The 252,037-nt window shown below is 36.6% G+C and overlaps 2 protein-coding genes across 2 annotated transcripts; one reads left to right on the forward strand and one right to left on the reverse strand.

Annotated features, from left to right (window-relative positions):
- Window positions 1-288: 288 nt before the first annotated feature.
- On the reverse strand, window positions 289-21,682 carry LOC140155389 (ras-related GTP-binding protein A). The gene is made up of 8 exons (XM_072178218.1): window positions 21,493-21,682; window positions 13,571-13,670; window positions 7,090-7,156; window positions 6,221-6,443; window positions 5,366-5,584; window positions 3,398-3,489; window positions 2,137-2,252; window positions 289-816 (listed from the first exon to the last, which is right to left on the reverse strand). Exons 1-8 carry the CDS (start codon window positions 21,505-21,507, stop codon window positions 728-730), a joined length of 921 nt encoding a protein of 306 aa, XP_072034319.1. The 5' UTR covers window positions 21,508-21,682; the 3' UTR covers window positions 289-727.
- Window positions 21,683-56,384: 34,702 nt separating this feature from the next.
- Window positions 56,385-219,553, forward strand: LOC140154513 (dedicator of cytokinesis protein 9-like). The gene is given in 57 exon segments (XM_072177083.1): window positions 56,385-56,877; window positions 68,299-68,415; window positions 75,513-75,602; window positions 76,741-76,829; window positions 91,198-91,360; window positions 93,183-93,314; window positions 95,519-95,648; window positions 95,651-95,707; window positions 96,481-96,653; window positions 97,910-98,071; window positions 99,286-99,510; window positions 103,860-103,982; window positions 104,807-104,889; window positions 105,327-105,526; window positions 106,809-106,996; window positions 107,846-107,908; window positions 107,910-108,005; window positions 108,623-108,743; window positions 111,645-111,659; window positions 113,582-113,618; window positions 114,755-114,839; window positions 115,177-115,263; window positions 116,485-116,571; window positions 118,182-118,297; window positions 120,055-120,124; window positions 121,207-121,329; window positions 122,034-122,252; window positions 123,233-123,316; window positions 123,567-123,681; window positions 124,758-124,793; window positions 127,636-127,650; window positions 131,224-131,402; window positions 139,050-139,317; window positions 141,820-141,867; window positions 144,272-144,352; window positions 146,400-146,483; window positions 147,302-147,382; window positions 150,204-150,399; window positions 151,161-151,492; window positions 155,665-155,925; window positions 157,180-157,246; window positions 158,001-158,054; window positions 164,544-164,763; window positions 165,380-165,517; window positions 166,928-166,984; window positions 167,713-167,838; window positions 169,311-169,415; window positions 170,357-170,572; window positions 170,825-170,995; window positions 173,398-173,520; window positions 174,552-174,665; window positions 175,269-175,412; window positions 176,052-176,265; window positions 184,113-184,303; window positions 186,836-186,933; window positions 187,592-187,730; window positions 217,984-219,553. Coding segments are annotated over 57 exon segments (7,509 nt in total). The 5' UTR covers window positions 56,385-56,454; the 3' UTR covers window positions 218,062-219,553.
- The last annotated feature ends 32,484 nt before the right edge of the window (window positions 219,554-252,037 follow it).

Below are 252,037 nucleotides of genomic sequence, written 5' to 3' on the forward strand. Positions count from 1 at the left end.
TCTCGCAGCATGGCCAGTGGTCATGTTTCTAAGCCAGTAGCCTAGCCCTACCAAGTGGATCCATTTTGATTTATCTTTTTAAGTGATGTACAAATATGAAATTGAATGCACTGGTATCATAGGACTAATTGGGCTTAAGCATGGGAAGCCTGACCACTAGCCATGCTTTGAGAAACCGGCCCTAAAGGGCATATCATACTAATAGTCGCAGCATGCGATTCCAAAAACCGCTAGTGATCAAACGCTGGTAGCGTTACAATCGCTAGCGCATACACTTCTGCTAGCGTCAGATTGTCAAAGATTCCTTGAAGTCAACCGACTTGTGACTTGACGCTCGGGCTTGCTAGCGACTTATCGATTTGATATTGGCAGTTGCTACAGCGACAGAAGTGATGGCAATGTTACGCTCCTAGCAAATACGTATGATATGCTCTTAAGATAGCATCATCAAAAGATCCGACTCTGCTAACCCAAAGGGCAATTTTATTACTATCACCACAATACCTTTTCCTTATTTCTTGCAGCATGTTTTTCTATACACTCACATGCACCATTCTAGCAATATGAAATTCATATGCTCATAGAATGACCTATATATGCACTTGGTACACAAACTCATACCTCATATCACTGGGTCAATATTTGACCTGCCACTGCTGAACAGAGATTACTGAACTATGTCATATATATGATGTTATTTTGTCTCATACTATTAAATTGATACCTTTCATCGAACCATTGGATGGTCGCTGACTCTTTCCAGTTTCTCAAAATGTTTGCGAGCATTCTTGATGTTGATTAATGTAGTGGCGGAGGCTGCAAGAGGAAAAGAAATGAAAAAGAAATTAATCAAATTACAAAATCTGGATTTGACTTGCACACTTTTACACTTAATTTTTACTAAATAAAACAAGGTTTAATTATTAAAATAATATTTGACTGACTTAGAATGAGAATAAACGATAGGACTTTTTGTTTTTACTATTCTATACAGCATTATAGACAACAGGCAGGTCCAATGCTCAAAATAAAACTTCTGTCGTTTATTCTTTAAATTTACGTCAATCATTAACATATTGGACAATAATATTAGTTTAAGGGGCATTTTAACAGCAAAAATGGCAGTTCTGTTGCGTGAAAAAGATGTTACACTTTCCATCCACCATCTTTGATTTGGTGTCTGATCTAAGGCAGTATTTTTTCATATATTTTGAGCAGTGGAAGGTAGATCGCAGCAAATCCTTAATTTGTGCAAATCAAGGATTCTCACAAAATTCTCCTGTGATAATCCAAATGGCTTCGCACACCGTCATGGATTTCTTTCTAGGCCTGTCACTTTATTATAGATGAAAAGGGTTGAATCTGGAATTATCTAAACTGTTTGGTTTAAATTCCAAAATTTTCCAGTGAGGTGTGGATCTCAAATGGAACAGCCACGCTTGGTTCCATTTAATTCACCAGGTCAAATATAGACAGAGACAATCACCATGAATATTTTCAATCCAATGCCTATATCAAAACTGACAATTTTATATTTATGTTTCCTCTTTTGCAATTAAATCCTTACTTAAGCAATTTTACCAGTTTAGTAACACATGAAATTGAATTTTTGCAAGCAACGTCCTGATTCTAGTCAAAACATCAGTTCATCTCAACTACATCAAACAAACATTACCAACGATATAGATTTCATTGTTTGCTGTGTATTTATCTTCCATAAAATAAGTAATATGAGGTGGTATGGATGGTTAACTTCCTGATCACAGTTACATATTTACAACTGCGATTGCAAGTGTGTATTTTGCACTGGGCAATATACATACACATGTCTTAACAAACATGTTCCTCAATGATGTGACCACTTTCGGCCATTGCCTCACAGATGACATCCACAAACCAATGAAATTCAGCACTTAGAAGCTTAACACGCCCACTGACTATAATTGAAGACCGAATTAAAAAGACTAGTTTGCATATGATGTCCTGTCAACTAGACCAAAATGCCGTACTGCGCAGGTCAGCAACCAATCATGCCGCACGTTTGCACTGAAATCAGACGCAAACTAGTCTTTTCAATTCGGTCTTCAATTATAAGAATAATCATGTTGAGTTACACTATTACCATGTATCACTTACGTATTGTTGAATCTGACATGATGACCATTACATATGTATTGGAAGTAAACCCATCGATAAAAGCAGCAAAACTAGAATTCCTAACCTCCATGCTCTGGAATGAAGCTGCTAATTTACTGAAATGAAAAGAAAATATACAAAAAATTACATTAACCAAATACCATACTTCATAAATTTACCTGGGAGCAAAGATGTTTTGGCTGAAGTCTGCTGCTTAATTATCCAAGCCATCTAGCCCTCAGATGGACAGTGAATTCTGCTTCAGCCCCATTTTTCTTTGACCTTTGTTTATTTGTAATAATTACCAGGCCAGTTTTTCCATATGTGACCATCCAGCACAACTGAGCCCTGAAGTCGCCAATCATCATTTTTGAGATATTCAACCAAAATATTCTGCTTGAAATTAGCTTTAAAATGATGTATATCATGTCTATAGTACTTGACATTTAAGTAGTGAAAAATCAATAAAACAGTCAATAAATCCTTTGTTTCCTATTGTTTATTGTTAAGTTCAATGGAGCATATCTCAATAGTGGCACTGGCGACATCCGTTGTGGTGGATGGTCACATATGTGAGGTTACCAAATTCATGCTAAAATTTAAGTCTGCTACTGAAGTAAATAACATATTTTTTCACTCAAATTAAAATTGGAAAGTGAAATTGCAATATTAAATCATTGTTTCTACTTTTTCCTGATTTACTATTTCAATTGACTAACTTTTTTCATGGCAAATGTACAATCATTTTTCTGTAACTTTGTAAAATGTTATCTTCAACAAAAACACCTGCACCCCTATTTTGCCTTTTGTTTCAAACCATACTATTTATTTATTAAAAATAAAGTGCAGTAATTTATAGCACGCTACACACAGGCACAATGCCTATACTTTGATCCACAAACCTCAGTACACTTTACAAGTTGTCGCCGACTACTACGGCCCATATCATTCCATAAACCACTTAACAACAACTCAGGGGCTTTGCAGCTTCAAGTGCGCACACCCTAGACATTCCACAATTGACCATCACAACCAGGATCAGCTCCCTGATTTTCGTACGAGTTAGAACGAGACAATTAGCAGTAAGTTCCTTGTCCAGGGGAATTTCAAGCCAACTGAATTTTTCCACTACAGCGTACTAAACCACCGCCAGAGTTCGAACCAGCAACCTCTCGCACCACAGTCGAATGCCTTATGGATTGAGCTAACTTGACTAATGATTAACCCTTTTTTGTTTTTATTTGATGGTGACATTCCTTACCTGCAACTAAGCTTAAATTGCTTGATGATATTGCTAATCTTCTCAAATCTATGAACATCTTTATGTTGCTTTCTCTGACAGTGGGAAATTACCTGCAGGCAAGAAACAGAAGAGATATATCCTTATTTCATGCATAATTACCATACAGAATCAACTTTAATTATTTCATTGAAAACTGGTTTGAAATTTTTAAAAACAAATTGTTTTTGTACCCTTCAACACAAACATTGGGACTTTTTCAGTTGAAATCCATATACCCTATGGAAGACATGGGGTTAACTGAATGGGTGACTTCATTTGAAATTTGCACTCCATGTATGGAAGATTAAAGCCATGTCTTCCACACAGGGTGTATGGATTTCTACTGGAATTGTCCATTTACAGCAGCAATAAATCTGTCAAGTCCACATCTATTTAATTATATGCAATTCTTACTTGATAATGATATGTGGAACATGGACAATGAATAACAAATCATTATTTTCATAATTTTTCATACATCTTCAAAAAAGAACAAGTAAAATATCAGAATTGGAGAATAATATCTTTCTACAAGGTCTTCATACTTTCGAGTCACCACAATCGAGATTTGATTCTGGTGCTATTGAAGTCTAAACTCATTATAATCTAGGCACCGGAGTTTCGCGCGATTTAAAACGGCAAAATGTGTGGCTGTTTTTTTATAAAGCGCGAAAATGCACGAAAATTCAAGTCAAAAAGCGCGAAAATGCGTTTTCCAGTATTTACCCTGCTGCAAGTCAACCACTCAACCAGGAACACGGAAAACCATTGCAAAAACAATGCTAGTATAAGCTTCCAAATTAGACTTCTATTTCTTACCTTTTTTGCTCTGCTGAAAAACATCACAAAGCAGATAATCATCACTTGTTATTTCCCTCTTCGTGTTCCAAATAAAATATTTGAGCCTTTGCTACATAACACTGGAAATTATAACCCCCCTCTGTGTATATAATTTTATTCTGAAAACTTTTTAATACCCGCGCACGTGGGAAATCTCTAGCATGCCCCGTACCGCAAGAGTGGGAAACCCGTCCTCATATGACGTGACGGGTTTCCCACTCTTATCCCTGAGCCAAGAAAGAGTAAAACTGACGGAAATATCACATCTCAGGAAGTGGATGCAGGAAGTAGGCCGATAGTTTATTAATTACATCATTAATTCACCAAATCCCCAGAGTTCTATTCAACATGTTCAAGTATTACTTACCATGTTTATAAACTATTCGGATTATATTTTACAACTTCTGGAAGCTGGGTGAGTCATTATTTTTTCGTTGATGTTTGCATGAAAACTATTTATTATCAGTTTGTGTTTGTTTATTGGTGAATTTACATTGAAAAGTAGTGTGTTTGGCAAAATTCTCAAAATTCACGATGGACCACCAAAATCGCGATGGACCCCCAAAATCATGATTTTTTGCGCTTTTTGCGCGAAACTCCGGTGCCTATTATAATCATTACATGAGTTGAGTCAAGTCAATGAGCTATCGAGTCTCGGATCTGATTATCAGGAGGTTGAAACTCAAGTTAGGCCAAGTAAAATAAAAACCATGTTTCGAAAAAAAGGAGGAAGAAGACGCATTTTCTTCTTCTATTTTTTATTGCAAAATCAGTGTAAATGCCCATACATAGAGCTGTTTTAGCGTATACAATAATGCCTGGAAAAAGGAGGCGGCCTGTTTATTTTGTTGTTCTGAAAGGTAGGTTTCCTGACACAAAACCTTCCGAAGTGCTTCAGATATATTAGCAAGGCTATAGAAAGCATCTCAACTTCCTACACATATTTTTTGAAAAGTTATAACTGAATTTCTAAAAATTGAAGAAACCTCAAAAAAGGGGACATGAAACATGTTTATTTTTTCATTTGGCCTTAAGTCTTAAAATATTGAGTCTAATCATGCCATTACAAGTCTGTTGACTAGCCAAACCATGTTAAGATTATCTTACCAGGAATGTTGCTCTCTCAAATAACAGCACCTCATCAGCATCAATTATTTCAGCAAATTGTCTAAGATTGGTCTCCAGTTGTTGTACATTAGGTATGAGCAGGTAGACAATAGATGACCACGCCTTGTACAATGTCTCATCCCAGATAGATGTTCTGAAGCAGGTGCAATCCAGTGGCTTGGATAACCTCTTCAGGTCATCTTCTCTCTCGTGGAAAATCTGATGGAAGAAAATATCAAGCAGCCATTTAGGACAATGGGCAGCGTTGGCAAATAATTTGGAAGCTGTACAAAATGTTTTCTTTTTTTCCATTCATTTATAAATGGTTTATTAAGAATTGTCTTCACTGCATAGAAAAATTAATTGCAACAATTTTACTTTAGCTTTAATAATTTCTCAAAGTTGGTCAAAATTCCAAAAAATAATTAAAAGGGTCCTAAATATTTATATCTAGTCTTTAAAAATTAATTTCAAAAATCTTTTTACGCAAGTATTTTTTTCATGTTTCCAAAAACAATTTGGGTAAAAAAAACACGTTTTTTGGGGGGATTTTCCCCCAAACTAAGCATTTTTTCCCAAATCTTACCTCACAGATGGATTTATCAAGTCTGCCATTCTAAATATGTGTGCTTTTATATACTTTAGACTGCAATGTAGCAGTTATGAGGACCAAAGGTTTCCATATTTTCAGGGTTACGACCAATCTTAACTACATGTTCATGTAGTCATCAATACAGGCTTTCAAATGTAAAGCTATATTGTATATTGTTCAATGTGCGCCAATGGCATTCTCACTTCTATAACCTTAGAATGTCTTCAATGATACAGAAAGAAATATCAATGACTCAATCTTACCAATTCCCTTTGATCTTCCTGAACTAAATCCATCTTGTGTATTAGACAGAATATCTTGGCTTCTGGTGAATTCTGTAAGATGGCTTCTAGGCAAGATTGATAGTAGTGCATATCTTTGTCTAATTCCCTGCTCTCTACATCAAACACATAGATCAGAACCTCTACATTGCGGAAGATGTTATCTCGCTGAGTGGCAAAGTAATTCTCCATGAAGGCCTCTTGACTGTGGTACAAATAAAAACAAACAAAGTTAACAAACAAACACATTTTGGTGTGATTCTTAACCAAACAAACATTTTGACTGACTTTCTGTTTCTGTAGGGATACTTTAAAACACTCCCAGGCTGGAGCTAGAAGTATAGGGCCCATTCAGGGTGTTGCTTAGTCTTGATGAAGTTGATGTAGACGTTGTTGAACTGCTGCTTTGAAGCTAGCTGGATCTTTGATTTGGATGATTGAGACTTAACTAATTAGTAATTAATAATAAAAGACATCATCAACTATGGTCCATTTTTCTTCCTTGCGACAGTACCATCCATGTGTGATACATGAGCGATCAAAGGTGGCGTAGATCACAGTCACTACAATGTATGCGCCATATCATGCACTACAGATGCACTGCCTTTGATCCCTTGTGTATCACACACGGACGCTACTGTCTTTAGAAAGCCAAATGGACTATAGAGAGATAACTGGATTTTAACGATACAGTGAAATTAATATTGAAAATAAAGATAATTTTAACTACATATACACACTACATTTTGCTTCAGTGGTTTATTCCAACAAATTTTTGGAATTTTTTTTTTCTTCTAGAGTGAAACTTAAGTTTTAAGTCATACATTCAAACTATTTTTCACAAAACTTACCCTCCACAGTCCCACAAATTTAAAACCAGGTTGCCCAAAAATCGGACATGTGAGTGCTCCACATCAACTGGAAAATGAAAAATATGTTCAACAATGCTGATTAATAACATGGAATGGGAAAAATAAATAAGACGCAACACACCATTCAGGTAGGGACGGGTGAGCATCAATATGAGGCAGGTCTGCTCCCACAAAACCTGCACAAAGTCACCACATATTAAAAATACAGTTCAATAAACATGCCCAACTCAATAGAAAACAGAAAAACATATTTTGAAGCTAAAGATGAATCATAATGTGATATATCATTTTAAAGCTGACTATCTGTACATTTTAAATTTGGACATGTCTCCAAATCATAATTTCCCAACTTTATCAGGGTTTCATTGGAGCAGGTCTCATATGTATGTTAGCTTTCAAGCAATTTTTTTGAACATAATTATGTTTTTTCATGCTCGTGACATTATGGGGCAAATGAGAGGCTTAACTGACTGGTACAACCTAGAGGTGATTTTTTTTAAAATACATTTTAATGCTAGACATTAAGGGCTGGGGTATGAACGTTTGGACAGTATTTATTTTGGGACATCAGAGCACATCAGACATATCGAATTGCATTCTGAATACGAAGAATGTCATTCTGATATCAAATAATTTTGATTTTTGAAATTCCCAATTTAATACACATTTTATGGCAAATCATTAAAATTGATATTTTTGATATTTAACAGTACTTGAAGTAAACTTTATAAATCTGATGATTTATACTTAAAGTGTATGTAGGTGGGATGAAAAGCCGACGATCAATTGAAAATTTTGACCTTTCAGTATTGAAGATATGGATTTTTTTTCCAAAACACCAAAAAAAAATTAGGTCTTTTGGGAAAAAATCCATATCTTCAATACGAAAAGGTCAAAATTTTCAATTGACGTCGGTCGGGCTTTTTCCTCCCTGCTACATACACTTTAAGAATATATCATTAGATTTATATAATTTACTTCGAGGACTGTTATATATCAAAAATTTGAAAAATATCAAATTTTATAATTTGTCATAAAATTTGTATTATATTGTGATTTTCAAAAATGAAATTTTTTTGATATCAGAAAGACATGCTTCAGTATTCAGAATGCAATTCGATAGGTCGAGGTGCTCTCATGTCCCACAAAAATACTGTCGAAATAATAAACGCTCATTTTAGATCCCTTAAGCAAGTTTTTACAACTTTAATATCTTTGCTTATTATTATAAATTCAAACTCCACTAATATTCTACAAAGAGAGTATAATCTAAAGCAGAAAAAATCTAAATAAAGTAAAACCCATGTCACTATGTATTTTGTGTGACTTAGTCATGTTGGTTTGATTCATCCTATGCCGCAGAAGAACAAATTATGGATGATTTGGGCTACCATAGCTTTTTAAGTTGCATGCATGAATGCTAAAGCCTAATGGCCCATTTCACGGTTAGGCGCCACTTTTGGTGAAAAAAACTTGAAATTTTCAAAATGGATTAAATTTCATTTAATTGGGGTTTTCTTTTCCACATAAGACCAGATTTTCATAAAAATATCATTTCCCAGCTTAAATCTCTCTACTTCTTGAAGAAAATTATAATTTATTATCTCATGTTATGTAATTTTTTAACAAATTTGATAAATATTGAGTAGTGAATATTTATACTTTTACTGTCCAATACATATATAATAGATATTTAAAATAAACAAGTATGTCATAGGCTCTCTTCTGACCAAATTTGGGCAAATTTTGTTGTGTAATGACAAATTTATGGCCACTTACATGTAATTTTTGTGGTAAAAAGGAAATTGACATGAAAAGGTTTACTCAACAATTTTAATAATCAATGAATGACTCTGATATTTCACAGCTTTGATGGTCATAATATGGGTAATGTTCACAAATAATATCAGCCAGTTTGAAAGCACAGGTCAAATTCAAGATTCTGATGTTTGTGCAATTTTGGATGTGACTGATGTCAATGTGAACGGAAACCACACACTGTAAAGCAGAGTATGTTTTAGAAAATAATGATTCAAAGAGTTTTCACACACTCAGTAAATTAAATGGGATATATTGAAACATATTAACCTGTGTTAGTGTTCATTTTAAAACATTGTTTACAATTTATAGAGGTGGATGTGACATTTTAATTGTGAACAGAATATTTCATTATTATAAACAGTTTGCTTGTCAAAATATAAGCTTTAAAGCACTTCTAACACATATATTTTGATAGATTCTATTGAATTGAGCAATGCTAAAATGTTTTTCCTGACCCTTTATATTTTTGCCAAGCAAAATGTTTATAATACTGATATATTCCGTTCACAATTGAAAATGTCACATCCGCTTCTGTAAATTGTATACAAAACTGTCCCCTAAAAGACAACAACAAAGCCATGAAATAATCATATATGTGACATGTATGAAATAATTAAACCTATTTTAGAAAGTCAAATATCATGTTGTTTAAGTATTTTGGCCTAAAAACTACTAATTTTGAGGATGTGACATGTGAACGGAAATTGAAGCTTTTTGAATCTCCTGTCACAATTATCTCATCGGTATTAAATGAATCTTACACCACTTTTGAACATGCCTGTGTGACTGACATTTCAAAATCACTTCATCTTATCGCTATATATCGCCCTCCTCCGTCAAAGGAAAATGGCTTCACTACCGTCAATTTTCTACGAGAATTCGACAGTTTTCTGTGTGACATCGCAGACATACATGGTAAGCCTCTCCTAGTGGGGGACCTAAATCTTCATGTGGATGAGCCTTCCAAAAGTGAAGTTTCTTGCTATCTTGCTTTGCTTTCCCAGCATGATCTCTGTCAATTTGTGACTAGGCCTACCCATAAGAAGGGTCATATACTTGATCACGTGGTTTGTCGCCTAGATGATGACCTGTTGATTAATTGTACGGTGTCGCCAAATAGATATGGATCTGACCACCACATGGTTGAATGCACGGTTTAAAACAAACTGAAGCCGGCGCAAGAAAGGAAGACCATCACCAGAAGAAACTTTAAAGACCTTGATTTGGAAGCATTCAAAATTGATCTGTCCAATGAACTTTGCGATGTGTCTCTTCAAAAAGACGTTGAAAAACAAACTGAAGAATACAATATCAAAGTGCGCAATATCCTCGACAAACATTGTCCAGAACAAACCCGCGCGCGGAAAGTCATTTGTAATCCACCATGGTTTGACGACGAGGTTAGAGACGCCAGAAGAGAACGCCGTAAGAGGAAAGGAAGTGGCGCAAGACTCTCCTTGAGACTGATCGCGATAGCTATGTTGAGCAAAACAAACTAGTTAATAGTATGATTGTTAGGTCGAAAACAGAGTATTATAAAGTAACACTTGCAAATGCAGATTCAAAGATCATGTATCGTACACTAAATACATTGCTCAATAGTTCAAATAGAGTTTTACCTTCATGTTCTTCATATGAAGTTCTTAGTAATAACTTTGCTGATTATTTCAGCGAGAAGGTATCCAAGATAAGATCTGAACTTGACGATGAACACCGTGATTTGAATGTCACTACCAATATATCTCATGACAAGTGTATGTCTAATTCTAACAACTCATATGTACAGTGTGTCAAATGTAGTAACAATAGTGAGTGCAATATGTTGAATATATTTTCATCCGTGGATGAAACTGAGGTAAGAAAAATCATCTCAAAAATCCCCAACAAAACTAGCTGTCTCGACCCCATGCCTACTTGGCTTTTTAAGGAATGTGTTGACGTCCTAGTTCCCTTCATAATGTCTCTTATTAATAACTCATTCCGTGTAGGATGCTTTCCACCTCTCCTGCGTGAGGCAGTTATCACACCCCTGATCAAAAAGCCCACTCTTAATCAAGACGAGTTGAAAAACTACAGGCCAGTTTCCAATCTTCCCACCCTCGGTAAGATCCTCGAGTACCCTGCTGTTTCCAGACTTAACGATCACTTACAGGCTAATAACCTCACTGATGATTTCCAATCAGCCTATAAGGCTGCCCACAGTACTGAAACTGCCCTTCTTCGGGTTAAAAGTGATATTGTAAATGAGCTTGGTCGTGGTAAATGTATTATGCTTGTACTTTTAGATATGTCAGCAGCCTTCGATACCATCGACCATGATATTCTTGTAAATAGGCTTAACATTGAGTATGGTATCGGAGGTTGCGTTTTAAAGTGGTTTAATTCTTATTTTAGAGACCGTAAAAGTAGAGTTTGTGTTTTAAATAATTATTCAAGTGTCCACCCCTAAACTATGGTGTTCCTCAGGGATCAGTCGCTGGTCCACCGATCTTCACATTGTATTCCAAGCCTATCACGGATATTTTGAAACGCTTTAATGTTGCGTATCACATCTATGCCGATGACACCCAGCTGTACGTTAGTTATGATCCAAAAGTACCGGATGATTTTGAGGCAGCGCAGCTTAATCTAGCAAATTGCATTGCTGAAGTCAAACGCTGGATGTTGAAAAACAAATTGAAGCTCAATGATACGAAAACAGAGCTTTTTATCATCTCTTCGCCAAGACAAATCAATTCGGCACTCAGTGTAAATCTGAAGATCGGTGAATCGGTGATTGATCCCTCTCAGTCTATTAGGAATTTAGGTATAACCTTTGACCACCATCTCAATATGGATTTGCAGGTTAATGCTTTATGTCGCACTGTCAATTACCATCTGCGCAATATTTCCCGCATCCGACGTTTTATTGACCAGGACACATGTGCACATGCAGTGAGATCTTTAGTCCTTTCTCGGCTGGATTACGGCAACTCTCTGTTGGGTGGTATTTCTCGTTTCAATGTTGAGCGTCTTCAAAGGCTTCAAAACCGTGCTGCGCGCCTCATTTTCTGTGTTGGTAGACGCACTAGCTCTTCGCCACTCTTACGTGAGCTGCATTGGTTGCCGGTCCAGCAGAGAATCGAGTTTAAGATCTTGCTGCATGTGTACAACGGCGTAAATACTTTGGGGCCTACATACCTTTCCGATATTTTATTACATTATAATTGTAATCGTACGGGTCTAAGATCTTCCCAAGACAAGACTCGCCTCAGCGTTCCATTCAATCGTCGTGTCATTGGTGATAGTTCGTTTTCTTGCTTAGGTCCCAAACTTTGGAACGCTCTCCCCATTTTTATTCGTAATGCCCCGAATGTCCAGTCTTTCAAGAAAATGCTTAAAACGCATTTGTTTCCAAAGGAGTAGTATTCTTTCTTGAAACTAATTTGGTCTGTTGTTTTATAATGGTATGTTTATAATGCCTTTTCAGAAATATTGATGTTTATTTATATTTCTAAAGCTCTGTTGTTATGATTATGATATATTTTATGCATTCTATTTTCTCGCTTTTAACATGGATTGTTTAATGTATACTTGTTTATCAAGTTTTCAATTGTATAATGATGTTTTTTAATATTGTAAGGCGCTTTGGCCTTTTTTGAAAAGGCGCCTAATAAATGTCTTTTAATAATAATAAATAATAATAATTAAAGAAGGCATGCTGAATTAAAAACTTATTGTGCCTTTTGATCCCCCACAAACCTGTAATGAAATAACTTCAAACTGGCATCCTAGTCCCATTCCTGTCTTAGTTATTTGAAGAAACTATTTTGGATGTGACAGGTACCATGGATGTGACACATGTGAACGGAAACTTTGAAATGACATCTGCAAGCTAAGTTGATGAAGGAGTTTCCATTAAATGGTGTCATTAGATAGCTCATAGCAGGAGATTTTTAAAAATTAAGGAGAACAAATTCTGCCACTTATTTGTTAATAAATTATACTATTTGGAAAATTAATCGGATGTGACAAAATTGTGAAGCGGAATTTGTTGGCAAAAATTCAAAATATCGCTGTATCTACGTATTAAGAGCAACAAGTGTAATTTGTTCAACAAATAGTAACAAGACTCTGAACTTTACTAAAACACACTAGTTTGCCATTCATGTAAAGTATTAGTCGATCTATTCCACATTGAATAAGGTACATAGATGTGAACGGAAAATGTCACATCCAAATTCAGAAATTTAAATGGTTCTCATGCTAGTTTAACTGACAACTACTACTTTGTTCATGTATGGCTTTATAGTGCAACTTGTTCATTACATAAAAACAACAAAAGCAGCTGGTAGGCTCAACATAGTTAAAAGTGGCAGCATTGGAAAATAAATGTCTGTTTTCAGGTTGCTAGTAAAATGTGGTTTTTGACCACTTCTGACCCCTGTGCGCCCTGAAAGATAAAAGCAGAAAGGCCGATTAAGCTAGTGGAGGTAGGCTATACAGAGACAATGAAAAATCACCAACAGTTAATTCTGTAACCCCATTATTTTTTACACAACAGGCCAGATACTTTGAAAATCAAAAAGTGGCGCCTAACCGTGAAATGGGCCTAATGTCAAAAGGCATCAAGTGTGGAAGCTGTAGCTTTGAGCCTTACCTGTAGCTCCTAGCCTTCTGGTATCTCTAGCTATGTAGTTAGCAAATATTATGGATCTCATACTCGTCTTCCCTGATCCGCTCTTCCCCATCAACAAAACCTGCAACAAATAACGTGTGATAAAGCGTCAATAAGCAAATAATCTATCAAAAATGAACGGGGGGGGTGAATAATGCAGAATACAGACAATGTATCGGTGTGCTTTTCTCACAGAATATCCTAGTTAGCTATAAATTGTCCCTTTTCATCAAAATGACTGCATTTTATAAGACAATGTTATAACTAGGTGTTGTTTTGTTTTGGTTTTGTTTGTTTATATTGCAGAGCAGTTTTTGCCATGTTTGCCTATCATGCTTGGTGAATCATGTGGTTCACTTGGTTTTACTTAATCTCCTATTCATCAGTATGTGAAAATATGGAAACTTATCGGGTTCCGGTATTTCATATTTTTCTACAATTTGTCACTTCTTCAGGGGAAACACACAACACAAGTTTTTAGAATATAAACACCAAAAAACATGGAAGCAAAAAACAAACAAAAAATCCTTGAACAAACAAACAAAACAAAGCAAATTGGTACTTTCAATTTAGAGTATTACAAATCTGTTTACACCACATCTTCACTTGAACCATGAAGCCAAAATGTGAATGTAATATTAATAGCAATGCAAATAAATCATCTCTTCAGCCATGTTGATTCAACAGAATAACCCACATAGTTAAGAGGGCAATGTTGTTTATAAATAACGTTTTGGTCATTACTCTTGGAGCTTCTTTGTTTATATTCTTCAAGTTATCGTGACATATTGAACTTTGAAGTTGTTGTACAAATCACCATAGAGGTTCTATAGATAGATAGAGTTGACTTAAGAAAATTGAAGAATATTGAAGACTGGTCCTGGTGAAGACTGAGCCATGTGAAAGTAATTGTGTCCATTCCTATGAATGTGATTTAAAATTTGTAAATTCAATGGCTGCAAGTGCATTTGTTGGAGATAAATTAATAGTGGTAATAGAAGACCTGGATCGTGACATTCAAGTGCCGGTAAGATAATAAAGTTTTCTTGTTTGTCTTACTCAGTTACTCTTAATGCATTTTGTAGGGAACCTAGGGTGCAGGTTCTTGCTGAACATACATTGTATGGCTGCCTATAAATTACAATAGAATAAGAATTTGAATGGAATCAGTCCAAGGATCAATACTCTTATGGAACAGGAAAACATCCTGCACATAAACAAGGGAAGAGGGTTACGCATCATACACTGGAATATGGAAACATTCCAACATTACAAACTAGTGCACGAGATCAAATTAATGATGCTTAATCGTTATTCTTAAAATATGCAGGGGAAAGAAGAATTATGAATCGCACAATTAAACATGAATTTACAAATGGAAACATTACATGCATACATGTAGGCAGATTATATACCAGAGTGAAAACTCCGGGCATACCTGCCTGTGCGGGGACTTGAACCCCAGACCTTTCGTTTGTCTGGCGAGTGGTAGAGCGCTGCACACACTTCTATGTAAAAATTTCCCAGGGTGGGTAGGTTTGACAGGTTGGTTGGTTGAATAGTACCACTCTTCCTTTCTTAATTTGGATAACTTTGTGTATAGATTGTAAGGCTCTCATTTTCGGGAAATTCGGCCCCGGTACCCGAACTTTTTTCGAGCGGGTACCGGGTACCAAATTGCAACAAAAAAAAAAATTGCAAAAAAAAAAAAAAAAAAAAAAAAAAATTTTTTTAAATTTTTGTTTTTCAAAGTTTTTTTTTTGGTTTTGTAGTGTCTCAGGGTCCTATTTCATAAAACTTTGTAGTGTCTCTGGACCTAGACCTAAATGCTAGGATCATGATTGACCTACAAAAAAAAAAAAAAAATTGAATTTTGCACATTGTTTTGTGTTTTTAATCTGAAAATTGATACATAGTTTTCATGTCATACTCTATTAATGATAGAGTATGACATGAAAACTATGTATCAATTTTCAGATTAAAAAACACAAAACAATGTGCAAAATTCAATTTTTTTTTTTTTAGGTCAACCATGATCCTAGCATTTAGGTCTAGGTCCAGAGACACTACAAAATAAACCAATTTTAAAAAATTTAAATTTTTTTTTTTTTTAAATTTCGGGTACCGGGCAGGGAATTTCCTGCCGGGTAATAGATTATCGAGGCGGGACTCAATTCCCGGGACTCACTCAGAGCCTTAATAGATTGCATTTAATTCCACATTTTAACTTGATGGAATTTGGAATTCCTTCAGAATAATACCAATTTTAATTCAATGTTGGTCTTTATAGATATACAATGTAGGCCTACAGTACTCATAAATAGCACACCTCAAAGTTGTGAGGAGTGCCATTTTGTGAATGATGAGAATGATTGTCAAAATGTGCGCAAAGCGTGCATCACGAGCGCCTTGACGGGAAGCCCAAAACGGGTGGGGCTCAGGGGGCAGCTCCTGGATTTTGGCCTTTTCTTGGCCTTTTGGAAGGCTCCCCAGTCAGGTTTTCCTGAGATAAAAACTTACATTTTAGGGCACAGTGCTCCGGAGACGAAGTATCATAGACAAGTGAAACTAACTTTGTACCGTTCAGTTTCGGCTGTGTTGTTATTTATATTCCTATTAATTTCCGCGCATTGCAAATGGAAATCCCCATCAAAATTGCAAACTCAGTTTATGTCACGGGGCAGAGGTCACAGGGAATACCTGGATGAAATGGCAGCCCCCCCCCTGCATTGTTATTTTTATGATATAAAACCAACCATAGATTAAGGGGGTACTACACCCCTGCCAAAATTTATGCCTATTTTTGCATTTTTCTTAAAAATTATAGCGCATTGGGGACAAGTAAGATATGGATTATAGGGGCAAGGACTACAACTACTGCACTATGAATTTTATTTCAGCACAGACAACAGTTGTGGGGTTACAGTCAAAAATGAGGGAAAACCAATATTTGATCAATAAATCAATAACTACTTGCTTTGAGTTACTGAATTTTCAGTACAGTAGTTGTAGTCCTTGCCCCTATAATATACATATCTTACTTGTCACCAGTGTTCGAAATAAGCACTTATCCTCTTGTCCTCTTGTCCAAAAATCACTGGGGACAACCATATTTTGATCTGTACTTATCCCCTGGACAACCACTATATTTTACTCCAAATATTTTCCTTATTTCGGACACTGCTTGTCACCAATGTGCTATAATTTTTGAGAAAAATGCAAAAATAGGCATAAAATTGGCCAGGGGTGTAGTACTCCCTTAAACACATTGGAATGTTCCACTTCCATACCTTTGCCTGGGTTAAGTGTACTTGAATTCAGGTGACATCGCTTATCTTACACGCAAAATTTCTTTTGTATGTTCACCCTACTTGTGAGTTCACTCACGCAAACATTGACTTAGCATCAATCTCCATCGGCAACATGCCAACATTACTCGTTTATGAACCCAACATTCAAAGCCTAATTTAACACATATCTTAAAATATATTTGAAAAAATGTTTGGAAAATCTTGTTTACACTTATTAGGCCAAATAAAAAAATAAACATGTTTCACGTCCCCTCCCGCTTCCTTTTTTGAGGTTTCCTCAAATATATTTTTATTTTTTGAAATTCAAATTTTCAAAAAATATGTCTAGGAAGTTGGGATGCATTCTATAGCCTTGTTAAGATACAAGAAACACTTTAGGAAGGTTTTTTGATCATTAGAGGGGGTGTAACTCTCAGAACAACAAATAAAAAAGGGCCTCCTCCTTTTTCCACGCATTATTGTATACGCTAAAACAGCTCTAAGTATGGGTATTTACACCAATTTTGCGATAAAAATAGAAAATAAAAAGCCCCTCTTCCTCCTTTTTTTGAAAACCGGACGTGAAACATGTTTTATTTTTTACTTGGCCTTACGCCTATATTAAATCCTGAAAGTTTGGTTTTTAAGTCATGAGTCTTCTACATGTAATTTTTGCACTCCTTATAATCATTTAAGGCGATATAATACCCCGATTTTCATCAGTACCCCTCTTCTTTTTTTTCTTGCAAATTTATTGGCTGGGATTCCGAAAGGTGGTTTAAACCTAGGTTTAGCTAAACCCAGGTTTAAACCTAGGTTTAAACCTAAGTTGCGTTTCCGTAGCTGGTTTAAGTTAAACCTGGGTCTAAAGCTGAGTGCTAAAGTCGCAAAAGCCGGGTTTAACTTAAACTTGGCAGGGGGTAGGTTTAAGTCCAGGTTTAAGTGCATTTATCTGCATGCCAACCACGAAAGCCTGCTTGTTACGGAAGCGGACCACTGCACTTCGTGGCATTTGCAACTGGAAAATTGCACCGGTAGGCCTACTATATGTGCAAAATCAAGAAATGAAATTTAGAAAATACCATTACAGCTTAATCACTGTTAGGCCTAGAGGCCTAAATACAATGATACAACGTGAGTGTTGTTAAAAAACCTGCAGAAATTCGCTAGTAAATTAAGACTGAGCTTTCGTGGATTCTAGATCTCCGTATTTGGTTTGAAAAATATCATTTTCATCAATAAACTCAGAAACATGAAAAGATAACAACTCTAGTCCCTACTACCCGCTGCACACCGACACACGCCTGGCTAATAATTATTTGGTGCAGCAGAGACACTAAAATGAATACACGGGATCGATACACGTGAATTGCTATGCACGATTTTGATATCAGACGAAAATCTTCAGATACCGGGTTAGAAAATGATGAATATCTCCGTAAATAATTTTTTCTCAAGAAACCAGATGTGGTCTCATACACTTGAAAATACGTGTTGAACAGATATGATAGTCGTCGGCGTGCGCTTTGGAAATTGGCCGTGCGCTTTGAACTCAAAATTTGACCAAAACTCTCATAATTTTATATTGCGTTGGTCCTGTAGCGTGTAGCGTGGTACTACATGTACAGCGTGTAGTACAGCTGCACTCACTACTAGGCAGTATAAAAGTCGATGACCATTGACCTCAATGGGGTATACAAGCTTATTCACGCACAACCAAGATCAATTACCCGGCTATTGTGAGTAGCCTTGAGTCATGTCCCTCGACTAATTCTTCGTCTCAAAGAGCTTCAAAGGTCTGAACCAAATGGCCAATTGTGGCTGTGGATTCAACCTACCATGGCGATTTATGCCATGAAGATATAGGGTCGATGACACTGTGCGTTGTTTATTCACAATTTCCTACGCAATATGCCTATTATAGCCTTCCAAATAAATTGGAACATCATACCCATGCACAAAGTTCCGTGTATATGCATAATAGAATACACCACAGTTAGTACTATTCGGCTCACGAAACCAGGTCTAAGTTTAAACCTAGGTTTAAACCCAGGTCTAACTAGTCCGAGCTGAATCAGTAAAATAACTTAAACCTAGGTTTAGACTTAAGCCGGGACTAGTTAGACCCAGGTTTAAGTTAGCACCGGTTTAAGTTAAACCACCTTTCGGAATTCCAACCATTAAGTACATATATATATGTTTATCACCTCATGTCCTGAACTTATAAAATATATCTACATATAAAGTGAATTTCAACAATTTTAGTAAGTCATTTTAGCCCTATATATTTTTTGTTTACTGTAACCTAGTAACTCAGATCTGTGTTTCATAACAAACCATAATTTATTCTTTTGAAAATGTTCAAGTAGGGTACATGAATAGAATGTATATTAAATCCTTTGTTATACTCTCTATAGAAAATCTATAGTGGTGCATGCAAAATACCTACCATGATATAACACTGAATAAATTAAATAAACACTTATACAATGGATGCATAGTCATTAGTTGTTAGGAGAAGAAAAGGCTATTAGGTCACCGTATGTCAGGTTATAGGTCAATTGGTTCAGGTCAAATTTAAGCATCAATTTTGAATACACATGTGAGAGTCTGTGATATCATATGAGGCATAATTTTGATATTCTGTCTTTAACTGGATATATATCGAGAAGTGCATGGTGGATATACTAATATACCTTGGGATGTAAATGGTGAGTACAATTTAGAATGCCTAGTTGAGACGGATTTCACAAATAAATATAAAATAGTTACCAAAATCACAAAACTTAAGCTTACGGAAAACTACCCAATATGGTTGTATAGGTGACAAGAAATACAATTTTTTTCATCATTGCTGTAGTATGGTTGTTGTAACCTGTTACCTATGGCTTAATTAAGTTTCAGTGCAATAATGTCGCAAGTTAAAAATGCAAAATATAGCTCAACATTGAAAATAGAAGCATTTTAACCAGTTCCTTTTTGATAGTTGTGGAGCACCAAGTTCATGAAGTCATAAAAGAAATCAGGAACCACTTATTCCCATTTTACATATCAACTTTATTTCCCTAATGTGTTAGCAACACATATCCAAAATTTTAACGAAATCCGTTGATAGTAAGCTTTCCAAAATGAAGTGAATTTAAATCATCAGTGATGTACCTCCTTTTGGCTTCTATCTGTAAAAGCATGTAAGCTACATTGATACCGATACCACCAATAAAACGAGAAGATTTGCCCTTCATTTTGCATACCACTTTGTCCAATTTTTTTTGTAATTTCTTCACAAAATGCAAAAAATGCACAAAAAATCAATGGGTGTAGTACCCCTTAAGGAGTGTGATCGTACTTGCACTCCTCGAAATTCAAAGCCTGTGAATTCTATCTGCTATATTTAATCTGCTGAAAGGTTCCTTTCATGATTAATTCATCATGTGTCAACCATCACATACAATGTACATTCGCACGCGACTTCAAGCGTGACTGTCCAAAGAAAAAACACACAGGACACTTAATTTGTATAAAGAAATCTGCAAAATATTTATACAAACAAACACACACATTTTGACAGCATCCAATGCTCGTATTCATATTTAAACATACCATACACTTTCGTCAGAGAATTAAAAATAACAGCAGTACTTCAGTAGATAGAGTACCGGTAGTTCTTCCTCTCTTCCTTCCTTCCATACGTGCTTACCTCAAATGGTTGAGTATCAACGCACGGGCTTTACATGCACAGTTTGCCTATAATGCACGATCCTGGAACCTGGGATTGATTGCAGATATCAGAACCGGGGATGGTCCCCCTTCTCTTTTCGAATAGCTCTAACACTTTTAACGTGCACAGGGTTTGACTCTTCCTGTACACGGGACCAACGGCTTAAACGTGACTTCCGAATCACGGACGTCGCACATACACCACCTATATCTGCACGTGCTAAAAACTAAGTAGTGTATGGGGGCGAGAAGAAATTCTACAATTAAATTCTGTGATGAAACTGGACTTAATTGAAGGATTCCCGACCATATAGGAACTTTTTGGGAGGGAAGAGAATTTTCACCGAAGTAGGCAAGCCCAAGGCTCGAACTCCTCGCCAATCGTATCTCCCGGCCGACAGGCTGCGCAACGCCTTTTAAACCGCTCGGGCCTCGGCCATCTCTTACCACATTTCGCCATGCCGGTGAAAATAACTTGCGCGGATCAATCAAATTAGGTGACTGGACAGTATGCGCATGCTGGACCGTGTGCCCACTGCGCTTCGCGACTCAAGCGTTTGGCGCGCCAAGTTGCAAGCAAGCCCAGGCCAAGGCCAGGTCAGGGAAATTTGCTACAAATATTAACCCAAGTCCGCTCTCTCCTTCCCCGAAATCGGCTCAACCATAAATCGGCTCTCAAAATGTAAGTTTACAAGTGCTGTTCTTCTCTGCCAGCGCCAAGTACATTGTACACAGACAGGCACAAATTTACTGTACATCATCTACATGATGTATGCATACAGCATAGGCCTACATACATGACATACATACGCACATTCATGTATCATTGTATTGCGAAACTACATGTTTACGTCGTCTGTTGCTGATCACCCTCTCACTTCCTGATCATATACCCACCTTTTTCTTGATCATTTTGAACCACTTTGATCTGGGAGATCGACTCTACCAATACGTTGTAGTTATTTTCTTCAGTTCAAGATAAAAAACAGTACGGATCTTGCTTTGTTACAAGATTCTTTCATGAGTAAAATATCACCAGTTTCATCAGCTGTCACACGGTCAGATCGGTCACGTTCATATTACAGTGCGTAATGGATAGGGCACTACCATAAGTAATTACGGGTAAGATTGTCTAAGTTTGTAATTTTGATGTAAATATTTTAAGAAAAGAAATTAACTTTTAGCATATAATTATTGTAAAAAGGTATTACAATAATCTCGATCATTCATTCAATTCATCAAAGACTAATATTTCATTTCAATTATTGAACTATTCTAAATGATAACTCGAAACTCCCCCACAATCAAATCGACTAACCTAAACAAGTATTTTGCTATGCTTCAGAGCAGCTATTTTGATTTTCCACCATTGGCCACGGACACCAAGACTCTTTTCCCAGATTTAGGGACCGTTCACGAACACTTGTAAAGGGGGGGGAGACTGATGCACAATGAATTTTTTTCAGAAATTAAGGCGATTTTCTTGGGGATTTTCGGCCTTCCCTTCTAGAGGGATGAACATTTTCAGGTTCCCCTTTTTGTATCAGCCCCCCCCCCGTTACAAGTGTTTGTAAACGGTCCCTTACTACTTTTTTTAAACAAGAAAATACCAAAAGAACAGAATTGCAGAACATGACAAAATTTTATACCCCCCTTCCCCGGAGCTAACCCCTGGTATAGTAGTCTTAAGTATTAAAAATCTTGAGTAGGCCTATGTGCCCAAATTTTGCTCTCAATTTCCATTTTTTTGTATTACTTTTATTTTAATTATTGGTTAGAAGAATGAAAATCTTCGAATGCAGAAATTGAAATTAAACTTTATACAAGTCACAGCATGGGAAAAACACCTAAAACTTTCATGTATTGTTTATATTGTAAGAAATAGGCCGATAGGGGTATATAATTATTATAAATAAATAATTGTATTTTAAAATAAACATAGGCCTATTTGTAATTGAGTTCGTTACTGCACAAAAATGTAGGAAGTTGTTTTTAACCTCTTGGAAGGGGGATGGGGGGGGGGGGGGGTGGGAGGTCAAAAAAAGCGGTTCCTAACAATTTCCAAAACATTGTTACTTGACTTAAGGGCATGCAGGACGTTGTGTCCCTTTGCCCTCTGCCGAGTAAGACTCCTCCATTCAGTTCTGTCTGTTGCTTGTGTCTTTGCTTCATGTGGGGTCATTCCCAAGTCCCTCTGAATTTGGTCCTTCCATCTGGTTGGTGGACGGTGGTCTTTTCTTGCTGAAGTCATTAATTTAGGCTTGGTGAACTTAAGCCGATGTGGAGGCATCCTGAAGATATGACCAGCCCATTTCAAACGTCTCCGGCAGATAACATCGTTGATGGAGCCTGATGTTGAGATTCTGTCTGCGCACGGTTGCGGATTTTGTCAAACATATTTAGCTATGCAATAAGGGGCTGGCATTTTCTTCGGAAGGGGGGTCCCAATAATACGGGGGGGGTCATAGAATTTTCAGACTAGGGGTTACACCCAAAATAGGGGGGTTATGGGGGGGGGGGGTTATAGAATTATTAAGGGCTGTTGACGCGCGCATTCTTTAACTTCACAATCAAAATGTGCGTACAATCTATGCAAAATTTTTGTACAGTCTTACAATACCGGTAATAATTTAACACGCTCCATGCACTTTCTTCACTCTTAAGTTTTGGTCTGCTCCGCGTCTTAGTTCCGGCAATAAATAATTTGTCTTGAGTCTGTGTAGGTGGAAGGGGGGGGGGCATAAAAATTTTCGACCCAAGATAAGGGGGGTCGTAAAAAATTTGCCTGCGATAGGGGGGTCATAAAAATTTCTCTGGTCACCGACATATTTGGGACCCCCCCTTCCAAAGAAAATGCCAGAGGGGGTTAAATTTCCTAACGGTGTGACAAAAAATGCTTGCTCACCCCCCCGCCAATTTTTTTTTTGCACACCAAGCAGGAAAATTTTGTATGATTTCTGTATTGTTTTCATATACCAGGTAGCCTTCTTAGAGTAGGCTATTTTTAGAAAGATACCGTAAAATGGGGTAACTTTGGGCACTTTTCACAGTTTTTAAACCACTGCTTCAAAACAAAACCAATTATATTTCTAATTAACTCTTTTTTGTGACATTAGGGTTCCCTTCTACACCTTGAAGTTGAAAAACATTTTTTAATAATTTTGTAAGGGTGCCCTAGGGGTTAAAAATGACCTGACCAAAGTTACCCCGCCTTTGGGGCAACTTTGGTCACAGTATTACATTCCATGAAGGAATAAAGAATATGGGCAAGTTTTTTTTTTTTTTTTTGTGACATTTGACACCTTGAAAAATTAATCAAACACACATCCTTGCTCACAAATATCGATTTTATTTTTCCGAAAAAATGTAAAAAATGCTGATTTTTGTCAAAATCCCGCTTTTTTCGTAAATTTCAAGGAAATTACACATGAGTGACTATTATTTCTTCCAAACATATTTCTTAACAAATTGACACCAAATATGACTAAAAACAATATTGCTGTACGAAAATATGACCATTTAAAAAATATATTTGACCGACCAAAGTTACCCCGCTGACCGAAGTTACCCCATTTTACGGTACCCCATATGAATGTGTGCCAGAAATTGCCCTCCCCCCAGCTTGCCCAAAATTGCTTGCCCCCACCTATAGGGTAATAGGCCTACTATGATCGGTGCCAAAGCATCTTTGCCAATCGCTCCCCCCTCCCCCCTCCCCCTCCTCGACTTGCCAAAACAGTACCCTGGTACTTGTGGTAATAGGCCTATACCCCTTTTGGGCCTGTGTCTACAAAAAGGGGGATCATTTTCATTTTTTAGTGTTGTAAAAAAAACCCAAAATCACTGATAGGCCCGCGCCCGCATATTGGCCTACCTGCGCTGCACCGTATGCCTATATATAGAGTCCCTACCTATATGCACTAGGCCTATTGGGGGGGGGTTTGGCGGGCAGGCCCCTGATGATTAGGGTAAATTGGGGTAAATGGAACGCTTAAGCAATAAATCACTTTCTGTGGTCAGGAGGGTATCCATATATGATTTTTGTTTGTTTCAATAAGTAGATAATATGTTTTTACAACTTGTTTTAACAGATAAACTCCCATTTTATGGCTTTGTTTCTTGTATCGGTCCAAATACATGCATGGTCATGGTGTTCCAGTTACCCCAACAAATTGGGGTAGGCCTAAATGGAACAGTGGGATGGGTAATTGGAACAAGGGGCATTAATTGCAAGGAGCCTACATTCATAGCTATATTTACATTGAAAAGACATCAGAATATTTTATTTAATATATATTTTGTGACTAAACAAAAGATTAACAAAAATAATTTTGTTTTCATGTTTTTTTATAAACATGGTAAAATACCACGTAAAAATACACTTTCTCTCGGTACATAACAGAAAAAATGTTTTTCAAATTTTAAAAAAATCAATAGGAGGCCTAATCTACCATGAATTAGTTATTTGTAGTATATAATTTCATAATAATTAAACCAATTAGTAAAAATAATATTAACATGTTATATATATTTGAAGTCAGTCAACCGTGTTCCATTTACCCCAAGTGGATCTGTTGTGGGGTAAATGGAACACCAAACTAATTAATTAGCTAATTAGCATATTAATTTGCATAATTTCATCATTAAAATCTGCTATTTTATTGTTTAAAACATTTATGTTATTGTAGATAACAAACATATTGCCAATATTGTAAGACAACTCTCAGCACAACATTCAAATATTTAGGAATCAATAGGCCTACCCTTAAATTAGTAATGTTCACTGAACCGTAGCACCACTTCATGGTCAGTGACAACATTTGAGATTTTCTTCCACTCAAATACCGAGTAAACCCACGCTTGGGGTATGAAACGAAAGCAGAACGTATGGCGTTGGGGTAAATGGAACACTCGGTATGATGTTGCCCAATTTGTTTCTTGATTGAGGGAATTGTATTCTCAGCGTTCCATTTACCCCACCGTTCCATTTACCCCAATTTACCCTAAAGGATGGTCCCGAAGGATGGTGAGAAATATTTCAGGGGAGGGTTTGTCTGTTTGTTTGTTTGGTTTTTTTTTCAGTTGGGATGGTTCTCAGGGGGGTGGGTGTGCAACGTAGGCCAGGGTAAAAATTCAAGGGGGTGCCTATTCTGCCTAACTCAACTGGGGATGCATGGGGCCCGGGCCCCATGGGCATAGGGCCATGGGCGAGTCCCGGGGCGAGTGAATTTTTGGCAAGCAGAAAAAGGGGGGAAGCTATTTTTGGTAGTTTTGATTCGAAAGGGGTAGGCCTATTACTCCGTATTTAGCACATTTTGGCACATATTCTAATATTAAAAGTATTAGGCACCGCACACCACATCATTTTAAAATATAAACGCTCTTCTTTGGTAAAAAATTTCTACATTTCATCATGAAATTAAGCAGTTCGTTTCGCTTCAGTGGTTTAGTTCCGGTCCCACACGAATAGCTGCCATTTGTAACGAGCAGTCAGCGCACTGGCCAATGTATTTCAAGATGGCGGTGTACTACACAGAAGTTGATTAGTGGGTTGAGTCAACTTCCGAGCCTATAACGACATCGAATTAACTTGTTTTCCGGTGTTAAACTACATCCAGACATCATAATGGCAGGGGAAAAACGTGCTTTTGCCACCTATTTAAAAACGACAGAAGTTCCCGCTCATTTAATGCGAGAAACTGTGTCGAAAGCAGTACGAGAAAGTCGAGTTTTTAAGGTAAGCTCACTCAGCTGTGTTGTTTTGGTGTGAGGACAGTGGGAGGCGTTGTTGTTGATAGAGCCGTGTGTAATGATTGATCATTCTACACTGGACTCAAGACTTAATTGATTAAATTAACTAATTATTCTATATTGGCCTAATAGCCAGTCATATTTTGTAATATATCTTCATTAATCCGATTTAGTCATCAAATTGAATGTCATTTTATAAATTCAACCGTCAACAAGCATGACAAGTGACAAGTCCATTCATACATTGACCGTCATTGTGACTGTCAATTAGGGCCCAACATTTTGCGTGCTGTTATTTTGCTCCACAACTATTTTTACTACCGTAAAACGGGGTGACTTTGGACGGTGGGGTGACTTTGGACACACATCGGAAAAACTATTATTTCATGTAGCTGTAGGCAGTTTTACCTTTTAACATTTCTAAGAATATTTGTATATGTTCTTATGTGGTAATATATGGACATTACAAATGACTAAAGTTTCCCAGTATAATGTGTTATCATAATTCATATATGTTTTTCATAAGTTTTTAGCGGGGCCCATAATACCGGATTTTTGTGGTGGTCAAACTTTCGGTACTCCACCAGAACATAAGAGTGGAAACTCAAGCCTGTTGGTTGGATAGTGAACACAGACGAACCAAGAACATACCTGGATAGTCATGATATAGATCTACCCACTCTTAAGAATTTACAAGCAGGCTGTGTCCAATGTTATGCCTGGTCGAGCACCCTCACAGACCCGAACGTCGTGAGGGTGCTTGGTATATCCGCCATGTTTCAAATCCATGGATGGCCAGCATAATGTCCCGCAATAGGCTATCAGTCGCTTGTGCAGATATATGTTAACATTGGATTCCATTTCTTGTTTATTGTTCACTGTATGGAAAAGCCTGTTCTGTCTTATCTTGTATTGGTTGTATTTCCGACGCATAGTCCAATGTCACCCCAGGGTTTGGCTTCCTTTCCGGGGTGACTTTGGACATAATAAACGAATACCCGGTACCAAAAAATTTGACACTTTGTTTAAAATACACCACAGTGACCATGCCCTACCCCAATAGCATTCTCTGTGCTCCTACCCACCTCACATCTACTTCCACCCTCTCCATTGCTCTACTCTTCAGGTCGGGGTGACTTTGGGCATGCACTTGAATACATGGTGTCCAAAGTCACCCCAAATCCAGGGGTGACTTTGGACAAACTTTGCGCCCCCAAAATTATCGGAAAATAAAATAAACTTGAGTTGACTCTATGGGCATGAACTGTCCTCTATTGGTACTTGCCAAAGCCAGTTTGACATGAAACTCAGAATTCTACTGATCATTATAAAAATAGTTATGACAATACATCAAAATCGTCCAAAGCCACCCCGTTTTACGGTAGTAAAAACTACCTTCCTTGTCCTTTTTAGAAGTTTTTCCATCTCTATAAATTGTGAGAAAATGTTTACTTGCTCAGTCCATCGTGTTTGGACATGTGCGAACATCGCGTACATCACCCGCGCTTGCCTTTGCGTAAATAGCTCGCGAGCTTATGTGCGTAATCTGCATATACTACTCGCGAGCGCCCATCGGTTCTAGCGCAATCACGCATGCTGTTATATAGCGAGCGCGTATGTATGAACATTCAATCATAACAATCAGCATGGCCAGTTGCAGAATTCTCGGTTCCATCCACACATCACTCAAGGATTGAAATGATGAGACTGAGATTCCTCCTGGTCCCATAGACATCTTCAGTGGTTTTTACTTCAAAGAAATCTTTCAGGTTTAGAAGTCAAATTACAAGAGAAACAATTGGCCAACAATCAAATTTTTTACTGAATCGTTTGATTTTCACAAGACACAATTAATTTGCATATTATTTAAATACTGGTACTGTCTAGTGTCTATAGTATTTGGCAAAGTCCTTCAGTGGTGTCCCTTGTCCGACTACTCTTCCTGATTACCGGTATCGCGTAAAAAGAACTAGGTCGTGCGTTGCTCAGCTTGATCTGCGACTGAGGTGCCGATGTGATGATAACGCGATCCAATTAGTCAATCAGAACCCTACATCATGTGTACCGTATGTCGTAAACGGAGCCAAATCAGCAGACCGCTGAAAAACCTTGCCGAGAACTATAGCCTGGGAGTGGGACATAGCCTCACATAGGCAATTTAAGTGAAGCATGCTGGGAACTAAAAGAGTTTAAAAGCTATTACAAATTTGTCACCCGCTAGCCGCGATAGGTGATTTGAGCCCTCTTTCTTTTTTTTTTTCCCATACATTCCTTTTGCCTATAGATTGCTGTCAGCAATAAGCATGATAAGCCCTTGCACAATTTCAGTACAGAGTGCATTGCAGTGCTGTACGGTGCAAAACCTGATTGAGGAGCCAATGGCTCCTAACTTTATAAATTTAGGCGCCCATATTTTGCTCCCAGGTAAAAAATATGTGGTGCCAACTGAACAGCCATGTGCGTTGAATGTTCATAGCTGCTGTACTCAATCTACATATTCCCATTGAACTCTACATACTTCTTACTATACACAGCATGTACAGTGTAGGCCTATGTTTTCCAGGAAGTCCCCATTGAGACATGATAAATGCATGTATATATTCATAGCATACATTCATACTCTTGAATGCTACATTACATACATGTTTTGCATTTGCTGGCGATTAAAAGCTTCAATAGTTGGTCGCCATTGGCGCCAGGGATTGAATATTTAGTCGTCATCAGAAAAAATCTAGTCGCCAATGCGCCTAAAATGGTCGCACCGTACAGCACTGCTGCATTGTGGGTAATTTAATATCCATGAAAAGAATTGGAGATAAAGCGACTCTTGCAGTATATTTCAACCAGAGTGAACTTTGAAGTATTGATTGTGATTGTTTCAAATGGCTGATCTTGTAAAAGACACAAACAATCAACTGAGGATTCCCTTTGAGTCACAGTTCATTTAGACGGCTGTCAATGGAGGAGATTGATTCTATTTATCTCTCGTCAAAGAACTGTGTGACGATGTCTGAGCATGCGCAGTTGCAATTTTCCGATATTCCAAAAGGGCTTTTCCATTCATGAAGGGAAAGAGACTCCTCTTGTGCCCACTTGATGATGACCAGCGCATACCTGGATTACGGAACAATTCAGAAATTTATGAAATGTAAAACCCAGCCACTGATGTAGAACAAGGGCCTCAAATTTGGTGGTATCATTTAGTGATAGTCTAAAAACAACATGAGGTATAAATTTACTCATAGACCCAGTCTGCCCACACCAGGGTTTTCTTTAAGCTTTTTCCTGAAAGGGTAAAAACCCCATATCTAACATTTTGTACCCTTTCATGATGTTTAACACGTAAAAGGCATTTGAGAGGGAAAGATGTGGTTAGCTGATGGGATAAAAAAAACCCAGCTGATGGGGTAAAAACCCTGGCCCATGCTAGTATTTTTTCGTCATTGTGTTTAATTTTCAGATTATGATAAATGAATGATGAGAGCGTTCACATGGTCAGTACCTTGTCATAATGTCGTAATTCTGATTTAATCTGATCATACATGCACCACAGCAGGGACTGCCTTTTGAGGAGAGCGAGAGCAATCACTCTCTACTGCTCTCCTTAAATCTGATATAGGAGTGTGCTTTTTAGCTTTTCTTAGTTGCCATTCTCTCCTTATATTGTAAAAGCTCTAAACAGCTCTCCTTGAAGGCTCCTGCAAATTCCAAAAGACAGTCCCTGCCACAGCAATTTAGGTTACCCGGTACTTCATGAAATGTCTGAATGCACATTGCCGCTTGATGAAGAATTCAGATTTGACCAATAGGATGTATCGTTTCTTTATAAATCTTGATAACCAATGCCTCAGGTAATTTGTTTCATTAATATTGCATGACCAGCCAGTCCGGTCTAGTTGAAACATAGACCCGGGTTGAGAGCTTTATTCCCAGACACATCGCCAACTGGTTGCATGGTTTTGCAATTAATTTTGCAAATGTAAACTTGGTAAACAGCTTGGAAGAAGATCAAGAACAGGCTGCAAAATAACTGAAGGCACCGAAGGCAATTGCTTTCGGTGCCCCTACCAGTTGCCTTGATGCCCTATTAATTGCTGCTGTTCTTTTAAACATGTTATTGTCTTGTGCTCTTTCAAAATTGCCTTGAAATAGGTGCCCTTCAGAATCCTTATTTTGCAGCCATTTTCCAAAGGAATTATATTGTCATTAGTGTAGAAGCGACTCCAGCCAGTCGATGTCTTGTTTTTACTTTGCGGGTTTAACCCCTGCAAAAATCAAGAAATTTATATTCCTTTCTTCCTATTAGGTTAACAATAACAGATACAAATCTGGTAAAAATTGTATAAATCGATACAATGGTCCCCAAACTATGCAAATTGAGTGAAACAAGGTCGGTCGGGAAGGCCGTGCGACCCTATGTTTTGGGTCGTCGGTCTGAAACAGGGTCAGTCAGGAATGCCAGAATCGAAAAAAAGAGAGTAAAATAAGAAGGGTTGAGTTGAAACTAAGAATTAACTAATTAAGAATTGTGTTTTGTACCTCACAAATTGAGTCATGAACCAAAATAGTCTGATTCCCAAATTGTTCTAAAGTTTAAGTGCCCTAGCAGTTTAATAGTAGAATCTAGGGCTCAAAATAGATGAGGGCTAAGGGCAATTGCCCCCGAAAATCCCAAAATAGCCCAAGGAAATTAAGTTACAGAGGTGATTATTACCGTACTAAAATAGCCCCTGGAAGAAATCAATTTAGAGGCTTATAGCTTAAAATGGGGAATGCAATGTATGTGTAGGCCTATTTAGCCCTTGAAATCCAGAAAGTAGCCCATGTTAAATTATGGGGGTGATTTTTGTTCATAATTAGCCCCCAAATTAAAGTTAGTATTTTTAGGCCTGTTAGAAGTGAAAAATTAACAATCATCCATAGTTTACAGTATTGGTGATATTCACTATGGGAAGGGGTGATCAGTTTTATGTCCATAATTATGATATAAATTTCACTGGGATTATGAAAAAAATATGAGCTTTCTTCTGGTGCAAAAATCTCCATAGTAGGATAAGTGAGATGAGGCTGTTGATCTGGTCATAATGCCCCTTTGAGAGCAATCTTTCTATTGCTTGGTGAGTTGAGAAATGATCATGAAACATGTAAATATAACATATTGAAGCCTAATGGTCAAACATTGTTTAAATTGGAATACAATTCGCACAAAGCAGGCCCTAGTTTGATTTTTTTTTAAAGCTGAAATTGTCAAATATGAGATCAATCTCATCAAAATCACATGCACACAGGGGTTTCTCCTCTCTTTTACTCCAATTTCTCTGCTCTTTTTTGGATAGGGGGGGGGGTGCCTGTTTAAAAAGGGCTGTAATATGCTACTGATATTCAGCCTCATTAGTGCCACGGTTAGCGAAAGTTTTTTTTAACATTATCGACTGTACATCAAAAAGATGGGTGGATGTGACGTTGGCTGATGACTTTATTGATATTTATATGCCTGTACATGTATGTGATTTGTAAAAGAATTATGGTTGTATTGCACTTTATTCTAAGTGTCATACCTGCACAACTCAATTGCAGGAATATGCAGAGCTTGATAGATGAGTTGAAATCAAAAGAAAGGCGTCATATTGTGAAATGGTATGTGAAGAAGGTGCTAATGGAAGGATCCTTGACGGTGTAATATTGCAGAGCAAATACACTCATGTTACTGTTAGATGCACGTAGGGGGTTTACTAATGATGAGGAAGAGGATGGCTTCATAATACAATATATAGGCAAGCAGGCAGGCTGACCGGTAGGACTATTTATTTCTTCTTGGGGTTACAATAGCAAAGCCATGCTTCAACAGGAGTTAAGTCAAATTGGCTTCAATTTATTTCGAAAGCAACATCTTCATCAGAATGCAAACACGTAATTGTAAGGCACACAGCAGCCAAATTTGTTCAGTTCAATCTTAGGATCAACTGTGGATTCTGTGACCATAATTTTATATAATTTATAATTTAGGGTTTGAGTTCACTGTTAAAAAGTAAAAGTATGTGTAATCCAATTTGGGGAGCATTTTGCTCTGCTATACCAGGTAAATCCAATGCTGAAGGGAAGGATAAAATAAAGAAGATGATGAAGATTTAATTTCTGTACTGATGAAGAGAAAAGTTGTTTGCTTCAGTTCAGTCAGTGCTACAGACCATGTACCTATATTATCCATGCAGAGAGAAACTATTGGAACCACACACTCTTGGAAACCATAGTGGCTATTCGCTACGCTCGCTCGCTCGTTATTCGAGGGGCTAGTTCAAACTACTCGCTGCTTTGCGGCTCGATGTCACGGTTTCGCCCCTCGTCCCCCCTCAACGCGAGTAGTCTTTGAGAAAGACTACTTGAGTCCGGTCTCAAATGTCAATGGAACCCTCAGGTGCTGGGGACAAGAGCGGGGATAGCAAGCAATGAGTGTTTTGTTGGCCTGGCCAACATGCTTGTGTGGATGTGTGCTTGGATGATTGCGCAATCGCATCATACTTGCACTTGCAACCACTCTGTGCTGCAAGATTTTGTTCGATTTTGTTTTTGGGGTTAGTAATTACAGTGTGTTCTACCATTATCATTATATATCCACATTTGGGGGAAAACAATGGAATTGGATACATTATGTGACCATCCATGTTCCACGACAAACCCAGTGTAAAGTCGCAATTTTGAGTATCTTGAGTATTATTGAACACTAACAGTTGAAATCTCCAGAAAACTAGCTTTAAAATGATATTTGTCAATACTGCATGGGAAATCAGGTGCTCATCAAGTTTGCTCTTGAAATTCTTTTGTTTTCTATTGATTTCTATAATGCTCATTGGTCCATAGCTCTGAATAAACACTGGCGTTCAAATGTTGTTCTTGTCATGAAACTTGATGTGCGCTGTGTTCAGCGACTATATCCTACTTCTTCCATGCTGCTTCGCTCAATCAATTATGCAAGATTAATGACGTCACTCATATATGATCAATGTAAAGAAAAATAACGTGTCATGGAAAATTGGACATTTGCATATGACGTATGTGTTTTGGCAGGGCTTCCGGGGAGGATATTGTGTACATTGCGCTGGACACTCGTAAACAAGCGCTAGCCTGCATCAAATGGAATTTTATCTTGCGACATTGTGTGCAGGTTTTGGCGATTTTTCTTGGAACTATGATTATTTTATCATTCAATTTAAAATATACTGTAAGTTGGAAGAAGCCCCACACTTTTTATGTTAATCCCACGCTTTATATCATTCCACGCTTTTTACCCAAAAAGTTTAAACCCCCACGCTTTCACCAATTTTCAGAATTTCGAACCGGCACACATTAAAAAGCGTGGACTGCCGAGTGTGCTTGATCCACATCAAAAGTTGCTTTAGATATTGCCTGGAACATATGATGTATGTAGTAACCTTGACATCACTTCCAATTTGACCAGAATCACACCAACAAAAGCAGGAAGTTGTTTAGATTTGTAGGCTAACAGTGACTATAAATAATGAGGGCACAATGCCCATGCCCAGTCATTGCATGAATGCCGGTAGTAAGTTTCAGGCTAGCAGTAAATGTCCTAGGGTAAATGGATCTATCCTATTTTCCAAGTTTTGTAACTCATTCAAAGTTCCAGTCAATTTCAGTGGCATGCGCAAAGGGGGGGGGGGGAAGGGGGCACGTGCCCCCCACTTTTGGTGGTCATTCGGGGGAAATCAGTCATTCCGCTCGTTTACACTCCTAATCAGACCCCATTAAGGGGAACTGAACAACCTGGCCCCCCACTTTCAATGTGCTGCGCACGCCACTGGTCAATTTGTGTTTTGAAATTACAACATTTGGGATGTGTTTAGCATGTTTAGTGCAGGTCCTAACATTTTTTCCCAACTTTTTCCCAAAACTGTCCCCATTCTTTTTTTTTTTTATTGCAGTATAAGCTATAAGGGATCAAGTACTAGTAAGTGTTAAAGCTGTGGAAAACATCTTAATCTATGTAGATACATGTAGTATTTGCGACAGGTTGATGTCAACACAGGTATCTGTGGTGGTGCCAATATCATGGTGGTTCAATTGTCGCTGCTATCTTTCATCCAAGTTCTAGTCCTGTAAACCTGTTTATCATGTGCTATCTGTAATACTATCAAACATACCATATTAATTTACAACGTTGTCATCTATTATTATCTTTATATGAGTAGTGAGTAGTCAACCAGGAAGTGGTAACATTTCGGTCTCTGCCTGCACTGTATAACACTATGGACCACAATGGCCTCATCCCAATGCCATAGTTCAATAATCTCAATTAAACACTCATATTAAATGCAAAATTTGACCTCAAGTTGCAGAGTATGAGTTTTTGTACCCAAAGTGTCTAAGGTCATTCAATGAATGTGCAAATGCATTGGGGTTAAACAACTGTGCCCTGATAGATGAGCATGTTGTGGATCCTAGTGTAAAACCTATCTGTGAGGACACAGTTCATTATTGAAGTTGTACACTCGTTAAATGGACTGGACCGTAAAAAAAAAGTTGTAATGAACCATTGTTGAATGAATGGTATTTATTTGGCATTGGTAATGACTTTGATTGATACTTTATGTAGGCAAATAATTGTGTTGGCTTATGGGTAAGGAGTGTGTCCGTTATTATTGTGTGTATTTTAACCGGTCACATGTATGTGAAGTACAATGTACATCATGTATCTATTGCTTCAGATCGGGTTCTGGTTAATGTTTAGGATTAGGATTAGTAATAGCATTTTGGTGGTAGGGTTAGGTTTAGGGCTATTGATTAAGATTGGGGTTCTTGTTTTGGGTTAGGGTGAAGTGGTTGGGGTTAGGTTTAGAGTTATTGTTTGGATTTACTACTCTCACCAATTCAGCTTTCATTTTGGAGTTGTTGAGTCTATAGTTTATCGTGGGTTCATCGATGAAGCAGTGAGATTTACATCGCAATGCGATAATTAATATTTTTTACGATATTTTCGCCTAGCACAATATTGCACACCCTTACTAGTAATGATGTGTTACAAAATTAATACAATTTGGAAAATACAGAATGTGAGTTCAGTAGATAATTTGTAAATTTATACAAATTAAATTAATTATTTAATTTATTCTTTGAAATATTTCCCAGAAACATTGAAAGACATGAATTCCTTGACAAAAGTAAAATGTCTAATTTGAACATAAAATGATAAAGCAAAATTCTGTAATTTTTACATTTCATCGGGCAGAATTAAGATAAACAATTCAGGGTTGTTTTGAAAGTAAAATAAATTGTATTGATTTGAGTTGCAGGATGTTAAAATGAATGGAATGCTGTAATTGCAGTTCCATTCATGTATCAGAAAGGCAACGATAATTTGACAATATGATGTATGTTTGGGTTAGTTGAGTATCTCAGATTAATGATTGATGTTCATGTAAATAAAATATGGAATTAAATTTGATATTACAAATATTTAGATATACTGGTACTTGTCCTCAGAGGGTCTTAGGCTACATGCACAGAGAGACAAATAACTCATCACACAGCCAATTTATGATACCACCCAATTAACATTTATTTTTTGCGGAATTAGCTGAAACGGTCAGAGCACCACACTGATGCACGAACAAGTAGGACTATCTACAGAGATTACCCATTGATAGGGAACAAAAAGGTGGGAACGGATTCTGGACATATTATTTGATGATTTTGATGGTGGATCCCACTTGGGGCAACACACCTCCAAATATTTTCCGGACACGACCATTGAAAATAAAAAAAAAGACACGGTCCAGACCCTGATCCCCTGAAAAACATGCCATACCCGGCTGAGCACACGGCTGCAAGATATCTTGCCAGCCCACCCCACATCCGGAACGGGACTGCGCACAGACCTGGCCAGCTATCCCCAAACACCACAGGTCTGGGGCACGACCCACCAAACCCCCCCCCAGCTACAAACCTGGGTGGGTTGGGGGGGATTTTCAAACGAACCTGACCGCTCCAGCCGAAAAAAAAAAGTGAATGAGATGGAAAAAAACCGCGAAGTACCAGACGCTCACTAACAAGAGATCTGATTGGACCGAGCCTGGCAAGGTCGTAAGGCAGCCAATCAAGAAGGGGAATAGCCCGCCGCAGTTACTACCTCACAAGCTCACAAGGGTGACGTTACTGATATGGCTGAGCTGGGGCAATTAATACAACCTGCCTTACTCCCCGAACATCGAGAAAAACCCAGCTAAAACAAAACCACCAGGGAGACCCCATGGTGACAAAAACGCTTTTGAATAGACAAGCTATTAAAAACCGCACATATAATTCCTGGGATGTATTCATTCATAACACATACATATTTATGTACTTCATATATTCTGTGACAAAAATTGTTAAAATTATTATTTTCAGTTTTTACCAAAACTCATTCCTGTTAAGAATTTATATAGCATAGAATCATCACAATGTTGAGGACTTAAAGTACTGTACAGCAGGTAAATAAAAATACATTTTATTTTAAACATTTTGTATTTTGGATGAGTAGGACGAAATATTGTAGTGAGTATTCAACTTGGTTTTGTCAAGCAAAAATCCAAAATATTTCATTTACTGAACAAACCTGCTGAATCTGTTCAACAAAACATTTGATTTTAATGTGTCAAATATAAAACATATCTTATTTTAAGATATGTTTTATATATTTGACACAAATTTAGAATAAAAACTATGATATATGTAGTAACAAGATTTTTGTAGATATTTGTACAGATTCCAAAAGCAATCAAAAGAAGTATTCAAATTTGTCTCTGTTACATGTACATGTATAACTATTTTCTGACATTTTGACAAAATTGTGCATTTCTCTAGAGGTAGGTGGTGAGCAGGTTAACCCAATCAGAATATATTATTGGAGCGCTATATCTTTTAATACCTGTCCATCTTTCATCATGGGATATTGCCAGATTGCCTCGAGGTATTTGGCACAAGATTTACATGTATGATTCTTGCTCATCCTTCCCTGCTTATCTTCCCTCTAACCTTATTGCCTATCTATACACAGTCTTGTTTATTGATTCTCGACTATCAGGAACTATTTGTTGCAAGAAAAAGGTTACACCATAGCTGCTTGCCTAGGATTTTTGTGAAAGCATCTTACATAACTTCTCAGTACATTTTGATCAGCTACAGTGTTTAAAATATGACCATAAGGCGAGGAAAAAGGAAAACCCTGTTCTACGGGCCCGCCCGACCCAGATTTTGAACAAATTGGGGGAAATTTTTTCCTGTACAAATGAATGCCGACCCAAATTTTGAAAATTTCAGGAACAAAATATTTTTTTGTTATTTTCCCAAATTGCAAAATATTTACAGATTTTGGTGATTTTTTGGGTCATTTCCCCCAAAAAAAAAGCCTGACCAACCAACACTACTTGAAAGTTCTGTCCATAGAACAGGGTGGTGGGTTTTTTACGTCGCCTAAAGTAAATTATTTTTAGCAAATAAACTCCATTTGCCATGATATGCCCAGTACTGTCTGCTAGGCAACATTGAAGCATTGCTTTGATTTGGCAGGGTTGATCAGAGAGACTTAATGAAGAATCTGGATCCAGATCAGGAAACACTGCTTTGATATGGCAGGGTTGATCAGAATGACTCAATGAGGAATCTGGATCCAGATCAGGAAGCACTGCTTTGATTTGGCAGGGTTGGTCAGAGTGACTCAATGAGGAATCTGGATCCAGATCAGGAAGCACTGCTTTGATTTGGCAGGGTTGGTCAGAGTGACTCAATGAGGAATCTGGATCCAGATCAGGAAGCACTGCTTTGATATGGCAGGGTTGGTCAGAGTGACTCAATGAGGAATCTGGATCCAGATCAGGAAACACTGATTTGATTTGGCACGGTTGATCAGAATGACTCAATGAGGAATCTGGATCCAGATCAGGAAGCACTGCTTTGATATGGCAGGGTTGGTCAGAGTGACTCAATGAGGAATCTGGATCCAGATCAGGAAACACTGATTTGATTTGGCACGGTTGATCAGAATGACTCAATGAGGAATCTGGATCCAGATCAGGAAGCACTGCTTTGATTTGTCAGGGTGGATCAAAGTGACTCAATGAGGAATCTGGATCCAGATCAAGAAGAACTGCTTTGATTGGGCACGGTTGATCAGAATGACTCAATGAGGAATCTGGATCCAGATCAAGAAGAACTGCTTTGATTGGGCACGGTTGATCAGAATGACTCAATGAGGTATCTGGGTCCAGATCGAGAAGCACTGGTTTGATTTGGCAGAGTTGATCAAAGAGAAAGACCTCTGGCTACCGGTTGGCGATCTTGTGCTTGGCACCTGAGTCGTCTAATGGCCAAATCCTGGGGGTCATATTCTCTCCTTTTGCCATCCTTCTCTCCTTTCCGATAGCAAAAATCACTTTTACTGTTAGGGTTAAGCTGTTATTTCAAAATTAAAATACTGGTCACATTTGTAATCTAGTATCCCCCCCCCCCCCATAAACCCAATGGGGGAGGAAGGATGGTGTCTTTATATGCATACATCAATGTCAGTTGGATTTATTCTCCGATATCAGACTTGCAGTTTTTTGTCTTTTTACCTATTACATGTATATTGACAACTTTCATGATACTGGTGAAACCGTTATGTAAAAGCTAATATCCTGTTTTATAGACAGCTGAAGACAAATGTACAATATTGTCTCCAACAAGTGCTGCAAAAATCAACCAATGTGTGCTGTATGATCATGTAAATTATTTTCCCCTCCGGAAACATCAATTTCACATTTATTTTCATTGACATTATTGCCTATTGTGCAGATCACGTAATGAAAAACAACATAAGTACATGTAGGCGAAAACCACAATCAGAATTATTATTTACAACAGTGGCGTAGTGTGGGTCTTCATATGGGGGGGGGTGGTACGGACCATGATTGGGGGCACCGGGTCTGATTGGGGACAGAAGCCCTTTTTTGACAATTTTCCGATGGGATTTTCACAATTTTCAGGTCAATTGGGGGCACATACCCCCCAGCAGAGATACAATGTAGTTCATTATGACAGATTGATTGATTGATTTTCACCGATTTTTTTTTGTGTGTAATTTTTTCAATTTGAATTTTTTTATTCTTTATTTTTTTGAAAATTTAGTTATACCAGATAAAATTCTAAACCAAACTGCAGGATATGAAAGTGACTTTTTATTCACACTGTTAGAACGCATTTGTCAGCATAATCTACAGAAACACTTAGTTCTGTTTTGATATTATAATTGAGACCTAAATAGGTGATGGTCATCATAAGACTTTTGCTACAATAATAAGACTCATATGAATTGCTCTCTGTAACTTCCTTCCCTGACTTTAAAACAAAACACCCACCCTGCCTGGTGTTGACAATCACAACACAGTACCACTGCAAGCCATAAAGTACAATTGCCAATGACAAAGTTCAATAACCCCATTCAATAATCATAGCTCAAAAGTTAACCTGAAGATGTGGATATGATATTTGGTACCCAATGCCTTCCAAGGTCATACTATAAGTGTACAAGCATATAAGGGGTAAAGAACTGTGTCCGGAGAGATTAGGATGTTATTTGAGGTGTTGGTGCCGGGGCACGGGGTACTCAGTACAATTGACCATACAGGGATGTGCCGCAAACATAGGTAGCATTTCTAGTTTTTCGCCAGCCCATCGGGCTGGTACCTGTTTCTGGGATGGGGTCAGTTTGCTCAAGAGATTAATTTTATTGGTATTGGAATGACTTTTTGTTAAAACTTTTTGTGGTTGAATTTTTTTTTAAATATTTTAATTCGATGTGTAAGGAAAAGTAAGTATGTTTTGCCGTTTCAACGAATGAAAACGAGTGAGTATTACCAAAGTTATGTTTGAATTAATATGACTTTAAAAGTTTTAGGTATAGGCCTAAAATGTAACAATAATAGTTAATATACAGCATCATATGGTCAGCAGAAGAAAAGTATGTCATTTCAGTGTCTTTGACCCGGGGTCCTTGACCACTGAACAGCGTGATATCATGTTGATAACAGATCTAAGAATCAAAATCTTCATCATATGGACCATATTGATGTCAAAGTAATTATCTATCCTATCCTGTGTCGTCTTATGGATAAAAATGACTCAAAATGCTATTGATGAAATAGTTGCTATCATGAACATCAGTTTTGCCTTTTCAACGGGAAAAATCCGATGCAAAATAAAGTTTTTAGGGCCTAGCTATAATATGGGCATAATTTATGCATGTAGGCCTATAGTATTGAACAATGTACCCATTTGACATGCACTTATAGATAAATAAATTGTCTTACTTTATTAATTTAATAACTTCTATGTTATAAATAAAATGACACATAACGTAAGTGAAGCTACTTTTCTATTTTTTATTTGATTCATAAACTTACAGTCAAAACACACAAGAGTGAAGATTGCAGTGAGTAATCAGTCCTTTATAAATGTTCTTGCCACCATCTATCATATAGTAAACTATACATTGTAATTAATATCAAATTATTTTAAAATAAAAAATGTACATGTAAGGTGAGTTTATATTATGTTATATGGCGAATTTAAGGTGGTTCGAAACGATGTTTCTGGAAAACAGAAACTGAATTTAGAACCATTTGAATAGATTGAATAAGTTAAGCTAAGTACACTGAGCAAAATAGTTTTTGTTTGAAGGCAATCGGACATACGGTTGTCAAGATATACATGTTTTTAGTTTCTTTGTATTCTATTGTTTTTGCCAATATATTGATGAAGTTAATGAGGAAAATTGGCAAAATGTGCTCATGAATATTCATGTGTGCCAATATTATACCAATATCTTATGAATAAACCTTCATACTAATTTTATTTCATATGATTTTGACATGAAACTTTGCCAATGTGTTTCTATGGCCTAAAAGATTAAAATGTGATTTTTCCGCCCATTTAATTTGCATATTTGCATAATTAAGTAGCATTATACAAAAGGCTAATTAATTATGCAAATATGCAAATTAGATGAGCGGGAAAATCACATGTTAAAGGTTTAGGTCATAGAGACACATTGGCAAAGTTTCAGGTCAAAATTCTTAAAGGTAAAAGTAGTATGAAGGTTTATTCATAAAATATTGGGAAAATATTGGCAAAAATTAATATTAATGAGCACATTATGCCAATTTTCCTCATTAACTTCATCAATATATTGGCAAAAACAATAGAATACAAAGAATCTTTCAACAGCAATATCTCAAAAACCGTTTGTCCGATTTGGCTCAAATTTTATAATTAAGATTATTTTGCATATCTCTCTGCAACAAGTCTATTTTAATCTCAATCAGAGCAACTTGATTTTGCCTTTCGTACCCCCTTAAGGAGTATTTCGTGATCCTAGCATCCTCTTTTTATGACATTTTTCAGTAGATATCCACAAAAAAAGCTTATTCTAAAAAATTTCAGATTTTGCCTTTACGAGTTATGCATGGTTATGTGTACACAATGTGTTGCAATTTTGTTCTGGTATACCAGAACGAAATTCAAATTTCACGATTACTTTGCTAACTAATTAATCTGCAAGAAATATTTTGTACATAAACATTATGTAGCCAGAGGTTTCAGTGATATAAAAATCTCAACTTTTTTTTGAGAAAAGTTAGGGGATGATGCTGTGGATCACGAAATGCCCTTTTAACTAAAACCTGCAGTCAGTGCAGTGTAGTATTTGTGACGTGGTATATCGAAAGCAGACACTTTTGGGCAGGATCGTAAATGGAGAAATAGCCAAAAATCTACCCGGGTGATTTTTTCACGATTTGGGTTTATGATGTTATTAATGTTTAAAATATTGTCTGATCGTTTCAGACCGTAATATAACTGGCATGTTGTATTTTTGAGACATTTTTCAAGGTAATTCCTACTCTCAACATTGTCAATAATATTTTTAAAGGCAGCTTATCTATTATTAATATTAAAGGCCCATTCAGTGATTTGCTCATCCGGACGATCGTAAAAATCATCAAAATTTTGGTACCGTACCTTTGTTATTACATAGATGTGCTAAGTCTGCGAATGGTTCAGCCAAAAGCCGTGTAGGCCTAAGACAAAATAAGACATTTTACACGAATCTGTATTTTTAGATACTGACAGTATCTAAAATTAGCTACAAGTATTTGAATGGCGGGGCTTGAACTTCGTCAGTACTGCTGTTTTCTTCATTTTTGCCAAATTTGGCATTTCAAAATACCAAATGACAATTTGAATGACTTAGGCCTATCCTTAAAGCAATTTATAAACAATTTTAATTTTTTTACTCTTGCACTGGGATCACTGAATGGGTCTTTAAGAAATGTGGCGTATCATGTCAAAAACAGACATCTTTTGGACAGCTTATAAATTTGGAGGCTTTCACATAAAGAGCTATTTTGCTCCACAACGCCGCTTTTCCCCAATAAAATCGGACATTCCTAAGCGAAGAAATTGAGTTCGTAAGTTATGGTATTAAAAAATTGGAAATTGAAATATCGTGGGTAAAAAGCTGAAAAGACAAATAAAACCAGAACAGAACAATTTAGAGAACAGTAATGAATTAATAATAATGAACAATAATGAATTAAAGAGTTGACAGGAGATTAGGAGTTAATGTTTTCTGCAGTTTCAGTGTACATCTTCTCACCGTTGATGGTTTGGTGGACTGTCATGTAACATGGATGTAGTAAGCCGTTCTCCTAAAAATGCCTTTCACATTGACCAACACTAATTACAAGACCTCTTCTACATTGAGGCTGGCTTTCCCTTTTAAGGGAATTTTTATTAGTATCAATGACCCCCTTTTCTAGGCTAATTTTAGTATATGGATGGGTCCTTTTAAAAAAATTTCTTTTTCGGAAATAACCCAATTTTGCCTTACTGTAGTCAAAATATTTGAAATTTTCCCACAATTTTTGGGAAAAGATAATTTGTGATGATTTTGGCTGAAAAATTTGACTTTAGGTATTATATCAATGGGTCCAAATTTCTTTAAAATTGGTATATTGATGGGTCCCTTTTTCAAATTTTTAGTGGCACACCCCTACTCGAAGCAAACTTGAGTACCCCCCTGGGTGCTGGGGAAAATAGCCACCTTATTACACTTTACAGAGATGTTAAGCAAGTAAACAATAATCACCATGGTAACATGTAAGCTGTTATCTTCATCTCAGAAAATTAACATCTGGGAAAAGATCAAGAACTGGGAGGTGATGGCTTCAGTTTCGATAAACAAGGGATGGTTTTTACATAATCTGATATGAAAATTGCAGATACCTTTCCCATTTATCTTCAGTTTTCTAAAATAATATTGTTTTCAAACAAATCACATGCTATTATTGTTGAGTTGTGACCTATTTCCATTTATACACAACCTGATAACAACAGGCAAAAAGTTATGATAATATTAAAGGGAAGGCAGTAGGCCAACTGGCACTTTGTGACTCACTTGCTGTGAACTTAAAACAAAGGTCTTCAGAAGAACCTAAATCACGATGAGTAGACACTTATGTGCATAGACACATGTCACATAGGCTGTTTTCACACCCATATTTAATAAGGCTGCACGTTTAAAGTGATTAGACAGAACAAGATTGGAATCTGAGACGGACATGTGTTCACCATTTCATTAATGTATCGAGCGTCTATGCGGTCATTCATTAGTGCAGCGAGTGTCTTGATCTAACAACATGCCAACCTTTAAGTGGAATAATTTAAAGGAGATATTTACATCCAGAGATGGGGAGGCAAAGGAAGAAATAGGACAAGAGGAAGGTGGTAAGGGAGCAACGGGAGGTAAAGGATCACAGGAGGGTGAAGGAGTGGGAGGTGCAGGAGCACAATTGAATAAGAATGCAAATAGAAAGGTTGTGCCAGTTGTTGTTCTTTATCCAATTGATTTTGATGATTTGGTAAGTCACTTCAGAGAAAACTTTTAAATATTCAATAATAAATGCGAAGAAATTAGGAGAGGTTGGACTAATGGTTAGGGTACTTGCCTTTAATTAGTGCATGAGGGCCTGGGTTCAATTCGCAGCGGTGGAGATTTGCTCAATTGGGATATGACTTGAGGAAAAAATGTCTGAAGTTAATTGGCAACTTCTGTAGATTAAAATCAGCCTTCCGCTTGTCCCCATAGTTCATTTAGCATTGGGTAAATGAACCATGAAAGTACTTGTTCTCCGGAGGGGAAGTTAAGTCATACAGAGAGCCATACATGTATCTTGCAGCACAGATATTGCTTGCAGCCAGCTTGAAAAAAAGTAGGCTGTTAACCCCTGACTGTTCCCAACCCGTCCTGGTGTTCAAATGGACCCTAATGGAAGGGCTTTCTTGGGTTATCCAGGGTTGTCAAAACCAACAAATCAAATAAAAAAAAATAAATAAAAAAAAATTAAAAAAAAATTCTATGGTTGAGTGTTCTTGATGCAAATCAAGCAAGGAGATTAATTTCCCTGTTGTACAAAGTGATAAACATTGATAAACTGGGCTTCTTTTCCAACTAGGTTATAATTATGAAAGTTTGCCAATTTTTTCATTGATAAAGCGGAAGTATTCTTAGATGATAAAACAAGTTAGATTTACTTTTGTTGAGTACTTAATTCATAGTTGAAGAACAGCCAAAAACTGAAAATTTACAAGAACTGAAAAGTAGGTCTTCAAGGACTCTTCACTCATATATTGATATCATAAAGTTGGCAAGTGGTAACATGTTTATTTGTGAAGGTATTAGGCCATCTTAATTAAATCGTGTGTCTCATGCGTTAGTAAAATTGTGCACGTAGTCCTCTTTGAAAATCAAGAAATTCATGTTTTTTTATTTCTTTTTATTTTTTGTTAACAAAAAGACGAAAATAAAACTCAAAATTTGTATTTGATTTCAAGTTTTCGATTTTTTGCAAACTTTGGACACGAAAATAATAAAAGAAATGCTTGTCCGAAATCCTGTACTGACACAATAAAAGATGTCTTGTTGTGAAATGTACTTAGGTTTTCAATTTCTCACAAGCTTTGAGACACAGGATTTAATTAAGGTTATACTAAACTTTGTAATGATCGATCCAGAATGAGACTGCATGTAGCCCCCTTTAAAATTATCTATTTCTGGAAATAAATATCGAGAGAGAAAACATAAACTACGCCTAAAAGCTGAAAGTGTAAGGGTTATTATTATGCTTGAATTTTCCACTTGGCTCAAAAAAAAATGTACTTTTCAAACATTTCAATTTTTTTTCAATATCCGGGGCATCAAGATTTTTGGGAACAAGGCCATAATTTCTCAGTGGAAGTGGCGATTTTGTTGGGAACTACGACGACATTACAAACAAGTCAATAAAAGAATGTGCATATTCATTCTTGATATTGCTTGTCTCGATTTGTTTTAGTAAGCTTACATGTTGGCGAATTTGAAGTAAAATGGCCTCCACTTGTAAGTCGTTTTGTAACCAGTAATAATAATTCCGTGCACGATTTCATAGACAAAATTTGACCTACATTATTTCTATAAACCTCTTCTATATGCAGGTGCTATTTAAATTTTTATTTCGATAGCAGAAAATTGAGATATTTGCTATTTTTCCGACTCGCTGCTGTCAAATTGTCTAGTTTCGCGATAAAAAGATACAGCTTAAATCAATATTTTTTAGAACCATTTCACCTGCTTTCGCTTGTGCTTTGAAGTACAAACTTCAAAATTGATATAGTGATTCTATATTTCAAGCTGCCATACTGTGTTTTTCTTACCTCTGATTGTCGCTGCTCAAGGCCAAAATTCAAATTTTTGGACAAAAGTGGCACTCTCATTTTTTTTTTTACACACGCTGTTTACGCATTCACGACATGTACGACGGGCTCTATTTGTGGTGTTGCCGCCTGGTGTTGCCGAGTTTGGATTTTAAAATATTTAGGTATTTTCTAGCTTAAAATCTAGCGCCAATGAACCTGGTGCATGGGGGAAATGTGGGGGGGTAGTTAGGGCGAAAAAATGTGCACATTTTCATGCTTGCTGCGCTTGCAACAGGTAGATATTTAGAAATCCATTTAAGGTATGGGTATGGAAATTGGGGATCCCAAAAAATTGGCATATAGGCCTAGGCATATGCAAAGGGGGTGGGGGCATTTTTGGCAGGCCAAGGGGGAGGGGGCCACAAAAATTGGCAGTCCAGGGGGGTGCGGACAAGCGATTTTCGGCTGGCCGAGACGGGAGGCAAGCGATTTTTAGCGGGTCGCTTGGAAATTTTGGCTTATAGGCCTAATTAGTAGGCTAATACCGGTACTGATTGCACGGCCTTTCGAGAAAGCAATTTGGGCAAGCGGGGGGCGGGGGAGGGAATAAATTTTGGCAAGTCGAAAGGGAGGAAGAATGACTTTACCTAGCACACATTAAAGGGGCATTTCGTGATCCACAGCCTCATACAACCCCATAGGCCTACGCCCTTTCTCACAAGTTAAGATTTTTATACCACTCATCCCGCTCTGGCCACATGTTTAGGCATTTTCACGCAGATCAATTCGTTAAGCAATGGAAAATATTGCCAAATTTGAATTTTGTTTTAAAAGCCTAGTCCTTCTCCAAAAAAAAAAAAAACACTAATTTTGGGGGGATTAAAAAAAAGTTCTGTAAAATGAAACAAAAGGCTGCCTCAATCCTAATTATTCATTTAATAGGCCAGGCCTTCATTTCTGAAAATAGCGGGAGCTCAGTTAGTCACTCTCCTATGTGTACTGAGGAGCTTGACAAGGAGCTCAATTGTATAATATCAATATTAAACCATATAATTTTCAAGAAGTGAGCAGCTCAATAAATGCCAGTGGTAAAATTATTAGGCCTACGATATTTTATTTGACTGTGATCCGTTTTAATAGGCTATATACACTGTATATACCTTTAAAATTTCTAAAATTGGTGGAATTGAACAAGCTCTAAATTTCTCACACGTCCAGCATAACCAAGGGCAACTGGGGGGGGGTGGGAAAGCCCCCTAGCTATGGCCATACCCGTAGTGGCGGAACCAGAATTTTTTTCGGGGCATGGGGGGAAGTGAATTTGAGACGGGGGCACTTGGAAATCATTGCACTAAATTGCCGCAAAAAGTGGAAAATTACATAATTGTGGGGATTTTGCCTAAAAACTGAGTGGGAAAGAAAAATATTGGGGAAATACTGCCCCCCGCCTCTAGCGGCGCCACTGCATATCCATCCATGATGCTAGAATGACGGAAGTTCTGGCGCTGAAATTCAATTTCAATATCACAAGTTTTTATCAGGGATTTTACCAAGGGAAGGCGATAGGTGTAGGATTTTGCTGATATATACCAGGCAACCCGAGAAAGGAACAGAGGTGTGGCTAAATAAGGGAGTGTTCATTATAAATATTTTCCATTTTCATACTTTCGACGCCGAGAGCATAATTATTTGAAGCGTAGGCCTACATGCATCGTGTCAGTCACATGGTCACATATTTTCTGTTGAAAGAGAAACGCACATGTCTCTGATTAGCTAGGCGATTTGGCAACTGCGCGCTGCGTGCTGGCCTGTTGTTGTCGAGTGGAAATGGGAAATTTATGAATGAACTTCCGCAACTTTGCAACATCATCACGCAGCGGCGTAGCTGGGATTTTTTCCAGGAGGGGCAAGACTGTAGGCCCTATGGGGCGGGGCCCAAATCCACCAAATTTTCCCACTGGGGCGGGGCCCAAATAGACAATTTTGCCAGGCTTATTGATAAATAATATATGGTAGGCCTATTGAGCTGTATTGCATATCGTTTGGATTCCCCATCTCTCTGCCCCTCCTCTCACCCCTCTTTTTTTCCTCTTCCCCCTCTTTCCCCTTTTTTTTCCTTGCACTAGGGGCGGGGCCCAAATAGGCAATTTTGCAATTGCCCCCGGCAGCTACGCTTACTGTCATCACGGTAGACATACGCTGTAGCCTACAACTACAAGAAAGGTTTACAGACAAATATAGGCCTAGTAGGCCTATCAAAATGTTATATTTTTATATTTTCTGGTGGACTCATGGAGAATATCATGTCATGGAGGTCCCGGCGCTGGGTTGGGGGGGGTCTCAAGGCATTTTGGTATGCCTACCCATGCTTGATTCCGGGAGGTTTTTAGCAGGCCCGACCATTTTTTTTATAAAACACCTCGGTGGTCTCTTCAAAACATTTGTACCATGGGGATCAAAGTCACCCACATTTGGCCTAATTTGACGCTTTTTTAAGGGCACTTTTGCCAAAATGCGCCCAAAAGTTGGTCTTCGCTGTAAACCCACCCATCATAGTCGTTAAAAGGTCACGGCCTACCCCAAAACTGTGGCACATCCACGAACCCGAGGGAGAGACCTCCGCGGGTAAAAACACACCTCTAGCGGGACCAGATTTATAATTTAAAATAGGCCTACATTTTGGAAGCCAGTCATCACGACAAAACGGGCCATGGTAGTGTTAATGGTATTAACACTTTGATTTTAGGCTTACTAATGATGAGTGTAGGCCTATAAATTGCAAATTTGCACACACCCGGGGAACCTTCTCAAGTTGGGTAAGGATGCGATTTTAAACCAAATTTGAATAAAACAGAGCCAAAAATGTATCAACTTTTGGACTGAAAAAAGTCGCAAATTTTTACTTTTTCGAGAAAATTATTGAAAAATACCCTTCTTAAACCTAATTTTCATGACACTGAGGGTCAATAAAATCATGGCTAAAAATACAACAGAGTCTAAACTAAATGGCTGAAAATGCACCCCAAATCTGCCGCACATCCCCGACACATTTCACCTTATAGATTTTGAAAATTGTCTTAATAAAATAGGCCCGAACTTATCCCAAATTATCCGCCCCGAAAAAATATTTTTTGCAGGTGAGGTTGGAGTCTTATTATTTTTATTCTCAGAGAGGATAGGGGTTGATATTTTTAGCAGGGTACAGTTTGTCTTGTTTTTGTTTTGTTTTTGACGTTGAAGTTCCAGATTCTTTTTTTTCATATATTATTATTCATTTATTATTTATACCCTGTACGTGGGGAAAAAGACACACGACAGCTACAGAGAAGCCACGAAAAAACTCCTGTGAAGTGCATGAAAATGCCCCGAAAATGTGCCAACCGAAACACCCTTAACAGGAAGATAAAATAAAAAACAAAACCAAAAACCCAGGACATTTCAAATAAGTTCCAAATTCTTTGTCCCCACTAAAATATATTATGAACACTCTATGAAGTCTGCCCTCTTCCGCTATTCTGGTAGTAGGCGTTAACAATTACCTATATTTTTGAAGCATGTTTGAACCCGATTTGTTCTCTATTCACATTTTTAACGTTGCAAGTAACATTTCAAGACCTCTATTTGTGACAGGTATTTAATTATCTTGCTAGAGATGTGCCTAAAGTTGAAATTCAATATTTCGGATCGCAAAGATCGAGAGATATAAAGTTGCTGAATATCAGTTTAACACCATGGATCATATGGGCGTCTTATATGAACGATTATGATAGCTAAGCAAAAATGGCTGGGATACAGGTTGTATAAATACTACATGAATATTCATGAACTATACAGATTCCATTCTTCTCTAATAATAAAGATGTCAATCACTCTCCTTGACGACAGTTGCTTGGCGCTTGTAAACAAATCGAATAATAGTGCTTGACAAGAGCTAAAAAATAGGCTAAAACACATTTTCACACATTTTTTTTTTTTTTTTTTTATTTCACATGATAAGTAGACATATTTTCTTACGTATAAGGTAATAATATATTTTTTCTGGAGGTAAAGCCCTTCAACACTTTGTTTAACCTTAAGATGGCCTTTTAAGTACATTTTTGCACATTCGCAACAAGACATCTTTTATTTGACACAACTTACATGCAGGGTTATAGCTAGCCCAAGTTGAGTGCCGGCTAATTTTACTATCCAATTAGAGGGCTGGCTCAGGGCACAATCTTTTTAGTGAACACAAGGGATCGGGGAATAGGCTAGGGGGTATATCCCCAAAATATTTTTAGGTTTTTTACTCTTTTTATGATGAATATTGTAAATAATTTGTAACTTTTTATTTGAAATGTGATACTGATTTTGACATCATCATGTTTTGGCCACCGTGGAATCTTAGTAACTGACCCATTTGTGTACCTTGCTATGGCTATGTTATCTGGATCACTGGCTTTTCACATAGGGTTACAATATATGTTCTCATCGTAGCATTGTGGGCCAGCGTATATTGTAGGAACGTAGCATAAGGCTTTAGAGTTGATGATTGGTTGTTTTTAATCACCATATATTATGTACTGATCCATGTTTGATGGAAAAGTAAATATCTCATTCATCCGTATATTACAAAATTAAAATACATTTGAAAATTTCCAAAGTTTCTGAAAATCCCCCAAATCCCTAAAAATTTAGGAAATCTTCAATGAAAATTTAATGCACTCAAAATTCTCAGAAATGTTTTCAAGATTTTCTTGATTTGTTGAAACCTATCAAATAGATTTAATACCTGCACTGACTGAACAGCAGTCACTTTCACTGTGTTGTCTAGTCATTTGTTTGTAATGCTGCCCTCAGTCAGAACTAATTGAGTGCTGCTCTTTATTGAAATGCATGATAATGAAGCTGGAAACTGATCTTCATCACCGGGCTTCATCAGCATTCAGATGGTGGCCCCTGCAGTATTAATTGTAAGGAAAGGTCACACATTTTAATATAACACATTTTCATTTGGTTGGAAAGTGCCGTGAGGTGGTAACCAGGAAATTTGTTTTATTTTGGTTGTCAGCACATGGCTGATCAAAATAAATTATTGAAACATGATTGAAAACGACCAATCTTTCGTTTTCGTTTTGATTTTTATTAAATCAAAACATGTTCTGAAAGAGGAAATACTTTTGAGTTATGTTATCTTTCAGTGCATGGCAACACTCACATGTGCTTTGTTTAATAAAATATAGAAAATTATAATTATATGAAATTACACACTACATGATAGATCCCAAGTATCATCCCATGATGTCAGTCATTTATGAAGAATTCCATCAGGTATGTACTGGGTAGTTGGTCTACGATGTATGTTCTAAAAGAGTACCGTAACCACTCAGGTATAAGCCCCCTCCCCCCCCCCCCCCAGATGGCAGATTTCACTTGAAAAATTGGTGGGGGGGTGGGCTTATAATTAGGTAAAGGGTTAGTACTTTAATTTAAAAATAAGAACAATCATCCCCATTTGTATTATGCCTGATATAGGCCTACCAGTAATTTTTATCATCTTTGTTAATTTTTTAAATGATAAGTATGGAATGTTAATTATCAACTGATATTTTTTGATATTTGTTCTTAAATGTGAGAGAAAAGCATTGATAACTTAGCCAAAATTACAACTGGGCTTATACCTGAGTGCACCCTTGTTCCCAGAATGTTTTGAAAAACAAGGGGTGGGCTTATAGCCGAAGGTAGGCTTATATCCATGTGGTTACGGTAGTACTATACATGTATTTGTATGTAGTATGTACATGTATGTAGTAAGGGTAACAGCCTCAAAGTTGTTAACCTGAAATCAGTTTCCAAATCTAGAATACAATTTGATACAGTGGTTTACATGGTTAATAGGCATACCTGTTAAAAGTTCTGCTTTAATGTGAAAAGTGCACTCATCCTGTATACCACAACAATAGCTGAGGGACCCACTTTGGAGTCATAAATGTGACACAAATCTATTAGTTTGCTATCAAATATTTATAAATGTTTGTATTTATGAGTTATTCTTGAGATGTTGTGGTGTGCACAGGGGGTAGTAATTGTGACAACTCTGTAATCTGGTACTATGAGTACATGTTTAAATGTATTTAGGCCTATGACCAGGCAAAATACCAAAATATTTGCTTGAAAAATAACTTGTTTCCCAATATACCTGTCACCCATAGAATTGCGAGTTTGCTCATACTCCGCCAAAGGTCTTTGACCTGATCGCCTCATCTCCATTTTCTTCATCAAAACTGAGATTTTGGTATTAGGAGAAAGCTCATAATATTTTTTCTCATTACCCCAGTAAAATATTAATACCCCAGAGGTATTTTTTGTTAAAAATGGTGTGAACAAAAACGTAGTGATCTGTGGTTACCACAACGGAAGTGTGTACTATTGTATTTGCACGGTTTTTGCTTCATACATGTATATCATAATAGTTGCAGCAACTCAACTCAAAATTTGGAAACATATGATATTATTTCAATGGGAAGCCACAATGTAAGATAAAAACAGAACATGAAAAATCGGCCACGCCTCTTTAAATAATGAATACCAATGCAGCTAGAATTTCATGGAAAGTCATGTATTATTATTAAAATTATAATCCAGGATCTTTTGTTTCATAAAAAGTGACAATGAAACCAAACACAATTTCCTGTTTTTAACTTAAAGCCATAATGTACGATTTCCGTGAAATTTAAATTTTGTTATACTTTACCCAAAATGCTGAAATAATATTAGTAATAACTGCCAGGAAGGCTTTCTGTCCATTTTTAGCTGAAATAACAAGGTAAAGTGAAAGAAACACCACTGGCTATTTTTGTCATTTAACATGGAGTTCTATAGCAGACATAAAGTTATAATTATGACTTTATAAAATTTCTCTGTTGACCTACAAACACAGCATTAAGGTAAGTTAAGACAGCATTACAAATATGCCAAAAAATCAGGTTTGAAAAATATTAACTGGTTTCATATTTAGATTGTACATGGCTTAAATGTGCAGAAAGATGCATGTGCATATATACACCATACATGATCTGCTTGTGTTATCCTCCCAACATACATATATCTTGGCATGAAAAACCTTGGCTGGCTAACATACACCCCATTCCATGCTATCCCTGGTCACGTGTCTAGCACCTGAGGGGTCCCTGGTTCAAATCTGCACCAGTTGCAACTTTTCTCTTCATCTTCTTTCTTTCTTCCATCCTTCTTTCCTTCCCTTTGCCAAAAAGCACCTGGGGCATTACGGTTAATGATGAATACCATCAAGCAATCCAGGCCTTAACATTTTAGAGGCACCCACTTTCAAGGGCAGAGACAAGATCTGGGGCACCAAGGCCAAAACTGAAAAAGGGGCAGGAAATAATGGCCTTGGTGGCCTCCTTGAAATTTGAGCACTGAAGTAAACTGCATATGTCATAGGATATCAATTCCATTTTTTCACCTGAACGGGTGGTAGAATATACTGAAACTACATTTTGGTCCCATGGTTGCTGAAGTATTTCCACCATGCAGTCAGAAATAGACAAGAAACCACACCACTTCTCCGTAATATATATCTCAAACTATATTTAGCGACTTCAGAAATGTAATTTTGCCTTATTGCAATGCATCAGACTTATTCAGACATCACATCTACATGAAATGTTCTTTGTCAAGTTGCCAACCACCTCTGTAGCACGTGATTCCCTGATAGATGATATGTACCGCCAGCTGCCAGGTTATTTTTAGAGGTACTGAATACACACAGGATAGGGATGCACATCTATGCATGTTTCATCGCCACATTTGTGACAATCTCATACCACACTGCAAAGTTATCAACAAAACATGCATACCATAAGCTATGCATCTTGAACCACACCCATAAGAATGATCCAGAATTAAAGATACTCTAAGGAACAAGTACTGCCTTCAAAATAAGTAGATAATAGCATCTGTGATTTCTCAGGAATCAAGGTAGTAGGTCTAATTCTATAGGCCTATTTAATAAAAAAAAAAGAGTAGAGATTGCAATACAAAAAATGTTTAAATTGTGCATTTTATAAGCCTACTTTTCTAGGAATAGACCTTTCTCAGGTATCCCATCATGCATCATTTGATGGGGATGGGTCAATTTGCCCGCTGGCATTCTCAGGTAGTAGGCCTACGTGTCTGCCTTACATTGTGCCACCAGCACTTTATAAAGCTGTACATGACGACACACTGCAATGTATCTCTGTGTAATAGAGGATGATAGCATACAGAAAAAGGTATATTGATGTGATTTGCAAGTTTTATTATGAATGGACTGGTTTTTTGTTTGTTTATTTGTTTGCTTTAAATGGCTGCACTGTGCAGAGACACACTTGAGTCCTGATGGGACCATGCTCAAGCAAAATGCTCAAGCCAGGCTAGAAAACCTAAGCAAGCATCAATGATCGATCCTATGATCGAACTACATGTATTTGGTTCTGTTGCCGAAGTAATATGCGCTATTGCCATTCGATTCGCAATGTTTGTTTTTTATTCAGGTATAGGATTAAGGATCAGGATTAGGGTTTAGATTAGGGATAGGGTTAAGACGAGAACCAAGCTTAGGTAGCATTAGATTTAAGGGTTGTGCTAGAGGAGGAAAAAGCTCAGCATAATAATAATAATACACGCTTTTATAAAGCGCCATTTCAGGTGATCACCGGGCATTTTAAAACAAAATGTGCATTAGTATAGACAAAATGCAACAGGCAAATCTTTAGAAGCTAGGTGATTTGATGTTTTATTGGTGATTTAGAAGTAAGAGTTTGGTGGTACAATGTATGAATGGAAAAGTGAATGTCACAATAATTGTGTACTTTTGCTTGCTGTTGCCTAGCAACATACTGAGGAAAAAGTAAATAATTATGGAGTGACTGCTGGATAACCAGAGGGTAAGTCTAGAACCCTGTCCCTATTCAAGACTTGGAATTTTTTTTGAATTCAAAGTCATACATATTCGGAAGCAAGTCAATAGGGAAAGCCTATGTAGGATATCTTACCCTGATGAAAAAAATATGTGCACTCGAATGTATTTTCTTTTGTATTTTCAGAATTTTAGAATTTTTTTTGAAATTTCCAAAATTATGTGAAAGGTTTCTCCTTAATATAAATAGCCATAAAAATAGCAATTTTGGTGAGTTGAGGCTAAATAAAGTAATTGAAACGTTATTGACCTATATTCATGCATAAATAACACTAAACATGCGTCCAAATGTTTTTTTTTGTTCTTACAATACCGATTACGATTATGCCTATAATTTGTGTGCACTTTTTAAAAATAATTTGAATTGTTTAAAAGGGTATGTTATCAACTATTGTTAACTTGTTTTGGACCTCCAATAATTTTTTGGCCAAAAATTTATTTCTTCATTGTTTTTTACATTCAAACGTGTAAACGGCTGACTTTATTACTGCTAAATGTTTAGCCCATTAAATGGAAATTGGCAGCCTTAGTGTGTGTCAAAAACCAAATCAGTGTTTACAATTCAGTTTTTTATGTGATGAGTAACCATTTTATAGACCCAAACCCCAGTGCCAATTCATAGTATATTGGTCAACCACAACAATGTTGAGTGTCAAGTTCATTGCAAGACTTGGTGCAAGTCTATCATGACTGTATTTCCTGGTTTTCCTATGTCTGCCACACTGAGCATGCCTGCTAGCCTGGCTACATAGACACAGGGGACATTACGCTCTGATGATGCACTACCCATAGTCAACTAGAAAGGGGAAAAAATAACACGGCATGCATGCTGCGATATAGGCACTGCCCTGTCAACCAGTATACAAAACTGTTAGGCTGGTATAGAAGTGGACCTTCACAACGATAATCTATTTGATAAAATCCTGGATATATATATATGGATCTCGATTTGGAAATTTGAAGAGCAAAAGACGCCGATGAGATAATGGATGAAATTTTGTGTGTGTGTGCCTTTACGGAATCATGGTAACCCAGTGTGTGTTGGAAGATACTAAGGAATACACATGTGATTCATACATGCTGGAGAATGATGAATTATTTATAGTGCAAAGTGTCTATGCATCTAATCTAATGCATTTTTAGTGCCAGTGTCTAGGTGACACTTCACCTCAGCTATCAGCTGATTGTACAGTAAATATTACCATATTTTTGCCGATTGTTTGCTTATATTTGTGTTTTGAAATGAAGGAGTGACCATTGCGAGAAAAGTTTACTGTGATTAAGTAAACAAGTTGCGAAAGTATTATTGATGCATCAAAATCAATAATATTTTTCAGGAATATATACTTTATCACCTAGAGTTTGACAGCTTTTGATTCATAAAAATGACGTCGACCACCAATGTGCCGCAACGTCGCACCCTAGCAGTAAGTCAGATAACACGGCGAGCAGCTTCCGAGAAGCGTGAACGAGAAGTCACATCACGTATCACAAAAACTTCGCACTCGTTGAAAGTTTCATCCAAAACGACTAAAGCAGAAACAACAATGAGGAATTTACTAGCTAATTCAACGTCGCCGAGATCAAGCATGAGGCTGAGCGATCCCAATGTTGGATCGCGGGTGCGCAGGACGTTGTCCAAAGATGCCAGGACCGATTCTGGCATTGGTACGGGTAGCTATTCAATGCGGAATTCGATGACGAGTAAACGGAGAGTTGCATCCTCCTTGTCATCACAAAGTATAGAGTCACTGGATGAAGACGATGAAAGTCCACCGGGTAGCTGCACAAGAATTGATTTGTTTGCGGTTAGTATAGTAAAAAGTTACTAACTACACTTTGATTAGCAAATTTCAACCAAAAACAGCCACCAAGAGCTAACATTTTAAATGTTTAGCATTTATATATCAGCTTAAACTGGGAAACCGGTAATGTGGAGATTGTCAGCCATGGACAGTCTGTCAGCTCCTCACATCAATTCCTATCGTATTTTGGGATTCATTCATAATATTGATAGAATTATTCATTGAATTTATAAGTGATTTTAGTAATTCATATAAGGCAAGCCGATGTTTCAAGTGGGGTCAGCCGGTCGGGTGATTTTGTTTGTTACTTTTGCAAATGGCTGAAATGACAGAAAATACCCCCAAAATTTGTAAAAAAATTGCTATTTTGTTCACCTGCTTCGCTCATGTTTCTTCAGTCAAAAACAAACAACAACAGCAACTAAAAAATGACTGATTTAACATGCATACATCAAAAAAATAAAAATTCCCAAAATACTTAGAATAGGTTTTTTTCCATTGTTTAAAAGAACTATATTTAACCATAAAATATGAAAGTATCTGTCATTGTTTGATTATTTATTTATACTTTCATCCAGTGGCTTTTAGCTTCTCTCGGATGTAGAAATTGACAATTTATCGCCATCCTAAGTATTCCAATATATTTGCGGCATGATATTTTGGCTTTTCGGAAATAAGTCACATGTACGAAAATTCCTTGCCAATCCGGGAATTAACAAAATATTAGATGCATGTAAATGTTTAGGTTTTACAGTAAATGAAATCAATCTGAACCACAATGACTTAGAGATATTCTATATGCATTAAACCAATCAATGGTTTACCTACTAATTACCCTGCATCAGACAATTAGACGAAACCTATCCACTAAATTATGTATGCACAGTAGTTAGCTATCTGGCTATGCACTCATGGTCAAAACAGGCATAGATTTCACTAGTTACCAGGTCTATGGTTTCACGTCCCTGTGATTCGGGAATAATTAAAGAGACATTTAATGATTTTGAGTTGGAATTGTTTGCACAAATTTTATAGCGATTCACTGTAAACATATTTTAAAAGGTTTGAGTGAAGACAAATAATTAGGGGAGGGGTAATTGTGCAAATTTGGTTGAATTTGGTACATACAATATGCGCAAACAAAAAAGTACAGACAATTATTATAATATAGAAATATGTGAAAAAATATGCACATACTAAAAATAACAATATTTTATTCTTGTTTTAAAACATAGTCAGGTCGAGGAAAATTTTTTGTTGTTGAGAATGTAATAAAAGTTTTGGGACTGTTTTGTTTAGGTTTGGTCTAGTTACGCCAATCAAAAATCAGCGCTTCTCCTCACTATCAATCAATTGATCAGTTGGTGATCCATTGCAAAGTATAAGTCATGATGTTTCATGGTAAAAGAAACAATTTCAGAACTGGTTATACCTTCAGTAACCAGGACAAGATATGTGCTCAGGTTAATTCATTAACAAGGGAGTTGAATTAGGAAACCATGCTTATAGGGATCATCAGATATTTTGTCTAACTGCACCGCCAGACGATCAAATATTATGATGATCAGCAATTATATATAGTCGATCCAATGATTTAAATGCTAATTAATCAATTTGAATGGCACAAAAAATCAGATTTCACAGAAAATATCACTTTAATAGATATGTTTTCAAAACTGAACTAATTTTTTGTAACCTTGTATTCACCCATTGCTATCAGGTAAGATAATGCCTTATATGCCAACTATGTAATCTGTGTCAAAAGCTCAGGTGATTTCACTTATTTGACAGTGTCACTGACAGTATAACACATTGATAAATTGAAGCAGAGACTTCTCTGATTGAACTTCACACTATTGTCTTGCATTTGTCTCTTGCTTGATGTTCTCTTCATACATAGGAGCTCATAGGTTCAGATATGGGTCAGTGATCCACAAACACTTAATTGGTAATGATGGTGGTTGTGGTGGGCTAAGTGAGGTGCCTATTACATTACAATTAAACAAGCTTCAGGAGCCAAAACAGTCTCATTTCTCAGGCTCCGAAATTCGGCAAGAATCCGAGATTCCATTCTTGCAGAGATTTTACTGTTGGTGTGAATTAAAAAGAGACTCTCACAGATTTTTACGCCTACACAATAAGTAAATGGGGAGAATTGTTAAAATGCTGATATGTTGCCACCTGAACTTGGCCAATTACACATTCAATTGGTAGTGGACAAGTGCTAGTGGTGGGGTTACAATGTAGGTGATAGGTGTTTCTAATATAGCAACAAGAAGAGCTTCTTGAAATGGGACAGAATTGGAATTGAAGTTCAATTCTGACCAAATATCAACCAAATTTGTATGCTACATTTCATCAGCTTGATCTTATTTTGAAAATGCTTTTTCATTTTGATTATTAAAGATGGTATATTTGTAAACTGAAGTACAATCTTTTTCCCCCAGATCTGTAGTGCATGTATGGCAGAGTATGTATCCATGTAATGTAGGCCTACTATTACACTAAAAATATTGTGATGATTTGTATGCTACATTTTTTGTAGGCTGCCTCCTTAATTATCAAAAATATTGTGCACGTAAGTCTATATAAAAACAAGAACAAGCCGAGATTAGAGCTTCTCAGGATCTTTGCCATGTACACAAAATATCCTATCTTATCCTGTGCACTGTCAGTGTGGTAAACTGTGCAAGTATTGCTGCCATGTTATCAGAATATTTAAGGAAAATACATTTCCTTTCTTACCGACTATGATCAGAAATGACGCAAATGCTGCTTGTGCTTAAGCGAAAAAACAGAATGATGAATTGGTGCATTTGGAGAACATCATTGATCCAGAACTTAGCTAGTAATCATGATGAGGCAATCGGAAGTGGTGGTTTTGTAAATCATTAATTTTTCCCCCAGTATAATATTTTCATCAAGCATTCAAATTTTGCTTGAAAACGCACTTGATTGTTTTAATTTCAGCGGTTTCTATTGTGCTTTCTTGTTTTCTACAAGATAGGCTTTACTGGCTTTGCTGTACATAATGTTTATATTGACACTAAAAGGAATACAAATACAAATCCATGTATTATGAGATGCTTTTGCATACACATTGAAGAAATTCATTCTACACTCTAAAATGAGAAAAAAATATGCCCTTCATTTGGAAGATTTGATATTTAACCATGCTAAAAGTGTTTTTGGCTATTGGAAAGGAAAGAAGGAAAGAAAAGAGGAGAGAAGATGAACAAAGAAGTTGAGAAGTAATTCATTGGTAGAGCACCAGCGCAGTCACCTTCGGAGCCTTATTCCACCCTTATACAGATGAGCACTCCATTATAATGCCTCTTTGAAGGTGTCTTGGGAAGTATTTCTTGAACTGCATATCTCCTTGTCTTGGGTAGGCATCAATCAATTCTCTGATGTCTCTGGACTCTCTGGACCTGGTGGGTTAAACTGGTTTTAAGGGCCCAACGTCCCGCTTCCCTCAAAACACATTCCAGTGCTGACATGAACTCCATCAGCCGAAATGATCCCGAGCACCTGCGTACACACAAGCTCAAGTGCAGCGAGCTGAAAAGGACATCCTCAGACGTTGTGTCCACAAAGCAGGAATCTCTGAGGTCTCTGGACTTAGGACCAGACTCTGGTGGGTTAAACTGGTGGGCTTCCCTCAGAGATCGATTTAATTAAACCATCATCATTTATTTATTTAAATATTTATTTCTTATTTAACCTGGGGTGACCAATCAATGCATTGGCACTGTTCTCCCTTGGTTCCCAGGTTGGAGTTATCCTCAGGTTTTGGAGTTATCCTCTGGTTTTGACCCCCTCACCCCTCACGTGCCAAGCGCTCCATTGGCGAAGTGTAGCTAGCCACGGTGTTTAGCTGGCCCGGCCAACGAATCCGTGCATATGTGACTTATGGTAATTGCGTCACAGCAACATCAGATGGGATGCAGGCTTGCACCAAAAGAATTCTGGCAGTGGTTTTGCTTTGTAAGGTTTTGTAAGATTTTATAGAGTTAGGGTTAAGGGAAGAAAACATTGAAAGTAAATTGAAAGTAATTGTACCGTGGCATAGCAGGTGAGGTGGTATTCCGCATTTAGTGACATGACACACCTTTGCATATGTAAGGGCACTCGTTAGCAACTCCTAATACACCTGTAATGTAATAATGTGGTAAGTCTTAGAGTCAACCTTCTTGTAGTAATCACATCCACCTTGCTATTAATAGGTTTTGTTTTGAGAATTAGCTCTAGGATAAAGAAATATTGTAGGTTCAAGGGATAGTGTTGACTAGATAGACCTACATTTTGTGTTGTTTAGATTCGGACATTGAACCTGCAGTCAGTATAAAAATATATTGGTGGTGTATGTATGCTTCGATTAGCAATTTTTTTTGTCAGAGAATGGGAACATGCCTTTGAAGTATTTGTCAATGTTGTATTCTGCCTGGTTGGTTTAAGAAGCAAATCCCTATTCAGGGAGAAAAAATGTCTCTGAGTTAATGATTCTAAAAACTTTTGATTAGAAAGGGCTCATTTATCATAAATTCTTCCTTGCTGTTTTGAGTGGAAATATTCTGTAGGAGCATGTTGCACACTTCCCCTTCCTCCTCCCTCCGTCCTAGGCCTCCTGCAGCTACACCTTTGAGTGTATATTATTTGGATTTTAGTTCTAGAAACCAGCAAGTTCAACTATCTAGGCCTTTAAATCTTGAGGTACCAATGTGTGATGGCTTACTGGTATGTAGGTTTACTATATTTATTTATTACCTAGTCAAGTTTGTAGATCTGGATGCAATGTGTATAACACCAATATACCATAAAATGATATTAATCATTAACCAACCGACATAGAGCTGTATATAAGTTACTATATACAGCTTTATGTCTAGCGATGATCTAACAACATCTCGCAAGTAAAGAATAACTTTGTGTAGAGTCGTTACACTGAAAGCCAGGCACTGTAATGTCATATGGACATACGTAAATTGATTTGAGCACATTAAACTTATCTGCAGTTATCAGATTTTGGGAGTTTAAAATGAGGAAGTTGAAAAGGAGGAAACTATTGATACCTAATGATTATGTAAGTATTTGAATTGGATGCTACTCAATTGGAAACAGGAATTAGCAGAGAAACAGTACAAGTTTCAGGGAAGCTGTGATATATTGCAATATTTTTTAATGTGTACAGGAGATGTTCTGTTTTAGTACTCTAACATTTGATCGGAAAATGGGAGTCAACATTGTTTTATAGAGAATGACATGTTGTGGTTCTCATATTATTTGTGAGTGCTTTGTGCAAATTGTATAAACACAGGGTCACTTCTTCATCTAAATTTACATGAAATTAGGGTTAAGGTTAGGATTAGGATTGGTTTAGTGTTAGGATTAGGGTTAGGGTAGACTTAGGATTAAGGTTAGGATTAGCTAACACAAAATAATTACATGAAGGAACACCAAACACATGTTATTTTCACTGTTCCTCATCTGCCAAACCAAAAGCTTTTACCATGTCTACTGCTCTCTGAGCCTGGGTCTGAACACATTGCTTCATCTTTTCTGTTGAGAAAGGTTATACATGCCTGTATATTTATGTAGATCACAAGAATACTGTACTTTAAACTCTAAATTCCACTGCAAGACATTTAGACATTCCAGTTTGAATCCATGAATCACATATTTACATAGCATTTGATTTAGCTATGTCTCTTTCCAAACATGACAGTTCAAATTGGTCCACATTGAAACCATTCTGTTGACATACTGCTCACATGGCTAGAAATTTCACAGTTATTTATATTTTAATATGGGGACATTTATAGAATGTTGTGTGTTGCATGGTTTATGGTTGCATATAGGCATTTGCGCAGGATTTTTTTTAGTGAGGGGTACAAGAATTCTAAAATGTGGACTTTTTCCCCCAAATTGCGTACATCTAAAAATGGACTTTTGGTGGTCTCTTTGTTAATTTTCTGTCTAATTGGACCTTGGAAATTATATTTACCCAGAAAAGTGAACTTTTTGTTGAGGTACTTTTTGGTGCCCACACCCCCTGCATATGGGGTGGAGGTACTCTTTGGTGTCCCCACCTGGTTTCCATAGAGTTCTATAGATGTTTCAACTTCATGGAAACAGTGTTTCCAGTTTACTTGTTGTCAATCCACCTTCTTCGACATTTCCTAGAATCCTGTGCAAAGTAAGTCTTCGAACTGCATAATATTGTTGTGCGCATTGAGAATGTTATAATAATTATGTATTATGGGTTCAATTTGCAAAGGATTTTGGGATTGCTGAAATGGTCTATTCAATGATTAAGCCAGAAACACAATCTGTTTTCATCTTGAAGTCTGACTTCATAGAGCTAAAAAATTGTATGACTTGAATTAATTTTTTTAATCTCACTAAAAAAAGATGGAAAGCAGATGTCAGTGGCATAGAATAGTGGAGTGTAACATGGGCTTTTTGACTTTTTTATAAAGTTGCAAAATAATTGAGTGTATAATATTATGATTATGGAGAAAATGAAGACTTTTTTTTCTGCCAATCCAAACATAGTACACATCATGTCTGGTAATGATTTGACTATGGGGTTGACATAGTATGTCCTGACACAGTTTTCCTAGAATGAGTCATGGCCCTTCTGCGTCATCAGTGGAGATAGCCAAAATGATTGATTTGTCTCTCGGAAATTTTGATGAATTTGTTTATCTTATTATGACAGGCAGTGATTTTTGGAATAAAACCTGGCATCATACAATTTAGGCCCTATATTATTGTTCTAGTGGTCAGTATAAACATCAACATTCCATCCATATGATTATAATTTAATTTGGCGACATTCAATTTAAAGAATGGATGGTGTCAACTTTTATTTAGCTTCTACTCATGAACAAATTAGAGTAAAAATTTTATTTGATTTAATATACAAAAAAAAGTAGACTCCATTTTACACAGAGCCTGAAGTCAACCTTAGTCAAATTTGAACTTGACTTCATTTTGAACTCGACTTCAGATGATGATTGGGAGCAACTTTTGTAAAATTCAAACTTGACTTCGAAACTTTACTCTTGCAGTGTAAAGGAACACGCAATTAAAAGTCAGTTAACTCGACTTCATAATGGTTATTTGAAGCATAAGCAAGTGGTGGCATAAATTTCTAATTCACAATTTGTTTTGAAGTCGACTACTATGTAAACACCCCGTCATTCAATAGGCCTATATAATTTATGCTCATCTTTAGTCCCAATCTGAATTGGATGCCGCAATTGAACTTGACTTCTCTCTGTGTAAACAGGGTCATAGTTACTACCTTTTTTTAGTACAGCCAAAGCATAATAATATCATACATGTAAATCATAGGATGATTGCGATCTCTACTTGGCATTACACTAGCATTACACTGAATAACATACAAACTAACCTGATGCATGTGTATGCTGTTATTCTGTGAAAGCTTGTGTAATCACAGATATTGGTGTAAAATAACCTCAAGTTCATAGGGTATTTTGTGTAGGTGGCTGTTCCAAAAATGCCACAATTTGGTTTGTGGTGTATGTGTCATTGTGTGAGTGAAGCTTTAATAATATCAGCTGCTCGGTGCTGGAAGTGGGTAAGTGCAATAGTTGCCCTGTGAACATTTGGCAATTTGTACTCATTATACACATGGGAGATACACATGGCAGCTATTGCACTTACCCACTTCTGGCACTGAGCAGCCCCTTATTGCCTTTAATAGTATGATATGTGTAGACATTAATTTGGTTCGCAAACAACCTCATTGGTCAGGACACAGTTCTTAAATCCATATAAGTGCATACACATTTGCTTGACCTGTGAATCTTCTTCTTCTTAGCGTGGCCAAGCACAGGGTCAAATGCGCCAGAGCCAATAGCTGACGCAGTGACGAGCAGAATGGTTGAATTCAGCTAGGTCCTGTGAATGAATTGGGTACAAAAACCCACACTCGCCATCAACTGTGAAACTATGATTGTGCATCAATGTCATTGAACTTTACCATTGGAATTGCAACTACATTTAGAGGAAATTGTGATGCCCATTCATATGGGACATCTGTGTGTGTGTGGTAAGGTCCCAATCTTGTAACTGTGTTCCACCTTTTGACTTAGACCTAGTTTTCTAGCTGATGACTATTTGTTGATGTAACCCTAGTTGATCCACTGTTGACCTGGTAGGATTACTAGTAGACAGCTGAGCATTGTAAAGGTGATGGGATATGATGGCCTGATCTGAGGAAAGTATTCTAGCTAGAATACTTTGATCTGACCTAGGATGAGAAGGGATTTATGTTGAGAGGAACAGGATACTCTTCAATTTTATTCAAATATATGGCATTTTAAATTGATAACATTTTAGAAACTCTAGGCCCCTATATCTAGAAAGAACAATCTTTTTGGATGGTAGCAGTTACCTTAGAGCCAATGGCATACTACAAACCAAACATAATTATGTGTGAGAGCAGAACATTGACATACATTGTAATCTTCCATTAGAGGGGTGAGAGGATTCACTGGCCTAGCTATCTAGGGAAGAAAAGATAAAACATGCATCAATGTAACTGATCATAGCAGCTTGAAAGCTTGAGCCTTGAATATCATCTCTCTAAATGGCTGGCCTATGGGCAAATCACTGTTTGTAGTCAAGATAGTGAAACTGAAAGCACAGTGATAGTCATGATAGTGTAGATCATGTAAAATGAACTATGTATGGCAAAGTATGTTGTTTGTTTACCATTGATAATGTCAGTGGGTGGAGGAGCATGTGGCTAAGGTATTTCATTGGAAGTCTTTCCCAGTGGTATACCCAGGAGAGATGACCTTACCTGAGGACAACAAGTGTCTGCTCTATACATGCCTAGTCTATGCCTAGAGGCTACTTTGACCTTGAATCACTTGTGGGTGGAAACATGCTGTACCATGTGATCACAAGGATCTCAAACATGTTGGTCATGTCATTGCTAAGTAAAACCATTGCCTGCTAATATTTGCAGCAACAATTTTGTGTAAATACAATAAATTTATTTCTATATTAAAAAAAAAATTTTGGCATCAATGACATATAGGTGTTCTCAATATATATTCATAAATTCCTGCTACACCATCAAGCAGTGTTTTGCTATACAGTAAAGAATTGTGCCCCTTCATCAGCAATGTTATAATTGCATATTTGGGATTGTAATGTGAATTGTTTGAATTCTTGCCAGGGTTCATTTGTTAAAATATGAGCACATCTAGCTGCATGTCCTCCTGGGTCAGGGAATTGCAGTTCATATTAACAAAACAAGATTTTGATTTATATGTCTTGCTTTTATGACTTCCTGGATATTTGTTTGGATGGTTGTGTCAGAGAGGGGGGGCAGAAAGTCTTATGTTTCAAGTTCAAGTTGCTTTCATCTCAATTCACATCAATGTTATAAAATGGAAAATATAAAAGAATACATTAATGATATAAGATAAACCATAAGAACATGAAGAAAGAAAAATGTGGATGGCACAAAGATGCAAAGCGTGAAGCTTGCCACCCAATCTGAATAAGATGGAAATTTATCTTATATACAATAATAATGTGCACAATGATGATATCATGTAGCCAAAATAAAATGAAAAGAAATATATGTGCAATCATTAAACGAAATAATAATGCTCAAAATACAAAGCTGGACTAAAATAAGTAGAGTATGATTCCATCAAAAACAAATAATTTGACAAGACCGGTTTCAAATTATATTGTGTCAAATAAATTGTTGGGTATGGACAGACAGGACAGTACAAGATGAGACAGGACAGACCCAAGTAAAAACAGACAGTTTGAAGATACCCTAAAATGGTAGTTTATTCATTTGTGGTATAAGAGTGCTTGTTTTTATACGTGCTACATTTTAAGTTTTCAGCAAGTTCCAAGTTAAAAACATGAACCAGGGGTTGAGTTTTGAAAATTACAGACATGCGACAAATTGCACTTCTGGAAATGGCTGTCAGGTGTGCTATTATAAATTGCACTCCGAAAGAAGTTTAGGAATTGGGGTGTGCTATTAATCCCACTCGGACAGGTGATTTAAGGTGTGCGATGGTGTGCAATCGCATTCACTTGCCTTAAAATTCGATCCCTGATGAACACATTTGCCATTTCTCTTGGTGTATAATGTCATGATGTATTTATAGTACTTTCAATATAATGGATACTGAAATAATTAAATGGCAAGTTGAATATTTTGACTCACAGCTGATGATTGCTGATCAGAAAATGTAATTGGTGGAAATAATCAGGACCCCCTATAAATGAAACCTTGTGATTATTTAATAAGATGAATATGAATATGAGGCAAAATTTCTGTTGCCATGTAGCTATGCATGTATAGTCATTAGATTACTGTGTTGTCAGGGTTGTATCCTAAATTGATGTGCACGTGAATGAAATGTTAATTACATTTGATCTGACACAAACATGATGTTATCATGGTATTCATAGACACAATTAACTCCCGAATGGAAGGCTAATATTCTAAATTTCCATCTGCAGGAACTTAATACAAAGAACTTAATACAAAAACACTTAAGAAACTCCATTCATGCAGGGCTAAATTTAAACACCCACCATGCGTTCACATCAGTAGCGATTACCTATGCTGTTTCAGGTATGTTGTCAGAAGATATCCACATCTGACAGCTAACAATTATAGACCAGCTTGAGTGACCGCACAGGACAGGTAAATTTTGTTGTACTGACAACTTTGTTAAATTCCATAATAGGGCAGGTTGTAAGTAAAGGTACATACAGCATATACTAATAATTAGTATCTATGTATGTTTTAAAACTTAAATGAGTAAAAATTGGCTTATTTTGGGTGTGTTTTCACAGGTTCATTCAGTAAGCGGCGTGCCTATGTGCTACACCCAATTTTTTTTCCTGGTGGTCATCACATAATACAATTACATGATGTACAAGTTATGAGGCTAGATTGCACTGTGTTCAGTTTTATAAGACGGATTTATTGCCATTATTATTTCCTCGTATCAGAAGAAAAATAAATTTATTAGAATTCAAATTCTACCAAGGTTCGAACCCACAAATTTTTGGATCTTTAGTCTAGAGGCTATTTATATAATACTACTATGCTACGAGTCGTTCTGCCAGAAGGTCGTTTGTTTATCATACTTATTGATAATTACGGAATCAAGCGCATACACACGATATACTATTACTTGTCTATTACTAATAAATGCGTATATAATCTCTGATCAATGATGAACCTTGCCTCCGACTATGCGGTTCCTATGCAAATGTTTATCGTTAAAAAATATCGCATGCTGCACATATTTGTTGTAGTGTCCCACATCCACCTTTCTTACATGATCTCTAAACCACAACCAATAACCAAATCTTGATTGTGTTCTTATCATTTTACAGGATAAATTAAAGCCGATAGAACCAGTCGACTATGAGACGTATATATTACAGAAGAGAGCCGCCATCAACAATGACCCGCTTAGGTCAATGGTTATGTTTCCATACGATGATGTATCGGTGAGTCCACTTTACTTCTTGATACATAGTGAAATTAAGTGCAAGTTTTGAAATCATCAGAATCTCTTCTGTGTCATTTTCGTTATTTCGAATAGTCACATACAGTTTGTTTGAAACAAAATGAGCAAAGAGCAAAGAATAACAGACGTGGCCTATTTATCTTGCCCCTATCTGGAAATTTATAAATTTCCTCAATGTCCGACATTTTATTTGATATTCTGTTTTTCTTGCGGACTCCAAGAAATGCTCCCAATTGCACACATTGCAATGTAAGGTGTGTCCAATTTATAGAACTTCCTGAAGACTGTCAATGACCAAGGCATTGTCTCAATGCAAGTCTCCAACAATACAAAGATACATACCTACAGACTTACAATTAAACAATTATTTTTTAAGCATTATATATGCAATGGGTTGCACTGTGGCCGAGTGGAAGGGGCTCTGACTCATAATAGGGAAGGTTGCGGGTTTGATCCCCGGTGACGTCACCGTGGTGTGCCCTTGAGTAAGGCACTTTATCTCGATTACTCCTCTCCTCCCAGGTGTATAAATGGGTACCGGTGTTCTTAAATGCTGGGAAGGTTACAGACTCACTGTGGAGGAGGTGCAGCGATCCCCTATAGCAACATTACATGGAGGAGTCTGGCCCAATCGCCAATGAAAGAAGAAGAGATGGGCACTCCGATCACTGTATACAGGATTGTCTCCTTTACCTTTACCCTTTTTTAATGGGTTGCAAAGTTGTCATGAAATTATGTTCCAACTTCAAATCATTCACATGCCATGTTTGCGTATTTTCTTTCAAATTTGTGGGCATTAAGACCTGACATGGTGTGGTTACCGTTGTGGTATCATGTATATGTTGCACACAGTATTATCTTGTCCCTGCTTCCTAACAGGCAATTAGTGATGACAAGCACACCTTATACAGGAACAAATAAATTTGGGCTGGAAATTGAGTGGACTTAATTAATCAACCTGTTACCTACCTAAGAGCACTTAACGATGATTAACCTGCTGGACAATTATGTCTGAAAGTAATGCTGACCTTTATGTAGGCTTCTTCAAATGTTCAACTTGCCTTGAGATTGAAGTGTTTGAAACTGATGTTATTCCGTAAAGATTCGCCTAATGGCACACATGGTTTCCTTTGCCTTTGGGTAAATTTCACGTACAAATAGAGAGCTGCCTCCTTCGAAAAGTCCAACAAGAATTAAGGGTCCATGCCCTTATTTACAGGAGAGCACTTTTGTTAGTGTCTAAAATCCATACCCTTATTTGCTGCTAGTCAGGGGTAGCACTAGGTTTTAAAACCAGGGGTTCTCAGAACCCCTGAACCCCCTGAAAGTGTTAAAAATATGCGCTCAAATCCTAAAATGAGGGGTTCTCTAATCTGTCAAGTATTGAATGTACCGTTTTAATATATCAGTATCAGATTTTGTGATTTTGGTTACAATAAAAATGATGTGTTACCTGTACCATAGTTAAGCAAGGCCCGCAAAAACACAATCTCACGCTTTTCATGCCGCGATTCTCGCTATTAACCACCTATCGCACTTTTTACGAAAGGTCCCAAGCAGTGTACTTTAATAAAAGTGTTCCTTTATGCCATAAAAGTTGGCGAATTCCATAAAACGCAGTTCAACTTCGCCATGTCGGCAAAGTGCAGAATTCAACACCATTGCAAGCACATGGAAGCTATGCAAAAAACAAAAAAAAATGACATTTCATTGCAAATGAGTTCAAGTTTAGGTCAAATATCATGATATTTACTGAATTCCTGGAGTATTTTGACTATAAAACATAATTCAAGGGCAAATTTTTGTCATTTTTTTTTTCTACTGCCGATATCATTGCGTCGTATTTCACCGATGACATATCTCTACACACCACCTGCCAAGCATTTCTTTCCGATCCCTAGAATTAGAAATTACCAACTCACGTACGTGTCATCATTCAGTACTGCAATAACAGTGATTCTAGACAATATCGCAATCTGTGTAAATATGCCGACGGTGTGTATTTTATTCCTATTTTTAATTTATGTTACAATGTTACGGCGACTTCACTTGAACATTTATGTTACATTGCATTTTATGTTACATAATTTCTGGACGGGCCGTAAATATTGGAGATCGAAGCTTTTATTTTCTTTCACATGTTTTCATTTTTCTGCGCGCATGAAAACCCCTGAACTGGTATGCAAAAATGAATATATGCGCTCAAACTTCAAAATATGCGCTGTACGCGCAGAAACGCAGGTTAGCGCGACCCCTGCTGCTAGTATTTTTTATAGGAGGGCACCAAATGGCATGAATACGAAAAAATGATCAGGTGTACTGCATGTCAAAATAGTGAAATATGCATTGCTCAAAACTGGAACTTGGTTATTTCCCTGGGATCACAAGGCCTAAAAAGTGAGCAGAGGTGCGGTGCAGTATACTTCGTCAGCATAGACAAACACATCAGATTGCTTGTGGATAGTGGCAGAAGCTCTTTACTGGAGCTACTCAAAACAGGTGTGGCTGAAGGGTTTTTTGCCCATCCCCTACCATATCCCTATGGCACCACCACTGTCAAATCAGTGTGCTTCACTAAAGAGGTTCATTATTCATGCTTGACAAATCCTGACATTCAGCATTTTGATTCATCCTGAGAGAAAAAGATGGTGACTAATTGGGGTTCCATTGAAGTAACATTTCTCTGCAAAAATAGGCATAGAATTATAAAATTGAATTTTGACAATTTGATTGTATATTTTGATGAGTAGTATATTTTGCATTATACAAAAATTTGTGATGTTATTTTATTTTCAAGATATCAGCTTTATTGTCAATATATCAACTATAATATTTTCAAATATTACATACAATTATATATGAGTGAAATTGGTGTTAATCACAAACAAGATGGGTAAAATATAGTGCATTTGGTTGCCAGCACGTTTACAGCTAATTAACCTTGTTGGTTGCTATGATGCGCACGTCCACTGTATTATGCTCGTCCACTGTATTATGCTCTTCCGTTTGAAAGACACATACCCAGGGGTTTATCTTTCAATTTTCCATAGAAGGAGAGAACAGTATTTAGAAGACAGATGGTAGGCAATGTCTGGGACATGGTCTGATGAGGATCCCTTTTTAACTTACATTCTGACAAAGCCCAAACTGCATGTTTGTAATATGTTTAATCAGTTTTAAGGGACAAATCCAACAAGATGGTTTTAGCCAGATTAAATGGGCCACGACTCCTCCAGTACTCCTTCTACAAAAGTTTTAAAATCATGTTGGCTTTTATGCTTTTCGTTGACCTGACGATATAAACAATTTTTTAGAAATTGAAATTCTTAAAATCTTCTAGGGGGGTTGGGTTTATATGGAATAGCGCATTCTTTGTCCATGTTTGACGTCAATGATAACATTAGACACTTTTAAAATTAATACTTTAAGATTGTCATAACCCACCTGGAAATGCACTCTGACATTTGCTAATACCATCACAATTTGTTGTTCAGTGGTGGGGAAACTAAGAAAAACAGCTGGGTGTAAAATAAATACACTATAAATAATGCATACACACCACACTAATGGGTACACGCATTCACAACCAATATAATATATGCAAAACCTACACAAACACAAAAATATTCAAATACCTACATACATAAAGACAATAATACATGTACATATGGCACACATGCATTGTACAAATAGACACCCCTACTTGTAAATACCTCCAAAGAAGGACCTCATTCTGCATGATTTAACCGAGGACACGGTCGCACACACACCCCTGTTTGTAAATACCTCCAAACGAGGACCTCGACTTAACGAGGATCTAACCGAGGACTCACACACCCGTTTTTAATTGACACACCGTGGACCTCACACAGACACACCAGGGGGGACCTATCTTATATGCTATCCTATATGCATATTTGCATCATTTACGTCATCCTGGTCATAGTAACAAAACGAGGACGTCCTCGTTTGGAGGTGTGTCCTCGTTTTATGGTGTGTATCCATATGTAGGTCCTTGTTTGGAGGCATGTACAAACGCACCCCATTTCAATCTACACACTGTGGACCCACCCCACACACACCGGATAACTTTCTATTCAACCGTGGCCCATCCTGAACCCCCAACATGTGGACTGTTTTAAATGCATTTTTACATTATTTGCGATGTCCTGGTTATACCCAGCAACCGAGGACATCCACAGTTGCAGGTGTGCCCACGTTTGTGATGTGGGTATCCATATGTACTATGTAGGTCCATGTTTGCAGGTAATTACATACACACACCTACATACATATATGCCTAAATAAATCAATACAAACATGAACATACACATTATAGTCACCCCTACCTGCCACCCCGACCACATACATACAAAATTTTATAACCTTTACTAAAGATCAGTGTGCCATTGATGGGAGAGATAATTGAATGAATGAACAAACAAACAAACAAACAAACAAACAAACAAACAAACAAACAAACAATTAACAAATAATTAAAATCTGCAGACCTGTTAAAGTAAGATTATTTTGCACATGTATATTTGTGGAGTCAGGATATAGATGACATTTAAAAGTACACAAAAATGTCGGGAGTTTGATTGCCTGAAATATTTAATTGTCATAAACACATTATCAAAGAAATGACCTGAAAACTATTCAATTTACTAAATAAAATTATGTTTTCATCCATGGAAAATAATACAGTCATGCAAACATGCAAATGGCTGGTCTGCTGATATGCACTGCTTGTCTTGAGTAGATGGCCTCCTTTACTTCTCTTTTAAGCTACCCAGTAGTCTGTGTCCAAGATCTTGACTTGGACGAAGTCCATCAAATCTAGATGATTCAGTTGAATTTAAAACCAAAAATGACATTCAGTGTAAATTAATTTTGTTCCAAACATGTTCTTTCATGACAATTGCTGGCATTGTAATTGCAATATTAAGATTACTGTGTATCATGTGCAGATGGACATCGTAGTTGTAAAAACTACATGTAAAATGCTTGTTTGTTCACAAACAAACAAAGTTTCAGTCTGTTACAGTGTCTCGGTGACACATTTAGGTAGTGGGGTTTGTGACCTGTAGTACAAAAATGTGCAAAATAACAAGTGGTACACATTGATTCATCAGACTACATGTAGCTCCTGCCAAATGGCTACTTTCCAAGTTCAAGTCCTGTATGACTACAGTACAACACATAAAACATGGTTAAAACACTAGTCACTGTAAAGTAAGTAAATTCACCATTGTTTAGATAATGCACAAATAGTCTAAAGGGTCACTCATTAGTCCAAAAACCCATTAAGGGACGTAATAAACTATAATCCTTACCCTAACCTATGCCCTAATGTTTGTTCTCGAACGGATTATGATTATGAAGATTATATAAGGCCCTTCACATTAAATTCTTAGTTAACTGTTAACCGCCTGCGTCCAAAATTGAAAATTGCAAAATATTTTTTATTTTATTTTTATTTTGGATTTTCTCGTTTAAAATAACTTTTAATGACTTTTACTTGCTACTTTCTAACATGAATCATATCAACAATAATGATGAATAAACAAACAGCATAACTGCACCTGATACTATATGTAAAAGTAAGCATATTAATAAAATAATTAAATGCCAACTCCCGTCAAAACGGTTTGATAATTGGTTGTGATAACTAATACTAAATAAAGAAAATAATAGATAATTAATAATTAATAATTCAAAATCACCTCGTCCTATTTTTAAAATCTTGAACAGTAAACTCGGAATCAATTGTGAAGGGCCTAAGGGAAAAAATAAGACTCATAACACAGTGAATTTACGCGAGCGTGAGTTGGGACTTTATTTATGCGCACAGTAACAAAAGCCGAACTTTTCACCTTATATAAGCTGAACAAACTGTAATCTTAACCCTAACAAAACCTAACCCTAACTATAATCCAAAATGTGACTTTAAATCAAATCCTGATCCTAACACTGACCCTAATCCCAACCCTAATCTTAACCCCAATCCTAACCTAAAATGCTGTAAACCCTAACTTGATCCCTTTTCAAACCCTTTTCGAACTATTGACCCTTCAGATAAATTAGCTGTACCCTTTACAACATGATATATTGGTCTTGGGTAGATGCACATTGAAATTTTAAGGAGAAAAACCTCATTTTGGCTGGATGCCATTTATCGTAGGAGGCTGACAGTGTAATTTGATTTCAATGCAACCCATTCTAGACTTGTATGAGGAAACTATTCAATTCACATTCATAATATTTAAAGGATTTCGGAGATCTGTTGGCATATACTGACACTTCTAGCACACCCCAGTAGCACACTTTCAAGATATTTTTTCCCAAAGAGTTTGTTCAAAAGCACTGTCCACAGATAGATTGACATATCATCTAAATGTTAAACCTGGTCATGATATTACTTGTAGCTCTAGTTTCATCCTTGTGGTCACTACAATCATATATGGCCTCACAAGTTCTAGTGTAATGGCTAGCACTGATTCAATGTTAATGAGAACCACCTCCCATATTATTAGTTACAAATATATTGCTGTTAATCTTGCTAGATTAATTCCAAAGAAATGGCGGATTGATATCCACTTTCCTTAGAAACTGCTTTCTGGTTGTAACCAGACTATTTAGATGATCCACTTTTGAATTTGAAGACTGGAAAGAAGTCTAATCTCAACTGGAACCAGTTTCAGGAGAAAATGGATGGGCATTTCTGAAGTGGTCTGCTTTTATGTAAATGAACAAGTCAAAAACACAAAATACTCATCAAATCAATGAAATCATTCACTTGGTACAAGCGAAACACAGTTTACACAGAACTTGCAAATTTGTGCAAAAATACTACCACTGATGACTCACATCACTTGACCTAACACAAGCAAATCTTGAAAAACAATCAAAGAATACAGCATGAATTTTTAAAGAAAATTAGCAACCTATGTACAGTGTTAAAAGTATTCATAATTTATATATTTATATATATGCATGAAAATTAGTCAACTGATTTGTCAAATGTCTCTTGCACTTATCATATTTAATTTGACTTCTTATTGTTTTCTCTCATAGTCATCCACCCTAGAGCGTGAGCATCGAACCACCAGATCCACAGTCCCAGAGAATGCTGTCAAAGAAGCCACTACATTATTTGTCAAGGAAGTAAGTATACAGCCAGGTGACTGGTTCAAATCTCAAATCCCAATCAAGTGCAGAATGGCGAATACCATCAACTAGACTGTATTTGATTCCACACAATCATTCAGGGGAATTATATGGTGCAATTCACCAATCCTTTTTAAAGGCAATGTTTTGTTTCCTTGATGTAACAGTTCAATCCCATGAATCTTTTTGCAGAAATAGACCAAATTTATGTCCTGTAATTCAAGAGCAAAAACAACAATTAGTGACTTGTTTTCATAGAAAATACATAAAGGAAACTGCGCCTGAAAGTGCATGAAACCTGAACAAGGAAGTAAGTCAATGTTAATGATCAATTGTCATTAATTGGAAAGAAATTAATGGTACTTTTTGACAAGTTTGAGATTCATGAGTTCTGACTGCACAAGATGAATTATAATATTGAAAGTGACCTGGACAAACTATGACTTATTTGTATTAACCAAGTGCAGGGCAAATTCATATCCATGAATGTCAGAAAAGATTGCACTTAGTTGGCATTATAAATTAAATAAACAAGTTCAAGTTCTAATTACAGAGTTACCATGACCTTTGTTATGTCAACTTCAACATTATATATTCAATGATCATGCCACAAGTAAACATATGTCTGCAATTAATTATTACAATTTGACCTGCCGTTATGAGATAAAAGAAAATCTCTGTCCCACAAAGGGAAATCCTCATGGATTCCCAATCAGTTTATCTAAAACTGATAGTTTGTCTGATAATATTTATCACATTTATCACAGATTTATTGTATTGCCACTCCAGTATACATGGAAGTTGTCTCTGTTATGATTCTCACAAGAAAAACTAGAGCTCTTGTGCTTCAGGAAGCAGTGACAATGCATGGTGATGAGGCTTTGACCATGTGAGCAATGTAACTTTGACCCCTGTATGATCTTTTGTGACCTAGGGATCAAATCCCAATTTTGACAAATGGCCTTAGATGACCTCTTGATGATTTGTGATATTAACCCATTTTACAATATATGCCACTCATAAGCCAGTCTAATGATCAATTCTGGCAGCCATAGGAGTTTCATTTGGCATAGTTACCACATGTGATTGACCTTTGATGAATTAATTTGATTGAATTTAATGTTTCCTTTTGCAGTGTATCAACTCCTACACCACAGAATGGAAGGTGATCAACAATAAATATGAAAAGTATGCTGGTACCTTCACAAATCTACCACAATCAAGGTAAATACTCATTATGGCAAATCATTATTGCCAAAGAAATGATCAGGAGAATTTGCATCCACATAGCTCTCTTTGTATGCTGCAGGCTGTATCAAAATGATTGGTACATAGATGCTTTCGCCAAACGTTTGACAAATATTTAGCGATCACAAACATTTAACAAACGTTTACGGACATTTACGAAAATGTTTGACAAACGTTTGTGATCGGCAATTGTTTACCAAATATTTTTTCGAAAAACCGCTGTGTATCCATCTGTTTTGATTATTGAAACCCCTGCTTCGTTCAAATGAAACATTGGATCCAATTGAAATAAGCAGAATGTATACTTAGTAGTTTGATGACCTCTTATAACATTAATCAGCAAATTAGATGGATCTTATGTTACATTTTGGCATAAGGCAGTCTAGTCCATAATCACTGGAAACTGATGGGTACCAATCATTTTGGAACAGCTTTTATTAGGAATCTGCTATTTTGAAAAAACATGGGTACATGCATTCACTTTTCAAAGGGCGAACTAAGACGACTGGTGAGAAAGTCTACTAGATTACCTCAAAAATGAGGACAAAATAGTCGTCAAACTAAATTGTGTCCCGGCCCATTAAAAATTTGAAGAGAAATCTCTGTACCATAGAAGAAGATATCTTGTCATGCCAAACATTCCCCTCTCCTCCTCCATGTCAATATAGTTTACTAGAGCTATTTCACAGGAAACCCCATATGTCATAATAAACTGGAAGGTTACAAATAGATAGATATGGTTGAGAGCTGTAATTTCTTGGTGTAAGTGATTTAGCACATGGTATAACATCCCTGATTGTCATGTATAATGGCTCTGTACAGGAGAGGAAGAGATATCGAGATGTAGAACTATCACTGCAAGGCAGCTGCCAATATAAATATGCTTGTTGTGAATACCATTCTGTGAAACTTTATCCTTAAACTCGAAAGATATAGTACATCTCTTCTAATGAAAACAATCACTTAAGCAAAGAAAAACAGTTTAACAAAAATGCTCTTGCTTCACGTTAGAGAGAAGTTAATAATAATAATGAAACAGCTTTTCTATAGCGCATTGAGAATCTCAGATTCCTAAATGCACTTTACACATTTAAAACTACCAAACTTAATTGTTGTAATGTATGTTGTCAGGTTTTACGAAAGAGTAAAATTAGATTGCTGTTATGTCCACCTAGTAATACTAGGCCTGTAAGTAATTGATCTGAGGCTCCATCCTCAGTGAGTACCCAAATCCACTCCTATATTAGTAAATTAATCCTAACCAAACCAAACATCAAAACACCTCAGTGCTCAAAGCAACTGTAAGCGCATGTATCCCAACACGATGCAATCACAACATCATGCAAAGGTGCATGGCACGCAATGCTGGGAGGGCCAAGGTACACCCCCTTGCAATTGGCTTTTTCAAAGTATGGCATACACAAAAGGAGGGCAGTCTTCAATCTGGGTAAAACCTGGCAAATCCTATTGTGTCCGCCATATCTCGAAAATGCTATGGCTTATCTGGCACCTGAGCGGTCCATATTTCAAAACCGCACCCAAGAAAAAAAGATTTTTTATTTCTCCTCTTTTTCTTCCTTCCTTCCCTATGCCAAAAAGCACCTAAAGTGTTAGGTTAAAAATAGTGCCAAGGTAACCCTAAAATCACAATGATATGCAGTACATAAAACAACAATGATGCAAAAAAATTCTTCTTAGTCTGAATATGTGTGTGTACATGTTCTCATGCACGGCTTAACATTCCCATTTAGTGAAAGGGGAGAAAAAAACCATCCCCTACAGCTGACACTAATGTGACATCCCAGGTGCATAAATGGATTGAGAAAATAGTTTGAAACATGACAACATATTGCAGTTAGTATTAGACATTCAGGAGTTGAACTACGCTGCACAACAAGGATAGTTTCAATTAAAGGGGCATTTTGTGATACACAGCCTCATCCCACACTTTTCACATAAAAATTGAGATTTTTATACCACAGAAAAGCTCTGGCTACATAATGTTTAAATAAAAAAAAATTCTTGCAGATTAATTTGTTTAGCAAAAATATCGCCAAATTTACAAAAATTACAACACAGTGGCCTATGGAGCAGTGTAATGCATAACTCGCAAATGCAAAATCAGAATCAACTGAAAATGAAATTTTGGGAATAAGCTTTGTTGTGGATATCTACTGAAAAATATTATCAAAAGAGGATGCTAGCTAGGATCACAAAATACTCCTTTAAACCAGAGCCAAACATATATGAATAAATAAATAAATTGAAGACTTAAAACATACATTTAGTGAAACCTTTGAAGACATGTTGCCAAGATGCGTTGATAACAATCAGACATCATTTCTGAATTGCATGATAAAATTGCCATGAAGGAAGACATGTTTTTGTGACTGATTTCATCTCTCTGGTTGAGACATATTAAGTTTAGCCAGACCATTAAAGCAACTAAACACTATTTTAGGGTGTACTTTCATTGAGACACCCTGTAGAATTAAGACCCACATCAGCAGGAGCCGATTTTCTATACATAATGTTGATATGATTTGCTAGTTTTCCTGTGGTCTGATGCAAGAATTAATTCTCTAAAAGCCAACACCATAGGCAATCATGATGTGGCGTAGTCTTGGCCCAGATAGGAAATTAAATGGGTGACGTCTGCTCTCTCTAAAGTGCAGATTGGTTTGAAACAAATTGGGATGATTCCATTTGAATTCCACACTCCCTGTGTGGGAGATTAAAGTCATGTCTTCCATAGGGGTGTATGGATTTCAACTGGAATAGCCCACTGCTAGGGTTTGACTTGAATGTATCTAATACATGTGTTTTTGTGTCAAAAACAGGGTCTAAATGTACTCCACATACTATGAGCAGTACTATCGATCTTGTTCATATCGCATAGGATTTATTCATTTTCCTTGTGGTTGATGCTTGCTTTTGCTTGTTTTTCCATCATTTTTTCTTGTGTATGAAATAGGTTAAAAACTGTGTATTACTTGTTGCTCGAGAAGTTGTACAAAATTATGCACTTAAAGTGAGATGTTGATGGCTTCTAATGCACCTCCCTGTGGGGCTCATGCATTAGACGCATCAACATTTCAGTATATGTATATTATTTGTAGTAATTTTTCGAACCAAATACACCTAAAATGCCCTTTATAATCACATACACAATGAAAATAGAATTGGTTCATAATAACATTGAACAGAATATTGGTGTTTGGCATTCACCCCATCACCCACACATTATGTCTGCTGTATCTAAATATATCCCCACAAATAATGAGTCCCACTTCCTACAATGCATAGAGGAAATTGAAGTATGATGCCAATGCAAGAGATTGTAAAAATATCAAGAAATAATGGTTTGAGTCAAAGGGGCACTGTATGATTCAGTCATTCCCCCACTTCCCTGAGAATGTTTATTGTTTAATTCGAAAGAAACTGGCGCCTACCATCTTGGAAAAAAGTTGTTGGAATACTGGGTACACTTTGTTGAAATTCCATGCAGAGTTTTTTCATGATCATGGAAATTATGTATGTTTAGGAATAAACCGGACATGTAGGTAATTTTTTCCCTCTCTCCATCAATAGATGTTGGAACACTTCTGAAAACTGCTGAAGATTCACTAAATCAGACAATTTTAAAAATCTTAATGCCAATTTTTCATTTCATTACTGGTATCGTCATTTTGCAAGGGACAAAAAGTCACAAAATGAAAATGCCTCCAAATTTGACATTTTGTACTGTTCCCTATTTTGCCAAATGAAATGAGTAACATTGAAAAGTTACATAGGAGGTTTTTCCTGCCCTGAATTATATCACTGGGAATAGCTCAATAGTACCTTTAAAAAATCTGAATTATATTGCTGGGAATAGTACCTTTAAAAAATCATTAGTCACATACTATTAAGTTTCATTATTCCAGTCTTAGTTCATAATTATTCTCTCTTAACTGACACGGTAGTCCAACAAAATGGGAGTTGCAGGTTCTGAAATCTAAACGTTTTAAGCCTGGTGGATAGTCACAGCGTTTTTCTCGCGTTTCTCGCCAACGTGTGCGACTTTTTGGCGAAAGTGTGCGACTTATCACGCTTTCAATTGCGAGAAAAAAATTATAGGCTTGCGTTGCCAGTCTATTATGGTGACATATGTTGCCTAAATAATAGCGTCTTGTCCGTTTTTATGCATTTTATAACAGTGTCATTTTCGTATGAAGTATAATAGGATACCAGTTATTTTTGAAGGACAATTTAAGATTTTCTTTCTCTCTCTCCAGTCTCTTGTGTTTTGAATATTTCAATATAGATCACATGTAGGAATAGAATATTTCGAAATAGATCACATGTAGGAAAATAATAGTCTAGAGTCATGCACATTGGCCAATACTCCGGCGGAGTCAAACGGTCAGGCTAAAAAACCTAATAGAGGTTATCCGTGTTCCGTGATGCGTCGGGCCTTCGAGGGTATTTTAAACTGCATTCTATCACCCGTGTTAGACAAAAGAATAATGACAGTTTACAACACAAAAGAATCTAACATCGAATTTTAAGCGGCTTTAATCCACCCAATTGGGCAATCACAACACCAGTTTGGTACTGCGGGGACCCAGTAATGGCCGACCAAATCCTGTCCATGATTTGGCTTGTTGGATTCGTCTATACCACTCACTGAGGATCATGAAAGTAGCCTAGATTACCGCACATACTGACTATTAAATTGCGCTGAAAAGATCTATCTCTTCCCTGCATCCACACCCGGGGGGGGGGGGGTCTTCCTAGTTGAAGGTATACGGGGATGTGCCACGGTTTTGGGGTACCTTTTCAGCGATTTTGGTATATCGATGGGTGGGTTTTCAGTGGAGACCAATGCGCCCAATTGGGCTCATTTTGGAAAAAGTGCCTTTAAAGCGCCCAATTATGGCCAATTTGGGCGCTTTTTGGGTACTTTTTCTTGAAAATTGGTATACTGATGGGTAGCAAAAACAGCAAAAAGTAGGTATAGAGAAAGTCAGCATCCGAAAGTCTGTGTGGCACACCCCGTACAAACTTTTTCAAGAACCCCCGGATCCACACCTTCGATATTTAATAACGAGTAGCAATGGATTGCCAGGAATTCATTTTCTTTTAAGTTTTAGACATCACGATAATCACCCCGACGTATGAGGATATTGTTCGTCGGTCAAGTTCGCCATGATGTCTGTGATTTCTTCATGCTTATTTGGGGCAGAAAATCGCCAGCTAAAATCGTTTCCAGTAGAAAAAATTTCAACTGGAAATTTTTCTATCGCAACTCCGTCGGTGGCAAAAAATGGACTGTTCGTCGGCGGGAAAAAAATCGCGGCGATTTGCCGCTGCGAGAAAAACGCTGTGACTATCCACCAGGCTTTAATGTCGCAGAACATAATAAAATACAAGAAATTCAATGCTTTTTCGACCATACAAATGTACCTCAAATTGAATCCCATATTAACAAGTGTCAAGTGATAGTTGTAGTAGTAAGCATGTGTTGATATTATCCCTCAAGAAGAGACTACCCGAATAATTACACCTGCTGCTTGTAAGGAGGTTCAGGAAATGCTATCCATGTTAACTTGTCATTGTGGTGACAGGGATACAACAAATTGACATGGAGATGAACTGGTGTTTATAAGACATTGCTATTATAAATTGAAATCTAGAGTTGCATTCTATTTTAGAATGAATTTCAAATAGAAATTAGGCAGCTTTTTGCATACACCTGAGAGAGATTCAACCTGAATCTTCCACAGAGGGAGGGTGAGTTTCAAATGAGAGTTGGTTAATTTGCTAATTCCATTTGAAATTCATACTCCCCCTGTGGAAGAAATTTCCAAAATTTTCCACAGGGGGACTGTGGATTTTAAATGGAATAACCGGTAGTTAATCAAAATCAAAATTGGAGTCGCAGGTTCTGAGATCTGTACGGTTCAATGTCGCATCAAGTAATGAAATACAAGAAGTTTTTTTCGACCATACCTCAAAATTACATGAGATTGCATCCTATATTAACAAGTGTCAAGTGATATTTATAGTAAGCATGTGTTGATATTATCCCTCAAGAAGAGACTACCCGAATAATTACACCTGCTGCTTATAAGGAGGTTCAGGAAATACTATCCATGTTAACTTGTCATTGTGGTGACAGGGATATAACAAATTGACATGGAGATGAACTGGTGTTTAAGACATTGCTATTATCAATTGAAATCTATTTGGATTCTATTTTTAAAATGTGTAATGCTAACTTCCTTCGCTGAGTCAATACTAAAATGGAATTAAATTATGACACAGAAAAACCAAAAAATCATCCAAATAGATTGTTCCAAAATCATGAAAATAACCGGTTGATACAATAACAACGATCTTGATAAAGTTACCTTCTATTCCTGGTTGCGCACGCACAGTGGTACAAAATGCTTTTACAAAAAGTATTTGACCATTTTCAAAGTTCAGAACTTCAGACCCATTAAAATTCTCATTGAACCCCTTCAATTTGGGTTTTGCAGGGTTTAAAGGGTCTGGAAAAAATCAAATGGACCCTTTAAATTTCGAGCTTGCACTATCCCTGCAAGTACATGTATATCATCACTGCATCTCCCAAATAGGCTTAATGATGTAAATGCATGTCACATGGAGTTGCACATGATATAGCATCCTGGTGATGGCTTTGATATAAAGTGTCTAGGCTTGCAAAGGACAGCTTATGTTCATTTATTAAATTGTTAAAGAGATACAAGCAATGTATGATCAAATGCCTGCCTAATAGTGATATTATAGTGCACCTCAAAAGGGAATATGTTCATAGATTCATTCACTGTCCATAGGATTGTGCAGGTTAACCCTAACGACCCCAGATGCTTTTTGGTGAGGGGGAAGGAAAGAAGGACAGAAGAAGAGAAAACCTTTTTCTCGGGTGGGGTTTTGCTAGTGTATCAAGTGAAAAAAAGAAGATTTTTTATGCCTTTTTGGTCAAAAAAGTTCACATTTGGGGGAAAAAGTCTAGTTTTTCAAAATCCGCCCCCAGATACGTGGGATACACCTGCGCTTGCAGATGCATTGTGAATCGGAGTTTTTTGATGCTTGGTTCAGTTCGGGTTAACAATTAAGTGCATTATGTTGTTGGGTCCGGTATTGAATTTACCAAGAATTATACCAGTTCCCACACTTTTTGGATTTGTCATGAATTTGTTTACTTCAGAGGTGGACAGAGGCTTCTGTTGTCTTTACTTTAGCAAGTCATCAATAACACTTTTAAACCATACAGTTTATTAATTAAAATTTAAAATAAAGATTTTCTTATGCAGTCAAATATGACTATTTTTTCCTTTTCCTTTTCCAACCAAAGGGAAAGAACGATTCGTGATATGTTATATTTGTCCAAATATTGTTTTGTTTTTTCAGTGTAAACCCATTATCTGTAATAATATTTGACCACACAATTTAGCTTCTAGGCTGTCATATCATATAGAACTGCCCATCAGTAAGATAATAAACCTATAGGCCTAATTAATATTGCATTGCTCTACCTTATATAACGTGGTGTGCACAAATGTCAGAGCTTTTTAGATTAGTGCTTTGTAATAATAAATTTTGTCATGTACAGCAGCCCAGCCCTTGGATTGATGAAATTATGCTTTTTTTGTTGACGATGAGAAGAGAGGAAACAAAAAAAATCAAACAGTTAATACAATAGGACTTTTTTGCATTTGAATTTAAATTCATTATTTGACTGGTTAACAAAGTTCCTTGTATCTGATCCAGAAAGTTCACTTACTTGTGTACGTTTCAACAACACCTGTTGTCTTTATCAACACTTGATTGGTAGTGACTGCTACTGACAACCGACGCTAGAAGTAGTTCCAGCGTTGATCTTAGAGTTGCCAGTTGATTTTCCTCCAAGGGATTTTTTAGGTCCCTGTTTCAGAAAGTCATCATATATGTGAGATAGTTGGTACTGTCCTTCATCTCTGTTCATGGTGGTGCCCCTCCTCTTTCTTATTTCTATAGCCTCCTTTATCCAGCGAGTGTATCTATTTTGCTCGTGTCGATGACCTCAGCTTCCCCATCCAATGATGTGATTCTTGTCGGCGACATGGTCAGTGATGGCCGACTTGTGTATAGTTGACAGCGATTCCTTTCTACCTGCTCTGGTGGTAACCGTTTTGCTCATTTTCTCTGCCTCACTTCTGTGCTCTTCAAGTCTTGTGCCAAACTTCCTACCTGTTTCGCCTATGTAGGACAATTCGCAGTTCTTGCAGGGTATCTTGTATACCGCATCCGTGGTGTTGTTAGGATCGCGTTTGTCTTTAGGATGTACCAGCTGTTTTCTGAGAGTGTTGTGCGGTTTCATCGCAGTAGAAATGTTGTAACTCTTCATGACTCTAGAAATTCTTTCAGTAACACCTTTAACATAGGGAAGCACAACCATGCCTTTACTTCTGGTCTTGTCATCAGTCTTTTTGTTAACTTTCTTGGGTTTGACACACTGTAATTGGTCTTTGACCTTCTTAAAGGTCCAATCAGGATACCCGCATGTTCTAAGGGCTTCGTTGACTTTCTCTTCTTCTTCCACTTTGTCTTCCTCTTCAGTCACAACGCTGTCTTTCCTGTTGTACAATGTGCGTATCACACCAAGTTTTTGATGTAACGGGTGATGAGACTGATAGTTCAGGTATTGGTCTGTATGTGTTGGCTTACGATAGACCAGTAGCTTTACAGTGCCGTCGTCTTTTTCACTATCAACGTGTCTAGGAACGGAGGCTACCTTGGGATTCTTGTTCAAAAGTAAACTTTATTGACCCCGATTTGTCAACTTGGTTGATGTGGTCGGTAAGCTGTTGGACGCAATCTTTGTTGATAACTTCTAACACATCATCCACATAACGCAACCATAGCTTTGGTCTACAATCTAAGGGTGCCGTAGCGATCGCCTGCTGTTCAAGAGCGTCCGTGAATATGTTAGCCGCACTCGGAGATACCGGGCTGCCCATCGCAGTACCAAACAGCTGGCGGTAAAATATGTGGTAGTTAGTATGAACTCAAGAAGTTCTACCACATCCTCACTTGTTAACTTAAACCCTGTCTCTTTGTTGTAAACTCGCAACACGCTTTTCTTTCTCCAGTCTACTTTGCACAATGTCTAACACTTGGTCGATGGGTGTGTTGGTGAATAAGCTCACCACATCGTGGGAGTTGAGAATGTCTTCCTCATCAATAACCACTTTTGCAAGATCTTCCGACAATTGCTTAGAATTCTTAACATGGTGTTGAGTATTGCCGACCAAAGCACCTAAAATATCAGCGAGCCATCTCGAAGTACTGTAACCGATGGTTGCCGTATAGTCAACAATTGGGCGCAAGGGGGTGTTAAGCTTATGAATTTTCGGCGTACAATATAATCTTGGCACATTTTCGGCCGTGGGATAAAGCTGTTTGTACTTCGATTCGGTGATCTTACCTTCCTTCTTGAGTGCTGTCAACTTGGTAACTAATTTCCGTTTGTACCTCTGTGTCGGGTCTGCCGGTAGTTCCTCGTACGTCTTCTTGTCTCCAAGCATGGTAGTAACTTTCTCCTCATAATCAGCTTTGTCCAAAACAACGGTCGATTTGCCTTTATCAGCAGGTAGTATTATAATATCATCCACTTTCTTCAAGTCTTTAATAGCTTTCCTTTCCTCTTTTGTGATGTTTTGTTCCGTACTTTCGATGATTTCAACGTGCTTGCTATTTTACCTCGAAGTTGGATTCTATCGCCCCTGCGGTAGGTGGGTGCACGCCAATTCGGTTGCTATCACAAATTCCTCCAAGATATTTCTGGTGGTGAAATAGCAAAATTGAGACCTTTGACAACACGCTGGTTTGTGCAGGATTTAATTTGTATTTCGAGAGATTGATGACCCATCTTTTTGAGTTGAGAACCCGACAAATCGATGTTAGAAGCCAGGGACTTTTTGTTTCTCGCGGCGGCTTTCTCACTCAGAATTTCTAACTTCTGTAGGTGACGTCGTTTAGTATCCTGATAAGTAGTCTCAGCGACGGTCGTTAGGTGACGCTCAATCTTTTGTCCCAACTCCGATTTCGCGGGAATTATGTTGTTTACATCTTCTTTCAACTGATCTTTCTTGTCTTTTAAGTTCTTGATTTTGTAATTTACCACACGGATTCTCTCTCTGATAAGACCCTTTTCCGCGCGTTTGATGATCTCCTTAGCTTTGTTGGTATTTAGCGGACACCGTAGTTTCAAACTGGGCGGGGTAAGCTTTTGATCACGGCAGCGGAGGCTATAGACTAGATGGTTTCTGTGTCTCTGTACCTTTTTCTCACAATTTTCCAAGTCACGTAGCTGTTTTACCGTGCTTTGTCCATACGATTGTCGAACATGATTGAACAGATTCATCAGGATCGGTATAGTAAACTGGTTAACAAAGTTCCTTGTATCTGATCCAGAAAGTTCACTTACTTGTGCCAAATTGGTCAAGCTGGGAGATTCCACGTTTGTTGATAGAAAGACAGCTTAGGCTAATAGAAATTGGCACTCCATTCGTGGTGGATAATAATAAAGTTTAAAACATGTAGGCCTAGCCTATGTCCGCACTTAGGCAGGGTGATTCTTTGTTGGATTATTTTATTTGATCCTATTTGTGACCTCTTTCCTTTTCTCACAAGTCTGAAACATCGAGTCGTAGTACCGTCCATGCGAACTTGGATACAACTTAAGCGAGTTTAGGCCTACACGTTGACGCAAATTCAAGAAAGTAGAAAACTTGGAAGTATGACTACATGTATATCCCGGGATTATATCTGCCTCTGTATTTTGCAAACTATAGTACGTTTAAGGGACCCTTGGACTATGTTTGCCAGAGGAGAGGTAGAAGGTTTGATTTGACTAGGTGCATGTGCTTGGTTAGAATGTTAAATGAAAGTTCATACTAGGCCTAGCACCTACGGGCATGTGCAGATGTGTGACGATGTTAACCTTGCGTGCATGCTTCATACCTAATTCGTTTATTTACACGCCACACAAGGAGCATATTCGAAAGGCTATCTTCGGGCGACATCGCAGTAGGTGCAGGTAGGTGCAAGTATGAATACAACATCATCCAGGTGTATAATCCCTAATAATCTTTAGGTCCGAGAACTAGTAGTACTTTAGTTTGTTAATACTGTTCTATACATCAGTGGAGAATTATGGTATGCCACCGCATACACAGAAGGCATAATATGATACATTGTTATTAGATACTCGGACAAGAATCCAGAATCAAAGTTCTTTTGACAGCAACGGTTGAGTACACGTTCTCTAAACGCTGGATAAATAAACAGATTTGCACTACAGACCTTTGGTTCAGGCCACGCACACAGAATATTAAGTTTAGGCCTACTCCCCAACAATTGTGCATTAAACATGTTCAAATCCGATTGAAAAAAAAGTACTAACCAATACTTTGCAATAAATATTGAGAATCATATACATTAAATTAACTTGTTCCCACAAGTATTCTTCATAATTATTCATGCCATCAGTTAATTGTCCCCGTAGTTTATATCAGAGCCTTCAACCATCACACAGGTATTTCGTTATTTCTATACGCATTTTGCAAACTGGAAGGCGTATGTGGAAAATGGTAACTGTACAATAATAGGCTTATGATGTAAAGGTGTTAAAAGAAAAGAAATAGTAATAATACTAATCAAATCGAGAAGAATATCAATTCGCACATTACACTGGAGGCAGGCCTGTATTATGATTATAGGCCTACAGTAAGAAATGTTTAAAGATAATATGCCATTGCGCTAAACAAGAAAGTTTTCGTGCTTGGCTGATCCTCACTTGATGGAGGTCATATTGATTTATCGTCTACAGAGATGCCTCCTCTCCTGGCCAATGGTACGTTCAAATCGATCGGTTGGACGTCCAAAGGTCCCATAAACGTATTATAAAACAAGAATAGGGCCTACTACTACTCTATTAAATAAATAAATACGAGAATGAGAGTAGGCCTATGACTGAATTAAGTTAGATGCCGCCCAAGTCAAGACACTGAAACTGATACCGTAAAAGTCACACCGGCGCTTGCACAAAGTTATGAATGAATGCCGTACAATGGTTAGGCCTATACTCATCACATGTATATCGCCATGGTCGGGGCACGAGGCCTATGTAGGGCTATTTGCATGCTTGTCATGGGTCGACCTGGCTAAAAATCCTGGCGCTTATGGGCCGAATGTGGCAACCCAAAATTTACGGTCTAACCTGGGAGAAACCGATTTACAATAACTTAGGTGGTCTATCGTGTGCGATACGCTATTTTTGGTCGACCTGGGATTTTTTTCTCCCAGCTTGACCCAAAACGCCTTACTTGTGTACGTTTCAACAACACCTGTTGTCTTTATCAACATTGTGTTGATAAAGACAACAGGTGTTGTTGAAACGTACACAAGTAAGTGAAATTTCTGGATCAGATACAAGGAACTTTGTTAACCAGTTTACTATACCGATCCTGATGAATCTGTTCAATCATTCATTATTTGAGTTTTTGGTAAAAATTTGATGTTTGTAAAGTGATTTTTATAATTAGTCAGTTATATTTATTTATATATTTATTTGTTTGTTTGTTTGTTTGTTACATTTTGAGGTGTATCATGTTTGAATCATGATCAAAAAATAATTTCAAATTGTCAAACATGTCAAATTGTGGTCGGTAGAAGAGGAAGGGTCATGTGTGTATGCTTTTGTGTCTTTTTGAATGAAATCAGGTGTTTTGTAATACATACTGTATTTCAAACATACAACATTTGTACATATGAAATTTCTTTCCACCCAACTAAAAAACATCTTGCTAAAATTAAGAGTTACCATGCCAACAGCTAATTTGACATTTTGTAGGTAGCGTGAGTGAGGTAAATGAGCATAAATGGGCAATAGTTTGCACCTAATTATGCTGGCTTCTGTCTGGTAAATCATGGATGAGTCAAGCTATCCAATCATTCTACATGTTTGTGTGCTTCATTTTCAATTCCACTTGGCCATTCCATGTAAAATCCTCACTCCCCTGTGGAAGATTTTGGAAGCCTCTTCCACAGGGGGAGTATGAATTTCAAATGGAATTAGCCCATTAACCAACTCTATTTGACACTCCTCCCTCTGTGAAAGATTCAGGTTGAATCTTTCTCATAGGGTGTATGCAATTCAAATGGAGCTGCCTAATGTGTTCATTCCATTTGAAATTCATACTCCCCCTGTGGAAGATATTTCCAAAATCATCCACAGGGGTAGTGTGGATTTTAAATGGAATAGCGCATTTGCCCTGATTGTGACAGAATATAGGTTAATTAGGTCATAGCCTAGGGATATGATCAGGTAGACCAAATCCTAACCATATATGCAAAATGTAGTTTTAATATTGAATGCTTCTTGCAATGCGTGATGTTATCAAGCAGTACGAGTCGTATGGCAACCATATTCAATTGTGGCTTGCCTTTCTCACATTATTAACTACACAATTGTAAGCCCTGCATTTAGTTAAAATATGCACCAGCATTGAAATATGAGCACTTTAAACAATACACCTAGACTTGAATGTTTGTTGTAGCTTTGCTTGGAAATCTATATTATATTCATGACGTCTGCCTTATTTTACTTGTTCACTTCATGACCAACACATGTAGGGACACACAAGCATGAAGTATTAAAGCTGTGAGAAATTACTAAGCCACTATGACCAGGGGCAAGGAATATATTTTTCATTTGGGATGGGGTAGTTTTAAAAAAAAAACTTACTTTCCTTTAAAAATTGGTTCTTTTCGAACAGCAGCATCTCCAACTTTTGATGCCAAATTCCGTACTGGCAAGCCAAGCTAAAACAAAACAACACAACAACAAAACAAAACAACACAAAAATAACTACTGGACAGGCTTTAATTTGCAATCATGATTTTGATGTGGCAGACATTCCCTGCTTTTTGTGGATTCTCTGCCAATATATCACCAAGAATTCTGACATTAATTCATACCTTTATAGAGTTCTCTTATATTGCAAGTTTGCAACAGATGTATGGATGTTTGTATAATACTGGCATCCTTTAGCTCATGCTCCTCCCCACCTTTGACTTTGGCTCACACCTCTGATAAAGATTTGAAAATGCCCATCGATGCCCCAACATCTTACAGCATTACTGTACTGTACTTTACTAAGTTCCCCCATTTTTCCAGGCATGCCAGGCTATGGTGAAGGACAAGTTTTAACATCTTGAAAGATGTCTTGTAAACTGCCAAGTGGTCACTATGAAAGCTAGATGACATCTTGTGTTTATTTCTTCTCAACAGATTAACAAGACCTGATATCCTCCCTGAGCAGAAGTATGAGGTGGACGAGAGTGATGAATCCAAAGCAGATGATTCTCTTCTCTCACCATCAGGACAGACCATCAAGTCTGGGTTTCTGTACAAGACACCATTTGGCAGCAGGAATGAGACCATGTTTATGAAGGTAGGTAAAATATGTAATTGATTTTACCCCAAGCATGTTGAGGAAGATGGGCAGGTGCTGTGGGCCAGGGCAGTTATAGCATGGGTGGGTATCCACCGGGCCCATGTTGCCTCTCCATCAGGCCTGGAAATAAGTCGGTCTGAACCAGGAGCCAAACATTTGGAAAAGCGGCTCCTGGTCCTGTAATTTTCTAGTGAACCAGGAGCCATTTTTAAAGAGCCAGGAGTCATTTTTCTTTTAGTATCAAAATGCTTATTTTTGTGATTTCTATAGCTTTCGATGCTCACCTGAGACTTTTAGATCCATGTTATTTGTTATTTAACTTATTATATTATTAATTATTGTCACAAGTTCACAAATAACAAGTTATACAATGAATGTTATTATATCTGAACAGACCAGTTGAGTCTTATTTTATTTTTTTTTTTTTTTTTTTTTTTTTTAATTTATTTATTTTTTTTTTTAATTTATTTATTTTTTTAAATTTTTTTTTATTTAATTTAATTTAATTTAATTTAATTTTATTTTATTTTATTTTATTTTATTTTATTTTATTTTATTTTATTTTATTTTATTTTATTTTATTTTATTTTATTTTTTATTTTTTTAAAAATTTATTTTTAGTATTTTTTTTTTTTTAATTCATTTATTTTATTCAATTTGGCCTTTTATTTCGTGATTTTAGGAAAATTTTAAATATCTAGAAACAATGTCGCCAAAATTCAAGATGGCCGCCTTCATGTTTAGCGATCGTGGTGATCACCTAACCTGAAAACAAGGCAAAATACTGCAAAAATTATGAGCCCTGAAGGCAAATATCAAGGAAAATTGGTGAAATATTAGGTAAAAGATAAGATTTGGCACTGCATTTTGTTGAAAATACATTGAAATGGCCAATATTTTGAGCGGAAATGAACTTGCCTGACGAAGTTTTACTGGGCCATTTCTGAGCACTGATACCGGGCGCAAAATACAGATTTTCTCTGGCGCCTGGGCGTGTAATTTTGGTTGGATCCAGGCGTTAAAACTCAGTAACCGTAGGGTAAAAATCGCTCGGCGCCTGCTTCTTTCCAGGCTTGCTCTCCATGTGAATATACCTCCGGGATGCTTAGGGTAATAATGACTTTTGTCATTTTCTAGCATTAATACAGAAAATGTTGCACTGACATCTTGTGATATTTATGTACTTCAGCACTGCTTGCGATTCTGGGCCAAAAATAAGAACAAGTTTAGTGTAAGCCCTATTTTTAGGGTAGGTTGTTTTAAGCCAATACAAAAGTATATTATTGTTAGGTGTAATTGAGAGCAGAGGTGGGGTCTGAGGAATATTCATAATAATTGAGAGCGAAGTTGTTTTGATATAGCATTAAAGCAGGGGTTTAAGAACAGGATTGACAAACTTTGTTAGTTTTCCACATTACCAACAGTAAACCATGACATATTTGATTTGATTTGATTTATGAAATCTTATTAGTTTTACAATAATACTACCAAATACCACAAAATCCCACAGCACAGAGACAGCAGTCGCAAGGATCTCATGTGATCTGATTGGCTGGGCAGCGTAAACGCACATGGCTTGCTATCCCAGGTCTTTTCCTCCGCACCGGAGGGGTCGGTAGCTCAAAACCGGACCGGAGGAAGCAACTTCTCTCTTCGTCTTCTTTCTTCTTACCTTCCCCTTTGCCAAAAAGTATCTGAATAGGGCTAAACTATTTCAGTGCTTTGCAAGCAGGACCTCGTACAATAATATGAAATTATTGAGTTTAAAATTTTAAGCTTTTGACACTATTTTGTGATTGTGTTTTGTTGTTAATTTCAGTCATACAAGAGGAGATTCTTCTATCTGAAGCAATTAGCAGACAAGTCATTCTTATTAGAATATCACAAGGATGAAAGGAGTGATGCAGCAAAAGGACATGTCTACTTAGACTCACTCACAGCTGTCACCAAGGTAATATTTATATTGTAAATTATGTTTCCCAAGGTAATTTATTTCTTACAGTCCATGACCAGACCCTTTCTTACAGTTCTAAAAATAGATTCTTCTGGAAAGTTGTTCTTAATCTTATTAGAACATTCTTCTTAGGCTCAATGATGGATGTCATCAAGGTAAATGTGAAGATTAAGCATCAATTTGTTTGAAATTGGCAATGAATTGAATCAGAGAATTATGGATTGTTGTAATCTTGGACCCATATCAGCGTGATATAGTTGGACCCTTGTCACAGAATTCACTCTGAATGGCCTAGCCTAACATTTTTCATTGCAGCACCAAATGAACCTTACCTACCTTGATACTCCTTTATGTGTGGTACAGGCACATTGGGCTATTCCATTTAAAATCCACACTACCCCTGTGGAAGATTTAGCTAAAGTCTTCCACGGAGGGAGTATGAGTTAAAAATAGAATAGACAATTTTGAGGAGAGCGAGAGCATTCACCCTCTATTGCTCTCCGTAAATCTGATACAGGAGAGTTATTTTAGCTCTCCTTATTTGACCATTCTCTCCGTACACTCTATTGTAAATGCTCTAAACAGCTCTCCTTGAAGGAGGCTCCAGAAGAGCTATTTAATGCTCTCCTGCAAATTCCAAAAGACAGTCCCTGCAATTGGGTAGCTTCCATTTGAAATACTCACTCCAGTTGTGGAAGATAAAGGTAAAGCCATAATACAGGGGGAGTATGAGTTTCAAAATGATTAACCCTGACCAATTACATTTGAAAAACATACTCCCCTATGGAACATATTTCCCAAATCTTCCACAGGGGTAATATGGATATTAACTGGAATAGCCCATTGCTTCCAATATAATCTAGGTATATTGTTATGTTTGCAGAGTTCTCTCCCTACTTAATCATTGTGTCCCAACTGCTTTCATGCTTAATTTAATCAAGTTTCCTACCAAGCTATGGTAGCTGTCTGAAAATCTTCATAAATCTTCAGCATATGAATGCATAAAGGTCAACTACCCCTCTGGAGCTATGACTACTAGCCAATACTAGGAATTGCCCAGGCACCTTGCTTTATAAACACATATGTGTGTGATCAAGCAAAATCAGTCTGAAGTCGGACATATTAAATTTCAGTTTCTTATAGAATTGTAAACAGCATTTGCAAAGCTACATTTTGCAGAAAACCCCATTGAATTTGGACAACCAATTCAAAAGATGTGAGCAGACTAAGTTTTTTTCAAAACAATAGGCAACAAAAGAAGTTGTTGTCTTTGTTTGGCTATATCTGAAAATCAATATTTCCGACTTCCGACTGAATTTGCTTGATCACATCACATATGTGATGCAATCAAGCAAAATGACCTATATAGATGAGGACAATATTCAGTGTGGATTTTTCTACTTGGTTGATTTACCCTTGATGTAATAATAATATTTACTGAAACTGCATCAATTGCTACCCTCTATAAAGATGACATAAAGGAAATTGAAAAAATAAAAACAAGAGCTTATGCTGATCTTCATTTGACTGATAATGGGCTATTCCATTTGAAATCCACACAACCCCTGTGGAAGATTTTGGAAATATCACCCACAGAGGGAGTATGTTTTTCATATGTAATTGGTCAGGGTTATTCATTTTGAAAGCCATACTCCCCCTGTAATATGGCCATATCTATATCTTCCATTCAATTCAAAATTCATACTCCCTCTAGTGGAGGATATACCCAAAGCCTTCCACAGGGGGACAGTGGCTTTTAAATGGAATAGCCCAATTGGACTGTTTGAGTGCTGCCCATCACCACCAGAACATGGCAGATGGACTATAACAACTTTGTGGTGTGTGAGACCAAATCTTGGTTATTCAAAAAGTAAATTCTACAATCATTCTAACCGTACCAAAAGCCACAAAAAGCTACAGCAGCAATAAACTGTGAGCGCAAGTTTTCCATGTGATACGATTGTGTCATCATGCGAAAGCACATATGGGCACCGAAAGCTTGGCCGGCCAAGGTATAATCCCTGTGGCAAGGTCTGGCAGTTCGTGTGTCTAGCACCCAAGAGGTCGGGGGCTCAAAACCACACACGAGAAAATAAAATTCTCTTCATCTTCTTACTTTTTTCCTTCCCCTCGACAAAAAAGCTTCTGCAGAATTAGGGTTAATCATTACTTGATTTGTTTTCTCTTTCACTCATCCACAGAATTCAAAGCACAGGAAATATGGTTTAGAGTTAAAGATGCAAGACAAGTCGTGGTACAACATTGCCGCAGAGAGTGATGCTGAAATGCAGGATTGGTACAATATGTTACATCAAGTATTGGAACAACAAAAGCAGATGCTAATGCAGACAAACAAAGCATATCATCCATGGATGACTTAGATACTGGAGGTAAAGCTTGGACATAAGTTTTGAAGATAAAATATGGGACTTAGGAAATTGAAAAACACTTATTGAAAAAAAACGGTCCTCTAATTTGCCATGCAGGAAACTTAAGGCATGTAGTGAGGGGGCAACCACCTTATAATTTTATTATATTATATTATAAAGTATAAAGATGGTAGCTAAAATGTCTTTGAATTCCTAATAAAAGTGTAATTAAAGCATCCTAAATTGAAGGCACCTTTAGTGTTCAGGTGGCAAAAAGGTTCCTCAAAAGTTGCTCAAAAGTTGTATCAATCAAAAAGATGCCTGCATCAGAAGTAAGGAGAGCCAAAATGCTGAAAATATTTAATTGTCCACATGGCTCCCCAGTTAAATTTGACCACTCAATAGGCTCACCAATAACGTTGGAGCAACCAAAAGACTTCTTATAAAATAGAGCAGCAAAAGACCTCAGAAAAGAAGTGCCAAAGTTAATTTTGTATGATTACTTCCATGGTCTGTGCTGTGCGCCGAGCATACACGAGCGTAAACACAGAAGTGATCAACAATCATACTGATTGGCAGATCAATGGTCTTGATAACAAGACAGTTGACCCATTGGTTGTCGGCGCACAGAACAGGAGGAGACCTTGCCACTTCTACGCAATCGCTGATCACCATCGCGTACCTGGACCACGGAAGTAATACAAATATTAACTGTAGAGCAGCTGAGAAGGACTCCCCTTGAAAGTTTTAAGATAAAATGGTGAAGAGAATATTATTTTGTAATGATTTTTCAGAATATGCGGATGAATCCATGTCGTCACCAGAGAAGCCCGAGTCTTTCTTGTCAGGTCTTGAGAAGAGTAAACATCCAGAGTTACAGAGATATGCCAAGGAAAATGAGAGGACCAACGCTCAGAGAAGGAAAGAAAACAGACTCAATCCTTTCATCCTATACCCTAGAATGGCAGTAAGTACTCCTGATTTAATTTAGAATGTAGAATGTTTATTTTTAACTAATTAAATCATATTCTTGCATAAAAACGCACTTACAGATCTAATTTTGTAGTATTATCCAATGATATGTGGCCCCTGCATGGATGCCATCATGTTGTATTTCAAACTGGAAGTTGTATTTTGTGAGTTCCGGAAGGGTTTTTTGTGAGTGTTTTTCATTGAAAATTCACTTCTAAGTCCTGAAAAAAAATTGTTTGATTGGCGTAACCCGACCGACCCTAAAAATAGGCCCGACCCTAGACTTTTTTTAAAAAAAATTTGAAAAAAAAAATTAAAAAATTAAAAAAAGAAATAAAACTAAAAAAAAAAAAAAGAAGGAAGTTCAAAAACTTTTTTATGTTACACCCACAGAGGAGTAAGATAAGACAGAGCGCGTACCACCAGTCAAAGTCCCCGTGTATTGTATGGTACCAGTTCTCGCGATATTCATGAGGGCCGATTGTTCGATCGTGCTGTGTCAAACAATCACGCCAGCGATGCGTGCCTTTACGCGATAGAGCGTTGCGTGCTTTCGCGATTACGCGTTAGACCATAAAAATACGCGGTAATTGCGTAGCAGTCTCGCCTGTCGCATTTCATGGAACAATCGGCCCTCATTATCGGATGAGGCGGAGACTTTGACTGGTGGTACGCGCTCTGTCTTATCTTACTCCTCTGTGGTTACACCAATCAAACAATTTTTTTAGGCCTAATTAACGCCCCACTTCGAAAATGTTCCGCCCACATGGATGCTAATTGGGCATTAATTAGAGAGAAACAGCAAGTAAGTAAAAATTTAAGGCACTAAGTAGCAGAACTTTTTTTAATTGTTTCGGCAAAAAATATTTATCATGCACAAAACGCCACTTTTAAAAATGTCAGACACTTGCAATAGAATGTTGTGGTACATGTCCTCAATGTGTTCCACATGTCCTCAATATGACATGCATGTGATTTTATTTTGTCCTGACAGATTCAAATCAAGCTGTGACATCAAACATGGAAGTTTTCACGAAATCTGTATTCAACAATATTAATTTCATGTCATTTGAAGGTCATCTAAGGTCAACTTTGTGAAGATTGTTGGGTTTTCATATGAGCTTGACTTCTTTTTATACTAATTTATCCTATTGTGATGAAACTTGGTGGGAGTTAGCATCAATATGTGTCACAAAATTTGCAGGTCGTTTTGAAGTCATCTGAGGTCACTTGTATTGCTTTTTCTTACAGATTGGCAACAAATCAAGCCATGGACCAGACATCAAACCCTATGAAGAGGAATTTGGCAAGAGGATATTGGTTGAATTTCAGGAGTTAAAGTTCCGATTATCAGCTGCAATAAACTCAAGTGGAGAGCCAATAGAAGGCACAGACCAGAAGCCAGCACATAATGTAAGCAGGGTGGAACAGAATGGTGTGATGAAAAAATGAAAAATATGTGCTGAAAAATAGCAAATTGAATGAAATTGTGCAAACAACTAGCAAATCACATTCATGATATTGCATCAAAATTAAGGGTGTTAGCTAGTCCCGGGAATTCGAGTCCCGCCCGATAATCCTATTACCTATTTTTTTTTTTTTAAAGTTTTTTTTTCAAAGTTTTTTTTCGGTTTTGTAGTGTCTCTGGACCTAGACCTAAATGCTAGGATCATGGTTGACCTAAAAGAAAGAAAAAAAAATGAATTTTGCACATTGTTTTGTAATTTTAATATGAAAATTGATACATGTTTTCATGTCATACTCTATTAATGATATCAAAATGCATTCAAATTCAATGCATTTTTTTTTTTTTTTTTTTTTTTTTTTTTTCAATTTCGGGTAAAAATGTGCCGGGTACCCGGGCACAAAATTACCCGAAAATCACACCCTTAATCAAAATTAGTTTGTTGTATACAACAAGTTTTAATGATATAATAAGCTAAATCGGCATTAAAATTCACAATGCATTGTGGGCCAGTTTTTGCAGTTATGGGACACTTTGCCCTCTGATCTATCAGGACACTTTGCCCTCTGACCTATCAGGAATACAACACATTATTAAAATATTTTACTAGAATAAAAAAAAAATGATAAACAAAGCATGGTTATTTCCTTATTTCATTATTTAAAGTGTTTTTAACGATAACATTATTTTACAATAATAAATCAATGAATAATAATTAAAGCAAATTCCCCTGTTGGTCAGAGTTCAAAGTGTCCCAAAACTGCTTAGCGAAAAACTTGAAGTTGCAATGCCAATGGGGCTTATAGGCCTTATAAGCATTCTGATAGGAATTGCTGGGATCAATCAATCAATCAATCAATCAATCAGTTACATTTCTGTCATAGCGCCAAAATCATTTCAAAAGGTTCAACAGCGCTCATTAGCTCAAAAACTATTGCTGATAAGCATCCTGAAATAGGCAGCTCTTCAGGAACTTCTTAAACTGTTCAAAAGTACACTTTTTGATTTGACCTGGTAGTTTATTCCACAATCTGGGAGCATAGGCAGCAAAAGCTTGGTCACCAAAAGAAACACACTGAGTTCTTGACTCAACAAGAGAGGTACCATCTGAGCATGGTTCATTGGTTTATGTGGCATCAATCTCATTCTTTCCAATATACAGATAGAGCCATTCTTCACATCAATAGCACTTTACGATGCAAAAAACAACAAGAAGATCTCCGAGGATCTACACATTGATGTTAACCACCCAGATGTCAAAGCTTACCTGAATAGGTTTGGGGATTTACCGAATGGAGCTGGATCACCTAAGGAGAATGGAAGAAAATTTAGCACTTTACCGTATGTGGCTGATTTAGATGAAGAGTGGTTGAAAGATCCAAAGAAGGTATGTCATGAAAGGGATATCAACATTTTCCATTCAATTGTTTAAGTTTGTTGTGTGGTGACTATGTTGCTAAGTGTAGTGTTGTAATGGTTCAAATCTATAATTTTTTTGAACTCTTAAAACTAGGAGCCGGTCTCTACACCTACTATATATAGAGACAGAGCTGGTCTCTCTCCCTTGAAAAAGAAAGTTTTGTATTTTCGAAATATTGAGTTTTTAACTTTTTTTTTTCTCATATTAGATGTTGAGTCACATTTTTGCCATTTTAAAATAAAAATCTTATTGGAAGTAAACATTTAAAATTACAAAATTAAGGTTTTGGCGACAAAAAACACTGTTTATGGGCGGACTGACCTTTCAAGTTGGTCCTTTGGGCAGGTGATTTTTTGCTTGTTTTTTCACCACACTCTGTAAAAAAAATCACAAATGTTGTTCACTGGCTTTGCTCACATTTTTTAGTCAAAATCAGTCTAGTTTTTGCATGCATATATCAATGACAGGATTGAGGCATGTTTCATCTACCTGAAGAGATTGAATCTAAAAATTAAGTGTCATGTATCTGGAACTGGAAGTAGCACTAGTGCATAACTCTAAACAGATTCATCAGGATCGTTCATAAAAGTCATTGATTTGCAAAAGTTATCAAAACAGATCCAAAAGCACTAGTGCATAGTTGGCTAAGTCTGTGTGACATCCTATAGAAAATATTGACTGATAGTAATACACCCCCACACACAATTATACCACACATGTGTGACTCTAATTGGTCATGTTAGCCAACACATTCCAAATCTAATACTTGATAAATGGCCAAATAGTTAATGTTTTTAATTGATGTGAATGTAATAGAGTTGATTGGACCATTGGATATCTGCCAACAGTCACTGTATTCTTAATTTCTCAAGTTACATATTTAGGTGTTTTGATGAAGGAAAGTTGTGCTTTTGGATGCTTTTTTGATAATACCAAAAACTTGCATTCCTGGTTTTATAGCAGGAGGTCACAAATGGTGTATGCCTACTGAGTAATACTTCATTGGTGAAAAGTATAGAACACTTTTGTGTGTGTCTCAAGTGTGCATTGTACAATTTGCAAGGGCAAGGACAATTTGATTTGCTGTAACTTATATTTCAATTGATTACAAAGTCCTTGATTTTTACACACATCTGTTATTAAAAAAAAATACTTAGCACTTACTCAAAACAATTCAAATGCATACCATATCTTCAAAGTATGAAATCTGTCATGTGTTCAAAATACACTGATTCTGTGCTTTGTATCATACCCTTCCCTACCCCATCATTCCATGTTGTGGGGTCTCACTGTACTGCTGCCATTACCACTTTATCCAACATTGACTTGCTGAAGCAGAGGCAGAGATTCACCTAGAGACAGTCAAAGTGGGCCGGCTTATTTTTTCCAGGATTATAGTTTCCTCAAGAAACACAAAATGCCGCCTTAAATAGCCCACAGATCTGTTAACGTGCCATTAAAAGAGTTCATCTAGGGATTTATCATACCCATGTCTGCAAGTAATGTAGTGCTCCCAAAGTACAGGAAGTCTTCTATATGAAATAATTTCCTCATGTATATGTGACGTGTCATGTCAAAAGGAGACACTTTTGGGCAGGTTATTAATTTTGAGGTTTTAACATAACTTAAATAAAGAGATATTTTGCTTTACAACGCCGTTTTCCCCAATGAAATCGGACATTCCTAAGCGAAGATATTAAGGTCGTAAGTTATGGTATTATAAAATTGCAAATTGAGATACCGGCCTTTAAAAATATTATTGACAATGTTGATAGTAGGAATTGCCTTGAAAAATGTCTCGAAAAATACAAGATGCCAGTTATATTCCGGTCTGAAACTATCAGACAATATTCTTAACATTAATAACATCACAAATTCGCAACAAACCCAAATTGTGAAAAAATCACCCCGGGCAGATTTTTGGCTATTTCTCCATTTACGATCCTGCCCAAAAGTGTCTCCTTTTGACATGACACGTCACATATATCAATTACAGGCTGTCAGTGAAGGGATTTGCCCTGCCTTTCCCTCCCTACAGGGAGTAACTTATTAATCCCTATTCCAAAATAATACAGTGCAGTGTGTTTGTTTTTGTTGTGTTTGGGTATGTTTTTTTAATCAAAAGATAGGGAAAAATTAATATCCATCATATTTGTTTGAAAAAGGTCCAGAGAGCCTTGCATTTTAGTATGTTTGGTTGTGGAATCAAACTAGAGACCTACCCCTCTGTCACCTTATAACTGTCCCCCAACATGGCTACCATTTCAATAATGTTATACCGTTCCAGTTGGCTTATTGCATGCACTCTAAAAATATAGAAGCCTTAGACTTGTACCGAGTCTGAATTCGTGACTACGGTTTTAACTTGTTCTGAGTAATAAAGATTTATTGATAGCATTCCCAGTTATGTCTAAATATCTAGTGCCGTTTTTAAAATTTTTTGTAAGTTTGAAAAATTAGTGCTGTACATGAGTATGTGTATATTTTCTAGAATTTGGGAGTGACCCGTTTTACAGGGTGGTTGGATCAAGTCAATGCTGCAGCATGACTCACTTGCACATGCAAGATTGGATTTTATTCTTATAAAATAAATAAATGATATTTTAATGTTGAAGGATTAAGTGTATTATTAATGGAACATGTTTCAGTATGTATTAAACCTGTGTATTCCATGGGGGATTACATGTTAAGAATAGAGGAAGTATGACCCAGTTATCAGTAAATACTGCAAAAGAGTGAATGGTAATGTGCCGGCGACATTTGTAATGCCTAAATGAATCTATTTTTCCTTACCAATATATAGCCTATCACAGTCATACAAATCAAAATTTGTTGGAATAGTTTGTACTTATGTATATGTTAATAGGCTGTGTATGTGGGGTTTGGGATGTGTATGGGTGTTGGGTGTGTATGGGTGTTGGGATGTGTAGGGGTGTCCATGCACATTTGTCCGAGTCTGCATCACATCATTTCCCAAGGATTCCGAAACAACACAACCAGGCCCTTTGGCAGGCTGTAAACCTAAATATGGATCTGTGTTGACAATAAGGGTGGCAATGCATTTGAAATAGGACGTCCTATACCCTACACCATACATGACTTTTTTCAGTATTATTGATGATGTGAAAACTAGTATTGATCATGAGAGTAAACTGACCAATCAAGGACCTTAAAGAGGTTCTTAGAAGTACGCATCGTGCAAGGCACAGTGTCAACAGCCAGTGTTATAAATATAAACTTAATACTCCGTTGGTGAGCGACGGGCGATTGGTATTTCACCGAACGCAAGAAAAGGAGGCCTACCATATCTGATTGGCTAGAAATTGATCGCTTGATCGCTCAGAGGTGTAGTACAAACTCAAAATGGAGACATGTATTCAATTCGATTGAAATCGATATTCTATTATTGACGCAGATAAAGAAAGTCGATAATGTACATTGAATTATAGATACAGCAGCTGGATCTTACACGGGTTCCTTTGTATAATTCATTTCTCAAATAGTTGAATATATCACAATTTTTACTTTGGATTTCAAAATCTTTACTTATAAAATGCAGTAAAATATATCCACAGCAAACAGCAAGGCCCGCTAATTAGTGTATTGCTTTTTCGGAGTTAGTGTACAGGAAACAAAACCTGCGTTTTACCTGACAACAAATCGAATTTTCTATAATGGCAACACCATATGTGGTACTGATCATGCACAAATCGTAGAATAGAAACTATGCGACAGGCTCTGTGTGATATCTCATATCATGTATATGGTATGCTTAGCCTGAGTCGCTCGGCCTATCTCGAACAAAATCGCCATGCGTAGCTTTTGAAAAACGAGAGGATTCGCCATACTATCACAGCAATTTTTGACACGAAGATATAGGGATGATGACGATGTGCAAGGGGGATGTTTGTGCGCTGAGTTTAACCTGGACAGTCATGTCAGTGTACACTCACCTTCAAATTCTGCACAAAGAACTTGGGTCCCTGTGAAGGTTATTGTAAATTAGACTGATTAGTGTACTTGTATTATTATATATATTTCTTGTTCTGGAAATACATCCAGTGTCTTTTGGGGGATATGGATAGCATGCTGAGTCAAGGTCAACTAACAGCAATGGCTCAAGACCGATGTAGCCTGGAGGAATCTTGTAGTCGCCTGCTCCGCAGCTGAAAGGATGATGATGATATATATTTGCACTCTAGAATGATCCTAAATGATTTTATTGCCATAGAAATGGCTTGATATCGCACACTAAGTTTTAGTAAGTAAATGATGATTGAAATTGTCAAATAATACATATTTTCTTTGATTTTCAGGGAATCTTTTCTGTGCGGCAACCCAATCCAGATATCTACCTGGTAGTAAGAATAGACAAGATCTTACAAGGGAATATCGCATCATGTACAGAGCCATACCTCAAGACTGGTGATATCATCAAGGTAAGCTTAAGAGCACTTAAAGAGGAAGCCCCACCAGAGCAGTTCTTCTGGGGTGAACTAAACTTGCCTGGTTATCAAATCTCTGAATTTGACAGGTGCTAATTGTTGCAGTAACATAAAACATCAATTAGCACCAGTCAAATTAAGAGATAACCTGGTCACTGATTAATTTGACAACCAGACAGACTTGGCGCACCCTAGAAGAACTCCTCTGGTGGGACTTCCTCTTGAAGAAAGTCATTTGAGTAGGCATCTGTTTTTGCAATAAAAATTTAGCAGAACTTCTCATTCTGTCTCTCACCACCAGCTGCACTAGTTATATTGTGCCATCTATTGACAAGTTATATCAGTTACGGTGTATCATATCACCTCAAATTTGTATTTTTTTTGCACATTGGGATATGCAAAGCAGTCAATATTTTAAATATCAATACCTATCCTGTGTATAATTTAGAAGCTTTAAATATATTTAATACATAAAAAGGTTAGTTGATATTAAACATCCATCAACTTGTCACTTTGTGTGTAAGCTTAATGGAAGTAAATTGGGCTGCCAATTTTGAAATATCAGATTTTTCAAATTGAAAATAGCTGGGTGTGATGAATATTGTAATGAAGAAAAGTAAGGCATTTGTGAACAGTCCATTTTCATTTTTAAATCGAACATTCTGAAATCCTAGATTCCCTTCAAAATTGTAGTTTTGGATCTGAGGTAGTGTTAACTTAAATATGTCACTGGAAACATGGAAATACAAGACAAACTAAACACTTAAGTAACAATGTGTCATTGATCATGGGTAACACTAACTTTTTTGTGATTACAGAGCTGTCAGAAGGTGATGAAATCGGCCAAAGTATACTGTAGCAGAATGACCAAATACAGAATGCCTTTTGCCTGGGCTGCAAAGTGAGTTCATTAACTTTTTAATGGGTCCTTGCCACTTACCATCCATATATTTTCAGCATTAAAGTTGCAAAATATGTGATTTATAAGATATAATCAATCTGATATATGTCATTATGGACACGGTGGTCGGTGGCTACTGCCTTGGTATTCATAATCAGAGAGCTTGCTTGATGTGTGTGGGTTCGAGTCCCCGTCCCACCACCGTGTTGCGCCCTTGGGCAAGCCGCGTTGCCTCCCTTGCCTCACCCCACCCAAATGCAATTGGAAGCTATTAGAGGTAGTCACAGTCGTTGTACTGATGAACCTTGTCCCATTTGTAGGCAGCAAACATGGTTCCGACATATTCTAATGACGGGGGAATAAATGTGAAGCGCTTTGAGGCTGTTTACGGCATAAAGCGCTATGTAAATATCTACATTTATTTATTATTTATTTAGGCGTTTATTCAGCGACAGCAACAGTCTTGACATGGTGTCGCCATTTTCTCCAATCTATCGACAAGAGAGTTCCAAACTAACCAATGATGATCTGCTGAAAATGCTGCAAGACTTGAGGCGGAATCCAGAGAAGATCAAGCTGACAGAGATACCAGGAACGATACGAGTTGGTGTGGAACCATTCACTAGAAGTCTACCAAGTGAGTGGGAAGCTGTGTTAACCCTGTTCAGGTTAAGCATGGGTGATATCGTGCGTTTCGATGATATTAAGATATAATTTTCAATATCGCGATGCCATATTGTTAAGCTTTCATGTGCCTACGATGTATAGCATTCAGCATGTCGACTGAAATAATCTCCCAGTAATGCATTGCGCGACCCTGAAAGTGACCCTGAAGTGACAAATTTGACATGGTTACTTACATGCGGTGTGATCGCAAGTTTTGAAGCAAAAATTTAACTTATTTGATTGTATATCCATGTAAATTTGTTAGCATCTGAAACAATATTGTGTAAAGTATACTTTCATGTCCTAACAGAAGTAATTTCACTGCAATAGTCTCAAATTGAGTGATTTTTGGAGGTCACATTTTATGTGCTCAAATTGTTTCAAAACTTAATGAAGCTTAAACAACGTCGCGATACAGCCGATATCATGGCGCGATATGGAAAACACTGGTGATGCCCATGCTTACTTCAGGTGGTTTTGTTTGAGATCCCCATTGTTACCCACCCATGTCCCGCTAATGGCACCTCTACTTTTAGGTTTTGTAGGACTAGGATTAACTTGTTTCTCTGACAGATTGGGTATTTTATACTGGAAAAGAATTGTGATGACAATTTTAACATTGATTTGTTTCAAAACATGCAGATGTATTAGTGCAATTTATAATACATTGATGTTGTAAATGTAAGGTATGATAATATGTTTTTATGTAACCCTTTGCCAATATAAAAAAGAAAAAGAAAAAAAAGCGCAGTGATTTATAGTGCGCTACACACAGGCACAACGCCTAGACGTTGATCCACAAGCCTCAGCACACTTTACAGGTTTGTCAGCTGACCGCACGGCCCCACATCATTCCATAAACCATTTAACAACTATTCAGGGACTTTGCTGCTTCAAGAGTGCACACCCTAGACATTCCACAAATAGCCATCGCAACCAGGATCAGCTCCCCGAGTTTCGTACGGGTTACAACGAGACAATTAGCAGTAAGTTCCTTGTCCAAGGGAATTTCAAGCCAACTCAATTTTTCCACGAGAGCGTAATAGGCACCGCCAGGGTTCGAACCCGCAACCTCTCGCACCATAGTCAAATGCCTTATCGATATGCTGTATTTGATTTGTAGATTCAGCAAAACATGTATTGCACAATGGGCAGTGGACATGTTTGCTGTGAAAATTGTTACATTGAAAAGTACAGTGTTTAAACCAGGTTCAATAAGAAAAGTAAGCTTTTAATGTTTAAATTTTTTTCAGATTGTCTAACATCATCACTAGTACCCATCATGCCTTGGCCTTCAACACCCTCTGATAAACCAACTTTTGAAGTAGAGGAATTTGCACCAGAAAATGGCAATGTTTCACATCCCTATACAACGTATACAAACAACCTCTATGTGTATCCTGTCAACTTGAAATTTGACAATCAGAAGACATACACCAAGGTAAGCAATGGATGTGGTATCCCCCAGGGTTCCATGTGAGGTCCAGTAGATAGTGCATGTATGGCACTGTAAAGGCACTCTTAGATATAGAATAATTCAGAAGAAAGCAGCTTGATACATCCTTGTGCCGCATACAGGGGGACTGTCAGTTGGACTTTGACAACTTTTAACTGCCAGATGCCATTACCTCTTTGGCTTCAAATTGTAGTACATGGAGAAACTTTGTAGTCGTCTGCTTTGCAGCCGAATGAAATGAATGAACGAACTAACGCATACGGACAGCCTGTATTAGTAACTTCGACAGGTGCCCTTTGTGCTTCCCATAATTATCATTACCTTTGTCAAAACCAAACTTTTCATAAATCTTATTCATCTTTATGCAGAGTTTATGATTATATATAGTTTGATCAGCTCGTAATCGGCGGGGAATTGTTAGGCTTTTACCACTACGCCAAAAAAGTAGACCCAAGTTAAGAGTGATATTGTTGATCTGCCTGGTCTGTATTTTTCGTGTTAAAGAAAGTAGACAAAGTATAGGACTTCAATTAATAATTTGTAATACTTCTGGTGAGATGTCACAAGGCAATTCTCCAAATAAAATACATTATACATACATACATATTAATCTGTGGTGTTATAAGGCCCGCCGAATACGAGCTGATCAAAGTATAGTTGCTGTCCATGATCTTAACCTATACATAAGAGCCCCTCCTTCCCCATCTGAGAAACATTTGGACAAACTATGTGTGCTACATTATTGTATTTAAGGAATATAATGAACCAGAGTTATGTGACAAATCAGAATAAATGGCACTATGAGCATGGATTTCTAATTTCCGTATTTTGCAGGCACGCAAGAGCGCTGCCTGTGTAGAGTTCCGTGATTCTGATGACTTGGATGCCAAACCAGTCACGGAGTATATATGGTCGGCCAGGAATGAGTGTCTTCACAACTTCATCCAGTGTTCCTGTGCTACATCATTCACAAAGCCCAGACTTTTATGAAGAGGTATTTCTGAAATCTGAATAGTTGCATTTCACATTTCTTCAAGATACATACTTACAGCCAAAAAAAGAAATTAATTGTTAGTCTCAAAGCTCCTGTGTGCATTGTTAAAAAATGTCCTGTGTTTAATATTCTAAGCTTTTTGTTTTTAATTCCTGATGAAATTGACCATTATTTTCGAAAAGAGAAATGTGAAATGATCATCAAGGGGAAATGAGTCGGATGTCACTAATATTTTTGAGATATTGGCAAAAACAGTTTTCAAATTCTTTTGTTTTATATTGTTTTCAGCCATTGATAAATTGATCATAACTCAGTAACCAGATGTCCGATGTAGCATTCATAACCTGTCTGAAAATGGTGTATAAACTTCTAATTGAAAACTGTCGACATGTGAGTCATTCCCCTTGATCATTTCACAAATGACTATGTAGCAAATCTATTTCTATTTCTGAAGCATATGAACTTTTACTAGCTCATATAAAAGTCTGTTATATAGTCAGATATTAGCATTGAGATGCATGTTGAATATATAATACAATACATGATCAAAATGACTGCATCAGATTAGAATGTTTGACACCAAGTATAATGTTTGATTCTTTGCATCATCTTTTCAGATCAAGGTAGCTATCCCAACTCAGGTCACCAACAAGCACCATCTTCTCTTCCGATTCTACCACGTCAGCTGTGAGATGGGAAAAGGAACTGTCAAAAAGAAAGAAATTGTGGACTCATTTGGTAAGACACTTAAAAAAACCTTCTGTCTGCCTACTTAGTGGGCCAATTTCATAAAGGTGTATTTTTAAATGCTCAAATGCATTGCTAGGCCTTGAACCTTTTGTGTCCGATTAAGAGACTTTTGTGGATTTGGGGATTCAGGTTTTTGTGAAATTGGTTCATGTGATTATTTGTTTTTATTAACCATGCTGAATTTATACTTACGATTGGAAGTAAATCGTTTAGATGTGTAGTAAAGTAAGCTATAGGTCAAGTCTTTTAATAATACTGTATCTGACATTGCCATAGAAGATATCAAAAATATGTATGACAAAGCAATGTTAATAACACATCCACACTTTACTTTGAACCTGATGCTAGCTTTCTAATTGTGCCAATGCAGCCACCTATGCTTATGTTTAACTTCGAATTTTTATTTGTTTTAGAGTTTTTAGGGGCCTGAGCTTTTGATCCTAGCAGGATCCTTATTGCCTTTGATATAGATCCTGCTAGGATCGAACGCTTAGGCAGTCCTAAAAACTTTGAAATTTTACTAAACAGGCTACTTTTGTGGAAAAGCAGTTTCCAACAGCTCGCTTTTTTAACTTTTATTTCTAGCATAAAAGAAATAATATTATTCATCTTAAACAAGTTTTTTTTTGCTATTTTAATTGAAAGATTCTTACATTTTGTAGAACATAGAATTATTGCTTTCAAGTTTTGCTTTTGGAATAACATTCTCTGTCATTTTTTGATATGAAATTATTGAACATCAAGCCTGGAATAATTTTTATATAATTTATAAAAAAAATGCAAATTTAATCAAGTGTCAAAAATTTGAAATGCTTATATTTGCTTTAACTCATCAGAAGTAGAATTTCCAATGAAGGACACAACAGCAGGTGTGAAACCCTTGATCTTTATTATATGTTCATGTGTGCAAATATCAAAGACATCATTTTTAACCCACACATCATATTGAGAAAGTGAACACTTGAGATATAAGAACATCTGGTGTCTTGTGATCCTTAACAAATTTGCAACATGCACCCTTTGTCAGAATTTATTGTTTTGCACTTGATTTGCCAATGTTGCTAATTGAATCACATTATTAACTCTATCCATGTGGGTGTTGACTGCAGACGACATGTTTCTTTTTTTTTCTTCAAAATTCAAATATTTTAGATTTGTAAATTTTTATGACCATATTTGGAATCAGCATGAAAAATGCTTTAAAATGAGTACAAACAAGCCTAGTAATTTGGTTCAGTGGTTCTTAAGGGATCTGGAATGAACATTTTGTGCGTTTCGACAGTATTTTTTTGTGGGACATGAGAGCACATCAGACATATCAAATTGCATTCTGAATACGAAGAATGTCTTTCTGATATCAAATAATTTTCATTTTTTAAAATCACGATATAATACAAATTTTATGACAAATTATTAACATTTGATATTTTTTACATTTTTGATATATAACAGTCCTTGAAGTAAATTTTATAAATCTAATGATATATTCTTAAAGTGTATGTAACTGGGAGGAAAAGCCGACGATCAATTGAAAATTTTGACCTTTCATATTGAAGATATGGATATTTTCCCCAAAAGACCTAATTTTTTTTTGGCGTTTTGGGGAAAAAATCCATATCTTCAATACTGAAAGGTCAAAATTTTCAATTGATCGTCGCTTTTCATCCCACCTACATACACTTTAAGTATACATCATCTGATTTATAAAGTTTACTTCAAGTACTGTTAAATATCGAAAATATCAATTTTAATGATTTGCCATAAAATGTGTATTAAATTGCTAATTTAAAAAAAATCAAAATTATTTGATATCAGAAGGACACTCATCGTAATCAGAATGTAATTCGATTGGTCTGATGTGCTCTCATGTCCCACAATAAATACTGTCCAAATGTTTATACCCCAGCCCTTAAGATAACTTTTCATATTTTGAGAAAATATCTCAAAACTTTTTTTATGTTGAAGCCTATGGCTATCACACAGAGCATTAAATTTGCCTCATTTGTTGAACAAGCAAAATCGCATTGTGTGATTCTAACATGAACCTCTAAATTTCTTGTCACACGATAACCGGCGGGTGTGTGCATTGACAAGTGTAAGGACTCGATTCACTTATCCTATTATTTCAAAGTATTATGTGTTTATTATGTCCCAATTTCGAGTGGCAGTAGATGGAGATACTAAACTATTTTGGGTTTTAAAGTATTTATGGAATGAACATTTTATTGTACAAATAGAAAGTTCAATCCACAGAATTACTAATGGCCAACTTATTTCCCGATCACATTTTAATCTGGTTATTTTATGTATTAAATTTGCACTTTGTAATACATGTACTAGTGTTGTTGTATTTTGAAAACTTATTAACAAAAGCAATGGGTGGTGCTACAAATCCCTTATTTTGCTACTAATGATGTTAAAACTTCAACATGTGATGAAAGTAACGAGGAGGAGTCATTCCATAAGGCAGTTTTTACCAGTTTTGAACTGGGCCATACCATTTAAAATCCACACTACCCCTGTGGAAGATTTTGGAAATATCTTCCATGGGGAAGTATGAATTTCAAATGGAATGAACACATTAGGCAGCTCCATTTGAATTCCATACACCCTCTGTGAAAGATTCTTCTTGAATCTTCCACTGAGGGAGGGTGAGTTTCAAATGGAGCTGTTGTTCATTCCATTTGAAATTCATACTCCCCCTGTGAAAGATATTTCCTAAATCTTCCACAGGGGTAGTGTGGATTTTAATGGAATAGTCCATTTGTAGCATTCACCCAATATCCTCTACTCTTCTACTTCTAATTTATGAGTTGAGTTTTTCTAGTTAACACCACCATATTTTCCTTCCTTCGTTCCACCCTTCACCACTCTGCTGCACAATACTAGCGGAGCCCATTGAAGGTATAGCTAATCAAGCCTTTCTGTCCTAGCTAGCTAACTTGATTCTTGACTTAGACCAGTATGATATTTATGCATGATATTGGTGTGTTCCATAATTGCAAAGTTTGGGACCTACTCTTTTCATATATAGTGCATAGTAGTAGATTGATTACTTAAAAACAAAACATGACTTGTTTAAAAGATAGCATTATTCTTGCCTTCCTTTATAATATGGTAATGGATTTCACCTTTTTTTTTGTCAATAATTTTCTTCAAGAAGCAAAATATTCTTTGAACAAGCATCATGTTTTGTGACTTAACCAAAGTGATATTTCATGCCAAGTATTGTATCTGTATGCATCTCCAAACACTCCTTGAATTGATATATGAAACTTGCCTTGAATATTTTATATCGTAGATGTTTATATTATAAAAAAAGAATCCATCATTATTTTATGCCCAATTTTGCAAACCAACATCTGTGCAACTTTGTTTTTGTATTAGTAGATAGATTGCTATTTGGAGACTATACTCTTCTATATTGTCATGATTGTTATTATATTGATTCATCATGCATATATTATCAAAATATATCTGTGAACTTCAAATACTCTTTGTGTAATGGATTTGCTTAAGTGTTTATTTCATGAACAGAAGCAATAGAAAGTGGAAATTCAAGCACATTTAAAGTTTCTAACACTATTTTCATGTTTTAAGTTGGTGTAAAAATAAGCACAATAATTTGCTATCGTTTAAAGCTTGTGTGAAAAGAAAACCCTATAAAAAGTGAAATGCTGTATTAAAACAAAATTGTTTAAAGTGAATATTACAGTAGTAGCACATACTGGCACAGGAATTTGATTTTTGTTTTGTGTTCTACAATCTAATTTGTAGGTTAACTACAAATGTGTAGTTCACAAACTATTTGCAACTGTTTATGAATGTAATCATGTTCAAACTTCCATGTCTACCATATAAGTGAGGGGTGAGTGAGTGAGGGATGAATGAGGGAGGGGTGAGTGAGGGAGGGCCAATGAGGGATGAGGTGAATGACTGATTAAGGGGGTGAGCAAGTGTGTAATTTGTTTCACATCTCTATTCACTACTAGCCTATAGGCCTTTTCAAATCAGTCGGAAATGTTCAGAAAACCAGGGCATATGCACAAGGTGCGTAGGCAGCGGAATAAAGCATACCCAAGCGTCCTTTGTGTAAATTCATATAAGTACTCGCTAGTGACATATGCACAGCACAACTAATACAAGTGATGCACCCAGCAGCTGCATGATAACCTAGAATATTATTATAAACTGGGTCATCATAAGCAGTTGTCTTCGGAAAACTTCAGATTTGAAAAGGTCTATTAACTGCTGTGCTGTGTGCATGCAATACTAATCTCATAATCTATTCTCTATATATACATCAATATATACAATATCGGTATGTTATATATTAAGTATTTTTGACAATTTTGAAAAATTACAAATATCTTTATTCAGACCGATAACAATACCCTATTCTAGGGAGCATTTTCATGTTTACATTTGATGATAGGATTTCACCTGCTATTTTTATATACTTGCAGAGTGGTGACAATAATTGACCCTGGAGAAGTGCATTGTGGGATATATAGGTTTATTTAGGTCAAATTATCACTATAGTATATATATCTACCTCGAGTCACCGGCACTAGCTTTGAAGTTCAGCATGTGCTGCGTTGGCTTAGACATATCTTGGCATGTTGATTGCACGCATAAAAAGTATGTACACGTGCCAAGTAACGCTAAGCTGACACAGAACACACTGAACTTCAAAGCTAGTGCCAGTGACTTAAGGTAGATATATAGACTATAGGAACTTACACTAAAATGTAATTTAAAAAAAAAATTTCATCTTGTATAATTTATTTACAAGTGTTTTGTCTTCTATTTGTTTATCTATCTAGTCGGTTATGCTTGGATACCGCTGTTGGATCAAGGAAGGTAAGTCCCATAAATGTATTGTTTGTATTCCATTGTCATGGCAACTAAGTTTTGAGTTGCCTTGATAGTAATCATGGTTTGGTGCCTAGTATATCTACTAGGTACCTCCTAATTTATGGGCGAAGTAGTTCATGCTTACTGCTATTCACAATTGTAGTGGGCCATGTGGACAGCATAATTCTTCTTTCTGATTTTTGCGTAATTGTTTGAAATTGATAAATTATCAAATAAATGATTTAATATTAGCTAGTTCCTGATCATGAGCATGTGTTGGTTGGTAGATAAACCAACCTGGCAGGGCTCCAATATTGTACTGTATACAAGGATATTTTTGGGCTCTTTATTTTTTGTGTTAGGACAAGTCATGTGGTGGGTTAATTTTGTGGTTTAGAGTAGCCACACATTAAAACCTATGAGTCTAAAATATATTTACCGGCTTGGGAAGCATGCAGTACTGAATTTAATTGCAAATAGTATAAAAATAAAAACCCTGGTATATTATGTTGACTTATGATAGTGTAAGGTACATTTGAAAAGCATATAACTAATCTTCAAAAAGGAGAATATATGGAAATTGGGTGAAGAAAGTATTACATTTTGCTGATTTCTAAACCAGAACAGTAAAAATGTTGATTTTGGCCTTTTAGAGACACATTTATATTATACCATAGAGTTCCATCTAAAAGCATATGCCTCTAAATGAATGTTTTTTGACAAAAGGCAGACACCCTCCACAAAAACATTATTTGGAATTTTGAGCAAATAAATTGCTGATAAAGTCGGCTGTACAAATAATTTTTTAAGACCAATCTATTGGTATGCTTTTGTGGAAGGTGTCTGCCTTATGTCTCTTTTCATCAATAAAACAGTCATTTAGTGGTATATATGATTGTAGACAGAACTCTATGGTATACCAGATACATGAAAACATGAAAGCAATCAAATAATAACAATCTAATAGTTATGCATGTTGATCAATTGATGGAGTAGTAATGTTGATGAATTATTGATGGAGTAGTAAGGCTAAATATTTTGTATAGAAAATATGTGATTTTCCTTGAAGTATAATATTCAGTACCCATCATTGTTCTTACTATAATAAAATAATACCTTATAAATGTGTTGTGATTATACAGAATCAACTGCGGTGAGGTGACTGCTGCAGTAGCATCAAACTTACCGGCAGGTTATCTCAATGCCAGAGGAGTGGGACTTGGAAAGGTAAGCATTACTAAATACATATTGGGCTGTTCCATTTAAAATTCATACTACCCCTGTGGAAGATTTTGGAAATATTTGCCATAGGGGAATATGAATTTCAAATGGAATGAGCATATTAGACAGCTCCATTTGAATTTCATTTCCCCTCTGAGGGAGAGTGAGTTTCAAATGGAGCTGCTAATGTGTTTATTTCATTTGAAAGTCATACTCCCTCTGTAGCCCATTCTCATTAACACTGTACTAGGTCAATGAGTGTGTATTGTAAATGAGGGAGGAGGATTGTTTTTGAAATGGAATAATAATGGAATTACCGAACAAATGTTGAATTCTTTCTCAGTCCATAGGGCCAGATGTGAAGTGGATTGACAGTGGCAAACAACTGCTCAAAGTCATGATGAAACTGAGGTCTACCGTCTACACAGAGGTAAGATGTCAAGCTGCTTGAACCTTTGCAATTCATTGCAATATTCATACAGGATATTAATCAAAACTTTGATCAAAAGGAAATCAAATTAATTTATGTGTACTCTTAAGGTAATGTCACCAGTGAGTAATTGTTATCACATCATGGAGAGCTGGTCCCTGGACGTGAGAGAACAGGATTGTACAAGCTTCCCCTTAATGTAAATCATGCATGTGTCCCAATGAACATGGCTGTGGTTTGGGTACCCTTAAACCTTTCAACTTGCAAAATCCATGATAGGCAAGGTTAACAGACTGCTGTTTACTAACCTTAATCTTCATGAAAGCCACAAAACCCTACAACATTGCTACCTCCCTTCAAACATACCAGGATATGGGTGGGTAGCACATATGCCATTGCCACATACATCCTATCGTAGGTTTAAACCTTAGAGAGGAATATTCCTTAGATATAATTGTCTCAAGAAAGACAAAGACTCTAGAAACAAAGAAAAGAAGTTCAAAGAAAACTTTTGGTCGTTCTCCAAGCAAGCATGTAATGGTACCTTTAATGAAACATCAATTTGACCTGGATTTTAAAAGAATCAGCTGATTTGTTTTGCCCTGGAAAATATGAACGGTCTGATAATCTGGACCTCGCAAAACTTGATTGGTTTCTTAGTATTGGACCAATTGACACCCCTTTCAATGGTGACTCCATCAGGCCACACGAGGTAAAGCAGGTTATTCAGTAGAAAAGTAGCTCTTTTGCTCCTGGACCCGATTCTATATAACCTATATGATTCTTAAGAAATTCTCCTGTATTCACCATTTCCTTGTAATTTTGTACACCAAACTTGCTGTTCAAGTAATAATACAGGCTATTGGCACTGGGCTATTCCATTTAAAATCCACACTACCCCTGTGGACGATTTTGGAAATATCTTCCACAGAGGGAGTATGAATTTCAAATAGAATGGGCACATTATAGGCAGCTCCATTTGAAACACACCCTCCCTCAGATTCAGGAAGATTCAGGTTGAATCTTTCTCGGATGGTGTATGAAATTCAAATGGAGCTCCTTATGTCTTCATTCCATTTGAAATTCACACTCCCCCTGTGGAAGATATTTCCAAAATCTTCCACAGGGGTAGTGTGGATTTTAAATAGAATAGCCCATTCAATGTCACATGTAGGGGATCTATGCTATGTAGTTAACTAGATTTCTTGTATTTTCTTGCAGTCTTCTCACCTTCACAATTTCTTTGCTACGTGTGATGTATGGGATGGTTCAGGATCCAATGCACTAGATGTTATACAAAGTGTCAAAGTAAGTCAACTGTCTTGATTTCTACCTGCCACTCATAGCATTATGTGTAATATGGTGTGTATGTAGTAGGACTTGTACCTGTACTCAACAGTGAGTCACAGTGTTGTTATTATAGAGAGGACTATTGCACAGCGTCATCATCCCTATATCTTGGTGTCAAAAAGTGCCGTGATGGTACGGCGAATCCTCTCGTTTTTCAACAGCTACGCATGGCGATTATGTTCGAGATAGGCCAAGCGACTCAGGCTAAGCATACCATTTACACAATATGACTATCATATAAGATACCACAGAGATTTTATTCTACACATTATTACTATTTCCGCCTGCTCAGTACCTCATATGATGTTGCTATTACAAGAAAATTCTATTTGTTGTCAGGTAAAACCCATGTTTTGTTTCCAATACACTAACTTGAAATGCAATACACTAATTAGCAGCAATTGCTGTTTACTGTGGATATATTTTACTGCATTTTATCCGTAACGATTTTTAAATCGTTCATCAAAATTGTGATATATTTAACTGTTTGAGAATTACAATTATATAAAGGAACACGTTTAGCCCATTCAGCTAAGATCCAGGTGCTTGTATAGAATATTAAATCGCAAGTCTATAACACAATGCATATGTAAACTTTCTTTATCTGTGTCAATAATAAAGTCTGCACAAAAAGAAACTCAGCTGTTATAAACACGACTATTGCTTCAGAACTAATAATTGTTTTCACAATATTTCAACATAGAGGGAAGGATGAATTATTTACACGCATTTTGATACCACATTTGTCAAATGTTGTTCAATATTAACAACACAGTAGTGTTTTTAAAGAAAAATACCCGCATTTAAAAGTTGCAGTTTACAGCGATCAATGGTTATTATGCCAGCACGGTAGCACGTAAAGCCCGCCATTATCTTCACACTTACTTCAAATCAATACAAATAGCTGCAACTTTTAAGTTCGGCTATTTTTCTTCCAAAACACTGCTGTATTGTTAATATTGAACAAAATTGGACAAAATGGGTATCAAAATGCGCGTAAATAAACCATCCTTCTTTTTATGTTGAAATGATGTGAAAACAATTATTAGTTCTGAAGCTATAGGCGTGTTTATAACAGCTGAGTTTCTTTTTGTGCAGACTTTAGAAATTTAGAATATTGATTTCAATAGAATTGAATACATTTTGAGTTTGTACTTTACCACTGAGCGATCTAGCGATCGATTTCTAGCCAATCAGATAGGACTCCTTTTCTTGCGTTCAGTGAAATACCAATCGCCGTCGCTCACCAACGGAGTATGGAAAAAATATTTTTAATACAAGGTGTTGACACTGTGTATTGATAATACAATGATATCAGTCATAGGCAGAAAATACACTTGTTCTTACGTGGCATTGTGAATTTGTGTTGATTGGTTAATTTTATAGTACACGCCATGATGAAAGTGGATTAAAAATTGGTCATATTTGTGTATTTGGTGATTTCAATATAAAATATTTTGAGTGAATAACAAGTAATACATATCCAACAGCAAATTCAGTAAAAGCCTGATACAATCAAAGATCAATTTAAGGTTAATGTTATTATAATATGTTGTTCTTGTTCACAGGCTATGCATGCAGTACAAGTTCATGTCCTGATTGAGTTTTTACCCGTGATACTCAATCAGCTGTTCCGTCTACTGCCTATCACCCTTATGGATGAAGTACAGCTCAATGTAGTTAGGTAAGAAGCAATCTCATACTATGATGGAAACATTTTTGTGCTACACAAATTTCAGATTAAAAGATTAAAACTGTTATATTAGAATCCAAATCCATGTCTCAATACAAAAGAAAATAGGCAATTAAGGTTGATCAGGTTTGCTTTACTCATCCATCAATGAATGTTACTTTTCACAAGGGCTTGTTACATATCCTCAAATTAACCGGTGACATCCCGCTATCTCTAAGGTCCGCTATCTCTAAGGTTCGCTATCTCTAAGGTTCGCTATCACTAACGTGTAAAGTCTATGGAGATCAGAATCCCGCTATCTCTAATAGAGAAAAGGTTCGCTATACCTAAAAAAAAAAAAAAGGTCCGCTACTTCTAAGGTTCGATATCACTAATTTAGAATAAGGTTCGCTAGTTCTAAGGTTCGATATCACTAATTTTAAATAAGGTTCGCTATCACTAATTTAAAATAAGGTTCGCTATCACTAATTTTGAATAAGGTCCGCTATCACTAATTTATTGAAGGTTCGCTATCTCTAAGGTTCGTTATCACTAATTCCAATAAAGGTCCGCTATACCTAAGGTTCGCTATCACTAATTTTGTTTCAGGTTCGCTATCCCTAATTAATTAAGGTTCGCTATCTCTAAGGTTCGTTATCACTAATTTCGATTAAGGTACGCTATACCTAAGGTTCGTTATCACTAATCTTAAATAAGGTCCACTATCTCTAATTTTAAATAAGGTCCGCTATCTCTAATTTTAAATAAGGACCGCTATAGCGAACCTTACTTGAAATTAGAGATAGCGAACCTTATTTAAAATTAGAGATAGCGAACCTTATTTAAAATTAGAGATAGCGAACCTTATTTGAAATTAGTGATAGTAACCTTAGAGATAGTGAACCTTAGAGATAGCGAACCTTATAGATAGCGGACCTTATTTAAAATAAGAGATAGCGAACCTTAGGGATACCGGGATTGTTAAAATTAGAGATAGCGGACCTTATTTTAAATTAGTGATAGCGAACCTTAGAGATAGCGAACCTTCAATAAATTAGTGATAGCGGACCTTATTTAAAATTAGAGATAGCGAACCTTATTTAAAATTAGTGATATCGAACCTTAGAAATACCGAACCTTTTTCAAAATTAGTGATATCGAACCTTAGGTATAGCGGACCTTTTTCGTAATTAGTGATAACGAACCTTAGAGATAGCGAACCTTAGAGATAGCGAACCTTAGAGATAGCGAACCGTAACCAAATTAACCACCACCCAGGGATGTAAATCTTCTGGGAGTGACGGATTCGAAATGTGGGCAAACAAATCTGGAAATGTATAATTTTTTTTTCATTTCCAGAATTGAATAATGATAATTCGTCATAATTTTTTTTTTTTAAAGCAAAAAACTTTTTAGGAGGGGGTGATATCCTGCAGCCTATTCCCCGTACAACCCCCCCCCCACATGTTCAATACCACACACAAACCCTCAGTCACCTGTCCAAGGACCAGATGAATTTTTAGAAAATGGATATGGTGCCCAGTTACATCCCTGACCACCCATCACATGCATTTGCAATGTGCTTAGCTATCTCAAATCATTTCACAATGTAATGAGGCTTGATTATTTAAAAATGAGATGTATAATTTAAGAGACCTTTGTTGTAGATAAATAATTTACCACCATACATTTGACTTCAGGCAAGTCCATGCAAAACAGAGCCACAAATGGAGACATTGACTCATTTTGATTTTGGTTATTTCCCCTAGGTTGATTATCTTTATAGTGACACAAGTGAACCAAGTCAACAGAGATGACGTGCTGCATTCCTATGTCAAGGTGAGAGATTAGTCGTATTGATTGACTTAAAATTTCACTTGCTCATATCGGCCTTTTTCTAGTTAATGCAGTGTACCAATGAATACATTTCTGACCATTTGAGAAGAAAGATTGTTTGTAGAGATGTATAGAGTGCAGCATGCTGACCTTGGTGTGCTGTATTTGCGCATGAGAATGGTTATACAAAAAATTAAAATCTACTGAAATTGCATTAGCGGGTCCAATTATGGATTAATAGGTAATCTCAGGGTAAAGTGCTATACTGATTGACTATAGAAAAATTATCAAATTCGTGTACATCGTGGAACATACTCTTTGCGTGGCTGTGCGTAGTAAGCAGTTGTACGCAGATAGCCTCGCTGATATGGACGCATAGAGTAGCGTTGTACCAGCGTGTAGTTCGCATGATTAGTAGCGGAGTAACAAGTGTAGTTAAATGTTCCACAATGTACATGAATTTAATATTTTTTCTATAGTAACAGGTGCCTATTTCTCTGTGTAATCTCACTATTATTATTGCCTATGTGTACTGCTGGTTGAAGCTTTATACTGCTAGTCACAGTATGCTCACATTTACACATATCTGTGTTTTCTTCAATTGGCTTTGAACAAAAGAATCAAAGCATCACCTAAAGATGAGTTGATCACAATGTTTATCAACAAAGGCAAAGGACTGATATATCGATATACTTGAGCGAACTGCATACAACCACTGCACTGTTCGATAGCATTGTTGTGATGTGGTTGAAGTTTAAAAGCATGGGCCCTAAAATATGAAGCATATATACAAAATATGATTTGTGCGCATACTGCCAGGCAAAAAACAATACTAATTGTGATGATGTGTGCGCATACTGCCATTAGAAGTCATCTATACCACCCAAATATCTGTTCACAGTGTGGTTTTCAAATTGTCTTGCCAGTTGCACAATATAATCAAATGTTTTGTATTTTCTGTATGAACAAGATACAGGCCTACAGTGATATCTCTTCAAGATGGCAACCGTTAGCATGACTTTCTTTGTAATAAACTGTTTTATGATGTTTTATGATCTCTTTTTCTCTATTGTTACTTATTTCAGTATGTGTTTGAGACAGAGAAGGAGTCTGAACACAAGAAGACCATCCATGAAGAACTAGTCAAGAATCTGGGAGTGTCTTTGAGATCTATACACGATGCTCAAGTTATCAAACATCTTCTCAAGGTACACTATATATGTGTGTGTGTGGGGGGGTGCATATGTGGGGTGTACAAAATTCTTTTAAAGTTGCAAAAGAGGATACATTTTAAAGTGTTGATGGTCAACATTTTTTGGTATATTCAATTGACTATATTGCAAAAGAGGATACATTTTAAAGTGTTGATGGTCAATGTTTTTTGGTATATTCAATTGACTATACAAATTCTGTAAAAAATGTGTTTGATGCTTAGTCCCCCTTTGGTAGGTACCAAAATGTACTTGGAAACAGATACAACTACCAAAATTTGCACTGTTTTATACGTAGTCCTTCAAATATGGCACACACACATGAGAAACTGCACTTCAAATGCAGACACACAGGAACTGTGGATGTCACCGGTTGCCAGAACGTTCCAGGTTGGCCCAAATTGCATGTTAAAGCATATAAATATGAGTTCGCAGTTACCCGGTATAGGGTGTTGCCCAGTTTGATGGTGATTCCTCCGTGTGGTTGGATAGTAAAAAATGTGTGGGTCCCCAGTTGTATGGTGTTTTCTCAGACGTGTGTGTGTGTATGCGTCCCTGGTTGCCTGCCTTTACAAGTATGGGGTGTTTTTGTGTGTGTGTGCTTCCTGATCAATCAAAAACAACTTGTAAACCAAGTGCACTCCTTTCATATCCATATTAATATTTCATATCTCTCTCTCTCCATCTCCTCCATTATATAGCATCTATGGTTCTTCTTTGCTGTACTCACCAAGAGTATGTCCCAGACGTTGATTAAACAGGACAAACTGAAAGCGCCTAGACACTCACGATTCTCAACTCAATTTGAGAACGGTCTGCGTAACTTGGTGACGTATCTCATGCCAATCATTCTGAAAAAGTACAACGAGCATAGCCAAGAAGCCAAGGAGGCAAACTCACATCTAGCCAAGTTTATCAAGGTAAGAATTCAGGACACTTTGTCTACCACTTATAGGTTAATAAACATGTATCACTTGTTGTGAGTGAAATTGTACAAAATAATGCACACATACATACATGTTGATGCTTCTAATGCACAAGTCCAAAGGGGGGGGGGAGTGCATTAGATGCATCAACATCTCAGTACAAGTGCATTATTTTGTACAATTTCTCGAGCAACTAGTGATACACATTGATTAACCTATTTCATACACAAGAAAAAAATTGTGATTTTTGCTGTTTTGATAACAACATTATCACTAAAAATATTGGAAAATAGAACCAAATATAAATGCACCAACCCGCCCGGAAAATGAATCAATCCTACGCGATGCGAACATGTGCGAAAGCACTGCGTGTAGTACATGGAGGGCATACACAATCAGCACTTTTCTGATTGGCTGCTTTGATATAAGAGTGTATGAATTAGTTGCAATATTAATTTTGAATGAACTCTTTGCAATGGAACAGGTGCCTAGTTAACATCACTTTGGACTGCCTTTGGTTTTGTAAGCCAATGTACACACCTGTAGTATTACTATTAGTACACATTGTTATGCTGCAGTTTCATTACCAACAAGTGCATAATTTCTTATATAGACTGCAGGGTTAGGGACTGAACTGGCAAGTTAAATGTTGTAGACATGGAAAAGTGAGAATAATCCACATGCAATGGACTATTCCAGTTGAAATCTATTCAATGGAAGACATATACCTTAATCTTACACATGGGGTGTAGAATTTAAATTCAGTCACTCGTTCAGGTACCCTATTTGAAATTCATACTGTGTAAGGTTGTGTCTTCCATAGGGGGATGTATGTATTTTAACTGTATTCGCCAAATAATTCCTTCTGCCTTTTGGATATAATGGGTGTTCATTTCATATTTCATTTTTGTTTTAACACCTGTTTCATGATGTCATATTAATGCCATTCATTTCTTTGTTTCTGATAATTGCAGAGTTGCTTTACCTACATGGACAGAGGGTTTGTGTTCAGACTAATCAACTGTTACCTAGATCACTTTGACCCTGCTGACCCCAAGGTAAGGTTATTGCTGACAGCCTTTAATATGCAAGCTGGCCTGTAGTGATTTTCACCAGCATTTTGCTCCAAGGCTGTTTTATCTACAGGACTGTACTGGTATAATACATAAATAGCATGTGATAATGATAACCTTAATTCATTGCACATAGTGTTATACTATATTCGGCCGATTAGCGCCTCCCCCATGATAAGCGCTTCCTATAAAATTTCCAAGTGACTAGAGTGTATATTTTCTTTTCACCACACAGCCATTCTTTGAGATGAAGTTTGACCTACTAAGGATAGTTAGCAACCATGAGCATTACATAGCACTCAATCTTCCTTTACAAAAGAAGAACCAACAACCAGGTCGGCCGATCAAAGGTAAGGTTATCAATGGCTTATGTAGGAATTTAACACCTGGCAATTTCTCATATTTCTCAATGATTTCTCAGATTTGACCAGATCGACGCATGGAAATGTGTGTAGAGATGGTACAGATAATAAAAGTATTTAGATGGTATCACAGTTGTGAATATAGTCACATACCATAACCATTTTGAGTATACCATTTGTAAAATTCTACCAAGTTTTGATTTCAAAATCATATTTAATTTTGCAATTTTATTTTTTTTAATTTGTTTGCATAAACACATATCAAAGAAATCATTTTATGTGTATGTACGAGACTCCATTGCAAAATCGTCATTGCATTCTGCATTTCTTTCATGCTATTGCCAGAGAAGCAGGAGAACTATGATTTGGAATTGTTTGGGATTTACCAGCTACTAAACTCTGATGCTAAAAGCTTTCATGATATCTCAGCTGGGAGGGTCTTGGTCTGGGAACCCACAGGTCCTGGGTTCAAATAGCTGATCATACCATTAATCTCAATCAGTGGGTGGGAGGATATTGGTCTGGGAACCCAAAGGTTCTGGGTTCAAATTGCTGATTATGCCAATAATTTCAATCAGTGGATCAGAGGATCTTGGTCTGGGAACCCAGAGGTCCTGGGTTCAAATCATACCATTAATGTCAATCAGTGGATCATACATCCAGAGGTCCTGGGTTCAAATAGCTGATCATACCATTAATGTCAATCAGTGGGTGGGAGGATCTTGGTCTTGGTCTGGGAACCCAGATGTCCTGAGCTCAAGTTGCTGATCATACCATTAATGGGTGGGAGGATCTTGGTCTTCGAACCCAGAGGTCCTGGGTTCAAGTTGCTGATCATACCATTAATGTCAATCAGTGGATCGGAGGATCTTGGTCTGGGAACCCAGAGGTCCTGGGTTCAAGATACTGATCGTACCATTAATCACAATCAGTGGATCGGAGGATCTTGGTCTCGGAACCCAGAGGTCCTGGGTTCAAATCATACCATTAATGTCAATCAGTGGATCATACATCTGTTTGTTGTTTTATTTCCCTTTCCTTTCACAACCTTCCCATACATGCAGCGCCATTAAATACACCAAATATACGCAGATATCAGGGTGAGATCTTTGTCTCCATGGCTGGCTGGGGAATAACTTCAATACCTAACACTCTATAACTGATTTTGAATCAATGTTTGATTGACGGACTGAATAAAGCAATCAGTTAAGTTAGGGATTGAATTTGCCCCTTGTTGAGTGCCAGTGGTCAGTGTTATCCGTTTTCCATTTTGTGAAACAATTTTAATTAACTATGAGAAGGCGATACTGACCGTTCACGTTTGCATGTCCATTACGAGTTATATCATCATTGTATGTGTATTCATATGTCTTTCTTCCATTAGCTTTTTGTGGTCTTCCATTTTGTCTGGCTTCTCAACATGTTTAATGATGATTGTCCTTACATAGTCTCTTACTCAGAATCTATCAACATGTCTTAACTCTACTGTACAATAAATGTAGTACAAGCACACTATTAACAGGTGTAAGAGACTGACAATCTCATAAATATTAGCATTTTTATATAAGCTTTTCCATATCTATCTATGCCATTTTTCATCCTAATGTGGCAGTGACGTCTGCGTTTTTCATTAGGTGCAGCTTCAAGTAGGTAGCGGATGCTCAAAATGCTGCCGTACGCACACACAAGCTTAAAGACGCTGCATAGATGCGCGTGCGAAACAGCTGCCTCAACGGGTGACGTCCGTGCCACATCAGGGTGAAAAATATTATAGGAGAATATAAAGCAATACCAAATATAATAACTTGTCTGTGAAGACAAGCATGTTGTTTTCAATTTGGAAACAAAGTCAAAATGGGTACGTAAATTCTTGGAAAGAATAAAATATAACCCTACCAGTGGGCTGCAACCCTGTTTATTGCCAGAGCTCAACACATGGGATTGCGAGTTGGGCATGTGACTCAAGTTGTCTGATATTAACACTCCAACCCTGGTGTAGATGTACCATGGAAAAGCTTAATTGCCAAATATATTTGCTGTTTAGTGTAGATATAGTGATACCTTTGCAGAACATATTAGGTGCTCTCTGTACTGCAAAATTCATAATATTTTGAAGGCAATAAGTAACTCTTGATTTTAGGAAAGGCAACACTTTTTTGGTGTCTTAAAATTATTTTAATGCATGTCAGAATTTAAATCGACATTTTAGAAATGCTTGTTCAGAATTTACATATTAACAATAAAAAATTTACAAAAAAGCAAAAAGCGCAGTGATTTTTAGTTCGCTACGCACAGGAACAACGCCGAGATGTTGATCCACAAGCCTCAGCACACCTTTGCAGTATGCAGCCTCAGCACACCTAACATTGCATATTCAAAGCAAAAGTATGAAATGATTGATTTCCAAGCACATGATTGTTCTGTTTTTATCTACTTTTGTTATAACAAATATATTTATTTCAAATTCTGTTTGGATAATGAGTTACTTTTTGTTTTCTGATCATATTCATCTTGCTATCAATTCAGTGTCACTGATTTTATATGTCATGTATACATGTGTGTATAATATATCGTTATGAATTTGGCAGATGACCGAATCAGGATTCATCTTTTTGTTAAAGTCAGGTTACGCATGAATTATTTTGAATTTGAGAATAGTGGCCCAGCACAGCGCTTTTAAGCGCTGTGCTGGGCCAAATGCTTGAAAAAGAGTTTAAAAACTCAAGAGGGCAGCATATAAGTTTTTTGAACTGTGTTCGGCGTCGACCATACTGCGCTGCACCATTAGCTAGCCCTGTATGACGTCCTCTTTCAGTTATCATGCTGAACACTGTTAAAAAATTTATATGTTTGATCCCATGTTCTCTAATTCAAAATAATCTGTGTGTAACATGAATTTATCAAAAAGAAAAATCCTGATTCAGCCGTCTGCCAAATTAATAACGATATGAGATATGTTTCGCTAGATGAAACAAAATTCCTGTTTATTCATGTGATGGGCTAAAAAATGTCTTGTATTGTTTCGTTGTGTCAATTCGTTTTGCGTTTTATATGTATGCTGGTGCAACAAGCAACTAGATACAGCTCAGAGGTACACTTTGATTGAATTGGGGGATGTACAAGAATGACAACCAGTGGCAGAAAGATAAAAACAAACTTAATCTAAAATATAGAGCAAGGAGTGTATCCCCATGGATAGTTTAGTTGCTTGTTGCACACATAGGTGTTGTTTGTGATGTGATCAGTAGAAAAATGTTTGTTGCTGTCCTCACTGATAAAGAAACATGGAAATGTTATAAGGTACCACAAGAAGGTTATTGAAAATTATGCAATGATTAGAAATGAGCTTGCTGTGTAACATTTTACTATTGATCATATGTTTCTAATAATTTCAAGCAAAGTAGACAAATGGGCTATTCCATTCAAAATCTTCAACCCCTCTGTTAAAAAGACTACTATGCAATTCACCCATTTTATGTGCAATTCTAGGTGAATGCTGAGAGTATTTGTTATTGAGATCTAATTTGGTATTAATGGGTTTGTCCCCACTCAGGAATTCTATAATTATTGCTCCATAACCTGTTCATTTTATGAAAATTAATGGATTATACTGTAGAATTTGGATGGAATTCCAAACCTCTTCAAAGGTGCAGAAAATGCTGGGAATATGAAGTAGAATAGCCAGCATAGTGTATGGACTATTCCAGTTGAAATCCATATGGAAAACATGACATTAATGTCCCACACAGGGGGTGTAGATATCAAATGGAGTCACCCATACAGGTAACCCCATTTGAAATTCACACTCCCTGTGTGGGAGATTAAGGTCATGTCTTCCATAGGGGGTGTATGGATTTCAACTGGAATAATTTGCCAATTGTACTGTATGTGTGAATAACATGCATTGTTTTTAAATCTCTTTAACATTGGTGGTGTTTGTAGTGGACAGACTGTGTGGTAAGAAATTAATACTTATAGACCCAATGTGAACCTATAGGCTTTGAATATATAGCCATGCTATAACCAGCTAAAAGAAAACTGCTAATTTGAGCTCGGAATATAGCCATGCTATAGCCAGCTAAAAGAAAACTGCTAATTTGGGCTTGTTTGAAATAAATGCAGATCATGGTAGTTTGAGTTGAACTTTCCACTTCATAATGTGCATTCATAAGAGGATTTGATTTTTCTTACTTTTTTAGGAGAGTTTGAAGATTAAAAAAGATGATCAAAATCATCATTGATCGAACATGTTTGTAAAACATTCTCCTAGAATGCGTAGGAGAAGTAGAATGTCAAATTTTCTTTTTTATTTGCTATAAAAAAAACTGAAACTGCACAAAACATTACAAGCAAAAAAAAATAGCATGCAGCCTCTGGGAAAGCAGTGCTCAAACTTAATACATATATCAATACAAGCTATATGCTATTTATTCAAGCAATAATACCACCTGCTCCATTTCAGTGAGAGTGATGTTGAGGTATCCCACTCATTTGTGGGATGCTATCAGCGTTCGAAATAGGGCCGGTCAGCCGGCCATTGGCCTGTAACTTTTTGGCCTTGCCAGTAACTTTTCTGACTGGCATCTAGTTGCCGGCCCAGCTGGCCGGTAACTTTTTAAGGTCAAGCCGGCTGGCCTGTAACTTTTTGAGGCATATTTCGAACACTGGATGCTATGATCTTAAAACATCCTAATTTCTCAGGGTGCAGTTCTCTAACCTCCAATATGTTTGTACATTCATTGCATGACATTTGAATGAATTGGGTACAAAAACTCATATTCTATAAAGCTTGAGGTCAAATTTTTTATGCAATGCTTGTTATAGAGGTGATTGAACTGTGCCATTGTGTTTGAGACTAATTCGGCTCAGTGTGAATTGCTACCTGGACATACCTCTTACTCAAGTGGAACAGGTGCGTGTATGGAAAAGGTGGCAGGCCTGTCTATTGGGTTCCTGACAATACTTATTGTCAGTGAAGATATCTTAAACTTCCCACAATGCATTTCTTGCCTGTAAGGCCTAGAAAAAGTGTTTGGTCGTGTTACACCAATCAAACAATTTTTTTAGGCCTAAGTCTGAGTTGCTATTCAGTGCAACATGGGTGGATAGTGACAAGAAATACCTCACTTGCAAGGCAAGATAAGGATCAGCTCTGTAAATTAAGGTCATCTTTTGTCACTATCGCCCCATTTTGCACTGAATAGCAAATCGGTACAGGGAACAAATGCATTTTGGGAAGTGTTAGTGATCTTCTCTGACTTACTGTCTTCTAACAAGTGTCTGTCTATACTGTGTGTTGCTTTTATTAATGTCCATTGTAGACAAGAACTAATTATTGTATACTCTTCCTTTCCAATATTGTGATAATTCATTCTGTCCAAATATACTTATGCTGACTTGGTCACTGCGGATTATCATTATTCTCTGAACAACAACATCAAATATACAAAAGGCTATCATTTCAAATATTCTGCAGCACAGGATTGATGTTACTTCGTGAGTGGAATAAGCCAATGTCAATCTTGAATAGATTTGAACATAAGATTACCAGTCTATCCATAAATGAAGCCAAAACAATTAATACGAAATGTTTTACGCCAGGTCATTCAGTTAAATTCATTGTATTTATAACAACAGAACCAAACAGAATTCCAAATTACCAAGCAGATATGAGTACTCTAGATCAGATGTATCTGCACACAATATTTACTTTCAATTCATGATGCAATAACTGCCTAGATGATCTGGGCAAGATGCATTATAGTGTTGTGCATTGGTATATTTTTCCCGCAAAGCATAACAAACCAGTACATTTTGAATCAGAAAATGTAGCCCCAAATTTGGAATTGTTGGAACAGAATATAATGGAACATTCAATCTGCTATTGAATCAGGAGTGGAGTGAACAACATACATGTGCATGTGAACAAGATTTTTTGGACTTCAGAATGTACTTGTACATTTATATTGTTCACTCTATTTCTGAATTGAACATGCTTCTACCAAGTCAACATTAGGTAGCCTAACTCTAGGTGGTTGCAGTGCTAATAACTAACTAACAGCTAATGTTTTTGTCTTAATTACCTACCGTCTTATCATTCCTGCCTTCCCGCTCAATCGCCTGCCTGTATGCCTGCTTCCTACTCCAGCACTGTTACGTTCATCTAAAGACCAATATAAAGGTTGGTGGTGGTAGCAGTAAGATCAACAGTGATTTGAACTGTGGCAATGATTATTTCTAATAGGTCAAGAAAGAATATAGATATCAAAGGTGGAAGCTTTAAACTTGTGCATGTTAATTATTCTTATATTGCCTTTAGATTTTAGCTTAATGAAACATGTGTCATTTAATATTTAACTGAGATATACAAGAATTTAAAATAAAATATGCATCATTTGATATTTCACTGGAATATACAAGAACTTAGGCACTAGACTTTCATTGTCAGCTTTCTATGAAATGCAGCATGCTCTTACGGGAATGGGAATTGGTTACCTTGGGATAAGATATTTGATCAGTTTGGCTAATTCCTAATTCCCTGCATTGGTTATTGTTGTAATTAACCTGTTATTGTTAAAATCAAAACCCTAAATATAATACAAATAAAATATATAGTCATCAATTGCATAATACTGAGGGAACAACCCAAAAGACTAATGACATCCTATAAACTAAAGTAGTTCCGCTAGGGACGGGAGGGGGGGGGGTTAAAAATGTGGATTTTGTCTCTTACAAAATGTCTATGTTATTTTGACTGGTTTCGTTACAGACGGTGAGGAACGGGTCAACTATGAAACAAAATTAGTTACGTTTAAAGGATGTCATGAAACTTTTGGATTATTCCTAATGATTTTAATAATAAAATTATAATAATAGGATTTAAACAATGAATGTGGATAGAATATATATATATATATTAACATAGCAACTTCCAGTCAATGTTTGTGACATAATCACTTAATTCTTGTTCTTAACATTCCCTGTTTCTGAAACCCTTAGTCATTTAGTTATTTACAAAGAGCAAGTCACAGCTTTGCTTTTGTTTGCATATTTATAATAAGAAAAAAGCAAAAGCCATAAGTAGCTTAAATTGACATTTTTAAAAGCAATCTGAAGCTTAACTTTGCAAATGCATAAAATGCTCACTTACGATAAAGAAATAACTGTAGTGTTTAGCTTTGTAAGGCTTTTCTTTACCCAAATGTTATCCTTAACATTTCTTTTAATCAGACAAACAGATAGTATGGTTTTCCCGGATGGTTTTTAAATATCAGTCGTTCAGAGAGAAGTTTCAGAAGGAAGTTTTATATTGTACAAATGATGAAAACATAAATTCAGATCAGACAGATCCAGGAATTTTAAAATGTTCACTCTAATAGGAGGAGGGCTGATGAGATACTGCAACTGTTTGCTTCAAAGTAGGCTGATTATGAATAATATTGCAGACTTTACTGGGACTTGCACCCCTGAGCTCTCTTACTCTCTCTGGTTGATAAATATGTGAAAATCCACCACCCTCTCTCCATATAGATCTGAACTTCATCTATCAGCTGACAGAGGAGTTTTGTCAGAATCACTTCTTAACTGGGTTGTTACTGCGAGAGGTTGGCATGGCACTTCACGATGTGACTGAAGTTAGACAACACGGAATCAAAGTACTACGCAACTTACTGGCTAAACACAGCATGGATGATAGATACTCATCCAAGGTAAACATGTATACCAATAGGGGAAATTCCTTTTGTGCCTTTGTGGTTAATTTCTGCTTCCAACTAGCAAAGAAATAGGTTTATTTAAAAGTTACCTTTTTAGAGTCTTTGTTGAGCAGCAACATAGCTTGTGACACCAACACATCATCTCCATTCAGTGTTGTGTTTACACTGTTGAATTAAAATAAATTTAAAACACAACATTGTAAAACACTGAATAAAGACAGTAATGTTGCATGCTATATTGCTACACAATGAAGTCTCTGAAAAGGTAACTTTTAAATAAATATAAAAATGACAGAGTCCAATATCAAAAAACACCAACATGGCTACTAAGGCTCTCACCTAATAGGTAATTATGTACTCGAGTACCCGATTGGATTTTCGGGCGGGAATACAGGTACTCTATTTGAAATTGAAAAAGTTATAGACCCTAAAATTACTTGTTATTTAGGGTTGGAAACCAGAGAAATGCTGCTACTAAATTGAACAGCCAGGGACGCATTGAATAAATGCATTTGCTAGCTGTTCAAGAGAAGCCAAAGTAATTAAAATGTGCAACTTTATCCAGCTTTAAAAATAAAACTTAGTAATTTAGTAGCAGTATTTCTCCAGTTTCTAACCTTTAATAACAAGTAGGCCTATGTAGGGTCTTTTTTTTTCTTCCAATTTTGGTATAAAAAAAAAATTTATTCAGGTAACCTGTTACTGGAATTTTGACCCGGGTTGGAACTCGGGTACCTGGGAATTGGTATGAGCCTTAATGGCTATGTTATCTCGACACACCTCATTGTATCACTACAGGTTAAATACCACTAATTATGTATTACACGGAATATTCCCTTGATATTATAATCCGGTCATCGTATAGTGCAGACGTGTTTTCAATGAGCTCCGACAACATACAGGTCTAATAATTATTTAATTAATTATTATTCGGAATATATTTTCCTGTATATTTTGCTTCGCTACTATTATTCCACATTGAATATTTACTGTATTTAATTTCATCCTCTTTCTTGGATTCTACTGGACTTATTCTCCTGAGTCGTTTTTTTGGAACTTCATCATGCGTCAATGTTATGACTGCAAGAAAACCAAGAAGGATGTTGGTAGCGTCAATGCGACTACTATTTATGTAATGACTGTGAAGCAATAAGGCAAGGAGCAAAACCAAAGGTAATGGCAACATCTACAAGTAAACAACAAGTTAAGCAGGGTAACCAGTTAACCATCAGCAAAGCTACATCAGCAGTTCTAGCGGAAAATATGGAAGCTATCAACAAAATGAACATCAAGGACCTTAATGGTGTGAACACAAATGTCATGATGCCCATTATGAGGGCAACGCTTTCATCAATTTTGCCAGAGAGTGCAGATCGCACAGAAATAGCCAACCAAACAATTGACATATGCCAGAAACTGAAAGCTCATGTGCATACAAGAAAAAGCAGGCTGGAAGCAACTGAACAGTTGTCGCGATCGCAGAGCATTCGCAGCATTAGCACGCCGTTAAGACCCGCTCCAGTACCTCAGGGATCACCAACTTTAACAACTCCAACTCCAATCCCTATGGCGCGAGGACTTTAACAACTTCTAACTCCAACTCCAATCCCTATGACCCATGAGTAGAATTTCGTGTGTGCCAACATGTCATCACCAACACTTGGAGACACGCGTCAAATCTTTGGAGTGCTCTCTTTGCCAGGAACTTTACCATCGAGATTGTGTAGGGCTTAAACCCTCGTCGAGACCGTCCATGTGGATATGTCCCTCATGTAAACTTATCCCACAAGTGATCAAAGAGTTAACTGAGCGTCAGAGTGCGCAAGAAAAGGTAATATCGAACTTAAGAAATGAGAACTCGACGCTAGCGAAACTTGTACACGAACAGAGTACATTGATCTCAGAACTCTCTGAAACAGCGAGAATACCATCTGACACAACACCATGCGATGTTTCTGGTATCAACACGCAGGAATCTGTCGATTCAGATGATACATATGTGGAATCAGACTCTGGCTTTGAACATGTTGAACATTCGGATCATAATACGCTCATTATTGGTGATTCAATGATTAGAGATTTAAGCGAAAGGGTCTCATCAAGACTAAGGTAAAGTGTATCCGCGGTGGCCATGTCTCAGATTTAAAGAAGGAACTAAAGGACGTGAATATAAGTAGTTTTGATACTGTATTTGTGCACGTTGGAACTAACAATTGTTCATCAGATCATGAGATGCAAGAAGGAATACGCGAATACAAGGAACTTTTAAATGATTTACATGTTTGTGCCCCGACCACCAAGAAAGTCATCTCATCAGTGTGTCCTCGCGTGGACAAGACTGTAAAGCAAGAGCGAGTAAGGAAATTGAATACGGAAATGAAGAAATACGCCGCTGAGAACAATACAGAATTTGTGGATCATGATAGTACTTTCATCGCTAATGGAAAGGTAAATCGCAAACTACTCGGTAAAAAAGGACTACACCTTACTAAAGACGGAACACGCCAACTTCTTGGTAACCTCAACAAGGCCCATGCCTTATTCTACACGCGATCGCGAGGAAAAGCCACAAGCAACGTTAGAAGTAGGCCCAACGAGAACGCGTGCACGTAAGTAGGTCGAATCGCTGAACGCCATTCAACTCACCGCCGGGTTCATCAGCATGATCATAATCGCGGACAATTTAGAAACTCGAATCGCAGAACGGACTCTAGACCTTATAGTGGATGCTTCAACTGTGGAGGCCTAAACCATAATCGCGGTAACTGTAGGTATACTGATCCAGTTGAGTGTTACTCCTGTGGAGATTATGGACATTTATCATATTTTTGTGCCAACCGCTAGAAAAATGGCCATGTCACGCGTGCCGATAAACTGGTTACGGACCTCGGCAAAACGGACCCAATGGACTATTTTTGCTCTTATAATATGTTTAATATCTTAAATGATGAGTTACAAGTAAATGATAATGAGACGCCAATGGTAACTGATAAGGGCCCTAGTGGCAAGGAAAGTAAATTGCATAATGGTTCTAATTCTAATGTGTTTGACAAATGTATTAAGCATGTTAAAAAGGTTGTAGGTCCTTGTAAGCAAAGGTACGTTAACATGGTTAAGAACAACACGTGCAATAATGTTAGTATTATATCAAATCATAGTAGTAACAGTAGCAATATAAATTGCAACGAGGTTATTAAAGATATGAATAGCGTTGATCGTGGTAACAAAAATGCTCGTGCAGAAAACAAGTGCCACAAAAGGCACAGAAGGGGTAAGAATAACAAAACAAGCAATGGTAAAGTAAAAGTTGATTTAAAGATTGCTTTTAACAATGTAAATAGAGTAAATTCTAGTTTGTATGAAATTCCAAAATTCTTAAAAGACAACCAGGTTGACATTTTTGGTATTGCTGAAACATTCTTGAAGAACGATGATAAAGTCAATATTGAAGGGTATAAATGGTTCAGTAAGAATAGACAAACCAAGGGTGGAGGTGGTATCGACTTGTTGTTCGCTAATCATATTGAGATTGTAAATGATGATGTATTTGAGACAAATTCAGATGATTATGAGCGTATGTGGGTGAAACTTAAAGTTGGTATCAATTCATTTATGTATGTAGCGTGTGCTTATTTTCCAGGAGAAGGAAAAGATTCCAATTTAACGGAAGAACTGTACAATCAACTGCTTTCTGAGATTATAAAAATTCAAGAGTCTAATGAAACCGAAGATCCCCATATAGTTGTAATGGGGATTTCAATGCCAGAATTGGGAATAACATTCCTTTTGGTGACCCGATACTTAATAGTAATGGTCGGAAACTAATTAATTTTAGGGATGACTCGATTTAACAATTGTAAATTGCACCCGTAAGTGTATCGGGAAGATTACATGGTTTCGTCACCCCCATTCTTCAACAATTGACTATTTTTTAGTTTCAGATAGTACATATCATTGTATTAACGAAATGATCGTGGATGAAGATCGTAAATTTAATATTGGTAGTGATCACAACATATTATTCCTGAATATGACATTTTGTATTAAGCCAATTAATAATAAGACACATAACAAAAGAATTGTTTGGGATATTAAAAAAGATCAGGATTTCTCAGAATATAAGAACCAGATTAAGTCGCATTTTAATGATTGGCATGTTGATTCTTTTCAAGATCCTGATTCCCTATGGAAAAGTTGGAAAGATAAGCTCCTCTTAGTAGCTAATAATACAATTGGTGTGAAAACTCATAATGGTAAGCAGAAACAATGGTGGGACAAGACAATTGATAATGCCATTAAGGACAGGAAGCGCAGTTGTCAATTGCACCGCAGGTGGGCCTCTTCAGGTTCTGATAATAGAGATCAAGGTGATGCGCTTTGGAAAGACTATATTGATAAAAAGACAAAGGCTAAACAGCTTATTCAAAATCGAATAACGCAAATGAGAATTGATCGCAGTATCAAGATTTCCAAAGAGGGGGTCCATCAAGTAGAGATTTTTGGAAAAACTTGCGCGGGCCAAAACTCAAACCAATCATATTTATGCTTTGAAAGTTCGACTTCTGATAATGTAACAAATGACCGTAAAGTAATGAATCAAACTGTGCTTCAATATTTTCATTCTTTGGGTAAAATGAATAAATGTTTGCATCAAGAGGAGTTCACAAACGACATGAAATGTAATGCTATGTACCTTAGGAATCTTAGCTATGATAGTAGCGACGAAGTTGGTAATGATACGCTCTGTAATATTGAGATAGAACTCGACGATGTGATTGAATCAATTAGTGATGCGCGAAATAATAAGTCGCCTGGTCTAGATTCGATTCCTAATGAACTCATTAAGAATGGTGGAGACTGCCTAGCGAAATCTCTTCATATGTTATTCAAAAGGTTGGTCACATTAAAAAGCATTCCAAAGGAATGGAACAAGGGCATTATTGTACCAATTTTTAAGAAAGGTGACAAGAAAGATCTTAATAACTATAGAGGTATTACTTTAACATCATGCGTGTCAAAGATCTTTAATCGCATTGTATCTAAAGCTATATCCAATTTTCTAGAAGATCATAACGCTCTTTCAGAAATTCAGGGTGGGTTCAGGAAGGATCACAGGTGTGAAGAACACGTCTTCACACTAAAGAGTATTGCTGCGACGAGATTGGCTGAAAACAAGTCAACCTTCCTGGCCTTCCTTGATTTCGAAAGGCGTTTGATACGGTATGGAGAGATGGTCTTCTCTCCATCGCTTGGAAATTAGGCATAAGAGGCAATATTTGGAAACTCATTGATAGTATGTATACTGATGTTCAAGCCAAAGTAACTTTTGGGGATATTGATACAGACTTTTTGACATAGAAGACGGCGTGAAACAGGGCTGTGTGCTTTCCCCAATTTTATTTTGCGCCTACATAAATGAGTTTGCTAAACTTTTAAAAGATTGTAATTTAGGTGTGCGTGTCTGCGATGTAGAAATAGGGTGTTTGTTCTGGGAAGACGATATTGTATTAATTGCCAATGATGCAAATGAACTTCAAAAATGCTGGATGTCGCCTCGTCTTTCTCGCGCACCTGGCGGCTTGGTTTTAATTATGAAAAATCAAGCGTTATGATCATAGGTAAAGAATCCAATAGGAAAGACAGAAACATGCTTTGGAAGTTAGGAGATAGTACCATTTCTACCTGCGATTCATATAAATATCTTGGTGTTCACATAAACAACAATTTGTCCGATCATACACATGTTTCGGAAGTCATTAAAAAGGGTAATCGAATTATTGGGTATATTAAGTCAATTCTTGATGGTCAAGATGATTTTAATAGAGTGTATTATGGGGATATTCTATGGCGCTCTCTAGCCCTTCCGTGTATTAATTATGCTAGCGCAGTGTGGATTTGCAATGTAGCGGATGCCAAGCGTATTGAAAATCTTCAAACACAAATGGCGCGATCAATCCTGAAGGCTTCTCGTAATACCCCTATCGCGCTCTTTACGGGGACTTAGGCTGGGAATCAATTGCTTCTATTCAAGATCGCATCAAGGTAAATTTCTCTATGCGCGCCTTAATTGTATGGACATGCACCGATGGCCAAAATTACTGTTCAATACATTATTAAGTCTTGATTGTAATATCGATCACATTAGATTTAAATGGCTGTCTTCTGTCCGATCCGCTCTAAATAAATGCGATCTAGGCCATCTTTTTGGGTATGATTCCACGGCAAATCCACACTGGGCAAAAACACGTTTTAAAGAAGCTAACAAACAAATGTACGAGTGCACTTGGTATGATAGCGCTAAAGCTAAATCTTCTCTTAATGACTATGTTTTGTATAAGAAAGAATTGAGACTGGAGAAGTATCTTTTGGAAAAAACTGATTTCCGAGGAGCAAGTTTCAAATTTAAGGCACGGTCTAACACTCTACCCCTAAATGGTAGAATTCATTCCTGGAATGTAGGTATGGACGAAAATTGTCCCATGTGCAAAAATGATAAAGAAGATATTCGCCATTTCCTCTTTACATGCACCGCCTTGAATGCTATTCGTTCGGAAGAATTCTCCGAGCTCGAGCGTACTCTTTCGGAACAGAACTTAGAAATGTTCTGGCAAATCTTTATGGCGGGGACTTAGATGTGAAACTGTGCCTTATGTTGGGAACCTCATGGGACCGTGAGAATGTACAAGTCAACAATTGTTTTGATATGTTTTGTAAAAGTTACTTAAAAGCGTGCATGGTCCTTGAGATCCTCTGTCTTGAAAGATATTTAATGTCCATTAATTGTCATGTCATACCAGTATATAATATAATTGTATTTTTTTCATTATTCTATTTTATGTTTTATTTTTCCTGCTAAGGACCCATTTCAAGTCAACTTGGGTTCAGATAGGCAATTTCTTTTCCTTTAATTTTTTTAAGGCCATAATTTTGCATGTAGGCCTATATTCCATTGTATTATAATTCTGTTTCTTATTTATATATAATGTATATTTGTTGTTTTTGAACGCACCGCTGGTTAGGCGTGTGCCACTGATACAAAAGTGTATGTTCCAATAAATAAATAAAAAAATACACGGGTTTCAATGGGAAAATGCCTAATTTCGGGTGGAATTTTCTCATATTCAGAACTCTCACAGTTCAATGCCACTAATATCAGGTGAAACTATATGATTTAGAAGCCAAATGATCAAAATTTCAACATAGGTTGACCTGAGACTTTTCTTGTTTTAACGCACTGAACCGTAAACACCTTAAAATGACAGTGCGCCCTCGAAGCTGAAAGTTACAATATGATAGGGCGAATGTTTACTAAAAACCGAAGCCGTGCGTTTGAATTTTGGTACTATTACAACAAAAATGTCATATAATGAGAGAAAATGTACCATTTTGAAGCATCAAACTCTAAAAAGTACTTTTTTGGCTGTATAACTTGATCAATTTCAGCGATTTTAATGCAGTCTTTTGAATGCCATGAAAACAAATAGTTACTCGTCAGTATTTCAATGTATCGCTGCAGGCCTATTAGTGGTATTTAACCTATAGACACTGAAAAAGCAACAGACTGAAAAATTGATGACAAAAATTCATTTTGTTTAGTCATATCACATATATATAAGATTTGATTTCCATTCTATTTGCTAGCAACATCAATCTAGAATCGCCATCCTGTACCTACCACTCCTGTCAATCATCTTGGAGAACGCGTCTCGTATGGTCAAAGAACCCGCGAATTCATTGCCAGGCAGTAGCATACCCAACTCAGATAGCAGTATTGACCCAACGTTTGATCGGCATATGTCCATGGTGGAGTCGCCGTCTGATCTCAGGCACAATAGTGTATCCTATTCACAGAAGACGAAATCGTTGCAAAGAGATTCAACAGCTGTACTGGATATCATCGCTGGCAGAGGTATGTCAAAGGTCAAGTTAAGATGTTGTTTATGCCAGTTACCTATTTTTGCATTTCCTACAATGCCTAGCACCAGGATTGAAACTACATCATTTACAGAGCGACAAAACCGATGCATGCATGACATATATCATGACATAGCTTCAATCCTAGCATGATGCATTGTGGGATATGTTCAGATTGTCAATTACAATTTATAGGCTGGTGTTCACAAAAGCAGACTAACTTGAATACTGGACTAAAAATGGGTGTTAGTCAAAAATGTTACACCCAAACTTCAATTTGAAGTGATCTTGTTTTGCGTTCTGCAGGTAAAGCACAGGACAAATCTTTGTGTAATACTAAATCTCAAAAAGGTAAATTATTGTTCGATTTTGGGCTCTTTACATATAAATGCTGGAGGTATATACATTAGTTGGCTCACCATGCTGCGACAAACCAAAATGGCGGATTTACCATGGCGTTTTTTTGACCAAAGCAGAAGTCGGTCCTTTTTAGAATACCAACAACAGTCCATTTCATTTGCCAAGTCTCTTGCCTTTCTCGAAGAAAACATTCTGCACATTTTATCGTCATACATATAGATCAGGGATCCAATTCTTGTTCTACAAATATAAAATATTACCAGTAAAAATAAAGCAGGGATGCATGTTTTCTTGCAATTGTGATTAATTAAGATTTCATGCAGCCTGATAATGTTTCTGGTAGTTTATTTCAAATGGCTCACTTACATGTGGCCAAAGGTATTTCAGTCATTTTACCTATGAGGGATATCCCTGATAGGGTTTAAATGAACATCAAACTTACAAAATTGACTCGGTGCAGTATTATACAGGGTATGGCAAAATAAATTAATGTTTTCTATCATGTAAAGAACAAGAGACTTATTGTTAATGTATGCATTTTCATTGGTTATAACTTGTGAATGTTAGCTAGTTTATATGATTTTATTGTATCCTAGCACATGATGAAAGCTAGCAAGAATATGGACAAAGACCTTTTCAAATCAACATCGGAAATGTTTGGAAAAACTGGTCACAGGTGCAACAAAGCATACAGGAGCGTCCTTACACTCGCATATTTTCACAAAAGTTAGAAACGTGCAAGGAGGTTTCAAAATAGTTGGGTTCATGGAACTTAAGTTTCAAAACAATACCCTATTAGACCAAGTGTGTCAGTCCATGAACAAAACAAATTATTTTGTTATTATTCAGTTTTTTCAATCTCCCTTAAAAACATAAACTAAAAAATTGTTAAATCGGTGCATTTGTCAACTCCCTCATAAGTCACACAGATTGAAAAGTTTAAGGTGCATTTTTAAGTTGATGTAATTTGGGAAGTGATTCCTTCCATTGAGTTGGCCAAGAAAAGAAAACTAATTTTTGACTAGGATGTGAACCTGTGACCTTTGGGACTCAAAAAGTCAGTTTTGAACAGGAACACTTCTGGTTTGAAGCCTTTTTGTTGAGATTATCAAAACCTTGGGGAGTCACATAAATATTTTTTGCATCTTAAAAAGTACAAAATGACAATCAAGTATGTAATAGCCAAATACAATTATCCACATTGAATTCAATCGTGAGTTAGGCTTCATCCTGTCGAATGTTTTAATAAACAGAAAGAGATCCAAATGATTCTTGCTATCTTTCAGTCATGTGTTACTGGGATATCATTGTTATTGATGCATCATGGTATAGCATTTATGTATGAGCTGGTGCACCATGGGTAATTTACACTAGCCACTGATGTATCATGGTATCCCATTTATGTTTGAGCAGGTGCACTGTGGGTAATTTGTTCTATGCAGGCTGGTTTTTTGAATGGCTTTTGTTTACTTTCTTGGTAGATCGTCACTGTATGTGTATTTAATCAGTAGTATCATTTCACCTTTTGGATTAAGCCTTAAATTGATTGTTCAAAAATGTCTTAAATGTTCAGCACACAATGCATATAGCACTGTATGTATTTCTTTTCCTGATTAAGGTTTACATGTTTTAAATGTTTATGATTGTCGAATGATAGCGAGATCCAGTGTTGTAAGTCGTGTGCTAATGACATCAAATGTAGAACACATCAAACTGTGCAGTGACACAACATGAAAGACACATCCAGATCCCTATTGCAGCTGCCTGCACTGGTACACCATCACCAAAGGTATTTGCTGGTACTGTGCAGTACCAATGCAGTACCACTGCTGGTGGGTCCTGTGCAGTAGCAGCATTGCTTCTGTGTAGGTACTCTGTGTGTAGTAGTCGGGTACCTTACCGACAGTGTACCTCCGCAGGCATCTGCAATAGGAATCTTGTGGTGTATCAGTAATTTCCTTACACATGTTCCTATTCAGACTATTTATGAACTCGTATCTCAACTATGATATTTAAACCAGTTTTTAATTCATGTGCCCAGGTGAATCTTTACATTGCATTTTGTAACCAACTCTTAGTTTTGATACTAATTCCGTGTTGTGGCCATCAATGGTGCATTCTTGTCTTTGCCTTACAGCATATAACTACAGTGCGGGTACAGCAAACTTAATCGCCCAGAACCTAGGTATACTATGGCTAACTCTGCCTCAATCTAGCTAGCTTGGAGTGGTCCTATTTAACAACTCTATTCCTACCCTGTACTTTGTCCTTTGCCTATCCTATGTTACAGCAAGTTTGTCTCTGTATGTGATTAAATGTAAATTGCCTATCCTTTGTCGTAACAAAGTTGTGTCTTTGTATGTTTTAAATGTACAGTCCCCAAACTATGCTTTTATTCCTACTTTTTTCTTGTTCTACATTTTTCTGAAATCTGTGTGTATTGTTTTCATTCTGTAGTGCCAGTTTACTATGATAGTCAACAATTGCTATCATTTACAAATTAAAATTTGACATCAAAAAGTTCCAACTTGATTTTGGTGCATTGAAATTGTAAGACTGTGAGCAAATAAGCATCCACTGATTGCCCTAAATATTACAACTAAATAATGGAAATAATGGGTTGTTGTTATTTTAATTAGGTTTAAAACAACTTGGTCAGAAACTGCTTTGTGCATCTATCCAATGACCCTTTAATTGGTTAATCTCCATAAAACAAGGTCATTGCCATTTTAAATATTGAGCCTATCAGTACCAAAGTGAAAGACTCAGGTACACAATTCATTGATTCAGCCTCCTAAAACAGGAGGTTACATTAACTCATAGATAATAAGTAGAGCTTGAAATAGGTGAAGTGCAGACAAAGGCTTTACATGAAAAATAATTCAGTAACAGTATGTCCCCACGATTTCAAGCAAATGATTTGGTATTGGATGCAATTTAAAATATTAATAAAAAATATTTTAGTAGACTAATTTTGTTAAGTAAAATTTGATATAGGATCTTGTTCAAATTTTGTAAACAACTTTTAAATTCACTTTGTTTGTTTGTGTGTTTGTTAATTAGTAGTTTGCCAATGTTTGTACCAGTAGTTTACTAATATCCCAGGCTTTCTTGTTGGGAACTGCAGCTTCAATAAATTTCCAGTGTTTGCCTTGTTAACTTACTTTAGATTACTAATGAGCATGTTCATTATCATCTTCACAGCTGATGAACATAACACTGTCATTCATTGCTTTGCAAAAATATAGAGAAAATTTGACTGTCAATGTTTTGATTACAGTGGGCTTGTAAAGCACTTCAAAAGTATGATTGCATGCATTTCTCTTTGATACTTTAGAAAAACCTAATTATAATGTCTAAAATTACAGAAAGTTTGTGTGAATCTTTTTTGGATAAATTGTACCCAGCACTTCTTATAATGGCGAACCCACTTAAAACTTACTACTTGTTATGAACTCCCGTCGTAAAAGCCTATCCCACAATTTACATTGTTATGTTGCTATCTTGGTTTGCTTTTGGAATGTTTGACAGTAATTAATGTTCCTTTCAACTATTACTTTGTATCTTCTTTATGCAATTGGGTCACTTGGGGAAGCATTTTAATAATATGGCGATGGGGGTGGACCTGGATATGTTATTGCAATTATAAATCACAAGGCCTTTCATTTGATCATTAATATGTATGATTGTCTTGTCTTGTGTGTTCTGGGTATTAAGAATCAAACATGTTAGGGATCAGAAACAAGGAGGAGAGTTACTTTAAAGATTATTTAAATTTATGCAAAAGTGCATGAAATGAAAGGTTATATTGAATTTTGAGAAATAGGAAGACGTAGGCCTAAATAATTTCTTTCCAATTAATCGTAAAGGTGTAATGAACAAAATGTTGTAAATATCTTGATAATATTTCTTAAAATCATTCATTAAGGCGTAGTTTGTTGTGATTATCAACTAACAGATAAACTCATTGTCATAGATATCATTGTGGCTTCTGTACAAAGATTACAAAGAGATTTTGGGCTTCTTTTAAGGAAAGGAATGAAGAAATTTGACATGAAATGTATGAGCTATCGCACAACAAGGACATTACATGGACTGGTTTAAACTTCAGGAGTTTGTTATTAACCCCATGCAAACTACCTGCTGATTGGCCAAAATAAATATTGTGTCCAATTTTGAACCAATCAAGGATAGTATTAATAATAAGATCATTTGCTAATGCAAGTTTTAACCATAAATAGTTTAAAGCCTAGTCATAATTGGCCATTGAAATGAGCATTTCAAGTTATCAACCAATCAGAAATGCTGTTAAATGACCAGATCTGATGCAAACTTGCCCCATGATTGAAGGAGCAGAGTTAGGAATAGATATCTTTATGGATCTAAAAAATATTTCAATCAAAATTTCCATCATAACTATTTTGTTTCAATTTGAAGCCACAATGATACATAGAAGCGTAGAATCTTAGAAACTTAGAAACACTGTACCATATCATGTAAGTGTATATAACGAATGTATCTTTAGACACCCGCCATGTAATCTTTTCACTGTGATCATCATCATCATTCATGTATGTGCCAACCTACAGGCGTACGCCATTCCATGTCTATTCCTACGCTACCAGATGGTGGTTCCTCCGTTACACCGCAAAGACGCATGAGCACTGGAGGTTTGTAGTCCATACATACATATTTTTAATACATTCCTTAATTCATTGTAGAATTATTAACAGTTTTATAAACATCCATGCTACACATTATCTATCGGGCTATTCCAGTTGAAATCCATACACCACTGTTGGAAGTTATGATCTTAATCATCCACACAGGGGGTGTAACTTTCAATTGGGGTTACCTGAATGGGTGATTCCATTTGAAATCTACAACCCCTGTGTAGGAGATTAAGATCATATGTATCACAGGGGGTGTATGGATGTCACCTAGAATAGCCCAGTTGTGGCGCTAATTGCTCAAGTTATAAATGTTATAGAATTAGAGGAAACATTTGTGTGCAGCATGGAAGTTTAAAACTGTTCATTTTATCTTTTTTTCTAGAAATGCATGATTGAATCTTAGGTGAATGAGGAACTAGCTATATCCAAGGCTTTTGCATTTAAACAAATCTTTTAGATTTTAGAGATTGTATAAAGTCCCAATTTATTTTTCCAAAAACTTTTTTTGTCTTCATCTTTGGTAATTCAAAGGGGAGGACTTTTGCAAGATAAACAAACAGGCTTTGCAAAGGTCTTGCATGAAATTTACTCATAATTCCTCATGACATATCATCATGTGTGTGAAAGTTTTGTAGGAAATTTAATCGTAGAGAAGAAATAGATTTGGACTTGGACTTAGTGGGAGGTTCACATTGTATGCATGTCATTTCATTATATTGGGTCATTTCTTATTTATAATATCTATTAGAAAGCTTAAGAATGTCATCATAGGAATGTTTGGACCCCTTAGTTTTTCCACCATAATTTTGTGAAATTTTGCATATTTTCATCCTGAAATGTAGAGGTAGATAAAATCAAATCTTAAAAGTTATTTAAAATACAAATTTCTATTTTCTTAATGAATGCTAAAATAGTTATATCTAGAAAATAGTAGTATATTTTTAAAGAAAACATGATATAAAGTAGGTAATTATGCTGTAGGTAATGAAATTATGTTTCATAGGGCTATGTATCATAAGGTACCTAGTAGTATTATGTTTAAATGTATTTATGTTTGTGTTAAACACATGTATTGTTAGTCATTAGAAGATTCATCCCAGATTTGGGCTATTCTAGTTGTAATCCATACATCCCCTATGAAAGACATAGCCTCAATCTCCCACACAGGGGTGCAAATTTCAAATGGAGTCACCCATTCAGGGTACACCATTTGAAATTCACCCTCTATGTGGAAGATTAAGGCCATGTCTTCCACAGGGAGGATGTATTTTAACTGGAACAGCCCATTATTGTGTGTTCTGTTTACAGTGTTGCATGTTTTGGGAACTTGTGCAAATGCCTCACATTTGACTTAAAATTGAACAAACGGTGTGCACAAAAATCTCAGCACTCACTCCCGGGGACTCACTCACTTCATGAATTGTTGTACTAATGATGATTATACTTCTCTTTCTCAGCATGTACTTTATCAGTTCCAGTATTGCACATGTTTAGATACCAGGTTTTGGTTGGGAAATTAAAAAATGAATGCACTATCCAACGAGGCGGGGAGCAATGCACATGTGTCTTTCTGTGAGATATGTTTGTTAATGCACTAAAATCTTGAATATTGTTATGTTTCCTTTCCCTTATTACATTTGTCTTGTGACAAGTTTGTGTGTCATTAATGTACTGTACTTTATACTTACAGCCAGTTTGTGATTCCTCGAGGATCCATTCTAGGACCACCTTTTAATTGTAATATTATATATCAAGTTGTCTTAATCCTTGTGTTGTGATACCAGTGTAACACTAATCAACATTTTGCCTTTACAATGCTTGTGGCATTCCACAAGGTTCTATTCCAGGACCACCTTCTGTCATATTATTGAATGTTATACTACGATGTCGTAATCCCTGTGACCGTGATACCAGTGTACCACTAACCAAGTTTTTGCCTTTTAGTGATTGTGGGATTCTTCATTCTAGTACCACTGTGTCATTACATTTTACCATTGCATAATTTGTCAGTTTTTATGTGGGTCATTGATTAATATGTATACAGGCAGTACACCAGACGTATCACTTCGGGGTGGATCCAGAAAGAGTAACAGCAGCAACCGGCTATCATGGTCATCATCCACTTCAGGTTTGTGCTCAATGCATAACAAAACTTAACTAAAACTATGTACACTTAGAAGCCAAGAAACATGCATATCCCACCATGATATAGTTACATGAAATAGAAACATTTTCATCTTCGCAATGTACTTTTTCAATAAATCTGCTTTTTAATATTGAAATCATTGAATTGACACGTTTCTTGGCTTTACAATACTCTGTATACTAACACTGTTATCAACTAAGATTTTTTGACACAAAATGAGGTGCCTTTCTGCTGTGATTGGAGTATTCTCATTGTGCTTTTAGGCACTGAAAACTGTAACTTTATTACTTCAGCTCTTACTATAAACACTACTATGCAGTGGTTGATCTTACCAGGAATAGTGGAAAGAGTTTTTACAAGTATCACTTTAACATTTTCTTTCACAATCACATGCACACCACAGTTAGGTATTGGTATGGTAGTGATGATTTATTGGAATCTCTTGTTGGCCTAACATTTCTCAAACTTGATGCATTAGATGTTAGTGGGTTTGGATATCATTCTTACAGTTATCTTTAAAATGTCATACAGTGGTCTTTAGTATTGTGTGATATTCCTTGAGATGGTGGACCTGTCATTTTGTTATGGAGTTCCACGTGGGTCCGTTTGTGGTCCATGCTGTTCAATCATTACAATATCTTTCGTAGCAATGATGAGAAGATTTGTGTTGTAATCATTATGAATTCTTTGAGTGCCCATACTCACTTTTGTTGTGGAGGAGTTCCTCAAGGATTCATTTGTGGCCCACCCTTATTAAGTAATAAAATGTGGTTATGATGATGCTATCTGGGTGTATGCAGGTGAGGCAGTCGTCATGCGTGGAAGTCCATCAAGGAGTAGTAGAAATAGTGCTAACAGGCGTTCATGGAACGCAGGATCAGGTTGGTCTTTATTTCATTATAGGGTATTAGATGTAGGATAGTTGTACAACTCGCCACAGAATTAGTGTCATGAAATCTGAAATTGATCACGTGTCTCCTCAGAATACAGGACTATATCGAGGGTTGAGAGCCAGAAAGCCTCAACTCACAATCACCTGCTCCCACAAAATGAGCAAAAAGTCACCTGGACACTATAGAAGATACAGTCCATTAATCATAACTAAATTCAATAGAAAACAAAAGACATTGTGGAGGAAATATTGATTTTTGAAGACCAAAGCAAGAAGCCAACTTTATGCTCATTTTGTGAGAGCTGGTCATAGTGAGTTACAGTTTTCTAGTTCTGAACCCTCGATATATTATATTTCTGCAAAAGTGATTGTCGTCAGGTCCAATCGAGTTCATGGATGGAGGGAAATAGGATTGACAAACGAGAAATATGACGGACATTCATGCCCTGAGACTTTCTGTGGTGAATTGTCAACGTTTCTAACCGGCATTAACATTCAACTATCTAATGACAGTAGAAGGATATCAACTCCATAACATGATTAAAACATAATAACAACATTTAGCCATATCAGGGTAATGAAATGATTCGTGGAAACACAACATGTGTCTCGAACTGTGGTCATTTGTCAGTGATTAATAGAATCATTCATAGTGCCATCACAGTTTGTAATTAAAAAAAATACATTTCTCTTCTTTCTGTAAAGTGTGCTGAGGCTTGTGGATCAATGTCTAGGCGTTGTGCCTGTGCGTAGCGCACTATAAATCACTGCGCTATTTTTCTTCAAATTTCTTTATTGCTGCTATATGAAAAAATGTTTAGTCTTTTCTTCGCAAATAACCTCAACTTGTTTCTTTAATAACGATACATGTACTACACATGTTCTTTATAATTGTTACAGAAATTGTTATATTTTGAACTCAATTTGTTATATTAGCAGAATATATTTTTATATGGTAATCCAAAATATAGAAAGAAGCATGTAGATATTTCTGATTGCAAATATAATTTAGAGTGAATCGAAGGCAATGGCAATATAACATGCATGGATGCAAAATATTAGATACTCAGTTGACACTCACAGTTTTGTTGTTGGCATGGTTACAGCATGGCAGTTTAGTGTGATTTTGATGAATAAATGGACATCATGTGTAAAATTAAATGACACAAGGTTCGAACAAATGGTCTCTTTACTGACACTCAAGTGTCGCATACAGATATTGTCATCACATAGATGCACAAATTACATTTGGATGATCACAATACCACTAGCACATTATTAACTTTTCATTCTTTTCAGCACAGTACTAACCCATTTTTGTGTTCTGAAGAAGCTGACAAATAGATTTGACATTTTCATTAAAGAGGTAGAAATATTTTACACAATAGTGATGAAACCAGGTAGTTTGGATTCATGGAATGTAAAAGGTGGCTTTTGAAAAGTTTCCTGTGTAATATGAAACCAGCTTGCCATATTGGATTGTCTGGATTGTCATTGATTGTAACCAAAAGAGTGTATCTCTAGAAAACCAATACAACTTGTACCAGAATTATTGGTACCCATCAGTTATTGGTGTCTATTGACAAGCCTGCTTCTTCAATATGCAACATGGGATTCTCTTGGAATGCCCAAGTTGTATGACGTTTTATATCATTCATCTATGAGGTAGCTCCTATATTGCATTTTGATGTGGTAGTCTCATCCATAATCACTGGAAGCTGATGGGTACCAATCATTTTGATACAGTCTGTATCACCAAAAATGGGCTATTCCATTTAAAATCCACACTACCTATGTGGAAGATTTTGGAAATATCTTCCACAGGGGGGGTATGAATTTCAAATGGAATGAACACATTAGGCAGCTCCATTTAAAACCCACCCACCCTCTGTGGAAGATTCAGTTTGAATCTTTTGCAGAGGGTGTATGAAATTCAAATGGAGCTACCTAATATGTTCATCCATTTGAAGTTAACACTCCCCCTGTGGAAGTTATTTCCAAAATCTTCCACAGGGGGAGTGTGGATTTTAAATGGAAGAGCCCAATGATTGGCATCTCAAAAACATGTGTGCAAGACCAAATTGATCCATTTTCATTATAGAAAAACTGGGGGGTAGAAGTATCATGCTCGAAAAATAATATTCAAATGCTTTTGTGTGAAAAATGAACTATTATTAGTTGTTGCATTGATCACACAAGTTCACATTAATCATTGTCATTTTGCTGTACTAAAAATACATTTCAGTATCAATGCGCACATTTTGTTAACCACACATTGAAGGGATGCTGCTGCCAAAGCTGCGCAAAACAAACCAACATTGTTCACTTTTAATATTTAAATTTTTGATACAATATGATTTTTTTTTATTTCATAACATCTATATTTGCACAATAATAAGTTCATTTATCATTTAGATAATCTTGTAGAAAATACCAGTCATTAGAGATATAATCTCTATAATATAATGTGGTACATCAGGTCTTTTGATGGGATATAAAGATTTCTGATCATCTCCTAATTTTTGTTTATTTGTTTGTTTGTTTTATTTGTTTTCTAACATTTATATTTTCTTTTCCTTATATATTCATCATTTACTTCTTTTATTTGTGATCGTTTTTGTTTTTGAATTTACAGGATTTTTATGTAAACTCAAACATGGCAAATGCTGCTATTGATTCATGCCCTAGACTTTCATCATATTTGCATATTTTGTGTAATGTTAAACCAATCTAATGTATCACATGTAAATGTTATGTAGTCTTTGTGGCATTCAATCATCATAATTGATTCTTTCCATTGTGGTATATAGTCAGTGAACTCGAAGGAGAGCTAGCAGCACTACAGGTATCAACTCCAAACTCAAGCAAATTCTCCCCAGCACGATTCCGCAGAACATCAGCATCACCCTGGCAACTGGGTAGCGGTGGCGCTTCTCCGTCATCACCCACTATTGTCACGACACCACCACCAGCAGACACAGGTGTGTGTTGTGTATCTCATTCATTGTATTTATTCCTTAATGGTGGACATGGGTGTAACTATCATGCTCTATACAATAGCCCCTTCTGACTATAAATATTGTAAAATACTGTATCCACCTTCAAATCCGGACATATGTGCCTTTCAAGGTGAAGCGGAATTGTCCAGTGAAGTTGATCATGACAAAAAAATTGGGCAAAAAACAAACAAAACTGTTCAATTTTTACACAATGCACACCACAAATTAATAAAATTTTGTTCTGGTTTTGACATTCATAACATCTTTGAACTGGACACAGTATTTTAACTCTTGCACACTCTACAATAGACTGTTTATAATTATGATTCTTTCCTAAATTTAAATCTTGAAATAGAAGCACTGATATAGAGGCTATTTTAAAGCACAAAGAAATCAACAGCCAAAATGAGGTAATGCTTTCAAGCATAGTGCAGTAAGTGTTGTTTTGACCCAACTACAAGATCAATTGTATACCATATGGTTTTACTCAAAGTAAATAAGATCTAATCAGAAAACGTTCTCAATATCTTACAAAAAAATATAACCCACGTATCCCATTGGCCAACATCATTTGTAATGGTACCTCTGGGCTATTCCAGTTTAAATCCATATACCCCATGGAAAAACTGGCCTTAATCTCCCACGCAGTGAGTGTAAATTTCAAATGGGGTTACCTGAATGGGTGGCTCCATTTGAAATCTACACCCCCTGTGTGAGAGATTAAGGTTATGTCTTCCATAGGGGGTGTATGGATTTCAACTGAATTAGCCCATTTCAGGCTTGTTTTGGAACTGCTATCGGGACTTTCTCCATCCACTATGTCCTATTATTACAAATTATACATATAGGCCTGTACCATTTGAAACTGCCTGAGATAATGATCTTTTTCTCCTATCAAACATCAACAGACACCCACGATAAAAAGCGTGATTCTATAATTGGCTTTTTAACAAGTTCATCAACTCCACGTAATCGTAACTCGGCCACTTTAACAAGTTCATCAACTCCACGTAATCGTAACTCGGCCACTTTGCCAACACCTGGCAAAGCTAGTAGTAGACCCACGTGGGGAAGCATAGCTCTTGATCTTGACATCTCAGGTTGGTTTTTATTTTTAAAAAGAATATAACGTCGGAAACGGCAGAACTTAGGGGCAACAGTGGTTTAATTGGTGGTGGAATAGTTATTCCTTGCTTATGTGATGTTTGCCACATACAAGACGAGCATTTTGAATTATACGTCAAGTTTAATTTTGCATCATGGTTATCCAAATTCCCCTCATATCACGCCTATTGGAAAGAGGGGGCCCTTTGATTAATGAGAGAATTGTGAGAACGCGTATTTAGCCAGTTTTGAAGATTTTGCTCATACAAAATGAACGTGGAGACAATGTTGAAAATGCACAAAACTTGTCCATATAACAATACATTAAATAGAGTCAAGGATAATGAACATACAAAGGAAAATAACTATTAAATGTGATCTTTTTGTTTGTAAGAAATCATTTTAATAAAGCAACAGTGAGGTATGAAAATTCGACTTCATTCATACGTGCGGTTCATACGTACAGATTGTCCATTGCAATGCATTGCGATTGCAATTTGCCTTTTTGATACAAATGCACATTGAAATTGGCATTTTGTACCTCATTACGGCGGTTCATGCAATGCGCCTAATTTTCATGTTTCTCCCTTAAAATGGGAATGTATAAGCAAGGAATATAGTGGGAAAATCTCCTGACGGAGCAGGAATTTTACAAGGGATAGTGATATCATCCCAGGCTTGGTTGCGGTGGCATAAGAGCTAATATTTATCTAACAGCTTTCATGTTTATTCTGTTCAGGGGATTTAGTTTTTGGTTTTCTAAATAGGAATAGATTTCCCATATTAATTTCCCAGATAGAGGAAAGAAGAACCATGCATAACATGCATAGGCAGATAAGCCAGAGGAAAAAAAATGGATATACCTGCCTGTGCGGGACTTGAACCCCAGACCTTTGGATTATGCGTCCAATTCTTAGACCTTTTATTTAAGCTTACTATTTGGTATGAACAAACCTTTGGCATTTCTAAACAGATAATAACAGATAAGCATTTCGAAACAGATAATTTGATTTATAATGTCAAAACAGTGGTAAGAGGTTTCTAGAAAAGATTTGAGAGAAAAAAAACCCTTATGAACTAACTTAACTGGCGAACTGGAATAGAGCACCCGACAGTAAATTGAGATCATCAATTTCCTTATGCAACACATCATATTTTGGTGTTTGTTTTGTGCAATAGAGGTAATCAAATTAAAACTAGAATTCCGTGTTGGCCGCAATGCCTCCCCCTTGACATGCATCATTTTAACCAGGACAATTTCACTTGAAAAAGAAAAGTTAATAAAATATAAAAAAGAAATTTATGCAAATGAGCTACCAAATTGGCATATTTTGCGACAAAAACCGTGTGGAATTTAAAGACCGCCAATTACCGCCCCTTCACAAAGTCACTATGCGCCTTACCTGTTCCGAGAAATTGCACTCAGGGACATTTATGCAAATTAGCTACCAAATTAGCATATTTTGCAACAAAAACCTAATACAGTTTGGAGACCACTATTTGCCACTCCTCCACCAAATCAGATCATGATACGCCTTACCGGTTCCGAGAAATTGCACTCACAAGCTTGGACAGAATGACGGACGGATGGACAACCAGGAAACATAATACCTCCGATGGAGGCATAAAAACCACTATCAGCAATCAATTATTCATCAGCAATCAATTATTCCTTCTTAAACTTACTTCCTATTGTATATTCCTTCTCATACCTTCTTCTCCAATATTATATATTCCTTGTTATACCTACCCCCCCCGCCCATATTGTATATTAATCAGTTGACAAGCCATGTTTATTCCAGATGATGAGGGAAGCAACATGCAGGTTATGGGTTTACTACTGGTGGAGAGCAGAGACTAACAGCTAATATACAACAAAAGGGATACCTTCTAGCACGTTAACACAAGCTCTTATATAATTATTTGTAGTCAAGCTTATTATACCTTATATCAAATAATGGTAAATCTACATAACAGAGCCACCTTGGCTCGTGTTCATTTACAGGTCCTTTCATTTGGGATTCTCCATTATGCTTTACGGGATATTCAGATTCTCTTCAGACCCATACTGTCTTGCACTACTCTTTACAGAGTTTTTGATCAATTTAACTTGGTTAGGTCAATTTGTATACATTTCAATTCCAGTTGAAATCCATATACACCCCCTATAGAAGACATGACTCTAATCTCCCACACAGGGGGTGTAGATTTCAAATGGAATCACCCATTCAGGTAACCCCATTTGAAGTTCACATTCCCTGCGTGGTAGATTAAGGTCATGTCTTCCATAGATGGTGTATGGATTTCCATTGGAATAGCCCAAATGGTAAGCATGCATACAAATTGACCTAACCATGTTAAATCAATAACTTTGTATGGAAAAAAAGCTCTGAATATCCTTTATGTGATTTGACTCAGGTAATGTTTAATAATAATGCTACTTATGAATTAACAGTGCTGTGAGTAATGCATTTAAAAAAGAAGTGCAAGTACGGTAAATTGTAATAATTTGAAATTATATTACCTTGGGATTACATTTGGCTATTCCATTCAATATCCACACTACCCTAAGATTTTGGAAAGATCTTTCACATGGGGAGTATGTTTTTCAAATATATCTGCTCAGGGTTATTCATTTTGAAAGCCATACTCCCCCTGTATTATGGCCATACCTATATCTTCCACAACTGGAGTGAGTATTTCAAATGGAATTTACCCTATTGTCTATTCTATTAAAAATTCCCACTCCCTCTGTGCAAAATATTTCCAAAATCTTCCACAGGGGTAGTGTGGATTTGAAATGGAATTGACCATTCATCCACCTGTTTTTGCCGCCGAATGTCAAAATTGCAATTTGTCCATTGAACAGTTATACATTGCATATTTTTGTTCAAATATGAAACTGGCTCTACACACAAGTTTATTTCATACCATGTGTTACCATATACTCTTTGACATCAGATTACTTTTGCAGGTCATAAAGTTTAATCCTGGGGCAGCATATAAAATGACTTGGTCACTGTAAAAGTGTTGATTTTTGCACAATTAATTTTTGATGCATGCTGTAGCAACTGTAGATATTTGGCTAGTGTAGACTTTGCTAATTTTAAGTGTTTATCGTGAAGTTGTAGATTGAAATGTTTTAAATTTGACCCCCCCCCCAAAAAAAAGAAAGCTTAGGATAGCACAAAAATTAATGAGGTGCAAAAAATGTCACTTTTACAGTAAAATCTTTTGCCAAATCCATGTTAAGAAGTGTAGTCCTTGTGTAGTACATGTGTGATGTCAAATGTGTGCATAGGACCTTATGCAAAATAACCACTGGACAGTTACATGATTTAATTTGGAAAAAGGATTTGGCAAAGCATTGTAGTGTGAGTACCTCTAAATAAATGTAAACAAAAATGAATGTTTACAAACATTGGGTTTATTATTTACTTCATACACTATTCAACACAGTGAATTCAAATACTATTTATCAAGTTTGTGTCCATAATGTTTGTATGCAAATGTGTGGAAGTATGTGCGCATATGAGTGTTTTTGTGTGTTGTTTATGTGTGCATGTGCATAATGTGCACATGCATGTACCCTTAGGTATGTACACATGCACCTCAAATGCACGTAGGTCTGCACTTCTGTGATGCTGTGTTTTATACATAATTTGCATTGTGTTGTATTTGATGTAGAATCTTGTGTTTTAAAGATTAGCATATTGCATTTGTTGTGTTTTTATTATTATTATTTCATGCATGATTTTAAGTTAAATTTGAAGTTTATTTTAAATGTTGAGTTCACATATGCATTTTGTTTATTTATGAAAAATGTCAAAAATAACATTTCTGTCTTTTGAAGTATCTAATAGCATGTTGCATGTGCTTGTCACAAAAGTATGCAAATATAAACCATCAAAACACTTTAATAGTACTGTTTAAGCTACTAATTTGAATCTCACATAAATATACAGAATTTATAAATCAAAATTTGTTTCTCATTTTAAAGTTATTTTCTTTTTTAGTTAAAAATTGTTCATGATATATGTAAATAGATAATAAATTACAAGTGTTAATTTTTCATCTTTATTTAATTGGAATTATGTTTCATATGTTTAAAAGTAAATACATTAATGGTTCTCAATATTGACTGGTTCCACCATGTTTGTTTCCATAGCAACCCCAATGATATCCACACCAAGACCAATCGATGACAAAGACAAGACGGGGTCCAGTACATCATTAAGCAGTACTGCTAGTGAAAGTAAGGCTACCATGAATGGCCATGCATCTGCGGGGGAGAGTGGTGATAAAACTGATGGTGGCTCGCAAAAAAGTGCAAGAAACAAGTCTACCATTATGTACGATAAGCTGCTAGATCACGAGATCAAAGATTTATTGGTGTGCTTCCTATATGTCGTCAAAAATGTCACAGATGGTGAGTTATATGTGTGTCGTTATAGTATGTACACTATGAAAAAAAAACATGGCTTGAAACAGAAACTGAAGACCTGAGCGCAAGAAGACGGTAAGTCCACTTGGCCCCTCAACATGTACACACTAATGCTATGTATAGTTTCTTAGGGTTTTATAGTGTTTAATACATGTTCCAGGGTGAAAACATCATGAAAGGTTGTGAAAGATTTGTTTTGGCTCCTGAACATGTATTAAACATTACCAAACTATACGCAACTTTAGTGTATACATGTTGGGCAAGTGGATTTACGGTCTTCTTGCGCTCCGGTCTTCAACTTTAAAAATATTTACACTGATCATGTTATAATTGTCATACAATGGTTGACAATAATCATTGAATAGTGTTAATCAAAATTTTGGACTCCCCAACAATTTTCAGTAACGTTGTAACCCATTCACTGTGAACGTTTTAACCCGTTCACCGGGTCGAAGTCTCTATCAGATTACACAGAGACTTGCCTGATGGTTTGGTCATGGACGTACAATGTTACCAGTTGCTCTTCACTTGAGATTTTTGGCTAGAATTTGGTTGGATAACATTTGCTTACATCTTAATCCTGTTGCCCTGTCATGCAAGCAATTAACCATCACAGTTTGGCTACAAGTGATCTGAGAGACTACATGTATGACTTAATAGGATTTGAGCAATCATTTTCAGTGTTTGATCACCCAGGAAATTTGTCTCCCACTGTAACTAGTCAAGCAGTCAAGTTAGCTCAATCGATAAGGCGTTCGACTATGGTGCGAGAGGTTGTGAGTTCGAACCCTGGTGGTGCTTAGTATGCTCTCGTGGAAAAATTGAGTTAGCTTGAAATTCCCTTTGACAAGGAACTCACTGCTAATTTGTCTCGTTGTTACCCGTACGAAACTCGGGGAGCTGATCCTGGTTGCGATGGTTATTTGTGGAATGTCTAGGATGTGCACTCTTGAAGCAGCAAAGTCCCTGATTTGTTGTTTAATGGTTTATGGAATGATGTGGGGCCATAGTGGTCAGCGACAACCTGTAAAGTGTGCTGAGGCTTGTGGATCAACGTCTAGGCGTTGTGCCTGTGTGTAGCGCACTATAAATCACTGCGCTTTTTTTAAAAACTATATACTATAAAAAAAAAGTTGTAATACCTACCTTCAGCCACTCTGAAATTCTTATTTTGAAAGCTGGTTAGACATACTGTTTGGGCTATCCAATTGTGATTTGTTTGTGATATGTTATTTACAGAGGTGCTATTGGGCTGGTGGAGTAGAGCTGCTGAAGAAGAACAGGTGCAATTCTTTGATGTCTTAGAGTAAGTACAAGCTACAACTGTCAGTGGTTGGAACCACCTGCTACCTGAATCAGATATACCCATCAAAAGCCATCTGGTGGCACAGTAACTGATTCAGGTATAACTCAGTTACTGTACCACTTTGCTTTGGTTCAGGTATATCTCAGTTACCATAGCAGTTTGTTAGCATCAACTGCAGAAGTTTAATTATATTATTCATCTTCGTCAACATCACTGGAATTTGATATAGCTGTACACCTGAGTTTTCCACTATGATCCAATTGCAGTATAACAGCTTGCGAACCAGGCCATCAGAATCTGATGAAACTATGGATTTGGCTTTTTGTTTTTTATTGTGGTCTATAAAGAGACAAGAATTGGACTGTTATACATTAATCGTAACCGCCTAAGGGCTTTTTGGTGAAGGGAAAGAAGGAAGGAATAAAGAGAGATAACAAAGAAAGAAGTTGTTTGCTCTGGGTGGGATTCGAACCCGAGACCCCTTGCATGCCAAGCACTGGTTCGGCAACACTTTGCCACGGGTCTTGGGCTTCGCTGGCCAGCGAAACCGTGCCTTATATATCACTTGGGTGATTGCGTCATCACACCACGTGGGATGCACGCACGTACAGCACATATATCAAGTAGTATTTTGTAGTACACATTCCTGTTGGGGTTAATGTCACTCTATAAACAAGCTATTTCAGAAATTGAATGAGCATATCTCACTCTGCTTGATGATTTTACACAATGAACTATTTTTTTTCTCTTCCAGACTGTGCCTACGTCACTTTCAGTACTTGGGAAAGAAACAGATAGCAGCGCTAAAGTAAGACTTACCACAATCAAATATATTGTAGAATTTTGTTGTTGTCTTTGTACATGTTGTGGAGGGGGAGGGGGTAATTGTCACTTTCATCAGTCCATTGACAATGTTACTGAAAATAAGTGTAGACCTATTTCTCTATATCTGACAAATTTAGTACAGATTCAGGGCAAACATACCATATTTCCTTGAATAAACGCCCCTGGGGGCGTTGCATTTTCCAAATGGGGGGCGTTTATTAGAGATCATTTTTAGCACAACAATTCCTGTTAAAATCATTAGGTAAGCTTAAAAGTCACATACATTGAACAATCTGATTAAAAAGTGAATAGTTGGTCAAAATAAAATGTTGGGGGAAAAAGGGACGCAAGGTTAGTGAGTTAAGTTGCATGTGTTCTGTATTGTGTAAACATATAGTTGTGAATGGAAAGCAAGGGAAAGCATTGCATTGATGTCTTTTAATTGATGTCTTGCAATTGTGATGTAGGGTAACTAATAGGTGTCAAAGGTCAGGACATTTAAAGCACATATATGAGTATTTGCAAAGTGTGCCATGACTGTCTATGTCCTCTTCTGCAAGAAGCACGAGTGAATGTTGTAACTAAAATCTGGTATGTTGTCCAGTCATTTCTTTGTATTGTAACATGTTATCTCTAATATTGACTTAATATTCTTGCTGATGTCAAAGAAGGATATTTTACAAAAATCTTATTCTTGATGCAAGATTGTTAACTTCAGAATTGACTTCACATTATGTACAATGTGCCATCTATATAGCATGACCCAGTGACAGTATCCCAAAGATTGTGCTGATTTCTGACTAATTGTTTCAGCTCATACAGTGTAGTCATTATGTACATGTTTCATATCTTTATTCGCCCAGCCTTATTTCAAATTAGCTCGGTTTGGTTTCAAGGCAGAGCTGCCAACTAGTACCAACTTTTGAATATTTTGTACTGATTTGACCAAAGACTATCAAAAAAATGCTGAAGAATCATGTAAATGTCAGAATAATGTTATATTGAATATGTACATGAAAGTGGGAAAATACTGAATTTTTTATGGAATTCTGATTTGAAAGTTTGAGGAAACTGAAAAGTGTTTAGAAGTGTGGCGGCTCTGTCAAAATAAAGGTTTCATGCAATTATGTCATTTTTCAAGAAATTAATCTGTAATATTTGGGAATCTTTTTCACAGTCATCTATCATTTGAAGGCCTTGAGTATATTATGCACTGTTCGCTTCTGGTAGAAAGTTTGTTTAGATCAGTTTTAAATAAAGTTTCACCATAATGTCTTAGCTGCAGCTACTCTAAACTAAAAAGAAGTTGGAAACAACTGTTACTAGGCATTAACTTAAATAAAATTTAGGAGCACTATATTTAGATAGATAAGCTTTAGTTTTGAAATTGGTAAAAAGTATAGAGATACTTTTTAAATTTTAATTGTTGTTATTAATTTAGTTTTCAATAATGTTTTTAATTATTTTTTAGTTTTTTGCTGACATAAAGGAACCCTCTTTTCTGTTTCTGTTTTCCTTTAGTAGCATCTAATTTATGTAGACGTACGTTTATTTAAATAAACTCCTGTTTTGTAATTAATAGTAAACATAAGTAACACTATTTTATTTTTAATTTAAATTGATGCCATTAATTGATTTTAGGGCATTCTTCTTTAAAATATGCATCAAACACTTATACAAAGCTGACATTGACTTCTTCCATTGATAGATTAATGTCAGTAATGTACTGTAAGCATAATAGAGGAGATTGCCTGTATTTATTATGAAAATGAAATTCGTGAAACTTTGCTAACATAAATTGGCGTTTCCTTTTCTGTTTTCTTTAATGTCCCTGTCCCCAATGTCCTGTGCACTTGCAAAACTGCACTCGGTAAGCATATCATTGTGAGAAAAATAGATACTCTCATATAAATTGCAAAGCTTCACCTCTAGTATATGCTGAATACTTCAAAAAGAACTCTGCAGATATGGAGGAGATCAAGTTTCCAGTAGATGTTGTTCTTATAAAGAATAATATAATAAAAATAATGATAATACCAGTGGAAAATATCAGGATCCTTTTTTGATTTAGTGTAAATTTATGAACAAATGTTTTTATCCTATTTGAGCATTTTATTTCAAATTACAAAACAATAATAGCATGAAAGTTCATTTTGTGTTGAGATCATAAGTTTAAATTTCCAATTACAAAATAATAATGTTTTAAATCCAACAAAGTGATTTGAGACATAATAAATAAGAAAGCCCTAATACTTCATATTTTGAAAGTCAAATTAGGTATTTATATATTTCTATCTAAATCTTGCAACATTTATTTTTACAATCAAAAATATCTTTTAAAAGCCAAAATGAGGTACAAACTTAATGAAATAACAAATGTCAAATACATCGATTGAGTGATAATATTGATGTTTCTCTCTTCCCCTAATTGACTGTTTTTGCTTTGAGATGATCCAATATCCTGTGTGTCAAGTTCAATGCTTCTTTACTTCTGTATACTACTGATGAACTTTGCAAAGAGATTGAGAGTGTCTTTGCTCATGATGAGTGTTGTTTGTCTGTTTGTTCGTATGCTTGATTGCCGAAGTTTTTGGCATGTCCGTCTGCTCCTGTTGTTAATTTTACAGACATTTTTTCTTAGATAAGTTTTGATTAGAGCTCAATTAAGCATGTTACTTGCTTTAAAAGTTCATACAATTTCTACAGGGTTACCACAATCTAAAAGACCATAGTGCTGTTCTCCCTTTCTGATTTGACCAAAAGTTTTCAGATATCCATGTCTTTTTATATGATAAATTGGGGGGCCTTATGTTTGCTCTATTGCGGAAGGTGGGTTGCATTACCTTTCATGAAGTTGAACCCCCCTCCACATGTTAGCAGTCCTTTAAAAACCAGTCTAAGAAGTAGCCATAAGCAGTTGGGAGATTTAATAACCAGAACAAAACTGTTGTTTGAATACTGGAGCATCATTAATCATATTTTTAGCAAGGCATGATAATTCTTTTATGCACAGGATCTTTTTTAAAGTGCCCCAATTGTTCATAAGGCAAAGAAAACTTTTGTTTTTGAAGTGCGCATTTGTTTGATAGACATTAGCCAATTAAATTAACATCTCACTTATTTTGACTGAGTTTGAGTCAAGGGCATTCTGCATTGGATTGCAAAATCTGTGTACAGGGGCAGCCCCCCTCCTAAATGGCCAACGGCCAAAAGATCCATTTTTTTAGCGTTTTGGTTTTTAAAAAATCGGGTTGTTTATGCTTTTTCGGTCCAAAAAGGTCCAACTTTGCCCATTTGTAAGCGAAAAAATTAGGTTCTTTCAGCTTTCTTGGTCCAAAAAGTCAAAAATTTTGGAGAAAGGCCTACTTTTTTGTGAAAAAAAGTCAACTTTTTCAAAATCTGCCCCCCCCCTTTTTTTTTCTTTTTTTTTTTGCCTGAGTGCCTTGTGGTGACCCTGAATGTGAAAATGGAGTGTTATCTAGCTACCTCTGCCAGCAGGCTGTGTATGGAGAACCTATCCAATTTAGTTAATTATTTTTGTAATGTGCTTTAAAGGGAAGATTTTCATGAAGTTCATTCCATTCAATATGTTCAATCTTGTAAAATGAGCCACAAAACATTTTGTACTTAAGGGATCCAAAATGAGCGTTTATTATGCGTTTCGACAGTATTTTTGTAGGACATGAGAGCACCTCAGACCTATCGAATTGCATTCTGAATACTGAAGCATGTCTTTCTGATATCAAATAATTTTCATTTTTTAAAATTCACGATACAATACAAATTTTATGACAAATTATAAAAATTTGATATTTTTCAAATTTTGATATATAACAGTCCTCGAAGTAAATTATATAAATCTAATGATATATTTTAAAGTGTATGTAGCAGGGAGGAAAAGCCGACGGTCAATTGAAAATTTTGACCTTTCATATTGAAGATATGGATTTTTTTCCCAAAAAGACCTAATTTTTTTTTTTTTTTTGGGAAAAAAAATCGATATCTTCAATACGAAAGGTCAAAATTTTCAATTGATCGTCGGCTTTTCATCCCACCTACATACACTTTAAGTATAAATCATCAGATTTATAAAGTTTATTTCAAGTACTGTTAAATATCAAAAATATCAATTTTTAATGATTTGCCATAAAATGTGTATTAAATTGCAATTTCAAAAATCAAAATTATTTGATATCAGAATGACATTCTTCATATTCAGAATGCAATTCGATATGTCTGATGTGCTCTAATGTCCCAAAATAAATACTGTCCAAACGTTCATACCCCAGCCCTTAAGTAATTTTGTACTTAGGTCGTAACATCAAAATTGTACTTGTAGGTCGTAACACAATGTGATACCACCAAAAGGGGTGACACACTTTGTACAATGTGTCAATGTTGGATTGAAGTGTGTCTTGCAATTCTTTGTGTTTGTACCTTGGAACTGAATTAATGAAAATCTTCACTATTAAGCAAACTGCTATGTATATAGACGAATCCAATTTCACACATTCCTGCACCTCAATGGCGGCGGCCATAGCCGCGACGGGGACCCAACTATCTCACCTAAAATGTGAAATGATGCTGCCTTGAAGGGTATTTTAAACTGCATTCTATCACCCGTGTTACACATAGACAAAAGAATGATGACAGTTTACAACACAAAAGAATCTAACATCGAATTTTAAGCGGGTTTAATCCACCCAATTGGGCACTCACAACACCTGTTTGGTGCATGCGGGGAACCAAATATGGCCGACCAAATCCTGACCATGCTTGTTGGATTCGTCTATAGGCCTTTAGGATAGAAACTATATAATAGTTATTCTATTTGCTTGATTTAAGCATGGCTTAGATAACTTAAGATTAAGTAGGACTGCATGATATTTGCTTCGGTTAATCAAGGTTTTCCACCAGCTAATTATGGTATGAAATATTTTAAACCGACTCATTGAAAGCTTCTTGCGTATCTGTTTTAAAACTTAGAAATACAGTCTGGGATTAGGTCAACTTTGTCCCTTTGGTTCAAACTACTTTGGCACAATTAGCCAGACTGACACCTTGTACCTTCTTTTACTCCTCATCATGATTGAATTTCACCTAAATATGGGCCAAGTAATGTATATGCTTCAAGAGTCATATTAGGAGAGTCAGTTCCTTTACCATTGGGCTGTTCCAATTGACAACCACACACCCCCTACGGAAGACATGATCTTAGTCTCCCCCACAGGGAGTGTAGATTTCAAATGAAATCATCCATTTAGGTAATCCATTTGAAATTCACACTCCCTGTGTGTGAGATTAAGGGATTTCAATCTGGAATGGCCTGTTGTGCCACTGCCCTGGAAATTTGCTTAGTATGTCACTACATAGCAGTGCTTACTAAGAGACCAATGTCGCGGTTTTAGCACAGTGAACATTAGATTTGGCTCGCAAGAATTTGCAACTCTGTATTGCAATTAGTCAATTGCGGACATTCTGAAGCCAAAAAGACCAATTTGGGAAAAAATGCTTTATTTGGCACACACTATTCCCAAGGAGTAAACACTACTATTCAGTGTCAGCAGTATTATCTTTTATGATGATGACACAGATCTGCTCAATAGGTAAAAATGATGATGTACGTGTAGCAAGGAAAACATTTTTTGCCCTTTAATCATGCAAGCTGTTTTGCCTCTTGCTTTGATTGTTTGTTGTATATTCTCATGTTCATTATTAAGATTCTGCTTTGTATGAACATCCTTTGGCCTATTTAGCATGTAAGCTTGATATCATTCTAATTTGCCTTGGCTTGGACTCATTCTTGAATGTTAACATGTGTGTTACAGTTTGAATGGGTTTCAGTTTTAAGTAGTTATTAGTAATTCTGAATTGGCTTTCAAGTTGATTGCTTTATTAAGCTAAATTTTTAACATTCACATACTTTACACCTGTTTCTAGTGCAAATCACAGACCATGAACAGGACTTTGCAATTGGATGATGTGTATTAGTATATCAATATACTGTGGATGGATTTATACTTGTAACTGTATACTGTGGATAGTTTAATCCATTTTGTATGAACAGTTTTATGTACAAATATTTTAATGCAAAAACTGTATACCAAATTCACATAACATGCTCAATCTGAGTTTATTAATGGACGTGTATTCTGTACAGTATGCATATTGTTATAGAGGGCCATACTACGGGCTCTATGCATTGCAGTGTACAAAAAGTAGCCTGGGTTCGGAACAGTAACCTCAGATTGTGCAGTCTACAAATACAATACTATTCAACAACTGCAGATGTGTATGATAACTACTATCCAATGGACCATCCAATGTTAGACAATACACACACACACCCCTACAACAGAACAAACACAAGTTATTTCATATTCACAAAAACCAAAAATAAGTTTCTTAGAACTCTCAACCAATTTTCTTTGACTGCAATACTGATCAATGTTTCTCTTTGATGCCATTTTAGGTTGCGTGAAAAACCAAACAGAGAGGAGAAGAGCCAGACCTTGCCTGTGTCTAAAGCACGTTCAATACAGACACGTTCCCTCATGCTTGGCGATCTACCGCTAGTTGCAGCACTCACCGAGTCAGAAGCATCTCATAGGATACAACAAGAAGCTAATATGGCCAATGAAATAGGCCTTATAGTACTAGATGTGATGGGGCTATACTGTACACACTTCAAGGTTGGTCATTCTTACAAGTTGTGCATATAAGACCCTTTGCACTTGATGCTGAGTTTCTTGTGGCCACATCCCTGTTTGAATTAATCATTGACATTTTTCAAAAATGAAAATTTAAGTGTTTTTTTTTTGCGGTAAAAGAAACCCACCTCAAATTTGTGCATTTGTATGACTTGGAATGTAATGGGCTATTCCATTTAAAGTGCACACTCCCCCGGTGTAAGGTTTTGGAAATATCTTCCACAGAGGGAGTTGGAATTTCAAATGGAATTAGCCCATTAACCAACTCTATTTGAAACTCAGCCTCCCTCTGTGGAAGATTCAGGTTGAATCTGTTTCAGAGGGTGCGTGAAATTCAAATGGAGCTGCTTAATGTTCTAATTCCATTTGAAATTCATATACTCCCCTGTGGAAGATATTTCCAAAATCTTCCACAGGGGGAATGTGGATTTTAAATGGAATAGCCCACTCATAAATGAATAGGGTGTAAACCAATAAGTGTCAGAATAATCATCCTGTATCTAGCAAACATTTTTTGGTATCTACTTCAGACTGCATGTGAGATACAAAGTGCATTGTCTAATTTTGTTTCAAATTTGGTGTTTTGTTTACTTCCCAGAATATGCTTGACGGTGATGACGGTGACAACCCGTTAATGAGGAGGGTGTTGGATATATTCTTATCCTATGTGCAGCTGGGCCAATCAGAGACGCTACAGAAACATGCCTTTGCCTCACTCAGAGCATATGCCAATAAGGTCAGTACATGGTGACAACCTGCTGATGAGAAAGGTGGAAGATATTTTATCATTAAATTAAGGGATCTAAAATGACCGTTTATTGGGTTTCGACAGTATTTTTTGCGGGACATGAGAGCACCTCAGACCTATCGAATTGCATTCTGAATCTGAAGCATGTCTTTCTGATATCAAATAATTTTCATTTTTGAAAATCACAATATAATACAAATTTTATGACAAATTATAAAAATTTGATATTTTTCAAATTTTGATATATAACAGTCCTCGAAGTAAATTATATAAATCTAATGACATATTCTTAAAGTGTATGTAGCAGGAGGAAAAGCCGACGGTCAATTGAAAATTTTGACCTTTCATATTGAAGATATGGATTTTTTCCCCAAAAAGACCTAATTTTTTTGGTGTTTTGGGAAAAAATCCATATCTTCAATACGAAAAAGGTCAAAATTTTCAATTGATCGTCGGCTTTTCATCCCACCTACATACACTTTAAGTATAAATCATCAGATTTATAAAGTTTACTTCAAGTACTGTTAAATATCAAAAATATCAATTTTAATGATTTGCCATAAAATGTGTATTAAATTGCAAATTTCAAAAAATCAAAATTATTTGATATCAGAATGACATTCTTCGTATTCAGAATGCAATTCGATATGTCTGATGTGCTCTAATGTCCCACAATAAATACTGTCCAAATGTTCATACCCCAGCCCTTAAAGTCAATGAATAAAACTTTCATCTGGACTTACTTGGGCTTTATCTTATCATATCGTTATGATTTTGACAGAGTGCTGAATATCGATTTGCCTCTTTGTTAAATTCATGTTACACATGAATTCTCTTAAATTAGTGAACATGGGATCTGATATTGAGAGCCAGAGGGCAGTGTATTATTTAATGGTGATTCAGTGTGGCAAGTGACCAAAAGAGGGCAGCATACAGTGTTAATCAATTGTGCAGTGTCATGTTGTCTGATCCCCTATTTAATAATTTAAGGGAATTCATGCTTCACATAAAATATAATTTGCTGAATTAAACTTGTCAACAGTGACAAAATGCATTTTGAACACAAGCTTTGTATAGTCCGTATATCTTCCTTGAGTCAGTAAAGTAAAATCTAATTTTCAGATTTTCTCAAAAACTTTTTTGCAGGTATCTGTTATACCAGTTGGATTCCTTGCATCGTTTCATTTCATTTTTAAAAATGTATACTTTTATATACTTTTCATCATAACATTAAGAGATACAACAAAAAACAATCTAAATTACTGACTCGAGGAAGGTATACAGACTATAATCAAAGTCATTAGGAGTTAGAACCATAAAAAGGTTACTTTTCCCTGAACTTCATTGCTCTGTATATTTTGCATAGTTTTTGACATTGTTTTCCCATTTCTTTTACAGTTCCATGAAGCATTGTTCAAAGGTAGTGCCACACTATGTGCAGATATGTGTATCGCAGTAAGTATTGGTTTTCACTCAAATTTGTTTGAAAATTATGAAGCAAATAATTGAAACTGTACAAATGCAAGTGCAGGTTTACATGATATAACTATGCATTTAAATTTGAATAAAGGGACACTTAACTATCTGTAGAGATAACAAAGCATGAATTTGTGGAGATTTGCTCTTAAATTTGAAACAATTGTGTTAAGGTCCGTTCATACTACGCCGCAGTTGCGGTGCTATGCGGTGTGTTGCCGATATATTGATTACTTTTTGCCGCAACTTGTCGCATTTCCAAGTTAAAATGTATTGCAATATCGTAATGCAGTAGTTTGCAGTACGATGCAGTGTGGCAACGCACCACAAAGCAGTTGTGGCATAGTATGAATGGACCTTTATACCATGGACACCCTAAGTAAAGCGCTGCATTTATTTTCAATTAAAGAAACATTTCATAACTTCGCAAATTGAAGTCATCCATTTGTGGTTGTCTCAGGCATGAGAATTTTCAGGCTTTAGCCTGAATTCAATCAGTTTAGTCCAAATTTAAGCATTATTGTTATTTTTTTCAGCCTGTTTAGGGCCTTTTCAGGCCAAATTCATATGCTTTTCAGGTAGTTTGCAAAAAAAAAAACATTCTCATGCCTGTTGTCTGAGGAAGTTTTTTTTGTGTGTGTGTGTGCCATTTTCCATATCAAGCAGAAGGTGAAAATGACTGAATATTTGATTGTATATCTATCCAGATGTTGAAATGTCTAAACTCCAGACTAGCTAGCACAAGAAGTGAAGCATGTGCACTCCTCTATCTCCTCATGAGAAATAACTTTGAGTTTACCAAAAGGAAAGAATTCATCAGAGTGCATCTACAGGTAAGTTTCTCATCATTGGGTTGTTACATTTAAATTCTACACTCCCCCTGTGGAAAATTTAGCTAAAGACTTCCACAGTGGGTGTATGAATTTCGAATAGGATAGACAGTTGGTTAACTTCCATTTGAAATACTCACTCCAGTTGTGGAAGGTATTGGTAATGTCATTATACAGAGGGAGGATAGGTTTCAGAATTAGTTATCCTGACCAATTACATTTGAAAAACATACACCCCCTGTGGAAGATATTTCCAAAATCTTTCACAGGGGTAGTGTGGATTTTAAATGGAATGGCTCATTTCATCATCATATGGTAACAACCTGAATCAACTCATTGCAGCATCATTTCAAGGTGTCATTCTGTGTAATTCAGAAAGGCTAAGTTCTCAATTATATTTGCTTGTGGTCACAGAGGGACAGTGTTTTGCTATGTTTTGCAAGCCGGGTCTATTGAGAACCATGGGGTGAAGCACTCCTGATAATGCTATAATGTGGAAATTTGCCCCTAGACTCAACCTATTGGCATGTCCCTGGCCCTGACCTCTTAGCTGCTATCCTTTAATTTGGTATGAAGCACTATGAAGCATGCTGGTACTTTGCTTCAACATTTTCTGCATGTACTCTGCTTTCTATGGTGAGCCTTAATTATGAAGCAAAATGGCAAATGATTAGGTTATGCTATTAAAATTTGAATTTTAAATCAGGAGCCTTATGTTTCCAGTTTTAGCTCTTTAACTAAAAAACTGCAGTGTATTTCTTAATATTAATACATTGATCTTATAGGAAATAAGTCAAGTCAAGGAAGCCAATAATAGCATTTAACTAAGTGGTTCTTCAATCAAAAGGTTCTTATTTTGATCCAATAAATAATGTTTCGACAGCAAGCTGTTATCTTTGTCAACACTTGTCAATCCTTGTGATTCTTAACAGCATATCCAGTGTTGACAAAGATGCAACCTGTTATCGAAACATACACAGTAAATGCAATTTATTGGATCAGAAATAAGAATCTTTTGATTTACTTGATTTTATTAATGAATTTCCCTGATACACTATCTTTGTGAGGGCGAGTTAGCGCAGCGGTAGTTCCCTCGCTTTGCACCATTGAGGTCCCAGGCTCAAGCCCCGGCGCGGCCCAAGGACTCATGTGCTCTTGGTTTATCCCGATTCCATGCTCGCTCTCGCAGGTTTTATCCAGGATCTCCGGTTTCCTCCTGTATCGCAAAAAATCGGTGATTAGTTGTTTGGTTATCAAAACTTCCTTCACCCAATGGAATTTGGGGAGCTGCACAGAAAATTGGTGGATGTTACAATCTAAATGCGGATAGGTGTGCACCGTTTGGCAGCAACCTAGTTGATGCGATCTGATTGTGATGATTCACCATTGCAGCGAAATTACAGTCCTCTAAGATCTGGAGAAAGGCGGTTTATAAATCCAAAATTTTTTTTTGTTTTGTTTTGTTTTGTTTGCAGGTCATCATCTCTGTGTCCAAGTTAATAGGTGAAGCCAACAGTGCTCGATTCCAGGAGTCTCTAGCATTAGTCAATAACTATGCCAACAGTGACAGAAGTATGCAGGTAGGAGAGGTTCATAGTATGGTGTTGAGATCACCTCGGGCCTATAACTTTAACCATGCCCCTCATAGCAGTCAATATTTGTATACTGTCAGGAAAGGTTTCAGTCCATTTTAAGCTGAAAATTACAAGGTAAAGTGAAAGAAACCCCACTGGGTATTTTGATCGTTCAATGTGGAGTTACATGGGGGTTGACTTTTGGCTGAATATGACAATATGTGTACATCCATATCAAAAGGATGCACTTGTCAACTGGTACATGTGTCTCTTTTTTATATAACAGGTAGTAATAAATACCAGAGACTCACCTCAAGTGCAGGTCACCTCAAATCATCCCAAAGTCATGGTTTAGGAATACAGAGAACATTTCTAAACCAGCATGTGATTTGGGGATATTTTGAAGTGATCTCTTCTTGAGATGAATCTGGTATTTTATTCCTAGCTATTATGTAAAAAGAGACACATGTAGCAGCCGACAAGTGCATCCTTTTGATATGGATGTATACATATGTGACCATCCTCCACAACTGAGCCCGGATGTCGCCAGTGCCACTATTGAGATATGCTACATCGAACTTAACAATAAACAATTTGAAATAATAAACGCTTGAAATATCACAAACAAATAGGCCTATGTTGATAAATAATATAAATACAAGCTAAAACCGTTGGGGTTCGATAATGAACCCCACAAAACTAACCAACTATTATTGGAAAATGCCATACGGCCGGGCGGTTTCACAAGTTGCCGGCTCGATCATGTCATCCGCCGCCTGTGTGGTTGGGTGGGTTGTTTCCAGGGGTTTGACATGATTTCATGCACAATTTTGCCAAATTCTCTTCCTTGTACTTTGGAGTATAAAAACTGCATTTCATTTCAAGCTTTTCATGTCATTATCCTGTCTGCGATAAGTCATATATATTTATAACTGATGTATTTCCAGCATACCTCATTTCCATCCCAAGTCAAAGACCTGACCAAGAAGATCCGTACAGTACTAATGGCTACAGCCCAAATGAAAGAACACGAGAATGACCCAGAGATGTTGGTAGATCTACAGTACAGTCTGGCTAAATCATATGCAAGCACGCCAGAGTTGAGGCGGACTTGGCTGGATAGTATGGCCAAGATACATATGAGACATGGCAATAACTCAGAGGTAAGTCAGGGGTGTGAAATCTCTGTGTTAACACGGAAATCCATGCATTTCGTGTTTTTTCCAATTTTTCAAATCCGCGAGTTTGGCAATTGCTCGCCGTATTCCTTTTTAAAAGGAATTCTTTTTCTCAACATCCTCAACACCAGTAAAGAAAGAAACCCATCACTCTATGTAGAACACACTATACAAACACGTATTGTGACGTTATTGAGACTCCAGTTACTAATATTGCAAATTATCTTCCTCCTGCAGGCTGCTCATTGCTGGATTCACATAGCTGCGCTTATAGCTGAGTACCTGAGAAGAAATAGAGGAACTTATCCACAGGGATGCTCTGCCTTCAAGGCTATCTCTCCTAACATAGAACCAGAAGAGAAAGGAATGAAAGATGACACAGGGATGCAGGATGTACAGTACACTGAGGTAAGATGATATGCAATTGTGGGCCATTCATAAGTTGTGGTGTTCCTCAAGGATCCATTTGTGGCCTACCCTTCAAGGGTTAATCTCCTAAGATATCTTTCCTAAAATGCCAGATGTACAGTACATAGAAGTTAGGATACAGGCAGAGTTAAATAGGCCTGCCATTAAGACCTGTCTTTCATGTTGATATTTCCACACATTTTAAAGACTGACATTGACATAATGTGGTAATTATGTATAAGCAGGATTTTCCCTTGGTTTAATCCAAGTTATTATCCTTGCTGCTATATTTTGGAGGCAAGACGAATGTCTAATCTACAAGTCTGGACCGAAAAAAACTTGGCATGGAAAATCAAATTTGGTGCTTTTCTCAAAAACTGCTCATTTTTGCAGAAATCCGCTATGCTACTTGGATTCCTTGCATCATTTACTTACTGAAAATATATACTTTTATGTACTTATCATCATTGCTTTTAAAGATACAATGCAAAATAATGTCTAATATTTCCCACTTTGAGTGATCCTGTATGCCACTGATTGGATTATAACATGCACTCTCTCTCTCTGTGTCAGGTGGCGCTGTGTAGCGCTGCTGTGGTCTTCACAAGAGTACGCCATCTCACTCGATCTGATGCCAAGTGCGTTGCACCTTGCATTCCCTGGTTAGAAACCAGCTTCACGTCATTAGTCCAAGATGTTGGTGGACGTCCTCTTCCTCGTTTGCCTTCCATAGCCCCTTGCAAAATCTGTTTTTCTACACCTCCATGTTTCCTGACAATATGGCCAAAGTACTTCAGCTTTCTCTCCATTATGCCGCTTCTGATGGTTAGACTTGTACCAATCTTGTCGAGGATCCAGGAATTTGTTCTCCTGTCTTTCCATGTCACTCGAGAAGCCTCCTGTAACACCACATCTCAAAAGCATCTACTCTTTTCCTATCATTCTTGGTCATAGCCCAAGACTCGCATCCATAAGTGGCAATGGAAAACACAGTTGCACGAAGTAGGGTTAATCTCCTAAGATATCTTTCCTAAAATGCCAGATGTACAGTACATAGAAGTTAGGATACAGGCAGAGTTAAATAGGCCTGCCATTAAGACCTGTCTTTCATGTTGATATTTCCACACATTTTAAAGACTGACATTGACATAATGTGGTAATTATGTATAAGCAGGATTTTCCCTTGGTTTAATCCAAGTTATTATCCTTTCTGGTACTTTCTGGTGATGTTGAAGTATGATATATGTGATATAGATATAAGAAAATTTTAATCGTATTTTCCAAGCCATTTTGAAAACATTAAAAGAAAACACAACCTGTCCTTGTCAATAATTGTCTTGGATATTTTTGTGACAAATCGCGTCCTACACATCCATCAACTTTATGGTTTGCTTTCTTAGTCGTCTACCATCAATCATGTAACGGTACATCTGTGGTTTTGTCAAAATCAACATAAACAATATAGATGTATTGGAATGACATACAAACACAGACGAATCTGTGAGATAACTTTGGGCTATTCTAGTTGAAATCCATACACCCCCTATGGAAGACACAACCTTAATTGTCCGCACAGGGGGTGTTGATTGCAAATGGAGCCATCCATTCAGGTAACACCATTTAAATGTCACACTCCCAGTGTGAAAGATGAAGGTTGTGTTTTCCGCAAGGGGTGGATGGATTTTAGCTGGAATAGCCCATTATGCCTTCAAAACATGTTTTCGGTAGGGGGTGTATGCCCTTTAGCTGGAATAGCCAATTATGTCTACAAAACAAAAACATGTAGGTGTGTTTTCTTAAGAATCTTTGGAATATATATAAATGATTCCACAAAAAGGTTTAATAGAAATTTCTGTCAAAAAATCTGTGAACAAACAATCATAATAGATATTGCGTTTTATCAATGTGTTATGAATGCAAATGTTAACCTATATCTGTTAGCTTTGTCATATTAGAACTTTACCGCTTGTTTTTCTTTTGAATTGGTTTTATTGGTTTTCGTTAGATATGTGTAATATGAGCTAAATGTCACATTTGACACATTTGTTTGAGACTTTCATAAAAAATACAAAGTGAATTCCTGTGCAAGCCATATTTGAAATAAAAAGTTATCAGAAGTTAGTTTTTCATGGGATTGCTTGCCGATTGGAAATAAATATAAATTTTAACATTATCACAAACAAGTAAGAAGGAACCATAGGGCGTCAGCAACTGCCCATATCTTTTAGTGAAATTTTTTAGTAAATTTTAAGTGAATGAACACAGCCTGATGACATAGCGTGACAATTATGCGCGTACACAGTAGGTCATGATCCCCTCCTACCCGCCTTAAGGTGAAGTTTTGCCACTTTACAAACACATCTGCTGCTTGACCTCACCGTATCATTGTTTGTTGTTTTCAGGATACACTTGTGGAGCAGCTAGAAATTTGTACAGAAGGTTTACACAGAGCTGAGAGGTTTGAAACCATGGGAGAGGTCTACAAACTGCTGATTCCATTCTATGAAAGGTCTAGGAACTTCCAGGTAAGGCCAAGAAAAACTAGCTTTGTTTTGGGTAATTTTATTTTAATGAGAAAAAAATATGAATTTTTCACAAAGGTGAAAAAGTGGGCCCGGAATAACAATAAAACGAATTGTGTAAAATAATAAAATAGCAATGCATATTATATGTGTTTACTTTCAAACTTTGAAGTAATGTACACCAATGGAGACACTGCACTGATGGACAAGTGGGCTATTCCAGTTGAAATCCTTATACCCCCTATGGCAGACATGACCTAATCTTCCACACAGGCAATGTGATATATTTCAAATGGGCTATTCCAGATGTATTCCGCACCCCCCCCCCCTATGGAAGACATAAAAAAAAATACAATTCCAGCTGGAATTGAGATGTGTCTAGAATTCCAGCAGTCATTTTTAGCAAAGATTCCGGCTGGAGGGTATGGAAGACATTGAGATTAGGTGAAACTCCGGCTGCTAAAACAAACGAAAAAACAAGAGTGGGGATTGTGAAAGGCCATGATGTGCCTATGGAAGACATTCACATTTCTTAATATTCGCTGGAAAATGGTCAAAATGCTCCAATTCCAGCAGAATCTTCACTTATGATCACCATCTCGATTAACCTATGAAAGACATTTACTTGAATTCTGGCTGGAAACAAAAATGTTCTAATTCCAGCTGGAACCCTATGGAAGACATTTACATTTACGTGAATTCGCTGGCCATATTAGACATATTACCACAATTCGGCAGTGTCTTCCATGGGTTTTTCCTGACATGTGAATTCGCTGTCAATTTAGCCCCGAATTCCGGAAGTGTCTTCCATAGGGGGGGTACGGAATACATCTGGAATAGCCCAATGGAGTCAGTCATTCAAGTAACACCATTTGAAATTCACACTCTCTATGGGAGCTGGCATGACAAAACATAAGCAGTGATTTGTTATCTTGGCAGAATATATTAAAGAAAATAAAGACACATTGAGATAGTAATCATCCTACATTTGTACATATATATAACTATCTATTTTATCATATTTGTATTTACAGAAATTAGCCATGTCTTACGGAAAGCTGAGTACAGCCTATGAGACTGTGATGAAAGTACAGAACTCAGGCAGGAGACTTCTGGGAGAGTATTTCAGAGTTGCATTCTTTGGCCAGGTTGGTATATAGCTGTGGATAGGTGTTACTAATTCAAATCCCACAATGCATTCTGGGAGAGTATTTCAGAGTTGCATTCTTTGGCCAGGTTGGTATATAGCTGTGGATAGGTGTTACTAATTCAAATCCCACAATTCATTGCAAAGTGTAGATACATACTATTTATGGCTGTAATCTTTGTTAAATTATGCCGTCAATACAATGCTATAGACGTCATAGCATCACAATAAAATGATTGAATGTTGATGACAAATATATATGTGATGTTAAAAGTGAATATTTACAGAATTAATTATATGCATATTTGTGACCCAATGAAGCCAAATGGAATATTCCATTTAAAATATCTTCCACAAGGGGAGTATGGAATGAACACATTAGCAACTCCATTTGAATTTCATACACCCTCTGAGAAAGATTCAACCTGAATCTTCCACTGAGAAAGGTGAGTTTCAAATGGAGCTACTATTGTGTTAATTCCATTTGAAATTCATACTCCCCCTGTGGAAGATGTTTCCAAAAGGTAGTGTGGATTTTAAATGGAATAGCCCAATGATGTTGGAGTTATATAAATTATTGTCTGCTTTTTGTTTTTTGTTCCAGCATTTTGAAGAAGACGATGGCAAGGAGTACATCTACAAAGAACCCAAAGCCACTCCTTTGGCTGACCTGTGCCAAAGACTAGACTCTCTCTACAAAGAGAAGTATGGTGCAGATGTGGTCAATCTCATCAGGGATTCAAAGAAGGTAGGATACATCTTCATGCAACATATTGTGATTTCCGCATTCCCTGTCAATTGAAGTCTTAAGAAGAAGGTTCCTCAAATGAAGTCTTAAGAAGAAGGTTCCTCAAATGAAGTTGAACCAAGTGCTGAAGCTGACTTCTTGCAACATACCGTAAAAACTTGATAGTTAGCATATGTGCTTACTATCGAGCACTTGAAATTGTACCAAAGTCCGGCGCTTTACCAACTGAGCTAATGGGGTTGAGACACAAATATGCAGGTTTACTTGTTTGTGTGTAACTTTGTGTATTGATGATTTGCTCAAAATCCTTTACACTTATGTGGATGGGGCTCTTTATATTTGCATGTTTCAAAAGTGCTCGGTAGTAAGCACGTATGCTAGCTATCAAGTTTTTACAGTATTGTGATTTCCGCATCCCTGAGTCGATTGAAGTCGAGGAAAAATGTTCCTCAGTGGAGTCGAACCAAGTGCTGAAGCTGATGGTACCAGAGTTGGCTTATGGGAAGAGAGACTAGCCAATCTTCCATCAACAACAACATGTTCATAAGTGCCCAAGTTTAACTTCCCCCTGGTGCCTACTCAAGCACTACTACTTTGGACTCATTGGACATTGTTCTTTTTTCCACTCTATCTATGCAGGTGAATGCAGAAGACCTAGACTCATCCTTAGCCCATATTCAAATCACATATGTTAGGCCATACTTTGATGACAAAGAACTTGAATCAAGGAAGACGTCATATGAGAGGAGTAACAATATCAGACGCTTTGTCTATGAGACCCCATACACAAAAGATGGCAAAGCAAGGACGGAGAAAGTAGAGGAACAGTACAAGAGGAAAACTATCGTTACAAGTAAGTGCTTATCACTAAAGCCACAATTTCTGTGTGTTACAAGATTAAAAATCTGTGTTACAAATTGGATGATTTCCGTGATTTACCATTTTCCACTGGCACTAAAAAAATACAACAAACATGTTTTAAAGGGGGGTAACCCTATATGGATTGTCTTTAAAATTACATAATAATATCACATATCGCCTCCTTTATGCTGCTTTGTGAAAAAACGAGAGCATTTTCAGCGTAAATGTGAATAGATAGCCAAATTTGCAATCCAATACCTTGGTATACGTGAATTGCATTCTGGGCAGGCAATGACGAATGCTGACATGCTGTACAATGCCCGGCCGGTCCGTATTGAACGGAAATTTTTTTTTTTTTCGTACCGTTTCAAAAAAAAAGGAAACAAAATATATTTCCCCTTGCAATATGTACATTTCAAATGAATACAAAAAAGTTTGGGTAAAATGGAGAGGAAAAAAACCTTCCGATACGGGGTTTTGAACCGGGTACATCTCGGGTAAAAAACGAACGCGCTAGTCAGTTGAGCTATTCAGAACACCACGATAACTGTTATCGTTCTCATAACTATATACGGCGCACCGTCTCCTCAGCAGTTAGTGTGGTTCGCTTTTTCACAGAATGTGTATGACGTGAAACCAAAGTAGCTGTTGCGGTGACTGATATTTCGTTCATAATTCCCTCCCAGAAATCCAAAGTATTTACCATTGTTTACAAACTGGTATACCTGTAAAACCGCTGTGATTCATGATTTCTCCGAAATACATCGACTTGGAGCGTCAAATTTCAGGATAGTAATGAGAAAAATAGTATCTATTATGTGATACCAAAACCTCATCAACAATGAAAAAAATCGGGGATGATGCTGTCGATCGGGTTACGGACCTTTAATAGTACAGGAGCAGCAACCTCAAAAAAATGACTTCGTTCACCCTCCACTACATACAAGGTTTGACACCATAGGTAGTTAGTATGGACCCTCTAGATCACTGCTAGGTAGGTAGTGGACTCAAATTGTGGTATCACTTTTTTTTACAGGTCATTTTATGTGTGGACGATAATCGCATAAAATCACCAAAAATAGGACAAAATTAAGGGTAGGGGAGATATAAATTCTCATAACTCAACTTTTACTCATAATAATGAATTTATTTTGGTATGAATATGTAGCTAATTGATTGTTCTAACTGCCTAGTATTATTTGAAAGCAAACCTAGGTTTCATTTGATCATGATTGGAATTGGCCAGTCCATACACTAGTGAAAAATCAGATTTTTCACAACAATGCTTAGGGTGGGTGTTTTTGTGACATTGGCTTCAAATTTTACTATTGTGCCAATTTCTATTTTCAAAATTAATTAAGTTTCCTTTTTTTAATTTTGTTTTTAATATCAAGCATATCTAGGCAAACTTTGATGTTCTGGTTCAAATATTTATGTATGTGCATGTTTGCTTGCATGTTGGTTTGTGTTTTGTGGGTTTGGGGTAGGTGTGTGTGGGTATGTGGGGGTGGGTGCGGGGTGTGTATAGGGTTCAGGGTTGGGGTGTTTTACATGTTTTAATATGTCACTCGGCTGAACTATATAAGTTCTATTAACAAAATTTGTTTGTTAAGTTGCCATTCATGTAATATTTTGAATATTTATATGTGTGGGGTGAGATCAACCGCTGTTTGTCAGGAAAATAGACTGAAAATGTAAAAAAAATAGTTACTTTGTAGCAGCGTGTGTAACAATATTAAGGGGTAGGGGAAATATAAACCATCATAACTCAACTTCAACTCATGATAATGAATTCATTTTGGAACTAATATGTAGCTAATTGATTGTTCAAACATGTTAGCATTATTTTAAAGCAAAGCAAACATTAATTGTCAGGTAGATAGCCATAAAATGTGAGAAAAGGTTACTTTTCTATGTATAACCATGTCAAATATGGCATTATTAAGGGTAGGGGAAATAAAACCACCATAACTCAACCTTTACTCATAATAATGAATTCATTTTGGTATCAACATGTAGCTAATTGATTGTTCTAACTTTCCAGTATTATTTTTAACAGAAAAACCATAAGATATGATAAAAATGTTAATTTTCCAATGTGTAACAGCGTAAAATTTGACAATATTAAAGGTTAGGGACTTACAAACCAACGTAACTCGACATTTATTCATTATAATTCATTCATTTTGGCATTAATATATAGCTATTTGGTTGTTGTAATCTTTTAAAGCAAAATAACCATTAATTGTTAGCTGGAAAGACATAAAATGTTTTAAAAATGTCAATTTTTCATGTGTAGTACCGTAAAATATGACAATATTAAGGTGTAGGGGACATTCAAATCACCAAAACTCAAGTTTTACTGATGAAAATGAATTCATTTTGGTAACAATATGTAGTTAATTGTTAGTTCTAACTTTCTAGTATTATTTAAAAGCAATTAAACCATTAGTTGTGAGGTAGATAGACATAAAATGTACGAACATGTTAATATTCAATGTCTAACAGCGTAAAATATGACAATATTAAGGGGTAAGGGACATACAAATCACCAAAACACAGGTTTCACTGACGAAAATGAATTCCATTTTGGTATCAATATGTAGCTATTTGATTGTTCTCATTTTCTGGCATTATTTTAAAAACAATTAAACCATTAGTTATCAGGTAGTTAAACATACAATATGAGAAAAATGTTAATATTCAATGTCTAACAGCGTAAAATATGACAATATTAAGGGGTAGGGGACATACAAATCACCAAAACTCAAGTTTTACTGATGAAAATGAATTCATTTTGGTATCAATATGTAGCTATTTGATAGTTCTAACCTTCTAGTATTATTTTAAAAGCAATTAAGCCATTAGTTGTCCGGTAGATAGACATAAACTGTATGAAAATGTTAATATTCAATGTCTAACAGCGTAAAATATGACAATATTAAGGGGTAAGGGGACATACAAATCACCCAAACTCAAGTTTTACTGATGAAAATGAATTCATTTTGGTATCAATATGTAGCTATTTGATAGTTCTAACCTTCTAGTATTATTTTAAAAGCAATTAAGCCATTAGTTGTCCGGTAGATAGACATAAAATGTATGAAAATGTTAATATTCAATGTCTAACAGCGTAAAATATGACAATATTAAGGGGTAAGGGACATACAAATCACCCAAACTCAAGTTTTACTGATGAAAATGAATTCATTTTGGTATCAATATGTAGCTATTTGATAGTTCTAACCTTCTAGTATTATTTTAAAAGCAATTAAGCCATTAGTTGTCCGGTAGATAGACATAAAATGTATGAAAATGTTAATATTCAATGTCTAACAGCGTAAAATATGACAATATTAAGGGTAAGGGACATACAAATCACCAAAACACAGATTTCTCTGACTAAAATGAATTCCATTTTGGCATCAATATGTAGCTATTTGATAGTTCTAACTTTCAAGTATTATTTTAAAAGCAACTTAAAATTCATTAGTTGTCAGGTAGATAGACATAAAATGTATGAAAATGTTAATATTCAATGTCTAACAGCGTAAAATATGACAATATTAAGGGGTAAGGGACATACAAATCACCAAAACACAAGTTTCACTGACGAAAATGAATTCCATTTTGGCATCAATATGTAGCTATTTGATTGTTCTCATTTTCTGGCATTATTTTAAAAGCAATTAGTTTCCCACGAGGGTTGAAGGTCATAATGGGGCCAATACTAAAAAATTATCCTATCATGTTGTAATGTTGTAATCTCAAATTGTTCCTCTCATCGCTAAGAATTTAAAAAAGACAATTGTCATAGTTCTCTGAAGCTTAGTTCAGGGGTTATAACGTCGAATATATCAATATCATAAATAAAGGTCAAATGTTTAAAATGGTCCAATTGCACCAATTAACGAAGAAACCTCAATCGTATACTACATTCAAATTTTGGTGCAACGATTTGTATTCCTGTGTTCCCCTTCACAGTTAATGCAGCCAAAGTTGAGTTATGGTAATATTTCCCTACCCTTAATATTATCATATTTGACACTGTTACACATGGAAGTTTTTCTCACATTTCCTTTGTATCTACATAACAACTAATGATACCAGAACGTTCGATGAATTCATTATCAAGAGTAAAAGTTGAGTTATGGGAGTTTATATTTCCCTACCTTGATATTGTCATATTTAGGGACCGTTCACAAACACTTGTAAGGGGGGCCTGATGCAAAAAGGGGGTCGGAAATTTTTTGACCCTCCTAAGGGGAGGGCCTGAAAAAAAATGATCAAAAATTTTCCTGGAAAAATTGAGTTTATATGATTTTCTATGGGGTTGACCCATAATTTTCATGTCAAAAAGGGGGCCCTACAATTTTTGAGGTCTGTAAAGTGGGGGTGGGGGGGGGGCTCGAAAGAATATTTTGCGATGAAATTTTTTTTGCATCAGGCCCCTCCCCTTACAAGTGTTTGTGAACGGTCTATTACGCTGCTAGATATAGAAAATGACTTCTTCTGACAGTTTCTGTGTATCTACCTGACAACTAATGATCGCTTTGTTTATAGAAAGTTAGAACAGCCAATCAGAAACATTTTGATACCAAGATGAATTCATTTTCATGTGTAAAAGTTGAGTTATGGCAGTTATATATTTCCCCTACCCCTTAATATTGTCATTTTACGCTGTTAGACATAGAACAATTACCTTTTCCTCACAGTTTCTGTATATACTGCCTGACAAATAATGGTCGCTTTGCTTTAAAATAATACTAGAAAGCTAGACCAATCACTTGGATATATTTTGATACCAAGATGAATTCATTTTCATGAGTAAAAGTTAAGTTATGGCAGTTTACATTTCCCCTACACCATAATATTGTCATATTTACGCTGTTAGACATAGAATATTTGCCCTTTCCTCACAGTTACTGTGTATCTACCTGACAACTAATGATCGCTTTGCTTTGAAATAATACTAGAAAGTTAGAACAATCACTTAAAGACATATTGATATCAAGATGAATTCATTTTCATGAGTAAAAGTTGAGTTGTGGCAGTTTATATTTCCCTACCCCTTAATATTGTCATATTTATTTATGCTGTTAGACATAGAATAGTTACCTTTTCCTCACAAATACTGTGTATCTACCTGACAAATAATGGTCGCTTTGCTTTAAAATAATACTAGAAAGTTAGAACAATCACTTAGATACATTTTGATACCAAGTTGAATTCATTTTCATGAGTAAAAGTTGAGTTATGGCAGTTATAAATTTCCCCTACCCCCTTAATATTGTCATTTTACGCTGTTAGACATAGAAAATTTACCTTTTCCTCACAGTTTCTGTATATCTGCCTGAAAAATAATGGTCGCTTTGCTTTAAGATAATACTAGAAAGCTAGACCAATAACTTGGATATATTTTGATACCAAGATGAATTCATTTTCATGAGTAAAAGTTGAGTTATGACAGTTTACATTTCCCCTACCCCGTAATATTGTCATCTTCACGCTGTTAGACATAGAAAAGTTACCTTTTCCTCACAGCTTCTGTATATCTGTCTGACAACTAATGGTTGCTTTGCTTTAAAATGATACTAGAAAGTTAGAACAATCACTTAGATACATTTTGATACCAAGATGAATTCATTTTCATGAGTAAAAAGTTGAGTTATGGCAGTTTATATTTCCCCTACCCCTTAATATTGTCATATTTACGCTGTTAGACATAGAAAACGTACCCTTTTCTCACAGTTTCTGTGTATCTACCTGACAACTAATGGTCGCTTTGCTTTAAATTAATACAAAAAGTTAGAACAATCAATTAGATATACATATTAAATTGAATTGAATAGAATTAATACCAAGATGAAGTCAATATCATGAGTAAAATATTGAGTTCTGATGATTTACCCTTAATATTTTTCTATGTTATGCTGATATACGAGGGAAATCAACATCAGTTTTTGTTGGGTTTGTTTTTTTAAAACATTTTTTGTCTTTTTCCCAGTGGTTACTCACGTCCTACACATAAATATTCACATCAATGGAAACTTTTAACGGATTTTGTAAATGGAAGTTGGTGCAGTGAAGTGACATATTAAGACATGTACACACACATTCATCACCTACCCCCACACATACCCTATGTACACCCAGCACCCCCCCCCCACACACACACACACACACCTCGTCCCACAGACACCCCAACGAACTCATACATATTATAATGACTGGAACTGTTACAATAATGTTTCCCTTGATATGCTTAACATTAAAAACAAAATTAAACATTAAAATTTAAATTAAAAAATTAAAAATGGAAACTGAATCAATTTTGAAAATATAAAGTGGTATAGTTGTGAGATTTGAGGCCAATGTCAAACTTTACACACATGGTTTAAAAAATCAGATTACCACTCATTTATAGACTATATACTTTCAAATATGCTCAAATGAAACCTGTTTTTGTTTAAAAATAATACTAGAAAGTTAGGAAAATCATTTAGCTACATATTGATACCAAAATGAATTCAAAATCACGAGTAAAAGTTGATTTATAGGAATTTATATCTCCCCTACCCCTTAATTTTGTCCTATTTTTGGTGATTTTATGCGATTATACGTCTATACATAAAATGAAAAAAAAAAAAAAAAAGTGATACCACAATTTGAGTCCACTACCTACCTAGCAGTGATCTAGAGGGTCCATACTAACTACCTATGGTGTCAAACCTTGTATGTAGTGGAGGGTGAACCAAGTCCTTATTTAGGCCCCCTGTGGGATCTTGCTCCTGGACTATAAAAGTGTATTTTGTCTTACCCTTTACTGTAGTGATGGCCAGAATCTTGCATCGTAGGCCTAGAATTAAATGTTAGAATGGATTGTTTAATGGTTGATTACTGCTAAATAATCTGTTTTCTTTGTTTGATTTTGCAAATCAACAAAAAGGTTAGACATTTAGACAGTTTTTTGCTATTTTGTGGCATTTTCAAATATCTGTGAGCAAACCCAGAATTCCTTGAATTTTTCTGTTTTTCCGTATCGCGGAGAAATCGTGGCTTAACTTATCACTACCTATGATGTCACCTCTGTTAATTTGAGTATAGTATTCAATAAGATTTTTCAGCTCTTCCTGATTATCGCATAAAAATACCTAGGTCATGCCTGGGTCACACGATGCTACGCAGCTTGAAATTGTTGAAATTCATCAAATCCAGATGAATTTTACACAATTTGGCCTAAAATTCTGTTTGGAATTTTGTTTGGAATTCTTAAAATTTCCACATATCTTCTATTTTTTGCAAATGAAAATGGTTGAATCTGGGAACAATTTTAGTGATGAAAAATCTTCCACTGTGGGGGGTGTGGTTTTCAAATGGAACAGCCCAATTAATTTCCACTCTAATTCAGGCCTCGAAATAAAGGCCGGTCCTTTGGGCAAATACCTGCAAAAGTAGGCAAGGACCCATGATTTTCTGCAGTCCCCACAAAAGATTTGAGCAAGCACAGTGAAAGTGGCTTAAACTGGTTTTCAAGTGAAGTTGCAATTTGATTCTGGTTTGCAATCAATCGTGCAACGATGCTCTCTCTCTGACCTACACAGCAGTTACAAGAGATTGCTACTTGCATACTTGAATAACAAGAAAATAATAAAGCCATCATGCTCGTGTATGAAAATCCCTTACGATCTCTTCCCAGAAATACATTTTTGTGAGGACCCCTGGAATTTCAGAGGCAAAGGTCCAGGGAACCATTTGATTTCTTTTTCTTATTTTTAGAGGCCTGCTTGAAATTGTTTCAAACTAACTAATGATACCAATATTGCCTTCCTTTTTCAGCGGCCCAAGCCTTCCCATATGTAAAGAAGCGCATCCAAGTTGTGTATGTACAGGTGCAAGAGTTGAGCCCCATTCAAGTTGCCGTTGATGAACTCAAGTCCAAGGTGAATGAGATGAAGGAAGTTCTGGATGTGAGGAAACCCGATATGAAGAGACTACAGCTACTATTGCAAGGTAGCGTCAGTGTCACGGTAAGTACCATGGGTCATCGCTTTGATTAAGTTACTGTTGATGAACTCAAGTCAAAAAGTCATGGTTGTAAGAAACCTTAATATGAAGGGACTACATCTACTATTTCAAGTATGGAAGTCAATGGACATCAAGTCAATGAAAAGGTGATCTCACATTGTTAGCTGCTGTTGACCTAGCATCCGGTCAATATTATTATTCTCATCGTAAGTGGTACACGCTTATGTATTTGTGGTATATGAATTGTTCTTTGTATCGGGGATGTAAGTTTTCAGGATTGATCTGGAATTCCAGATTTTTTTGTCCAAATTTCAATACTTTTATTGATTTTCAACACATTTTGGGGCTTTTGAGCCCAAATTCACACACTTTTTCCAGATTTTTTTCAGATTTTCAGGTGTTTTTTCTTCAGACTTACTCACATCCCTGTTGTATATATTATACTAATCGTCTGTTTGATACCGCCCCTTTAAATTGATTCAAGCATGGTTATGTCTCTGTTTCTTATCCCCAGCAGTAACATTAAAAGCTGAAAATATGATAAATGGAGAAAAAGCAATAATATAGGCTATTGAAGTGTGAGATATCAAATAGCTGAACATAAACTGAACAAGGGCATTGCAATCACCCTCATGTGGCTGCTAGTTTGAACATTTGTTGTTGAAAATCACAATCTTGATGTTTCAATGTTATTACTTTAGTAAGTGCTCTGGTCGAGGGGTAGAAAATGTCATCAAAATTGTAACAAAATATCCCTCAGGTCGATCTCGAAATGTGAGAACGGTTTAGAGAGATTTATTTGTCAAGTGTTTTGCTCTAACTAAATGTTTTTACAAGGCATTGCTTTGGGCTACCTCAAATGACCTTTAGGGACTGAATCCGTATCCCACAATGCATTGCGTTTATGGTTTGAAACATAGTTCAGTAACCTTTTCAAGGCGGTAATGACATTGCAGGCCCGTAATACATAGGGATAGATATCAAAAACTTTGTAAGCTTTTCATGGTAGTTACAAAAATTTGAAGCCCTAATGTTACTCTTAACTCTAACGCAACTGAAACTCACTAATAAAGCTCACTACAAAAACCACAGCGCATGCTTTCACATGATTCCATGATGCAGTTAGCCTAAGTCATATATACCCACGGAATTGCTGGCTGGGCCTGTGAAATCCCTGTGGCTACCAGTCGGTGATCTTCTACTTATTATGCGAGGGGTCCGAGGTTAAAATCCCAAGGGTACCAAGTGACTTTTTCTTTTTTCTTTTCTTTTTTCCCTTCCAATAGCAAAAAAACATGGGTTGCGTTAGGGTTAATGTACATAAAGTCATCAAAAGCCATGTTTATGTTGATATTTAGCAACTGTTTGTTACATGTGTATGAGTATAACTAAATGGAATTGTGGGAATATGGTGTAGACATGTAGAACAAATATAATGTCCTTGTTTCATCTAGTGGACAAAATTAAAACAAACAATGGGACAAGCACTACGTAACATATCTACAGGTAGTATTGAGGTTGTCTGAGGACATCCTTTGCTTTCTGGTTTTTGTAGGGCAGAATGGAAAATATTTTCTCTGGCGAAAATTGTGAGTGCGATGATATGTTTGTGTGATCAAGGATACAGGAGATAGTTTGACAGTTATAAACTTGACCAACAGTGAACCTGCTAAAATAACTTACTAATTGATAATATATTTTTATATGTAACATGTGTTAATAGGCCTACATTTTCAAATGTGGGTTTGAAATCACTATGAACCACAATGGCCTCATCCTAATGACATGGTTCAATAACCTGAATTAAACAATCCTAGTGCAAAATTTGACCTCAAGTTGCAGACTATGAGTTTTTGTACCCAAATTTTCAAAGGTCATGCAATAAATGTACAACTGTATTGGGTTAAAGAACTGCCCCTGGTAGATGAGCATGTTGTGGATCCTAGTGAATATAAAGCCTGTTCTGTTATCAAATCAAATCAAATTAAAGGTTGAAATTTGAGCGTATGACAAACATAATATCATGTTTCTAGCTTTTTGAAACTATAAAACTTTCATGCTCAAAATGGTACAATTGTAGACCTTTTCAATTACTACTTGCACATCATAGGGAAAAATGCAGTCAAGTGCAAAAGGTTCACATAACACTTGAACATGTTTCAGTTGGAGCTACTTGCTGAGCATTTCATGGAAAAAGTAACAAGGGAGGACGGGTTAGTGTAGTGGTCTTCTCACTCGCTTCTCACCACTGCAGCCCGGGTTCAATTCACTGCATTGCCACATATGAGTTTGTCCTCTTTAGAAACATATCTAAAATTCATTTTCGACCAGGGTCGACATGTGACTCATTCCCCTTGATCATGTCACATATGTTGAGTTAAGTTAAATGTGAAAAAGAACACATTTCTTAAGGAAAAATGTGTTTGCAATAACAATCTTATGCTGAAGGAAGTTCCAAAGACCTTAATATCAACCTAATATACCATGTTATTTCATATTATTGATTCATGTTAATAATTATTGTGTTACTGTAGGTGAATGCTGGACCACAAGCCTATGCTGCTGCCTTCTTGGGTCCAGGCGAAAAAGATTGGAAATCACAACAAGTCTGGGAACTCAAACAAATATTTAGGTAAGTTTTTACATTATAAGTCCCTTAAACAATTAGCCATTTTTCACCACCTGGAAGTATTGCTGTATTTGTGTAAATGCTGCTGCCCTTTCAGGTCAAGACTGAACAATAAAGGTTGTGTGTGAAATTATTGACTGGCTTCAAACAAAGGATTTGAACCAGTGTCCTTCACCGTAATTGTGGCGCAGTGCAGTCCATTCAATCAAATGTTGTCATCAACTTTTGATCGGAGTGCATTTGTTATGTGTGTGAGATGAACTGTCTGTGTGTGAGATGAGCTGTAGATTGCAATCATGCTTTTGTTGAATGCATTTGAGTAGTCCGCCATATTTACGGTATGATACGTCATATGCACAACCTCTATAATAAAATTCAACAGGTCTTGAAGATTAAATATATTTCAGTAAATGTTTCTTCTGGGTGGTTGTGGAAACAATTTTCAGAAGATCATAGAATAATGGATGATAGTCTCCTAGCAACAAACAAACCAAGTTTAACTATGTGAGTCAAGTGGATGAAGATGACACAGGTGTATCCAGAAACATTATCAAACAAGATAATCAACTGCTTTGTCTCTGTTCCATGGACTGTTTTAACCCAATCATAAGTATCATCAGAACATTCATCTGACTGATTGTTTTTTGTTACCTTCTTGCAGGGAATTTGTCCAAGTATGCGGCCAATCATTAGAAGTGAATGCTAGACTGATCAAGTCAGACCAACATGAATACCACGATGATTTAGTACTCAATTACAAGAGTATGGTGGCCAACCTATCACAACTCATGCAGGAGAAGGTAAGAAACTATTGAATTCAGCAGCGGAATGCAGCGTCACCATCATAAAGCTGCCAAATGCGCTCGTACGTTGTCTTGAAAATGGGCACAGGCGCTACTATTTTGATCCAAATTGCACCGGGCCAAATCATCAACTTAGCTCTCTGCACAAATGGGACAGCAAAATGTTCTTAGAAAGAAAATTGATCTCAAACAGACATTATTCCCATTATTTTTTTAATGAATTGACATGCATATGAAATAAACTGAGCTCAAAAAGAAACTTATAATTTTTTACAACTTGTGAATCAAAAGGTCATATCTTAAAATACTGTCAATGAAAATGAACCAAAATTACACACAGGATTACCTTAATACTCTACTCAAAACACATGTCAGTAACCAAGCAGTTGTCCAACTGACACAACAGCAAAATGCACTGTCATGGGACAGCTTCCTGGATTTCCTTCACTTTCACAGCCCAACTTTTGGCACCCAGGACAAAAAATCTGTGAGAATGCACACAAGATCCTTGCACAGATGATAAAACGGTGCTGCTTTCTGCTTTTTATACATTTTTTTCATGAAACAGGGCTGGGCTGTGAATGTGGTCCAGGAAGCTGTCCCATGTCAGTGCATTTTGCTGTTGTGTCAGTTGGATAACTGCTTGGTTACTGACATGTGTTAAGAGTAGAGTATTGAAGTAAATCTGTGTGTAATTTTAGTTCAATTTGATGGACAGGATTTCAAGATATGACCTTGTGAAAAATTATAAGTTTCTTTTTGAGCCCAGTTTATAACAAAAATGCTACTTGTATTTTGAATATGAGTAAATTGCAGTCTGTGTTAACTCGTCTTGTGCTATGCAAGGGACAATTTAAATTATGCAAACAAATCTGATCTAGAAACAATTTCCCCCGGTTCATGATACATTGTCCCTGATTCTTTGAAAAAGCATGTGAACCAGGGGCATTCTTTTACAAAAAGTTGCCCCCGGTCCCTAATTTTGACCCTTTCATAGGCCCTACCAGCCTGGTTGATTTGAAAGGGCAAACACAATCAGGGAGAAAGTTGTCCCAGTTTATTTACCATTTCCAACTGCACCTCTGAGGTGATAATATTGCATCCTGTTTTAAACTAAACACAGCCAAATTAAAAAGTCTCCACTAGTTCCATCCCCATTTAATCTGAGTCTGACGAGTTTATGGCAAAATAATTTATATACTAATTTTCTATACACTTTCCTTCGAAGGTTGATACTAAATTTGATATCAAAAGTTTAATCATCGTGAGCATAAGAGCCGTTGTTTGGAAATTCATGCAATTTTAAAAATGACAAATTACGAATTGACTACGCAAAAGCCAATGCATGCTATCAGCTTATTATGTGGCCCGAAGCAACCTGTACAGGAATCATTGTACACTTGCGCACAATTGAAAGAGCGGGGTATTTGATTTGCATTTTGACATGCATGGGTAAACCTTTAACCTGCCGGCCTGTTCAGGCGACGTAATTCTTGGCACTCACGGTAGCTCCGCTACATGATACAATTCCCTATGTCATTTTTTAAATTGCACAAATTTCCAAACTGGTTCCTATGCCACGATGATTAAACTTTTGCTATCAAATTTGGTATCAACCTTCGAAGGAAAGTGTATAGAAAATTATTATATGAATTATTTTGCCATAAACTCATCAGACTCTGATTAAATGGGGATGGAACTAGTGGAGACTTTTTAATTTGGCTGTGTTTATATTACAGGTACATGGTTTTCAAATTTGTGTAGAATTGGAAATTGATGAATATTCTACTGACACTTCCCAAATGTTGTCCAAGTAGTTCAAGATATAACAGAATTTAAAGATACAGATCCCTAGGACCTAAAAATGAAGTTGTTTGTGGTTAAGAATAGGAAATGGTTTAAGTTGTGTTTTTCCCCCAAAGAAGTGATTTTTTGGTCCTGACATTAACCCTAATGCCCCGAATGGGGTTTGGTCGGAGGTGCCTCATGTGTTGCCCGTCCCTGCCCACTGATGGAGGAGGTACCCAGCCAGTAGTATTGTGCAGCAGTTGGGTGGTTAGGGTCAATATACTGTTTATAACAATTGAGTCTGTGAATGATGATGCAGTCATGTTATGTTGTTTCACTGTCCTGTGCTTGGATTATATGATGCTGTAAAGTCTTGAATATTTGTTCTTATGTTAAGTTAATTATTCTTGTGATTTGTATCGTTATTTCACATAAGAACCCAAAAGGCTAAATGTATCTAGTGTAAATGCCCTTCATGCAGAGATGCAAGTCTTCCAGATATTCCCAGAATTCCGGAAATATGGCCAAAAAATTCTGGAAATGTAAAAAAAAAATGTAAATTTTTTAAAATAATTTTTTGTTGTAAATCCGGAATTGGATGATGATAATTCATCATAAAACCAGCCAAAAAACTTTTTTAGGAGGGGGTGAACCCATGAACCCCTGTTAAACGCCTCACCTTTGGCACGGCAGCTCGCCTTTCGGTTCGTATAATTTTCAGGGAATGGATAATTACCTCACTTACACCTTTGTTCATGACAATACCAATGCATGTGATCTATTCTGTAGACTGACGAGTCTCAAGTTTAACTGCAATGCATGATGGGAATGAATGTAAACCTCTAATGGATGGTAGGATATACATATATGTTAAAGATCAGCCAGCAGGGTTGCCATTTCTTAAGCCAAGGTCCAGGTAGTAACAGTCAAGGTGATGGCAGGTTGTACTCAAATAGCCCAAATCTATTCAAAGGAAATGCCATGATCATAATTGACCTTTTCGGTAAATCCCATAAGCCTTTGCGAGTTCACTTGAGATGTCGTCATTTGACGTCACACTGATCGTTTATCAAACATCGTTACTGCACATTGCAAGTTGGCGTGACGTCAAATGACGACATCTCAGGTGGCTTATGGGATTTACCGAAAAGGTCAATAGTTTGGGTGTTTTTGCCCTTAAACCAGTGAAAAATCCACCCAATTGGGTGGAATGCTATTTTATTGAATTATGTATATCATATTCCATCTGACTGATTATTTGAGTGGTAATAAAATGGAAAATCTGGACTTTGGAGAGTCAAAACTTATGAAATCAGTAAAGAAATTAAATTTAAACAACCACCACACCTTGACACTTGCTAGAGAAACTTATTTTTTAACCAAGCTTGGAAATTTTTCTGGAAGCCAATTGAAAGCTTTGCAGATATGTTAATTATATGGCAACTCTGATCACAGTGGTGTTGGTGCATGCTAATATTTAGAACCTCTGAATAAAATTGGAATATATAAATCTGAACATTTCACAAGGTTCATTTCACTGTCTACATAGGATGAATACATAACATGCATTGTGCTATTCCATTTAAAATCCACACTACCCCTGTGGAAGATTTTACAAAATATCTATCACAGGGGGAGTATGACTTTCAAATAGAATTAGCACATTAACCAACTCTAATTGAACCTCACCCTTCCTCAGTGGAAGATTCAGGTTGAATGTTTCTCAGAGGACGTATGAAATTGAAATGGAGATGCCTAATGGGCTCATTCCATTTAAAATTCATACTCCCCCTGTGGAAGATATTTCCAAAATCTTCCACAGGGGTTGTGTGGATTTTAAATGGAATAACTCATTGTGAACTCTAGTAAACAGGTGGTATAAATTTGGCCAGCTAAATTATAAGACAAGCTTGCTAACGTCAGCACACAAAGTAAAAGTCAGAAGTAGGGTTTGCAAGTTGAGTGTCCGATATGTGCCTATACAGTGAGTAAACGAATTAAGGTACCAGTTATGTTCACCCCTGTTTATCCTAAACAATGACAAATATGTAACAATTAAAACAAGCAGCTAATATCTGTACTCTTTAGCTCTGATTTAAAACCTCATTTGTAGAAATTGGCTGAGAATTAAAGAAACGGTGATCGAAAACCTGTTCTTTTTTAACAATTTCAGTGAATAAGGTCTTAAATCCGAGCTAAAAGATGCAGCTATTGGCTGCTGGTTCCAGTGATGACATATCTGTCTATGTTTAGGATATACAGGGGGTGAACATAACTGGTACCTTTATTCTTTTGTGCACTATATTCATGGCACATATCTGACACTTTTCTGGGAGCCCTACTTAAAGCTAAATTTAAGCTTTTATCAAATATTTTCTCTTTAAATTGGTGTATGTCTTTCACTCATAATCTAATCCATTCATTAATTGCATGCAATAGCATTTGTGGAGTGATCACAACAATAACTTGTATAAGAAAAAAATCAAGCAAAAATAAATTGATGCTATAGGGGACAAGTAACTTATTAATACTTTAATAGCATATTAGTAGGTTGTCTTGTTAATACAGGTAGTTTGTTCTATTTGATACATTTTTTTTATAGACCTAACATTTTCTTTCTGTAGAAAAAGTGGGACAAAACATACAAGACCGAGCCCTAAAGTTGTATTTTCTGTGACCTGGTTTTATTCTTCATACCCAAAGCGGGCTAAACAAACTATAGCAATAAGCCATTGGCAATAAACTTTCATCTGATTTATCCGTTGGTGTATTTTAATGCAATCTTTGTGGTTATTTCCTGTTAATTTTTGCACATTTTTATATATATAAAAAAAAAGGATTAAAAGCCACCAAACAACACATTAAATTATTGTTAAAATTATATTTTTTCCCATTCCTGAAATAATGAGCTTTTAAGTAGTAGGGTTGCACTATTAAAATAGTGTTCCCTACTGTCATGACTATATATGACATGATCTGGTCCATGGGGACCAAAGGAGGTATTTTTGAAAATTGAGTTACTGTAATTATTACATTATACATATATTAGGCCACATTTACTGAAAGCTTGTTCTAAAGTTATGAAGTTTTTTTATGTCTATTTTCTTATGTATTACTACATATTTCTACCTTTATTTCAGTTTCAAATTGCCACCTTTGGCCCCCATGTACCAGATCGTGTCACATATAAGCTTAGATACCTCATTATTATATAGTCCACAATATAGAGAGCTATAAATCAGTAATTTTCTAGCCATTTTGATCCTGTCCAGTTGTTGAATTTACCGGTTGCTATCATACAAGAACTGTGCGTTACATAGAGCTGTATAATACAGTGGGAGATTAACCCTAACCGAAACGAGACTCCCTAAAGTTCGCAATTAAAACCACTGGGCGTGCATGCATTACATATGATGTAATAAGCCAAATCGCTATTGTAACTTCCGTTTTTTTTAGGACACTTTGCCCTTTGACCTATCTGGAAAATTCAGGTTTTGTGCGTACAAAATATAATTTAAAACGTGTTACTAGAATAAAAACAATCTTAAAAAACATTATTATTAAATGAATTAATTATTTAAATATTTTTAATGATAACATTATGACAATAATAAATAAATTATTAATAATTACAGCAATTTTCCCGATAGGTCAAAGGACAAAGTGTCCTAAAACTGCAAAAACTGTCCCACAATGCATTGCAAACTTCCAATGCCGATTGGGCTTATTTACGCAATCAGTCTACAGGTCGACGATCTTATGCGAGAGGTCCAAGGTTTGAATCCGGGGTACCAAGTGACTTCTTTGTTCATCTTCTCTCCTTTTTTTTTCCTTCTTTCCTTCCAATAGCAAAAACTACAGGTTCAGTTAGGGTTAAGGTCATGTCTTCTATAGGGTGTATATGGATTTTAACTGAAAGATCCCAATTTCCAAGATGAGATAAATACAAAGTAGTATGATTAAAAAATATAATCTAAACAAGCAAATCGTAAAGATAAGATAAGACATGCAATATAATTGATATTATTGAAATTCAAACAGAGAGCAGCACCCATTACACAGATCCCGGAGGGAGGGGGGTTCTCAAGTTTGGTTTGGGTAGGGGTGTGATGCTGAGAATTTGAAAGGGGACCATCAATATACCAATTTTTCAAGAAATTTGGTCCCATCGATATATACCAATATTTAACATTTTCGGCTAAATTTAACACAAATTGTCATATTTTTTTACTAATTTGTGTGAAATTTCAAAACTTCTGGCTAAAGTGAGGCAAAATTTGACTATTTTCCAAAAAAGTTGAGAACATTTTGAAAAAAGGACCCATCCATATACCAAAATTGGTCTAGAAAAAGTGGTCATTGATATACCAAAAGGCCAGAAATGCTACCCATGTTTGCGACACGTCCCTATATGGTCATTTGTACTGAGTACCCCCCTGGGACAGATCTGTCCGGTCAAAAATATAAATGAATTAATAGAAAGAGATAGATCAATTGACTACATGACTAAAGATTATACATTGCACCAGCAACGAGCCATCAGTACTGCCCTCTATTGTTCCATACCTTTAACTACTGTACGAAATCATTTAATAAAAACAAAAAGGAAACAAAATGTTTCTTCATCAAGGGTCATAATTTTGTCATATTTATGTAACAGATTCTTTCTGTTTCATATGAAAAAAACTATAAAAAAATCATGTCCATAATTTGGCAAAGGTCCTAGTTCACTATATTATGTCATCAAGAAATTTATTATACAAGATTCAACCTTTGAAAATGTTTGTCAAAATTAAATATATAAAGTATCCTTTCCCCTTCAGGCAACTACTATTGACCAAACATTATGCTATGGTATTGTTTGCATAATATACCTACAATTGAAGATCTCCTGAGCTGATACAATGTTGCAGCATATTTTCCTCCATTTCATAATCTTTTACATCAGATTTGTATCACAGTTTGCTTTTGCGATTTGATGTGGTAGGTGAATTTTAATTAAATAAAAACAATGTCGTCAACGTGGGCTTTGCGTCGCCATCTATTGGAAACATTGGGCTATTCCATTTAAAATCCCCACTACCCCTGCGGAATATGTCAGAAATATCTTCTACAGGGGGAGTATGTTTTTTAAATGTAGTTGGTTTAGAGGTAATCATTTTGAAACCCATACTCCCCCAGTATTATGGCTTTACCTTATATATTCCACAACTGGAATGAGTATTCAAATGTTACCCAATTGTCTATTCTATTCAAAACTCATACTCCCTCTGTGGAAGACTTTAGCTAAATCTTCCACAGGGGTAGTGTGGATTTTAAATGGAATATCCCATTTGGGGCAGAACCAGACCTTTACAGAGTAAAGACCTTTTCAAATATTTGCTCAATGTCTGTGGATTTGGCAAAGCTTTCTAACGAAAGAACACCAGATTAGAGATAATCCGTATCTACTGTTTAAAACTTACATGGAGAATTATTGGGGCTACCACAATTCTTTTTTTATCATTTTATGTCATCTTTAGATTTTTTAATGGCGTCTTTAAAGTGAAACATACCTGTTCACACCTTTTTTAAATGTTTTTGAACATTTTGGAACTAGACTTTACTATATTTCAGTTGGTGTGAATGTTGAAAGAAGAGAAAGAAATCAGAGAGATAGAGAGGAGGAGGAAAGAAGTGAGATTGTGAGCAAGCAGCAGAGAGGAAGGGAAGAGTGGTATGGGAGGAAGAAAGAATAGTAATGGAGGAAGAGAAGAATATGAAAAGATAGTAGAAGAATATGAAAAGATAGCAAAACATGAGAGTAAGAGACATGGAGAAGAGAGAAAGACAAGTCACTGAGAGAAAATGTGAGAGGGGGAGTGGGGATGAGCACAGGAGGAAGTTGACTGTGTAAAGCTGAATTTATACTCGATCACTTCGCAGAAAAGTGATTAAAAGCGATTGTTACACATGCTCAGTGTTTACTTCCATTTTCAGACCGTTGAGCCGATCAATCGATACAAATCGTTGAGGCAAAAATTATGTTGCTTTTGTAAGTTGAAGAAATCTCAATTTCCAACGATTTCGCTTGACTCGATCATTAACTTTCAGAGACGAATTAATCCAAAGCAATACTTATTAACAGCAATGAATCTTCTAAAAATTCATTTTGTGGCATTTTGAATATTTTAATTGTTGTCTGCATCACAATCGCCGCGCGCCGTGATTGGTAAAAGTGACGAGCGATTCATCACAAAATTCGGTGATTGTCCAACGCTTTCCAAAAGCGTTGCATCGCAATTGCTCGGTGACCGAGGATAAATTCAGCTTAATCATTATTGTGTTTGCAAAAAAATGATATAAATTAGGTAGACCGTACCAAAATGGAATTTAACAAACATTATCCGTGTAATACTTTGTGTTACCGACCCGACTACAGTCAACCAACACAAGAGGATTGATTGCTTTCCCGTTTATTTCCGTTCATCAAAACTGTTCCACTAAAATATCAGCTAATTTACATGTAATTTACAGTCTCGGTTTAGTATCATGCTCATTAATGGTAACCATGGCAATGTCATCTAATAATTGATTAGGAATATTATTGGTTATTGCTTATTGGAAACATTAATCAGACTTTTAATGAACTTAATTTATCATGTCAAATTTGCAATTTATTATTAATGATTAAGACAATTATCTACATTAGTAATAGTCATGCTTTATAGTATGATAGATTAAGCCATGCTAATTTAATTGTTTGTCGGCAAAGCTCCCACGCACATTAATAAAATAATTTGTGTTATACAACTAGAAAACTCAAGTTTATTTCACTTTTTAAATAAAATATTTAAAAGAAATGTTGACATTTATACAGTGCCTTTCACATGGATCAAAGCGCTTTACATTTATTCCGCTGTTGTTAGAATATGTCAGCTGACATACAGTGCCCAAGGCATGCTCATACCTTTGGGGGTTGCTCAATGGACAATATTCCTAACATTTCCCCATTTCACCCCTGGGTACAGAGCGGAAAGTGAAGTAAAGCACCTTGCCCAAGTGCACAACACGATGGCACCGCTGGGGCTAGAACTTAGAACCCTTCCGTAGAGTAGAGGTAGGGTCCAGTTTTAAAAGTGGCAAACTAGCCTATTCAAAAATTCAAAAAACTAGACTTCTGGTTTGAGAGTGGTGGATGGCTAATTTAAGTGTGCCTTTTTATTTAAATTTAAAACAAAAGGAACAAATTAAAACTGAAACCAAAGAACTGAAAAATAAACTAAAAGTTGTGAAAGGTACAGAGAGGAAAAAATGAAATAAAGCTTGACTGAAGAAAATGTGTTGTCTCTTTGTTGTACTTGTTGGAATCTTTTCGTCTTGTATAGGCCAGTTTGTCACTTTTAAAACTGGAGCTTTGTGTAATCAAATGCTTGTAGCTAAACTTCTTGAGGTCACATTAGATTAGATGGTGCATCTATTAAAAAAATTAATTACTCAAATATGGTGTAATTCTAAAATTAGGATTTTTTTCCAAGTGTTCGGATACTTTATCGGCGCAGTATATGAAAAAGGGTTGGAGCCTAGAGATGATAGATCTACATCTAAAGGTTACCTGATTATATGCACTACCCAAACAATAATACACCAGTTGATATCTTGATAATAAAATGGGCTCATTCATTTAAATGCAACTCCCCTTTTGAAGATTTTTTGAAATATCTTCCACAGGGGGAGTATGAATTTCAAATGGAATTAGCACCCCATTTGAAGCGCTCCCTCCCTCTATGGAAGTTGGAACTTGAGTCTTTCTCAGAGGGTGTATAAAATTAAATTGGAGCTACCTAGTGTAATGATGTGATGGTTATTTGTGCTCAATTGTCGTCAGTCTTCGTTGTATTACTGGGACGTCATTGCACTAGACAATTTTAGTGCCCGGGAAATTGGAATATCACGTGTTGAGAGACGGCTATTTTTAGTCATATTTATTGCCAATATGAGTTTGTTTAAAATAAAATCATGTGATTCGTGCTTGATAATTATTTTTCTAATATATAACGAAAAATGTTGTGATTGCCGGACACTTCCTTTAAGGAAGGATAATGCTGGACAAATTATCCCGAGAACGGCAATGGAAACTGACGTTCCGACAGATTGCGCATACCGGGCAGAAACAGGAAATTGGCATGGCACATGATCATGATGATCGCAATGTGTGTTTTGTTTACCATTGCATCAACTATGTTTTGAAGTATGGCGTATAATTTTAGCTCTGAAAAAATATTTTAGATATTGTAAAAATATTTATTTATTAAATCAGAAATTGTGGCTGAAAATCCTCCTTTTTGTGGACAACTGAAAGAATTAAAGGGGCTGCGGAGGGTTTGATTGTGGTGTGGGGGCCAGTATACAACATATTTGATCAAAAAGAAAATATAGGCTGATTATTCCGCTACGATAGTGCCCATGGGGTTATCAGGAAAATGACAGTAAATCACATACCCACTTATTCTTGGGTTACTCTGCCATGAGTGGGAGATGGAGATTTTGGTAATCAAGAGTATGGTCAAAATAACATCTTGGGTTGAGTCACCAGGAATGTATAATACAGAAAATTAACATCTAAATCTTGATAGCAACTTTTGCTGAAAGTATGTAATTTGCAAGAAGCAGCCATTATTTAATTCAATTTCATACACAGTTTAGTGACACAATGACTAATTTCTCACTAGATATGATACAGAGACTAAAATGAGATCAGCGATAAGGGAAAATATGTTGAAAGAGGTGTGTAAAGATAACATTTTTATACCGTAAAGATTTGTCTAATCACGCATATGAGCTCGCTTGATATAACTGGAATTTGATGCACAAACTAAAAGTGGCCTCCTATGAAAATCCCACCAGCAAATAAGGGCATGAATCCTTAATTCCTGTTGGGATTTTCAGAAGAGGGAGCTCTCTATTTGTACATGAAATTTACCCTAAGGCAAAGGAGCCTATGTGCGCCATTAGGCAAATCTTTACATAATGTGTGTGTTAGACAACAAGGTAGTAAGTCAGATGATGCATATTGACCATATTCAATTTTCACTTAAATTCTGCACTGTTAAGTTACAAATGTAAGTGCTAGAATTAGCTGAAAACATCCAGAGTTAAATTATCTATTTCTGGAATGTGAATGCACAATACAAAACAAAAAGAGTCAACATACATGTTATGGTTGTGTTTTGAAATCAATATTGGCAACATTCAGCCCCTTGTGGGTGATAGCATCATATATGATAAGTCACACAAGTTGCATTTGGTACTACAAGGCATTCTACATGAAGGAGGCAACCTATTGAGAAAATCAGATTTTCATAAGAAGTGTATTTTTGCTAATATATAGTGGCATATTTCCTATCTAAATAGGTATCAGCTGTTGTGGTACAAGACTGCAATTTCCCAAATGGTTTCTGTGTTCCCTATAAAGTGACAACACCCACATCCTGTATCTAAACTTGTAGTATACTGTTATTTTTAGTGAATGAAAGCCACATTCCCAATAGCTGCTTTTTGTAAGTTTAATGTAACATTAAATTTTTATCACAATTTAAATATCAGTTTAAATTTCTTTAAAATGCTTCTTCAAGCAACTTAGTCACATTCAAAAGAAATTGCACTGGGAAAACTCAGATTCTGTATTTTGAAATGAAAATGTTGGTATTTATAGAGCGCCTTTCACATGTGTACATGTATCAAAGCACTTTACATTCCGCTGTCATTAGAATATGTCAGCTGCCATACAATGCTCAAGGCATGCTCATACCTTAGGGCGGTGCTCAATGGACAATATTCACAACAGCTCCTCATTTCACCCCTGGGTAGAGAGAGGCGAGTAAGGTAAAGTGCCTTGCCCAAGAGCACGACACGATGGCACCGCCGGGGCTCAAACTCGCAATCCATCGATTGCAAGGCAGAGCCTGTACTGCTACACCACTGTGCGTATAACCTAGGGATACCCAAACATTTTTTAATGGGACCCTATTTGTTAAAAGAGAGACCACTTGTAAAATATGTCACATGTACCACATTCCTGAATAGTCCCATATTACAAGCTGAATACCCTATTTGTGGGTCCAGACCCACTGGCTGGAGAATCCTATGTGCAACTCTATATGTGAATTTGCTGTTCTGAGTTATCATACATGCATAACGTGCTCAATTTGAGGCTACTGTTTGAAAGCATTGCGTATACATATTGTGTTGATGAGCCTTATGCATCAGCCATGTATGGCAATGTATTTTGCCATAACCTGATGCTAACAATAGTTGTACACTGTCTACATACATGGGGAAATAAATGTAAATCAGAAACAAGCACACATTTCAAGAAGTTTGCGCTCGCAGACATCAAACATGACATAATCCAAGCTCACCGGGTCTAATTCAATTGAAGCAACTCGGTCACCATGCATATAAATTTTTAAATTTAAATTTTGGATTTATAAAGCGCCTTTCTCCAGATCTTAGAGGACTCAAAGCGCTGTAATTTCGCTGCAATGGTGAATCATCACAATCAGATCGCATCAACTAGGTTGCTGCCGAACGGCGCACACCTATCCGCATTTAGATTGTAACATCCACCAATTCCATTGGGTGAAGGAAGTTTTTGATAACCAAACAACTAATCACCGATTTTTGCAATACAGGAGGAAACCGGAGATCTCGGAGAAAACCTGCGAGAGCGAGCATGGAATCGGGAGTAATAATGTGAAAAGTCACAGATTCATGAATTGAAGATGAGAATACCTTTGTTGTTGATGTGTAATATTCAATCAACAACTTAAAGCAGCCATTGCCCTTACAGCATTTTGCATTTGATCTAACAATATCTTATGTAATCAAGCAAGCATATCCCATGTCGGTGAAATTGGTTTTGAGATACGACCAAAAGATATATTTCATCCTACTATTTTCAGCAATATAAAATTTGTCATATTTTCAGGAACTAAATAGTTCAATTTTGATGTTGGTATCACAATTTTACTTGACAAAAGACTCATCCCATCAAATAGTTTTAATGTTATCATTTTTGAAAAATATGAGATGAATGCACATGACATATTGTGAGTTGATATATATCAATGTTAGTGCTATGTCAATCATATTCCAATAACATTCACTATAAGTAAACCAAAATATCCTCACTCCCAGTGACATAGTTCAATTCACCATTGAACAACCATGACTCCATAGTTGACCTCAAGTTGCGGGGTATGTGTTTTTGTATCCAATATATACTCAGAGATCATATGAGTGTGCAAGCATATTGGCACTGATGAGCTCTGTATATTTGAGATTGTAGTGTTTGTTTTCCACTTGTATGCATCTTTGAACGGACATCTTCAAATCACCTATGACTATGTTATGCAGATATAATTCTCTTATTTCATGACATTTTCCTCACCTGTAGTATTGGGCCATTCCATTTGAAATCCACACTATCCCTGTGGAAGATTTTGGAAATATCTTCCACAGATGGAGTATGTTTTTCAAATGTGATTAGCAGAGTTAATCATTTTGAAGCCAATACCCCCCCCCCTGTATTATGGATTCAACAACTCTTCCTATACCTTTGTACAGGAGCCAACCGTTGTTAATCCGTGATGAACCAACACTTTTACTCAGAAGCGTATACGTGAACGCTGAAGCGAGACTACGTTCTACGCGAGAGCGCCAGAAATTCGTCATGCCTGGAACCTTTGTGCATATGCCAGCTTACAAGTTGATTTCAGTATTTATCAGGAAGCGGCTAAACATTGCCGTTTTATTCAGTAGTTTTATTGCTGATATCAAAAGAGAAATCATCTAAGTTTTTGTAAGACTGAGTGGCAATGATGAACTGACATTCCTCGTAAAATATTAATCTTGAATTATACGATTTTTAGCTTCTTTTCGTTGTTGAAAGGGATTCAATCATGTTTCACCGTTGTTCATCACCGATAAACAACTCGCGTCCGGCGCGTCTGCGTGGTTAAACAACGGTGAAACATGATTGAATCCCTAATTTACCTATATCTTCCACAACTGGAGTGAGTATTTCAAATGGAAGTTATCCAATTGTCTATTGTATTCAAAACTCATACTCCATCTGTGGAAGACTTCCACGGGGGTAGTGTGGATTTTAGATGTAATAGCCCATTTCATGACATTTTCTCACCTGTAGTATGCTATATAGGCCAATCATATCCACCAAAATAGGGCAAGTGCAAGGAATAAAAATGACAATGAGCGAAGTGAATCATCATATAGCCTACAGGCATGCAGAGAAAGGCAATAGAATGGAATATTTATGCATTGTACACTCTGTTCCAATAAAAAGGCTATAATTCCATCATGCCACTTATTTCAGAATTATCCAAATGGCACAAAATATACCTTAAAATATAAGATTTTGGTCAAAATTGAAAGCAAGTCAACCCATGTTTTTAAAACAAAGAAAAATTGTTAAGATTTGAGAAAACCATTACTAGGTTTGTGTCTTTAGAATACAAATATGCATTTTTCATTGATTTGGATATTTAGGGTCTAAGTTGGATTCCTTGCATCATTTTCTTTCTGGAAATGTATACTTTTATGTACATATCATCATTATTTTAAAGATACAATACAAAACAATGTCTAACATTTCCCACTTTGAGTGATCCTGCATGCTACCTTAAATCATTTAATGAAGTGACAACCTGTCATCTTTGGGTGCCTGCCATCTTAAATCATTTAATGAAATGACAACCTGTCATTTTTGTGTATTATAAATTTATCTTATTATTGGTCAAGTTTTCAAATTGGAAAATATACCTGATTACCTGTAGCATTTTATTGGGAGAGTCTGCAGGCCTAAATTGCCAAATATTTAAAGATTTTCCAATGGAACTTGTCAAACAAGATCTCAATTTGCTTTGTTGTTGTTGTTGTTGTTGTTGTTGTTGTTGTTGTTGTTGTTGTTGTTGTTGTTGTTGTTGTTGTTGTTGTTGTTATTGTTGTTGTTGGAACTTTGTTGCAGATTAGTTCTTCTGTTTAAGATAAACAACAAGAAAGCTTGGGCAAACAAGACTTAATGTTGGAAGGAAAATTTAATCAATTACAAATTCAATTGAAAAGGATAAACAGGATAGCAGTAACTGCTCATTATTTGACAGAATAGCAGTAACAGCCTAAATTTCATTGGATTATTACCCATTCTCATCTATTTTGTCACGACTAACCATACACTACATCTTCTTATGTACAACCAGGGACATCTCTTACACTTTGTTAAATTCCACACCTTTTACTCATTTCTTTGTTTGAACATTTGGAAGAGGTTCACATATAGAGTCACACAGTAACATTTAATTAGACATCTTGCGATATTTACATGAGGCCTTGCCGATTTGCTTAACTTGATCAAATTTGTTCCAAGTAGAGGAAACATAAGAAACAAACTTACAGTCGCATCTGTTTTGCAATTCAATAAGATTACACTTGACTACAAAATGTAGACAAATTGGATTTTGTTTTACTATCACAGCTCTGCATTTTATGTGGTTATATGTAGTGTAAGGAACTTAAATTGTATCAAAGAGAGGCTGTCTGTACCAACTTCTCACTAATGCCATTTGTATCAAGTTCATCCAGTACGAAACAGGTTACATGTATGTATATTAGAAAGCTCATATATACTTCAAGTAGGCCATAGGTAACACTATGGTAAATCTACCATATTGGAATGTAATGTATGAGACCAAAATTTGAATTATCAGACTAAAAAACAACCAGTGGCATGCGCAAATGGGGAAGGCAGGGGCACAGGCCCCCAGTTTGATCTATCAGTCGGGGGAAAATTGTAATTCGGGGGAACTGGAGTCATGCCAGTTTGAGCCGGAAAATTTGGTACCGTTCTGCATTTCACGTCGGCAGTAAGCCTACCTGCTACTTGAACAACCAAATTTGCCCACTTTACCCCTTAAGGGGGTACTACACCCCTGGCCAATTTTGTGGCTATTTTTGCATTTTTCTCGAAAATTATAGCACATTGGTGACAAGTAAGATATGCACATTATAGGGGCAAGGACTACAGCTACTGTACTGAAAATTCAGCAACTCAAAGCAAGTAGTTATTGATTTATTGATCAAATAGTGGTTTTCCCTCATTTTTGACCGTAACTCCATAACTGTTGTCTGTGCTGAAATAAAATTTCCAGTGCAGTAGTTGTAGTCCTTGCCCCTATAATATACATATCCACAGAATTAAAACCAGAGAACCAGGACTCGACCGCCATCTTGATACAGGCATGGAGCAAAAATTGGGGTACTCGGTTTCTCTCAGAACGCGCGCGAGGCATTCGTTGTCATGCCAGCGCGACATTGATGATGGGCGCATTTGAGAGACGCACTTGATGCGACCTGCACGCGAGTACCAAGACGCTTCAGATGAGACGCAGAATTGTTTTCGTTCGTCTCCGCGCACCGTCGGCAAGGACCCGAATACCCCCAATTTTCTCCCCATAGCTGAAGGCGCGATTGTACGTGGCGGTATAGGGAGTCCCGGTTCTCCTTCTCTAACTCTGTGTACATATCTTACTTGTCCCCAATGTGCTATAATTTTTGAGAAAAATGCAAAAATAGGCACAAAATTTGGCAGGGGTGTAGTACCCCCTTAAAAACAGCCATATTTAAGGTTAAAAAATCTAAAATCCAGGAGCTTCCGGGGCTCCTGCACCCGGCCAGGACCCCACGCCTTAAGGGCTTCGTGTCAAGACACTCGCAGTGTGTGTTTTCAACCTTGGGTGCAGTCATTGTGGATTGTGTGTTCCCCCTTCAAAGAATCCTACGCACACCACTGACAACAACTAAACACTAACAAGATTAGATATGTAGGCTTAGATCAGTATCTTGAGGTAATGCTAGCTGGAATAAATAGACCATAGAATGGGCTATTCCAGATATTATCCACACTCCCCCCAAAGATGACATGGTTAAAAATCATTTTAAATGTGGGATTTCCAATGGGTGAATTCACAAAACCATGTGGGATTTCCCAGGTTCTCATAATATAATAGTGGGATTTCCAAAGACCAAAGATGACATAATCAAGATCAGTTTCCCTTTTCCATGGGAATTTACCATTGTTTGCTGGGATTACTCTGGGAAATCCCAAATACCCAAAGATGGCATCCATGAAAATCACTTTTTACATAGGAAATCCCGAAAAACCAAAGACATTTAACATTTTAAAACATTTGTTTCAAAATATGTTTCACTTTCAAGATGGAAAGTAATTTCATTTGTTTTATTTTTATTCTTTATTGCCCAAGAAACAAACAAACAAACAAAATCAAAAAGATGTACTATGTAATTGATGGAGCGTAATAAATAAAAAGGCATCAAGGCCCACAGTTACAGACCTTTACTCATCAGGGAAGTATATCGACCTGCGATTATTTTAGGCCTACTGTTTATAAATATTATCATGCAAGACAAACACATTTGCAAATAAGAAACTCATAGTTTATCATTTTATGTTCAACTTCAAATTGGCATAACATTTCCTTAACCAGAAATTTACTATTCAGTATTATTCAAAACTGTCCGATCAACTTAGGGGTTGTGCAATAATTATGTGTACCCGGGTTGTAAATTAAAGTGGTCTGCCAAAAGTCGCTTGCCCCCCCCTTTGGCGGGTCAAAAAATCTTTGCCCCCCCTTTGACGTGCCAAAAACCTTTGCCCCCCCTTTTGACGTGCTAAAAATCGTTGCCCCCACCCCAATACACACTATTTTTTTTAGATTTTAGGAACCCAAATTTAAAACCTTTGTCTTATCATATAATGCGAGCAGGAAATTTTGCATATTTGAACGTGTTCCTAATGTTTTCCTACATCTTTTTAGGGCGTAATATAGAAATGGTGCCCAAAATATCTGTGCCAAAAATTGCTTGCCCCCCCCCTTTCGACCTGCCAAAATTGCTTGACCGTCAAGCCTTGACCCCCCCCTTTTCGACCTGCCAAAATGCTTGCCCTTCCCCTTTGGCCTGGCAAAAAATCTTTGCCTCCCGCTATAATTCACCACCTCGGGGGTATAATTATTGCACCACCCCTTAAAAACAAGCAGGATTTAACACTGTTTTGTTAAAAATTGTATTGTAAGCTGTTGTATTTTATACCACATAGGCCTATATCATTAGTGCTAGTATAAATTGAGTTCTACAGAATTTAAACTAACTAATAGATGAACAACAAAACCTTTACACAGATCTTCATGGCTGTTTATTAGAAAGTGAATGTGATTGATTTTGCCACATTGTTGCATTTTTAGATTATTCTAGTCTCTTTTTTTCATGTAAATAATTTTAATACATTGAACACAGAGAAGGCATATATTTTTATCACCTGATTCACTGCTATTTATGGGGTTTTCAAAACAATAGAATGTGTTTAATAATTATTGATACTCTAAATATACCAGTGCACCTTTAATACCAGCTGTGCAAGAATTCTGCCAATGCCATTAACCTCTGCCCCTAGCTCGCCCTATTTGACCTTAGTGTATATGGAGTGGTAAGTTTGAAACCATCTTTAGCTCTACTCATGCGAAAAAGGTTGCTTTTGGGACGCTTAGCGCCTAAAATCCTTTTTTTTTTTTTTTTTTTTGCTCTTCACTTTTTCAAACGACCGTGAAAAAATTTGGGTCAACCTTTTCGGGCTGTTAAGGAATGGGCGGCAAAATTGTTTCTTCTTCAGCCCCCCGGTTGGGGCGGCCACGATACGCCACTGCTACTAGGCATAACCTGCTGTACTACTGTGACACAGTAGACATATATTTACTAAATAGGAAATTTAAAATAAACTTGAACAAATACAAGTGTCATAACAATTACTCATATTTTATCAATTAAATAATTATCTGATGAAGTACAAAAGTAACATGTGTATCATAATAACAAATTTACAAAGAACAATGTATGACAAAGAGCTATGAATATATCCCTAATCCTGAGAGTCAAGGAAAGTCATTAAAAAAACCAGTTGTGTACATTATATTTAACATTCTGAAATTAATGTTTAGCAAATTACCACATTAAAGTATGAGTAATTGAGCATGATTTTAATGAAAATTGTTAATGTTAATTATAGTATTGTTGTTGTTGTTGCCGACTTCCTGCAAAGTGTCGTTCGCATGTTTAGATGTTTTGGGTAATCTTGGTATATATCAGAGTTTAGGCCTACGGTGGCCTATAAACTTATTTGCAGGCATATTCAAATTGGGTTTTAGGTGCAGTTCATCCAATAAGTGGACCTTTTTTAAATAAAACTATACTTGGGCAGATTTTTGGACCCAAAACCCTCTACAAATTGCCCTTTTTGGCCCTTTTGAATGTCTTTTTATATCACCACTCCCACTTTTGGACCTTTTTATTGGAAAAAGTAACAAAAAGTAGAACTTGACCTCATAGGTAAGAATTTCAAATTGTCATTATGGCCTTTGGAATTTTTGGATATATTAATTTAACAAAAAATAGTTTTCTGTAACCTGTAACCCATTCATAAACTTTTTGTTTCAAAATATTCTTTTGATATACGTAGTAATTGTCTGCAACAATCAAAATGAAATTAATAACAATAAATTATGTGTAGCTTTATAGTATTAGAATATTGAAAATTGCAATATCAATCAAAATTAACCCTCAATGTTACACAAAACAAAGTATTTTTAAATACTTATTTTGTAAACAAAATCTAGTTTTGGTTCAGGCAACAAACCATTAATAGAGTTGTTTGGATAAGTATATTTTAACATAAGTCATGACACATATACCCTATATCCTCGCACACACATAAACAAACAAATAAATATTATAAATAAATATTACAGTGGCGTATAGCGGGGGGCAATGTGCCCGGGCGCCACCCTTAGGGGGGCGCCAAATTGACCAATAGAGGTTATCCCACCCAGGTGCAATGGGAAGCTGTTAGGGATAGTCACAGTCGTTGTACTGATGAACCCTGCGCCATTCGTAGGCAGCAAACGTGGTTCCGACATGAGTTACGTGGATAACCTCAATTCAGCGTCGATTCTGCGCCACTGCAAGCTACTGCAAGCGATGAAAGTCAAATTTTTCGCGCGCTTCGCACACATTTCAGCACACAATCAATTGAAAGAACATTTAAAGACCGATATTCAACTTCTAGTAACCAAAATTAATTAGTGGTAGGCCTTATTTGTCCAAAATTTTGCGCGCTCTGCCCACGTCTAAGATATTCTCGGATGGGGGGTAGGGGTGCCAATTTTCTTGCCCCGGGCGCTACCAACCCTAGTTACGCCACTGAAATATTATAAGTAAATATATCTAAATAAATTAAGAATAATAGATCAGGAATGATAAACAAATAAAATAAATTCAAAATAAGCAAAGGATGTAGTTTACATGCACATTTCTAAGCTGAAATCCTTGTAGTTCATCTTGGCATTTAATGTTTCAACACAAATTCATCATAGATATTGCTATTTTGCCAGTCAACATTTGGAAACAAATTGTGCCCATTGCATTAAAGGGGGACTCCAGCAATTATAACATTATGCCTTATATGTTAGAAAAATAATTATCAAGCACGAATCACATGGTTTCATTTAAAACAAACTCATATTGACCATAAGAACGAATAAAAACAGTCGGCTCTCAACACGCGATATTCAAAATTCCCACGCCGAAATTGTCTAAGTGCAATGACGTAATGGTTATTTGTGTTCAATTGTCGTCAGCCTTGATTGTATTACTGGGACGTCATTGCACTCGGCGCCCGGGAATTTTGAATATCGCATGTTGAGAAACGGATGTTTTTATTTGTTTTTATGGTCACTATGAGTTTGTTTTAAATAAAATCATGTGATTCGTGCTTGATAATTATTTTTCTAACATATAAGGAATAATGTTGTGATTGCCGGAGATTTCCTTCATATGGATGGATCGATCTAAAATGCAAGAAACAAATTCATGCTACACACAGGGGCGTCTATTCTTCCGTTATTCGTCCCCAAAGGGGAGGGAATAATTTTACCCCTTTGGGGAAGAATTTTGTGTTTTAAAAAAGAAAAAAAAGAGAGGAAAAGAAAACAGAAATCAACAGGATTCAAGGAAGATTTTTTTTTAAAAGAGAACTAATTTGGGCCAAAAGTATATAGGCCTAACTGAAGCATGAAATAGATGGTCACTGGATGGCAGTGACTGGTCTACAGGGTAGGTGAATTCATCAAGTGTCAAGACTCATTTGGGGGAAGAATTATAATGGATACATAGCATTAGCAAACATGTAGCAGTCCCTTGCCTTTTACCTACATTCCCATCCCCCCAAAAAAATAGTTTGAGGGAAACCAGGGAATGCTTTAGCCCAAAACAAAACAGGGAAGAGTTGGTCAGTAATACTACCCTGTCTGGGCAATGGTGCACTAGTGGTCATACTAGCGATGATGTATCATAGCGATGTTTTTACATATTTGTTGTGGGACCTGAGAGCACATCAGACATATCGAATTGCATTTTGAATACAAGGAATGTCCTTCTGATAACAAATAATTTTATTGTATTGAATATAAAGATTTTTTCCCCAAAACACCAAAAAAAGTAGGTCTTTTGGGGAAAAAATGTATATCTTCAATATGAAAGGTCACAATTTTCAATTGATGGACGGCTTTTCATCCCAGCTAATAATTTGCCATAAAATTTGTATTATATCGCTAATTTGAAAAATCAAAATTATTTGATATCAGAAGGACATTCCTCGTATTCAGAATACAATTCGATATGTCTGATGTGCTCTCAGGCCTACAAAAAATACTGTGCAAACATTGCTATCTGATTTGTTAAACCCTTTTGTTGTAAAAACTTGATGAATAAAAGTACTACGTAAAGACCTTTTCCTGAAGGAAACCTTTTGATTTTCTAACCATGCATCATGAGACCTTTCTCTTCTTAAGACCTTTTTGAACCATCTGGCCTCACATATTGCATTGCAAACTATTAATTTTGATCAAAACAAAAGATACATTAAGATATTCCAAATACTAGTAGCAATAAATCTCATTTAGTATAATATGTATTCCAAGTAAAACAGCATTGTCTGAAGGAAACCTTTTGATTTTTTAACCATGCATCATGTTTTTGAGAACTAGTACTAAAGCGATCAATCTTATTTAGTTTAATAAATTAATATGCATTCCAAGTAAAACAGAAGTTCTGAAGGAAACCTTTCACTTTTCTAACCATGCATCATGTTTTAAGACTTGTACTCAACAATATCTTTTCCTTTGGTGTCTTTTATTTTACCAAATTTTACGGTAAATTACAGTATTTTACTGAAAATTACTTGGTAAAATACCAGGGGTTTATTTTACTTACCGATTTAGAACACTGCCTAACAAGAAAAATGAGGAAAAGTATATGTAGATAGCAATTAGCATATCAAAAATGTTCCTTCGGGTCCATTTTGTGGGATTCAGTTGGGGAAGCATCTGGGGAAGGATGTGACACACCGTGGTAGGGTGAGGGAATAATTTAGATTTTCTGGAAGAATAGACACCCCTGCATAATGGCTACACAACAATCTGCAGCTTTTTAAAAAAATGATCGCTGGAAACAATCAAATTTGACGGTGTTTTTCATCAGGTTCTTCAAATTGGGTCGAAAAATGGATTTTGTATGATTTTGCAAAAATGTTTACTAAAAACTGTTAATATACATGGAATGGCTATAAATTTGAAATCAAACCAAGGACAGACTTAACTTCATATTGGCTTTGGAGATTACAAGTGACATACATTTTTAAATGTTAAAACATTCAGGAAAAAATATTGCATGTTTATATCTTGATGTAAAATTTGGGGGGTAAAATGCATTATTTGTGTAATTTTATTTAATTTCGAAAAAGTCCATCAACTGAACGTGGTACCACTGCATTTTGATATTTGTACTTTAGTCATCTCTTTTTTCAAAAGCCGCATGAGCATTGTATTTTACATGCAAAGGTTTATTTTAAAGTTTTTATACGTAAAGTGTAGAGGACCAGGAGGATTCACTTTAAAATAATTTTAAAAAGTTTTTAAAGAAAGATGTTTTGCAGTAAAAAAAAAATTGTTTAAAACTGTAATGAATGACTGACATAATTTTAAACAATGGAAAAAAATTGTGAAAAATCAAAAAAAAAAAACCTTTTATATCAATTGTAAATTTAGTCCTAAGTATTATGGTCTTTTTTTCAAATGTGTGCCCCTTCAAAAAAGTAATATATTCATCATATTTACACGTTAATCATATTTACATTTAAAAGACAACATAATATTTTGTGACAAATAAAAGAATAACAACAATATTTTTTTTTTTATGGTTTTTTTTTATAATCATGGTAAAATAATTACCATGATTTGACACCTTTTTCTTTATTTAGGATATACAGGGTGAACACAACTGGTACCTTAATTTTTGGCTAACTGTATATTATTTGAAGTCAGTCAACTTTGCTCCATTCACCCCAAGTGGATCTGCAGGGGTAAATTAATAGAACTCCAAACTGATTGATTAGCAGATAGCATATTAATTTGCATAATTTCATCATTAAAATCTGCTATGCTTGTTTTAATTATTTATGTTATTGCGGATAACAACACATGTGACAACCTTTAAGCTTTTTTCTGCTCCAATACCAAGTAAACCTGTGAAACAAAAGTAAACGCATGGCGTGAGGGCCGGGCGTGGGGGGGGACATAAATGAAACACTCGGTATATTGTTGCTCGAGTTTGTTGATTGAGGAAATTCTCAGTATTCCATATAATTCCATATACCCCAAATCATGTTTTGCTCTCTCTATGTCCAAAAGCATCCCTGTCCCCACACATACTCAGCTTTAAGGGGGAATAATACCCTGATTTTCATCAGTACCCCTCTTCTTTTTTTTCTTGCAAATTTATTAAGTACATAAATATGTTTATCACCTCATGTCCTGAACTTATAAAATATATCTACATACAAAGTGATTTTAAACCATTTTAGTAAGTCATTTTAGCCCTATATATTTTTTTGTTTACTGTATCCTAGTAACTCAGATCTGTGTTTCATAACAAACTATAATTTATTCTATTCAACATGTTCAAGTAGGTTACATGAATAGAATACATTAAATCCTTTGTTATACTCTCTATAGAAAATCTAGTGGTGGTGCATGCAAAATATAACACTGAATAAATTAAATAAACACTTATACAATGGATGCATAGTCATTAGTCAATTTAATACTATCTGTGTTGTTAGGAGAAGAAAAGGCTATTAGGTCACCGTATGTCAGGTTATAGGTCAATTGGTTCAGGTCAAATTTAAGCATCAATTTTGAATACACATGTGAGAGTCTGTGATATCATAATGAGGCATAATTTTGATATTCTGTCTTTAACTGGATATATATCGAGAAGTGCAAGGTGGATATACTAATATACCTTGGGATGTAAATGGTGAATACAATTTAGAATGCCTAGTTGAGATGGATTTCACAAATAAATATAAAATATATGGAGCACCAAGTTCATGAAGTCATAAAAGAAATCAGGAACCACTTATTCCCATTTTACATATCAACTTTATTTCCCTAATGTGTTAGCAACACATATCCAAAATTTTAACGAAATCCGTTGATAGTAAGCTTTCCAAAATGAAGTGAATTCAAATCATCAGTGATGTACCTCCTTTTGGCTTCTATCTTTAAAAGCATGTAAGCTACATTGATACCGGTGCCACCAATAAAACGAGAAGATTTGCCCCTTCATTTTGCATACCACTTTGTCCAATTTTTTTTGTAATTTCTTCACAAAATGCAAAAAAAAAAATCAATGGGTGTAGTACCCCCTTAAGGGGCAAAAACTGTCAACAAAAGACAGTATTAAAATATCACTTTATTAAAGGAGTATTTCGTGATCCTAGCATCCTCTATTTAGTTTGACATTTTTCAGTACATATCCACGAAAAAACCTATTCCCAAAATTTCAGTTGATTCAGATTTTGCGTTCGCGAGTTATGCATGATTATGTGTATTACACTGCTCCATAGATAATGCGTTGTAATTTCGTTCTGGTGCACCAGAACGAAATTCAAATTTCACGATATCTTTGCTTAACGAAAGTTAATCTGCAAAATATTTTGTACATAAATATTATGTAGCCAGAGGTTTCCAGTGATATAAAAATCTCAACTTTTTTTGAGAAAAGTGGGGGGATGAGGCTGTGGATCACGAAATGCCCTTTTAAACACCATTGCTACCAGTAAACACAAAACGTTTTACAGACACAAAACGTTTTTCCGGTCATAATATAAAGGGTATAAAATGTTTTAACCACATTCAGAAAACATTTTTGACAACTTAATGTGAAACATTCTAACATAATTTTATTAAGTGTTGGCAGAATATTTTGCAAACGTGTTGCCAAATTTTCAATTACATTTTGACAACACTTTTAAAATGCATGTTGTTGTAGTGGTTTTCTTTTTCATATAAAATGTTTTTAAAATACCGAAACCAAAATGCCATTATAACATTATTTTAAAACATTTTTTGTGTTTGCTGGGAAAGCGATTTGGGAAAATCAATTATAATTTACATTTTAATCAGAGACACAAGCATGATACGACTGTTTGCACCTTCGGTTAATCAGAGTTCTATCATCATGATATTATGTTTGAATCTTGTGCGTAACAACGGCTGGGCAATTATGCAAAAATCGGTCATTATGATTATGTACCCAGATGACACAGGGAATTATTTTCGCCCAAAATGCGTCTTAAAACGCTCCTGTTATTTTTTTGTCAATAACTAGGCTGAGAGGAGAGAGTGTGAGGTGAGAGGAGAGGATGGGTGGAGGGAGGAGATTGGAGAGGAGAGGAGGAGAAGAGAGGAGAGGAGAGGTGAGATGAGGAGAGTAGAGGAGGGCGAGTAGAGGAGGGAGGAATAGGCCGAATTTCCCAACAGCATTTCTGTCACCAAAAGACCCTTCAAACTCATTTCTATTCAGTTTCTTTTTTTCTTATAGGATAGTAAAGATTTAAAGAACATTTACAAAGCTGGATTTTGCAGAAACCTCATTGAAATTAAACAACCAGTTCCAAAGATATGAGCAATTGAGTTTAAAAAACAAGAGAAAAGAAAAGGATATCTTTTCCTTGTTTGGCTATATCTCAAAATCAATATGATTTCCGACTAATTTTGCTTGATCGCATCACATAATTAGAATGCACACATCACAGCTGAAAATTCAAAAGTAAAACTAAAAACTCCTTTTTAAAATATCCAGCAAATGTGTGCTCTAATGCACCTCAGAAGTAGTGATGTAACAGGATTAATTACCATAGCAATAGATGAATACAATTTTTGAATGTTTTGCCCAGCACTATGAGTAGCTACTAGCAGGTTGCACTCATCACCTGTGTCTCACCACCTATGTCTGCAATCATACATTAAATACAACACCACTCTTTTCAAAGATACTAACCTTACAGGTGTGAGTGATCAGCATGATATGAATATTCTATAAAATTACGATCCAGGTCTTTATCCCTGTTCTTTTACATCTATGGTTCAATGCTGAGGTACCGTGTGAACATATTAGTGCGATATATTCAAAAATTGTTTAAACCTATTGCAATGGTTAATCCTGATACATGATCTATTCTTGGATACAATATTCTCTGCGATGCAGAGTTACAGCGTACGTCTAGTGCGGGGCAATACATTCAAGAATTGTATTCACCTACCCTCTATGGCAATTATTCATGTTACATCACTATTTCTACGGCGAATTACCTTGCTTAAAATACTCTCTGGTGTAACAATACACCTTGGGTGTAATAAGTGGCAACACAATTCTCTTTACTGGTTATCTGCATGCCTGCCTGAATTTGAAGTTCATTCTTTAGATACACCCAATTTTTTGTGGTCAATGCTCCCAGTAGTTTACCCCTTTTTACTTTTAATTTAACTTAGACCTTTCATAATTACAAACTTTGCATTTTTAACCACAAATATTATAACATGCTTATGCCAACCAAACCTGGATACTCTACTTTTTTTTAACAATAAATATTATATATTATTATATAATTATTATATTTTGAAAACTTTTAAAAAACCACCAGAAAACAAAATAAATTCAAAACATATATAAACTATATGTATTTTAGAAACAACACCAACACCTATAATTGATGATTTGAGGTCACAGTTTTATGTCTTACTAGGACTATGGTTCGGCAGTTTTGTACCATTTACATTCAAATATTTAAGTTTAAGGTTTCCAATATTTGTAGGATTTTGTTCGTAATTAATATGTTGTCCCAATTTCCCGGGAGAGGCACATCCGCGTACAGAAAAGCAATGAAAAGGGCCTTTCACTGCCCGGCGTGATACGCGATTATCTCGGTTAAAGAAAAAATGTCAAAAAAGGGTAGCCCTACCTTAATCGTACAGCTGTTACTCAAAAAGGGTAGCTAAATTCGGCACCAAGATTCCCTGCGAAGACGCCAACAAAAATCAGTTGAAAAAAAAGTAAAATGCTGGTTTCATCTTTGGGGTGTGAGGTACTGCATTTTAATGATGGGAATTCCTACTCAGAGAGGCATTTTTGTGATGGGAATTTCCATGCAAGAAGGTGTTTTTAATGATGGGAATTCCCACCAAAGAGACACTTTCATCATGGAATTCCCATGCAATATGCACCTTTCATGATGGGAATTCCCATGCAATATTGAGAAGAAAAGGAGTGGGAAATCCCAGTGTCATCTTTGGTGGGGGTGTGGATAATATCTGGAATAGCCCAATACAACATACATTACTAAACAATGTGCAATTGAGTCCCCACTCAGCATCTACAGCAACTAGTTAGTTATTTGTTGTCACATACAGCTCGTAGATGCTGAGTTAAGACTCAATTGCACATGGCTGAAGAGCGCATCTGCATTGTACTGCAAAAACTTAACTTCAAAAGTACGAAAGTGATGCGTTAGAGCTAGTGTAACCCTTTTGCGTAGTTCTACAAGGTTTGCATAAATTGAAAATTGCTGACAATTTGATCTCATAAAGACATCATAACTCATCTTGAGTGCATCCAAGTTCAATAGACCCTGCACTCTATGATGCACTTGTATTTGATTACAAGGAAAATGAAAAATAAGAAATTTGATAAGTGTGATGACCTGCCTGACATTACTGTAACTTAACATGATAGCACTGTGTGGGAAGAAATCCTGGAAATTATGGCTGATACAAAATTAGCTCCATATTAAAGCCATAACATACAATTTTGGTAAAATTTTGAATTGATTATTCTTTGCCAGAAATTATATGAAATAATATTAGTAACAACTGTCAGGAAGGTTTTCTGGGCATTTAAAAGCAGCCCATACATGTTCAATTTTATTAGCAATATCAAAGACCCTTAGAAATACAAAATCTATGCACTATTAATGATCATGTGTACAGTGCACAATGCACTGTGCACTGTTTTGGTATCTAGGGTCTTTGATATTTAGAGAATAAAGGTATTGTTTTTAGCCGCTGGAGTGCATCTATCGTCTCATATAACACGGGCGACATCATTATTTTAAGTAAAACAACGAGGCGAAGCCGAGTTGTTTTAAGCCAAAAATAATGATGTCGTGTGTTATATGAGAGGATAGATGCACGACAGCGGCTAAAAACAATACCTTTATTCTCATTCTTAAACACTTCAATTCAAATAAATATATTATTATTAATCATCATAAGTATACCAAATTTTTAATCAAGTTAAATCCTACATTTTAAAAGAAATTACCTAGGGCTTAGAATCGATCAGTCCCGTTGTTGCTATGCACCTACGATTGGTTCAAATAAGCGGCGACGAGTATCGCGTCGACACGCACACGCTAAGGTGTGTGATATCGTGTCATATCACACGGGTAACATGGGGTAAGAACCAATCAAATTGCAAGAACATTCTCAAGTGTTTCAGAATGCCCAATAAAATTAAACATGTATGGGCCGCTTTAGTTGAAATAATTATGGCAAAATGCATGCGCGTATTTGGGGGGGGCTTTAGCGCCAGCCCCGGGTCAAAGTAGGGGCGGTAAAAACGAAGGGCGGCGGGAGAAGAAGGGCGGCAAAAACAGGGCGGCAAAAACGATTTGGGCGGCAAAACGAATTAGCAAATAAAAAGGCGCAAAAATTGAAAAAGCATAAAAATTGTGAAAACAGGTTGCTTTTAGGGCGCTATGGCCTAAAATCCTTTTTTTTTTTTTTTTTTTTGCTCTTCACTTTTCAAACGACCGTGAAAAAAATTGGGTCAAGCTTTTCGGGCTGTTAAGGAAGGGGCGGCAAAATTGTTTCTTCTTCAGCCCCCCGGGGTTGGGGCGGCCACGGTACGCCACTGAAATGAAAGAAAACTTACTTACTATCCTGGTTGCTTAACTGTGGCGCTATATCAGGGATTAAGACATTAAGTCTTAATTCAAGACATGGATTACAAATTGCTTGGTTGTCCTAAAAATGCAACAAATATATTGGTGTAGCTGGTTCCTGCATGAGTGGTCAAGCTATCGTCATGTGTCTTTGACTTCATGAACTTATTCTCATATGTGGTTTCGGGAAAAAGGGGGAAAATAACATCATATACTTCATATATGAAAGTAATTAAGTTAAATTTCAATAGTACTTGTTTATTTAGCTTATCGGGAGCTTTGAGGACTTCTCGTCGTCAGTCGATGTTGTTAGCTCTGATGTTTTCTTGAAATGGCTAGGGTGACATCACTGAAGTCAGAAGTTTCCTGCCCCTTGTCTGTAGACATTTCCAAAAAAATAACAGAGCTAACAACATCGGCTGTCAACAAGGAAGTTACTAGAAAGTGCTCCTGGTAAGCCAAATAAACAAGTAGTTTTGAAGTTTAATTTAATTACTTTAATTTTATTACCACTACGTATGAATCTGCAATTCTATATATTTCACATAATTTGGAAGAAGGAATCATTGGACTATTCCATTTAAAATCCACACTACCCCTGTGGAAAAAATAAGAAATATCTTCCACAGGGGGAGTATGTTTATCAAATGTAATTGGTCAGAAACAATCATTTTGAAATCCATACACCCTCTGTATTATGGCTTTACCTATATCTTTCACAACTGGAGTGAGTATTTCAAATGGAAGTTACCCAATTGTCTATTCTATTTGAAACTCATACTCCCTCTGCGGAAGATATTTCCAAAATCTTCCACAGGGGTAGTGTGGATTTTAAATGGAATAGCCCATTTGGTGTGAAGCAGTAATGAGTAGGCTATACTGACTCTGTAATGCAATCCACTTTACAAAGTAAGGAAACAAGACAAAAATCAACTGTTTTATGTTTCATTATTATCATTAACAATTTTGTCTTTGTGTTTTTATTTTCAATAGATCAGTGAAGAAGAGACTTGGCAGATCACAAGAAGAGCATCTGGTCATATTTTCAATGCAATCAGCGGTACACCATAAGAAGTTCTCATGACTGATTCAAATATCATCACCGATGATGACCACACCATGAGGCAGCTTTGTGTACATTCAAATTCGTAGCACTTTGTACATTCAAATTGTCCGTTGGCTTATAACTCATAGTACCATGTTCATATGCTGTGCAAGGTTATGCCTTGCCAGTGAAAGAATGCCAACTTAGTTCTTAAATTTGTCTTAATAGAAGATTGTGATATTTTAATATGAAATCTTTATACTTGGGTTCATCCTGGCAGGTGTGATAAGCTATACGATAACCATTTTAAAACATTTTTAAAACTGAAAAATAATATGAAACTGTAAAATAAAAGTGTGGACATGTGGTGACAAACATGTCCTTTCAAGATCAAGGGGAAACATTTGTTGTTCCGCAAGAAAAATCTCACTTGTGTCACTGATCCCTGAACATGTTTAAAGCAAAACCTCCTATGTAACCTGTTGGCAGTTTTGTCTTAAACATGTTCAGGGGCCAAAAGCACATAAATGTTTTTTTCCTGCCGAATGTTGTTTAGTTCATTTGGCTATTCAAGTTGAAATCCCTACCCCTGTTGAATACAGGACCTTAATCACCTACACAGGGAGTGTAGATTTAAAATGGAGTCACCCTATTTGAAATTCACATTCCCTGTGTGGAAGATTACAGTATTGTCTTGCATAAAGGGTGTATGGATTTTCAACTGTAATAGTCCATTGTCAGTATGCTACTGGTTGTAATTGATCACAATTCTGCCCTTGTAAACATCAGCATTATTTGATGACTATGGCCTAGCTGACCTCTTATTGGGCTATTCTTTTTAATATCCTCATTACCCCTGTGGCATATTTTGGATATATCTTCCACAGAGGGAGTATGAATTTCAAATGGAATAAACAAATTAGGCAGCTCCCCATTTGAATTTCATACACCCTCTGAGAAAGATTCAAGATGAATCTTCCACTGAGGGAGGGCAAGTTTCAAATGGAGCTACTAATGTGTTCATTCCATTTGAAATTCATACTCCCTCTGTAGAAGATATATTCAAAATCTTCCACAGGGGTAGTGTGGATATCAAATGGAATAGCCCATTGAGCCATTCTAGTACATCCTCAATAACAAAACAGGCAATCAAACTCATTGAAATTCCAATTTAATTACTGTAATGTGTTTCAAAGGTGTGTAATATTCTCGGTGACTTACATAGTCAGCTGCAAGAGGACATGAAAGGTTGTAAGCCTTCAATTTCAACTAAACTACTATGTGGATAGTTATTTGCATTCAACAGACTTGATTGAAATAAAGCTGGCCTCGTGGTGAATGCCAAGAATTCAATGATGGGTACAAAGTTTTTGCAGTATTACATGATGTGCATCATGATTGTATTTTTCTGATGGGGTGAAGTGGCCATAAAGTGACCATAAAGTGGCACTGGTGGAGCCAGGGAAGGGGCTATTGGGGCTGGAGGGGTCAAGAAGTGGCACAGAAATGTCACTGATGCTATTTAAGAAATAAAGGGTAATGCTTTATCCTTTACACCCAAATAAATGTCGAGGCAGTAAAAGCGTAAATAATGGGTGAGGCGCAGCGAACCCATTATTTAAACGTTTTACTGCCGAGGACACATTATTTGATGTAAAGGATAATGTTTCACCCTTTATTTCTATTCTATTACCAGAAAATAGTGCGATTTAAAGAGAAAAGATCATTGTTGGGCACAAACATGTTAAGTTGTTTACTTCAAGGTGGAGCCAGCGTCAGACGTAAGTGACAGCGCGCAAGATCGCGGAAATATTGCACGCGTAACCAAGCGTAATGCTGTGCGTAGAATGTGTTACGGTTTTCGACCCATTATTGCAGAATAATGGGCTCTCACGTGACGCGTTTCAACAAATCACAGTGCGCGATTTTGAATAATGGGTCGTGGAGGTAATAGAATATGCAATATTTGCACCAAAAGTGGTAGGTCTTGAGAGGCTCATTATGTGAAACGAGTATTCAATTATACAAGATGATGCAACAGTTGAAGTTATAAGCATACTCAGCACCCCAGCCATCATGCCCCACCCTGTGGCCCTCTGGTACTTCTAAATTAGAGATTGTTTCATGTTAAAGAGGGTTTTCTTTTTTTATATTAACTGAGCAATAGTCGTAATGCAGGTGCCTGAGGTGAACTGGGGATACATATATATGGATTTGAGGACATTTTCCAGACAGGTGCCTATCCTTAAGGGGTCGGTCACCCACCTTTGCACAGTATTTTTTGTGGGACCTAAGAGCACATCAGACACACTAGTGTTGATGTATGTGCTCTTAGGTCCTACAAAAATACTGTGCAAATGTCGCTATCCGAGCCCTTAACAAAACTGCATTTATTGCAATTGATTTTTAAGCAGTACTATTTGTGTTATAAATTTATGATTGTATAATATTATTATGTTGACCATGTATTATACTGAATTAGTAAAGAAACCTTTGATGAAAAGAGATGTTTTACTGAGGAATAAATTAGTGCATTTTATGGCATATAGAAATAGAAATGGCATGTTCTTATTATTTTGCCCATTAGTTTCCCATCAAAACCTACAACTGAATAAAGCTATACTTTTGTACATAGATATTTTGGCGGGAAATTGATAGGCCTTATAATACGATTTTGCCAAAGAAACTCTTAGGTTGACATAGTTTTCATGGAAATTGGTCAACAATCGTATGCATTAGGAAGAGGTTAGGTCTGAAGTTGAAGGAGTGCTTATTGATTATCTAAGGTCTATGGGAGCCTACTGCATAGCTGGAAATTTGTGAGAGATCTTCATTCTTGTGACTGGGAGGTTAGGCACCAATAGGTACCAGTGGCTCTTACCGTACTATTTGCATAGTGATATCATTGTTTATGTAAATAAAAAATTATAACACTATGCAAATGTTCATTATTATGTTTGGTAAAATTGATTGCATCTGCCAGCTATGCAGTATATCAAAGTTATATATTTTATTCTGTAGATTTATTCATAATCATAATGTTACTACACTATTACAAGATACATAGCTAGCAAATATCTAGTATTTGGGGAAATAAGATGTACACTTTTTAATTTCAAGAAGCTGAAAACTTCTTCTTTTTTTCATACTAAATATTTTTTTTTCTGCACAAGAGTAAATTAATAATATGCAAGAACATAAGCTGTGCATCCAGATATTTTTCTATATATAAAGTAATTATTTTAAGACTTGAGTTGTGTGATGGTATTGATGAAAGTAAGATGACCAGTTGTAGACTAAACCTAATATAAAAACAAGTTGATTATGAATTGAAGCTGTGTTATCTTTTTGGTGCTACTATGTGCACATCTATACACTAGAAATATCCTTGAATTATTGTAGTGGTTTGTCTTCACATTGTCAATGAAGAAAATCAGAGAAGTTGGTTTCCCTTGAATTATTGTAGTGGTTGGTCTTCACACTACCAATTAAGAATAAATATACATGAAAACCCCTAAATCTTTACCTGTTGGTTTCTTTGTTAGGCAATAAAACCAAATTAGTTTGATCTTTCGATAGAGCATCGATGCTTGGTCGATCCTTATTATTTATGAAGTATCAATTTATTAGCTGTTGTTAATTGTTATAACATTTCATCTTTGTGCATAATGCATTGTACAATACAATTTTACCATTAGGCCTAATTCTGATTAATTAGTTGATAGTTCATTAATTACAAGCATCGAAGCAGCATCGACGGTCGATCCAAAGATTAAACAATTTTGGCTCTGGTGCCTTAGTGGTATGTGGTTGGTTAAACTAAATTATATTGTACCTTGCAGAATAAAGTCAGATTGCTATGTAAAAAAAGTCCTAAGTGCAATAGCTGTCATATAGTTACTTTTTATATAACATAAACTCTACTGAGAAAAATAAAAAACTTTATAAGTAGATGAGTGAGTTGTTCCTGTAAACGTCTCAAGAACCACATCCCAAAGACTTGCTATCCTAAACAGTAATGTTTGCTCGTCATGGGTCTGTGGTTTTTAAGATTTGTAAAGTGACTGAGTTGCTCCAGTAAACGTCTCGAGAATCACTACTGAAAAGACTTAGAATACAGAGATATATGTAAGTAGAATATGAAAAAATGAGCTATTGCATGTAGGACTTCTTGATATAACAATGATTTTCTGCTTTACTTGATCAATTAGAAAAGAAACATGTTCGAAGTGAAAGCAGAAGTGGGTAAGTGCAATAGCTACCCTGTGAACATTTGGCAATTTACACACAGTATATTGTACACATCTACACATGGCAGCTACACATGGCAGCAGTACTTGAACCCAATTCTGGCACTGAGTAGTCAAATTCATCAGCTTATATTCATGACAAATTTTTAACAAATTCCAAGAGTGATTATGCAGTTTACGGAATAAAGTTGTCTACTCTAATCCTTCAATGAAGTCTTGATAATAAGCTAATTATATGCTTACAGGTTACACCCACAAAGAACATTGGTACATACTTGACTTGGGGGTTTAAAAAAAAGCTGAATTGAATTTAGCATCAAATTGCACCCTGTATACCATTTGTGACTTCCATCAGGCCTTTGCTATAAAACCTAACATAGTGGTCAGAGCAGGTAATGACTTGCACCTGTCTGATCTGTTATACTATGGCATTATTACTCATTCCACCAAGCAGTGCCCCTGGCATTGGTAGATTCTGTAAAATGTCCATCTGCTACACAAGCATGACAAGGGTAATAATAAGTTAGTGCTTGATGCAAAGGAACCAAGAATCTTTGTTTTACATTCATTGGAATTTGCAATGTTGGCAAAGACCATAATTATGTTATGTTTTACTTTTTTTATATTATGTTTTACTTAATCAAAAGTTTTATTTCATCAAATTACTGTTTGATTGTTTTCTCAATGTTTTGGCTTTTGTTGTGTTCCCACCATTTGTTTTATATACCTCATGTTGGTTGAGTTTAATCCTCTGAATTTTTTTAATCTATTTATGAAACAAGTTTGTGTATGGCATATTGTTACTATAACTTAGCAATAATATAAACCAATGATAGAGTGACTCTAGTACAAGTATAGGGTAAAATGAATATCATTTTACCACAATGCTTGTGACAAGTTTGTCGAAATGTTTTTAAAGTAGATTGAAGATGTATTGTATTCTGCAGACCCAGCTTTGGAAAGTGTTTTATGTGGTGAATAGGTAGTGTCCCAGCTCAATTTTTGTTAATACCGTAGTACAAGATGTCTTTTTACTGCTAACAAAAATTATTATTATTATTATTATTATTATTATTAAATTAAAGTGGAATCTTGACCTGTGTCAGAAAGGTTTATCTTCAGTTTGCAATTGATCAAAGGTTTTTGTAAATCAGGTTCCAAGTGGCCCAGTGCAATGTAGGGTCATTCATCTCCAAATTGGTGCATTGTGGGTCTACACCCAAGCATCAAGGAGAGCCTTGGAATGTGTTGGTTAAGATGTGCTCCAATTTTTTACAGGCATGAGAATTTTCAGTTTTAAAACTGAATTGTTGTTTTTTAGTCAAAATTTCCACAATTTTATTTAATTTCAGCCTAATTTCAGCTGCATTTTCAGGTGTTTTTTTTAGAAAGTGCACTCCCTTTTCCTAATTTTAAGCCTCAAGTAGCAAAACAATTTGTTTACATTTTACACTGGTGGTAGTTTCTCCTATGTATTTTCTTTACCTCTACTAAATAAACTAATGCCTGCGTATTTAATAAACTTGCCAAATTAGAAGTAATTAGCAAAGAAGATGCAGAAGTTTAAAATTGATATAACATTTATTTCAAGGTTTCTATTATTTAGGATTTTTAACAAGACTGTTGATATTAGGCCATTATCATGATAGATGTGATTAATGTATATATATAAAGGATCTGCTGCTTTCTGTAAAAAAAATCATTCATTCTGTTAATTATTCCTGATATATATTATTCTGTTTATATTTAAAATTTTGTTTGGTGGGACCACCTTTATATGATATCATGCAATTATTGTGATTATTATTTCTTGTTTTTGTGTATACATGTACAAATATGATTTATATGTTGCATAATGCTACTTAGTATGATTTTGTGTAATGTGAATACCAATTATTTTAATATTTTGATAATTTTTGTCAATTTTGATGATTTTTTTTTGTCCAAACTCCAAACATGCTGGCTTTCATTTCAGAGTTTTATGTCTTATCATATTATTTTTTAATGTTGAAATGATTATTTACGATGTTTTATGTACTGATACCAATATTGCAATGGTCTCCAAAGTGTATGTTTTCTATGCTTCCATGGCAACCAATTTGTAAAGTGGTTACTATGAGAACGAATTTGGGGTTCTATCAAGTTATTAGGCTTATTCTATAAATCATTCATGCTAAGGCCACAATTATCACTGGCTAATGTAATTATCATTAGTAAATTGCAGTCAATTAATTTTGAGATCAAGGAATTAATCAAAGGAGAGTACACATCATCATGGCATTTCTCACCAATACTATACTTCATATGCCATGAGATGAGACTGTACAATATTAGGCAATTTTGTTGTGAATATTTGGTCATATTTTGTCTTCTAGCACACAATGGACAATTATTCATAAGGTACATATTGTTGCCTTGTTCTGATTTGTTCCTGTACCTCCAAAAGTTATTATGTACACAAAGCAGGTGAATGTATCCAATGAATGCGGCAATGTTGATGTGTGAAGATGAGCCTTAGAAGATGTCGGTGCTTCTTTGATGTGGTTTTGTCAAGTGCAGGCACAACATAAGCAAATTTCATTGGGCAATCATTCGTTCATTGAGCCATGAAAGAATCCTGCCTAACAAACACAAGTATGTTTTGGGTGTTTTTTTTTTCAATTTTTAAAAAAGCCACATTCAAAAAATGTCAAATGTTTTTATTTTATGTTGTGTTATAAAATGAAATCAAAACTGTCTCAAAACATTTTGTATCAAAAAAGGTTGACCAAAATAGTCTTACAAAACATTTTAAAAATAACTTTAGTTGCAAACGTTTTATGACAACATTTGAAAATGTTATCCTAGTGTTTCATAGCCTCTATATAACCCAGCATTTATTTTTTTCCTTGCAATCTTTGTGTGCCGGTTTGAAAATTTTACAAAATGTTTTGTGTTTGCTAGGTTTCAGGCCATCATGATACACTAGTGGGCAAAGTAAATTTTGACGTCAAGGAGGGGAGGTGGGAATGGATCAAGTCGATATATCTGGCGTATTCTTTCAACACTGTCCAAGCCCCGGGTCCAAGCTCTATTGCGTTTCTTCTATGTAGGTTGGTGTAAATGGTCGCATGTTGCACAAAAATTGCTTTACATTATGGATTTTTTCCGATTACGTTTCAGACCATTTCGATGTGGATATTTGTGCCTTGGCTCAAACTGGGTGCATATGCCCTAGAAAGATGACACATCTAGTGCCTTCTGCACATTTCATATTTGGGTCAACGGTCAGTATTGTAATATCAGTAGCAATTATATATATCACAACTCTAGTTATGGCTAGGCAGAAAGCGATACAAGTAAGAAAAGAACAATAAATATACGGTGCTTAAGTAAAACCCCAATTTCAAATATAGCAGTTTGTTTATTTTATTTCTTTTATTACAAACAAGCATTGTTTATTTTATTACTTTTATCACAAACAGGCAGAGTTTTGAGGAAAATGTATTATCTTCAGAGCTCAAGTCGCCAAGTCCAGCCCAGCATGAAGTAACATTGAATTGATATTTGTTCATAATTGCACAAACATTTTTCACACGGGTAGGACACATGGTAGGTCCATCCACCATTCGCTTCTGCAAAAACCAATCAGCATTTGTCACTTTGCAGAAGCGATGTTATTATAAATTCAACCTTGCAAGAGACCACAGACTTGGCAAAATTTTTGACAATGGCTCCCAAGACATCTGGGTCGTGGTTGTCGAATCGTAATATGCAACGTATCACATAGTATATGGATCATACAGTGCGGTACGTCATTTTATTTTAAGAAACTTGTTACAGAAATCAATGCTTAATAAAAAAATGCTTAATCACAAATGTATTACTATTATTATTAAGAAATGTATGTAGTACCATGTATGTATAAATTATGATGTATTTATCATTGGAAAACATTTTTGTAATATGAGATTATGTTGAGGAGACCACACGATTTATCTAGTTCAAATATACACAGAGAAAGTGATTAATGTATTTCGTGCATTGAAACATAACGAACATTAAACCCAGATATGTCCATACGAGTATATATAATGAAAGGTGGGAGGCACCTTTAAATCCTGATTGAAAGGAGATATGTCTCTGTATGCATTGGTTAATGACATATGTTGATTAAATGTAAACATTTTAATTAATTCGTTGTCCGGTTGTCCTTCATTTTTATGTGTATGTGATAAAAATGTTTCTTTCCAAACACAAGATGCGTGGTATGTTTAGAATCATAAATGGTCAAATCGGTCACAAATTAGGTTAGATATTTTGCCCCCCCCCAAAAAAAAAACCCCACACTTTTGGGCTGAGTTGTTACCAGACACCTGTGATTTAAAGTCGTGTCTTCCCCTTTCCAGTTACCTCTACAGTGTACTATTTTGCCCTCGTATCACCCCTTCAGAAGTCCGCCAAGCAATTTTAAGGACACGAAACGGCCAACAATGGGTCTTGTAGGGTTGAAATTGCATATAAAGTTTGAGTAATAGGGTCAGTCCATATCAAAACAGACTGAGTGTACACCCACCCTCTTGGATTTTGCTCTCCTTTGGCTCAGGGGTACCTTTCATGGATCCCTAGGTGAGGTCACAAGAAAAAAATTAAAAATTCCAATTCGTTTGCGAATGGCGGGCCATCAAAGTTGGGCGACCTTGACCAAAATTGGGAATTTAAGGGGTCCAAATGACAAAGTGCTCTCTTTGAGGGGCATTTTCTTCTTAATTGAATCAGTTGTGACCCTCTTTTTGAATGTGGTCACTCACTGGCTGTGTCTGAAATGCCTAATGCCAAAAAAGATAGATTTGAATTTCGTTGGGATTTCAGGGGGTCAAATCAGCACTTCGTACTGTTCAATCAAATTATCTTTGATTTTGAAGGACCCATGATAATGTCACAGTGCACTTATAGGTCCTAATTATGTTCAGAATGGATTAATCATGTGCCAATGTCTATGAGCAATTAAAAAAAGGAGACATTTCTAGACCCCTACAGAATTTTAGGCCCCCCTAAAGTGGTTCAGCCACAAATGTCGCTTAAAATCGGCAAATTTTGACCCCTAATAACTTTAGGTGTACACCAGATATGAATTTCTAGTCTTTTCTATCTGAACTAGGAACATAGTAGCACACCGTACCCTTTTACAGCAGTGCTATAATTTCCCATATTAAAATTGTACAATGCAATATGAACTGTGCATTGTCTTTTTGGAAGAGAACTTTCTATAGGAGAACACTTTCAATTAAATAGTAGTATGTGATAACAGATATGTGACATACTTGACCGATAACAGATTTTTGAGACAGATTGATGTTGTAAACATCTAGGTGGGTGTAAAACCAATACTCTTATTTTGGATTTGCAAATACAACTACTGTGACCTTCACCTCACATATAAAACTAACCAGATCATTCTTGCTAAGAGACCACCTTTCAATTAGTAGTACATTAGTGACAACAGACATGTACCATATTCGACTTATGTTTGAAATATCACAATATGAAGGCCTAAAGAAAGAAAGAAAGAAAACAAAAGGAGGAAGGAAAGAAAGAAAGAAAAATGAAAGGAAGGAAAAAAGAAGTAACAGAAGAAAAAAAATGAAAACATAAAGGAAGGATGAAAGGAAAGAAAGAAAGAAATGCATAAGAAGAAGGAATGAAAGTATAACAGCAAGAAAGAAAATAATGAAGAAAGGAAAAGGAAGAAGGTAAGAAAGCAGGCAAAAATGTATAGGAAGGAATCAAGGCTGTCACACATTAACAAACTGTCTAAACCAGTCTATTAAATCCAGACACATACAATGACCATCTACCTTGCTCCTTCAGACCCATGAAATGATTTCCCCAATTATCTGCCTTGTCCCTACATATAGATCAACTCTTGTCAAAGGTAAAGGAATTGGAATTGGTGACAGGTTTATAGATAAACAAATGGGAGTTGATGACAAGTTTGAGACCAGGACAGTTGGTTATAAGAGCACACCTCCTACTTATAAGAGCATTTTGGTGGGTGCTACTAGTTTGTAAGAACTATACTACTAAGATTTGTTTTGTATTTTTTGTGTTTTGATACTAAGTTGATGCTCCCAAAAATCCCAATTTTTGACTAACGTACAGGTTATGGGTACAGAATGTCAATTTCAATATGCCCTTTTTTTTCTATTTTTGATCACTTTATAGTAAATTGTAATATTTATCCTGTTATTTCAAGTTGCCATTGAGTCAAATAATAAGAAAAAAATAATTTCTAATCCTCTGTACGGATTTTCAAGGGGCCCAAAATGGTGCTTCCTGGCAACGATGAACATGCTAATTAATACAGGTAATTGTACAAAGTAGGCCTACCCATTTCACTATACTATTTTTTTTAAATTTTATTGCAATTTTTTTACTTATCCTGACAATTCAAGGTGCTCTTGAGTCAAATAGTGAGAAAAAACTAATTTGAAATCCTTTGTATGGGTTTTCAAGGGAGTAAAAATGGCACTTCCAGCCACTATTCGCATACATGCAAAGTACAAGTATCTATATGTACGAAGTGCACATTTCGGTATGCTCTCTTTCTGTGGTGTTTGTTTGTTTTACAATTGTTTCCATTTATCCTGACTTTCCAAGTTACTCTTAAATCAATTAACAAGAGAAAAGAAGATTGCAACCATGTGCATTGTTTTCCAAAACGGCCTGTATGACCCATGGTTTGCATGTATAATCATTGTGGCTGGATGTGTCATTGTGCCATACAGTGGTGCTAAAGCTTTATTTTTGTTATATGTTAACTTGACCGTAACATGGAATGTCAAAGTAAATAGAAACACTTGTAAACAGTTATCAAACACTTAAAAAGGCATCCTGAAATGGGTATGAAGTGCCATGCCATACTACCAGTACTTTGCAAACTTGTACATTGTTGCCACAAATGCTATTTTGACCCTCTTGAAAATCCATACAGATGATTAAGTGCCTTTTTGACCCCCCCCCCCACCCCTTAAAAATCCATACAGAGGATTAGAAAGTAGTTTTTTCTTATTATGTGACTCAAGAGCAACTTGAAATATCAGGATAAATAAGACAATTGGCTATAAAGTGATCAAAAATATAAAAAATGTCATACTAAAATTGGCATTTTGTACCCGTATCTTGTATGTTAGGCAAAAATGACTATTTTGTAAACGTCAACTTAATCCTAAAACACAAAAAATACAAAACAAATCTTATGTTCCTGGTAACATTAGACTACATTCTTTCAGATACAAAAGACTAGAAATTCATATCTGGTGTACACTTTAATTTATTAGGGGTCAAAATTTGCAGATTTTAAGCGCCATTTGTGGCTGAACCACTTTAGGGGGGCCTAAAATTCTGTAGGGGGTCTAGAAATTTCTCCTTTTTGAATTGCTCATAGACATTGGCACATGGTTAATCCATTCTGAACATAATTAGGACCTATAAGTGCACTGTGACATTATCATGGGTCCTTCAAAATCAAAGATAATTTGATTGAACAGTACGAAGTGCTGATTTTGACCCCCCCCCCTTGAAATCACAACGAAATTCCGAAATCGATCTTTTTTGGCATTAGGCATTTCAGACACAGCCAGTGAGTGACCACATTCAAAAAGAGGGTCACAACTGATTCAATTAAGAAGAAAATGTCCCTCAAAGAGAGCACTTTGTCATTTGGACACCTTAAATTCCCAATTTTGGTCAAGGTCGCCAAACTTTGATGACCCGCCATTCGCAAACGAAATGGAATTTGAATTTTTTTCTTGTGACCTCGCTTAGGGGTCCATGAAAGGTACCCCTGAGCCAAAGGAGAGCAAAATCCAAGAGGGTGGGTGTACACTCAGTCTGTTTTGACATGGACTGACCCAATAATGAAATAAGATCTTATTCGCCGAAGTCTGTCGTAGGTGGCCTACTTTCATGTCACCGTATAATTACACCCCGAGTTCTACGGCCAGAAGCCTAGAAATCATGCACGTATATTGAAGGGGGGGCTTTGTATGGAATATAAACGATGCATGATGATGGAGATGATATGATTATGAATTAGTTTATTTTCCCCGGTAAGCCTAACCCAACCCATACCTCTTACCAAGACTCCCCTCCCCCACCTATATTATAACCTCCTCTTCCCACTCCCAAATGTCTCCTTCTCCCCCCACCTACATTCGATATCTCCTCTACCCTAAACACTATTCCACTCCACTCTCGAGCTCACCTCCTCTCCTTCCCTTTCAACCTCAAATGCCCCCCTTTACCCCCCTTCTCATTTCTTCGAGCAATAAAATAATAACTTGAATAAATAGTGTATACTGTAATAAATCTTCAATCGATCCCCGTGTATGCGATATGCATATGAATAAACACTCGAGTAGGCTTTAAGTGTCTATTCTTTTATAAACTCGGTTGAAATATTTCGATGGTCTGTATCTGTTCACAGAGAAATAAGCTAAGACTAATTGAACCCACGCTTTCAAATGTAGATTGACTTGTTCGACTTCTCTGCTCGTGAATATTGCATTGCGAAATTTAAAAACTTCTTTTGTATACTTTGATCAAGGTATCTTCAAACATGATATTCTGCGGATTTTCAATTATCAAACGAACTCAAATGAAAACCGAAAATGCTTTCTGCAAATTTTAAGTTTCTAACAAAGGATACAAACAAAGATATCGATAATGATGTCAGTCAAGAGCTTAGGCAGGACGTGACCAAAACTAAAACTCAATATCTGAAATAACCGAAATGGGAGATGACTGGGTGACAAGGTCCTAAAAAGGAGCTCATATTGTGTCATGTCAGGTTCGTCCTTTTTTCCAACCCAACAAAAGTAGCGTTTTATGATTTCTTGGTTACTGCTATTGAAATCGTTCATTGGAAATAGTAGAAGCAATAACCTCTACTAAGAAGATTGTGTCACACGGCAAGACGTCATTCTCTGTCACATTGTCCTATCTGTATATATATCCTACCTTATACTTCTGATCATTATCATGAGTGAAGCGTTGTCAGAACAGTTGTCACAACACACACGTAACGTAGCTAGATCTTGGTGATTTGAAACTAAATTGTGATCATGTTAGAACTGCCACGAGTTCATAAAATACGTGAGTTGATAACGTGAAGATTAGCTCTATGTGTTTTGTACACTGATTTAATGACCTTTAAGTTCAAGTGTTGCAGAAAAGATTTAATATAGCGTGTTCATCTATACTACACTGTCCTTACCTAGCTCTTACCTTTGCACACTCCCAAAAAGGAAAGGAAATGACAGTGATGTTACTGATAAACTGAAGTTCTTACTACATAGCTTTATAAACAACTTAACATTAAGGATGAACTTACACTCCCATCCACCCGCAAATACCCCCCACCCCACCCCACCGCGCCAAGTTTTGTTTGTTTGTTTGTTTGTTTACCCAGGTTGGTCCGTGAGGGACACATGCTAATCCATGGGAAATCCATGGACCGTTCCAAGCTCATACTAAAAAAAGCACAAGCCTGGATAGCCAGTGTATGCTAATAAAATACATGCTGGCCTAGATAGCTTTGATAAACAGAGCAAGAAATGGAAGGAAATAGCAAGGCCACTCCCAAACACAATTGTGCAATTTCACTCTTAGCCCTTACTTCGTGAGAAAAGAAACTGGAATTCCAATCTCAAGCCCCGATACAAAGGCTATTCTGGCATGTAGCATCCCAGAACTTAGCGACTTAGCGTAGTCCCGGGAGCGTAGTAAACATTATTTAGGTTGTTTGTGAGGATATTTTGGTTGGTAATTTGGCCGTAATTTGACATAGGCCTACTTGTGAATTACAGTGACTAGAGCTTCATTTCTAGGAACCCTGTCCTATTTTCACCCTTTTACTAATTGGTCCATTTCCCCAAATGAGAAAAAAGCACAGACAATATAGCTTTCTGGTATAGACATGGTCGAAGCACGTAAAATGATAGGTCTTTATGGCAAAAAAAACCCCGACTAGTCCATCTCTCTCCTCGCTGCACCAGTGGCGTAGCGTCATGGGCACGGGGGAAGGTGCCCCCCAATTGATCTGAAATTCTTAAAAGGAAAATTGCCGAAAAACGGCTTGTGCCCCCATTCAATCCAGACCCCCCCCATGGTCGGTGCCCCCCCCAATGTGATGACCCACGCTACGCCACTGCCCTGCACCTCTTTCTCTCTATCCACCTCTCCCCTCTGTAAATCTCCCCCTTTGCAATTCGACTATCTCTTGCAATTATTTTCTTGGTTTAGTCTACAGTTCCTCGGCATGCCTTCAACAACTGTTCTGATTCCTGTCACTTTGCTCATTCTTCTGAACGGGTGGGGGTGCGTTTGTAAATGCCGTCTAACGAGGACCTACATATGGATACACACCGTAAAACGAGGACACACCTCCAAACGAGGACGTCCTCGTTTTGAAACTATGCCCAGGATGACGTAAATGATGCAAATATGCATATAAGATAGCATATAAGATAGGTCCCCCATAGCGGGTATAGGACGGGTCTCAGTTGGATAGTAAGTTGCCTGGTGTGTTTGCGTGAGGTCCACGGTGTGTCGATTAAAAACGGGTGTGTAAGTCCTCGGTTAGATCCTTCTAAAGTCGAGGTCCTCGTTTGAACGTATTTACAAACAGGGGTGTGTGTGTCGTGCATGTTACAAGACATTCGTACCTTGAAGCTAAGTTATATGTTAAAAGTAGAGCTAATAACTGGATGAAGGCGCAGATACCCACCAAACACAAAAACGATTTTAAAACGTTTTAAATAAGTTATATTTTGGGTTTTGGTTTAGGTAAAAACGTTTTAATAACATTAAAATGTCAGGTTATATAAAGGTCATGAAATCGTTTTAAACGTTTTGTATGAAAACACACTACAACAATATTTTTTAAATGTTTTCGAAATGTCATTGTAAACTATTTTTGCAAACATTTTTGGCCAAATATTTTGTCAACACTTAAATAACATTATGTTAAAATATTTGCACCCAGCAAACACAGAAATGTCCTTAAAATGTTTTTACAAAACCTTTTAATAAGATTTAAATGTCGGGTTATAAAAAGGTCGTGAAAACATTTTAAAAACATTATTGTAAATATTTTAAGCAAACATTTTTTGCAAAATATTTTTTCAACCCCAAAATAACATTCTGTTCAGAATGATTTGTACCAAGTTTTCAAAAATGTTTTTGGAATGTTATTAAAACGTTTTTATACCCTTTATATAACCCGACATTTAAATGTTTTCTGTAAAACATTTGTTTGCTGTGCAGTAAATTACCAACAAATGTTATGAATACGTTTTATACCATTAATGTACCCTTTATATAACCCGACATTTAAACGTTTTCTGACAACTTTTTATAACCTTTTGCGAATGATGTCGACAACGTTTTGTGTTTGCTGGGTAGGACCGAGTTCTTTAGACTGAAAGTTACGTCCCTGTCGCTGTAAAACAAACGATTGATCATTGACCAATGATATGGGCCGTTCTTTCCAAAGCAACATGAAACCATCCGAGAAACCATCCAGCTTATTGGTCATTTCAATGCGTGAATCATCAATTGCTGGTAAGTGTGAGGGCAAGTGAAGTACTCGTATAATATCAGCTTTAGGCTTTCCATTAGAGAAAAGCAACATTGGGTTAGCATGCGACATTTCCCCTAAATATTAATCATTTACGTGCTACAAGGGTCGATGTGGAGTTGGCTCAGCGTGTTAACCCAACTAGCTGCACTTTAAGGAGCTCCTCGATTTTATCATGGACGTCTGGAAATTTTGTGTCGACATAAAAAGCAGGGCATATTAATACAAAATTAAGGTGTTGACCAATGATAATCACCCATTATCATTGTTGTAAAATAGTATTGCAAACTACAGGAAATGGACTAAACCAATAGATATAACATTTCATACATGTATTTATTCACCTGGCTTCACTCGAGGTATTTTCATGGCAGCGGCCATTGATTGTAGTGTTGTGTGGTATTTCATTTAGGCATGGGCATAACGATATTACATCTCTCCCTTCTTTTTGAGAGAGTCATTGTTCATGAGCATGAAATGGTATAGAGAGTGTTTGTGCAAACATGGATGACTGTAATGTGAATGTTGATCACCTGTTGTGATGCGTAAGAAGTATACATGTACCGTATGTGGGGAACAACAACGCTGGCATGATCAACATGCCCTTAACAGAAATATTGCTTAGTATAGCAGCAGCTAGTCTAATGTCAACAGGTTGCTTTGTATAATAGCATCTAGTCTAAATCCAACAATACCCAACTATCACCGATGTGTAAACAAATGATGCACACCAATATTAAGTGTAAAAAGTTCAGTCAGTTGCTACATGTAAGTACATGTATTCATGTGTGTAACAAGGTTCAGTTAGTTTTTTCTTCATTCACCAATACACTACATGACTCAAGTTTGTGTGCATATATAGTGATTGGTATTATGTTATGTAATCATTTAGACGGACCGGTGGCCTTGTATCACGTCTTGGATAACGTCTAAAGTTATTGTTGTTATTTGGTACTTGTACCGGTACCGGTATCTCCTGTGTGTCTTCTTCATCACTTGTGTATGCCACTTCCTCACACTTCTCTTCCCTGTCAGCTCTCCTGTATGCATCCTTACTTCTTTCTATTTTCTTGAAGTGTGACACATCTCTTGTGATTGTTTTAGTGTTGTTTGTGGCTGTTATTTGTGATCCTTTTCTATTCATCACAGTAAAGGGCATGGGGTCATAGAATGGTATCAATTTCCCTTGTTGTTGGCTTTTGACAAGTACCCTGTCTCCTATCTTGATGTCAGATTCTTTGGTGTGTCTGTGCTTGTCTGCATACTCCTTCATCCCTCTTTTTTTTTGCTTGTCATTCTGTGTGATCACTTTGTGTGTGCTTGAATGGTTGACTGGTTGAAGTTTAGCGGAGACTTGTGGAAGAGCGGTTCGCATAGGTCTTCCATTAAGTGCTGTTGCTGGGGCAATACCAGTGGTTGCATGTGGTGTGGCACGGTACTGTCTAAGAAAGGTCCAGATATTTCTGTGCCAAGGTTGACCATCAGTCTCTGAGGTCTGTGCTGCTTTTTTTAGTGTTCGCATGAACCTTTCAGCTTCGGCATTGGCTTCAGGCCAAAGTGGGGTGATGCGTTGATGTTTAAAGTTCAGATGTTCTGCAAAGTTGCGGAACTCATCTGATTGAAATGGGGTCCATTGTCACTTTTGACAACCTCGGGGACTCCATGCTCAGCGAAGATCTTATCTAGTTTTGGTATTGTCGCTTTCGCTGATGTCGACGTCAGAATTTCTACCGCGGGGTAGCGCGAATATTCGTCTACAACCACTAAAATGTAGTGACCTGATTGAAACGGCCCGCAGAAATCGACGCTTACTTTCTGCCATGGGTAGTCTGGTAGAGGACTCATTTGCAGTGGGGATCTTTGCACCTTTGGTGTCGTGGCTTGACATGGAATGCATTCTTTAATTTTCTGTTCGACTCTGGTAGCCATGTTGGGAAACCACACTTTGGTACGCAGAAGGGCTTTCGTCTTAGTTATTCCCTGGTGTCCTCGATGTGCGAGTTGGATAACACGATCTGTCAGGGACTCGGGGACAATGATGTTGTCTTGTTTGAGGACAGGCCCATCTTCTGTCACTGATATTTCATCTCTTATATTCCAATAACACCTGTGTGTGTCCTTGACTTTGTGCATTGTGTTTGTACGATGGTGCTTTATGACAATCTGGAGTCCAATGTCATTTTTTGTTGCTTCTTGTATTTCAGCTTGTGTTATTGCCTGTGGTTTGGAGTTGGTCTTGACAAAGTTTACGTATTCTTCAGCTCTTTCTGACGATCTACCTGGCTTGCCTGCTGGATCAGGATGGCGAGACATATAGTCTGCAGGATTGTCTTTGCCGGCGCTGTACCGAACTTGCATGTCATAACCTTGAACCTTCAGTAGCCAGGACTTGATTCTAGCTGACGGGTCGATCTTTGGTTTGCTGAAGATCGGCACAAGGGGCTTATGATCTGTAATTACAGTGAATGGTTTCCCAAACACATAGAGGTGAAGACGCTGTACAGCCCACACTATGGCAAGGGCTTCCCTCTCTATCTGACTGTATCTGGTCTCTGTTGGTTTCAAGGATCTACTCACATAACAAACATTTCTCCTCTCACCATGCTCGTCGATCTGAACCAGTATAGCGCCGAGTCCTACTGGGCTGGCATCCACCCAAATTTCTGTGTGTCTGTTTGTGTCATAATAGGACATGACTGTCTCACTAGAGAGGGCGTTCTTGAGCTGTTGCAGAGCTTCATCTTGTTCTCCTGTCCAGGTGAAGGGTGTGTCCTTGTTGATTAGTCTGCGTAACGGTTCAGTAATTGTTGCCATATCAGGTATAAACCTTGCACTGAAGGTTGCCATGCCCAGTAGGCTACTGATTTCAGCAGCAGACTGCGGAGGTGGGGCATGTTTGAGTGCTTCGACTTTCTTGGGGTCTGGGGATACACCATGTTCCCCAAAGGTCAGACCAAAAATTCAAGATGTGTTTTACTGAATTCACATTTCTCCCTGTTGAGTGTGAGTCCTTTATCTGCTAGTCTTTGTAGCAGTTGTGTGAGTCTGGTGTCGTGTTCTGATTGTGTGGGTGCATGTAATAGTATGTCATCAGATATGTTCAACACTCCCGGTATGCCTTCTAAACTCTGTCTGATGGTGTCTTGGAATACTTCGCTGGCTGAAGATATCCCAAAGTTTAAACGCTTGTAACGTTTGAGGCCAACATGAGTTGCGAATGTAGTGATATATCTACTCTCAGGACTTAGTTCGAGTTGATGGTAGCCCGATCGTAAGTCAAGTTTTGAAAAGTACTTTGAACCATTCAACTCAGCCACAATTTCATCCAAGGTTGGTGTATCATGTCTCTCGCGGATGACCGCTTTATTCGCAGCACGCATATCAACACAGAGCCTGATGTCGTCCTGTGATTTGGGTTTGGGTACCGCGATTAATGGGGATACCCATGGTGTTGGACCAGTGGCATCTTCAATTATGTCCTGGTCTTGAAGTTCTTGCAGTTTTTTCTCTATCTTGTCACGGAGTTGGAAGGGAATTTTGCGATGTGTCTGAGCAACAGGTTGTACTTGCTCATTTATATGGAGTTTAACAGTTACATTACTTTCCTACTCCGTTAAAGACCTCTGGATATTGTTTAGCAATATCATTATTGATGTTGTGTACTGTGTTGATGTGAAGAAGGTTGAGATCTCTTGATGTGTATTGTCCAAGAAGATTGTTAGCTTTACCTTTCACAACGTATATGTCTGCATCAAGTTCTCGTTCACCGGTATGAATACTTGCTTGAAATACACCTATGATAGGAATGGGGTCAGTACTGCGATATGGTGTCAACTCTATGTCTGTGTCTTGAAGCTGTATATTATGTGCTGTCTTATGTTTAATGTTGCTGTATGTTACTTCATCAATTATGTTCCATTTGCTGCCTGAATCTATACACATGCGTACTGGTGTTTTGTTGATGTTGACTGTTGTCATTGATATGTCATCATGGTCATTGTGCATGTTGTTCACAGTATGTATGCTGCTGAGAGAAAACACATGGAAGTTGTCATCATCTGATTCTGAACTGTATTGTTTTATGTTGTGGATATCATCATACTCATCAACCCGTTTACCTGTATTATCATTCAGAGCTTTGACTCGGTCTCTCCGTGTTTGTGTTCTGTTACTACTGGTCTCTCCTGTTTGTGGTTCTTTAGATTTAAAGTTACTTGATCTTGTATCTGTCCGTTTACTACTTTGACAGGCACGGGCAAAGTGGTTAAGTTTACCACACGATGTGCATTCTTTGCCGTGCGCTGGACATTGACCTTTATGTGGGTAATCGTATCCACAAAAGTAGCAGAGTTTGTTGGATGAGTTCATAGGTTTGCGGGGTTGAGTATATCTTGCTGCAGTGGCAGATTGAGTTACCTTAGCCACTGTGCTAGGTGGAGACGATGTGAGATTTAGGGCCCTAGTGGTGGATAGTTCTAGGGTCCTGGCCAATTCAAGGAGTTTGTCCAGAGTAATGTCTTTCTCAAGTGCTTTTTACGTAGGGTATCCGAGGTGCAATGGGCAATGATTTGTGTTTTTAGTTCTCTTTCAGTACTATCTCCAAAATCGCAGTGGATGGCCAACTTGCGCAGACGAGTGCAGAATTGATCGACGCTCTCATCGGCGTCTTGAGTCGTTCTCCGAAACATGATTGTCTCGTATATTATGTTTTTTTTGGATTGAAATATTTGGTAAGCGCATCGATTGCTGGCTTGAGCTCGGTTGCGGTGCCAGTGTCTGGTAGTGTGTCGAAGATATCATGTAGAGCTTCGCCGCCATAATGGAGCATGAGAGAACGCTGTCTAGCTTCTGAGTTAATATCAAAACCTACCATCGCTGTCTTGAACCGGCTGACCCACTTATCCCAGCGTATGGATAGGCTGGCAGGATCAGAGTGTGGATCAAATTCTGGTAGGGTGGGCATTGACGATGACATGATTTATTGTTTATATTTATCCAGCTCAAGTGTCAATTAACTCCAGTTTTGTGCTTAAAATATACGTGTTAAGCAGTCTTATGGCAATATTCAGGTAATCAGATAAATAGTCTAACAGATTTCTGGCGATATGCATGTACAGGGTCGTAGTTATATTAGCTGACACTCCATTTGACGATCGTCACTGCACTCTGACTCTGTCTTCACTGTAGTCACTGTTTGACTTTGCATGGTATAGGTAAGCTTAAAGATCGTACCTGTTCATTGTGTTGTAGCGTAGGTTACAGTTTCCGCATTCGTCGCCAATGTAAAATAGTATTGCAAACTACAGGAAATGGACTAAACCAATAGATATAACATTTCATACATGTATTTATTCACCTGGCTTCACTCGAGGTATTTTCATGGCAGCGGCCATTGATTGTAGTGTTGTGTGGTATTTCATTTAGGCATGGGCATAACGATATTACAATTGTCAACGATGTTAATAGCATTGTGATTTTTAAAGGACGAACGATAAAAAGTCACTTTATACCCAACATTGAATGTCAAGCCGATCTCCAATTAGAGATTGTGTCTTTCAACAGAAAATGTGGCTCATTTGATTGGCCATTTTAATTACATTGATAACCAGTTTACACATATCAAAAATAATATTTCAATTCAGCAAAATATATTGCTATCTTCACCCTTTCAAATGGACAATAATGTGACTGTAACATTCTGTATTTGTTGTGTTCTATACACCAATCCGAGAAGCGTTTACTGTATTTGGCCCTCTATTGACGGCAACACAGATGTACCAGAGCGGGAGATTTAATTCGTAATTCAATACTCATGATTGTGTATTGAATATCACTGTTGTGTACAATTCCCGGGTACAATTCTGTATAGCACACAATAAATAATGGATGGAACCCCCGACCTCGGGACACCGCAGTTTTACATCGGGGACACCGCAGTAATGGCGAAGTCGGATAGGTGTATATGCCTGTGGATAGACCTGATGCGTTACAGATGCAATTGGTCAATGGCGTAATAACCAGGTTATTGGAACAGCACTACACTGCTTCTAAAACAACTTATAAATTTGCAAAATCACCGTTACAAGTTTGCAGATCCTATTCCACACTATTCAGTATAGTTGAAGGGATCTTATGCGCAAATTGGTTTTAAATGTTTCATTGGGCTGTATTTATGCTCAAGCATTACACGTGGAGTCCCAGACATACTTTGAGAGAAATATAGAATTTAGTCGTCCAGTGTCAAATCTCAAATAAGTTGATTATCAATCGTATTATTAATTATGTCTAGTTTAATACTATTGCGAAAAGTGTTTTAGTTATTACAATATTTAGAAGTTCTGTCTAAAGCAGTATGCAAACTCCGAGTATTAGACGTACAGTAGGCCTATTGTATGTAACATATCTACGTTATTTAATCTATTGCCATTCTATTTCCAGTAATGTTTAAGTTCTAACGAATGTTTGATGACGTAAAATCGATAATATGTTACGAATAATATCGGGTAGAAATATATATAATATTATCGATTTTACGTCATCAAACATTCGTTAGAACTTAAACATTAATTACTGGAAATAGAATGGCAATAGATTAAATAACGTAGATATGTTACATACAATATTGTACGTCTAATAAAAAGTCTGCATACTGCTTTATGGACACGTCGAATGTCAAATCAGAAATCATTCAACCATTTAAACTAATCTTTAATTTTAAGAACATACAAAATATGATTATTGAAGTCTTAAAAATTGGCACTGTCTGCAACTCTAAAGTGTTGTCTTAAACAACCCGTCTTTATGAATTTAGTGTAAGCCTATGCGACAGCCCATGAATTTAATTATAAATTCAAGACATTTCTGTAACTGTTTTCTTGCTCTTCAAATATATGTAATAGATCCAAGCTAAAACAACTACCAGTCTAGTTCAGAGTATGTCATAGACTCCTCTTCAAGGTAGCTGACTCACTAAACTATATATTATGTTCCAAATTTGAGCTAAAGAGCTACAATTTTCAAGTTTGAGGCTGTAAGAACTGGAGCATAATCCAAATGGGGGTCTAATGGAACTGTCAGAGAGACCCGAAAAAGGGACCCTTGACCGCCGCTCATACCCGTACCACCTTTACATGTGAGTGCCTCCGGAATATTAGACCCCTTTGCCCTAAGTTATAATGTGTTCTGGGGACCTCATAGAAATGCTCTGCAGTGAAAAATTATGTTGCAATTAGTTTCAAGTAAGAAAAAATAGCTAGATTAAATATCAGATTTTGTTGTGCAAGTCCAGAAATTTACTCACGTTTTAGACGTTTCATCTTCCGTGCGGAAGATTTCATCAGTAATGCGCCGATACAGCCACTGCACCACCTCTGGTCCTCCTACTCTCATCCCTAGGGTGCCGGGTGTGTAGTTGTTTGCAGAAGCTGATCGTATACATGACTCAAAGAATAAGTTCCTTCATCGCGATTGATGACGTTGTCCCCGAGCTTTCTGATCCACATGGCCTCTCTGATCCACCGCGTTTGTTTACATGAGTCTTCATCGACGACTTTGGCCCCTTGCTAATTAATGACATGGTTTTGTTGTGAAACATGAGTCATTACTGATGAAATCTTCCGCACGGAAGATGAAACGTCTAAAACGTGAGTAAATTTCTGGACTTGCACAACAAAATCTGATATTTAATTTAATCATATCAGTCCTGATGAACTTATTCAAAGAAATAGTTAGATTGCGTATTATTTGTTAAGCATTTAACTAAGGGTGTCCTGGTCTAGCGAATAACCGATAGTCCCTTTAAATCCTTTTAAGAGATGTAGATTTCCCATTTACCATGACCACCAGAAGTTCTCTAGAAAGGTTGGGAAAACAGTTTCAAAATAGTCTATAAGCTCCCGAAGGTTACAGTATATACATCCAAAAATCCATAGAAATTCATTTAGTTCTGAATATATTGAAGTGCCTTCTCTTCTTGCAAACACAATCCAGCCGAATTGCCTACTTTATATTCCGTGTGATTCAGGGGGCATCAACATCTTTGGTTAAGTAAGATATTGTTTATCTTACCTCTAGACTGCAATATTCTCGATTGGCCTATTATCAAAATATCAAAATGTGATATGTGAAACAAACTTTATTATTTTTTATATACATGAATACAAAACCCACCCAGGTCCATGAAAAGTGATTTTGAGAACACTAAAAAAAACCCGTGTATCAAAAAAGTTCCTTCAGTAATTAGATTTACCTGGTAAATTGCGCAAGGTTTACATGCAAGTGGGTTAACCTGTACTAGTATTAGGTATGACGATTAGCATTTCGGGGGGGGGGAGTCATTTTGTATGCCGGACTTGGAATGTTTTTTTTAATCACATAGTGTATTCTTTACCTTTTGCTCTCAGTCTTTTTTTCTTGTTCTGTGCCCATTCAGCTTCATTTCTGCGTTTTTTAACACTTATTTCGGCATCACTGTTGCTATGATCACCTCAATTTAGCGCATCAGCCATCTTGCCCTGTTTGTGAAACCACATGCTCAATAGACGCACGTAGAGGTGCATTTTTGTTGTTCTTTTATACATATAAAACAGGCCTGTATATAAGCAATAATTTCCCATGCTTAACTCAATTTGGCCAAATTATGGACTTGGGTGGGTTTTGTATTCAGGTACAAAACAAATAGACAGCACTTCTGTCCACAGAAGAATCCTAATATGCGGTCTGGCAGGTTTGTTAAAGGGGGGTAACCCTATCGGTTTAGGATATGGATTCTCTTTAAACTTACATACAATGATATAAAATTGGATCGGTTGAGCCCATATTTATTGGTCTCGCTATGAGTTGTAAAATATTGGACGAGACGTAGTCGAGTCCAATATTTTACAACTCATAGCGAGACCAATAAATATTGGGCGTAAAGCATCCAATTTTATCATTATTATGTTTTGGATCCAATATTATCACAACTTGGATCCATCAAAACATAATAATGTTAAATATTGTCCCCTTTATCCATCTATGTGAGAAAACGGGAACAATTTCAGTATAAATGTGAATAATTAGCATATTAGCAAGCCAATACACTGGTACGCGTGAATTGCATTCTGGTCAGGCATCCCGAAACAACGGCCGAGCACATGTCCCGGTGGAAACAGGAAGTGTTCGCCTTGGCACTGAAAACCGGCTCGCCCCTGTACACTTTTATACCCTCTATTCATACTGATAAAATCATAAAAAACATTACATATCACTGCGCTCATTATCATTCTTGACAAGATAGCCCATGCTGTATTTACTTCGCTTAATTATTTCTTTATTTTTAGCTATATGATGCACATTTTCATATATTTATGATTTTTCTTTGTTTTATTTTTAAACTAATTTTTTAATGGGGGGAGGTGCTCTCATAATATTTTTCATATTCCTCGTATCATGCTTGACAATATAGGTCATGTTTCCTTATTTATTTCGCCTCTTATGTATTTCTTTATTTTTGTTTTTGTTTTATATCATTATAGCGCCATCTATAGTTTGACATTAGGGGGCCTATTTGATGTATTTTTGCGGACGAATTGGGGTGAAGTCTTCCGAATCTATTCCGATTTCATTCTATGACTACCCAAAACTCCCGTGTCGTGTAAAATGCGAACAACTGGTAACCTGTAAAAACCGCTGTGTTTCATGATTTCTCCGGAAATACATCGACTTGGAGCGTCAAATTTCAGGATAGTAATGAGAAAAATAGTATCTCATTACTCGTTGACTGCCGATAAACGTCCCAATAAATCGGACTTAGTCACCGGTCAGTTCTCATGATAGATATCCATGGCTAACGATGGTTAACTATGAAAACATGTTAAAGGACATCAAGAAAATTTTCTAAGTTATTTATTTTGAGCTCTTTCGAGTATCGACGAGTAATGGATATATTCTGTAGATTTAGGTTTTGTCTGTGACTGCTAATGTGAGGCCGTCGTAGGTCGTACGGGGCTCAAACTCGGTGGGTGGGTGTAGCTCTGTCCTGGCAAGAAGAAGTTTATGTTCGTTAAGTCATCCGACCCCCTCCCAGGGGTCATTTGAGGTCAAATGACTAAAAACTGTCATATGGGCATGAAACTAGGTCGTACGGGACTCAAACTCGGTGGGTGGGTGACGTTCTGTCCTGGCAAGAAGATGTTTATGTTCGTTAAGTCATCCGACCCCGGAGCCCCCTCCCAGGGGTCATTTGAGGTCAAATGACTACAAACTGTCATATGGGCATGAAACTAGGTCGTACGGGACTCAAACTCGGTGGGTGGGTGTAGTTCTGTCCTGGCAAGAAGATGTTTATGTTCGTTAAGTCGTCCGACCCAGGGCTCCCTCCCAGGGGTCATTTGAGGTCAAATGACTAAAACTGTCATATGGGCATGAAACTAGGTCCTACGGGGCTCAAACTCGGTGGGTGGGTGTAGTTCTGTCCTGGCAAGAAGATGTCTATGTTCGTTAAGTCATCCGACCACGGGGTCCCCTCCCAGGGGTCATCTAAGGTCAAATTACTAAAAAGTGTCGTATGGGCATGAAACTTGGTAGGTACAGTCAACATTTAAAGCAGCATTTTTTGAAGGTCATTTTGGGGTCATCCAAGGTCACCACGGGTCATCTGAGGTCAAATTAGTAAAAAGCTCATATATGGGCATGAAACTTGGTAGGTACAGTCAACATTTAGAGTTATAAGTTTAGGTCATTTTGGGGTCATCCAATGTCACCCTGGGGTCATCTGAGGTCAAATTAGTAAAAATTGTCATATGGGCATGTCACCATCAGCCTGGTAATCGCGCCCAGACGAGAACCGCCAAATATGGGTAACCGCCTAGTCTATTTTAAAACTGATGCATCAATGACTATGTTCATCATGTCATATAGAGGCCTTGCATGCGACGTATCATCCCGTAAATATGGCGGACTACTCAAATGCATTCAACAAAAGCATGATTGCAATCTACCGTGACAGTTCGTCTCACACACATAATCCTGCACTACGATCAAATAGGTTGATGACAACATTTGATTGAATGGACTGCACTCCGCCATAACTACGGTGAAGGACACCGGTTGAAAACCTTTGTTTGGAGCCAATCAATAATTTCATGCAGGGCCTCTATTGTATCATTCTCACATAGATATAGAAATACTAAATTCGTTCACTATCTATATTTTTACTTCTAGTAGAGCTCCAATCTAAGGGTTAAAGTTATGTTTTAGGTTAGGTTAGGATTTTTTAAAGTACCCAGTACAGTGAACCTTATGGTACAAATGCGCGCGAAAATTTTAGCATAGGCCTATTGAAACTAAACTGGTGAAATATGGGACAAAAGTGGAATAAATTCGCGCAAAGCGCTAAAAATGGCATTCTGTGGCTATAAAATGGCCAAATATGAGGTTAATTTCGACACAAACCAATACACAGGCGTCAATATTGGGGGTGATTATATTGACCATCCCCTGGCAAAATATTGTGGCATTTATCCCCCCGATCTACGCCTATGTAATTTAGAGCCCTGTGACTCCATCGGTCTCCCTCTCCCTCTCTCTCCTTCCCCCCCTCCTTCCTTTTTTTCTTCCTCCCCTATGCGATACGTAATCTATTTCCTCTTCTTTCTATATCTAACCTCCTTGGGCCTACATATTAGTACTGATATATCATACGCTGGCGAAATTACGTAATTAATAGGATTAATTAACATACTGAGAAATAGGTGAAAACAATTTTGACAAAAGGAGTTGTCCTTGTCAATTTGTAGACATGTACTTTTGATTATTTACATAGCTTCTTCTCCAATCACTGTGTAAAACATCCATCCAAAAATCTGATTGCTATTATTATATGGATGAATGGACATATCACAAAAGGATTGCTTATCTCAATAGGGCATGTACTTAAGCATTTTTTTTAACTGACCGGCGTTATTGGGCGTTTTATCGGAGGTCACCGAGTAATTCAGTATCGAAGTTACGTAATGTTACTATGTCAACGGGATCACGCGCTTGAGTTATGAACCACGATCGAAACAATCACCACACAAAGTATATGGCACTTGAAGGCATATCAAAATAGCGTGATCTGGTAACCAAGAGAATTACGTAACCACTTCGATGCTGAATGCCGAAGATCAAAATCGATTTTATGTATTGTGTATGTATCATAGGACGCTCGTATTAATTGTCTCTATGCGCTTGAGAATTCAACAATATAAATAATGGTAGCTCTATTATAATACACATTAATGTTTTAAGCAGATAAAATTCCAAAATATAATACGTTTTCTGCCTTTGCTTGTCACGTGGTAGGCCTATGTTGAAGTTGCGATTATATTTTTAAATAAGTTTCAGCTGAATAACAAGAAGACAAGTGGCCTAGTGGTCTAGGGCGCTAGGCTCATAGAGTACTAAGCGTTGCGCCGTGAGTTCGAACCCCGCCTCTGCCAAACTTTAAAAGAAGTAAATTAAAATTTGACTTTTTTAAATTTCATATTTGGGAAATGTGACTGGGAGAATTTATGTATGGTGTGGAGTGGTGTGATAGGGCATGTACTTTAACTGGCCGGCGCGGTCCGGTGACTAAGTCTTTATTGGGCGTTTTATCGGCAGTCAACGAGTAATGTATTATGTGATACCAAAACCTCATCAACAATGAAAAAAATCGGGGGGATGATGCTGTCGATCGGGTTACGGACCTTTAACAGCAAATGTCCTGATTTTGAAAATCAATAAGAAAAATATGTTTTACTTGCCCCAAACTGTTTCGGACAACATTACAGATATAAACGGTTATAATAAAACCTTTTCTGTGTCAACTAGCAACCAAGATGAAAGGGGCTCTAAAAAACAATATTTTTCATGACGGAGAAATATTTGTCAATATTTCGTATTACCTTCATGAAAGTAGAACCATTTTTCTGAAATAGGATTTACTTTTCAATTTATTGATTAAAAGGTAAAATATTCGACATGATGTACGAGCGTATATACAACACGTTTTTGTGTTTAAAACAGCAAGACTTTCATTCTTTCGCAAAAATTACGTACATCGGGTGCACGAAATGTTTACTTTCACAAAGATAACATTCTTGTTTTTTAAAGCCAATTTGGCGTAAGCTTGAACTCGTATACCATATTCCAGAAAAATAGCACAATTTGTTTTTTAATTAAAAATATATTATCCTGTTTTTTAAAAAATGAAACAAACAATGAATGAATGTGTGCCAAAAACTGCTTTACCCCGCTCAAAGTATATATGAATACATACACTTCGTCCCATTTCAATCCCACAAGCAGGATATGGTTCCACATGTTTCTTTTATTTAATCAAACTGTTTGTTCTTAACACGAAATTTAATAATTGCAGATCTAAAATAGGACAGAACCAATGTAAGATTTGGTAGATATGATGTACGTGTTTGTTAAGAGCAACATATTCTTACTCTAAAATATCAAAGTTTTGCATTTGATTATTTGGAAGAGATAAGGTGATTCACGAAGATTTGCTTTATGTGATCATGCTGAATATGCCATCCCTGTTCTTCCATTTCAATCTAGTACGTATTCAATTATGTTGAGAGTGTTACATGAGCATGTCCTCATCAAATAGTTTCAAATAACCCGCCAATATAGGTCAGCTTTTGTGTGGTGTGAGCTAAGCATTAATAGATAAAATCCGATTAAACAGAGCTGCTTAGTCGCATGACATAGTGTCATGATTCAACTTATTGCAGTGGCTGGAAATTTCAAACATACAGACAAAGGTATCGGTAATGACGTCAGTCAAGAACTTAGGCAGGATAATAGGAAACCACGTGACCACGTTGTGCGTTTATTCTCGGCCAAATGAGAGTTGCGCAGTATTGGGAGGAAGAAAGGAAGGAAGAATAAATGTGTATACATTACTCGAGTGTCTATTCTTTTGTAATCTCGGTGGAAATATTTCGATGGTCTATATTTTTTCACATGGAAATAATCCTAGGATTATTTGGTCAGCTAAATCATGCTTTCAAATGTAGATTGTTTGGTTCTACTTCTCTGTTTGTGAATATTGCACTGCGAAATTTAAAACGTTCGTTTGTATACTTTGATCAAGGTAACTTCAAACCTGATATTCTGCGGTCACGCCAATAAGTTGCAAACTCACATGAAAATCGAAACTGCTTTCTACAAGTTTAAAGTTTTTAACAAAGGGTGCAGATAAAAGTATCGGTAATGACGTCAGTCAAGAGCTTAGGCAGGATAATAGGAAACCACGTGACCAAACCAAAACCAATCCTGAAACCCATAACTTGAAACGACCGAGTGATTATGTTTTCACTGCCATGATTGTTTTATGTAGGTGCAACTTTGTTGTTTCGTCACATTAATACTACTTAATATTTTAACAACACACCATATTGTGGTGTATTTTTAAGAAACACAGTAGCGCAGCCAGCAAAGGGGGATTGTAGGTGGAGCAGAGCCCCCTCCCCCGAACAACAAAAAATTAAAGAGAGAACGGGCAAGGCAGTCTCATTGTCGCGTAATGGTTGCAAGAACCGTGTTGCGACTTGGCCAGCCAATAAGATGCCTATAAAATAATATCAACAAGAGCACCATTTTGGCATTTCCGCGCTTTGGCGATTTATTCCGTATTTCCTGACGTTATAAAGATTTAGGGGAATATATTGAGATTCAGATTCCTGCTATTTCTACACTTTATACTCACTACATCAGAAATAGGACAGAGAATGTCCTTCTCCTGCCACAATAAATTTGAGTCGAATTATTGTTATGCGTATTGTGGCCTTTTCTTGCTACAAATAGGTTGAAATTCTGTATTTGAGTTAAAATTAGCACATGAGTGATTTAAGGGTAGACGAGGTATTGTTGGTCGAAGCAACCTAAAAATCGATTTTCATTATCTAGATCAATATATTATTGAAAAATAACACCTTGATGTTTTGCAAAAGTTCATTCTGCAAATCATATACTTTGCAAACTTGCTTAATTTATTGTTGTTAATGAGTTATGTACGTTTTACAAAAGTGTTGTTGTTTCAGCCCTCTTTACAACGTAACTCAAGAACCGCAGCACCTATAAAAGTATATCTGTGATATTTTAATTCTTCTACACACTCGTTATGAATTGAGCAATACAGTTTTTGCCAAAGCTCACTACCATTCGTAAGATGCTGTGAACTACCAAATCACAACAGTTTAAAATAATTAATAACCTTAAGGTAAACCATAGCCGTAAAAGATTGAACATTCACGGAAAAGACGGAAATAAGCTGAGCATGAAAACATACCGGGATAACATGAATGTTAGCAAATCGCATTTATGTCTTAACATTCCGGAAAGAAATAAGCCGCAATGGAATCCTGTTGCCTTTAATAGAGTTACTTGATAGCATTTTGCGCTAGGAGCATTGCTGATTGCTGATCCCGGCATAGTTTCAGGATTATTTAGATACCGCGTTCTCTACTACTCAACATCCTCAAACAGTCTTCAGAGAGAACATACTTTCAAGATTTAGATGATATCAACAAGGGTTAGGAAAATCTTCTGGGAATGTGGAGAAAAAAGAAGAACTTTGAACAAGGATTACCAAAAGAAGATTTTATTCCTGTGAGTAAGTTAAGAGGCGAGCTTTTTGGTGCCAACTTTTTGTTGTGTGTGTGTGTGCATGAACAGACGGTGAATTTGGGCTACAGGTCATCAGCTTCGATTTTCACTGTAATAATTCTCACAAAAGAAGCGGTATATGGACATTTAATAACAAATACAATGCAGTAAAATGTTTCCAAGTGCAGACAGCATGAATTGTTAATGCTCGAGCATTATTTGTTAACATTTTCACCATTAATCAGAATGGTTTGTATATGGGTAATCATCGAGCTCGTTAAATTGATTACGGCTCTATAAATGCCAGTCTTTAATGATACTGCATGCAGTCGCTGCCTTATCGTGTCCGAAGTCGATAGCCCAAGTCCAAAGTCCAAGAAGAGGAACAATGCTTAATTTGCATAAATTCAAAATGGCCATTTAGGTGTGAAATTGCATGTTGCAGTTGATCAACTCGGGTTAAAATCCACACCATGTATTACTCTCATCATTAGGATACAAAAATATTATAGTTTGACCGGTCTCAGACATACAGTTCTTGGGTTATAGGCAAAATGGTCAGAGGTCAAAATCTGTGTCCACAGGCGCTTATAGAATTGAAAAATGGTCTCAAATCTGGTCTCAAATTGTTCTTTTGGCAAAAATAAATCAAACTGAGAAAAGATGCATTGTTCTGGACGTGTGGTTGCATAGGTAACATCACAAAATAGGTCAAGGTCAACAGAGCTCAATGGATTTTGTTGCAAACAGTGGTGGGTCAGTTCATAGTTTGACTGGCCTGTAGCGCGAGCGATCACGACAACAGTGGCTTATCACTATGACACAATCGGAAATGTCGCCCTCTATGGGCAGAATAGTACAAATGGATGCAGATGTGGACGGTATTATTATTGGATGGTATTGAAGTTCGGCATTACATGGCGATCACAACGAATTATGAGAACCAGGATCTGTATCAGCATCTGGGAATCTCAGGCTTTCACGTGCATCCAAGTTCAGAGTATTATCCTCTTATTTTCATTTGAGCCCTCTCAAGTCCACTTGAAAGTTTTGGCCTTCCTTTAAGCTATTGATTCAGGTCATTACAATTTTCAGAGCACGTTTCCACTCTTGGTGTGCAAGGGTGGGTTTGTGTCCTTGAGTGTTGAGATAATTTAGTGTCCTTCTCATTCAGTTGTCACTTAAGTGGGGTACAGCCAATCATGTCTCCCGTTTTATTTCCATTCCTTTGTTGTGTCCATTCCTTTCTTAGCGAGGCACTTGCATTTGCAGTTGAGGGTAAATGATATCATTGTCTAGAATTTCTTCAAATCTTGAAGAATCTCGCCAGTAGATTGTCCCCTTTCTATTACTTGCTTTTTATGAAGTCTCTTCAATACCTGGTGAGACTTGTTTGTGGATTGTCCCATTTCTTAATTCTTAATTAATATCGTAATTTTTAGTAAATTTTGGCTGATTTTTTCAATAAACGCCAGCCTCTATCCCCAAGATTTGGGTGAGATTTTGTTTAGTTTTGTTGCCACTCAGCTTCCTGTATGTTAAAAATTCATTGATTGAAATTGCGTTTTAAATATTATTTTCCAATAATCCCCATAAGCCTTTGCGTTTGGGCCCCTAATTACTTCACATCGATGCGCACATAGTCAGCAAACATCACCGCCATGAAGTGGGCAGTAATGATGTCTGCATAGGTGTGGCGACATCACACAGTGTCAACACCAGGTAAATAATGATTTTAGTACTGGCGGAAAGTAACCAATAGAAATACGCCCTGCATGGAATTACGTGTATCTGCTCAACTAATCGCCAGTTACCAATAGAGTTGACCTTCCAATTCGCTCCTAATCAATGATAACTACAAACAGAATAAAAATCCTTTTGTTGAGGGACAATAAAATAAGCAGCGTCTCACTGTCTCTATATAATTCCTGAACGATTAGACCACATGGTTGCAATGAGATCATTTCAATTGATTTGAAATGGGCTTTTGTCCTTTTAAGGTGGGCTAGAGGAATTGTGCTAGCAGGGCGTAGAGTGGTGCATCTGCTATATTCAGATGATAGATCTTTGAATACCGGGATGGAAAATGATAAATACCTCCCGTTATTTTTTGTTTCTATAACAACCAATTGTAAGGCTTGTACTTGAATTATCTTTTGAAAGTAATCTTCAGTCTGCCTATTGAAAACCAAGTCTGCTTATTGAAATCAAAAACTGCGGATTTTTATGCGCAGAACAAAACAAATTGAGTCCTTCAAGCAGATAAGGGGCTGCCGCGCATGCGTAGTGGGGAGTACCAGGCTATTGTCAATAGTCTTAGTCGGAGGTCCCTCGGCCCATAGTCCCAAAACTATTAAAGTGGCCGGAACAAATTGGCCATGCGTGACTGTTGAAAAACTATTGGATTCGACCTACCATCATGAGGATTTATGAGATACCGGGGCGATAGCACTGTGATCATGTGTTCAAACACAAATAAATGCTTATGGGATTTGCCGAAAGTGAATT

The sequence above is a fragment of the Amphiura filiformis genome, chromosome 6, assembly GCF_039555335.1.
Source record: "Amphiura filiformis chromosome 6, Afil_fr2py, whole genome shotgun sequence".
Classification (NCBI taxonomy): domain Eukaryota; kingdom Metazoa; phylum Echinodermata; class Ophiuroidea; order Amphilepidida; family Amphiuridae; genus Amphiura; species Amphiura filiformis.

Excerpts from the sequence above, each read along its gene's own strand:
- LOC140155389 (XM_072178218.1), bottom strand. Across the intron at positions 7,157-13,570 it reads CAGAAGGCTAGGAGCTACAG|TTGATGTGGAGCACTCACAT; the intron begins GTAAGGCTCAAA and ends TTCATTTTCCAG. Across the intron at positions 3,490-5,365 it reads TTGAGAGAGCAACATTCCTG|GTAATTTCCCACTGTCAGAG; the intron begins GTAAGATAATCT and ends TCTTGCCTGCAG.